The sequence below is a fragment of the Betta splendens genome, chromosome 3, assembly GCF_900634795.4.
Source record: "Betta splendens chromosome 3, fBetSpl5.4, whole genome shotgun sequence".
Classification (NCBI taxonomy): Eukaryota; Metazoa; Chordata; class Actinopteri; order Anabantiformes; family Osphronemidae; genus Betta; species Betta splendens.
This window is the reverse complement of record NC_040883.2, coordinates 15,867,034-16,153,448: the sequence shown is the minus strand read 5'-3', so window position 1 is coordinate 16,153,448 and position 286,415 is coordinate 15,867,034. Positions and strand designations below refer to the sequence as shown.

The 286,415-nt window shown below is 43.9% G+C and overlaps 7 protein-coding genes and 2 long non-coding RNA genes across 43 annotated transcripts; 5 read left to right on the top strand and 4 right to left on the bottom strand.

The window, feature by feature from the left end:
- Positions 1-2,764: 2,764 nt before the first annotated feature.
- Positions 2,765-25,765, top strand: dagla (diacylglycerol lipase, alpha). Of its 5 annotated transcripts, none has more exons than XM_055507397.1 (21): positions 2,765-3,040; positions 11,860-11,961; positions 12,043-12,254; positions 12,346-12,447; positions 12,530-12,668; positions 12,779-12,866; positions 13,268-13,414; positions 13,508-13,585; positions 13,710-13,834; positions 13,994-14,144; positions 14,992-15,075; positions 15,418-15,495; positions 15,676-15,756; positions 16,189-16,331; positions 17,036-17,104; positions 17,194-17,266; positions 17,488-17,696; positions 18,214-18,340; positions 21,146-21,312; positions 21,522-21,539; positions 22,271-25,765. In XM_055507397.1, the coding sequence occupies exons 2-21, from the start codon at positions 11,867-11,869 to the stop codon at positions 23,364-23,366; spliced, it is 3,282 nt and encodes a 1,093-aa protein (XP_055363372.1). In that variant the 5' UTR covers positions 2,765-3,040; positions 11,860-11,866; the 3' UTR covers positions 23,367-25,765. The 5 variants fall into 5 exon arrangements, with proteins under 5 accessions (XP_055363372.1, XP_028999860.1, XP_055363371.1 ...); XM_029144027.3 differs by having other exon boundaries at positions 2,765-3,615; positions 13,268-13,402; XM_055507396.1 differs by having other exon boundaries at positions 2,765-3,615.
- Positions 25,766-26,052: 287 nt separating this feature from the next.
- On the top strand, positions 26,053-41,224 carry ext2 (exostosin glycosyltransferase 2). Its single transcript, XM_029144507.3, has 15 exons — positions 26,053-26,382; positions 27,191-27,533; positions 27,641-27,864; positions 28,172-28,261; positions 29,164-29,280; positions 29,462-29,657; positions 29,762-29,901; positions 29,989-30,082; positions 32,361-32,492; positions 35,269-35,458; positions 38,022-38,188; positions 38,746-38,889; positions 39,215-39,343; positions 39,806-39,888; positions 40,000-41,224. Exons 2-15 carry the CDS (start codon positions 27,219-27,221, stop codon positions 40,136-40,138), a joined length of 2,160 nt encoding a protein of 719 aa, XP_029000340.1. The 5' UTR covers positions 26,053-26,382; positions 27,191-27,218; the 3' UTR covers positions 40,139-41,224.
- Positions 41,225-41,820: 596 nt separating this feature from the next.
- alx4a (ALX homeobox 4a) lies at positions 41,821-56,040 on the bottom strand. The gene is made up of 4 exons (XM_029144509.3): positions 55,368-56,040; positions 47,787-48,094; positions 45,157-45,285; positions 41,821-45,079 (listed from the first exon to the last, which is right to left on the bottom strand). Exons 1-4 carry the CDS (start codon positions 55,720-55,722, stop codon positions 44,759-44,761), a joined length of 1,113 nt encoding a protein of 370 aa, XP_029000342.1. The 5' UTR covers positions 55,723-56,040; the 3' UTR covers positions 41,821-44,758.
- A 17,145-nt stretch (positions 56,041-73,185) lies between these two features.
- Positions 73,186-79,686, top strand: caprin1a (cell cycle associated protein 1a). 3 transcript variants are annotated; one of them, XM_029144609.3, is made up of 17 exons: positions 73,186-73,316; positions 74,330-74,464; positions 74,568-74,630; positions 74,914-75,000; positions 75,151-75,392; positions 75,547-75,629; positions 75,749-75,907; positions 75,995-76,047; positions 76,155-76,238; positions 76,890-77,051; positions 77,170-77,278; positions 77,431-77,492; positions 77,785-77,916; positions 78,089-78,248; positions 78,569-78,757; positions 78,910-79,022; positions 79,105-79,686. In XM_029144609.3, the coding sequence occupies exons 2-17, from the start codon at positions 74,330-74,332 to the stop codon at positions 79,189-79,191; spliced, it is 1,920 nt and encodes a 639-aa protein (XP_029000442.1). In that variant the 5' UTR covers positions 73,186-73,316; the 3' UTR covers positions 79,192-79,686. The 3 variants fall into 3 exon arrangements, with proteins under 3 accessions (XP_029000442.1, XP_029000443.1, XP_029000441.1); XM_029144608.3 differs by having other exon boundaries at positions 73,222-73,394; XM_029144610.3 differs by lacking the exon at positions 77,785-77,916 and having other exon boundaries at positions 73,221-73,394.
- Positions 79,687-79,777: 91 nt separating this feature from the next.
- Positions 79,778-84,639, bottom strand: nucb2a (nucleobindin 2a). The gene is made up of 13 exons (XM_029144611.2): positions 84,493-84,639; positions 84,050-84,190; positions 83,467-83,574; positions 83,241-83,373; positions 83,029-83,132; positions 82,712-82,897; positions 82,534-82,624; positions 82,387-82,445; positions 82,222-82,314; positions 81,846-81,935; positions 81,569-81,739; positions 81,344-81,404; positions 79,778-81,256 (listed from the first exon to the last, which is right to left on the bottom strand). The coding sequence occupies exons 2-13, from the start codon at positions 84,188-84,190 to the stop codon at positions 81,009-81,011; spliced, it is 1,485 nt and encodes a 494-aa protein (XP_029000444.1). The 5' UTR covers positions 84,493-84,639; the 3' UTR covers positions 79,778-81,008.
- A 4,081-nt stretch (positions 84,640-88,720) lies between these two features.
- On the top strand, positions 88,721-136,545 carry plekha7b (pleckstrin homology domain containing, family A member 7b). Of its 15 annotated transcripts, none has more exons than XM_029144248.3 (29): positions 88,721-89,047; positions 89,127-89,203; positions 89,278-89,335; positions 109,469-109,552; positions 111,921-112,032; positions 112,646-112,750; positions 113,084-113,156; positions 113,621-113,721; positions 116,448-116,566; positions 117,647-118,072; positions 118,203-118,743; positions 120,273-120,356; positions 120,734-120,868; positions 121,742-121,795; positions 123,850-123,921; positions 125,030-125,110; positions 125,236-125,385; positions 125,986-126,087; positions 126,213-126,324; positions 128,671-128,864; positions 128,942-129,133; positions 129,204-129,321; positions 129,397-129,488; positions 130,224-130,451; positions 131,897-132,121; positions 132,309-132,442; positions 132,570-132,718; positions 134,572-134,728; positions 135,961-136,545. In XM_029144248.3, the coding sequence occupies exons 1-28, from the start codon at positions 88,965-88,967 to the stop codon at positions 134,715-134,717; spliced, it is 4,047 nt and encodes a 1,348-aa protein (XP_029000081.1). In that variant the 5' UTR covers positions 88,721-88,964; the 3' UTR covers positions 134,718-134,728; positions 135,961-136,545. The 15 variants fall into 15 exon arrangements, with proteins under 15 accessions (XP_029000081.1, XP_029000075.1, XP_055363375.1 ...); XM_029144242.3 differs by having other exon boundaries at positions 88,722-89,047; positions 116,388-116,566; XM_055507400.1 differs by lacking the exon at positions 121,742-121,795 and having other exon boundaries at positions 88,722-89,047; positions 116,388-116,566.
- LOC129603886 (uncharacterized) lies at positions 114,261-114,818 on the bottom strand. Its single transcript, XR_008694205.1, has 3 exons — positions 114,673-114,818; positions 114,501-114,550; positions 114,261-114,393 (listed from the first exon to the last, which is right to left on the bottom strand). It is a non-coding gene; the product is annotated as an uncharacterized LOC129603886 (long non-coding RNA).
- A 4,219-nt stretch (positions 136,546-140,764) lies between the features above and the next one.
- Positions 140,765-259,137, top strand: sox6 (SRY-box transcription factor 6). 15 transcript variants are annotated; one of them, XM_029143384.3, is made up of 17 exons: positions 140,765-140,924; positions 161,246-161,316; positions 168,254-168,304; positions 183,602-183,842; positions 185,905-186,115; positions 200,598-200,687; positions 209,686-209,858; positions 211,392-211,460; positions 224,076-224,199; positions 227,697-227,776; positions 235,130-235,279; positions 237,142-237,322; positions 237,560-237,747; positions 246,919-247,024; positions 252,950-253,183; positions 253,327-253,543; positions 254,228-259,137. In XM_029143384.3, exons 3-17 carry the CDS (start codon positions 168,270-168,272, stop codon positions 254,532-254,534), a joined length of 2,406 nt encoding a protein of 801 aa, XP_028999217.1. In that variant the 5' UTR covers positions 140,765-140,924; positions 161,246-161,316; positions 168,254-168,269; the 3' UTR covers positions 254,535-259,137. The 15 variants fall into 15 exon arrangements, with proteins under 15 accessions (XP_028999217.1, XP_040925875.1, XP_028999218.1 ...); XM_029143385.3 differs by lacking the exon at positions 140,765-140,924 and adding an exon at positions 141,129-141,275; XM_029143390.3 differs by lacking the exon at positions 140,765-140,924 and adding an exon at positions 142,695-143,073 and having other exon boundaries at positions 183,605-183,842.
- Positions 169,332-220,318, bottom strand: LOC114851744 (uncharacterized). The gene is made up of 3 exons (XR_005897409.2): positions 220,209-220,318; positions 192,549-192,651; positions 169,332-172,403 (listed from the first exon to the last, which is right to left on the bottom strand). It is a non-coding gene; the product is annotated as an uncharacterized LOC114851744 (long non-coding RNA).
- Positions 259,138-286,415: the final 27,278 nt, after the last annotated feature.

Below are 286,415 nucleotides of genomic sequence, written 5' to 3'. Positions count from 1 at the left end.
TCAATTTTCAGTCAAACTAAAATAAAAAAAAATATCTGATGGGCAGCATTAGCATTAGTTTCAAGTAATTCTAGCAAAGTGAACCAAGCTCATTTCCAGTGCAAGATCGTACAAGGTTATGTTGATATTCTAGCTAAAATGGGTTAAGCAAAATAAGTTAAAAAAGTTAAATAAGCCATCTTTAGCCTTTAGACTTTTACGCTCAGCACTGAGTTTTTCTTTTATACATTATTACAATTCAGATGCAGTATTGACGCAGGTTCATGCATATACTATGTGAATTTATGTTCCATATACAGTCTGGATCTAAACTTGAATAGTTTAATTCACTAGTGATTGAAAGCAGAAAAGAAAAGAAGCACTTGGGCTGGATAGTGGCTCCTCAGCCCCCACTGTTACCATAGATAGTCTGTGAACCAGTTGCAATGATGCTCTAGCTCATCAACTATAGACAACTTCAAATTATAATTTGGATTTAATTTCTCCTTGCCAGTAGCAAAATTCCCAGCAAGATGGCTCCTGCAGCAATAACAGCACCACCGATGAGGAAGGGCTTCAGGTGTTCCAGAGAGTCTGTGCCAGATGTGGCTATCTCATCCGCTGCTGCTGCTCCTTCAGCTTCTGCTGCACCATCCTGGGGAGGAGGATGCTCAGGCTCGGGGGCTGCAGGGGCTGGGTCAGCCTTGCGTGGGGGCGCTGGCTCCCTTTTCTCTGATTTAGATGTTGCCTTGGGTGCTGAAGCCCCAGATTTGGCTTTGGCTTCCATGGACACGGACAGAGGTGCGGCCTGGTCAGGAAGACTCTTTGTATAGTCAGCTCAGTGCTGCTTCACTGGGAAAAAGACAGCAAACAGACCCAGCCGGATTATAAATCTAAATTAGAACCAGACATCATGTGATATGACATGTAGCTGGTAGACTGTCTTATTTCAAAGCTCTTACATCCAAGTTTTAACTGTACAGCAGTCATGGGGCAGTGAGGCCTTAAATGTGACCTTGGTAGAAGACGACATTGATGTGGAGACTTCAATGCTCAGAGGGATTGGAAATTGTTTACTGTGGTCGCAGCTGCTGTGATATAATCCTGCACTGAAGGCACAATGTTACAGCAGCTTCCTGTGTAGCTCTTTATAGGACAAATTTCTCGCTTTACAGTGGAGGAAATAAGAATTGCAGGGCAGCTGCAGAGCTGTTTTATGGTTAAGGACTTTGTCTTTTTAACACCGCAGGAGTTGAATCCACATTTTATGATCTAAAGATTTACTCTCCTTCTCTGTTTGGTTCTCTGTTCTCTCACTGTAAACTGCGTGAGTCATAAGTGCTATAAATGGAGGACAAGATGGAGGAGAGAAATAAGGATCACAGTGACTACTCTGAGAATGCAAATGAGGAAGAGGAATATAGAGGAATAAATACTGCTAAAACCAGTCAACACATCATACCAGCCTGCACTTTACTGAATGTAGGCTGGGCATGCCTGTGCAATAATACGCTATATTAAATCTGCACTGCACTGATGTGATAAGAAGAATTATGGAATACATACCAGTCCAATAGCTCTGAAGAGAATAAAGCAATAATAGATGGAGGAGGAAGCGCAGTAGTCGCTGAGGTCAAAATGTCCTCAAAATAAGAAAATGAGAGGAAGCAGAGAGATGGAGGACACTGAAAGCAGGAGGAAGGAGAATGGGAGGGAGAGGAGGAGAGGATGGAACATACCATCTGGTCCTCAAAACAGGGGCAGCCTGGCCTGATTACATCTGGACTTTTAAAGCATACGAAAAACTTTTAATTGCATTAGAAAGGTTTCTTTCAGGCAGGCATAGCCTGGAGTTAAGTATCTCTACACTCACATGATACATTGCACTGTTACTAATACAAGTACAGAAACATCATAGACAGACAGACAGACAGACAGACAGACAGACAGACAGACAGACAGACAGACAGACAGACAGACAGACAGACAGACAGACAGACAGACAGACAGACAGACAGACAGACAGACAGATAGATAGATAGATAGATAGATAGATAGATAGTCATGTTACAGCTCACGAGTTGTTGGCGTTTTCACCAACAAGCCTGCAGGAGTTTGTGTAAAATGATAGCATGTATTAATGTAATGTTTTTGAGGACATATATCAGATATCAGGTCGGTTTTCACCAGGGGATTTGCTTATGTTGTTTCTCACATACAATAATTTTGTGACGTATACTGCCTGTTGAACAATCATTAGAAACCTGTACAACAGCAAAAGACACATGTCACACTAAGCGTGTGTCATTACGTCTAAACAGACCCACGCCCAATTTACGTCAACACAAAGATAGTAGTAGTGAGACAAGATGGTCATCGGCCGACACGCTGCCAGAGAGAGTGAGCGATTGTGAAGTCAAATATTGATCTACCTACGCTTTAAAGTCAGTTCAGTATCGTATATTGTAATTAAATGAGCCACACTGAAAAGGGAAAATAAAATGGAACTAGCAACTTAACGTCAGTACATTGAGGCTAACTAAAATGTATTTGACATAATACAGTGTAGATTAAATCACGTGAACTACGAAAAAGTTGTGATCGTTTTAATTAATTTAAATAGGTTTTGCAAATGATTTTCTTCAGAGTTCTAGTTGATTATTTGGATTTTCCTTTGTTTAGTCGCTGTGGTAACGCTCGGTGCTTCGGGTAAATATTTTAAAGCGCATGCGCCGCTTATGTATTTTTTTTATAAACAGCGTTTTAAACCAACAGCTCGCTGCAACTATGACATAAGTGATGGGAGGAAGTGTGAAATTCCGCGGGGTCTTTAAGGCGGCTTCAGAAAGATGAGCGGCCGCCTCTCGGACAACAAGGCTCTCTTTGAGCCAGTTGCTGATTCATTGATATTCACAAACCACCGGCGGCGCCCTTTCAACGCAGGATCTCCCGGTCTCCTATGAGGATCTGCGGTGAACGGGGCGCGAGTACGCGTAGCGCTGCTGGATGAACGGAATCTGCGCACCCAAAGAACCAAACGCGGACAGAGAATAGCCAGTTCGTACGTATGTTTTTCCCTTTGAGGGACGCGTCCGAGGGGATGGGCCGGATCTTCGGGTAACGCTGTCCCCGCTTAGCTGACATCCGTGCTGGGATTCGGGAGTTGTCCGGCTGATGGCACGAGCAAGCTACGCGAGACCCGACAGGCTCTTGTTCCGACCAACCCGAGGGACTGTCATCTTTTCTCGGTAAAAACCGTACCCCCGAGCTCCGACCGAAGGGACCCTCACTCCGCGCGCTGCCACGGAGGACGACGCGCTGCAGCCGCCAGCGTCCAGCGGTTCGGAAGCGCCGTGGCGTTAATCAGCGCCTCGCTCTTTGATGGCATGTGTCAGGTCCGCCTGGCGCCGGCGGACAACCGGAGAGGCTTTGATGTGCCCGGGTCCATTCATTCGTCGGCTGTAATGCCGCGTACACGCTTAATATAGTACTATCGACGTTTGTGAATTCGTTCGCCGCAAACCCCCCAGCTGGTGTCGGGAAGAGCGAGGCTGAGGCGGCTCGGCAGTCGGAAGGATATGGGAGAGCGAGCGGAACCGATGCAGTGGGTCTTGGCAAGGCATCGTCAATATACAGGTGAGCCGCCGCTACGGGATGACGACAGCGACTAACCTGGAGGTGAAATACCTCCAGCTGAACGCGCGCGCGCGGGGCGGCGAGTCGAGTCCGCCCCGGTTCGGACGGTGGAGCCCGCGTTTCCCGGTCCGAGAGCCACATCTTAGGCCACATCTCCGCTCTGTAGGCCCGCAGGATGCCCGCTTTAGCAGCTGTCCTGATTAATGAGATTAGACACTCCGCTGCCGCTGCCGCTCATCGACTTGTTGGAATCGCACATTAGGATGCTGTTGCACACGTCGACGCCGTCGGCTGCAGCTCGACGTGGCTGCGCTGCCGTTTTGCCTATTGATTCTTGTTTTGTCTAAATTACAGAGGCCACACGCGTTGCACACGGAGCCTAATGGGATTAAACGAACTCCTCTGAAACACTTAAAGTAAAATGACGGCTCCTATTTGCAGCGCTGGAGCTGACTCTCCTAACAGCTTATTAATTTGTCTACTTGTTGTATTCTCTGCGTTTGTTTGTCCAGTGATGACACGGCTCCTTTAATGAACAGGGGACCTGGCACCGCCACACTAAGAGGAATGTCACACATATTTATTATTCACTCTAAAAGTATTTCACTGATAACTCTCCTCCTCCTCCACGCGTGGCTTTTTAACGTTGGTTCATGCCGTTCAAAGTGCAAGTGCCTTCAGTGTGTAGCGTTTGGCCAGTGTCAGTCAGAGAGAGTCACACAGCCCCAATGAGAACAAGGTGCTGTAAGGTTTTCGGGTTAATGAGAAAATGATATTCCAGCGTGAGTGAAGGAAGGTTTAAAGTCCTTAAAGAAGAATGCAATGTTTCAAATGCTCTTCTCTACGGATTAAGGTTGTAGCCTGTAAATATTGTGTGTAGTTGCATGAAGCTGCACCAATGTGCTGAACGGTCCTGTTTGCTAAGCTGCGGCTTCCAGAACGACTTCCTGTTACCTGTGCATCAGGGTGTCAGGCTATAAAAAAAAAAAGGTGATTTACATTTCCAGGCATGCATACGCTTATACTGTTCTACTGTATGAACTGTACTGTATGCTTGTGCAAGAAGACGTCGATTTATGTGAGGTTCTCCTGTATCTTGTAGAGATGTAGATAACGCGGCGTGCACATCAATTTTAGACTTGGTCTTTTTAGCAGTGCATCATGGGACAGATGATCCAATTAAGCCCTGAGTAAAAGGGCATCACTACATAGAGGAGACGCTGGTGATGATACTGCAAGTGTTCTGCAAGCTTGTTTAATTAGATATTAAATTAGATAATTTATAGGTTCAATGGAAATGAATGTAGCAGTTATGTCCAGTGTCAGTGATATTACGATCTGTATGTTTGGTGGCAGCAGGACGCAGACAGGCAGAGTCCATATGTCAACACCCCGACAATGAAATAACCATTCACGTACACACACAAACACACGCGTGCAGCAGTCCGTGGTGCGCATACTATCACATCGCCCGAAAGAAGAGAAAATGGAGTGGGAAGAGGTGAAAGGGATTGAGTGGGTGGCAGTGGGAGAAAAAGATGGAGAAAGAGGCAGAGGGAGAGTAGGAGTGAGTGGCACATGGCTTTCAGTCTAAAAAAAGACGAGCAACACGAAACCAAAACCAGAATCTGGATTCGCTAGATAAGGAAGAGGACGGGGGGACGGGCACGGCTGCAGGAGAGAATGTAGGTTTCCTCTGCACCGAAAATGGTGCAGATGCACTCGCTCTGTTTCATGCTCATAAATGTCCTCTAAAATATGAACGCTGAATGAGTGTGTGGGTAGAAGGCGAATAAGGAGAGAGTCAGAGGAAGGGAAGGGAGAACATACGAAAGGCAGAGAGAGAGAGACACGGTGCGGGTGAGATGGAAATAGGACAGGATGAGCTTCTGTAGGATGGACAGAATCCCTCTGTGGTGTGACGGGATCGGGAGAGACAGAATCATTAGAGGCAGCGGGAGCAGCGCCAGGATGTGACAAATGCCGGAGAGAATCTTGGTCTGAGCTGAGTGTAACAGTGACCCAGGCAGAAAAAGAGAGAGACTGGAGCAGATGGATGTGTGACGGGGAGCAGAGTCGTGGGGCCGCGGTGCAGTCGTGGGGCCGCGCCGACCCGGCGGAACCTCGGCGCTTCCTGTCTGTGAGGGTTGAGTCCATCCAAGCGCTCGTCCCTCCCCTACTGTTGATTCCTGCTGATGCCGGCACCATAACAAACTGCTGCATACCTGCAAGGCGGCCGTATGCTCCACACACACACACACACACACACACACACACACACACACACACACACAGCAGTGGCTGAATCATAACCAGATCCGGACCGTGAAGAGCTCTCCCCTGAGTCTCAGCATTGTTCATTGTTCAGTTTTAGCTAATTATGTACATCTCATTGTTCAACACGAGGCATCGGAGTTGCTGCAGGAAATACAAGTGTAGTGAATGTCAGGGATGTATTTGGATGTTTAAGTGAAGGCCTCAAACCTTACTTCACATGGCTTCTCCGCCCGAGATGCTTCAGAGGTGCTTATTCCATCTGTAATTACCTTTTGAGCAAAGGAGAGCACTTGTTTGGGAAACGTGCTGCGACGCTCGGAGGACGACTGGAGATCAGACGGGGCCGAGCGTCGGCGTCACTGAGCCGTGCAGCAGGAAGCAGCTGAGCTGCAGAGGATGCCGCCGAGGCCTCGCAGCATCCGACGGGAGCCGCTTTCCTTGTTTGTTTCTCCACGCGTTGCAGCTACAGCAGCACCTGGCCACGCTGTCGATGAGACGGGCGCGTGTCGAGATGAATTTCCCTTGCAAACACGTACAGAATGCCGACGCGCACCTCGCCATCCGCGGCGTGAACGTGCTGCAGGCTCGGGTTTATGTATAAAAAGCGCTCAGCATGAGCATCAGGGTGAAGCGTGAACAGGAAGTTACCACCAGCTGCTTTAATAAGCCAGATGTGTCAAACCCCGGTTCTTGCCACATATTTAGCGCCAGCGGGAGTTGGTGTGCTACTTGAGCGTTTCTCGCTGTTTGTTTTAAAACAGGTTTGTAGGACTGGGAGTTTGTCTTTCCGCCTGCGAGACAAAGTGGATTGTCTCCGTAAGCGCGCTTACAGTTGTGATAATGGAGTTGTTAGACAGTGAGAACGTGACAGAAAGCCAAGCCGTAACCAACAGGCTGCGTGCCACCGCTCGGCTTGCTGCTGCTGCTGCTGCTGCTGCTGCTGCTGCTGCTGCTGCTGCTGCTGCTGCTGCTGCTGCTGCTGCTGCTGCTGCTGCTGATGATGATGATGATGATGATGATAATGATGCCGCTGCAGCAGACGACCAGGACACCAAACACCTGTTCATTGCCTCAACGCTCTGGCCAATCAGGTGAGCGGCGAGAACAGGTGAGTCGCGGACACGACTGCGAGGATTGGCTGATTTGGAACAATAACAGAAATAGACTTAGCTGCACACCCTGTCTGAGTAACAATAAGATTATTGTGATTTCCAGTGGCGACGCATCATCATCGTCGCCATCATCATCATCATCAGGCCGCTCCGAGGCAGTTGTCAGTGAAAGATGGCAGATGTTGTGCTGCATCGCCCATTCGTTTCAATAGGTCCGCGTCAAAGAACAAGCCATAATAATGGGGGGGACGGGGAGCCCTGTCATTGTTGTTACATCATTGTTGTCGCATCACGTGGGTCTGGGCCTGGGCCTGACACACAGTAGCACGCTGTGTGGAGCACAAAAGCATTGCTCACATGCAGAAATATATCAGGCTTTTCAACAAAAAAAGCCCACATGTCCTCCGGGCTCTGACAGAGTCGCCGGTTCAGGATGAGAGTCCGGTTCCCATGAGTCACGCTGTGTGCACAAAGCGCGATCGTAGTAGAGTCAGTGACAGCAGTGTTGCCCTGGGGGTGGGTTGTAAGACGTCTAGGCTTTTCCTGGATCTTAGGTTACTAACATTCAGTGGTGGAAAAATAAATTGCAGGTTTAGAGATTATTAAAGAACTAAATTGTTTGAAATTGAAATATTCACTAACTGCATTTGCTTTTGTTCCGACTGTAGCTCCTCACATTTAAGATTATGAGTGTTTTTACTTGAATTATATGAGCTCGTGTTCTTTGAGGAAGTGTGAGTAACACAAAAATAGGGGCTTTTGACAGTAAATCTGCAGCAGGTTACGACTTCCAAGCTGAGTGTGTCAGAATCTAGTTTATGCTTTAATCTGTGTTTATTCCAGTTCATTAACTGGAAACCTGCTTGTTTGAACCAGGTAATTACATAAGTTGGCCTGGTTGTCAAAGAAACGTGGTGTTTCACAATGGAACTGTTAACGCCCACTTCATCAGTTATAGTTCTTCTCTCAAATATTTTCGTCTCTTATCAAAAATTGGCGCTGCTCTGGAAACTGGACAGATTCTTTTCAGGGACATTGAACTTTTCCTGACCTGGACTACGGGATTAAATCTGCTCAGCTCCTACAATAGATTCACATTTTTATCAGAAAGCTTGGAATTTTTTTGGTCAAACATTATGAGTGTCATAGAACAAAAGAACATATTGCAGCGGTTCATCGTGGTGGAAAACTGCAGAGGCTGAACAGCACCATTAATAGGCCAACGTCCCCTGACTGATGGATGGGAAAGCCTTTAAGGAGCCAACTACTATTAGTGAGGATGTGGGGCTGACACATATACTGATGGCTGGAGTCTTCTGCCGTGAAACGAGTCGGGCTAAGGGGATCTCAGAACACTAATTAACTCTGGATGGGCTGTCCATGAAGCAGATTGTGGTATTTCTACTCTGTTTTGACCGACGTGGCAAAACGCTCGTCATCAGCTAAGAAGTGAGATTAAAATCTAAGTGCAAAAGATCTCAAAGTGACAGTTGGAGACCTCAAACAGATGAATAATGGATCACGTAGGCTGCTTGTGGTTACCAGGCTGGTAATGACTAAATGGCTTAAAAGCAAATCACAAGGTGCAATATAGCATCACCATATGTTGTGTATTTATTATGCTATAATATATTTAATTCCCACTGTACAGTGTGTAGGAAACCCAGCAAATCCCATTTAATCAAACAAAAGGCAGCTGGTGTCAACGGATACAACAGGTTGTAAACCTACAGCTCAGAGTTTGAAACCTGCAGAAGGCTGCAGAGACAGAGGCTGAGGGAGAAGCACGACTCAGGGCAACGGTGGCATCGCTGTAAGTCAAGAGAGGAAAGGGAGTGTAAGGCCTCACTGCAAATCTACAGCAGCCCGACTGGCTCACACCGACTGGGCTAGTCACTGACAATACATCAGGAACTACGCTAAACATGCCCGAGTTCAGCCTCAGCCTTCGTTTTTTGTCAGCGTAATACGCCTCCTGACAGTGTTGTTCCTCAAATTATGAGAGGAGCGGCTCACAATCAGTCGGTGTGCTTGTAAACACAGTGAGTCACAGATCACCGTGGCTCTCCTTTTAGGATACATCGTTTTATAGCAGCATTACAATCCAACCATTCATCTGTAAACAAACTGTTTGTGCTGTTTAGGATGGGCCGAGGTGGAGCCAGGACTCTGTGCCGACCGGCTGGGTTTGCTTTAGCTCTCTGAATGTATGGACACGCTGCACAATCGCATCCGCTTTCATCCAAATCATTTACAAACACAGAATTGTCCTCCTGCTCTCTCATCCCGTTACACATTTAATCATATCCTAAAGTGTTCTCCCTCGCTGTGCAGTCTCTGCTGGGAGTTCTGGCCACGTCGGGCCTGCAGGCGACCCAGTGTGCGTCTTTGGCGTTTACCACATCTGCTTGATTTCACTGGCCTGATTGTTTTGACCTAAATGCGATTTGAGGGAGGTTTTGGATGTGCTCTTAATTTCCCCCTCTCCCTCCTTCTTCTGTCCTCTTTAATGTTACTCCAACCTACATAGAGTTTTTACAAGTAAGTGAGAGGTGACTTCAGTCACATGGAGCGATTTGCACGCCCTTGTTTCAATCACGCACTTTTATTACCTCAGGCCTGGAGTCATGTACTAGCACAAACCTGGAGAGTCAAGGTCAGTAACTCCCCTTTCAACCATTTACAGGAGTCCCAGGTTTGGTGTTGGGGTGTCACACTGGTTGGATTTTCAGATGGATGGAACCAGCTGTAAAATCGTCAGGCAGCTGCCGGAATGCACTGCTCATGGTCTTATTCGTCTGCTTTGCTGAGGTCTAGGCTCAGACTGGAGGTTGTGCCGCTGCGTGACCCAGCTTCTGCTGGCCTTCAACCTACAAACAGCTGCCCTGATGTTTTCCTGTCCCATCCCATATTAAACCTCCAAACGCTGCTGTCTCAGCCCCGTGTAGTGCGCTCTCCTGCTGCTGACTACTATTTGACTAATAGACTGCTGGGAGGCGAGCAGTTGGAACGTTCCATTGTAGAAAAACAGGCGGCCAAACCTATTTGTTGCTCAAGCAGCCAAAGCAGCGTTTCACAGCCAGGTGAACAGTAATTGACAGAGCAATACTAGTTTCCTCTCAGGTAATTGCTGGCATGTCCTAACGCCCTGTTAAGTTTTTCTGTAGAGACCATACTTGCTGGTGTTTGATGCAGTAGAGAGGAGACTGCAGCCACCAGCGGTGAACTGTTGAAGGCATTATCTGTACATGGAACTCAGCTGATTTACTTTCCTGCTTCCTAGGCTGGTTGAATTGTTCTTTCCCCCTCGTTAATGTTGGAAGCTGCTGCCGATGTGGATGTTCTGGCGGAGGACGAACAATAAATCTGGTGTTATTTTATTGCACAGTCACAGCAAGGTGGTAAAAACTGAATCATGAGGCTGATTTTCACAGTTTTCACGAGGGGCGTTTCAGTCATCTGCTGTAATTTTACCGTGGAGCATATATTTGCTGCATAAGAACAAACCCTGCTGCACCCGCACATGAAACTGAAAAAGCAAACTGTAAATTGGAGGTGTCCTAGTCTGCGTAATCCAAAGGCAAGGCCGATCAAAATCCAAGCTGCTGCTTCGTCCTCAGCAATATGGGGAACAATTCATCTGGATTCAGACTGCTTGGACTCAACAGACAGAAGCTTGGGAAATAAAGGAGGGAACTGGTTCACATCAGAAATATCAAAATGACATAATGAGTGTCATAGAAATGATTATTAGACTTAACCCAAACCCAAGGGCCAGTGAACGCTGAGGGCACTGGCTTCTGTTCTGGTAACGAGGCCTCCAGAGTTTGCCTGTTTGTTCGCTCGTGGTAACGGAGATGAGAAGGGTTCGACAGAAAAAGAAAAGGCTTCTCCAGCAGATCCTCGCGGAGGAAATGCCTGTGTGTTCTGTAATTCTGCACACATCCCCACCGAGGGCTGCTGTACTGTATGTAGGTGGTAGCACAAACGCCTCAATGAGTGTTTGTTTGTCTTTTTCTCCATTCCTTCCTTCCACCGAGGCAATTACTGACAGATTGTAGAAATAAAGTAGGAACAGGAGATGCTCCACGCAGGTGCAGGTCAGGGTTGGTTTACGGCTGCTGCAGTGGTTGATCCATATTCCACCAGAGGAGAGTGACACTACAGTTACATTCACCAGTCTGATTAATATCAACAAGCGAGAGAAGGAGCGAGGACGTGAAAGCCACTTAACAGAAGTATGAGCGGAGCTGGAAAGATATCAAACAGAAGAAGCCAAATGAAGTGTTTTACTGAACCCCTGTTGTGCCAGCACTCGTCTGTCGCGGTCCAGTTGACAAGTTGCCCCTGGAGCCGACTTTGAAGCCCGATTTTACATCGTGTCCGCTTCAAGTGAACACGCAGGCCGTGCACCTGCAGCCTGCGTTTCAGGGCCCACTGAGCCCGTCACGACAGTGGCACAACGAGCACCCGCTCCGCTGCAGAGTGGGACTTTAACGGCTGTGACGACGCTGGTATTTAAGGGGTGAGTCGAGGAGGGTGCTGCCAGTTTCACAATAGCCGAAGAATGTGAAAAAATGTTCTGAAACAATACTAAAAAGCAGAGGAGTTCTGGACGCCGACCAACGAGAAATCTGAAGACGGGGATGTGTTGCTTTATTCTGCCTCTTCCTGTGCCGTCCTTCGCGTATGCAGCGGGAGCAGGCTCAAAGGCTGCGTCAGCCTCTCTGGGATCTGACTCCATGTCAGTTTAACCCAGAGGCCCTCAGCACCGCTGCATTCATTTCACGGGTGCATGTCCTCGCCCAGCTGGTCACATGACACGTTTTTATCCCTGCTTTTACCTGTCCCGCAGGGCAGTGATGCCTGGCATGGTGATGTTTCGGCGGCGCTGGTCAGTTGGCAGTGATGACCTGGTGCTGCCCGCGCTCTTCCTCTTTTTATTGCACTGCATCTGGTAAGGCGCCGTCGTCCTGATCCATCGCGCGCACTCCTTTCCCTCCTGTTTAACCCCCTCACGTCTGCCCGTCACACTCAGGTTGGTCGTCCTGTCCGTGGTTCTGTTCGGCCTCCCCTACGGCTCGGACCAGTCGTGCTCCGTAACGCTGGTGGACCATGGCCGGGGCTACCTGGGCATCCTGGTCAGCTGTCTCATCTGTGAGAGCGCCATCATGTGGCTGAGCATGCGAGGCAGCATTCTGTACACGCAGCCCCGGGAGGCCGTGCAGTACGTCCTCTACATACGACTCGGTAGGCGTGTTGGGCTTTCGTTGGGGTTGAAGGGCGAACGGGCAGATAGTGACGCTTGTGTTCTCCTCCCTCCTCCCACCCGACTTCGCAGCTATTCTGCTGGTGGAGCTAGTGTACGCTGTGGTGGGAATCGCCTGGCTCGTTCAGTACTACCAGCCGTGCTCTGATGTCACTGCCAAGAACCTGGCTTTGGGTGAGTGAAAGCAGGTGGACCCAGCGGCGTTGGTGGAGGAGTCGGTTACGTTTAGCTTTGAGTGATGTTTTATGCTCCGCAGGAATCGTTGCGTGCAACTGGCTTGTGATCTTAAGCGTTTGCATCACCCTCATGTGCACCTTCGACCCAACGGGCCGGACGTTCGTCAAACTCAAAGCCACTCGCCGGCGCCAGCGCAACCTCACCACATACACGCTCAGGTAACACCATGCGCCGTCTCCTACTCTGCTGCGGCAAACACCACACCTCTGCTCTATTCATGCACCCGAATGGGGCTCTCACAATCTCCTTTGACTTCTCCTCGACGCAGACACAGGCTAGAGGAGGGCCAAGCGAGCAGCTGGAGCAGGAGATTGAAGTTCTTCATGTGCTGCACGAGAGCCCAGGATACACAGTCTGTGAGTCACGCCGCGCACCTGCTCAGTGCCGTTAGAGTCCAGCCGGAGGGCGTCCAACGGAACAACCGTATGTCCAGGGGTCCTGTCAGAAAAAATGAGTCGCCGTCGGGATCAAGTCTGACTCATAGACGCTGCTCGTTCAGCAGCCCACCCGCATTATTAAGAATCTCATTTAAAGCATAATGAGAATATATTTCAGTTTAGAAAGAAACCCTTTCAATAATTGTCCACAAAAGTAAAACCACCCATAAATGTTGACAGCTGATGGTGGAGCATGGCTTTAGTGTCAGAAGATGAAAGATGAAATTCTGGTGAATTTAATAAAGCCAAGTTTCCCCCCCTTCATATTGAATTTTAACCTCCAAGCCCCGTGTTCCTGACCTCTGCTGCCCTGTGTCCAGGATGCCTACTCAGAAGTGGCCAGCCTCTTTGCAGAGTTCTTCAGAGACCTGGACATCGTGCCTAGTGATATCATTGCTGGTCTGGTGCTCCTCCGCCAGACGCAGAGGTCTAAGAGATCCGCTATCCTGGACCAGGTATCCGCTTCAGTAAGATATGGTAATGTCTGTATTTTTGTGTTTGCGTACGCACGGGCTGTAATGCAAAATAAACGCGTCTATTCTGTTTTTTTTCCCGTTAAGGCCAACAATGACATTTTAGCCTTCTTATCTGGAATGCCTGTCACACGCAATACTCGATACCTGGACCTTAAGAATTCGGTGAGTGGAAAAAAAACGATGAGGCATGAAAGGGTTCATACGAGGGAAGATTTCAGATATGTAGATGCGAAGCTTCTGGAGTTGTGTTGACGTGCGTCTGTCTCTTTGCCTTTTCTCTTCCCAGACTGAGATGAACATGTACAAGGAAGTGTGCTATTACATGCTCTTCGCCCTGGCTGCGTATGGTTGGCCCATGTACCTGATGAGGAAGCCGGCCTGTGGGCTGTGCCGCCTCGCCAGCTCCTGCCCGTAAGCACTCCAGCACTGGTGCCTCTGCAGCCTCTTCAGTGCGAGCCTGCACCTTATGGCTGTCTGTTTAGCATCTTACTATGCATTGGCGTCATTCCTGTAATCCTGTTTTAAATCAACCTCCATCTATTTGCCTTCTTCTTTCCTTTCTCGCCCCAGATGCACATCGGTGTCTGGCTCTCGGCTCTCTCAGTCCGTGACCGTGGAGGAGGACAACTGCTGCGGCTGTAACGTCCTGGCCATACGGAGACACTTCCTGGACAGGGACCTCAAGCAGGTTCACATTGTCTACACTTCCTGCCACGATGCGGTGAGCAACCAGCCCAACAAGCGGTCGCGAGCTTTGTGTTTTCCGAATTAAAACAAAGGACGGGTCATGCAGAAGTTCATCCTGTGTGAAATGCTCGTGTGGTCGCACATATCAAACATAGGCGGCTGAACACGAGGCTGGCGTGCGGCGCGGTGCCCCAACTGCAGACGAGGAGCCGGTGATTTAGTGGGTCTGCTCACTGGTTTTGGGCACGATTCGCGTGTGTTTTGGTAACACTTCACTCACCAGTTTCGATACAGGAAGCCGAGTGAGAGCTGCGTCCACATCCTCGGCAGTAAGTCAAGCGTGCTCTCAGTAGGTGTTGGACGTGATCGAGGCTGCGCTTTGTCACAGATTTGTTTGCGGCCGCCGTGGACCGCATCCTGAGGCGCAGCCGAGCAGGGGAGAGCGTCCACATGGACGGCTCGCGTGGTTTTGGTCCCAACGTATCAATGTGCCGTCGGCTGGAGGGAGAGCGCCCTCCAGTCTAAGCTGGTTAAAAGCTACAAATAAACCATACGATGTTTTCAGAATTATATAGACTATTAGAGGAAACACTAAAGCTGCTATGTAGAATTTCCACTGCACTCATGCCAGCGCTTGTGTCGATGATGTGTAAAGCAGTGCTTAAGCGAGGATGGCCAATGCTGAGTTTCCACCTATAAATCCCTCTCATGCGATGACATACGCGCTGACTATCGTGCCAAGTCGAGGAAGGTCCGATGGCTCTGGTAGCGCTCAGCTCATTGGCTGCGAATGAGACTGAGGCGTTTATGATTACTTTCTTTTTCATTTCCTGGTTTTCAGTTCCCTTTTTTTCGTTATCTCGCTGCATCGTCTCTTTCAGGTTTACGAGACTCCTTTCTTTGTGGCCGTGGATCACGCCAAAAAGAAAGTGGTAATCAGCATCAGAGGAACCCTGTCGCCAAAGGTGAGATTCAGCCTTTCTCCTTCTTTAGTATTAGCCGCCCCTCCTCCATTCAGCACGTCACAGCACCAACACCTCCGGAGCAGGTGAAGTTCTCACACTCCTACACACTTCACGCATAGAGCAGAAACATGACTGTTCACTTTCCAAAGAGAGTGTTCTATTCATTTTTTTTACATAAGCTTTAAGGAGAAGTCCTTTCTCCTCTAAGCAAGGAAACGGTTGAAAATCACTGGCTTTGGATTCTGCAATATAACAAATGCAGGACCTTTGCAGGTGGTGCACCTGTAATCGGCCTACTTTACTTCCCTTTGTAGAATAATTTAAACTGGTCTTGTGTCTCAGGATGCGTTGACTGATCTGACGGGGGATTCTGAACGTTTGCCTGTAGAGGAGCAGCATGGGACCTGGCTGGGCCACAAGGTCAAACTGGTCTCCTACAGTACTTGTACTTCACTCTGTAACTCCATTGTCTTTTTATTATTTTGTACATTTATCTGTTCTTATTTAGGAAGTTACATTGTAACAGACTCTTTTAGTTGAAGGTGTCTATATTTTTGTCTGACTTCCACTGAATCTCCTTCTCTTCCCTTCCACTCTTAGGGCATGGTTTACTCAGCTGAATACATTAAGAAGAAACTGGAGCAGGAAATGATCTTATCGCAGGCCTTTGGAAGAGACTTGGTACGTGACTCACTCATATGTAAAAAGATCGGTGCACTCAGTAAACATTTACTGTAACTTGTAGTCTCCTCGCTCTCAACCTTGTTGTGTGACTTCCAGTTCCACTCTATCTGTGCAACATCTTCAGCGTGGAAACCAGGGTTCGCCCTGTGTCTGACTCTCTGTGTCTGACTCTCTGTGTCTGACTCTCTGTGTCTGACTCTCTGCGTCTGACTCTCTGCGTCTGACTCTCTGCGTCTGACTCTCTGCGTCTGACTCTCTGCGTCTGACTCTCTGCGTCTGACTCTCTGCGTCTGACTCTCTGCGTCTGACTCTCTGCGTCTGACTCTCCGTGTCTGACTCTCTGTGTCTGACTCTCTGTGTCTGACTCTCTGTGTCTGACTCTCTGTGTCTGACTCTCCGCGTCTGACTCTCTGCGTCTGACTCTCACAGAGCAAAGGTACGATGCATTACGGACTGGTGATAGTTGGGCATTCCCTCGGTGCCGGCACCGCTGCTATCCTCTCCTTTTTGCTCAGACCTCAGTACCCAACGCTCCACTGCTACTCTTACTCTCCACCCGGTGGCCTTCTTAGGTGAGTTGGTCTGAGCATGTTGTATATGAGTCAGTCGTGTTAAACAACCAGTGCAAGTTTTTAACAGCCTGTTTGCTCTCAGCTATAAGTTTATACATTCCACACGTGTTTAACACTAGTCTGACCCTGTTTACTTTGGATTTGGGCGTGTCTCTTGTGGTTGGACAGGTCATGAGTAATGTTTCAAACAGTACCGTTACACAATGTGAACCACTTATGACATGGAAAGATAGAGGTTTGAAATGATTACTGTATTATTTGGGCTTAAAGGCATTGCTCAAGGAGACTTTCACATACTGTGTCCCAACCAGCTGAGTTCCAGAGGCTGAATAGGAGACCTTTTGATCACAAGCTCTTTTCTTTAACCTTCTTTTAGCTTATTTATTTTGTCCGTTGCATCAACAAAAGCTGCTGCTCAGTGTTTTTTTTTTAAAAGGTTTTTTACATTTACATATATTTATCATAATAACTACTCAACCCTGTGAGGTCATACTTATTTCCTTATTTGGCCATCTTAAAATGCAAATTAAATGTAATAAGTGGAGTTGATACTGTTAGGAGCTGCTCATGTCGCATGTAGGCAAATAAGAGGGAATGTTTTGCCTATTTTATGACCCTTTTCAGTATTAACACATATGTGGCAGCCACCATGTGCATACATTTGGTTTACATATTTTAAAAATCCCTTTGTTTTGTGTGCACAGTGAGGATGCCATGGAGTACTCCAAGGAGTTCGTCACATCTGTGGTTCTGGGAAAAGACCTGGTACCAAGGTATCTTCTACCACCCTATACGCAGCATACTATGAGTAACTCCACACTGCTGCAGTATTAACGTATTAAACGTATTTGGTCTCTCATAGACTCGGCCTTTCGCAGTTGGAGGGTTTCCGACGCCACCTCCTGGAGGTCTTACAGAAAAGTAACAAGCCAAAGGTGATTTAAAACCTGTGAACGCTGCCATTCAGACAGACCATCTGTACAATGAAACCATCACGAAGCAACTGTGCCGAGCACAAGGTGTACGGCCTTGCATTTTTTTCTGGGGATTTTGTTGCAACCAATATACATCTCTCCACTGTTCAGATTAATTCACACCATATCTGTACAGTATTTTCGCCTATAAAACGCTGCATGACAATTCCTGTTTTATACAGTGGAGGATCATTGCGGGAGGCACCAAATGCATCCCAAAATCAGAGCTTCCACTTGAGGATGATGATCCTCAGTCCCAGCTGGCGGCCCCCCCAAGCTGCTGCCTGTGGCTCCACCCCAGTGACCTCAGCATTGCCCTTTCAGCCTCCACCCCCCTCTATCCTCCTGGTAGGATCATCCACGTGGTGCACAACCATCCTCCAGAGACATGGTAAGGGCACAGTGGGAAGATGACACAAGTAAAGTCTCCGCACGTGTTTTTGCTGTCGATTCCTGGACTAAGATCAGTCATCGCTTGAGTGGCGGTGGCACTTAACGCTTGGCTGTATATGAGACGTATATTTTTACCACAGCGCCGGCTCATAACTGGTGGAGTGCTTGTGTAAGTGATGCGTGGACACTGGGTGCATCGACGCAAACCTTATATTTGTTTCACACCTGTGACATAAAAGAACTGGCAGCTCCGCAGAGAAAGGTGTACAGCACTTGCACCGGTGTGGGTTTAATGTGTGTCTCGCACCTCTAACAAAATGAGGTCCCTTCCACCTGTTTATTGTGTGTGAACGAGTAAAGGACAAATAGGAATCTCAAATATGATGAACTAGTGATTCTGTTAAGGCTTTATGAAATGTGCGTGTACGTTTATGCCCCTCCACATATACTGTAGTGTTATAGAACCCAATAGTCATGTGTGTTTAACAGGCTTTCTCTCCTCTGCTTGGCTGCAGCTGTGGCCAGGAGGAGCCAACCTACTCGGCTCTGTGGGGGGACAACAAGGCCTTCAATGAGGTCATCATATCACCTGCCATGCTTAATGAGCACATGCCCCACATGGTGATGGAGGGTCTGAACAAGGTCGGTTTCAAGTGTGCGCATGCGGGGGGTGTTGGTGGGGGGGCATTTTAAATTGGTGGTGAAATGGCTTTTAAATCCCAGTTTACAACAGTGGGTGCCCGAACTCATTAACGATGCAGATGATTTTACAAGTCCTTGACCAACTGCTCAAAAAGGGGATATTTCTCAAATCATGCTAAACAGTTAATAATTTCAAAATTATTGTGAATTTTCTTAAGGTTTGAATTGTCAAATCAAATGATTAAGTAAAACCAAAAGTTATTCAGTGCACTTAATCATACAGTTAAAATCATGGATGCCGAGTTATAATATCAGACTATGTGGTTTGTCAGATTGTGCATGTGACGCATCCCTAACCTCCTGTTTTCTCCACGTTGCTCCCATCTCAAAGCATGAAAACTGGCTTTATGCCCTTTTCTCCCCTGTACACTTCCTGAGCTTTGCAGGGTAATGACCTGAATGTTTGCATGTGGCCGTTCCGTCTGGGGATCTCGCTCGGCTGCAGAGGCTGTCAGTTTGGAGGTGTTTTTCTGTTTTTGGACTGTGCCTGTTGTGTAGTATGATGCCTCTGGTGTTTCTGCAGGTTCTGGACCCATTTTGTCCACTGTCTGAGCAGGGAAACGTGGAAGCAGAGGAAGTGGAAGTCAGTCAACCAACCTGCAGTACCAATATGTTCATAGCATCGCAAACAGAAATGACCTCTGCTTCCGTTTCCTCTGGTTCCATCCACAATGAGTGATCTTGCAGTGTTTCCGTCACGGAGCCTGACGGTGTCTCTGCCTCTCTCTCTCTGGCTTTTCCTGTTGCTGTAGATGCAGCGTCTCTCCCTCCTCTGTCACAATGCACTTCTGCCTCGCAGCCGCGCGTGATCTCCGTCCCGACGCTCTCCGCCGGTCCTCCTGACCCTCAATCGAAAGCGCTCTCAGTTGTAGATGACTCATGCATTCCGCCCCCACCACAACTGGACCCACTTGACTCCCACCCTTGTGTGGATGCGACTAGTACTCCTCAATCGGAAATCATATCCAACCAGTCTTATTGTTCACCAATCAAGATAATAGCATCGCATGGTTTACCAGAGCCAAGCAGTGTGTGATTCACTGGTATAGGAATTACTGGGAGTAAATGGCCAGATGAAGTCCAGCAGGAGAGACATTGTTGCAAGTCTTATGTAATTTAACTTAGTCAGGAATAGCCTTTTGCAGCGGGGCATGACGAGTCCCAACCCACCTGCACTCCTGTCTCTTATAATGAGCGCTATCAAGCAGCTTTCCTAAAGCAGCCCGTCGGCCGTTGGAGTCGTTCCTCTCACAGCTATTATACATTTGGTCAAGTGCTGCGGCTTGAACTCGCTCACCCCGTTCCTCAGCTAACAAGTTTTCTTTGTATTCCGGAGGTTTCCATGGCAACCTAATTTCTTCCACATTAACTGCTCTTTCTTCCTTCTTGGCCGGGTTTTTCACTAGCTGCAGCTCGTCTCTTTAGATGCCTATTTCCCCCCCTGTCTTTTGAAAGCACGTATTCAGCTTTTCCTCAATCATAAGGAATTGTCAATTACTCATCATCAGCAGATGGAATAACAAGGAGCAAATGTGTAACCGTTGAGTACTCTGTTCAGCGCGACTGCTCTGCCATAGAATTACTGCTCAAATACTGATGATTACTTATTATTAACCGAGAGCTACGGAGGCTTCACTGGTATGACTGAAAACTGGGATGTTTCTTAGTTGATTTTTTTATAATGTCAAAACTGGCTTTCCTAATCTAGCCGTGGAGATTGCAATATATTATTGCCTAATGCAGAACATCTGGCATACTGCAGAGTTCTCTTTTGGAGTTGGCAGCTTCAGGCTTAGTTTGTCTATATATTTTTTTTATTATTATTATTAACTTTGCCTGTTTCTGCAGCTGATACGTTGTTTACATTAAGTTACCAATGCAGTATTTGCTGTTGTTTAAGAAAACACATTTATCAGTATTATACTTGTCCATGTATCACTATCATGTTCTCATATTCATCTGCATAGACCTCTTTATTGAATTCCATTATAAACTAATGTGCCTGTGTCCTTAATAACTTCAGTCTTCATTCGGTTGCATTTAGTTCCTTTTTCTGTTTTCTCTTACTGTAATTTTCATATCACACGGTGCTTCCATCAACCATTAAAGTCAACCATGTACAGTCATTGTGTGTTAATGTGATTTGCCATTATTCTTGTTTCATTTTAACCATTAACACAACACACCAGCATTCAGTAATATTGTTGAACATATTCACACACTTGTTGCTAATTTGCTGTTATAATCATGTATAATCATGGTCTACCTCAACTATCAGGGTTCTGTGGTGGGTGTTCCATTGTTCCTTCTACCGCTGTAACATTAATCCAAGATGCACACATTTCCTGTTTAATATAGAAAATGTGGTTAGTTGGAGAACTCCTGGAAGTGAATTTAATCTTAGGTGTGACAAAATAAGATCGTCCGTTTATTGCTTGTGCAACTAATAAATGACATCTGTCAGCATGTGTGTATCTGACACTGCTAAAATAGATCATACACCATTCTAATGTTTCATTTAACCCACTGCTGATATAACATATTTTAATGTAATTAATAGATTTTAACAAGCAAACAAATTTAAACATTTTAAACCTGTTTTTTTTTTAGTTCTGATATGAACTGGTTTTAGTGCAGCAAGATTGTCAATGCACATCCACCTGTTCCACTCTCTCTCTCTCTCTCTCTCTCTCTCTCATGGTCTTTAACTGTAATACCGTGCGTGTACTATTGTACTTATTACAGGTGCTGGAGAACTACAACAAAGGCAAAACAGCTTTGCTCTCAGCAGCCAAGATCATGGTGAGTCCCACCGAAGTGGACTTGAATCCAGAGACCCTGTTCATGGACGCGACGACCACGTCTCAGCAGCCGACCCCTGCGACCCACCACCGCAGGAACAGTAGTGTTCGGTCAGTACGCCCGGCACCATTGTGTATGTTTTGGGCTTTATTATTAAAAGAATGAAATAAATGAAGATCAGCTTTCCCTTAATACACAAGGGAGCACGAATCTAAATGAATAATGTAGACGGTTCTAACAAATAATACTGCTACTAACTGCTACTTTGTTTTCTCAATACCATCATATGTGTCTGTTCCGTATGGTTTTAAAAAACAAGACAAAAAACATTGTTACGGTAAGCAAAGCATGGTAATACTAACTCTACATACTATTCTCCCTCCTTTCATGCACGCATGCACGCTGTCTGACCACAGATCAGTCCCAACGTATGGTAGTATTCAGTTTCCACCTCGCCCTCTCTGGTTTAGCCCCTGTCCAAAGTCAGTGTGAACTCCTGGTAGTGGTGCTTTATGGACAGTCTGATGTTCTGTCTCTAGGATCAGTAGCTAATGTAGGAGCGCGCACAGTCGGTCCACATATCTTTAGACAATGGGACAGTTTGAGCAGCTCTGGCTCTGCAGTCCACCACGACGCTGTGTGTACTTTATTGGCTTTGAATTGCAAAAACATGGGATTAACTGTGTAGGAAATCTAGCCATTTTAATTAATAAACTGATCATTTAAGTGGAAGATTAGTTTTCTTTTTTAAACTCACTATGGTAGAGCCAAAATGATGAACATTCTGTTATTGTCCAAATATATTTATGGACCCGACTGTATGTGCTAGATTACACTTCTAGCCTCCTTGTCTTTCGTTTTTGTCTAGTCTTTCTTACATGTATTTAATGTTTTGCTAGTGTCCACCCAGTTTGCACAGTAGATATAGTTCAAACTTTCCAGTTTCTCTCCTTGAACCCTTTGTGAGTTATTTAACCCGGTCATTTATGTCTGTCTTGTGTCTCGCATCCCCTCTCCCACTCCTTTCCTCGTCATTACTCTCCAACCCATTGTTTTCCTCTCCTCTAGTTCATGTGCCCAGTCTGAAATATCTCTGGATGGTTTCTCTGAGTGCCCTCCTCCCCCAGTGCCTGTGGTGCTCCGTGGAGCACGGGAGCGCCTGGCCGTGGAGCTGAGGGACCGCAAGGCGCCGCTGGCCGTCATGGAGAGTCTCTCGGACGCCGAATCGCTCTACAGCCTGGACTCGCGGCGCTCCTCGGCGGCGCTCAGGGGGTCGCCGATGCTGGGTAGCCTCCCGTTCCCTTTGGACGCGCCGATTCCAGAGGAGAACCCGTCTCTTAGCTCTCGCACAGAATTATTAGCTGCTGACTGCCTCTGCCAGGCGACGCCGGAGCACTTGGGTGAAGTCGGGCCCTTCTTCACCCCAGAGTCCAGGTCCACCCCGGATTATCCCATGCGTCTGTCTCCAGCCACGCCTCGATACAGCGGACTCCATTCCCCATCTCTGCTAAACCAGAGCGTCTTGGCTCAGCCTTTTAAGACGGAACCCAATACCAACTCGAAAATGCTTCCTGATGCGGATCAGCAACAGATACCTGGCGTCTACAGCCCAGGTGGCACTCCTAATGCACCTCTCAGCCCTCAGATTGGTTCTAGAGCAGTGGACGCTGAAATGGAAGACTGGGACGCTGCCGAGAAGCAGCTAAGTGCAGGGACCCGGCCCGCAGTTTGTACTCCTCCATCCCAGCTTTCCAATGGAAACCCCAGTCAGGCAGTGCTGGAGTTCGCCCAATACTTAGACTCTTTATTCAGACTAGATGGCAGCAGCTCGCCTCCTCTGGAACTGTCTGACGGCGAGTCAGAGTCAGGCCGCGGCTCATTTGGACAAGGCGAGTGTCTCGGAGATGGACAGCAGCTGGACGACAAACAGTTCCTGGCCAGGGCGACACTGGAGCCAAACCTGGTCCCGAAGCCCCCGCGCACGTTTGCTGGATCCGCCGACCCTTCATCAGGCATCTCTCTGTCACCATCCTTCCCTCTCTCGTCATCTGAGGAACTCAACGATCTTTCCCCTGGCGAAGGCGCCCCACCATCCATACATTCCCTACGGACATCCACCCCTTGCCACTGTCCTGAGGAGAACACGCTGTCCTCGATGGTGTAGACCGCAGGCTGCAGCGTCCTTTGTCCTACATGGAGAGGAGCAATCTGAATTTTTAAAACATATCACAGTACTTGCATGCAGTGGAATGCAGTCACTCATCCGATGGCAGAAACTGACTGACGAACTCACAAACTCTTTATTCTTAAGGTGTCCCCTTCGAACGCTCATTTTCACACTATTGCAATTACTAAGAAAAAAAAAAGATACCTCTCTCTGCATGCCAGGGGGCTGTGCTGCTTATGGGTTCATAGAAACGGTAGCTTCACAATACCATTCCGCCACACTGTCGTCGCACAACACGCAGAGATGAATAAACACCACTGTAGGTCAGGTTCTCTGACTAGAGTAAATATCAACGGGAGAATAGTTATCTGAGCAGGGATTCACCAACCTTACACTACAGAAGATGTTAGCACAGACACACATTGTGGGTCCATGTACAGCTTCCTGCACCCTCAGCGGCTCTGGAGACGTCGTCCGGCAGCGTTCATTTTATTTTTCTAAATCAGGAATGTGAAGATGGACATATTCATCAGTCACTGCGATGGAGAAAACGCTATGAAATGTTCCTCAGGTCTATAAAGAATTGACTTTGAGAAAGAGAGTGTGTTACATTGGTGAGAATTCATGTGTTTTAAAAAACTTGTGATTGTGACAAAGTTATTACGGACACATATGGATGTTTTAAGTCTTTTGGTTACTCTTTATAGTGCATGAAGACTTGTTTTCTTTTATTTTGAAGAGAGATTGTCACTAAGCAATTTAGACTGACATTTGGATGCTCTTCGCACATTATATTGCTCAATTAACCCCCTCCTTGCCAAAAACATTAATACATTGTATTGCCAAATGTATTTATGAGATGTACTTTTGTATATGTATATGAATAATGATTTATTTAAACACAAATCCATCAGTTCCTTCCCTGGCCATCCCCGTTGGTTCCCATATAGACTGTTACACAGCAGCGCCACAGAGAAGATGTCATCCTGACCTTAAAACACTGCCATGGCTTTCATTTTGACAACACAATCTCTGTACCTTGGGTTTTGAAACAATAATGAACTTTGTAATCGATGTCCTAGTCTCATAACTAGTGTAACACTCTCTTAGCAATGTGCCTAGGTCAGGGACTGCATGCTTTATGCATTCACAGTAGCATGGCTGGTATATAAGAAGTCTTGTCCTAGTCACCGTAAAAAAAACAAGCTCTAAACATGTTCTGATTATATTTAAATATAATCAAATGTGTTTGTAAACCTTTGTGAGGCTTACTAAATGCCCAGGTCAGCACCCAGTACCCAACTGGTTTGAAAACATCTCCCAGGATATCGATTTTCTTCTCAAGGTGCTCTAAGTCATCTTGGACGTCAAGGTGTTTGCTTCCCTTTAATCCGGTTCATCTCAAACTTTGTTCAGGTTGGGCTGAATTAATCAATGGGCTTGAACAATACGTACTGTGTGCCAACTCTAAATACTATACATGGCATACAATCTTCCATATCACTCTGGTTGTAGGAGGTGGTCCACGATTTGCATTATTTATTATTGTTGTTCTCTCTTTTATTGCTATGTTTGATGGACTTTTTATCTTTATTGCTCTTGCAATAGATTGGTTTGATGTCAGTGATTTTTATCTCAGTTTTGGGACAATGTGGGGAAGGTTTATATATTTCAGCTTTTTTCTGTCCAGGTGGAGAAAATTTTGACATTCTGCCATGTCATAGTGACAATATGTTTCCTTCTTTTTTTTTTTTACTAATGTGTAGTGAGACGTGCTGCAGAATGACAGCCTGCTTACGCCAACCTTTGGTGCAGCGCCACCATCAAGCCGAGAGTCACCATAGCAATTTGAACAGTCTCTCTATTTGGAATAGGATTTGCTGTGGTTGCTCTCAGCAGACAGTTCCAGCCAGTTTACAGTCTGACGCTGCTCAGATCATGCTGCCAGTCCCAGTAGTCTCTGATGAGACACACTAAATTTGGCCCAGCAAATACCTACATTCAGTAGCTTTGCCTGCAGCTTGTCGCACATTAAACATTGCCGAGAGAAAGCGCCACAACACTTCCCACCGTGATGTGTACAGCACCACCTTCTACGTGTAATTATTTATGCCGATGTCTAAAATAAATAAGATTCATTTCAACAGAGTCATGTCAAAAACCATTATGTAATAGTAAGGGGAATGACTATTAAAAACATAGCACTATGGCCATATAGAAAAAATATCTTAGTTATTTATTCAAATCACTGGCAGATAAAAAAATAAGTCAAAATTGGTCTATGTCTTGTCCATGTTTACCTGGTTTGCTTCCCTTCCTTTCCTGCCCACAATTAGAATGTATTTAATCCCTCCTGCCCTGCCTGTATTGGAATAAACTACAAACTATGAAAGTAACGCTGAATATCTGTAATATTTCTTTTAGCACACACCGCTCATTTATTGCGAGGGCTTTGATATGGATATGTGTAGGATGCTTCCAGTGGAGAAGAGGTTTTATGCGCTGTGCTTGAGATTTGATGTAAAGCGTGTTTCCTCAGTTTTAAGGCCGCTGAGTGCAGATGGATCTTCAGTGAAAGCTATATTTGAGCCATAGTGTAGGTGCAGTGTATTGTGAGTGCACAGATGGTCTGATAGAGATCACGCATGACTGTTGAGCTTTAAGGAGGAGCCGCGGGTCAAATGATGCAGCATGGATGGGAAGTGTCCGTTTGATACCATCACCTTGGAGCATGGCGTATTTATGCAGTCTCAGTAACTGAGCTGAGGGGAAAAAACAAGCCTCTCTCTATTTCGCTTTCTCTCTTTGTCCACCAGAGGGCAACAAAGTCTATACACCTTGAGTGACAGAAGGAAAGAAGAACGTCTTCCGTACTTTCACACTGACTTCCGGCAATGCTAATGTTAGCTTAGTGCTAGGCTAGGTTACGGTTACTCGTAAGTCTGACCGGTTTTCTAATGACGGTCAATGAATTAAGGTTGAACGGTCGAGCCGTGTTCTATTAAACGTCTCGGTGAGTAAAGCCCAGGAACATGTTTTGATACTGTCCTAATTTCCGACCATTTGATAGTGTTTATTGACGGTTGGCTCACGTTGGTGAACTAAGAGCTAGCTAGTTACCTTATCTAGCACGAATGTTTACACAGCTGGCTTAGCTGACGACTATCATTACCAGCTAGCTTCTTACTTCTTCCTAACTTAACACGTCATAGTCCGTATAATAGTTATTCCACCAGAGCGTATTTCATAGATAGTAATGACTCAATAGTTTGTAAGTTTTTTGTCTTAGCAACACTGATTTGATAGCAGTTAGCTCGGCGCTAACTCAACCTTATGTCTGAAACATATTTGTTGGGAGGTTATAGAAATTGAGACTTACAGCTTATGAACTAGGTGACATTAAGTAATGCCGGTTAAGTAGTTGTTGTTGATGGGTTACATTTTTTATTTGTTGACAATCTACACGTTGGGACATACGTATTTTTAAACTGTGGCGTCGCGTTATTTACCTCTTCGACGGGGCAGGTCGGCCGATGATGTGCTGAAACAGTGGCGTTTTATTCTTAAGATTATAGCTAAAATGAACAGTTAAGAGAAATAACATAAAAGTATATAAAATTAAAGTGCCTAATGCAATGATGCAGTAATTTATCCACAGTTTTATCGTGTTCACTAAAGAAAATCATTCAATTTGAGAAGTTCGATCTAGATAGTTTAGTTCTAGATATAGTGTTTTTGTTTATCTAAATGCGTTCTGTAAAATTACTGCTCATTGTATAAATGATACGTTAAACAGATTGATCCTACTTTTTTTTTTGCAGTGGCCGTCTGGACAGAGGAGTGTCAAGAATGTACGCCTCCGGGAAATACAGTTCTCGGGGCCCAGCTCTTATTCCTCGAATGAAAACCAAGCACCGTATATACTACATTACCCTATTCTCTGTGGTGCTTCTTGGCTTAATAGCAACAGGAATGTTTCAGTTCTGGCCCCACTCTATTGAGTCCACAGCAGATTGGACCCTTGATAAACGCAGTGTCCATGATGCCCCTCTCATCCACCTGCCCGTCTCCAGTCCCATTCCTGAGAGAGGTGACCTCAGCTGTCGTATGCACACCTGTTTTGATGTATACAGATGTGGTTACAATCCTAAGAACAGAATCAAGGTAACTGTCCTTCACATCATTGATCAGTCACAAACTAAATGTATTCCTTTTAATAATTTTTCGTCTCATTGAAGTCATTGCTCAGTGCTGATATGGTTATTTTGTAGGTCTATATCTACCCTCTGCAGAGGTTTGTAGATGAATTGGGAGTTCCGATCAGCAGCATTGGACTGTCTCGAGAATACAATGACCTGCTCAGTGCCATCTCCGACAGTGACTTTTACACAGATGACGTCACCAGGGCTTGTCTTTTTATCCCGTCTATCGATGTGCTGAATCAGAACTCCCTGCGTATCAGAGAGACCGCACAGGCTTTGGCAATGTTACCAAGGTACAGGTTTACATTTGACAGGGTCAATTAAAAAAAAGCTTAACTCGTTTAAATCAAGTTGCAGATCAAGTAACTGAAACAATTTGATAAAATTTGCGTTACAATGTCATCAACCTATGCCTATAGAAGGTAGACGCATCCTAAGATTTTATCTTCTGGCCAAAAGTCAAGTTTGTTAAGTTATGGCTGATATTGTATTTGATTTTATGTAATGTTGCATTTCTTACGTAAAACAACAAAATCTATTAATAATAATTAACCACATCATCCTTACTACAGCAACAATTCTTTTTATATTTTTTGATAGATGGGACAAAGGGATGAATCACCTACTCTTCAACATGTTACCTGGAGGCCCACCAGACTACAATACTGCCTTAGACGTGCCCCGAGACAGGTGACTATACAGGTGTTCAAACACCAGAAGAGTGACGTTCTCTCCTAACAGACCTTCATCTATGAATATAATGGAAAGGTCCCTACAAGTGGTGCCTGGATTATATTAATACAGCATTTTTCCCTCATAGCTGAATGCACTCCTTAAGTGATAAGAATGATCATTTGATGAAGATAAAAGACACATTTACAGGCAATAAGATGATAAAATGTTTTCAGGAGGCTTTGAGGAGACATTTAAAATCTGGTTGTATTTACCAGCAAGGAGCCCATATGTCTCAAGATGTCCGGTAGGCTAGAGTGATGGCTGAGAATTGAGGAGATTGGGTTTATGAACATGCGGCCTTGAGGCAATGAACACTATCTTTAGCTGTAAGGAATTTCCTGGACTGAGGCAGCTGGAGTCCATTTGGCATAAAGCCTCATCAGAACCAGGTGCATGACTGGCAGTGTCTTTTATTTAAATTCACCTTGCCTGAGAAAATAATAGTTTCCAAAATACACTTTAAATTGTAGTGCACTACAGTATATGTGATGAATATAAAAGTCGTCCTTTAATCAATCTGTTTCTTTTAAGTGATGCTTTTGGACTGAAAAAAGAGCCTTTTACAATATGACACACATGAAAAAAAGAAGTAAAGAGCCCAAAATCATAACCGTTTTATTATATAAATTCCCAAAGCAGTTTAACATAAGTCTATTATGACTGGTCTCTGGCACTGACACTTCTTTGCCACTACAAACTTTAACTGTAATTCTGCTATATTCAAGACATTCATACACAGGAGCCTAATGCTAGTCTCTGAACTCTTAAATAACACAAGTATTTCTAGGATCTATAAATATGAGAGTGTGTTGAATCCTGGGTGTGTTGAAGCATTGATCCAGATCCAATTGTTTCAGAGCGCTTCTGGCTGGAGGTGGTTTTTCTACATGGACCTACAGACAAGGCTATGATGTCAGCATCCCAGTCTACAGCCCTCTTTCTGCAGATGTTGAGCTGCCTGAGCGTCAGCCCGGGTGAGCAGATTTAAACTGTATTTATATTTGAGACATCCTATATAAGCATTGACAACATCTTCATCGACGGATTAGGAAGCAATACAGGACGTTTTAAATAGGCTTAACACTTTATATGTGTTAAAGTTATCTACATTCATCACAAAAATGGCCTTATAACCTGTTTTCCCTCTTCTCCCAGGCCCAGACGCTACTTTATTCTTTCTTCCCAGACTGCTATTCACCGAGAGTACCGTGCTGAACTTGAGCGCTTAAAGGAAGAAAATGGAGAAGCACTTCTTCTCCTGGACAAGTGTAGCAACCTGTCCCAGGGGGCTGCCTCTGCACGAAAACGGTGCTACAAGGGCCAGGTGTTTGATTACCCACAAATACTACAGGTGGGAAACATAGACTCCCGAGATGCAGTATTCATTTTTGAAATATTTCATATATCCAAAATGACAGGTCCTAACACTATCATGCTGACGACGTCTCTCCTCAGGATTCCTCATTCTGTGTGGTTTTGCGTGGGGCTCGATTGGGTCAGGCTGCCCTCAGTGATGTCCTGCAGGCAGGCTGTGTCCCTGTCATCCTTGCTGATTCCTACATTCTGCCATTCTCTGAAGTCCTTGACTGGAAAAGGTTTGTTTAAGTAATCGAACAGTCAAATTAAAAGGTTTTATCTTATTTTTAGTTTAAAAATATATTCTCTTTTATATTTCTGTACAGAGCATCTGTAGTTATCCCAGAGGAGAAGCTCTCTGAGATGTACACCATTCTGAAGAGTATTCCTCACAGACAGGTTGAAGAGATGCAGAGACAGGTAACCCAACCTCTCTCCTTAAAACATAGACATAGGGTAGCTTTTAAAAACATTTTTGACCACCATGTGAGTTTAAATACTTGATTGTTACAGTATATCTAAAATTAGTGTCTGTTGTCCAAACCAACATGAAAGCCAAAACCAATCTAAAACAAGAAAAACATGTAAAAGCATCTAGAAGAAAGGTGAACAGTTCAGCTGCTCCTCATTTTCTTGTAAGAACTGTGCTGCATTTACTTATTACGCTGGACCAAAAACACATTTTAGACCACACACGGAGACCCGCTTGGGTTTGATTTGCGCTTGACGAGCCCAAAGATCTTGGCTTGCCCGTAAGAGGAAAGGTGTCTCCGATTCTTGTCATTATTTATACTTGAAATGCCATTTGCAATAGCAGCTAACCAGTTGTTAATGTATGTTCTAGTTAATATGCATTCATTTCACTAGTTTTGCCAGCAGAGGGCTCAGCAGCCTTTGCTACTTATGTGGATCACTGTGCTTTTCATCGTATCCTTCTGCTATATTTCTTTTAAAATTGTATAGTTGAAGTGTTAAATCCTAAAGAGAAATAAATAAATACATTTTAAAATTCTTTTAATAGATTGACTAACAAATGATACTAGAGTGTTCTTTCTAATTGCGTTTTCTGATAACAAATCATTAAGATCATTAAGCTTTAAAGCTGTACCTGCCACCTGCCTGGTGCTTCATACCTACAGTATATGGTGTTAACCCAGTTACAAACACTGACACCTAGTGGAACTAATGGTAATATTTGACATAATAATTTTTTTTTTTTATTATTCTTTACTTGCAGAAATGCTAAGATATTAGAATGTCTTGAATGTGGAATCTACACTCAAGACAAGAAAATGAATAGCGCCACAAACTATGGTCTGTGACCCCACAGAAAGACCACAGGAAAACTTACCACCACCAACGTTATGTAATCCAGCATGAAACCTGATGCCTAAGCGGCGTTTTTCAGTTGTTGAATTACAAATGCCAAATACTGCAGGTTTTAGTTTAATGTAAATGTTCTAATGAGGTGCATGCATTTGTGTGCCTGTAAATGTTAAGTAGAACAAAGTAATGCAGACTAATGAAATCTAATCTTTAAAATAATCTACCAAGTACTGGGTAGTAAGTTGTTTAATTTTCAGTCCAGTTGTTTGCTTTGAGAGCATCAGAGCTGCTCTTGTACATTTGTAGTCCTGTACATGTTTTTCATAAAAAGAACACGATGGGAACAACGTGCAGCCTTTAGTCTATATGCTGCTATAGAATGATGGAATAGGGGTCTCTTCTCCTCTTGGCAATGCTGTCTCTTCTTTCCTGCTCATAAAAATTCCTTCAGGCGCTGGGAGAGGTTGGAGGGTGGTGGAACAGGCCCTCGAGCCAGCACAGTTTGCTTTTTGCCTTCTCCCAGTCGGAAAAGGAACTTTCATCACTAGCTGATTTATGGGCCGCTGGGATTCCCCCCTTGAGATTAGAAAGTCTTTTTGGATTCTGCTCACCCCCACTGTAAAAATAAATGCTGTTTTTGTGTTGTTCATCTCCAGCACTTCGCACCATACCCACGCGTCCCGTTTAAGTAATGGTCACTTGTTCATGCACACACATTAGCCACTGCTGCACTCCAAAAGGAGGTCAACAAAGAAATATACCTCATGGTTTGACACACAAACCCTCCAGAATTAACATCTACCCTGGAATCATCTATCATTGCGGATCTGGTGGAGTAATGCAGCCCGCTGCCTCCTAGCAGGAGACAGTTTAGTTTAAAGCTTTATTAACTCCTAATAGGGTTTTCTTGCCTCTCAGTTGCCCCATGAAGTTTTTTTTAATATTGTTGAATATGTTCCTCTATGAGACTTGGGTGAGATTTAGGTATAAATATAAAGTTTTGAACTATTAAATAAATCATGTCACTGAATAAGCAAATATTGCAAAGCTAGGATTAAAATTTTTGGGGTTCGGGCAGCAAAAAATGTTGTTTGAATTGGGAATGGAGGCAGTGAGGCAAAATTAAAATGTGGGTTAAGAGTTCACTTATCACTGAAGTCTGCTTTTCACATTAGAGATCTGTTAAAGAAAAACAGGCACAGTAAGAAAATCATGAGTTCCCATTAAAGGTTGATAAAGGGCAGGAGCCTAGAGGAGGCTGCTTTTTCTGATGCTGCTGGAAAATTAGAATTTTACAGTTTGGAATCAACGCTGGTGTTAATGCTGTCGTGTAACAGTCTCACTTCTCAATGTGTGTTCTCTCTGTCTACAGGCCCGCTGGTTCTGGGAGGCCTACTTCAGCTCCATGAAGGCTATTGGCCTGACAACACTCCAGATCATCAATGACCGCATCTACCCGTATGCTGCACACACTTATGAGCAATGGAACAATCCACCTGTGGTGGTATGTAACGTGTATTTGTTACTTTTAGTCATTGAGAAATTATATTATTATTGTGTCCGCGTCTGTTATTTTGCTCTTTTAAGAGATTGCGTTATGTCATTAAGTTAACTCTATTGTGACTGTGTTGCTTCTCCACAGTTATAGTGTGTTTTTGCAGCTTCCTCAATGACACACATCCACAGTGAATCTCTGACTATAAAGATGCTTACAGTTCTGCACAAAGTGTCCTCCACCTTTTTATAGATTCAAGCCCTTGTGGCAGATTGAAGTTGAATGTCTTACTGAAGTACCACACATGCAGCACTCTGGTAAACACCCAGCGAGCTCTGAGGCAGCCAGCGAGTGTCAGCAGTTCTGAACTAGGAGGATGCCTTGTGGTGAAAAATAAGTTCTTGCATGTCTGAGTCATTCTGTTTGTAGAGAGTGTGCTGCATGTGACGACTGGTGTATGTGTTTAGCATCTCTGAGGTTGTGGGAGTCTGTGGCTGCAGACAGCTTGGCTGTGGAACTGTCTCTCAGGAGCTGTTAATCAGCCTGGTCTGATGTGGAGTCTCCTCCATTCTCCACACGCCTGTGTGTAGCCAAATGTCTACAAATATCACAGCATAGGTAGATCCATAGAAATGGTAAGATTGGAGAGGCATTGGCGTGAACAAAAGTCATGTCTGATGTCTGGCATCTCACATCTCCACAAATCTTCACAGACATTAGAGATTGATCGGTTTTCTGTGGTTCAACTGCTCACTTTAGGCCTCCTCAGCAGTTACACTTGACAGTTGACCACTTAAGTTAAAATGTTTTGTCACTGCATGTAGCCCACAGTCCAATCGATTATTATCACTCCGCTCTCAAGGTTTGTCCAGACTCAGTGGAAGCTAATTGTATAAGGCTACAGATCTTTGGCCATTCATGCCTGAGACATGAGATGAAGTGTTTTCTCAATTGATTCACTGAATGGATGGTGAGAAGAACTTGCACAGAGCACTAAATAAATCAAGCAGACATTTTCCCCCTCTCCTCCTGTAGTCTTTCGACTGGTAATTGAAAGCACATTTCCCAGGGTTGCTGGTGCCTTTTGGAGGGGGTTGCAGAATAAGGGACAAGCTGCATTTTGTTTAAGGTTTTAGGTAGTAGTGATACTTCTGATGTTCCTACATAAAAAGAATTGGGCTCTGAGTATTCATCACAATAATCCTAAACTGATTAGTTTTAGAGAAGTTTGTATTTGATAACTGTTGTCTTTAAAGGGTCCAGTATAGTCTGTAGATTAAAAACTGCTATTAGGCTGAAGTTCTGATTTGTTGCACTAACAATATACTGTAAAATGTTGATGTAATCCCCCAGTGCCGTTTAAAGTCTGCTGATCCTATGCTGCAGTGTGGTTGTGAACACCCCAACCATGCATACCTCTAAAACTGAGTCAGCACTTTAACCTCAGTCTTTTTCTCTTACAATCTTGTTGGTCATAATTCATACAAAGTATAACTTTTGTTTTTTACTTTGCATCCCTGCACATTAGAATTTGGGATGTTTCTAGTGATAAAGACATTATTGAAGTTCTTCATTTTACCTCCACTTTGAATGTATTCACATCCAACATAAATGAAGAACGACAAAAGCAGTTCAGATACATAACAGTTTATTTAAGGTGTTAATATGAAGTCTAAAAACACACTGCTGTTTGACAAATGGCTTAAGGGGTGTCAGCTTCTTTTATTCTGTTTAATGCATCTGTGCCACTCATACGTGTTACTTTAATTATTTCCCCACTCTACTTGTAGGACAATGTGAGAATGAGCACAAGGAAGTTTCCACTTTGCAGTAAAGTGATTTTTTATTGGCGGAGGAGTGACGTGTAAAAGCAATGACTTTGTCTTTGACAGACTTGTGTTGATGCTGTGGAAGGAGCCACATAATCACTCTGTGGCCCAATAGGGCCAGGCAGAAATGGGGTTTATATGAACATCAAGAAGCCCACAGATTTATTACATACACGCTTTACCCCTCTCAGGCTGATGTGTTTTTTTTTTCCTTTCTGCAACCAAATATTGTTTATCAAGAACAAACCCCGCTCCTCCCAAATCTGCTAGTTTTATGTAAGCAAATAATTGTATATGGAATATGTTAGATAATCTTTTACTTGACCTTTTTTGTTGTTAATCTAATCCAAAGACCTTTAAAGTTAAGCACTTAGCACACACATACCATCAGAAAACTCTCCTGTTGCTTCCTTTATTTAACAGTGTCATTTGATCTGAGCTGGAGTGAGTGCGGGTCTTGGGGTTTACAAGCCATTTTACAGGGGAGCAATGAAAGAAAAGCCAAGTTCCGCAATGACGCCCACTTTTCACTGCCTGGCGAACGTGTCAGCCCTAAAAGAACGTCACCTGTCAAAATAACAGAGCCAGTAGCCAGTCTGTCTGGTTGGCACACTCCTTCCTGTTCTCATCAGATCTCTGCACTGCTACGTCTTTGGGCTTTGCCTGACGTTCGGACTGGAAGCATTAGCTCTGTGCTGTCTCCGTTAGCCCCTGAGAGACATTACTGGATGTTTTTTTTTTGCTCCATAATAAAAACCATCATGTGGAAATAACTGCAGGTGACCTCATTGTCCACTGAAGGAATATTATAGTGCATTAAATCATGGAAAACATGATTGATGGAGTGACACAGAAAACATTAAGCAAATTTTACAGTAGCTTTTAATGAAAATATTAAAAAAATATCCTTGTGCCTTAAACTGTCTGTGTTTGTCTTTGTTTCCCACCTGGTGTAGAAGTGGTCCAGTGTGAACAGCCCTCTCTTTCTGCCACTAATACCGCCGAGGGCTCCTGGGTTCACTGCAGTGGTTCTGACCTATGATCGTGTTGAAAGTCTTTTTCGGGTCATCACAGAAATCTCCAAGGTGCCCAGCTTAGCAAAGCTGCTTGTGGTGTGGAACAACCAGAACAAGAGTCCTCCTGAGGGTGAGTATATTTACCTTGGTAAAACCTAATGATGATTTAAGCTTTTTTGTTTGTTAGCTTATTTGGCATGTATATGTATAGAAAATGTTATATGGTGAAGCCCCAGTACACTTAATTAAGAAATATAAAAACTTCACAAAATTAAACAGCGTAATTTATTACATTGTTTGTTTTTGCATAGTATAAATTTTCCAGCTTTATTCCATATTGTAAACAGAGAAGCTGTTCAATGTCTCTGGTCTACATACTTAATAACATTTGTTAAAGTGTGCCTCGCTTTCCTTTTTCCTGTTCTTTGTCCGTCCCATGCTGGTTGCATAGGAGCAGCCAAACCTCATCCCTCCAGACTACATTACATATTGATGGCTAGAGCCACAATCTAGGTTTCAGTTTGATAACGGGTGAAGAAAGTGCTGGTCAATTTCTAACCTCAAAAAGAAAAAGAGCATTAAATGAAATAAGATATAAGATATTTATCACAACTCAGCAGCTCTAACATTGGTACATGTAATGTATATGTTTTTGCACCAATGAAAGAGTTGTCGGACCTGTCTTCTCTGAATTATCTTTATTATTACCTGTCTCTGACTTTTGCTCATGTCTTTAATTACTGCTAGCTTGTGTAGGACCTCGGCAATGGCACGCAGTAAGCCCTTATTAGTTGTTATTCATTGCATGTTAAGTCCTGCAGTAATAATTGGCCATAATATGGCAATTAAGTATATATCATTTATTTTGACCTTACACCACTGATGGCTTAACTCACACAAAGAGTGTTCTTAATATTCTTGGGAAGGTATTAAAGTGGCCCTGCTGCTGCGAGAGTCTGCCAACATAGTGAAGTAGTAACATGACTTTGAAGTACCTTCTCGTGGCTGTGAGTTGGCGCCTGGCTGGAGCTTTGTTGACCCATTAGAATTAACAAGGGGCCATTGACAGGTCAGGTTCATGGGGCTCAGGCCAGTACGAAGGCAGCTTTCTTACTGCGTTTTAAGATGCATCCAATTAACACGGTGTTCTTTTAAACAACCTGTAGTTATAATGTGAACATTATACACTGCCTGGTCAAAAAAGAGTTACCACCTGGATTGATCTGGGGTTGCTGCAGTTGGTTTGTGCTCAAAGAATGAGGTCAGCTGACTACCTGGATATGCTGAATGACCAAGTTATTCCATCGGTGGATTTTTCCTTTCCTGATGGCACGGGAATATTCCAAGATGACAATGCCAGGATTCATCGGGCTCAAATTGTGAAAGAGGGTTCAGGAGACATCATTTGCACACGTGCTTTTGGATGTGCCGGAGAGGCTTGGCTTTGTTCAACGGTCAGACTCTATGGAAGATCTTTGTGAAAAATAAATGCAACCATGGATTTTATCGTTATTATTTTATCGAAACAGTGCCACAGCGAATGTGTGCAAAGCTAAGGCGGCACACTAAGAAAGTTTTTTTTTTTTCTTTTTGGTGGTGGTGACTTTTTTTTAGCCAGGCAGTGTATTTTGTTACAAACCCGGGAAATTAAATCAAAATAAACATCTTCTTTCATTTTACATTATTAACAGCTAAAACTGCCATGCTGCTACGGTAAATGCAAAAAACATTGATAAAGGCTTCGCTTATTCCTTAGGACATGTGATTTTGCTTTGCTGGGTCTAAAATGTAGTGAAAGATGTCACAGAGGAAAGGAGTGACTCCTTTCTGACTCATGCCAAGGTGGGACTAAAGCTTTAAAATTCAGATAATAGGTCATAATTCCCCCACTTCTACGGTCTCTTTCCAACACTGAAAATAAAAAAGGGGCTGACAGCAACATGGATAGAATGAAAGGAAAAATAATGGGCATTTAACGTAGCAGTTTTCCTGACAATAACTTTTGACAGAAGACTTCAGACGTGGTTAGGGGGACCTGGAGCTGCTCTTAAAGCCTGCCAGACCCTAGTTACCCCATTAGTGAACGGACACATTCTGTGTGATCTCTTTGTGCCATAGTCCGTGCCATGGACACTGCCCAAGATCTTTGAAATCCTTCCTTGAAAAAAAAGAAACACTTTGTTGAGCTGCCCCATGAAGTCGTAGTAGCGTGGTTAGAATTGGACGTGCTTGAGGTTAGTGCAGCCATACGAGTCTGGGGGTGAAGTTAAACTTTCAGGGTGCTGTTTTCCATCACTAGGACACTCTAAATATCACTGTCAGTGGTAAATGACATCATAGACGCTGGTGGGGAACAATAATTGTATTAAACTCCTAAAAATATCTCAAAGGTTTATTGTAGTGTCACATACGACATAAACATGTTTATAAATAAAACAAAGGACTGTTTATTTTATTGTATCTATGAAATGATCAGTTGGTTTAAAATATGAAGTTGTTCATTTGAAATGTCAAATACATTTCACATTATTTACTTTGTTTCTACTTGAAAGGTAATCAGCTGGTTATGGGAAGTTTTCTTCTTCCAAAGCTATGTTGGTTAATCTCTTATCAAGAAATGATTCCAGTAAACAGTTTTAGTATCCGTGTGTATAAAACTATAAACACAGTTGCTTTTGTTTTTTTCCTGGCAGAGACCCTTTGGCCAAAGATCGGCGTTCCTCTCAAAGTTGTACGAACCAAAGAGAACAAGCTGAGCAACCGCTTCTTCCCATACGACGAGATCGAAACAGAGGCTGTGCTAGCGATCGATGACGACATTATTATGCTGACATCTGATGAACTGCAGTTTGGCTATGAGGTGAGAAAAAAGGCTCTTATTCAAACAAAAACCCTTATCCGTGACCATACTTTCCCACTTTTCTCTGATGGGAGATACGGCAGGGAACCATTTCAAGTTGATCCCGGAGTTTAAAGTCATTCCAAGAGAGCTTACAGTGTCATTCTCCACTTTTGGCGGGTGTGTGTTTCATGTGTCAAAAATTATGACAGGTCTAGAACTGATCATTTCCATACCCACATACCTGTGTGGTCAAACTTGCCAACACACTCGCCTGAATCCATTTAAGTCATTTAATAAAATGGTGTTCAGTTTAGGGATAATTATGTGGAATTACAGGCAGGATAGAAAAGCTGTCTGACTACATGATGGTGCTTTTCAATGGCTAAGGGTTAGACTAGCTTCTGGGGTCAGGCCTGACACTTACAGCCAATCACAAAGCTACTTCTATTTGAAACTTGACTCTCAGTTGCCGTCTCAAAGAAACAAAAATAATTGTGTTTCAGTATAACCCAAGTGTTCTCATTAGCTCAGTTAAGGTTGAAGTTGCCTGACAATCCGTCTTTGGTCTGATCCAGGTGTGGAGGGAGTTCCCAGACAGGTTGGTGGGCTACCCAGGCCGGCTGCACCTCTGGGACCACGAGATGGGGAAGTGGAAGTATGAGTCTGAGTGGACCAACGAGGTCTCCATGGTTTTAACAGGAGCTGCTTTCTACCACAAGGTGACCTACAGTAGGAAAGCAAATACTTCACAAGCTTAGGTGTTTCTATTGCAGCTAATTGTAGATGTTAGCTTTTGGTTTAGTCTCAAAAAACACTTCATTATATCTGTAATTTAAATAAAGTGGGACTTGTTTAATAGCTCTAGCAAGGTTATCTCACTTCTACCTAGAAGCTTACACATTCAAAGCGAATTCTGGCACTCATTTCTTCTACATATTCTTCTGTCATGTCGTCAAACATTGTCTGCATTGCTGTACATACTAAATCAGCTGTATGTCCACGTGACACGTAGCTATTGTTATTCTGAATTTGCTTTCCTTCCAGTACTTCAACTACTTGTACACATACAAGATGCCGGGAGACATCAAGAACTGGGTGGATGCTCACATGAACTGTGAAGATATTGCCATGAACTTTCTTGTGGCTAATATCACAGGCAAAGCCCCTATAAAGGTACGTCTGCGCTTGCGTCAGAGCTTTAGGCTTTCAGGGACAGGCGGAATCCTGACAGGGCGGCATCTCTGGGTCCGATCAGATCTCACCCTTCCGTCTTCATTGCCTCTCCCCCTCAGGCCCAGGTGCAGGGGCCTGAGCTCGAGCTCAGCCTTAACCTCCCTTATCTGTGTGTCACTCACTGGCACTCCCCCTCTCAGTATGTTTTGCTAAGCTCACCAGGGCTCACACACACCCTGCCATCAAGCCACGGGCTGCACACTTCCTTGCGCTTTCACCCACCCCACTAGCATATCTCAAAGGCCTGTCTTCAGAGGGCCCTCCACCCCACTGTCTGCTTTTCTCTGCATCTGTCACTTCCTTCTCTCCTACATGCACAGACTTCTGTCTGGACTGCTGAGGTTAAACACGGAGTTAAGTGAGCTGACATAACTAGTATGATTTGGTTCTGCTTCTGTTTAGGTGACGCCCAGGAAAAAGTTCAAGTGCCCAGAGTGTACTGCCATCGACGGGCTTTCCTTAGATCAGACGCACATGGTGGAGAGGTATGCAGTTTTATTCTGAAATCTTTTTGAAAGTAAAGAGTTCATTCTCTTGTACCCATCTGCTACAAAAATATTTTCTTCTTGATAACAATGTTTTATTTTCATCTGTAGATCTGAGTGCATCAACAAGTTTGCATCAGTTTTTGGTACCATGCCCCTAAAGGTAGTGGAACACCGGGCAGACCCAGTGCTCTATAAAGATGACTTCCCAGAGAAGCTCAAAAGCTTCCCCAACATCGGCAGCCTCTGACCAGCCAGTAACAGATGGTTGGACCTCATCACGGCCTCAGACCTTCAGGATTTGCCACCATCACCGTTGTCTTTTGTACTAGCACGTCAACATTCAGACTAAAGTGAAACAGGTTTTAGTCATTGCTCAGTTCAGAAGTGTCTCTCATTTGAATTTTTAAATTGAATATAAAAGGCAGCGTTGTAGAGGAAATTTGATTAATATATTGAATGTCAAGACACTGAAATGTGAGACACTCAAACTAATCCACAGAGTAATGTTACATGAATATCTGTTGGAGGCTGACACTAAGTCTGATGTTTAACAGGCCGACTGTTACTGCTGTGGAGCTGGAAGCTTTGGACCACATATACAGTGTATATATTTGTTTTTTGCAGCAGTGCTGTGCAATAGTCATAATTTATAATGTTCCAACAAGGATTTAATACTTTTTCATTTAAAGGCTGACACGGACCAGATTATTATAGCTGTACTATATAAAAGAGAAATGACTACAGGTTTATTGTATATGATATATAAATTAAAAAAATTACATTACATATCTAAGTAGGTTTTATCTCATGTCTCAAAACACAGCATGGCTTTAAGAAGAGTTTCACACGTGCTCTTTTTCATACACTTGTTGGACCATTAGAACAAATCATAAATTTAACATTTAGCAGAAACTGCTAATTAAAAACAGAGCTTTTATTGAATTGTAATTTTATACAGATATAGAAATATATATACACAAGGGATCCACCAAGACATTTGGAGTTGTTTCCAAGCATTTCAAAATGTGCAGGCTAAACACTAAACAATTTCCTGATCCATTTGTTTCAAAAGAAATGTATATGAATTTTTCATGCAGTTTTTTTTAATGTTTGTATGTTCTACCTGTTTGTGTGTTAATGGTCTGCTCCTTTCATCACTAGTTGTCTCTGCTGCAGTATTTTGGCTGTTAAAGACATTGCCTTGTATTATTTTTTTGTCTTTTTTTCATTATTACAAAAGGTTTTTTAGACTTGTTTCATGTATGTATGTGTAAATATGATTTTAAAATAGATGATAAAGTAAAGACCCCACATGTATGTCTCACCCTTTAAATGTTCTCAGTTTTTTGTGTGACTGAGGCGAGACGACGTTTTCCTTCTCCGTTCCTGCAGTGCCTCCGGTCAAGCATTCGGAGCCGACGCTCCGTGACACAGCTGATCCACTGTTCCCTCCAGCCTGTCACCTGTTGTTAATATACGCTGCCTAATCCACCCTGTTCAGTGTCAGCAGTTCAAAAGGGCGCAGTTCATATTTTTGTCAGCTTCAATTAGTGTGATACTCTCGCCAGTTCTGCGATCTCGTTTCAGCGCTTGTGCGCCTTCAAAGAGCTTGAATTGCATGAGGAATTTAGAATGTGACTACAGAGATGACACAATATTTTGGTGGCGTGACACAATGCAGCGATAACACAGTTTTTCTTTTCTCTTTTTTTAAGTTTATGTTTTTTTCTGGCCAACAAACTTTAGCTAAGACTGAAACTGGAAGTGAATTAATTTCTTAATGCTAATAAGCAGTTTATTCCTCTGCTGTGTAGTGACATTGGAGCAGCCATCTCAGAAAATCCTCTTGGTTTTACAGCATATTTGCCTTTTGTTGTTAAGTTATGCTACATTTTATAACAAATCAAGAAGCAAGTACTCATTGGGAAGTGCAATAACTTACTGTACTTTAATCACACAGAAAACACAAGCATGAGTAAGTTTATACACTAATTTCCAAAGACTTAACGCTTAAAGCCACAAAAACATGAAAAATACCTTTTGAAGCTCGCAAGAATGAGATCAAGAAAAATACAATTGTACCGTAAGCCACCTGTTGGCAAAACGTGATAGACAGTACTCGTGAAATGACACAACAACACTCGGCCACGTCTCGGAGGCATCACTTCATTCCATTTTGCATGCTCAAAAATGCTCATGCGCACACAGCAACATTTGGGACATCTACTCATACTGATTGCTTGATTTCAGTAGTATTAGAAAATGACTGAGTGGACTTTGATGGCATCGCTGAGTTTATTTCATGTAAAGCGAATCCTGTATTATGGTTCTTTTTGAAAGGATGGAAGTTGTTGGTGGAGCTGCTGGAAAAGGCCTAAACTCATACAATTAAGTACAAATAGTGAGTTCATAGTGTATGAAACTAAGCTGCTCTGCCAATATGTCTGTCAGTTCTGTTACATCGCACAGAAGATGGACAGTCCTGTCTGTCCTGACACACAATACTGGAGTCCACGGCCTCCACATGGCTTAGTGTTGATTAAAAAGCCTTCCTGGGTTGGACCCTGCGGTGGGGGGGGCTGTAGACTGGGCCCAGTGGACACGGTGAAAGTGAGCAAAGGGTGGGGCCTAGTGCAATATGGGTGATTAGGAGGGGTGAATCTTTGAAAGCAGAGCCATGACAGCTGAGGGGGAAGCATGAGCGAGGCATGTTTGTTTTGCATTTACCCCGTGAGCACAGCTGTGTGCACTGTCCTTTTCCCAGAACACCGGAACACAGCAGACGCCCTCGCGGCTCGCCCTCCATCCAACCCCTCAGCCGGAGCACAGGGGGGCCCGCGTCCACATATGCAAAGGGACCCTCTGGGTTTTTAAAGATACGCGCTCTGCAGTCAGGTTCATGCATATGTCTTGGATTTGGATTGGAGTGTAAGACTGGATGTAATTTGGACAACTTCAGGGCGATCTGCTCTGCTGACAGGTTATAACCTGCACCCCACTTCCCTTCCAGAAGGACAGTGAATGTGGTTCGGTTTAGAGAATTAGCAATGCTTGCTCTGCCTGAAGGTGTATTACTGAGATATCAGGTTTACTTTTCATAAGCATGAAACCCTCTGTTATGCTAAAGCTCTAAATCAGGCCCTGCAAACAACGGAGAACATGCGTGTCCTCATTCCTAAACCTCATCTGCTATTTCTGACCACGGAGGAGGAAGTTACTGACAAAAACAAGGTTTACTATTTAATCGCGTTGCAGGGTAGGAATGTGGCTTGGGGGGCTCTCAGGTCAACGGGGTTCTAGTTTGACAACTTGTGGAGCTGCACAGTCTTGACAATTTTCGGACTCTTTCTACTCCAATCATAGAGAATATTGTGTTTGTGCTTTATAATGGCTGCGGAGCCACCGGTCACTTGCTATTTTTAAGTCTGAGCATCATGTCTGGCAAAAAACACAGGACGCTGCTTGGTTGCTCCAGTCGAGGCCCAGAGCTGAAGCACACATAACTACCGAGTGAATAATCTGTGATTGCTGATACGATGCTAATGCTGCAAATTCACTAACAAACCTTCCAGTAATTTGTTCAGCAGCCAGGTGTTTCCTGGCTCAGCTGTTTTCTTGGTGGAAAATGGGGCTTCAAGGTGTCTAAAACTTTCAGTTCTGAGGTGTTCAGATGAGATGCATTAAAAGCTGAATATGATACATAGGTATCATATTTTTTTTCTATTTACATAGATAAATAGGATCTCATGTATTGGTTGTCAGCGCTGCAGACGGCAGTGAGCTGCTTCGGCTTCCTGTGTTTGTGCATGTGCAGTGGAGCTGCTTCAGGGCCGCTGACCGACCCGCATTGAACTCCTCTGCACGGGTCCAGAACAGACCGTTGGGTTCTGACCGTCGAAACGTGTCAACACACGCAGCGCGATCCACCTCCCTCCCCCGCTTCAAAGGCCGCGGCTGCTGTTTTCCTTGCTATTCCTGGCAGTCTGACTGACTAGTGGGCACTTCTCTCTCCCTGCAGCCCCTGAAGCTGCGGGCGCCGTCGAGGGGCACGGTCGCGTCCGCTCCCAGCGTGTCCCCTGCAGACAGAGCCCACTCTGTGCTGCCTGCTGCTCCCGGCTCTCCAGCCCTGAGAGCAGCCGGCCCGCTGTGTCCTCTCACTCCCACAAACACTGCCTCATCCATCCCTTCCTCTCTCCGGTGCTGCAGGTGGATGTCTCACCCCAACCGCACTAAAACAAACCACATTCCGCCTGTTTGACTTGTAAATGTTTGAGGGTAGACGTTCTATAGTCGCTGAAATCTAACCAGCCAGAGGTGGTTGCTTTAATGTTTGTGTTGGATATGAGAAGCCTCAGAAGCCCTGGCTAAAGCATAAGCCACTGCTTAGGATAAAATGTGTAGAACATTTAACACAAATGTCATTTTTATGCTTCAAGGGTGCTTGTTGAACTACTTTTTAAACCAAAACAGCCCCAAAAAAGAGAAACGGCTGTAGAGAAAAACACAACAACCCAAATATAAATAACACGTCTGAATAAAATAGCACCTGAACAGAGATCTACACTGACACTAAAAGCACTGTACAAACAGAATTTCCTGTATTTTATCAAATAAGTGCATGGATGTAAATTTTCCTAACACAGCTCCTGTAGTGGACATCATCACTGTGACCGGTCTTTACTCTCACAGGCTGTGGTTGATGTCTCTAGAAACAGGGCAGCGCCTCGTGGCTTCGCTCATGTTCTTCTCCATGCCTCCATATTTATAAGATAGTCACCGCTGCCTTCAGGGTCTTCGTTTTCATTGCCCCCTCTCGCCGTCATTGTCCAGCACCCGCGCGATGGCGCTTCCAGCGAACATCGGCCCATCATGTGGCCCACGATATGGCGGCACTGTGCTCCTTGGCCTTCATCCGCAGAGCGGCGATGCTGGAGGACTTGCGGTCAGGGTCCATGTTCAGGTCGTAGGTGTTGATGCCTGCGCCCATGCCGGGGGACCCTCCGAACAGGCTGCCCATGTGAGCCTGGCCCACGTGGCCTCCGGGACTCGGCACCCCCAGAAAATCGGACACCCCGCTTGCGGAATGGGGGTGCGGGGTCATGCAGGAGGTCACGGTGTCGCAGGGCACCACGCAGCCGGGCACGGGAGACGCCGCGCTGCTGCCGCCGATCCAGGACGGGTTCTGGATCTGAAAGACGGGCGCCGCATGGTTGACGACAGCGTGTGCGACTGAACGGAGCGGACCTGTGTCGGGCGCTCACTCACCTGCGCGTAGTTCTCAGGGCGCGTCAGAAGAGGCAGCTCGTACGCCGTGGAGAAGTGCGTCCGCACCTGCTGCATCTGCCCGAAGCGCTCCCTCTTCCTCCATTTCGCCCTCCGGTTCTGGAACCACACCTGAAGGGAGGGAAGGTGCAGGAAACTGTGACACATCAGCCGAGATCTGTTTTAATGCGTTTTCCATCAGAGCTTAATGAAACGCCCCAGTTATAAATCAAAGCGTTATTTTAAAACTGGGGAATAGATCAGACGCGCTGCTGCCAAAACACTGGGAGCACTGATGTCAGAAGTGATGAGGTCCAGTGCATCATGGTTTCTCCAGCCTCTCTTTACGGCACAGACGCGAGGCCGAGGCGGTTTCAGGTTTTACGAAGCCCGCGCTCCTCTGGAGGCTCGCGATGAAGAGCAGACACATGCTGTTTGTCGGCGCGTTGAGCTCTCTCTCACCTCCGCGTCACATACAGTGTTTACTGTCACATCCATTGCACCGATTATAACACAACCACGTGCGACCAGTCTCCGATGCAATTTCATTGTGTGTCATGTTCCGTATTTGCTCTTCGCTCGTCCACTTCGCTTTAAAGGCATTATGGGAAATTGGAAAGTGAGAGAGGATTAAACTGAGGTTTGTTTTCATTTTCCTTTTTAATTTCCTGAGGCCTAAAGCTCCGGCTCTGAGACGCTGTCTCCTCCTAAATCATGGAAGCACACAGATCAGAGGACCTAATCCTTCCTTCCTGATGTTTCGTACTTCCTCCTCTGTGCTGCCTTGCTCAGGATCTACTACCCCGCGCGGGACCGGCTCCGTGCTAAGAGATGACGATGAGGTGTTCCTGCTTCTCAGCACGCGGCGTCAGCGACAGCTCTCATCTGCTCGCTCGCAGCTTTGTGTCGAGTCTGTTGCCTATTACACAGAGAGAACATATTTTTGTCTTACACGCACTCCGTCGTGACAGTAATTGGTAAAGACCCTGACAGCTTAAGTAGCTGGTGGACTTTCAATGAGGCTTTATTTATGTTACAGCTCCGGAGAGAAAAAGCAGAGAAACGCCAAACTGGCCCCAGCAGGAGAGCTGAAGGGGCTGAAGGGAAGACTTTGAAGTGGGAGAGCGGGGCCGAGGATTGATAACCCGCCTCCGCTGTCACTCATGTCAGCTTCCATACGCAGGAACAGAGGAATCTGAGGCCCAGAGCTCTAGCAGTCCGGTGACACCTCTGAGCAGCCTAGTTGCTCATTAATAATTCCTATAAAGCATATTTGTCTTTAAATTGTACTGATGTATTGGACTGACTCCTTTTTTGCCGCGTCCAGTGTGTTCTAATCTACCTCCACTCGTCAGAAGGACACCTGTGTTTGCTGCATTTCACATCCGACTCCGGCCTTTGGACTAACTGAGGGGCTGGTCTGAGATGTTTTTGCAACCCCTGACCCTCGACCCCTGACCTCCCCATGTATCCGCAGTGCATATGACTCAGATCTGAACTTTCTCCCTTTGAAACCCAAAGACTGAAAAAGCAAACAACCCCAGAGCCTTATGGTTTTGCGCTGAAAGTTGTTTTCCGAGTGAGGAACGATCCAGCGGTGAGATATTTTCTCCTCCTCAGAAACATACTTCATTAAGTATTTTTGCTTGCACCGAAGTCAAACTACTAGGTAACGTTTTCTTTTTTTCAGTCCAGATGCAGAATTCATGAGCTGTGAGGCCTCTCGCAGAACCCCGCTCTCTGACTGACAAGGCATCTCGTGTCTTTTATCTTTTCAACTCGGCTGTTTTAGAGGGCGGCTGCGAGGGCCCGAGGCTGTAAAGCTGCGTCCATCTGAAGCAGGCAGGTCTGCGATAGAGCGAGCAGCAGAGCAGGGACGCAAACCTTCAGAGACTCGGGTTGAGTTATAACCTTCTGGCTCCGCAGACTTCCTGTGTTTCACTGCTGAGCTCTTTCTGCTCGCTGTTCCAGCTCACGGTGTAAAAGGCTCGAGCTCTCGTCCCACTGATCGCGGACGCACGGCCATTATTATAGGTCCCAGCCTCCAAACTGCTCATACCTCAGATATGGATTGAAAAATAAATGACAAGCCCGCTCACAGCCCACGGGAAGGGGTTCACACCTACCCCGGAGACCGCAGCAGGGACACATTCTTGTCTGGACAGGATGTTAATGAAAGAAAAACACAGGCAATCCGGGAGCTTTGGCGGCCGGTGTGCGCGGACGCACGAGTGTTGTTTGCAGCGGTTTGTGTGTAAATCTCAGCAGAAGGCTTCGAGTGCGCAGGGATCAGCTGGACCGAACCGAGCTCGCAGCAAAACGCGGGTCTGTTCATGCTGATGAAAGCCCGTTCTCCTAGAGCTGCACATATGAGGCCCAGGCCGCTGCAACCTCAGCCCCCGGGGCCCCCTGGCCTCTGTCAGCCCCCCCCCCGCTCTCCCTCTGACTCCCACATTACCAGATAAATCTCTCGTGTTGTTCTGTGAGTGACGTTATCTCTGCAGAGCCGCAGATGTTGAAGGATCCGCGCGGGCGCGTTGTTTAAAGGCTGTCTGTTCCGCTGCACTGAGAAGCTCTCTGCCCTGCGTCTTCCTGCATAATCAGCCTCGATGCGTGCGCCGCCGCGGCCTCACCTGCACGCGTGCCTCCGTCAGGTCCGTCCTCAGCGCCAGCTGCTCCCGAGCGTACACATCTGGATAGTGGGTCTTCTGGAAGACCTTCTCCAGCTCCTCCAGCTGGTAACTGGTGAAGGTTGTGCGGTTGCGCCTCTTCTTGCCCTTGTTGCTCTCGCCGCCCTCGGCCTTGTCCAGATCGGCGCCCGGCGACCTGTCGGCGGCCGCCTTCGCGCCCTGCTCCTTCACGCTCAGGTAGCCGGGGTCCATTCCGGGGGGGTCCGTGTCCGGGGCCAAATCGGAGTCCGTCACACCTGAACTGTCCTTACCTGCAGAGACGGGAGAGAAGAGCAGGTCACGTTTTAGAGCTTTATCACAGTTAGAGAAGATGACCCGAGTGAACTAGTGACCCCTGTAACTGATGATGAAGTGGAAATATAAAAGTCATTAATGTACATGATGTTAAGCAAAAAGGAAGCGTGAAACTTGGCTTTTAAAGACGTGACCTGTCATGTTTGGTGGACAGCGTACAAAAGAGTAATAAGATAAATGTGCACTTAATATATTATGATCTACTGCAGTTAGCAGATTTAAGTCATGTGTGCGGACTCTTACTCTGATAAGTGAGCTGTTAATATTAGCGCTCCGTCCTGTTGCTGCCTCACTCACAAATATTCAAAGTGACTTTTTGCAAAAACATTTTCTTGAAACACTTTTGAGCAGCACAGCTTTAATTATTAACCAATAAACACCAGAAATAGCCCCACAGAACCATTCAGCTTTCTTTGATTATGTGAATTATAAATCCAGCAAGTCTGCAGACGTGAATAATAAAACGTGTCATTAGTACTGAGCCCAGAATAACATGGCAGTAAATGTTTTTGATCTGATAACCCTGTTGGATGGGGCATTTTTTTATATTTGTCACTAAGCATGAGCGTCGCTCATGTTACCAGTACCCTCAGAAAGCAAAGATGCCTCTGCTGCACTGATGCTCTTGGCAGGAAACTCATAACCGATGATTTATTTGTAGATCGCTATAATAATTCATGGGGTTTGATAGGGTGGAACAAAAGAATTTCTCGCTCTTTGTGAGGAAATTCTGTGACAGTTGTGAAATTTGTTGGCGCTCAGTGCTGAGTATGTGTTTGTGTGCGAGTCTGCCTGGGGCCCGCTGCTTCTTCGGCCGCTAGCAGGCTCCATGGATGGTCCTGTGATGTGAGGGTAGGCTGCACACACAGCCCCCGCCAGCTCCCCTCCAATGCAAAGTCACCTGCAAAGCCCCTCTTCGCTCTTTCCCTCTCCGTCACACGCAGTGGCCCGCGTCACGGCCTCGGCTGGTGTCAAACCTCAGGCAGCGCTCTGATCGTAAATCTCCACGGCCGCGTCCCTGCCAGTGCTTTTGTCTGAGCTGGCGGCTGTTTTCGCCGCGCTGCTGCGAGTCACTGGGCAGTGATACGTATTGGAAACAGTGAGGTTTGAGTGAGCGAGTGAGTAAGCGAGTGAGTGAGTGAGCGGTGCTGCTCCTTCCTGCTCCTCCGACCGTCTGAGGGGAAGCTATTTTCAGGAGCAAGGACGTTCGTGCTCATCGGACCATTCGTCAGGTTACAACCAGGACGTGTACACACACACACACACACACACACACACACACACACACACACACACATACACACACACACACACACACACACACACACACACACACACACACACACACACATTATATTAATGCACCAGGCTGGATTCAGTTCAATCCCCTGGATCTGGTTCCTGACTCGGACCGATGATCTATGTCTTGGTGGCCGACCACTTGCCGGGGGTCTAGCACCCCCGAACACGTCCTCTCTGTCCATGACTAACGCATCCTGTAAGGCATGAAGGGAGAAAATGTGTTTTATCCCAGCGTAAACGCTCCCTATAGTCATTTCATCATATTTCCCTGGCCGGCGCCCGCAGTCCCCACAAGGCAAGAGCTGTCGACCCGCTTGAAACTGCGAGGCCTCTGGTTGATCAAAGGCCTGTGTTTATATCCCGTGTCGCTGATGTTTTTTTGGCAGGGGTGGGATATTGTGACAATCTCCTGCTTGTTATCCGTGCGCTCTGGTGAAGCGGGGAGGCTCTCCAACACTGCCCAAGGTGAACGGCGGTGAGCCCTCCTGCAGCGGATGCCATATGTATAACAGAGTGTAGGAAAGTCTTACTGCAAACAGCGCCGGCGAGGATACGAGCGCCGCTCAGAGAGCAGGGAAGCGGCGAGAAACACATGCTGCACAGCTCAGGACTAAGAATCTGTCATTTTCTGCCAAGATGACAACAGCTCCCACCTGCCCTCTCCCGACAATAACCTCCACACTGACAGAGCAAAGGGCTTATGAACACGCGGAGCGCATGGCACTATTCAGTTTTCCAATACACTGCGTCTCTGCTGGGCATTTATAAGGGAAAGTGAGACCCAACGTCCACCGAGCCTCGTTCTTAGAACTGCGAGAGCCGCCATCTCTCAGCGCCACACTTCTTGAGGGTCAGACACTTATTAGGGACAGCTATTAATTCACGGTAGAAAAGTATGGGGACATCAAAGTGTAATTTAACGGGCTGTAAAGCAACCGGGCACCGTCCCTGCGTCTTTATTGATGAATGGGATGAATGATGTCTCCTCACAGCGATACAGGAAACACTATAAATTACACACCACAAGGAAACTGAGAGGCATTAACAGCACGATGCTGCAGCATAAAAAGGCAGATCTGAACCATGGGGGGACCGACAGCGGAGGGAGAGGACCTTTATTATGTCCACTTTAAATGCGGAGAACAGAGGAAAGGTGGGAGAAAAGCATTCATCTTCACAAACTTTGTGAATTTGCTGGATAGTCCTAAAATGATTTTGGATGCAACATGGAACTGTGAACAGCAGAAGAACTAATGGTGCTGATGCTGATGTTTTGGTAAAATATGCCATGTCATCATTAACAGACATTAGAGCTCCTCTCAAATACTGCAACATGAACCTATAACTGCCTGTGTATCCAGGATTGCATAGCAATTCTCTAACATACCTTGAAGGAAATTTGTTTAATAATTGTTAATTTTATTCTAATTTTCTTAAGCTTTGGCTAAATATAAATATAACATATTGTGTTTATATGCAATGTACACTGATAATTATTCATGGTTGTGCCTTATGACTCACTCACTCTAAAACTAGTGGGAATATGTGTTAAAATGCCTGTAAACTCACTTAAATGCTTCTGCAAATTTAAGTATTAGTTAACTGAGACAGACCTGTTACAATTTCAACTGATGAGGAAGTGGCTTCATCAACATCGCATCCAACATCATAGAAATGATGCAGTAAAATAATGTAATAATGTGCATTGCTTGGCTGTGTGCTGCGTGTAGCGAGTATGTGATGTGTAGCCTCTGCAGCATGTTACATGAAAGTTAGTGTTTCTCTGATGATGGAGGGCTTTTGCTTTGAAAATCCAGGGCTGCTGACTGAGCCCAGCGATGACTTATCTCAGCAGAATGGCAGAAAAAGAGGACTGCTCCACAGAGGCCTCCACTGATAAATCACCTCTCACTCAGCCTGCGTCTTCCTCCCCCCCCCCCCCCCCCCCCCCCCCTCTGTGCGTCCCCCTGCCTCCCTTCAGCTCTTTTCCCTCAGAATACTGGAGCAAAACGAAATTTTCTTCATCCCGTGTTTTTGTTGTGTGATGGAAGGAGAACATTCCATCTCAGCGGGGAAGAACTTGCCAGCGCATATTTGTGTGCATGCATAAACAATAAAAAGACTTTTGCTGGCAAAGTGGCTCAGGGGCACGAACATGCTTACCTCCTGCTAACAGGGATTCAAAGGGTGCAAGTCTGAGTCTTAGATATTGAGCTTAAACAGCCTACGTCACCTAAAACCCCTCAAACTACAGCAGATCAGCTTCTGTCAGTCACCAGAGTTTTAAACCATAAGACCATTAAAGCCTTTTTGACTTGTATGAGCTATCGGATTTTTCTGGGCCACAAATATGTTGAGAAAATACAAAATGCATTTGACTTTGCAAAAAAAAGTTCTTTTCAAAGAAAACCTAAACAGATGCACCGAAGCAGTGCAGTCGGTCGGTCCTGAACCTGCGTTCACTTTGCGTGAAGCGGCGACACAGAGACCAAAGGGAGCCGCGCGCCGCCTGCGCTCTTGCCCCGCTGCTCCCGCTCGGCCGTGCAAACTGAGCCTAATGTAAATTGCTCTGCCAAACCTTAAGCTAAACGGTAAAACGACCCTGAGTCCCTGTCACCTCCACTCATGTCACCGACTCGCTGAAGTGTGGCTCGGCGGTGCGGGCCTGGTTCCCATTACGCCCCGCTCCAACCAATGAGCGCAGACGGCCATTACAGGAGGTGGAAGCGGTCGCGTTGGGTTAAAGATGGTGAAGCAACAAACAGGCTCGAGACACGGGCGCCTCGGTCACACGGCTACACATGCTTGTCTGCAGCGGCTCGGGTGGGACAGATCTCAGTCTCTGGGAACCTCAAAGTGGCACCGAGAGGACGCACAACAACAAAGTGACATCCTCCGTCCTTGTGGAGCGCTCTCGTGTTTATTGTCTGAAACTGGACTCCACACGTTGCAAAAAGATCTGTTTAGACACCAAACGGCTTCCACCGAGGGTTTCAGATGCATTCTCTCGCTCTCCTCTCTAAACAGTTGAGGGCAGCAAGGCCGAGCTAAAGGTCAGACTCAGAGAGAGGACGCGAGCACATCAAAAGAGGACCAGTGTTGTCTCTGGATGTTCACAGACATGAGAGGGACGGGACAAGTCTCCAGAGAAGACCGTGATGAAACTCACTCCATTGTGTCTTGGACCTTTTTTTTTTAACTAAGAAGCCTCTCACCAATTAGACCTCTAGTATTATTCACATAGCAAATATTAATCAGTAAATGAAAATGTAATATTGAGGTTCTGTACTGGAGTATTTCTATTTGTGCCACATTTCATAGATAAATATTTTAATTTGTTCCACGTATTTCACGTCTTGCTTTTTAGTGCAGATTACGTGAAGCGTGTCCTGCTGCACGATGCCTTTGATTTACACTTTGGTGAGTTTAACGTTTTTATTCGCGCTGTAATGCAGCCTGTTGAGGCTGTCGACAACCACACTGCGCGTGCTCCAAACGCTGCCTTGTTGGTTCCCTGTAACAGCATGATTGGCAATGTGCTGAGTAAAAACAGCATAACTGTGTTGGTAGTGACGCTAATGTATGTAAATGTTTATTAGGCAGTCGTGCTGTTTTCTATCAGCCAGGAACGCGTCAGTCATAGTTGGCGGCCTCAGACTGCTCTGAGACCAGTCATCACGTCACCTTTGACTGAAAGGCTCAAACCGTAAATTATGACAACAAAGCAAGTTTTTGACATCTCAAAACGACCCAGTGATTGTGTAAAATAGGGGTTTGATGAAAAAAAATAGAAATAAGCCAGGAAGTAAAATGCTCCAACATTTCCCAATAAAAACATCAGAAATCGTTTATCATTCTTCTCCTCAGCATATTTTACTGCTGCCTTCAATTTGTGTCCAGTCGGGAGATGCGAGTCAAGCAACTGTTAACAAGAACCTTGAGTCAGGCAGAATCACAAAGACATCACAGTCCGAGCTGTCTTTAGTTTACGCATGAATGTATATTTCATTTTACTTTGCATCGCAAAAAAATTGCGCATAGAAAAATCCTCTCAAACATCAAAGGAGTTTCTGTGAGTTGGAAATAATCAGAGGATCGTCTGTTATAACAATTGTCCTGGTGCCTGAGCTCATAGCGCCGCGATTGTTCGGCCTTCGTTTCCATGAATCGGCCTGTTTATGTCACGTACAATCGGATTAACTGCACTTCTGTAATAATAACAAACAAAAAAATAAATAAAAAGGACAATCTACAGAAGACGGGAATAATACCCAACGCTTTCGTGCGCGCGTGTCGGGGTTTCCTGCATTATTGGGCGCTAAATGAGCAGAAAAATATTTTTTTACGACTTAGTATTGAAAAGAAAAAAACATTACTTAAAGTACTTTTTTTATTAATAATATAATATATTTATTTTACACATGCAGTTTACTCACAAGACATTAGCTGCATATTTACAACATAATATAACCGTATAAATATTACCAGGTCTATGTCAAGGTTAGTGGCCAATAAAATCTTTACAGCCGTTATAAAAAGCCCGTTCGAGCGTCTGAAAAGACTGACCCCCGTTCTTGACTTTTTGAGCCATAAATGGCTTCTCAGCAGGCCGATTTCCATCAACTGTCAAAACATCCCTAAACTATTTCCACTAAACATTTCCGTGTCATTCTGTCGGAGGAGCAGCTCGTGAAAAAGGTGTTTTCACTTTATGAGGAGCTTAAAAGTTATGATTCCAGCCTTACGTCGAAGGAGGATTTTATTGGATTTATTATGTATGTATTTTATTTGATCTATTTATCTATTTATAAATGATCTTTTGTGTTGATATTTTTAATGATTGCCTCATGGCTAAATGTTTCTAAATTGATATTGGGACAAATTTAACCACGCCAGAGACGTTGCGCAGGTTATTTTACTTCTAAAGTCCATTTTGATTTTAGGCCGTTTGCAAACTTTACTGAAATTGTATCGATCTTTGTGCTTTGGAGAGAAACGCGGTTCTCCTCTCATTCTGAAAACGTTTGTGTTTTTGCCTCGTCGTTTCAAAATGTTTGGTTTTTAATCATATATCGGTTTTTAATCATTTTTAATAATATGGACAATCAGCCTTTGCAGTGTTTTTACTCTGTTTTATCTATTTAAGCGACCAAGCCCCTGTTTTCAGTGACAGATCTCGATAATCTAGGGTTCACTGCTCTCGCGTGTGAAAACGGATTTTAAACTGGAGGAAACAAGGATTAATGCTGCGTTAAAGCGGAAGAGGACTAACATGTTATTCACGCCCTCATCATTTGCCCATTACTGCAGCGTCCCCGTGAAACTAAATGTAATTGGAGTCAATGAGAGAATTGAAATAAAAATATTATCAGTTTGGAGATTCCTGTTTACGCCATACGAAAATGTGTTAATTCAATTGTCTGACTCAGTTCCAACATTAACGATTGTAATGCAGATTATCACATTAAATTAACTCTAATTTAATTTTGATGACCAAAGGGGTCGTTTGGGCTTCGGAAAGGTTAGGTCTCATTGCAGTTAGGCGCGTAACTCCGGCACCACGTCGTTATAAGCATCCAGTGGAGAGACAGCGGTTTTGACGGTTTTCAGGGTTTAAGGGACAAGAAAGAGAAGACAACGCAACTCTGTTTTTCAAACAGTCCAGGAAACACTAAGAAGTCAGTCTGCAAACAAAACTTAAGGGGCAACATCTGCATCTGCATCTTGTTTATTATTCATGATCGAAACCTCCAACCCACTTGTGTCACCTGCCTATAGGTACAGCAGGAGATGCGCTGCAGCGGTAGGTGATGCTGCGCACTGAAATTCCCGCACAGACGCGCAAACCTTCTCTCCCCGCATGAACAAAATGTCGTTGCATGTGTCAAAATACCTGTTGACAGACGTCCTCCCCGCTCCCCCACTCACCATAGCACGCGACGAGCGCTCCGTTGCGTCCGCTCTCCCGGTGCAGCTTTCCGTCCTCCGGCGGTGTTTTGCAAGAAGACGACGTCTGCGTGAAGAGGTGGTATTTGCTGAAAGTGCCTTGCCCAGCTGCGGCGGCATCCAATGACTGGCAGTCCTGCTGGAAGGGGCTCCGGGACTTTTCTCCGTAAGCCTGACCTTTGTTGGGCAGGAAGGCGGTGGGGCTGTATTTGGTGTCAGCGGTTGGGAATGTCCTAAAGTGGCCGCTCTGGTGATCCCTGCCTTGCGCTGCAGACGGGCTATAATATGAATCCATGGATGTCATGTCGATGAATGAAACGCAGGTCTCGCCGTTCATGCCTAAAAAGAGTCAAGGGGGCGAAAAAGACAAAACCAAACTCTCTCTCTCCCCCCTCTCTTCGCCTCTCTCTCTCTCTCTCTCTCTCTCTCGTTCTGTTGTGAAAGGAACGCGCAGACACCCCTTCCTCTCTCTCTGCCTCTACCTCACACAAACACACGGACGCTGAAACTGCAGCCCGCGCCGGACCGCAGCTGGATTCGGTTATAAAACGATTCAGATCTTTTCCAGGAACCACTGTCGTTGACCAAACACCCCGAACTCCGCCTCAGGTTTGAGGAGAGTTACACAAACCCGTCTTCCCTCAGAGGATGAGACCCAGATCTCCTGGTTTTAAGACCTCTCCCAAGCGATTATGTCGATGACATGAGCGAGTTAGGTCGCTTATTAGCTGAAAGATAGAGTGGGGGGGGGGGGGGGGGGGGGGGGGGGGGGTTGTTTGCAAAACAGGGGGGGGGGCTTAACACATGACATTAATGCAATTTAGATATGAATGTAGCCCGTGAGTGATGGCGCTGGGGCGGAGAGGGCACAATTTCACGCTTCATTTGCAACGGTTCGTCAATGGTAAATCGCCGTCATCAACCGACGGTGTCGTCGCAGCATCACAGAGGCTTCTCAGTAAAGCAGGTTCAATTTAGAGCTAGTTTATCACTTACAACAATTAGAGTGTCATCTGTATTCTGTTCTATTTATTTCAGTCAAAAACCTTAATCATTATGATTATGTTCAACTTATGGTGACTTTATAAGTATAAAGCGTTCATTATTTTCATTTACTAGTAACGTTACAACGACTTTAAATAACTGTTGCCTCTCTTTAATTATTTCATCCATCAGGTTATTTGTGTATTTGTATTTGTAATTGTGTATGTATTTTTATTTTACCTGTTAAAACGAACAAAAACTAAAACAAGTCACAATTTGCCTAAAATACATTAAATTGTTTCACCAGTTGTTTGAATGAAGTGTGACTTCAAACAGACAATCGTGTTGATTTGATATAAACTCTGAAAGTCAATTTTGTGCTTTTTTTACCAGCAGACACATTTTCCTTAGACATTTCAAGCAGCATTGACGTTAGCAACAGTATTTAATACTGAACAATACATGTTTTGACTTAAATAGTAAATACTGCAAAATAATTATAAATATAAAACATTTTAATACAGCATATTTTTATTCGATATTATATTCATGTTATGCTTTATTTTTGGTTCATGTAAAAAACGGAGACAATAAATAAAATATAATTTTTAAGGCCATATTAGTTTTACACAAATTACTTTCCAATATCACAGAGGCTCTAATTTTAAGACATTTAGAAGATTCACTCTTAATGACTCACTTAAACGTTTTAAATTAAATGTTTAATATCCTAGTTTTATCTCTGCCTTTTAATCTGTGAACCTAATGTTTGTTTCTCTTGTCGTCTTGTTGGTGACACTCTCTGAGTGACACAGTAAAAATGCTGCTCCGAAACACACGCCAACAAACGCTCACACACATCCAGCCAGTCGTTCCCACATGGTGGACACGTGCACACATGCACAGTACGCGCACATGTGTGTGAGAAATAATAAACCAGTGGAGAGTCGAAATCTGCTCCATTCACATGATTGGCTTTTAAAGCCAGTCCATCAGGCTAAAACGTCCATGCGCTGGCTCATGCTCAGCTGCAAACAGAACGTCTCAAGAGGGATGAGGATGAAATGTCTCCACAGCAGTTCATGTTCCATCTAATGTAGTCAAAATAAATATTTAACTGCTTTTAGCTCTGGTTGTGTCAGCAGCGTGATCTGTCACTGTGAACCGGACCTAGAGGCCTTTTAGCTGTGTTTTCAACCTGCTGGAGCAGCGCACATGTGTCTGAGCTGCTCTTAGGTAATGATGCAGTAATCAGCTGTGACAGTCTTCACCTATTCAGCGAGGGCACTGGGTTACAAACCAGTAAAATGTTGCGTTTGTCAGAATTGCCCTGAGCTGAAAGGTCATTAATTACTGTTTCCTACACAAAAGGTTGTGTGTGTTTTGCGTTTTTATCTGAATCTGCTTTTTATTTCCAGCACAGTTCCAGGAAGTCTGCAACTGCTGTAAATAAAGATGGGCTATAGCGTGTTTTATGCTTTTATTGGCATGTTTAGAGGGCGGTCCATGCTACAGTTTGATATCCCTTCATTCCGCGTTGCCAGTTTTGCTAACGGTAATTGCTTCATTGCTGAGTCCCTGCATTCTGGGACGGCGAACGAGACGGGCCCAGTTTCTGAAATGTTATTTATGTGTCAGTATTCTGGCACAACTGGTAAAAGCTTCCCTTAACAGTAGGCCCACCTGCAGTGAATAAGGGCGCATTAAAAACACACACATGTGGACACACACACTAACGCACGCTGCTGACTGACACTCAGGAACACAAGGTACTTATTTGTTTACTGGGGAAAAACAACTGCTCTAAATCTGCCAGGACAAAACCTCAATCCTCGAAACCTGATGAAAAGTCTTTTATGTTTCATTGCATCTTATCATGCGGGCAAACACACTGGTGTGAACCGCTACTTCCATCAACATCGCATTACAAAAGCGAGAGAAGTGTGTGAATAGCAAACTGAAGGGGAGTTTGATTAAGTCCAAACACAATCTTCCATTCAGGGAGAGAAAATGTCAGCAGACAGTCAACAACTTCTTAAGCGTTTGTCAATTCCGGATTCTTGTGAACTGAGCTCGTATTGACTCACAGCCGTGACTAATGTTTTAGGAAGCCCTGTGTAATTATGTTTTATTTTCTGAATTTTCCACTATGTCAGTGAAAAACATAAAGACATTGAATACATTGAGATGCTGAGTAAAACACTGTGCTGCCCATTGAGGAGCACAATGAGCCGGCCTGTTGTCACAGGCAGTGACCCTGGAGCGGCCCTTTGCTTTGTGCCTTGTTCCACTCCCAGATATTTGTGAATGCCCGTTTTTTTGTTGTGTGTGTGTGTTTTTGTTTTTTTGCTTTAAACAAGCCCACACGAGACACGAGCCCACATCCTTGATGCACTGGCAACATTAAACTTTACCCTCTCCAATCTGACTTTAGCCTGTGGCAAAGTGACTTGATTGAAGCCTTTGATGGGCATTAATACACCGTGCAGAGACGGCTTTGTTCGGGAATGGAAATGAACATAAAACGGAAAGAAAACAGGAAGGAGAGAGGCCCACAAGCCCATGCTATTTAATTTCACATACAGTAAAGGAGAAATTTAATCTTCGCAAGCTTAATTTGCCACAATAATGTACAGAGTCATGAGCGACACAAAAAAACACAACAGCTCAAACGGGACAGATGCTACTTTTAAAAGTAACTCTCCACCACTGAGGAATGTCAGGAGCCGCCACCTTGATCATGTGCAAATATAATAATAATAGAGAATGTTTTGCATATTTTAATCATTATTTTAAAGCCTACGTGGAATAAAAAAGACGCCCTGAGATCAAATAAACATCCACAACGCTTGTTGGACTTCAATAGTGCAGTAACACTGTTATGTTGATGCTGGTGTAAATGCTGCCTCACTGGAGCTGCCACAGATGGAAAACATCTGCATCAAGAGAGGAACTGATTTTTCAAACTATGCAAGTGTAATTAAAAAGAAAATATGACACATCACTGTATATTAAGTTTATTAATTAATTACTTTATTAGCAGAGTCCAGTGTACATCATGGTGAATGTCAGTCAAGTAAATACTTTCTAGTTCACTGTACATCCATAGCTCAATACTGTGTGTTATATATAAACAGGTATTTAAACAGGGTTTTACTGTTAGTGCATTGAATAGTCCGCGATGGACCATCTTCCAGCATATGGCACACCTGTTGGGTTACTTGGGGGAATCGAATGGACTTGAACTGTGTGGAGCTCCGCAGCAGTTTGTTTTTTTGGCACTCCTGAAATTGCTTTTGCGTGAGTGAAGGACTACACGGTGTCAGAAGATTTTCTGTTTGAATTAAATGAAGAAAAAAGTCAAATGGCTGCAATCATTTGGGAAGTAAAGAAGTGAAGATAGAGTCCTCATCTGGTCCCACTTTGTTCCGAGCAGTTGGACCAGCACTGTTCACCAGTGCCGTGTGCACGCAGTGTGCTGCTGAAACATCTGGCTGCACTTCCTGTGGCGCAGTGTTAAACATCTGGCACCCTGTGTCAGGTTCAAAGATAAAACAGGTACGTTCCACGTGTATTTTCAGTGTCCACTAAACATACATGTGTACACATTCATGTGGAGTCACAACTTCTCTATCAAAGCCTTTTTCATTGTTTGAGTCCTTTGTGTGATTGGTCCATCTCCTGCAGTCACTTCCTCCCCGTCCTTTGTGGTTTGGACATGTTGTTGTGCAGTGTTGTTGAATGCTCTTGTTTGTGGATGAAGCTCTGTATTATTCTCTGTATTATTTTCATCTGCCTTCTGCCTTTTTGAGTTCTGCTAGGACGCGGTGCCTATAGGCCACACAGTTTATTAGGATCTGAAAAAAACGTGTCCCATATGCGACTTCCTCAAGAATCTGGTGTCGATCTCGAGGTTCGTCCTGAAGTGATACGAGGAGGTCTGAAAATGATCATCCGTCATCATATTCAGAGCACACCCAGCCGGCGCACACACAAAGACAGAGGTGTGTGCTGTTGATCAGTGCTGTAGATGATGGAGGTTACATGGGGCAAAACTTCACAGCCTCCGCGCGTTGAAGCGTGAAAAACACCTGCTGTAAACTGTGGAGCTGCTTACGAGCTGCTAATTGTTCAGGCTCAACCATGAACTAAACACAAACCATAGCCACAAACCTGTCTGCTGTGCTCCTCCTAGAATAAAGAGGCGCTCGAACATGGTGATAGAGCTGACAACAAATGAGTTTACTCTGAATGTTCCCATGTGAATTAAGCCGATGTCTGTGTGACTGAAGTCATACATACGGTGCTGTCTCTGGAAACACGAGATACTAACGTGTTCATCTATGAAGAGACTGCAGAAATACCACGCTGGCACCTCGACCATCTCCAACCACTTCTGAGAGATAATGCTGTGCAAATAGGTTGCAGGCTGCAATCTAGAGGACGCTGGTTCTGAATAAATTACACAAATGTACAGCAATTTGTTGTCTCCCTCCCTACCACCCTGGCTTTGTTAATGTCCAGATGCTGAAGCCTCGTGCCAGCGTTTTGGTTGCGTGGGTTCTCCTCTCTTTACGCACGGTGCTGTTACATGTTACACGGCCTCCTGCTTTATTCATTCAAGATATAAACTTATTAAACTTTAGCTTAAAAAACAATGCTGGAAGCCTTGATGGCTGGTTTAAACCCGAAGGACAGTTTGCCTTTTACGTATGTATCATATTGAACCATTCAATTCAGATCAAGTACAAGAGGGTTAAATGAAGGTCTGCATCTTAACCATGGTGTTCACCTTCCCATAAAAACGGCTGCTGATTGAAAACATGCTCTCGGTAGCGACAGGTAGCATGAAGTCAGTGTGAACATGTTTGCTGCTCATCTCAGCTCCTTACATTAGGCCGAAGCTGCGTGAATACATATTTTAGAGGAAATGTCTTTCAGGCAACTTTATGATGTTTTCAAGTGTTTAAATGAATCATTTAATCGTTCAACCACTTAAGCCTCATGTGATCTGATGCAGAGGCTGCTACTGTATTTTTACTGTACAAACTCAACATTTGGAGGTTATGCAGGACAAACATTTTGTGCAATCCTCTAATTTCTTTCCTACATGTGGCTTCCATATGGAAACATTTGAACAGGACCTTAGACATGAATAAAAAGATGTGAATGATCTATTTTTAGTGAGATCAAGCAGAGTTTTACTCCTTTGGTGATTTTCTCCACTGGTTGGATCATTGGTGTTTTTATCCACTGCAACTTGAATAGGAGATACTTATTTATTTCATGTCAGGGATTGTTTATTGATGGATTCAACTGTCAAAAGCGGTGAAGACTGTGCTAAAACTATGACTAATGTCTTTTTGAAGCCCTTTCACTGGTTGAGGTGTAAGCAAAAAAAAGAGAAAGACAAACAGGTGGTGGTGAAAAGCGCCTCAAACAAAAAAGCCATGGAGCAAAGCCACGCTCTGCGAGTCGCCGTGATAAAAGTGGCCTGTGAGATCCCAGCTCGACCTTTGACCCTGACGGTATTTTGATTCGAGGAGCCGAGATCCCGCGCGTCTTCTGCGTTTCATCTCTGCGACGCGGTCGGGGCCGGACGGGGGGGCACCGCGGGGGGGCTGTGTTTATTTTGGTGGGCAGAGAGGAGTCTCGCAGCAAGGTGCTCGCTGTCATCGCCGTGACCTGCGACATCACCGAGAGCGACACAGCAGCGTGCGGGATGCACGGGGGGAGGTCAGAGAGCAGGGCTGCCGCTGAACCCCAGCACAGATGTCAGGACGGAGCATCTTCCCCTGATAAATGTCAAGAGGTACCAACTGTGAGATACTCTCTATCGCACAAGACTTAATATATGAACTATATATATGAATATATTAAATCCTGGGACGTCAGTCACAAGATATGTTTGGTGCTGTTTCCCCTGAGATCTCACGCTTAGTGATAACCAGCGCACACATGCTGTCTGAATGTATTTGAATGGAAAATGTGGTTTCGGCTCTCGCCCCACAGCTTTGGCTGCAGCGGCTGCGTGTTGACTGGCTGCACTACAGAAGCGCCGCAAAAGTGAAAAATGAAATGACGTCAACCCCGGTGTTCCTCGTTAGGGCACATTTTCCAGGGCGGCGCGGCGAGCAGTTGATCCGATGACCCGAGGCCCGAGTCCGTCTGCACCTCCAGAGACACGCGGCCGTGCTGCTGAGACACACCACGGCGAAACGACGTGCACGGCCAACGAGGAGGGGACTCTGACCTTTGTGGCGAAGGTCGGCACCAGGAGGAAACAGAGAGCTCACTCACTGCTCTAATAGCCTGGAATGTCCTGGAATGTCCTGGAATGTCCTGGAAGCCGTGGGGGGAAACAGGGCTTTAAAAGGAAGCTTAATTAGAGTCATGTTATTTAATTTAACATCCACACACGTGCAGATGAAACCAAAGAGGAATGAACGGTCGCTTTGCTTCCTTTGACATTGTCCTGCAGAATATAAAGATTAATATTGAACAACATAACCACTAACATACATCCCCTGGTCTTAATTCTGCAGGTGCACGGGCTTCCAGCTGATGGTTGCTTTGCTTGTGCAGCCTGTTCTGGACCTGCTCCATTGCCACCTATCAGATGATTGACTCATGTCCCTGCTAGACTCTGGTCCACTGCTCGAGGACGGAGGTGGAGGGTTACCTTACACCCCCCACCCCCCACCCCCACCCCCAGGTGTGTGAGTTATCCTTACTCATCCTATCGTCTGCATTTAAACGTTACTACTTACGCATCAGCTCAGCAGAGAAACATTTACATTGAAGCTTTACTCCGTAATTGGTAATTTGCTTCCAAATTCAAACCATGCATCTGTGGAATCTCTGTCATTAATGTTTTTTAGGTTCTTTCATTTTTCCTCTTCTATGTCATGCAATGCTTTTAAAATATATAATCGAATTGAACATTTGATACAGTGCATGAAACATTAGAGTGGTGACTCCTCCTTGCTTCTATAGCTTCTTTTTCAGCATCAGCATCAATAGCACTTATATTCTTAGCACGTCTATGAGAAGCACTAATAAAGTGCTGTCACAGCCCAGTTCCATGTGTCTATGGTCCACTGACCGCTTGAAGATAAGTGTATCAGGTTTTGGGGCACTGCCACTCTGGCAACAAAGCCCTGTTCATCTTGCTTTAGGGTGAGCAAGTGATTTCAATTACAGCTGCATCTGTTGTTTACTGAAGCCGGGGTCGAGCGAGTCAAATCCGACTGAGTCTGATCTCACAAGTCGAACCTTGGATCGCTGTCGTGAGTCTGTTCAAACAAACACTGAGCTCTGCTGTGTTTTATAAAGTGTTTGGACCAACGTCCGGCTCCTAACGGCAGCGTGCAGACCTGCTCTGAAGCACGAAGAGAGGGGACGGAACGGCGAGGCTCACGCTCCCCCAACAAAGCGCTCACATCAGATTGAAGGCAATTAGGAAAAAGCGAGACAAATCAATTTGTTTTAGCCGGGTATAATGTGACATCCGCTGCCTGAAAGAGAGAAGTGACCAGTCGGAGGAGTCAGAGGAAGGAGAGGATAATTTATGGAAGCTGTGGTGCCTGAGGACACAGCACAGAATAATGAAGTCACACACGCCTTGGTGGAATCTCGTAATGCAACCGTCTCGGACTGTCGTCCAGACCCACCCATAAAGTTGTGTCACCCTCACTTCAAATCAACACGTCAAGGTGAATGCGTCTGTTTAGTTCCAACGGTGGCATGAGGAGGAATAAATAGAAGAGCATGCGGTGGCGCTGCATTCATGTGCCAGCTGTTTAAAGGGAAAAGCAGTGCTGCTGGATAAATTTGGAGGCGCTTTGTTTTCAGCTTTTTCCCTAAATAGTTATCTGGAAACGTGGCCTTTAAGGGTTTTCTGGGCACAGAACAGTGCTGAGGGTCATTATAAAGGTCCTCAAGGGCGTTATTCTTACCATACCGACCTTGCAGCACAACCTAAAATATAAAATAATTCCAAAGATTCGACTCCCACAAGGGTCAACTATGGCCTTTGTGTGCAGAGTTTACGTCCTCGTGGTCGCGGGCCGTTCTGCTCTTTGTGCACGGGAACCATCACTTGTGTTGGATGAGGATTTGTTATGCCGGGTGCTGATATTATGAACTCACTGTCGCGCTGTCATTGTTATGGTTCACTGGGACGTTTCAACTGAACAGGGCCATTGTTAATTTTATCATTAACATCTGTCCCCGCTATGAGATGTTAAAAAGCCTGCTGTAAACAGGCCTTCGATCAGCACCATAAACATCTTTTATTTGTCTGTTGTATTTATTTATTAAGAACCTTAAACCTATGAAACAAACTGAAACTGGGCTGAGTTAAAGCTTGTAGAACCGGACAAATTCAAAAAGGATAAGTGGATTATTGAACTGCACAGAGGTGAGTACACTGTGGCCGGAGCTGCCTCTGCCCAGAGCAGCAAAGGGCACAATGTTGTCCTAGTGGTGCCGTCAGGCTGGAGACGTACTGCCTGTCAGAGCTAGTGCCGGGGGCCGTGAGAGGTCCCCGAACAAATGTCCTTTTCATTTCATGCTTAGCCTCCACACACTCAGCTCCTCTGCTGCTGATTCAATTACCGCTAATCATCCAATTGAAATCACATGTATGAGCAGTAAGTAAATAACCGATTCAAAGAACAAAAATAGCTTTTGCCCCTTTTGGACGTCTGAGAAACAAGGAGCCGCTGCAGCTATTCATTAAACTGGCTGGTTTGCAGCTCGCGTCGTGTAATTCCCGACGCAGGGTCTCATTTTTTGTTTCACGTAAACGTTTTGCTTTCAAGCAGCAAAAAATAAATGTCTACGATACGGTTTTGCTGGAGGGAGGTTTTTTGTTTCAGAGGAGGATGTAAAAGAAGGAAATCAGGTTGGACATGTTGACTCAGGGCTGAATTTCCCAGGGAGCAGCGAGTGGACAGCTATTGAACCCGAGCTGCTCTTCCTGTTCATTGGAGGAGCCGCGAACAGAGCTGAGGTCAATTTTAGCGCTACTGGAGAAGAGAAGAGCTGCAGTCACACCTGTTACTGAGAGGTTACCCAAAGGTGCTGCGACATCTGTCCACACTCTGTCTCGTTATGTTAAAGTCATGATGCAAAAAGGGAAAATAAATGCTGCCATGCAGGAGAAAATTAGAGGACGACACCAGTTAAACTTTCCAAACACCAGTCCAATTTTCTCATTATCCGAGGAACAAACGTGGAAAAAATGGTGCCTGAGCTTTGTTTCTCGATTATTTGCATAATGCACTTTGATGGGTGGATACTCATCTCAATCCCCGGCTCTTTTTGTATCTGCAGATTACAAAAGGCCTGCTGCCAGCGCCATGCAGGCTACCAAGAAGAGACTATCAAAGGGAAGGAGCGGGCTTTCAAGTCAGGACCCTTCGATTGTGTTACAGATTGATTCCAGGTGAGGGAGCTTTGGGAGGTTCAGCCGGAGGAAAATTGCCGGTCCGTGCAGTGCTTGAGCGAGGCAAGGAGGCTTCACGGTTGGCGTGGTGCTCCGGAATTCCAAAACTACTCACGTTTGGTGGGATTTCGGAGAGATGAACGCTGGGCCTCAAATATCTTGTTGTGGTTGATTGCAGTTACATTAAAAGCTAAGCCCAGGCAAAAGCGCAGCATACAGAGGGTCTGGTTGTTTAAAAAAGCCTGCTGAAAGCTGGATAGCACCACAGACACCCCCCCCCACCACCACCACCACTGTAATTGCCAGCATAATGTTCAAAAAATGCCTTTGATTCACTCATAAGATAAGGCTTGGATTTTGCAGTTCCACTCTAGTGTTAACGTGAGCCGGGCTCAAGCTTTTTCTTTTCACACATGGTGTTATGGCTGGAAACTATCTCAAGGACTCCTTGCATAGATACAGTATATCAAAACCATGTCAGCCATTACTGTTTCCTTTCATTTATATATGGAGTTTCAAGGTGTCTTTTGATTATGAAAGATGTACATTGTATAGAAAATGTATGCCAGGCTGGACTTTACCTACCGGATTGAGACTTTTATCAACAATTCCATTATCACATTTTGTTGGACCACTTCAGGGGCTCCAGTCACCTTCATGCTGCTTTCAGCGGCCCGGTCTTCTATTGACGCGCTGGTGTCCGCGTCACTCGGCCTCACAGCCAGACCAGCCTCTACATTGAAACACATCTCAAAGAAGCCCCCAGGGAAACGCTGATCAGATGCTGAAGTGCTGCACACGTGTGAAGAGTGATTCTGAATGTCTGCTGTGAACTCGCGGCCAGAGCTGATCTGAACCAGGCTATGTGTGGGACGGACAATTAGGCCAAGACGGAGCGGAGCCGCACGCAGATGCAGGCGCAGATGCAGATGCAGGCGCAGATGCAGGCGCAGATGCAGGCGCAGGCGGGGACACACAGAGCGCCATCGTTATGCATCGCTCACCTGTCCGACCAAATGAAGCTGCACATGTAAGGAAATGTCTGCTTCTAACATCTGCAAAGATTACTTTAAAAATAGGATTGTTATTAGTGCCACTTGTATTTATATAATTCATTCATGCAAAAACCTTCATGCATTTGCAGCATTATGTGAATCCTTGTGCTCCACGTTGTGCCCTCTGCAACAGAAATGATTGCTTGACTGAGCCTTCCACCTGTAGTATGACTCAGCTGAGAGGCCAAATGGAGAAAATCTAATTTCACAGTGAGAGAGAGGCTCGTATCCACCTTCACTGTGAACAGAGCAAATCAACGGGCTTCATGCAGAATATCACTCCACCTTCAACCAAGGCCGCGCCGGGGAAGCGCACTGTTATTCCGCTGTTGTTTCGGAGGATTGTGAAGAGATTGGTCTGGTAATGAAAAGAAAATAGAAGAGATGTTCCCATGACGGGTGTGGTAAACTACACGGAGAGAGCCCGCTCCGCCGGCCTGGACTTCACACCTCCGGTCCTGCAGCCCCCCCCCCCCCATTCTCATGGTCCGTCTATAACCTCATTGACTCACCCTTTCCAAAGAATCTGATCAGGCCTAGAGGCCCATGTGCTCATGTCCTGTTGAGGATTTGTTGATTTCTCTAATCACTGCTCCAGCCCTGCTTGTCTTTGTTTGTTTTGTGGAACAACCAGCAAACACAAGCGCTTAGGATGGTCCCGTGGAACAAAGGGAAAAGAACCGCTGCAGGATACTGGCTCTTGATTGCATCTGTAAGGTCACTGTAATTACTTTGTCCTGTGCTTTTGTCCTGACGTAGACTGCAGAGGAATTATGTCAAGTGTAATTACAGATGAGATTGTTTTGCATAGCCTTAACATCAAATGCATAAAACAATAATTCTTGCTTATTTTGTGCCGGTAACATGGAGCTGGACACTGTTTCTTGTCATTTTACATAGAGTGCCCGTACGCGGACACACAGCCGTACCTCGTTGGCTCTGCGGGTACATTTCTGTGTGTTTTTGTCTGTGAAAGATCTGGGAGGAGATGCTGATGAGAATGAAAACCATGAGGAGGAGGAAGTGCTGCATTTGCGCTGTTCATGGTCTTCTCCCTTTACTGACAAGGGGAAACAAGCCCTGCTGGCTATCTGCATGGCTTGGCCTTATTTCACTGACAGGAGAGACTCTGAAGCACTCTCTGTTCCTCTTGTGGCGGATACACCGTGTTCAAAACCAGAACCACAGCTCTGTTCCTATCCCGAGGAGCCCAGACATGTCCCCCCAGATCTCCAAAGAAAAAATGTTTATGGATATTACCTCAACGGGTAGAGTGGAGGTCTTGTGTATTTTGCAACCAAAATAGCTACTTTTAGATTGAAGCAAGAAACACAGCGGGCGACAGGTCATTTTCAGACAAGGTGAAGTGAGATCAAGCGGTAAAACAAGAATAAAGGAAAGTGGACAATAAGACAGTGGAGATCAGACGTCTCAGTCTGAGCGCTGCAGAACCTTCTAGCACGTCGTACGTTTTGCTGATGCTCCTGTGAGAATCGAGTGCAGCTTCGTTGCTCCCGTGCCTGTTTCCCGCTCTCATCTCTCGCCAGACGCGGATTTTTGTTTTCGCTTATTTGCTTGACGAAAGCAAGCTCGGAAATTCTTGCCTACCATAATTATCAGAAGTCAGTTTCTGACTCCAGCGCCAAATCAAACCAAATTCAAAACGCTTACTGCTTACACATGTTGGGACATAATTGCGAGCGTCTTTGCGTCAGACGGAGTCCTGGAGCCGCCTTTGAAGATGCTACTCTGTTATCACTTTAGCAACTATATGTTGTGGATATTTTTTCCCAGATCTAATAAACCAGCTTCATTTAATGGTTAACGACGGGAAAGTTGCCAAGCTCAATTTTCTATGTTGCTTTTTTTTCCTCTACCTGATGTAGCGCGAGGTTGCCTCACAATGAATGCACGGTCACACCAGCACCAATACCACTTGATCTGCAGCTTTAACTACATAATGAGCTGCTGTAACTCAGATGTCAATCACACGCTGTCTCCCTGTTTCGGTTTCTGGCTCCACTGGCTCCGCCAGACAAAGAACGTACAGATGAGTCTGAATAGGTGTGATCCGAAAAGACTCAAGTCTGCGCCGTGTAAACATTAAAATGATGTATTTTAAAACCTTCTGGTTGTGACAGCACACAGTCTCCTCCTCACAGGCACATATGACAAAAAATGATGAGCTGCAGGAGCCTCTATGACTAAATCCAGTCCTGGTCACTGCGGTTTACCCGTTGTTCATCTGTCACTCTTTGCACGACAGCGCCGACGATGGCGGCTCTGAATAAATCCACATACGCAGCAATGACGGCTTCCAGTACGTACAGTGCATGACGTTGTCACGACGCCTGCTTTGCTTAAAAGCTCTTCAGGTCCAATCTGGAGTCTGACCCCAGATCATCCGCAGAGCACCTGCCACATCAGTCCCTCATCACCGCCACAACACCCACTCACTCACCAGCTTCAGTCAGAACGGTGCGCTGTAGAAGGACACAGCTTCATGTTATTTCTGTCATCTGAAATAGCAATCAAAGCTGATCTAATTAAGCCGCCCTGTATAATTGAGGTCTTCGGGGAAACGCTGACAGGGTCCAGATACTCTCCCTTTCTGAGCAAACACGGGCAGTTCTGGGACACGGGGGAGTCGTGACGGAGGCTCTTGTTAAGGATGTAAACCAGACGTCAACCACGCTGTACGTCCTGAAGTGGCATGAATGCTTATAGGAAACAATTATGCGTGTATCAGAGCTCTGTGTGCGCCCTCATTTAAAACACCCACATTTGTCATTGTCCAGGTCTGGACTTGTTTGTTTAAACTCTTGGCTTATGATGAATGTGTATTGCATTTCTTATTTAGACACTGTCTGTCCGTGCCAGTCATGCAGGCTCTTCTTCCACCAGCCTCCCAGTCTGCCTGCCTTTATATTTTATCCTAAAGTCTATGTGTTTTTAGATTCAGTTTAATGCGGCCTCAATCTGAACTTTTACTGGCTTTAAAGTTGTAGATCTGCAATATTTCTGTATGTAATTGTTTGACTAAGCGTTTGATGGGCCGAATTTCTACTATTGCAGCACAAACTCAATTTTGGAGCTCAGACGTCTTTTGTGGCCACTCACAGTTGGTGGTTGATATCATCTTTGCGGTCAGGCTACATCCAAGTATGTTTCTAGTTTGACTTGCTTGGATGAAACATTATTATCTCCACATCTCTTTTGTTATTTTTTTGTTTTGTTTTGTTTTGTTTTTTTCTGAGGGGATAGATTTCACCCGAGGTAACGGTGGAAGACCAAACCTCTTCCAAAAGTTTGAAATACACAAGCTGAAAGTAGAGGTTATCTGGCACCAGGTTTAGGTTTAGAGTTTCATCTAAAGTGATCTGAATTGTAAACAGGGCACATTCCACCCGTTCTGCAGCAAAATGGAGTGAGCTTGAACGAAAGCCACAGAATGTTTTAAAGAATGTATTTGAGCAGAACTCATCTCCTATAATTGACCTGGAGGATCTACTAAATACACAGCAGCATCTGCCCATTTTAATCTTTTAATTAGCATTTTCATTTATTGATTTTTAATCAAAATGTGTAGACACTACACATACCTTGAATCCAGTGTGCTACAAATGAGCCTACTGTTGATGGGCAATTTTAAGAATGATCACCTTATTTCATGTTTCATCTTAAAACTGCATCAGCATCTAAAATCCTTTTTTAATATTTAAATTATTAAAAGTCAGAAAAAAAACCATATCCATCCAATCCTGTGTTCTTTAGTTGGGTTCTGAACTGAGAAGCTGCTTCGTGACTGACAGATGTTTCTACAAGTTTACGTTCAGAGGTGGTCGAACTTTATGAAACTGCAGTGTTTCATCCGATCCCAACTTCCCGTGATGCTGATGTACAGAAGTGCCAGGTCTGCTCTGGTTTCATGCTGTCAGATAAAATCAGCTTGTGTGTTGGATTCCTCTCACTGAGCAGACCGAGTTAATTCTGACCCAGCACCAAGGTTTGAGCTTCGAGAACCAAGTCACGCAATGCAGAACACAAAGTCAAAGGTCGTGCTTTACCTTTCTGCACTCTCCAATCCTTATTCTTTATTATTTGCCAACAGGCAAATCAATAACAGGTATGAGTAAACTTCTATTATGAAACCTGTATCCGCAATAAGGGCTAATTCAAAATAAATACATGTCTGCAAGCTTTTATAAATATTAGGGTTATTTATTTTGTCATCATGATTTGATGTTTTTCCCCAATGACAGCTGGGATTGGCTCTCGGGTATTTCAAGTGCCAGCAGTTAGGATAATAGATGAATACATGAATAGAAACGAAGTTACCAGGACATGAGATTTGGTCTAAAACGTGTTCTGAGGAATAACAATGAGAAAGTCTGTGTCAGTACAATATTTGCAGATGGAGCCAGTGACTATCTGCGTGACTCAGGGCCTATAAGTATGTGGGCGGATGTGCACCTCAATTAAAAACATTTACATGTACGCACAAAAAAGAGAAAAAATAGCAACCAAGTCCACTATAGCATTATAGAGATTGAGGTTTGTAGCCACTGTGTCAGCACCTTCACAAATGACTGTGTGTGGTTGTCAATGCATAGCCATTAAACAGCAAGCCTCAGAGGCACAGGACATTATTGGTTATCTGAATATACCCACATCCTCAATGCCATCACCACCATCGGTTGATGAATGTACTGCAGTGAGAAAACTTTGTGTTTGGCTTTTAAATGCAAACGAGTGGCTACTAATTATCATAGTATGTGAGCAAATCCACCCTTAAACTGCACTGGCATGAGTGAACTTTTGCTATGTGGTGAATACATTTCTCCAGCTGTAATAATGATAATGATGGCAGTTAAGTGGAGATGCTTGTAATCTGTCTGTTACACATGTGGATCATGAATTATTAATGTTGACCAACTAATTGAAAAGAGCTTGTGAGTGGAAAAAGTCCCTCACCCACCAAAAATGTTTGGAAACACTCAACTTTTATCTCTCTGCTTTTGGTACTTTGTAACAAAACTATTAGAAACCATTCGAATAATGATACCGTTAAGATACAGAAAACTGTGAGACAGTGTCATGAATAAATACACGCAAAGATGCATAATGTGAAAGGGAGAGTAGAAATAGAGACAGAGGAAGCCAAAGGGGTTGTAGATGAATTCCTGAGTTTGTCTGGGCTGCACTACAAGTGGTCTGGGGCCAAAGTGTTGGTAAGGCTTTTGTGGTTTTTCAGCCAATAAATCCTCTGCACATATTTAATCCAGTCAGATGTTCTGCAGAAGAGAAGCACTGAAGGATGTACGGCCATTACTCAGCAACCCACATCAGAGACAGGAGCGCGGATCCATACACCCACATACATTAACAGACAGAGATGTAAAGGTAAACGTGTATCAAAGTTCATTAAAACAATGCAATACAACTGATGCCCTGGTATCATGCGGTTCCATGTGTCATACATCAAAACCTTGTCTTTCTAATCTCTGAATGAGTTTGCTTCAGAATCCAAACCTGAATGTACATTTAAGAAATTGATAAAACAGAACTGAGAAAACACAAGATAAAATACTATTAAAATAATTTTTTATTGACATATGCAATAAGTACCTACAATTACTCTACTGAACAAGAAGGCTTTAAAGCAGTGATTGACAAAAACATACCAACTCTATTATGAGGTTATGAGAGTTTTTATATTCTTTGATCTATAATCTAAAAACAACATAGTATTTTCAAGTATTAAAAATGTTTTGGTGCGTTGTATTAAAGAGATGCAGTGGGGTCTTTCTGTCAGTTTAGTAAACCACCTAAAACATGACTAAACTCCTTGCTTTTATCTCAGTTGCAGGTCGAAATACTAAAATCTGTGACATCACACACACAACACCACATAGCTGAATAACACTCTGAACACATACAGTAAGAGGAGGAACTACAGGATATGACTTAAAGATGACACTTTTCCAGTTTTCTAAACATGTGCGCCACCGTCTGTTCACCCATTTTTATTACAGACAGAATTCTATAAATTAATGTTGTTCCTGAAAACCTCCGTCATCTTTATCAATAATGTCATTCTTGTAAGTTGATGCTGAAAAACACACCCATCCCTCCGAAAATTAATTAATTTAAAACAAAATAATAATTATTAAAATAATTGTTTGATAAATTGTTAACTTTGGGAGCAGAGGCATGGAAACAATAAACTAGAGATGAATACACAAGTATTTTGATTACAGATTTTTTTTTTATTGCTCACAGCAGAAATTTGACTTTATTTATTTATTATTATTGACAGGCAGTCTACGGGGCAGCAGCGGGGTCCTTGTAGCCGCTACGATTAGCTTCGAAGCAGCTAGTCAGCCATTGGCCGGTGTGAGACTGAGCATCCTTCTAGAAAAATACCACTGGAAGTAGAAGGTACAAGTAACACTTAGCTAAACATTATTAACGTTGAATCCGACAAAGGAAATCTCTTTGAAGACAAAGAGTATAAAGGTACGGGATACATGCTATCGACATAAGGTGTCCTTTTGTGTTTTTTATCGTTTTTAGTTACGTTTAGCCGATTCGACTTGTCGCAGCGTCCCGGGATTGTCTTTGTTTTTTTCTCAGTTGAAAACGTCGTAGTTAAAGTCGTCGTACTTTTAAATGAACGCGAATGAATCCTCTACTGGTCGTTTTAAAAGCATCCAGTTAACTTGCATGACGCTAACAAAAATGTTAGCTTCTCAGCTAACAATGGAACGGAGAGATTAGGTCCTCTATTCGCCGCTTATTTAGTAGATTTGCTGTAGCTAGCTGGCGTTGACGTTGAACAGGCACGTCCTGCTAACTAACAGTTTCCAACCATAGCTGCCGTGACTTGACTTGACTAAGCTAAATTTGTATTAGCATTTGTTAGTAACGGTAGCCCGTTTTAAACTTTCAATGCGAAGCCGACATTTTCATGTGTTAACCTTTTAAGCTATATGTGACGCTCGCTAATGTTAGAGTTAGCTGCAGTTTTATAGTTATACCATCATAGCTAATAAAATCACAGTAATAGAATCATAATCACTTTTACTTTCCTTACAGAAATCAAAGTTTATTTACTCGGTCACATCGCCATCACTTTTTCTGGCCTAGTATGATCTTAACCCTAATCTCAGCATCATGGTTTCAAACCCTAGATCTAATAGGCAAGTTAAGCCTAAAAAAGTGAAAGCTTCAGCATTGCAGTTAAAAACATGCAGTCTTTGCATAATGTCAGGTGGCAGTTATCATAACCTTAAGCGTTAGTTTAAATTGGTAAGCACCATCTCCTTTTGAAATCAGGCAGTAAATTGTACTGTCTGCCTCTGGTCAAGATTAGATTCTCCCCAGATATTTTCATAAGTGCATGAAGTTATCCAAATCAACCTTTGATACGCAAAATACATTTGTCCACATAGATGCCTTCAGCAATGATTGGCAACAATGCTGTCCAGTGTACCACCCCAGATCTGGGCAACGGAAGTCTCTCGGAGGCCATGAAGCAGTTTCTTGGTGTGATTGACAAGAAGGTCCGCAACATGGAAAAGAAAAAGGTGCTGTGTTTTTTTTGTTAGTTTTGTTTTTCATTAAGTCTCCAAATAAAAACTACTATTTCTGTACAGTTTGTTTATTTAATGTGTTTCAACATTCATACAGTCCAAACTGGATGACTACCAGGCGAAGAAGGATAAAGGAGAAAATCTGAATCACGATCAGCTGGTAAGATGGAACAAATAACAATGTTTAGACAAATTAGTTTTATCTTTGTTTGTAGTGTCTTTTACAATAAAAGTAAGTTATAATTATTATATATGTTTGTTGACATATATGACTACACATACTATTCAATCGTTATCATGTAAATATACGAGTAGTCATAAAGAAGATTGAATGAAGCATTTACAGTTGATGTTATATGCTTTTTATAAAAAATGTTGTGCATTAACTATGTAATACATCCGTTTTTAATAATACAAGTCTTTTTTTAATTATGAACCTAAAGGAGGCTTTGACTAAGTATCAGGAGATCCTCAACAATCTTGATTTTGCTCGAGAATTGCAGAAGAGCTTCCTGGCACTGGGCCAAGAGGTGAGTCCCAATTATAATATTTGCTTTTACAGGTTCCATATCTTTATTTATTATTAATATTTATCAGTCTGATAAAAATATAAAATAGTTGGAGGTAGCTTTGGAAACTTCATCAACCCATTGCAACTGTGATTTTGTGTAAATGTTTAGGTTCAGAAGGTAGTAAAGAAGTCTGCAAGACGGGAACAGCTGCAGAGGGAGGAGTTGGAACAACGCAGACTAAGGACAGTTTTGGAGCTTCAGTTTTTACTGGACCAGCTGGGAGATGACCGTATCAGGCAGGACCTTAAAAAGCTTGATGCCACTGGATTTCCTTTGCTGACTGACTCAGACATCACATCCCTTGATGAGTTTTACAAACTGGTGGGACCGGAAAGGAATTATGATGTTAGGTGTGTGTGAATAAGTTATGTAGGTTGGTTGAAGTATAGTTGTCAATGCTTGTTTCAACAGGCAAACTTATTAATTTATATATTCCTAGCAGAAGGCCAATTGTATACAACCTAACTTTATATTTACACTTTTGTTGTTGTTTAATGACTGTAGGTTGACTGAACAATATGAAGAAGCTTCACTGCATTTGTGGGAACTGCTCGAGGGCAGAAACAAGGCTGTGGCAGGGACCACATGTAAGTATTTCAGTGGCACTTGATTAGATCGTGTGAACATAGTTAATGACTAATAAGTGTAAGCAATTGAGTAATGCATTTGGTTTCTTATTTTTTCGCCACCACCATCTTTGTACCAGACAAGGCTCTGAAGGAGACTTTGGACAAAATACTGCTGAGTGGTTACTTTGACAGAGCACAAACTCATCAAAATGGGACATGTGAGGAGGAAGAGGAACCAGAGGAGCAGACCGTGGTGGATGATTCTAAGGCTGGAGAACAGCAGCCATCAGAACCTGGTAACAAAAAACACCTTAACAAATATGTATATAATATATTTGTTTTGACACAGAATTACAACGTCAGTACTATTTGTTTTTCACCAGAAGGACCAGCTACTGGTAAATATGCAGAGCCAATACAGGTGGAAAGCACAGAGGTGAGATTAAAAATCATGTATAAATTAGGCAAAATGCAGCAGTTTTCATTTTTTGTTAAAATGTATTATTATTTTTTTTAAATACGTTTTATTTTTTTATGTTCTAGTTTGTAAACAGACAGTTTATTCCAGAACCCACATACAGCAGTACAGACAACAACCAAATGGAGGAGTGGACAGTGGAGGCTCAGGTATGCTCTACTTTTGGTTAAATTCTACTCATTTCAATTACCTTTTATTTAGACATGCATGGTGTAGTGAATAGAGGGAGGAGGTTCTGCCAGGATCTACAGTAGAGTTTGATGGCTAAAAGCTCTCCCTCCTATTCAGTATTTTGAAATTCTGCTAGCCATGAGTAGGCTTACACTCACTGGTAAGGCCAAACTTGAATTACGAGTATAACAGAATCAGAATCTTTTTTATTCGCCAGGTTTGCACAAGACAAACAAGGAATTGCATCCAGTCTGACTCTGTCTTTTCATACCCTCATACTGAACAGTAATTATTTACATATCAATTTGAGTTAAAAACATAAATTATTTGCATAAAGGAAATAAAGAATAGAATAAAATAATTTTAAAAAATTGCAGCACATGTGTTTTTACTGAGTCCTTTCTCTATGTGATGGAGTTCAGCTCGGACACAGCCTGAAGGAAGAAGCTAGCTCTGTGTCTGTTTGTGTGTTGGGTCAGCAGTGATACTTGCTGCTCTGAGTCTGGCCCGGTGCTCAATGGACAGAAGCTCAGTCTCAATGATCTTTTCTGCCCACCGGACCGCTCAATGCAGTCTGTGTCATCTTGCATTTTAGTGGACTCTAATGCTATTTTCAAATACTTGGATAGATGGTCAGCGTCCTCCAGCACCAGCCTCCTGCTCAACTGGCTCCAGAGCCAAGCGTTGCTATAAACCATGTCAGTCCCTCTCCTACTGCTGATCCAGTGGTCAGAAAGCAGGCGGTTCAAGACCTCATGGCACAGATGCAGGGGACATACAACTTCATGCAGGTGAGAAGGTCTAGCATCAGTGTTCTTGTGATGCAGGTGGATGCTGATATGAAATGTCATTGTAGATAAATAAATTTAGGTTTTTACAGGACAATACATTTGCCCTTGTGTGTTCTAGGACTCTATGTTGGAATTTGATGGCCAGGCTCTGGATCCAGCCATAGTTTCTGCTCAGCCAATGAAACCTGTGCAAAGTGTTGACCTGCAGCAGATGGGCTGCGCTTCAAGTGAGCGCTCGTTAAATTATGTTTATTCAGAACAGATTCTCTGACATGTTAATTAGAGTCTCGTTATTGTTAGTTTGTTGATTGCTGACAAATATTCTGACATTAAAGATCTTTCCTAAACTGCTTCCATACTTTTTATTTCTTCTAAACAGCACACTCAGAGTCCAGACTTCCTCAACCGAGCGCAGTGTCTGGACCACAGGAATCCTCACAAGTAGGTTAAGTGAACGACAGCAGAAAGTATTTGGTGGAACGAAGCAGTGGTTGAGTCAATAGCACAGGCTATTTCTAGTAGGGTTTTGGCTTTTTAAATGTCTCAACATGGATTAAAATTATCCTGAGACACCATCATCATCCACTTCGTATTATGTGGTGCTTTTGCATTCGATTGAATGTGATGCATGTATGAAGGCAGAAGAAAGCCTGAACAATTAGCGATCCCTTCCCACCCACTGATCGCACGGTCATCTTTGTTTCCTTGTCTTCTAAACCCACTCCCTCCTTAGGCCTCCATGTCTTTGTCGTCTGAGCATTCCCCTGCTCCATGTTCCCTGTCCTCTGCCTTCCCACCTGTCTCCAAACCCACTCACACTGGAGGCATCAACGTCAACGCCGCACCCTTCCAGTCAGTGCAAGCGGTATGCTCTCTGTTTGGGTTCTGACTGTAACTGGGTATTAGTTATTATTAGTAAGGCGCAGACAACCATTTGAAGGCTACAGTACCGCTTTCTCTAAGACGATTTTGTTAGAACTGTGATTGCAATATCGTTTATGTTGATAGGAAGACAAAGAAATATTGTCTCTTTTTAGGTATTCAATATGAATGCACCTGTACCCCCAGCCACGGATGGCCAGACAGACCCTTTGAAGCAGCACAGCCAGTTCCCTGGTGGCTACGGACAGGGCTATCCTAGCCAGTCAGAGAGTACGGTCGAACAGCCAGACATCCCACAGGAGATGTTACAGTCTGGTGAGGCTTGAGCTTTCGCTGGATGCAACTCCAAGAAAAGTTGTTATTGTTCACATTGTTTGACTGTAATGATGTAATGGCTGCTCATGATGACCTGTTTAAATCACACTACACAATTGTGTATTGTAACATACAGTGCTACTGTACTACTATTACATACAAAGTTTTTCTTGATATATTAAAGTACAAGGTGTATTTCATACTTCTGTAATGAGAGTTCACAAACTTGTCAGGAGTCAAAACACTTTTTTAGCTTGCCAAAATCCTATCCACATGCCAGTGCATCATACACTTAGTTATGTTTTCTTGGTTGTGTCCAGTTGTTAGTGGGTTCCAGACCCAAGAGCAAGTAATGCCCTCAGCAGGTGGTCACGAAGATTCCTCTTCAGGTTCAGGGTTTGGACAGTCAGGCCAATCCTACTACAACAGCAGGTCTGTGCCCAGGAGTGGACCCAGGAACGCCCGTGGCATGATTAACGGTTATCGAGGCTCTTCCAATGGATTTAGAGGTACAAGCATGTTTTAACAGAGATACAGGATATAAAAAAGGAGTGTAGTTTATCTGTTTTGGAAATACTGAGTAGATTTGAGATTTAGTTGTTTTTTTTCCCTGAAATTCAATAACGATGATTGCACCTAATTAATTGTCATCTGTCATTAGGTGGATATGAAGGTTATCGCCCACCTTTTTCAAATCCTGCCAACAGTGGTTATGGTCAAACTCAATTTAACACATCCCGGGACTATTCCAGTAGCACCTACCAGCAGTTAAAGGTAACTATCACACACATGACCAAAATAGTCTATATATAATGTTAGATTGAATTCAGTTTAAAGTTTCTTATTGTTCTTTAAGGAGGGTTTTCAGCAGGGCTACAAACGAGGAGCTGGCCAAGGTCCCCGAGGTTTGTCCCGAGGGAATGCTCAAGCAATGCGATCCTAAAAGTATATAAGGACCATTAAGTTTCGCCACGTTGAACATTCAGGATTTTTGAATGTGTTCGCCCCAGCTCACTTTTATAACGTTTTCTTTATCATCTGTGACTTTATTTTCTTAACTCCTCTCCTACTACCAGTCATTCTGCTTTGGTCAGTCCAGATCCTTGTATTGTTTTAACACAAAATGCTGAATTTCACCATGTAGGATTATCAGCAAGCCTGTGATGTAAAACAGATATTCCTGTAAACTTGAAAGATTTCATTAATTTATTTTTTTGTACAAAATAAATGTAAACGATACCCTGCCACTGTTGATCTGATTCAATCAGGATGACTTCTTTCTGCCCTGTGCTGTCACTTTTCTATTTGATCTTCTCATTCATAAAGGCATTTAATGTTTTTAGTTTCTTTTTTTACCCCATCACCTCTTGCGCTATGACTTATTTGTACACTGTTGAGACTGTTTCAATAAAGTGTTATTACTTTCTGTTTAACAATATGACAAATTTCTTACAGTCTTAATTAACATTGTTTAATGAATGAGATCAGTTTGGTTCTCTAGTCAGGTGAATAAATCTGTGGCATAAACGTAGAGGAGGTCACATCTTTTTATTATGTTGAACTGAGGTGTACAGTTTGATAAAATGACTTTATCCAGCAGCAAGCGATCAGAAACACCACCTGTACAATTTGTGCAAATTATGGTGCAGTGTTGTTTCAAAGGAACACTTGTCACAGAAAAAAGATGACACTGCAGGAAAAAAAAAAGTATTCCATATCAAATTTTGTATGAAGCAAAACCACAGTAAGGCAGAGTTGTGGACACGTCCATGGTCACCATATCCTAGCTGTGACAAACAACATCATTACAAGAAAAAAAAGCAACCAACATAGCACAGCAATCACACTAAAGTGGTCATTTGTAAAACAAAAATTAAGACCAGGAAAATTTAATTACTAAAATATGCTGTTGCCTGGCGTTTACCTAATCCAACAATTGCTTCAAATAATTTTGTTGTAGACACCCAAACAGATCTACACCTTAGCTTATTTGAAATGGGTAAACATCAAAACCATTTTATGAAATAAAAGACACAATGATCTTTTAAACAAACTTGAAACACATTTCTTTATGAAGAGACCAAAATTTTAAATCTGCGTAACATATGTATAAATTCAACATACAGTCACGCTGAAAACATTGTTTTTATGGTTGTGTGGATACAGAACATGCTAATTTTGCAGGCAAATCTATTATACAAGTAGCTAGCACCTTTATGTCGTTTGAAGTGAAAATTAACAGAAATCTGTTAAATTAAACTGCAGTGGGGAGTGTATACTGAAATGTAGGTAAACAGCATATGGGCTTCTCGCAAAAAGAATATTAAGCAAAAGTATCAACTGGGCTTCCTGGTAAAGATCTTACTTTTTGGTGATGTAAAATAATTTTCTTTTTTTAAGTGTCTGGGTAAAATGATAAAGTTCAAATTACTTTTACACTTATTCTCCCTCAACAGCTGCACTATGTATTCATTGAGTTTATTAATCAAACAAGTCACAAAAGCACGCATTGCCAATTTCTTCTAATGTAGTTAAACACAACAAAGTGTGCACATCCGTAGACGTACTTCCTTAGTTGGTCAGTTTCCTGGTGTACAACTGTTGTGCAATCCAAAGATTGCAGTTATTTCAACAGGGCTTCCGTTTGTGACGCTTTCCTTCATCCTTGTGCCCTCTAGTTGCGTACTGGGCCTCTTCCCCGGCACGCGGTGGAGACGCTGCATGAGTCTGGTTGCGGACGGTCAAGTTTTAACAGCATTGTTATGGCAGGTGATGCTGGCCCTGTGCGTCATGGTGGCCTGGTGGTAGATCCTGATTTGTCTGGGGCAACGCCTGCTGGGCCTGGTCTTTATTTTGCTGTTCATGCGGCTCCTGAAGTGTATTGTGATGAGCTTGGGGTGGCAGCTGACCCTCTGATCCTTGTTGTTGGGCCTCTTGTTCAGGATGCAACTGGTTACCAACTGGATGCAACTGATTGTCAGCAGGTTGTATCTCTGAGACCTCATTGCCTTTGAACGTAACACAGAAAGCATTTTCAGAAGTCACCGTGTTTAACTATAACAGCTAATAATGGTAATCAGTACAGTAACACTCACCTTGAATCTCTGGAGGTGGCTCTACATTCTGTGATTTCAGCCGTTCCATATGCTTAACTGCCTGTAACAAAGTTTTCTTACATGTTCATACAGTACACACAGTTACTTTAAATTCACCAAACAGAACACAACTAAGGTTCATGTAAAACCTTGACTTCTGCTATGAAGTCTTACAGTAGTTTATCAGCTCGTCACACCAGTGGAGCTAGTGTTGCATCCCCTTACCTGCTGCAGCTCTATCTTCTGAATATTAAGCTGGTCTTGTTGTCTCTCCAGCTCTTCTCTCTGTTTCTGGAGGTCCCCGGCTTTCTGACGGAGGTCTCGTTCCTGTTGAGCGAGATGCTCCTCGAATTCTCTCATCTCGTCATCAGTGTAAGCCTGGTTCTGCTCCAGGGTCTGAGGAACACCGTTTAGTTTAATGTTTACGCCTACTGCTTTCAACTGAATGCTTTATTTCTCCTATTAGTGTCAGAATGATACAATTGTACACATTATGCCTCACCTCCCAGCTATCTGGCTCCAAGAATTCTTTCTTCTTTGTAGCAACCAGGAACTCGTCCATCGAGACCAGTCTGTCTTTGTTAGTATCCACCTGTGAGGAACATAGGACACAAATAAAGGATGCAAGTAAACTAAGTTTTTGTTACGTATGTAAACACTTGGACACATATGGTAACGGTCACAATGATACTATGGTCCATATGAAAAGAAATGATTATGCAGATAAACAGTAACAGTCATATGCATTTTTGTACAAACACAACAGAATAGTGTTAAAAACACAGCAGCGACAGAAATGAGCAGCACGGTGTCTCATTTCAAACTGACCTCCACAGAGCGCCCTGCGTTAAACCTGTGGCTGTTATATGTAACAGTACCTCATTCATAACATGCTCTCTCATCCGTAGCCTCTCTTCTTCCATCTCCACCATATCATCCTCCTCGTTGGTGGGGTCATAAATTTTTTCCAGCTGAAATCACAGACAGTCAGTGCAAAGACCATTCGCTGAAGCGTTACTAAATGTGACATGCAATGGCTTTACCTCTTTGGTGAACAATGCCTCCAGCTCCTGTTCATCGAAGAAGCCATCTCCGTTGGTGTCTGTATTATATATAATAATATATAATAATATATAAATTGGTTCAATCGGTTCAATTTTTAAAACATGTACTAGGAAGTAAATTCTTACCATGCAGGTTGAAAAATGTCTTGGGGTCAAAGTCTTCAGGGTCTAAGCCATCAGCTTCCTCCCACACCTCCTTCAGTTGATTCTGACTCCCCTGAAACATGGAAGCAAAGTCCCATTGGAATCAGTGGAAAAAGAACAAAATTTTCTTTTTAACGGTGTGTATGTAGATTAGACTTACTGGATGGTTGACTTTAGGATGGTCTGCGTGCTTCTTCCTCAGCTCCTCATAGTGCTCCTCCTCTTTTTTTCTTTCATTGTCATCCAGTGTTTTCAAGTGTTCACGTCTGTCGTGCTCTTTCATCATTTCATACCTCTTGAACTCCTCGTGTCTCTCTTTGTCGTAGTTCTCCAGGTCCTTTGTGGCCTTGGTGGTGGAAAAAACATTTTGACAGCTACTGATGATAAAAAGTAGGTCAAAGGACCTTTGCTGCAGAATACTGTAGGTTTCCCTACTGAATGTACTGCTCCACATCTACTAGTGTCAATGAGATTTACCGATCTGATGAGTCGATCCAGGTCTTCCACCTCAAATGTATGTGGATTCATGTGGTTCAAGTACTCAAACTGTTTTAGTAGAGCCTGGTGATCGCCTGCAATGTCTGTCCATGTAATAATGGGTGAAATCAATAAAAACATGCAGATACATATAATGCAGTGTGCGCATATTAGGTTTTAGTCTTTTTACTGTATTGTACAGCATACTGTACCATTTCCTCCTTCAAGGTCTTGCTTCGCCTTGATCAAGGCCCGGAGCCGGTTCACTTCCTGTCTCTTCAGCTCATCTAACTTTGTTCTGACGTGATGGCTGACAAAGTCGAGCTCCTTGGCCAGTTTACCTTGCTGGGATTATACATGGATGACAGACATGGAGAGTTGAGTGAGTGAATGTTGGGTTACAGCAGCACATGTAGGACACAATAAAGCTAGGATTACCTTGATGTCCTCCATATCTGTGTTGTGTAGCTTTTCTCTGAAATGCTGATCTTTTTCTAGAAAATCAATGACTTCCCTCAAGTAGCGGTCATAATGGAGTCCAGTGTCCTATAGGGAACAAATGTCACCGATATGTTCCAGACCACATATTGCAATCTATATAAACCTCCAACTGTCAACACTATTTGTTTTTGTAATTATACTTTAACTGCTTTGAGCAATGTGATAAAGACTGTGGATTACAAGGCATGTGTTAAGGTTTTGTTGAGGTAAAACAGACATAAAAAGTCAGAGATTCATCAGTCGCTAACTAAAATATAGAACCTGAAGCTGCTGAAGTGATGACTGCTGTTACCAAACTGCTGTTACCTGACCACATTGACTCTGACTTATTTACTACCAATTATAAAGCACTTAGTAACAGTGACTTGGCTACATCATATCGGTTAGGTTGAGGTAATCAGCACAAGATGTCAACCGACAAAAGTGTGAATCACTATATAAAGGCTTTAACACACAAACAACGAATTGATGGTTTTTGGTGAATCTTTCACTGCTGTACACAGTGTTGTTTACATCTTACCGCACTGACTGGGGGCTCCTCGGTGTGCGTCTCCGGTTGTTTGACTTTTGTCTTGTCTATGCTGATGGGCACTGCCTCTAGGCACAGCAGGTGGACCAGCAGCAGCACCCAGCTGGTGAGAAGGGCCCGGCTCCAACACATCTGGACACGAGTACGTTTACATTACAGCTTTCTATACATTACGGATTGTGAGAGTTTATGTTGATAAACAGTCAACGAGTCTGTGGAAGTTGTTGTTTCTCTACCCGCTTTTCTAAACAAGTATGCATTTTGGCTAGCTAATAACAGGCAAAGGAAGCTGTGGGTGTTAGCAAACTAACCGCTTTGGCTAATGACTATTAAGCACTAAACACCTAATCACTCGTGTTACGTCATGCTGTCACTGTCCAATACACTTCACGTGTCCTCCTGCGCGAAGAGATCGGTATCAATAATATACCCACTTTATTATGAATCCTGGACCCCTTGTGCTCTGCTGTCCTGTCGTTGCTTCCTTTCAGCTGTAGTTCTATCGGAAGCTAGCTCGCTAGCCACCAGGCTAGGTTACGTACGTGTTTGCTTTAACCCTATTGGTTCCTGCGGCTGTCTGTCGGACAAACTAGCATGCTACGTTGCATTGAATAGTACGTGGCGAGCTAACGGCGCAGACGGGGGCGGGCTTTCCCGGACTTGATGGCTACGTTTACAAATAACTCAAGATCAGCATATGAAGTGGAGGAAATGAGTCATAATAACAACGAATGCTTTACTCAATATATAAACGATTTTCTATACATGTTGCTACAAATGTTTACAATCTAGCTACTTCTGTTTATTATATATTAATTATATAGTATTTCAGTTCCACTGAATCACATCAGCCTTTTTATTCTTTTATCTGTTAAAACATTATCTTAAGTTATGACATTTATATTTCTGACACTCATTTACTTAATGTAGATTAAATTTTATTTAACAATTATAATTTAAATAGCTGAACAAGTGGTAGAAGGCACATACATTTTACTAATCATTTCGTCTAGGACTGAAATGATGGTTCTGAAGGAGGTTTTGTATTTAACAGCCTTTTTTTTCTACAGAAAAACAGAAGCAAAACGATGAAACGCTTAGTAACTCATGACAGAAAGCAGCAGGCTGTGATTAATGGCTCCAAGTCCACCTCTCATCCCCGATGCGTTCACTGGGCTCACAGGGAGACCTTACCTCAGACCTTGCAGCTGTTTTTCCAGATGTTGACAATTCTGTCAATGCTGTATTCATCTTACAGGCTGAAGGAAACAGAATTATTACCTGAAGATTTTTTTTTGTTTAAGCACAAATGTAAGTTGGTAAATAAACAATTAAATATAGTCCAATGTGTAGTTTGTAATGTACATAATTCCTATTGTTTTATACTTCACCCTTGCTAAAACACTGGTAGTAAATAACATTTTAATTGCACTAAAATTGCAGCTTTCACTGAAATTGAATGCAGTTCAGACAGATGTTACACACAACAAAGACAGAAAAGATTATATGCAGAGTCCTGCTTTTACCCCGCAACTCCAGCAGAGGTCGCTTTTGTAAAGTCTTGGCTAAGCTTATTATCGCCATCTGTTTAGACTTACTGTAGTTCAACTGGTCAAACATGCTTAAAGGCACAGAACCTAACTAGCACATGATAAAAAAAAAACAAGTGAGCCCATGATCCTTTTTGAAGTCTACAGATATTTCATGGAAATTACACTGAAGAGTCCTAAATCAAATGGCCACTACAGTGGATAACCCCTTAAACAGCTGCTTGGGCCAGCTTGAATACATCTCTTGCCTGAAAGCTGGCTTTCTATCTGACATACTAAAATAAAAAAAATACCTTTTATGGGGTTTGGCAGGTACTCCAAAGCAATGAATCTAGTTTTTATCTGGATCGGTTAGCCTACAACTAAATATAACATCTCTGCCCTAGATGTCAGTGTTATAGTTCAATGAACTGGAAGGCAATTAATCATTGTCTTCAATCATAAGTAATGCAGATAGAAAGCCTCAGCAATAGGAAAGGAATCAGAGCTTCTTCACAGTCAACCGCAGTGTATGTTGATCAAGTCTGCTGTGTAGAAAACTGGGAACTACTGTAAATAGTATTTAACGTTAATACAAGGGGATTGTTCAGCATTTCAGAAATGAGCATATTGATTTCTTCAGTGGACATTTGCCAGACAGATTAAAATTCAAGCTATTCTGAGCAGAAGACCTAAAAAATCCCATAAGGGAATCTTTATTACAGTTACTTCTCAGCACCTTTAGCGTGCTGTGATTCAGCGGGAGGAGCGTTTCTGAGGAGAAGACGATAACATTGAGTCACCTTGCTGCATTGTGAGTCTCTGGCAGCCAAGAGGCAGAAATCAGCAGCAGAAGCAGCAGAGTTACACTGCAGAGCTGCACTGGACGCTGCGTAATTGTCGGGTGGAAGTTACAGTGTAAACGGTACGCTACTGTAAGGAAGCACGTGTGTACTTCAAATAACAGCAAGGTCAAACAAGAGCAGCTGAGTAGGGGATGCCAGATGTTTACGCTGCAGCATGCATATTTTCCAGCTGCTGTCTTTGCATCGGAACACCTATATAATTCAATGAACACGATCGCAACCACATATAAGTAGTATATATATCAGTAGTATCACTGATTCATTTCCGCCATTCACTTTGACCTTAAAGTGCAGAACTCCAAAAAGCAAACAGTTTCCTGTTTTCTCACACTGACAGATGTCATTATGTATTTTTAATTCAGACACCGGCTCTATTAATTATTTGCAGTTGTGATGTTTCTGAACTTATTTATTCAGCCTCTCGATATAATTTACTATTTACATTCACACTGTCCTAGGTGAACAGAGACAATTCATGTAATAAGGATGTCAACGCAGCAGCTGCACTAATGTTTTTCTAGCAAAGCTTTCATCTCTTTTGGAGAATCAGAGCTCATGTATTTATGCTGCTGTCAGTCTGCAGCTCCTTGCTTATGTGCAGTCTATAGCAGCCTCGGTTTACAGTGAATGAGGGCCATTAGAAACACCAGAAAGCCTGGGCTAAGTTCTTGCTCTGCTCTATTTGCTGTTGTCTCTAAAGAAAACTTTACTTTTAGCTTCACTGGCTGTAACATATAATATTATGCAGAAAGGATCCTATTAATGAAAATGCATTTATTTAATAGAGCCCGACCTGATGAATTTTAACCTTGCAGCTTGACTCCAATCAGCTCAGCAGAATAACTCCTGTGCCAACACTGCGTTGACTTTGAACATTGCCTGTACTGGTTTAGCTGGAGTGAAATTTATGGCAGCATTGGTAAATTGGGTAGGTTTGATGCTGTGTGAGCATTATTGTAATTTGTCATGGTCAGGAAGGCTCTTTGTCCTCAAAGGCTGACTACAGCAAAGGTGATGGGTGAGGCTGACAAAGTTTACCGAAAGCTTCCTGCACAATTTATGTGCGGGCACACAAATGCAAACGAGCGCTATTCAGTGCATGCACACAGCAGCAGTTTTTATCCAGAGACCTCTGAATCTCAAGCTATTTCTAAACAAAAGTTTCTTCCTAATATTTGGCTCTCAGATATGGTTGTGCTTAGATTTTGTGCAATATATACTAAACAATGTGTTGCAATACAATAAATGCAATAAATGCAGTTTTCTTACACAAATCTAATATTAAAAAAATACTTTTTGGTAATTATTGCCATGGCAAACCCTCAGAATCAATACAACTTCAGAAACTGTGCTGAGTTTGCTTTGTGGATTGAAATATTGGATTCAAATGGCAGGAGGAAAAAAAAAGCTTGAAAAAGCATTTATGGATAAACACAAATAGACCTCAGTCACACCTTTATATAAACTGTAACACCTGCATCCAGATCTATGGGAAAGATTTCAGTACTTGGGTAATTGTGGTGCATTTGTTCCTGCTTCACTTTGATATGTAAGAAAATAACGACCGGAAGAGAAAGCCGCTCTCACATGAGTGAGGATGTCAATGCGGGACGTGATCAGACTGTGTCAGCGAACAGCCCATCGACGTGTACTGTTGGGCTGCAGTGCATAAAGCCCTCATTACAAAGATGAATGCACGTTTGAAGGTTCAGTGGCGCAAATCCTGTGGACACTGGATGAATTATCCTTCTCCGTGCTCGCAGCAAGTGGGCCAGTGGATGTGTGGGATGTATGAATGGGGGGGAGGGGGGGGGGGGTTCTGGATTGGTATGGATCCACATGGAAGGGAACTGCACATCACCACAACATTAGGGAGTGATCTCGTCCAAGGTAATGATGCACCTGTCGATAGTGGTCACTGACCGGTGTGAATCATATGCTTTGACCTTTGCAGCCTCCACACTGAACCCCGAGTGATCGACATTGCTCTCCACCATCATCAGCACAACAACGCGTGGAGGAATGAGTGTAGAATAAGACTGTCTAACATTCCAAACCAAAAGGAAAAGAACAAAAATGTTAATCGGAAATGTCTCATCTATTCCTTATAGGTTCTGTGGCAAAACCTCTGAATGGTGATAATAATCTTGTCTCATAATTTATTTTGATTTTCGAGTGTGGATTTATTGAAATCGTTCTGCAATTGAGTTGTGTTAAACTTTTTTTTAATTATTGTGTGCTGACGGTGCACGGTCCGTGTCGCTCCTGCGCCCTGTGAGTCGCACCCCGCTGCTCTGCGCCTCCTTCTAATCATCAACCAGTGGGAACAGGTCGGCTCCCATTCGTCCGCTCGCATTACATTAAAAATGGAGCCGGACGCCCAGTTTGGGATTCTTCCCCTTTAAAAGCGTGCAGCCCTAGCGGCGGTATTCGCCGGGATCCCTGGATAAAGTCTGCGGAGAGGGAGAGAGGGGAGGGGGACGAGCACAGCCGCAGACTGTGAGGGAGATCATGGCGGCACCTCTCGGACGGGACGCCCTACCTGACCACTGGTCCTACGGAGTTTGCAGAGACGGCCGCGTTTTCTTCATCAAGTGAGCGAACCGCGCGACGACGACCGCGGGCGGCCGCGTGGCTCCGCCGGCGATCGGTAACAGGTGTCTTTTCTTGCAGTGATAAAAGTCGCAGCACCACTTGGCTTCATCCGCGCACTGGCGAACCGGTAAACTCCGGGCACATGATACGTTCAGGTACGCGGCGGGCGAGCGGCTTTTGGCGGCGGCGCTGCGGCGTGTTTGACGTGTTTGACGTGTTCTTGTTGCAGACTTGCCCAGAGGATGGGAGGAGGGCTTCACGGACGAGGGGGCCAGCTACTTCATCAAGTGAGTGGCTCGCGCATTGTCGCCCTGTTGCACCGCGTAAAATCTGATCCCATTAACCGCTCGTCCGCTCTGCGAGTGCGGTGCGTGAACGGCGTCGCTTCACCTGCCGCTGCTCTTCGTTTGGCCTCGGACGCTCTAACGGAGCCTCGTCCTGCAAGCGCAGTGTGACCTGAAGCAGTTTGTACACGGGAACACTCTGACGTATGGATTAACAACGCACATGGGTCCCGCGTGAGAGTGGAAGCCAATGATCACTGTCTGCATTGTGAATGGGAAGTGGCAGGACGGGGAGGAGGATGAGGGGGAGGGGGGGGCATTAAAATTCTCCTCACATGCTCCATGCAGGACCTCTACTCCCTCTAATAGATAGGTGTACAGTCTGTGTGTGTGTGTGTGTGTGTGTGTGTGTGTGTGTGTGTGTGTGTGTGTGTGTGTGTGTGTGTGTGTGTGTGAGGGGAGAGACTGTAAAGGTTGCAGGGGAGGGGTGTGACCATGTGTTGACAGAGATGAATGGCATAATTGCATTATTGAGAGGACAGGTTTTCCAAAGTCAGAACCCTTTTTTTTCCCCAGATTCTCACGTGTGGAATTGTAGGATTAGGAAACGTGAAAGTGACAGGCACGTGTTGTTTCTCTGCGGGTGCGACGTAAAGAAGTTTGTGTGCAGCGTGTCTGTGGAGGTGCAGGATGTCAGGTAGTGACTGTGAAAGGAACCAGGACACAAAGATTTAAATGAGATAATTCCGGAAGACAGGAAACGTACTGTAAAACTAAGAAGTGACATAAATTCTGTATTGGAGCTGGACCATTAAGCCTCACAGTGACTCCCCCACACGTGCTTGGTTAAAGTTTTGTCGTCCAAAAAGTATAAGTCATTTAGGAGCTACCGCTTTTGAAATCCAAACACGCGGCTTTAAAAAACAACACACACATTCACAAATTTGCAATTGCTGTCGCATTGTGTGTAGAATAAAGACGCCTTTGTGTTTCCCTTGTCCGCTCACTTTTCTCAGTAAGAAGCGAGAACAATGCATCGGTGCAGTTGTGTGATATATGGTGGCTTAAATGTCAAGGCTGTTAAATCAGTGGAGCACTTGTTGGCCATTTGGCTCCGTGGAAGGATCCAGTTCAGCTCCTGCTTCCTGACTTTTTTTGGGGCTAATTTCTTGGAATCGAGCCGTGGACAGAAACAGCCCAAGTCTGTTCTTCCCTTACGTTCAGATTGTCTTTGTGTTGTTTTAGTGTGTGAAAAACTTTGATTTAAACTTTGATTTACGTTGTATTTGAATCAGTAGAAATTGGTGATACAGGAACATTTTAACTTCAGTGAACATGAACATATAATTGAGCACGATGTGACAGTAATGTACTGTAGAGACGTATGTCAAACTACACACGGGTCGACTGGTGAACCTTCAGCACAAGAATGTCTTCTGACATCGACACCGCCGGCTTTCCAGGACAAGGCGTCTCCTTGGCAACAGCAGGTTTCTGTGAAGAATGAATGCATGAATTCCTTCTAGCGTGATAACGTTTCAGGTTGCATTTCTGGACGCATCTTTGCAAGTGACAGGGGTTTTCATGTGTGTCTATATTTAGCACATGACATGATCTTTGTCATAAAATGCCACCAAAGGGCCTAAAGGTCATGCAATTCAGCAGTGGTATCCACCCCAGGTCCCCACACACACACAGGCTCCTCCATCCATGGTAAAAGGAGCTAACGCCCACCCATGGTCTAATTATTAAACTACCAACTACTACTTTGGGAGTCACAGAGAGCAGGACCTGAGTTACAGTGTGTGCAGAGTTTGCACATACTTCTTTTCCAAACTTTTTCAGTTTGTTAATGGCTTATCTTATATTTCAGTTTGGTCAGTAAAATATCTGTATCCCGTCTTACAGGGAAAGATTAAAGCACAGTATGTTCAGTATTTCATTACAGCCCTGTTGATGTGACCTGTTATTTGCTGGCGTCGTCACTCTAACCTTTTTTGCCGCTGACTTATGGGATGTGCTGCAGACGCACACGAGGCCTGGTGTCCGTCCCACGTTTCAACAGGTTATTATTATACAGTAGCGAGTGTCTCTCGGGCCGCGCTTACCTGGCTTTTAGCTCCAGCACTCAGCTAATTGAACTGCAAAAGGCGATACACACGGCAGGTCGCTCATTACTGCTCTGTACATAAAAACGAGTTGGTTTGGCAGATTAGAGCGTAAAGCAGCCTAATGCGTGCGGCGGCTTTGGTGCAAGAAATGCTTATGATGTTATTAATATTAGCTGGCGAAGCTCGAACGCTGAAGACAGCGAGGACAGCTGAAATTCATTGGGAGTGTCCCTCAAAATCACACAAGAAATTGGACGGAACATCTGTTTCAGGCAGATTTTATAGAACGATGGACTCTTTTCCCAGTCCTGCTTTAACCGTCTGGGGAGAAACACAAACGCACGGTGCTGCTGTGACAACGGTCAGTTCACTTGTGTGTCGACGGTGGAATTTAGCCCAGATGAAGGACAAAGGAGGGATTGTTCAGACGCCGCCGCTGTGTTAAAACTGATCTTTATTTACAACTCGCCCTGAGGGCCCTGATGACTGGGACCACGTTTTATTTATGATAACACATAGTTTAGATATAATTCAGGCGTCCTATCATGTGGAAACACTAAGTTGTGGAAATGATCAAAACTAACGGGCAAGGTCAGCTGTCATCCGTGGCATCAGATTGAAATAGTTTGTGTCTGGCTGTCATAATTCTGGCAAATCTCCAAGGTAGTGACCCATTTTGAAACTCATCTTCTGAAATCACCCCAGTGCCAATCCCTGAAGATAACGTGCTGCAGATGACACGGGTCACGCAGTTCCGTGTTGATGAGTGCAGATATTACAAAAGATTAATAACGTGATAATGATGATGATGTGGGATTTAATTGTGAATGTGCTGTGTAACGTTACATCTATTTCACTTAAATAAGCATCAGCTCGTGTTATGAAAGCATTTGTGTTAAGCGGGAGGTCAGTCGAGTTTACTCTACATAGTAAATGGAATCCTATAGCTCCCAGAGGGAAAACTGACCCCAGTGAGGTACAATGAGGACACAGTTCACATTGTGGCGTGAACGTGTGACGCAGGGTCTGTCCAGAAAGACCTGTTTCATATCCACGCGTATGAATTTCATTTACTCATCACACGCATTAAGCTCGTCAATATTTCATCGTTACCTCACATTTTTAGGAGTGTTCGTCTCCCCGTTCTCCGGCTGCTCGCTGTGCTTTAGGTCCTGCTTACGTTTTCACCTGACAGACAAGTTTTGATCAGCGATTAATTAGCCACAGGATGTTTTGGGAGTTCTGGGGATGAGAGGAAGCTCTGTATCCCGAAAAGCCCTGTTCTAATGAAGCTTTGTGTTTGTGCAAGCACAGCAAATCCATACGTTGCTGCCAAGTTAAAAACAAAGAAACATACACTAAACCACACAAATTACCTTTGCACTTTCTAATATTACATTTAGATACGAACAATATTGATTTGTGGGATTTTGTTGAGTCCTTTTTGAACCGTCCCTTTTTTAGGGCTTCTTTGTGCAGGATCACGCTGTCAGGGCGGCGTGAGGGGATTCAGGAAGTAACGCATCAGTTTGAACATGTCTCTTGCAATGTCAAGAACAATGGAGTCCGTCTTTTAAGAGCCACTTACTTCTTAAAACCATCATCTGCCTGAGGGAGGAGACGGAAGAAGCGAACCTTTAGCTTACGCAACAGCGATGCAAGCAGCGAGTGCCGCTTCATCTTTACTCTTAGTGAAAGTGAGGACTGACTCTAAGGTGTGTGTCTAGACTCGGCATTCACTTCTTTAATTTAGAATAGTTCCTGTAAATACAATTAAGTGTCTTCTTAACTCTCATTCAGCTGCAGAGACGTTCAGCTGAAAGCAGTGATGGATCAGCTTAGTTCTGCTCTGTTTCTGTAAACAGTATACGTGACTATTAGTGTGACAGGAGAATAAACCGCCGTGGCTCAGTTGTGCCAGGCAGGAAACATTTTCTACTGGTTGGTTGCACTGGGTGGTGCAGGTATTACAAAGATTGGCATCATCAATGCACACTATTTTAGCTCTTGTCTCATGGGGAAATAAAGTGCTGAATTGACAGATTAAATGGTTGGAGTTTCCTGATTTAACACGATGCTATGGTCTTCATAGGACCAACAAGGAGACCTCACACACACACACACACACACACACACACACACACACACACACACACACACACACACACACACACACACACACACACACACACACACACACACACACACACACAGCTGGCCGCATTAAAAACACCTAATTTCCCTATGAGAGACACGCCATGACTCACAACCTTGCCATGAAGTATGAATCATTAATCCTGTGCACATGATAACACCATCTTCAGCAGCAGATGCAGGGATGGAGAAACTGATGTCAGGATTCATGGCCAACTAATGGCAAATGGGCCGTTGGTGAGGCAGCAGGTCCTCTGACTTCGGTGGGCTGATTTATGTCATTATCACCTTGTATCTTGTTTATAATGTGTGCCGCTGTTATGTTTGCACATTTATCTTGCGTGGTGTTCTTACCCTGGAGGCCGTCTCATAAACAGAGCCATCTTGTCAATATCATGTCTGCAGTGACTTTATGTGAGGCTTGTGACAGTTAGACAAGACATAGTGTACAGTACTGTCAGTGCCTGCAGAGTTAGAGGTTAAAGCAGTGGACTGGATGAAGATATAGAAGACAAAGACCAGATTCAAAGTCTGGTACAGGGGACGTTTGTGCTGCTGAACGGAAAGGAAGCTTTCCATCAGGCCTGTTGTTGACTGGCAATATTTAACCCGAGAGCCTGCATCGAATGAATACATTACCAGCAGCAGGCCCGAGGTGTGCTCTGTGTGATGATACACTTTACCTAGAATGAGTCACTCGCTGCCGAGGCAGCCCGAGCGGGTTGACCAGTCGGAGCTGGGGAGGGAGTCAGAGCAGACACGGGGCAGGGGAGATGCCCGAGCCGGGATGGGGACCTGCTGTTGCAGTTGCCTGGGGACGGACGCGGCAGATCATGAGGCAGAGCTGGCTCCTGAGGTGCAGCGCGCCGCTGTGGAGGAGGAGGAGAGGCAGGCTGAGGCGAGGTAACACTGGTTTAATGCTAATGAATAGGAGGTGTGTGTTTGTGTAAGTTGTGTAAGTGCTGGGTCAGTTTTACTGGTGAATAGGTACTGGAACTGTACTGACCAGATATGGAATATTTCATTTATCGCTTTTTAACAGTGGCTTAACGAAGGAAGCTGCACCTGCGCAATCTCGGCTGCCGCTCCGTGTTTGCATACCCTCCCTCGCACTGAATTCAGATGACAGTTCCTTCTGCCGCATTCTGTCAGAGCCTGAGTGAGACTGGAGCCACTGCGGAGGGAAGCGGGTCCCGCTCTGCCCTCGTCTCCCCAGGCGAGTGACAAAAGGGGTGATTGGTTAGCAGCTTCACACAGAGATGGATGATTCCTTAAAGCCAGAACGCCTGGAGAATATTTCACCTCACCTCTTTTGTTTGATAGTAAAAAATGCATTGAAATATAAAGTTGTTGTGTAGGTAAATTTATATCTGTTAAAAGTGATTTAATGAAAGATATTACATGGGAAGTTGGACTTAGTTGGACTAATAAAGCAGGACAGGCTCCCTCTTCAGTTCTGTCTGTCTGTATCGAAGGGCGTCTGGGCTGACGCAGGTCACTCTGTCTGCAGATAAAGCATTCAGTGATTCAAACTCACATAGAGTTCAATCAGTCTGATTTTGCATGTCTACGTTTATACAGTTATTTTTTTCAATACTGGTCTCTGTAGAATAGCATACAAATATACAAATACTGGGATTGTAAGTTATTAGTAGAGACAGAACTTATAGCTGCTGCCTTAACGACTGTGTCTTACAGGGCAAATTCATGGGTGTCGATTCTGTTAATATTTAACCGTAATGATAGGTTTATGAGGTCATGTCAGTCAGGTGCTATGATCTTGGGCTAAGTGGCAAAAACACTTTGTTTACAAGCACCTGACGTGTGAGTTTGAGCTGCTTGTGAGGAATGAAGGAAACACAAGATGACCTTGAACAGGACCCTTCTCTGGGCTGATGTTGGAGCTGAGAACCATCTGATACCAGTCGCCGAGTGCTAATTCTCTGATCTTTGTCTGCCTGATGTTGTCAGAGCTGTGACTGTAGTCATCGCACCGTATGTTTTACAGCCTTTAATGACAGAGGGCAAGGTCGGAACAATCCTTTTCATTCTCGTGAGTAAACCTCTCGATTCCCATTACTGGAATCTTGAGTGTGATAAATACAGCAGAATTGAAATGGCCTGTCTGGCTGCTGCTGCCCACTGCAGCATTTATCGAACACACTGACCACCCACAGCGCTGTCTGTCTGTCTGTCTGTCTGTCTGTCTGTCTGTCTGTCTGTCTGTCTGTCTGTCTGTCTGTCTGTCTGTCTGTCTCACTGAGGTGTGGCGGAGCGTGCGCATGCTATTCTGTGTGGAACCACTAGATATCGCTGCTGAGTCTTTGTCTATGTAACACTTTAATGCAATTTCATACTCACTTCTTTTCATGTAATTTAGTTGAAAATGATAAACCTTCCTGGCTCATATGCTTTTCTTCTTTGTGATGCCCTGGTTCTCTTACATAACATGGTTAAAAGAAATTGTTTAATATATTTTACCTTCCCAGTGTAGTTGTGTGTTCACTCACTTGATGTCTGAGTCCTGGTTTGACAGGTTTTGGTTGAGCAGTTTTATAGCTTCACACGACAGCTAGTGGAGGAAGCGACGGTGCTGCTGCTCTCATCTGTTTGTCTGTCGGTGGATTATTGACCTGGCGCTGCAGCAGCCTCAGCCGGCCACTCAGCCACAGCCTCCGTCCACCAGCCGTCTCTCGCCGAGTGGGATGCGATCTGATAAAGAGGGCTTGGGGTGAGAGAGACAGGGCTCTGGTTGCATTCAGAGATCAAGGTCAGCACTTTATGTCGACTGGACAACACACTGAGGTGAATTCTGTTCAATCCGGTCCTTAGATAGAAGCACTGGCTGGGTTCCTTACTGATTCGTGCCCCTCTTTTTCATCTGGATCCTCCATAGAATGGAACAAGCTATAGATTGTTATCATATCCTTTTCCCTCAAGAAGCTAAGTAGCGTTAGAGCAGTGTTGGAGAGTAACCGGGAGTAGAGAGAGAGGGCTGAAACTGCAGTTATACTTCTATCTGACACCACTCTTTGTCCTCTTTAGCACACCCACCTAGCTCTGTGCACACAGCTGGTGTATGTTAGGAGAACAGAACAGGACTCTGCTTGATTTTTCATCCCCAGACTTTGGAGATTTCAATCGCATCTGATCCTTTAGTGGTGAGTAGCAGCGCTAGAGAGGAGGCTTCTCTACCGACAGTAGACATTGTTGCGCTGGGGAAGAATCTAGAATGACCTGGTTTCCAAATGTGGGAGATGTGATTTATTGTCACCTTTTAAATTCACAGTTGTTGTGTTTACATGTTGTCTTGTGTACTTTTCTCATTGCACTCTGGGGATACAGGATATTATGGTCTGCGCTGGGTCAGGTCTTTATTTGAGTAGCATAATTCTTGGAGAAAATCTGCTGCTAGAAACAAAAGGAGCCTGTATTCACTTTCTCCCTCTCAGTGTTATATGCAAATATATAGTAGTACTTACTGTAAAGTAATATAGTGTATCGTGTAGAGACAGCACAAGATAAAAAATTAAAGTAAATTTTTATCTGAAATATGCTGAAATATAATATAAAGGCTCCTGTTAAATATGAGACTGTACAAATGCTTATTTTTCTGGTGTCTTTAACACAGTATTACACAGTTTTTTAAAGGAGTTACTGATATATTCCCAAGGTCCACCTTACAGCTGTTCCAGTCTTCAGTTGTGTGTGAGGCAGTTGCAGTGTGAGAGCAGCATTGGGATTCGGTGACAGCGTGGCGTAGTGGCAGTGGGCGTGCCTCCAGCGCTGGCGGTATGCTAATAGGATGGAAAGGAGCCTGTAGATGGATGAGAGAGCGCAGCAGCGGATCAGCCTCGTGAGATAAGAGCAACAGCGGCCGCGCGGCCGCGCAGGATGTGCAGGTACAGTCAGACCAGCGCGTGACGGGACCCCCGAGCCCTCGGATGCTGCAGGGAGCGTTTCCGCATGTCCTCCCACTCTCCATCAATCGTAGCCATCCGTCTATTCAGCTGTTGGGTCCCGGCCCAGTCCTCTGTCTGACTCCTCACTTCGTCTGCAGCTCACACTCTCTCTCTCCCCTTTATCTCATCTGACCTGCATGGTAAAATGACATGAGCTGCACAGTGTGTGGACTCATGTTGACGCTTACATGTTGAAAGCCCTTCGTCCCGTAACTTCATCTCCATCTCTTTTTCCCGGACTCGCTGCCGTGCTTCCTCTCCCCGCTTCTCCCCTGACTTTGCTGTTCTTGCTTGCAGTGCATGCTGTATATTGCCTGCATGACTGCAGAGGGAATAGAGCGGGGAGCTCGTCCGGTCCGCGTCCGGGAAAGGCACTGATGGCACAGCTCCGTTCTGTAGCATTAGAGCAGAAGGGAGGAGAGGAGGAACGGTTCCAGGAGGGAACGTGAGAGAGGAGAGTAGGATAAAGGTATAATGTTTAACGCCTTTTAATGTTTGTTTTTGACGCTTGGCTTCGGGGCCTCTCCCATGATGCGGTATGTGAGGTAAGCCGGCCTTTACGGAACCCGTCAGCGTTACACTGTCAGCGACGAGGGACAGTTCAGTGACTCAATGTATTTTTAGCACAACCTCAGGAGAGGCGGGAACAAGGATGTTTTGAATGAATCAACGGCACAGTGCTCAGCAGAGGACGTCAGCAGCAGCAGCAGCAGCAGCAGCAGCACTAACAGCTGAGCGGAGTGTACAAACCCCCCCCCCCACACACACACACACTGAGCTAACATGTTGGGCCGACCAGGACAGGCAGGCGCACGCGTCCCTCACAAGAGGCAGCCCGTGTGCCCGGCGACTCGCAGGTGTGTATCCCAGCACCTACAGCAGCGTCTGTGGGATTCATTGCTATGTGGCTACTCGGGACGTGTGAGCTGAAGCTCTCCTGCATCCGATTGCATGCTGTGAAGCTGTTTGTACCAAGCGTGTGTGCAGTCAGGGGGTGATTTGCATGTGGAAAAGTTGCTGTGGTCTGCGTTAATGGGGTAAAAGGCATGGAGCTGTTTGGTCTTTACAAAGCTTTGGCTTCTCTGTTGAATGGTTGGAGCATATAACAGTGTATACTAATGGTGTTGAGATGAGGGAGGAAGGACTGCAGTGTCTCATGATCACAGGTCATTGACCAGCGTGTTGATGTCAGCAGAACCCATCAAGCAGGTTATGATGTACATGGTTTGATGCATCCTCCCCATCGCTCAGTGAGCTGGAGACACTGGACAGTCACTGAAGAAATGCACTGGTTTAAATAGACCCACTCAGTCCGTCTGTTATGGGGCCGTCAGCCTTGATGGTGACATTGACGTGGACACATTTGAACGGTGACATCATAAATGTAAGCATTCAGCTTATTATCATTCCATCTGGGTCTCTGCTGGTCACAGCATCAAGGTGATGGTCCCCTCATCACCCCCCCCTGCTGTGCTCTCATCCACACAGGCAATGAGTTGCATACACCAGGAAGTAAAACTTAACCTGTGGGCAGCAGATAACAGAGGGCGACAGCCTGAGCCAGCATCGAATCGATATCATGTCCGTTGTTCTAACATCACTGAGCCTCTTGTGGATCTGTTCACTCTTGCGTGGTACTCGTTTTTTTTTGTTCACAGCTGATGTGATACTAGTCCTCCCAGTCAGTTCCAGTAATGATGCGTAACAGCCCAGTCGCACCCAGTGACGCTCACTCCCTCCCCGTTTCGTCCCTCGGGCCACGGCGCTTCATTGCTATGCTCAGCTGATACAGAGGTCATGCTGTTGCTAAGTGTGGCTTTTAATGGGCTGTCTGCCCTGGTGCACGGGGCGCGATGCTCCTGATCCGAGGGGCGACCTGTCAGGGAAAGCAGGGGACCTCTTCTTTAAACCCACACATTCCCAGAAAGATCTGACAATCTTAAAAATAGACATAATGATGATACTTAACAGTCAGTTGCAGTATTTAAGGGAGGAGCATGTTCTCTCTGCGTGAAGGCCGCGACCTTTCACATTCCCTTGACTGTGATTCAGTTCAGTCTTTACGAGTGGGAGGGGACTGTTATGCTAAACTCTGGGTCCGGCGGGTGGGTTAGTTATAGAGCTGTGCACCAGATGTGGCCTACCTTCCTCCACCGATGCTTGATTTAATAGACCTACTAAGTCTCCACAAGCTCTAAAAATAACCTCTAAATTAATTTACCCTCTGCCAGACAAGTGGAACCTCACCTAATTCATTGTGTCCATCTGTTCAATTTCCTTGACAAAATCATAATAATTGTTTTTGCTTGTTTTATCAGGAGGCAGGAGGGACATAAGGGAAGAGATTCAATTAGATCCTTTTTAATTGAATATTTTAACAGTGGCCATTATGTTTATATAACTAATATTTCATATGTGATATCAACACTGATAAAAGCCAGCTGTGTGATATGAATAAAGTTTAGTCTCAGTCTTAGTTAATGATTTCTTAGCCACTGATGCCTCCTGTGTGTTGCTCGATGCCGCTGAACATCGCAGCCGTGGAGTAGCTGAGCTGTGTTAACCCTGTGTATCACTGTAATATCACTCCCCGGTGGGAGCGTGTGGAGTGGCTGCGTTTTTCTTTTTTCTCTTCCCTGGGACGTGCGTCTGCTCAGATTCTGTAATGAGAACTGCAGGCAGGACAGAGGACCCTCTGAGGCTGGAGCCAGTCTGGGCACAGTTAGCAGCGAGCAATTATCACGTGCACACACACATGCATGCACACACACACACACACACACTCACACACGCACGCACTCACGCACGCACGCACACACACACACACACACACGCTGTACATGGGTATTTGCTAACCATAGCCATCAGTTAAACAGTTGTTCTGTGTTGTCGTCCACTGATAACACACTGGAGCAAACACTGCTCTGCTGCAGTAAAAGCTGCACGCTACGAGCCTGGACGCCCTCTGGGCCAAGTGTCTCTGCAGCAGAATTTACCAGACTAATCAAATTTCCCCCCGTACAGTAGCTTCTGTGTTTGCTGCTTAAATGTGATGACTTTATCATTACGCCGCGCGTTATCCAGCAGGGTAATGTAATGTAAGCAAAGATCTGAACAATATTTTTTGCTCTCAGCGTTGTTTACGGTGCATTTCCAGAGGTGGGATAATTTGATCTATTCCTCCGCTGTCGTCCTGCGGACAAACGTCCCCACCCACCAGTATTAAAACAAACGCTTCCTTTCTGTGAGTGTCAGCCGGTGTGTGTGCGTGGCAGGCGTACATGCGGGTTGGGTGAAGGAGGAGGGTATTTAGAGGTGGCTGACATAATAATGCCGCTAACGTGACATGACTGTAAAGGATTTAGACATGTTTCACAGCACGGGGCTTAGCCCAATCCGATTGTTTGCGGATCCAGCGGCTGTTGATCTGCCCGTGTGCTTTTGTACAATGGCATTGATAGGCGACCTGACTCTGATGATCCAAGGATTACACTGGTTCTGCCAATGGGATCCTTGAGGATAAAATTACATTGAACCACACTTTTGTCTTTTCACATTTATTTCTTCTACATATGAACTACATGCATAAACATTTTGCCATCACTTGACAAATCTGTGATATATTTGTCATTTGCATTGGTCAAATTGGTTAAATTTTAACTAATGATAAGTCTCCAAGGAAATCTTTTTCTGCCTTTTTTAGTCCAATATTTTTTTCTTTTTTGTGATTGATTTACTTTTGATGTTGCAGGATTATGGAGCTTAGAGCTCAGACAGATAATCTAAGCAGAAACATATGCAATTTGTGTTCTGCTCTGGGGAACGCGCATGTGTCGATGGCACATTTAGTTACTTTGGCAGAACCGGGCAGAGCTGCGCTGCGGGTCAGTCACTCTGGGCAGTGAGGAACCTCAGGGAGGAGGCGGCAGAGAACAATGCTCGGCGTGAGTCCGGCCAAAGGCGGCTGCTGCTGCGCGGCGCTCGGACTGACAACCTACAGGTGAGGCGTCTGTGTGTTCACACCCTGCTCCGTGTGTGTTCGTGTTAAGACGCACGTCAGTGCTGATGCAACGTCTGGAAGAATGCGCTGGCTCACAGACGTCACCCGTTCAGTTGCACAGTGCTTAGCTTAATACAGATGAACTGCTTTTGCTGTTAAAAGCTTTATGACGAGGATGATTTTGAGTGAGAGTCACCCATTGTTTCAGGCTGAAGCTGTCACCTCCAAATGGCATCTGCTGCACGAGCGCGGCAGGCTTCGAGTTCATCTCCAGTGGCGTAAGCGGGCGCTCAGCATGTGTGTACACATGCAGCTTGTGGGAAGCTGGCTGAGAGGCTGTGCAGTGATGCACCGTGCCCATTAAGATGCAGAATGGGTTTTATCACAGGGAGGATGCTGTGACAGTTTGACAGACTTCTATTCATGAATAACAATTTCCTACAGTTCACCTCAGACAATTGTTCACAGCTTCTCTGTCTCCTTAAGAAACACTTAACTTGACTTTTATTATTACGTTTACTTTTATACTTCCTATGATGTAAGTTGTCATTGTGCAACCAAATCTACCAATGACCTTGATTTTAGATGTTTTGAGTTAATAGACCGTTTTGACCACGTAGGTTTGGTGTGTTTTTCCCAGTATCTGGCTTTTCTCACGGCGCTGGGCTCTAAATATCTTCTCAGACTTAGATTTGTTGCTTGTTTTGTGCTTGTGCTTTTTGCTGCAGAGTTAAATGCAGTGCTGGTGCATGTTTTGGATCAGTTGCTCAGGAAAATATTCAATATTGGATGGAAATAAGGGGCGTGTACAGGAGGTCGTTGACCTGGGAGGATTAATATCATTCTCAGCTCAGATAGTCTTCAGTCTAGAATAAGAGAGGACTAACAGTATGTGATGATACAAGCTTGTGGAAAAGGACAGCGAGGTTAACGTGAAGCAGTGTGGAATGAATCTTCTCCCACTTTTTTTCTTGGGTATTGGATTTGGATAGGAAGTTTTGCTCATTTCTATTCTGCTGACGGTGCAATGATCATTTTGCCATTAAAGCTCTCTGCACATGGGTGCAGCTTCCTAGAGGGATTCAAGGGTGAGTCGGTCAAATTCAAATAAATGACTTTACTCTCTATCTTGGGGATATAATAAAAGTTTAATCAGTCACCACCAATTTGCGCAACACAAGACAAATGGTGTCCATGAAACTTAGTGGTGTTGTTGCCAATGGAGATCATCTAACTGTGCTTGTTGTTTGTAGCTGTTGTGCTTTGTGACTGCAGAAAGGTGTGTGTTTTTTTTACCTTACAGATGGCAACAAACGAGCAGCACTACAACACCGCCACCAGTCTATCACAGCTGTTTCCTTCCCACAGCTGTGTCCAGACCCTCCGTGTATCTCCTGCCTGAGATTTAGGCTTTAACATTCCCTTGCACTTCACATCCCCTCCTCTCCTACATTGCACAGCGAAGCGATTAGCTGTGTTTGGCTTTGCAGTGTGGGTTGGACTTTGCGTTTAGCTTTAGAAACTCAGTGCGAAACACCCAAGCAGATGCTCTAGTTCAGGGCTATAGAGCCGCAGGCAAATGTTAAATTAAATATCGGATTGGATATAGTACTGTACTGAACACTTGCTTAAATAATTCTTCATAGACGAAAAAGGGCCATTTTGTTTGGTGGTTGTGAAAATGTCTTTCAGATGATAAGGGTTTCAGCATCACTGGCCTTATCCCAAGTGGAGAACAAAGGTCAGAGGTCATTGTGATACTTCCCATTAGTCTTTAGGCACGTTGCTTATGCTTTCCTGCAGCTCTTCATGTAAGATTGGCTCCGACGGGTATTGATAAGGCTTAAGTTCGTATTGTAGAGGTGTGTCTGTGCCTTTGAAGAGCAGAATGCCTTTGAGTCTCCTCTAGTGAAGTGCAGATCACAGTGGGAGTGAGGCTGGCAGGAGAGAAGAGAGGGACTGGCTATTGTCATTGTTGTAGGCTCAGGGTGGATTTGCCTTGTTTTCTGTCAGGACATCGCTGATTACACATTTTAGGGGGTATGTTTGTTAGATATTTTAGAAGAAAGGGCCACAGCTGACGCCCTCAGCATCCACTCATACGCTTCTCATTTCTCCTTTGCACAGTCAGGCATGTGATGCTTTGTCATGATAAAACGTAATTGCCTTGCTTAATCATTTATCCTGCAGCTCTTTCCTGCCCTGAGATACAGTACATGTAGAAGAATATACGACGAGTGTTGCAAGGTTCATTTTAGGTGCATGACTTTTTTTATTTTTCACACGTGTGAAAAACACTCTTTGTAATCTCTGGAAAAGTTTGTTTTTTAAATAAAGCATGGTCTGTTAAAAATGTAAATCTGGCTTTCATGCGGTCATTCTCTCCCTTCACATCGAGTTGAATACTGCGTTGCAACAGTGAAAGTATTATTGATTGTACAAGTGAGTGTGTTTAGCGCCAGGCAGAAGCTGCTGCAGATGGCGCGTTCTCCAAACCCAACCCACAGGTTGATTTATGCACTTTAGGAGATAAAGGGGAGTTTCACCAATGCTGGGTTGTGAAGGGAGGACTTCGTTTACTTTAATATAGATTACCTGAGCACCAGTATCAAACACCATCCTCCACGTAACACACTTAGACATTCACACATTTAATATTCTGACAGTTCTTGAACACAAACGAAGCCGGGGGGTTGAGTTGCCGGTTGCTCTGGGTCATTATTCAGTCAGGACGGTGCAGGATAAATCCACCGGCCCTTAACTACTGACACAACGCTGCAGGGACGCTCCACTGATTTATTCTCCATCGTAATGCTCCAGAAAATGTCTTAATCCTTTTTCTTTGTTGCAGCATATCACTGTCTTTATTGATCCAGCAGATAAGTGCTTCTGGAAGCCATATTATAGTTGGTTGGATGCAACAACCGTTGATTTTATCACTTACCTCAAATCACCCTTCATAAACATATATCAGTTCAGCTAATCTGTATGCATTTATTATTCACCAATGCCATTTTCTCATCTGCAGCCATTTGCTTGCACACTTTAAGATTGTGAGAGCAAATCTTCTGTACAATTTATGGATATAGGGTTTGTTTGTTTGCTTGCTTGTTTGCTTGTTTGTTTGCAAGGCCTCTTTGAATATCACTCTGTGCTCTCGGAGCTGGAACATATCTACTGCAGACATTGCATTGTATTGTAATGAGATGTAACTGATACCTGTCTTTGGCAAAAGATTTATTCAGTTCCCACAGAAAGAGGAACGAGATCTTACATATTCACTCAGAGCAGGGTTTTCCTCTATGGAACTAGACTGTAGAGCATTTCCCTGAAGATGAATTCTGCATAATTGAACCAACACAGACTCTTGCAATGCAATTAGCAGTTGCTTTTCTTATGTTTGGGTAGAGCGTGGCCTAAAGGACCATTGTGACTGGACTGAAATGTGCTGTGTCAGTGTGCGCTTGTTGAATGTTAATAAGATGAAAGCTCTTTCACTTCCTGCCAAAACCCGACGGTGTCTGACAGTGGTTCAGAAACTGGCGAGTCTTTGCACCTGCTGCTGTTCGGCGCCGGGCCTGTTTGAGTCTGTTTGTGCCGAGTGTTGCTCGAGTGGTTCGGTGGATGACTGCGAGCTCCATAAAAGCAGATTTCGGACCAGAGGCTTTTCCTTCATACTGTGTCAGACTGCTTTGCATGCATGCATAGACACAGGGGTGTGTTTAGTGTTTTATACTGTCAACTCAGCTTGAAGCTGTAAACAAGGATGATGATGATGATGATGATGATGATGATGATGATGATGATGATGATGATGATGATGATGATGATGATGATGATGGGCAGTCAGTGAGTTCAATGACAGGGGAAGACAGGTGTGATGTGTTCGGTTGGCTTCCCTCATTTCCATATTGAATCACTGTACAATCTCGGAGAGGCTGTCTCCATAATTTCCCCATAAATGTCAGGGAAATGAAGCTGAGTGTGACTGCTGCAGTGCTCTGCAGTGAAACTGATAAAGGTCAGTCAACAGGTGAAAATCCCCCCACAGACTGCTTATCTGCCTAATGGCTCCCTGCGTGTGGATGCTGTGCACAAACCACTCTTATTAGGGCTTAATTAATTTTGCCTGCTAGGCCCGAGTGTGTTAGGAGCTCCATGATATCTCTGTCGCACAGTGTAATGTCCTGTCACACTGTCTGCGTTGTACACACACATACACACACAAGGGGCTGCCATTGCAGAGTTCAGCATTGGTTCATGGCACCTCATCCGACCTGCAGCCTTTCTCTAACTGAGCTTATTCAGATCGTGTTTGTTCTAATCAGTCATATTATTGATATATCCTTTACAGCTAATTGAATGAGTCTGGAAATGGAGGATGGAGCAGGATCCCAGCTGCATGAAATGATTGCTGCAGTTTGTTCTACAGTGATCACTAGATTTGGCAGGGCATTGATCTGTTTGTCCCTTCACTCAGAGCCAAAGTTAATTGTGAGACCAAACACAGGCTAGTATATAACTGGAGAGATGAGTTCCTGTTTAGCTGGACTCAGTTCTGATTGCATATTGATCATCTGCATTCTGTGATCTCTAACAAAGTTGCTGTATCCCAGTGTTAATAGTTTCCACTGGTCAATGAATTATTTTTCAAGAAGGAGTAAAAGAAGGAGAAATAGAACAGAAACACAAGCACTCTCATCTTCTCCTCTTGAGACGTCTGATTTCACATTAATACTTCAATCAAAATTGCATGACGAGAAACTATTCCTGGCCACTTTAGGTGCTTGTCTTTGGGTTATTTAACTCTGTATGAAAGTATTGAAATTCAAAAGATAGCCACGGAATGCAGAATACATAAAGAGATTAGGCAGTGCATTAATGTCAGACCTTTATCTTTCATATTTCCCACACGCCTGGATTATGTCGGTACCACCTGCTCCTCTGGGTTGCATTCCTCTGGATTAGTGAGGGTCACAGGTCAACATTACTGTTAAACTGGGAGGTTGCTTCAGTTTTGGCAGGTTTGCTCACTTTTGCTAAGGACTCACTGTCCACCTCATTGATTACTGATGTTAGCGTCAAAGCTAGAGCATATAATTAGCATTATAGAATGAAGCTTATATTGTTATATTGTTGCCTCACTTACTGAGAAGAAAGACAAACGGGACCATCCTGTCTTCTCATTATTAATTTAGTTGCAATGCTGAGGGTCGGATGACACCAACATTGATGTTTCAAATGCTCCTCAACAGACATCTCTGATATATAAGAGGTCCTTTATTAGTGAGAAACAAAAAGGGGAAGGTAGGAAATAGAAAGGGAGGAGGATCTGAGCTGCTGAGGTATTCCCCCGATGGGAGGGAGTAAGATCTCCCCCATCCATCCGTGGGACGGAACTCTCAGCACGCTTGAACAGGATAATGTGGAGGTAAAGAGCTCCCCCTCCTCCTCTCACCCCGCCACCTCCACTTTACTCTGCTATTTGCAGATGCCAGCTGCTACGAGAGACCCTCTCTGCATCTTCCACCTGACACAATAATGCAGACAGGATTTCCGTGACCTGCAGCACAGCAGTGAGTCTAACTGAATCCCAATGATTCACTCGCTCACAGCAGGTGAGGTCGTCTCCACTGTGCATGCTTCTACCGAGCATAGTAAGTAACGAGCAGAGAGTAGGCACATCGGGGAGAGCAGCGTGTTTGGAGGGTATTTCTTGAAGATGGAAACTGTGAAGATCCTGTGTGTGTTGGTATAAACCAAAGAGGAAGAGGTGTTGTTTTTTTTGGGTGTTCCCAGTTCCGAGTCTCTCTAGCTCTTGCTTGGCTTTAAATGGGTTTGGACTGAAACATGGCCTTTAGGTTTTGCAGGAAAAGCATATTCTTGTAAGATCTGCTGCTAGTTCTGCACATTTCTCTTAGGAAACTGGATTAAACCTTTTTTTAGATGGGTTTTTGCTCTTTTGAGGCTGTAAGGCATAATGTGGTGCTCCTTGGTCACATACGGTAGTTTTTGACTGACACCCGCTTCTGTTCTCAGCTACAGTAGGACAGAAGTCAGTCTGTTTACAGTGTGATGCACATATGATTACTGCTGCATTGAGAAATGACCTCTTGCGTCTCCTGAGCAGAGATGATGGAGGCAGGAGCTCTTGAGCTGCCTGCGGTGTGAGGCAGTGCCTAACCTGTGACTCTATTGCACTGTGCTGATTCAAAACACACGTACTTGAATTTTATTCAGAATAAACATTAATTTAAAGACTAACTTAATATATGCCCAAACTGCATTTTACTCGATGTGCAAAACGCTGTAAATATACACTTCAGCAGAAAGCAACTTTATTTGGAGGATTTGATACCTTGAATGGACGTATATGATAAAAATCAATATTGGAAGTTACTACACAGAATCCTCTTATGACCCCTGGCGCCCTGCTCTGAGCTGCAGCAACAACAAAGCTGCCTCTCCTCTCACAATCTACAGAGCTGTGTGCTACAGTAGCTCATCTGCAGCAGGACTTCTCCGCGCCCTTCGGGACGCCGTTGTCAAAAGTGTTGATGAAAGCGGGTTTTCAGCAAACAAATAGATCCAGTGTGCTGCAGTGTTTGTGCACAGGCTGGGGATGCTGCAAATTCCGTGGCAAATAGTTCAGAAGTAATGCGGCTAAAACAAAAGCCTCAAAGAATGCAGCGTGTTAATGAACAGGGGGCTGCTGCAGTGCCGTCCGCGGCCAGCGCTGCTCTGCGGGTCGAGCCTGCGTCGGCGGGTCGGAGCGTGCGCTCGTGGAGGCACACGTGAGCAGCGGCTGCTCGTATGCAGCGTTTACGGTAGATGCGATGTGGTTTTTCCATGCATCACTCGTGGTCACCGCTCTCTGCACCTCTCTGAAACGTCACCTCATAAATCTTTCCTCGCCGCTCCGGCGTTCTCCCCCCTTTTGCTGCATCCACTTTGTGTTTGTTGTTCTATCATCCCGCGCGTTGATAGTGATGAACCTTTGCACTGAACACCATGGCTGCCTTTGGTGGCGGTAATGTAATTGTGTTTACCTCAACTCTTTGCTTATCTGTGTTGTGTCTATGTTTATTTAGCCTTTCCACAGCAGCATTTAATCTAATGCATAATATTTTCGAACCCCTGCACAGTATAAACAACAGACCTGAAAGCACAATATTCCATTCTCTGTTCTTATTGGTGACGCATTACACCTCAATAAAGATCCAGATCTAAAAAGGAGAAGAGTGAAGACTGGGAAAAGTGAAGGGTAAAACAAATAAATGACAGTTAAAAACTGGATGAGATCAATCAATGCGTTTTGAAATATTATGTAAAAAATACTTTTTAAATTACCCATAAGCAAAGTCATATGTACTGTATGCTTTTGTAAATGTATTTGACCACATGTGGAGTTAGGAACTTGACAGACTATGAATGAAAGGATTAAAACTGCAGAATAAACTGTACCCAAGCACCTATAATCAGAAAGAGAAACAGTAATATTTCAATCCTCTCAACATCCGGCGCCATTGGACACTTGTTGGTTCCTTATTCGGCCCTGTGACAGTTACATGCATTTATGCTCTAGTTAAAGCAATGAATGGTCCCATCTAATTGAAATCAATAAAGCCTAGTGAGCTGGACGAGGGGGAGTGCTGAGCCCCACAGTTTGTGTAAAAGAATATGAGCTGTGGCTCCTGACCCGGCTGCAGTGCTACCATAGATTTTTTTTACTGCTGACTGAGGCATCATTGAAAGCTTAGAAACTTCATGTGGCTTTGATGTAACGTCTAGCAGAAGCCAAAACACGAGCTCGGAAGCAGCGGCGCACGGGGACGTGATGGGGCGGGAGTGTGATTAATGACCCGATACTCACTCTGTTGTCTCCTCTCCATCTCCCTCTGTCCTGCAGCCACAACCTGAGGGCTACATCATTTCGGCATCCTGTGACAGGACAGATTTCCCCTGAAAACACAGAATACACACTACAAGACAGGTGAGCGGCTGTTTGTCTTCCTCAGAGTGATGTTCTGATGTTCAGATTGACATTATAGGTGACTTCAAGGTCAAGCAGCAGGAGCCCTGAAGTAGACTGGGAGGTATAGGTTCTGGAGTTATGTCTTACAGTATCAGTCACACACATGATGCTAATGTTGGCTTTATTGCAGGAAGAAGTTCACTCTGCTCCATTTCAGCAGTTTCTCCCAGTTTCTCGGACATTTCACAATCATGCCTGGAGAATTTGAATTGTTCCATGTGTGACTCTCGTCCCGTCGAGCTTGGAGACAGCAGGTGTCTGATCGCATTGAATCACTTTGATCACTCATAGCAAAGGCCTGAGCGTCCAGCGTGTGACCTCCAGAAGCTGCTCTGCTAACGCTACGCTAAACTCATTGTGATCACGCTGCATCCTCCCCTGCCATTCGTCTCCATTATCCCCAGTTCGGTTGCGTTGAGCCTCGGCTTTGTTCGCCATCAAGGAGCATTGCAGTTGTGGCCGCACCACTTCAAGAATAACACAGCGGCTTTGATGGTTTGAAATTTCAGTCCTAATCTCCTGAAGCTTGTTATAGTAAGAATAGAACCAGGTTTTAGAGCGTGACATCTAATGAGCAACACAAGGTCGGGAAAACCAGTCAAGCATGTATTTAAAAAGAGCTTTGCTGCTTATTATAATAGAAGGCTTCTACATATACAGTATCACACATACTACAGTAGGTGAAGGCTGTTTTTTTTTAGTCTAAGACTTAACCTTGAATAAAATTCCACTGCGCTTTAAAGCTATTTTGATTTTTCATATGCACAGTACTTGAACTGACTTCATTTCCTGCGTTTGTGCCTCACATTCTCGACTTTGCTGGAAATCCTGTGTTCATTTCATTCTGTGTATAACGCGATGTGAATAGGGAGCAGTTTTCCTTCACGAGCCGCTGACGCTCCGCGGTGAGAACCTCAGGGTTTTTCCTGGAGATCCATATTGGATTAAGGACAGAAAAGAAAGAAGAGCTCCGGGGGACCCTGCCGGCCTGGAAGCTTCGACTTTGTTATAGATCATCATACATTACTAATTCATCAAGCCTCTTCCCACCACCGGAACGGATTTATCGCATCAAGAGAAATAAGGAGAAATTTAATTTCACGTCCTTCTCCCTTCTACACTACTTGATGTGAAATATCCCCCTCCACCGCGCGCTGCCGCAAATTTCCCGCGGAACTGTTCCAGTGACAGCGGCGGTAAACAGCGAAAGCTCCCATAAAACGGCCGAGGCCCTTACGAGGGGAATAATCTCGCAGGAAACGCTGGCGGCGCTCCAGGCTTTGAGCGCGGATACTGTAAGTTTGGTTCCGCGGTGATGTCTCTTTTATCTCGCGCCTCTGGCTCACAGCTGTGCCGTATCGGGCGGCCTTTTCTCCCGCTCCGGTGTAGTGTGACAGAACAAGGGTCGCGTTGGAGAGCCAGGTCACGCCCTGTTTCACGCTGTAAAGTCCCCGCTGCCACCAGAAACAATGTGCTTGTTGTAACCGCACGTCAGCCGCCGATTATCTGCGGAGGAGCCTCTAAAGTGTTGCAGAGGCTCCACCGACTTTCAATAAACATAGGAAGTGGCTATTGGCGTGTGATGCACTGACCCTGGGGCCCCAGAACCAGCCGCCAGCTTGTGTAAACAGATGGTGGTGTCGTCTGGAAAGGGCAGGTCCACACTGAATCACTTACCAGTGTCAGGGACAGTAACAGGAGGCTTAGAGGATGTGCTATGACTGGTATTAGTGTTGTTGTTATTCCTCAGAAATGGTCAGACCTTGGGAGATGAAAACGATTCTTTCACCCATTATCTTGGATGTGTGTCATTTACACTGCAGTAACCTGGATAAGTCACAGGAAACTAATACAATGTGACATCCAGAGAGGAAAGTAGCTGCCTCCCTACTTGAGATGCTGGCCCACATGGCTCCAAGCTCCATTATGAAGTCAGTTCTTCTGATTTCACTTTTTACATTTACATTCAAGTTTCATGTACTTGACTTCAGGATGAAACAGTTCTCATACACTAAGTTACTTAAGTTAGCTACTGTAAAGTAATAAGGAGGTTGTTACAGTGGTATTGTTATTATTTGGTTCACATTTCCCTGTAGTTGTGTAAGTTCTCTTTGCATTAGTAGTAGTAAAGGATGGTGATACAGTAGAATGCTAAGCTCTCTCCATTGGCCGCGAGAGGCCGCGGGGCCGTGTCAGGAAACTGTCATATCCTCTACAGCACCGCTGAAAGCTCAGCAGGGCCGCGCTCCGTTTCCCGACAGGCCCCGAGTTTGAGAAGCTCAAATCCACTGCAGTTCACTGTGCGTCGCTGCCATGCCTTCTGCAGGTTAGAGTCCCGTATGTCCAAGTCACTGGCCGGTCAGCGATCCCCCAGCATGGTCGCAGAGTCCACCAAGGCTGTGACCTCAGCAGCGGTGGACGTCGCCTCGGGGTCAAAGGTGAGTTTCACTTCTGTGAGGGTCCAGCTTCTCGAGTTTGTCTGCTTTAGTCATACTCTATTAGTAGTATTAGAGTATCAGACAGACTGGATCAGGCAGATTCATCTTGCAGCATGTTATCACTCTGTTTCACATCCTGTGGGACTGAACAGGGGTGTGGTGGACAGAATGTATTTTTGTGAGAGGCTGTTGTTTCCACTGTGATCATGGACATTTTTCCACTGAATACGGAACATGCCACACCTAAAATTACATTAATCAGTGGAGATATGTGTTCTCTGAGGAAGCTGCTGATATTTAATGTTTAAACCAATGCATTGTTGGAATGATAGGTGTGTTCATTAGATCATTTTGATGAGCAACAACAACACAGATTTTGTTGGTTCAGTTTTATTTTAGCCAACTGGATTGATCTTATTCATTAGGATGCCTGGTCTGAAACGATCATTTAAAAATGCACCCTATAAATGAGACTATGACAGGAGTTCATATTCCCCCTTTTCATAATGGCTGTTACACAGAGATCCAGGAGACTTTTCTTTCAAAGAACGAAGCTGTAAAATAATACACACCGCTGTTATGTTTGTACTGTATGTTTCTTTGCATTGTGCAGGGATCCAGGGTCACAGGGAAAATACACAGTTTTGGCAAGAGGGACCACTCCATTAAAAGAAACCTCAACATCCCAGTGGTGGTGAGAGGATGGCTCTACAAACAGGTGAACTGCAGCCCCTCCTCGCGTTGAACAAAGTGCTGGCGAACTAACTTACAGTAAAATACACTGTGGACTTTGGAAAACTATACTTCACGTACTTATACGTCAGCTATAGTCTTTGTGAGCTACATAAAAACACAGTTCAGCTCATCTATATGACACCATTTTAGGTCATTATGACCAGTTCTAAAACTTGTTTGATACTGTAACAGCCACAGACCAAACAGTTTTCTACCCCAAACTAGCCTTTTTGATAAAGACATGAAATAACTGTGTAAAAGAAAAGTTTTCGTGAAGAGCATTTCCAAATACTCTGTGTCGCCCCTTCACCTGCAGGACAGCTCTGGAATGCGACTGTGGAAACGGAAGTGGTTTGTTTTGTCAGACTATTGCTTGTTTTACTACAAAGGTGAGTCACTGCAAAGTATAGCTGGATTTTACAGAAAACATTGTTTTGAAATAGTTTTGAATTATTATAAAATCAATCAAAACCTTTTTTGTGGAAGTTTGATTAAGACCATGAGCTCGTTAGTGTGAGTGTTAATTACAGGATGTTATCGTTTGCTTGTGCTGCAATAGCATCTACTGTACTGTACCTCGTCTTCTCCATTAATCATTCTGAATAATATATAGGCCACATGCCACCTTGTGTCACATGCTGCCACATGGCTCCATCCAGGCAAGAGTCACCCATGAATTATGCCTCTCTAATTTTCCAGCTGTTCATAAATCTGCTGCTGGCTGTAAACATCGTAAAAGATTTTAGCAGGATTAAGGGTTGTTGTTTTGGAAGCGTCTCGTAACGTGCGTCTATGTGTGTGTGTGTGTGTGTGTGTGTGTGTGTGTGTGTACACGTGTGCCTTTGCTTCACAGACAGCCGTGAGGAAACTGTGCTCGGTAGCATCCCTCTTCCCAGTTACGTTATTGCACCAGTTGAGCCCGACGACCACATAAACCGCAAATATGCTTTCAAGGTAAACCCTATTGCACAAACTCCCTGGTTGTTTTACTAGTTTCAAATAATATGTGTTCTATTATTCAGTATTACTGTATGGCTGCACTAGCATTTAAGATGTTTGTCCGATATTGTTAAAGTTAGTTTACATGTTTCTTAAACTGAGGCAGAAAAGAACATTGTGCGCTGGAACTGCGATCATATATTTATGATAGCACTTCCATTGAAGGCAGAGCAGACGCAAGCGTGCTCTGATATTATACTATGTTATATTCAGGTGTTGTAGTCCCACCAGTGTTGAAGGAGCTCCAGCGGTGCAGACCTCAGTGTAAGAGCTTTGTTCCTTCACTGAATTATAAAGGTCCCGTAACGCAGCTTATTATACAGTACCTGAAGCAGCCACTGTTTGCTAATTGTGTCATTTGTTTTACTTGAAAGTGTGTGACTGAACTTTTCCTCGCATGCGGCAAAGTGCTTTTCTTGTGCCCCCTCTGTGAATTCTGCCAGAGCAGAGCAAAGGGATTTATGTGTGGTGGTTCCAGCAGGACTCTTATCCAGAGCTTACTGCAAAGAACAATAGTGCCTGAATGTCTGATGCGCCACGGTGGCTCCGCGGTTTTCTGCCGCAGTCGTCCCCGCTCCGCGCTCTTCGGGCTTTCTGTTCTGGGAGTCTCTTTGTAAATGCCTGTTCCTAGACACGCGTTTGTGTTAAATGGATATTTCTGCTTGTATGGTAATACACCAGCGCAGCGTTTTGAAGATCATATTGCACACAATGGCGTTTGCATAATTGCTCACCTGGGAAAATTAATTATACATTCAGCCTGTTCGCCGCCTCCTCCCGCCACCTGCAGCGGAGAATGTGTAAGATTAACTGGAAGGAGCCGCAGCACTTGTCTTTAAGAGATCTTTATTCCCCTCTCAGCGCTCCTGGAGCCATCATGCATTGAAAAACAGGAGATTTCATTACCTGCGTCTGAGGCGCGTTTCAGTCTCTGCTAAGTGAGGCCGTCAGAGCTCAGCATACGTCTGCTGCTGCTGCTCACCGGACTGTTGGAGCTGCTGACATTTATGGGGAATTACAGACTAGAGCCTGTGCTGCCCTCTGATGACGTAAGAAATTACGGTCTAGACGTGGAGGCATAATGGTTATCAGCTGATGACAATTATACTGTTTTTGCTGTTGGAGAAACAAAATCACAATAACAAAGTGCATGATGCTACGCTATCGTGCTATGAGTAAATCCCGATAATATGATTATTATTCATACTTTTTAGTAAGAAGTTGCAGCAGGGTAGTTTAGGAAAGTCGGTTAAGTACTTGAAGTAAATATTGAAAATGTAACATTTTATTTTGAATTTTTAATGTCATTTTAAATATTAAAAATAATATGAAACATTTTAAATACACTCTGAAGTGCACTTACGAATATTTTTACCTTCCTTGAAGTACTGAGCTGTCATGTGATGATAAAGTATTAAAGCTCCCACTGTTCCTCATTCTCGCTTCTGTGATGACTGCCACAAGACCACAGCCAGACTCATTTCTGTTCTTGCCGAGTCAGCACTGACCTGCGGTAACTTCCTGTTGTTTTCTGTTCTCCTACTTTTGCTCATCTCACTGTGTTTCTCTCATTCCCCGTTGGTCAATTGCCCCCCCATCGTGACCCGGTGTGTGTGCGCGCGCGCGGGCGGAGTGAGTACTGCTCTCTGCGGGCGGCCATCCTGAATCACGCAGGCTTCCTGTCTTGCATGACTAGGTATTTGGTTTCACTTTGGCCTCATCCGTGGATCGCCATCCTCAGCCCGTTTGCTTTTGTGTCCCGCCACCACACGCTGCATGCACATTTCTACATGTGCATCAAAGTCTCATCGTGTGTGCACATCATGTCATCAACGGCAGCCGTTTTTGGACAATGCCAGAGACCGACGCCTTCGGTGTGTCCTGAACTTAGCACAAATACACACAAATACAGTGTGTGTGCAGCGGCTCTGGTATTTGTCTGGTCAGGCTGTTTTCATCATCATCATCATCATTCTTTCCACACTCTTCCCTAATTTCATTGCATTGGAGTAAATGGTAGTTTCCATCATTAATTTGACCTTTTTGCATTTGTGTTGTATTGTTTTACAGAACATACACAGTTACACATTATCTATGTTGAAGCTGCTGGATGTTTTGCTGTATTTACTCGTATAGTATGAATGTGTTGTGATCAGGCCAATGTAATGCAAAACAATACTGAAGGTTCCTGATGTTGTGTGCATCAAGGAGTTGATGTGCACATTGTACATCTGAGGACAGATTGAACTAAAGTGAGGCCAGCATTTATCAAGTGTGATAAAGAGTCACACAAGAGTGTGTGTGGTTGATGCTGCAGCTGCTGCCAGACTTCTGTGCTGTTGCGAAACCCACTGTAACCTGCGTTTTCCCTGTTCTTGCTAGTAGCAACAGCACAGTTTACATTATTCCTGCTGCAGTACTTTGCTCCCTCCCAGATATTTTCAGTGATGCTGTTTACTTTAATCTCGCTGCGATGACAGCTGTCACTCCCAGTGGAGAAACGAGCAGCGTTTTCCACTCATCGGCCTCACTGGAGGTTGTTTCTTCTTCATCTTTTCAGGAAGAAGTTCTGAAATCGGTTCTCCTCTCTCTCTCTCTCTCTTAATCTCTCTGCTTGATAGGCGAGCCACACAGGAATGCGCTCCTACATTTACAATAAGAACTCTGTGATTGGCTCACAGGCGGAACACTGCGGGATGCGGACATATTACTTCAGTGCGGACACACAGGAGGACATGAATGGCTGGATCCGGGCCATGAACCAGGCTGCGCTGATGCAGCAGAGTCACACTATAAAGAGGTTGGTCTCGCTCTATAGAGTAAAGTCATTTCTCCCCATGGTTGGACGTCTGCTGGCACAAAGCATCTCGTTGGGTCTTGAACTGATAGCTTACAGGAGAACTCAGCCTTTCAGCCCGAAAGTTTTAAACCATCAGCTACACTGTTGATCTGGTGTCTGCTCTAATAAAAATAAATTTACTCCATTTTTCTACTTTCATTGAGCTTATTTTAAAAGCAGTTCTCCACAGCAGCTGCAGTCTGTTCCATTTGTTCTGGGGCAGTAACGTGTGTGTGTGTGTGTGTGTGTGTGTGTGTGTGTGTGTGTGTGTGTGTGTGTGTGTGTGTGTGTGTGTGTGTGTGTGTGTGCGTGCGTGCGTGCGTGCGTGTGTGTGTGTGTGTGTGTGTGTGTGTGTGTGTGTGTGTGTGTGTGTGTGTGTGTGTGTGTGTGTGTGTGTTTACAGCTTGATGCATTTGAGTCTGAAATAGATTAAGGTGGCCGCAGCTGAGACAATACACTAGAGGCCTGCCACTGCAGAATGTGTCTACACCAGTAATCACAGTGCATTCTCTTAGAGAATATTTGCATTTAAAGGCAGAAACAGTCTGCAACTGATAGCATGTGACAGCTGTGTCTGTGGTAAATGCGTTCCCCACTGCATTTAATGCATTCTGCAGCTGGATGGTCTGCATAGGTTTAATAGCTTGTACAACAAGTCCACCTAGTGGCCAAGGTGAGTCCATACACCAAGCCCCAAGTTCCATATGACAGTCACATCCAGGACCCCTGAAATGAACTGACACTAACAATGTTGAAGCAATAATGAGTGATCTCTTGACTGTCATCAATGTTCTTCCACTCACCTCTTCCTTTTCTACTGTGGCTTTTTATAATTCTATAAAAGAGTTTGATCACATTCTTTGTTAATTAATCTTAATTGTCATAAAGATGATTTGTCTGGTGTGTTTATCATCTGTCATCACATAACTGTTCTTCACTATAATTGACAGGCTGAACAAGCTCTGCATACTGTACTCACAGGAACCACAGGAACAATTAACCAGATACATCAACTCTTTCTATCCTCTCACGTTTTCACAGAGAGGTGGAGAAAACAGAGAAGGTGGCACAGCAGGCTGTCCCACAAACCAACCACGTCCACGTCAGCCAGAGCTCATATCAGCCGGAGAGCCTCCGCCGGCCAGACAGACAGGAACCTCAGGATAACTGTGTCCGACTGGCCCCAGGAGACGAGGCCAGGTTCGGGTTCGAGGTCCACGGGAGACCCGGCCGCTCGGCCACGGAGGACAAGGCAGACAGACTCTCTCCAGACCCTGACGGCGCCGCCCATAAGAACGGACAGCAGCCTGTAATTCAAGTGTCTCTGCTGCCAGAACCAAACGGGAATCTGGCTTATCCGCGGGGTTTGGCCTCGCAGGCTGACAGTGAAAAACACGTGCAGAGAAAGAACACGCTGGCTCAGGTGGAGCAGTGGGTCAAAGTTCAAAAAAGAGACCCAACAAAAGGGTGAGCTTGATGTCACACAGCAGAAGCACGAATGCTGGCAACTAAATGGGCGAACGGCGCCCTCTAGTGGTAATATTGAGAATAGTCCATTTGAATTGCTTACTGTTACCAACATGTGTTTTTCTGTCAGTGCTCCCTCTGCTGAGTACAACCTCCCACGGCGGACGCCCCCCTTAAAGCCCAAAGCCAGCACAGCGGACGCCGCCTATCAGTCGTTGCCAAAGTCTCCCCGCCTCCCGTCAGGCAGCAGCTCCCCACCGGCCCCCTGCAACCTGCCCAGCGACTACAAGTACGCCCACGACCGGCTCAGCCACTTCCGCATGTCCAGCGACGAGCGCGTGGCCACCAAGGAGGGCATGGTGTGGCAGCTGTACGAGTGGCAGCAGCGGCAGCAGTTCCGCCACGGCAGCCCCACCGCCCCCATGTACGCCGGGCCCGGCTTCGCCGACGCGTCCTCCTTCCGGGTCACCGTGGAGATGCCGCGCTCCATCTCGGTGCCGCCCTCCCCGTGCGAGGTCCCACCGCCGGTGCCCGCCGCCTTCAAGCCCCCTTCCCCCCGCCGGCCACACACCCCCTCGGACAGACGCACGGTCCGGCCCCCGGACGAGGCGGCACCTGGGGACAGCACCCGGTCCAGCTCCCCTGGTCACATCTGTGCCCATCTGTCCCAGGTAGGCACCGTCCCGCTCTGGTGCAGCAGCTCCTCACATCAGTGAACCAACAAGACATTTGTCAAGCTGTATTATTTCAGTGCTGCCCGTTGCCCAACACATGTTGTGATAGTTCCCCACAGGGTAGTATAGTGCAGCTGATGCTTGGACAGATGGAAGCCCCGCCCTCGATGAAGTTGGGGTGAATTCATCTGCGCTTTAACGCTGTAATAACGCACACAGTCATTGTAGGGAGTCTGTCATTGCCGTGGGACCCGAGTAAAAAATCGCTCATTCACATGAAGCCAGACAAAACAACAAAGGCCTCATTCTCACGGGAGCCGCTGGCTCGTGGGTGCGAGGTGTCTGTTGATGTTCGCTTAAGTGATGTTGTGAGCTCACGCCGGCGCCGTGGGAAGGCGAACCCTGCTCCCATTCACACAGTCCACGCCCAGGCGGCGTCCTCAGGTGGCGGCGGCGGAGCGCGTGTGAGCGGGAGGCGGCCGCTGCGCCGCGGCCGTGGCCGCGCGCAGACAGCGCCGCCGTCCCGGCCTCCACACCCTGCGCCGTCTCCCCGCCACACCCTCCACATGAGAAACGCTGGCTCTGCGGAGCCTGGCCGCGCTCGCCCGCGCACACACAGGCCCCACAGCCGAGCCGCCGGCCTCGCGCAAGTAAACAGAATCCTCCGCCGTTCCACCCGGTGTCAGGACGCTAATTAGGGCCGTAAATAAAGTGACACCCAATTATAGCGAATCCCGTCGAGGAGCGTAGGTTTTTAACAAAAGGAGCCACAGTGACTTTGGAGAAATGTTTATGGGAAACTCCACTTAGTTGGCGATGAACTTTTGCGGTTTTGTTGCACCCAGCATCTTTAAGGCTGATTGTGCTCTCTGGCTTAAGTAATAGCAATCGGCGAACCTCCCTGGAATATCATTAAGGAGTATATTTTATTAGCAGCTGATCCAATTTGCCCAGGGCTCCTCAGCACCCTATAAACATCTCTACTGTATCTCAAACATCAGCAGCGGTCTCTTTCTTCTGATCTCGCATTTAAATAAAAAACCTATTATACAGCAAAAAAATGGTGGCATGGGAATCTCAAAGGGAATGGCTTACAGTGCTTCTCTTGCTAGTAGCAAACAAATGTTATTTTAAGAAAGCAGGTTTAGTATAATTTATGTGTAGTTAATTAAATCTCTTGTTGTTTGTGTCCTTTTAAGGTTCGGGAGTGGGCCCGCGTTTTCGCTAATTCTGTGTGTTAAGCAAAAACGTCAAATCTCTCCGAGCCCCGCGGCGTCTGGAACTCGGGGCACACCTTGTTTCGAATAAGAGGACGAGCGATGAAAGGGAGAAAGGGATAGATGAAAAAATAAATCTGCTGGGTAGTCGAATTTGTTTGCACACTTGCAGGCAATGTTTTAACTTTGATTCCGTGTGATAGAGAGTCTGTCTGTGTCTTCAGCCCTTTTAAAGGTTGCTCATTGGATTAGGAATTCTGTTTGATTGGACTCTGTAATAACAAGTTAACGAATTTTGTTTTTCCACAGACTTCCCAACTAGAGAGAAGGTCCATGCCTGCCATGGGCTACATCACACACACCGTCAGTGCACCCAGCCTACACGGCAAAACGGTATCATCTCCTTTATCACATGCACATGTAACTTAGCTCATTATGAGAGTTTGCTTTAGCTTGTTAGAAGCCTAGCATCTCCTCAGGCTGCAGGAGAACCCCATGACTGGGCCCACATGTAGAAGCTAGAACCTAAAACTTTGGTTCAGTTTCAGTGCAGTGGATGTGTTTTATTGTTCTCAGCTCTCATGATCTTTAATAACACAATGAGTTCTAGCTGTTACCTCTCCAGTGCCGTCTGAAGGCTGAACCTACAGGCCTCTGTAGCAGCCGGCTCTCTCAGCCACTGTACTGCCCGCATGCTTCTCAAATATCTTCTCTCATCCCTCTGCCCTGTCACTGGCCCCTCGGCCCCCAAACCCCGGGCCTGGCTGCAGCCAGAGGAGCTGACTCTGCTCCTCATTCAGCTCCGGAGACACCAGGCCAACTTGGCAGGTGTGCGTAGCCCCAGCGACGCGTTCGCTCAACTGCAGAATCACCAGCACAACGGCCTCCTGGGCCCCAACATGCAGGTCAGGGGCCCTCGCGCTTCCCTAAATGTCCCGTCCAGCTCACTGCAACCCCTCCCAGTGCATTGTGGCCTCCTCTCCCCAGCCAGTCCCACACATCCCGCTCCTGCCATTCCATGATAACGTGCAGCCTGTTGGTACTGCTTGGTTTTTCTTGTTCATTCAACCATTTTCCATGAGCCCTACTGCTCCTCACACTGTTCAGATTTGCCTTTTTGATATGCATTAGCTCGTCACAGGTATCATCGTGTTACTGAATAGACGCTGGCAGACGCTTGTCTCATCCAAAGCATGTTGCCTTTGTGTGACAGATAAACATATAACCCTGCACAGCCGCACACACCGTGTGACCAGCGCTGCCCCATTTGTGTCCACATCCCTGTGTTCTGTAAGTCCTTTGTTGTGACCGTTCTGAAGCAGCCATTAGTCTCTATTTGGGGCCTGTTGATGAAAACAGCGTGTGGCTGTAGGACCAGCAGACCACAGTGGAGCTGCGCTGGTGTTCAGTAACGACAGCCGCGCCCAGAGTCTGACATCCAGCCATTCTCTTGTCATTCCCCGTGTTTATGAAGATGTACAGCCGCTCGGTTCAACCACATGTCATGCACACGTCCTGCGCTGCACAGTTGTGTAAGAGGTCAAACACGAGGCATTAAACCAGTTCAAGTATCACGCAGATACTTAATTACAGTTCAGCCTCTTTCTCGCTGCAAATGTAAAAAAACAGAGGTAGAAGGAAACTGTAATTGAGTTCGAGTTAATTAAAGTTAGTTGATAAAGCCCGCACAACAAGTAGAGGCCTTAGGAATCATCTGGTCACCCATTATACTTTGCAGCTTCATTTCAAATATTTATCTCTCCACTGCTCATTTAAAGGCTGATGATACTTACATACAACTGAAGAAGGACCTGGAGTATCTAGATCTGAAGGTGGGCCCCAGCAAACTAAATGCCACTTTATTCTTTTCATCCTCTACTTCACCTCCCTTCTGTGGCCTGCTGCTGCTTGCTCCAGCATCTGCCTCCCTCTTTCCCATCTCCCTGTCTGTCCTCTGTTCTGTGTTTGTACTCTCTGCTTATGATGCAATTAACATATCTTAACTTTTCTTATTTATATTTTCCACGTGAGGGTGAAAATAAATTTTTAACCCAGTGAATCCAACAAATGGTCCAGCGTGAGCATACAGAGGGTTTGCATACAGTGTGGTAGTATTAAGTTGTTAGTTCATCCTAATGGGAATTGAATTTTATATAAGCATATTTATGAGTCATGTGAACTCTAGTTCCTGTGAATGTAAAGACACAAAGGCGTAGTTTTACTTTCTTTATTCATTCTGCCTCTTAGCCTGCTGTTGGCATGTGTTTTACTGTATCTACACTAAATGTGTGTGTTTAACACCATAACGCTTTATTTAGAAATCTGGATTTATTTTGCAAAGGAGAGTTTCACACCTTTGATTCCTGTTCATAAGCAGATCCAATATTGGCCTGATGATCATTTCAGTGCGCGAAAAGCTTAAAAACTCCCCTCGTTGTGGGGCTGGTGTGCATACAAAGTCAAACAGACCATTCAGCTGCTTTGTATGAATGCGCTGCATCCCTAGAAGCACGGGCAGACTGTGCACATGAATGTCTTAAACCAGCGAAGGACGCTGTAAAGACAGGGAGCCTCTTTGCATGTGTAGAACATTTCTGAATGCACTAGTGGGCGTCTCCTTGATATCTGCAGCTTGCTGTTGTTCTGCTTGTGAGACATAAAGCAAACATTGTGATGTGACAGTGGCCATGTCCTTTTTGGGGCCTCTAGTTTCATCATGGTAACGATAGATGAATGATAATCTGTTAGTAATAGTAAAACTTGACTGTGTAGTACCATGCTGCTTTTCCCCACTACGGTGGGTAAACATCCATATGTCTTTGCCTCCACGGCTGAGCTAAGACGCTGTACCTAGTGATCACTTCATTTCCCAGGCTTGACAAAGCCCTCTGCAGAACCACAGGAACATCGCACAGCTGTTCTCACAGGCTGTGTAGTACCCCGAGTACTGCAGTACTGTAATTTGACATGTAAAATAGGTGGAAAACGAACTCTTGCACCAGCATTGGTGCACTGGGCTGGGTGTGGTGATCCTGATGTGGGCGTCCTGTGACTACTCCACCCACACGTCCCAGCTTCATGCATTTCTAACTTTGGTGAAGGACTCGCCGACAAACCTCTGCAAGTACTTGTACTCAAGTACTTGAATCCCCACTTTCATTATTTTGCAACTTTATTTGCTAAATAGTTTCAATATGCAGGTAATTGGTTAAATTGTTTAGCAATAATTCATCCAACACTATGATTTGGATTGATGTATATATTTATGCCACCCTTACAATACATTTGAATAATTGACTCTCTATCCTTATTGGGCCTACATTCAAATGTATCCAGTATTTTGGAGAACACACTAACCTGTTAGTTGATTTAATTTGGTCTTTTTAAGATTCTTACCTTTGGCTTTGCACGCACTGTCAGTACTATTTGTTTCAACATGAACTGCATTACCACACATGATACTAGAGGCAGGAAACTAGAGTGATAACTTACAGGTTTATTCATGTAAACAGTGACTCTGTGCATCTCAAATTAAAACTGTGAATTGCTAGTGAGTTGAACCTTTATCTGACAGAAGAAGCAATTTTCAGAGTTTAATATTGTAAATAGAGCCTTCAGGTTTTCTGGAAATTACCTTTTACTGTGGCTACGGAAGTGATGAAATGAAAGAGCAGCTTCAGTGTTTTCATTGTTACATTAAACAAACATCTGCACACTTTTTTTTTTTTCGTTCAGTTACTGCAGCTGCTTTGTCTCTGTCTTGGTTGTATGTAATTTATTTGATGGTTTATACTGTATTAATCTTTCAGTTTGACTGGGCTACTGTAGCAGTTGACGTGTTGCTAATATGTTGATTTGTTTTATTTGTGGATACTGGGAATTGTAGGTTACTGGGCGTGAGAGTTTGAAAAAGGAACGGGCGTCCAGGCCTGTGAAAATAGCAGAAAGCGACGCTGATGTAAGTGAATCATTATGTTCTCAAGATCTAAAGACCGCCTGATAAGCACTCTGTTTATCCATCCCTTTCTTTCCTGTACGATCTCCATTTCCACTACAGAGAAGCAGCTGAGTTTAGTCTGACTTTGCTGTGTGTTTTACTGCGGTTTGTGTGTCTGTGTGTGTGTTCTTAAGTTGTGGTAAACAGAGGCTGCAGAGGGAAGGGAACGTATGTACATTGCAACACTGTGGGGACATGCATCCTCACTGCACAGTGCGGGCCTGAGAGTATCGACCATAGCTTTTATTTTCCACCCTGCAATTTAAAGGGAAAAATACATGTAATGGGAGTTTTAGATGTTGAGCTGTTAAATTTTTCAGTTTGATTTGCCTGATCCTGCTTTTCTCATTCTTTGTTTTCTGCTGAATGGAGGTAAATAAGATGGATGTCCTGGCTTTTCATCATTAGCATTGTTCCACTTTAACAATTTATAAGAAATTGCCAGTAAATTTGTCGGAACAATGAATATTTTATGCAATTAAAAACAACAATATACGGCAGCAAAATAAAAACAGCTTAATTATTAATTGAACAGAATGATAAATAGATCTGAGGAAAAAATACACTGTGTGAGAAAGACTGTGAACTAGGCAGTCTTATGTTGTTTTCATAAACACATAACCCATTTCTGGGAAAACAAATCTGTCACTCTCAATAAACATGGTTTTTGCCAAAAGTGAATTTGAAAATATGGATTTTTGATTATGATTACTCATAATGGGCATTACCAGCTCTCACCCCCAAACTAGACAGAGTGAAGCCTTTTGATATTTCTCACTGCGCGGATGAGAGGAATTCCTCTGGGCCTTTCACATAGATGGGCCTTATTGACATAGTTACAGACAGCGCAGACTGCAGCGGTTGATCTGCTCCGCCGGTGCTCTTAAAGGCAGTTGAGCGGTGCCATTGACCTCTGTTGATGTGGACAAACACTGTTGTCAAACAGTTGCATCGTTATCGCTCTTGCTGTTGCATTTTGTCTTCTCTTCTCCATATTTTTGTTAAATAAAGTAATGAGGGGGAGAGCTGGATTTAATTGTGCTTATTATTCCAAATGTTGTTCTTTTAGGTCAAATTAAGTCGACTGTGTGAACAAGACAAGATTCTCCAGGAGCTAGAGGCCACGATACGCACTTTAAAGGAGGATAAGGTTTGTAAACCTGCTGTAGCTACACTGGTGTGTGTTGTTTGTATTTACATATTTACTGTGTGTACTAATGTGTTTATTGTGTTTAGCTTTGTCCGTGTTCAGACACTCATTATGTCCCTTTCCAGGACAAGCTGGAGTCGGTCCTGGATGTTTCCCACCAGCAGATGGAGCAGTACAGAGATCAGCCGGCCCACGTGGAGAAGATCGCCTATCAGCAGAAACTACTGCAGGAGGATGTGGTGCACATCAGGGCTGAAATATCCCAAGTGTCCACAGTAAGACATGAACCTCACACGCAAGTCCGTTAGTCAGTACACTAGCTACAATCTACCACATAATGTTTTTATTGGTTGAAAACAAGATGTTTGCGGCTATTTTTAGTTGTTCTCTTTTTAGTCAATGGTTTCTGCAACGGGCACATGTTTCATGTTGACTGTGACTATCAAGATGAGTGATAGGGGACAATCCTGGGGCAACGAAGAAACTCGCTTTTCTGCCACTTTGGTCATGAAGTGCATTGGTATTCAAGCGCTAAAGTAAAAAAGAAGTTTCAGGAGAACATTTACAAATAAACTGCAGGATTGCGCAACAGTAAACAGGAGCTGTGTGTTTTAGCTTCCTCATCAGATGCCATGATGCTTGTATTCATTGGTCTATTGTCCAACAGAAGAAATCTAAGTAATCCATATTTGTAGTCTGAACTTAAATTCATATTCAACACATAACTAAAGTCCCTCAACACACCTGCTCTCTACTATTATACTACATTCCACCACATTCATTCTCATAGGATCATAGGAGCGTTGCCTTTGCGAGGTGAGTGCACTGTAAGAAATCTGTTTCCTGTCTCCCTATAACGTGAAGTTGCTTTACAGGAGATGGAGAACGCATGGAATGAGTACAGCCGGCTGGAGAGAGACGTGGACTGGCTCAGGTCAGCCCTGCAGGGACAGATGAGCCGCAGCGATCTCACTCAGGTCGGTGGCGCCGTGATCTCTCTTAACTCCCTTTTGTGGAGGGTGCGTGTGTGGTTCTGTTTGGAGGAGCGTCAGTTTGATGGTCAACAGTATTTCGACGGAATCGACTCCTTTTCTGTAAACAGCACGAGAAAGTCCAGATCAGAAAGGAGCTGTGGAGGATAGAGGATGTCATCGCTGGCCTCAGTACCAGTAAAGCCAACTACAAAGTCACTATTTCCTCTGTTACCAACCCAGGTGAGACAAGTGCTACACACTGGTTGTGCAACGTGCTTTACACAGATTGAAACAGCTGCCTGAACGATGCGTGATTTCAGCATGCTTAAAGTAGGGTCTCACTATATATATATATATATATATATATATATATATATATATATATATATATATATATATATATATATATATATATATATATATATATATATATATATATATATATATATATATATATACACAGTCAGGACCATAAATATTTGAATATTTGGACAGAGACACAATTCTTCTAATTTTGTTTCTGTACATTACCACAGTGAATTTCAAATGAAACAACTCAGATGCCATTGAAGTGGAGACTCTCAGCTTTAATTCCATGGGTTGAACAAAAAGATTGCATAAAAATGTGAAAAACTAAAGCATTTATTAAACACAATCCCTTCATTTCATGGGCTCGTAAGTAATTGGACAATTGACTTCCATGCTATTGCATGGGCAGGTGTGGACAATTCCCTTGTTATGTCATTATGAGTGAAGCAGATAAAAGGCCTGGAGTTGATTAGAGGACTCGTGTTTACATTTTGAAGATTTTGCTGTCAACAGACAACATGCGGTCAAAGGAGCTCTCCATGCAGGTGAAACGAGCCATCATTAAGCTGAGAAAACAGAAAAAAAACATGGGAGAAATTGCTACAGTGTTAGGAGTGGCAAAATCAACAGTGTGGTACATCCTGAGAAAGAAAGAAAGCACTGGTGAACTTAGCAAGGCAAAAAGACCTGGACGTCCACGGAAGACAACAGTGGTGGATGATCGCAGAATCATTTCCATGGTGAAGAGGAACCCATTCACAACAGCCAACCAAGTGAACAACACTCTCCAGGAGGTAGGCGTATCAATATCCAAGTCTACCATAAAGAGAAGACTGCATGAAAGTAGATACAGAGGGTACACTGCAAGGTGCAAGCCACTCATAAGCCGCAAGAATAGGAAGGCCAGATTGGACTTTGCTAGAAAGCATCTAAAAAAGCCAGCACAGTTCTGAAAAAACATTCTTTGGACAGATGAAACCAAAATCAACCTCTACCAGAATGATGGCAAGAGAAAAGTATGGAGAAGGCGTGGAGAAGCTCATGATCCAAAGCACACTACATCATCAGTAAAACACTGTGGAGGCAGTGTGATGGCCTGGGCGTGCATGGCTGCTAGTGGCACTGGGACACTAGTGTTTATTGATGACGTGACACAGGACAGAAGCAGCCGAATGAATTCTGAGGTGTTCAGAGACATACTGTCTGCGCAGATCCAGGTGAATGCAGTCAAACTGATTGGGCGGCATTTCATAATACAGATGGACAACGACCCAAAACATACAGCCAAAGCAACTCAGGAGTTTATTGAAGCAAAGAAGTGGAATATGCTTGAATGGCCAAGTCAGTCACCTGATCTTAACCCAATTGAGCATGCATTTCACTTGTTGAAGACTAAACTGCAGACAGAAAGGCCCACAAACAAACAGCAACTGAAAGCCGCTGCAGTAAAGGCCTGGCAGAGCATTCAGAAGGAGAAAACCCAGCATCTCGTGATGTCCATGAGTTCAAGACTTCAGGCTGTCATTGCCAACAAAGAGTTTTCAACCAAATATTAGTAATGACCATTTTATTTTCAGTTATTTCATTTGTCCAATTACTTACGAGCCCATGAAATGAAGGGATTGTGTTTAATAAATGCTTTAGTTTTTCACAGTTTTATGCAATCTTTTTGTTCAACCCATGGAATTAAAGCTGAAAGTCTGCACTTCAATGGCATCTGAGTTGTTTCATTTAAAATTCACTGTGGTAATGTACAGAAAGAAAATTAGAAGAAAGTTGTCTCTGTCCAAATATTTATGGTCCTGACTGTATATATATATATATATATATATATATATATATATATATATATATATATATATATATATATATATATATATATATATATATATATATATATATATATATATATTGTTTGTCATAAAAACTGTAATACTATAGTATATTGTCATAAAAGTGTCATAGTATACTATGTGGTTAATAAATAAATTGGTAGCTCATAGTATAGTTTTGGGTGAAGAAGTGTCATAGTATAGTATATAGTCAAAAAGTGTTTGTCATACTATAGTATGTCATTAAAAAAGTGCCATAGTATTGGTTTGATGCGTTTGGAGTAAATAACAGTCAAACCCAGGACTCTGACAGGAATGTATATCTGTGTGACCATTAGGAAACGTGCGATACTATGGTAGTGTAGGCTGATAAAGAGTCATAGTATTGTAGAGTACGGTGTCAAAAACAAGCACTGTCTTCAAACCTTACAATCCAACTCCCCAGAGAGGAAATTTGTGCCTTCAGTGACGGTGCCTTCTGTATGTGGGAGCCCTTCTGCTGTGGAGATGAGATTGTCCCAACAGCAGCAGCAGCACAGCCTCCACCTCAACCCCAGCGCCCTCACACCTACTCTGTGCTCCAGCCCCAGTCAGCAGCCTTTACATCACTCTGTGACCATTACCAGTGGACTTAAATGGGTGAGTGAGACCAAGAACGCACTGCATGTGAAAGAAGAGAAGCTAGCTACGAAGATTAACAGCGGCTCTGTGTGCAGGGGGAGGAAGACGTGCCTCCCAGACCTCCTCTACCTCAGCTCTACAGTCCTGATGAGCAGCCCCCTGCTGTGCCCCCTTTACCGCGGGAGACAACAGTGATCAGACACACCTCCGTCCGTGGCCTCAAGCGACAGTCAGATGAACGTAAACGAGACAGAGAGATTGGCCACTACACTAACGGAGACAGTAAGGTGTGTAGATGTCAGTGTTTGTGCTGTGTAAAGCCACTGCCTTTATTCTATAACCCTTTGACTATTTCAGGTGGAACTTAGGCCTTTCCTGAGTGACCCAGAGCTCATGGGAACTGGAGACAACTCCAGCCACATAACAGTTGTAGCATCTGGACATGTGGGAGGTTATCAGACATTGCCTAGCAGAGGTACAGTTCCCGGATGACATATTTATATTTATACTTAGATACCTTTGACTAAGTTTGCTTTTGTCCTTTTCTCAGGAGTGGCTTCTTCCTCACTTAGACTAAACCAGTCTTCAAGCATCTCGTCATATGTGACCCTCCGGAGAGCAGCATCCGCCGCCGGCACAAAGGTGAGTTTTCTCAATAAATACAAATACTCAAAAAGTCAAACGTGACTTATAGTCAGTAGAAGCATCCAACTACTCTAACGGTCACAGTCCACCACAAAGACGGTGGAACGGGTTCTAAGAGTTCTTAGCGACCAAAAGAGCACCACAGAGTGCAAATAGACACTAGCACATGTAACAGAACAGACATGGATGAACTTAAGACACCTCTGAACCAAGAAAAAAGGAACAAAAACCTAAAATTCACAACATAATTTACACACGTTGTTGGACATGATGAAAGCACGGCTTGGTCCTGAGAACATACTGGTCATGATCAAGGTTAAATTTGGTTTCCCTTCACACGACCTAATCTAAACATGGCATGAAGAACAGATGAATCAGAAGGTAAAGAGTGAATGAGGTAAAAAGAAAAGGCACAGGTGAGTTAGACTAACTGATTCCACTGGTGAAAAAGGGGAAAACCAGGAAGTGGGTGTGACTAAATACAAGGGGGTGTGGCCAGACAATGGGGGCGTGGTTAGGGATACAAAGGCTACTGAAATAAGAGAGAATGTATCTAAGTATTATTATGTTGTTTATTATCTTTTCCTCTGGTCTCGTCTAGATGCTTTAGTCATAGCCTTGCAAATAAATTATGTATTGACTTCCTTTAATGCGTGATTGACATGTTTGTACAGCACGATCATGAGGGTGCTTTAATTTTCCTGACTGCTGTCTGTCTCCACTGTCTCTCAGGACAAACCAAAAAGTGCCTTGGAGCGCCTGTACTCCGGGGACGCGGCGCTGCCGCCGCAGCAGCAGCCGCGGGGGAAGATGAGCGCCGACGAGCAGCTGGAGAGGATGAAGAGGCACCAGAAGGCCCTCGTCCGCCAGCGCAAACGCACCCTGAGCCACGGCGAGCGCCAGCCGTCCTCGTCCTCGCGCTCCTCCTCGGCGCGACCGCTTTCAGCAGACCTGGGATCAGTATGTCACTAGAGCAGTCTCACACGTCACATTCTCGAGCATGACGACAGCAAAAGCAGAGAGCGGTGATGTACAACAGTAGCACGTGTCTTCCGAAGACCAGTCCATTCTCTTTACAAAGTTAATAGCAAAACAATGAGGTAGCGCCGAATAGCAACTGACTGCGTGATGCTTTTTTACACATTTCACATTGCTCTAGTAAAACATACACATGATAATACAATAAAGAATAATTCTGCTGTCCCATCAAGCTATGACATGCTAACGAATCCATAATATTTCATAATGTCGTCTCTGTGGCGGCTGCTCAGAGAAACGTTATCGGCCTCTGCTTTATGAAAGCCTGCACAAAGTGTGTACAGCTCTGATACATGTGGTCATACTAAACATTCTTACCACTGATGAATGTATCATGTCTATCAAACACATAACACACTAATGACCTCGGAATGAGCCGTCGCCGACACCTCTGCTTCACGTTCTCGCATCTTTTTCGTTGTAGACGCTAACGTTACTTTATCCACCCGTTGTTTGTTCCGCATCTGGGTTCAGTTCACTCTCACAGCATTTATTTTACCATCTCACCAAACTGTTTCCCACCCTATAATATAACCGCTCCTGTCTTTCCTTTCACATTAATGCCTGTGGTTGTTGAGTTAAGTGCTGCTGGTGCCTTTAAGCCATCCTCTTGTATGCGTGGGAGTGTGTGTGAGAGACAAAGTGCCTGCTTATTTTCTACTGACCAGAACACTGACACACACGTAGCCACGCCCACTGAAGCTTCCTCCTCTCAACCTCATTCTACATTTTCCTCTTGGAGCTCTTCTATGTAAATGAACCAACTAAACTAGCTTGATGGTTTGTGAATTAGGGTCCCACTATTTACCACTCCTTAATCCTTTTGTAGATGGGTTTTGCCCTCTACTTATATTGGACCATGGTTTATACAAGTTCCATGTTTGCTTAGTGTTTTATTGCACTAACTAACTGTTAGTTATAAGAAATCTCCCTTTTTACATGTGAATGTGTGCAAATAAATAAACATTATTTTCTAATGAACACATATCGCCATGTTTTTTATTTATTTCATCCACCGTGTGTGTGTATGCTGTTACACTCCGGTTGTGGTGATATTGTCTTGTGTGAGTGAAGTGATGCTTCCTGTTTATTTTTGTGGCTCTGTGCTGTCTCCCTTATCTCTGTTGTAGACGATTTACAGCATGCTGTGATTTGAGAGCTTTCAGTTTTACATAAGCATGCATACTCATCAATGCATGCTCCCTGTGGTTCTCTTGTACAAGCACATACACACACAGTGGTAATTACATGAACTTTAGTCTGAAGACAGTTTAAACAAGTAAGTGTCACATTTATTTGACCATCAAGCACCTCATCGGGAGAATTCTGCGATTTGATTCATAGCCCATTCTTTTCCCATTGTCCAGTGGAAGAGAGAGCAGGAGTTTGACCTGCAGCTGCTTGAGAGGGCTGTTCAGGGAGAAGAGACGCAGGCGGTTCGGAGCGTCCAGGGGGAGGAAAGGCCTCCGGAGCACAATGAGAGACCCCGCTCCCACTCGGACGAATGGCTCACCTTCCGCTCTATGGCTTCAACTCCGACCCAAGAAGCTGACCTGGAGCCGCTGGAGTATGACCTGGACCTGAACAAGGAGGTGAGTTACTTTGTCAGACCAAGAAATAAAGTAAACAATAATGATTTTTTAAAAATAGCTAAAAATAAACACTAAACGCTATTAGGATGAAAAGCCAATCAATGAAAGGGTCCTTGTTGTCAATCACTAAATGATTTTTTTTTTGTGTTTGACTTTATACAGTACACACACTTTATCTGTTTTGTAGTTGTCCAAGCCTGAGAAAGTGTTGATTCCAGAGCGTTATGTGGATTCAGAGCCCGAGGAGCCGCTGAGTCCTCAAGAGGTGGAGGAACGTCATCGCAAGGTGGAGCGAATTAAGAGCATCTTGGCAAAGTCCAGGTAGAGAAAGGAAGCTGAACACACTGATCCGGGCCAATGAGGAGACTTAGTTACCCACATTTAGACCAAAACTTGACTTCATTAATTATTATTAACCCTCTGTTTCCTTTCTGTGCCCGTGCTACAGTGTACAAAACCTAGCACCAGCAGTGGCTGTGGACAAGCCAGATGTGGGGCTGGTGGCCCTGGACTCAGCTTTACAGGAGCAGGAGAGGATCATCACCATGTCTTACGCTCTGGCTTCCGAGGCCTCGCTCAAGAGCAAACTAGTCACAGGTTAGTTATTGGTTTAACATGAAATGGTCATGACTGAAGCTGTTGGTTGCTGAGGGCCAAGGTTAGAGCCATGTTTACTTAAGGAAAATCTAAAAGCATATATACTGTATAGACCTTACTCAAATTCATTCAGTCATTTCTAAAGCCAAGATTATCCTCCTTTATAAATAAAAATTTATTTTCCACAGAACAGAAATAATTACTGTGCCAAAAAAAGTCCTCCAACTGGCGCTTTCAGTCAAATCTCTCCCAGCATCAAACTGACAATTTTTTGGTTGAAACAGAGATAAAGAGAGGGAAGCAGCCTTTCAAGAAGCGCTGGATTGATGGAGTGGAGATGAGAAGGGCATAAGGTGCAGCGTTGCTCAAGCAATGAGGCTGTTCATTTCCTAATAACTTAACATTATTCCTTATTAGGAGCTCAGATAGTCTCTAATTGCAATCCATGTAGAATCTTTCAGACAGGGGAGGAATCGCTTGATGAGGCCATTTTGTGTGTTGATCAATGACCCAGTCGAGCTCCACTCTCCTCCTGCATAGCACTGCTGCTGCTTTGAACGTATCTCTGAACTTGCATAAAAGACACTGAGCTCACTTTTCATCTCTTTCATACTCTACAGCAGGCAGGCAAGTTCATTTTCACTGAAGCTGCACCAGATTGTCAGTCTGCCTGCCTCCCTTACACACACACGCACACACACACGTATCTGTCACACACACTAACACTCAAGCTGTCAGCGTGTGTGGAAGCTTAATATGCACAGTGAGGCAAAGTCAACAATTATAACATTATTTCCAGCATAGAGAAATGTCAGAGAATATAACTGGTGGCATCTTGTCAGCGGAGACTGAATCAGTGACTTTCTCTCCCTTTGGTGTTAAAGGTAGGTGCACATTCAAACCCCAGATTTAAAAGAACGGTCTCTTTTCACAGTATTATGCATGAGACACTTCAATAATCCTGTCATGAAAGATGGAATATTCAGCATCGCAATTACACCAGTATATATTAAGAAGGTGTTCCTGATTGTTAAATTTGTTAGTTTTAAAAGTGTAATAATTGGGTATTTTGTCATTTACTGCTGGAAATATTTATATATTTATATCTACAAAATATTCATGATCTACAAAATAAGCTTCCTGGTGTAGTGTCTCTTCAGCCATTCACGGCTTTCTTTTCTTTTTAGCTGATAAAATGTTCTGATGATGAAACCGTGAAGCACACGCCACACAAACACCACTGAATGGAGGCGACAGCAAACCCAACTGCACGTTTGACTGAATATTGACTTATTGCCTTTCACCACCAGAATAAAAGTTGCTTTTTTTGGCAAACACATATGTTGAGGTTGTTGGTGGAGCCATGTGTAGTCTATCTACACCCATGGAACATCCAGTACAGTACTTTCTTAAATGTATTTTTCAATGAAGTGCAGTACTGTTGGTCATGCCTGGTTTTTAACTTGAATGTATTCTGGATTTCCTACTAAAACAAGACATCTGAAGATGCAACCTTAGGCAAACTATTATATGATCAGAGAAAATTAGCAGCAGATTATTCAGTAATGAGGATTGTTTCTGTAGCCTTAAACCCCATAGATCCTACGGTGTGTTTCAAAATGTTACACTCAGGCTATTTAATTAACTTTCATGCAATCAGCATTTTCATGTTGTTACAATTACGTTTTTTAACACCGTGAGTTCATATGATTTACAGGCAGATGTTCCAGTAGGACCTAGTGTGAGACACTGTAACAGAGCTTCATGTTTGCACTGAGCACTGACGTGTTTGTGTGTCTCTAACAACCACTGTCCCTCTCCCTCCCTCTTCTCCTTGTGTCCTCTCATTATAGTCCCCCCACAGGCTAGCGTCCCCGCCCCTCCTCCCCCTCCTCCCCCGCCCCCGCCTCCACCCCCGCCTCCACCTCCTCCTCTTCCTCCCGCATCTCTGGCGCCTCCCTCTCCTCTAAGCAACGGAATTCACTACACGTTTGTCTAACCTGAAATAAAGTAAGGCCTGACTGCATGCTTCGCACTGCTAATGTTTCTGAGACCTCGCTAATTCTCTGTAACGAGGGGCGCCTGTGCGCTTTGCACCTCGCCGCATGCTTACCGCTCTGTTGTGATTGTAGGAAACACATCTTGTGTAGCTTAGGGAAGCCCTGCCTCTGCTCCCATTATAATCAAAACAAACATCTGCAGGCAGTCTGCTCATCCCACTGTGATAATTGTGTGTAAATTGTTTTTTTTTTTCTTTTTTTTTTGTATCACTGCCAAAATATTTATGGCTGGTTGGGGAAAGAAAGGGTTGAAACGAACATGACTGTTTGTAGCATTGTGTATAATTAACAAAAGAGACGGCGTTTGATTTAGCACCTTGACAGTTCAGTAGTCGGCACAGCTGCATTGTACAGCACCAATTAGCTCCCCATCTGTAGCCTGGCACAGATAAGTCAGAAGTAAATATCACTGTTACTGTAAATGCAGAAAGGGAGCGTGTGTCATTTTAATGCCTTATTTAAATAACTTACACCCGTCAGCAAGTCCCGACAGATGTTTGATTACTATATTTACTTTCTGCTTGTTTGTGATTTATTAATATGACTATTACTGTGATAAAGTAAACTATAATGATAATAGGGAGAATGAGAATAAGAATAATGAGAATAGGAATAAGAATAAATTAAAATATACAAATACTTTAATTTAATATACAATGATACAGTATTATTATAAAACTTAAATGAAATGAGCCATTTCACATAAATATTCTTAATTTATGGGACAATTTTTTAGTACTTGAACTTGTATAATTTTAAACACAGGACTGTGTAACAGAGTACTTTAAAATGTGTCCCCCACTAATAAGCACATACCAAACAAACAGATACTGTACAGTGAGAAGTGTGTGCTTAGCTGAGGCTGACCTTTGACCTGTCAGCATTCACATCGTATCACAAGGACTAAAAGCATGAGGCTCTGTGATGATCCTGACCAGTCTTCCTCGTGAATGAGTGTGACTGCATGTGTTTCTGCATACTGTTGTTTTGTGTGTAATGTGTATTTTTTTTCCTGTACCTCATGTTCATTTGACAGTCTCCCCTTAACGTGCATCTTAAAAGCAAAACCTACCCAAGGGATTTGCTTTCTTGATTATCCAAATGTTAAAGCGTATGATTCTTTTTTGCTGTCTCTGTTATCTATTCGCATGACTTTCATGTTTCTGTCTTGTCACTTATTAGCTCAAGCAATATCTGGACACTGAGGTGCTTTTCCGGGATGACGACAAACATCTGGATTCTGCCAGAGGAGGCGAACTGGAAGAACCGTACTCAACGTCTGCCTTTCTGAGGCTCACACCGCACCGGCTGCTGCAGAAGGCGGTCGTCCAGAGGAAAACAGGGGACTCTGCTCTGAGACTGAGCAGATGAACTGAATGCGTCTAACAAATGTTAAGCTCATATTAAAGATATTTTCTACATGTTGCACTTTTAATTGTACACTGTATTATGTTTCTGAGGTATGAATGAATAGCCTTTACTTGCAGTGTGATCTCAACTGGGAACGTGTTGGTTTTGTTTTTTCAGGTACAAACAAAAGGCACTAAAGGGGTATGACTAGTATTTTTATCGAAAATATTCTTACACCAAACCACTTGAAATCTTCTATGTACCTGTAGCACTGCCAGTCTCCTTTTAGCTTGCCAAAATGAGTTTTATTTTTGCTTACATCCAGATGACAGTAACCCTTAACATATTTTCTGTGCGACTGGGGAAGTTGCACATTGGAAATTTGTAAAAATATCCATAATAAAGGAATTAACACAATATCAGGTTCTTCACAGGTGCAATTATTTGAAATAAAATGTACTGTTTCACATTGATTTGAATGCGATGGCCATGCTGCCTGATGACTGTGTTTGAATTATCGGTCTGTGACATTTTGTCCCCTTACTGAATGATAAAAAGTGACACAGCTTATTCTGCATCATAATTAGGTGACATTTCATTTTTACAATAAAACATCACAATCAAATGTCTTAACAGAACAACATCCTCAACACCAAGTCAAAACAAACTGTGACCGAGCTCAGCTGAGCTCAATTAAAGTGGTAAAATGGTTTTAATAAATTAAAAATTTAATTTTACAACTGCCTGCTTTAGTGGATTCAGTGATTTGGGGTTTATTATTCTTTCCCCTATTAATAAGAAAAGGACTCTTTCACCAAACACAGCATTTGCTCTCTACTACATTTCACTGATGCATTTATTGACAGCATCTTAATTCTAATCATGTACAAAGAAAAAGTACAAAATGTGCACTCATCACAGCTCAAAGATTCTCTTTGAACCTCCACATTGATTGCCTTGACCTATTATACTTCCTCCTATTATTTGGAATGGAAACCAAACTATGGCACGCTCAAAGGAGGTGAACTTTCAATACAAAAAATGAGAGGCTTCTTGAAATGTTTCTTAAGTTCAAAGCTCTTTCCATCTCAAAAGGCATTTTTAATTCCATGTATTTTCTACCAAGAAGGTGGATACTAATAACTGGATTCTGAAGTACAGAACCCGTATCTTTAAATCATGAACTATGCCTGGATTGCAATTGTAAAATAAACCTCTGAGAAATACATTTATTAAAATTCTGATTTAAAATGAAAAGCATGTATTATGGCATATGTTTAAAATAGATGTGATTATTTACACCGTGATGAATCACCGTGGGACAGGATGCCATGCAAACACTTTTAAAGGGTACGGCGCCGTCGCCTTCCTCTGCTCTCCTGATCGTGAGCTGTTGTGTTGCAGCTCCCTCCCGAGTGACATCTTTATCTTTAATTGGAGAGTAATTACTTTCACTCGCCTGCATCGTAGCGTGGCTGGAAAAACACCTGAGAGAGACGATGCACCTCCCTCAGCAGCCGCATCCTCTCCGCCTCCCTGCTCTCCTCCAGGACCGGGGGCCCCACAGCTCCCGCTGGCCCTGGTGGCTAGAAGACCCATCGCATCCTCTCTTCTGCTTATTCTGCAATAAAATGGGATGTTTTTCCCTCCTCCTGCAAAAAAAATTCACCCAAGACCCTCCACTGAGGATTGTGGCATTTCCATGTATTGACGTTTGGCTGGTGGTTCATATACATTTGTTATTCTATGCTCTGGACTTCAAAGAGAATGAAAGACAGCCTATTATGCTAATTGGGTCCTGTTCTGTTAAACGCAATCAAGGCCTCCCGCATTAATCCTTTACTAAACACTCACTGGCTTCAGAAATGCTTTTTCAGTTGCAGGGAGACGCAGACGGCTTCGTTTCCTAACAGGGAGGTTTCTAAGAAGACTGTCATCGTACAAATAAATAAAAGGCAGCAAGTAGGTAACAGTAAGTAAAATACCCGATTTAAACGCCAAATAAGCTTCATGCCGGTGTTTAGAGTCTGCTGGGCCTGCATTGATCTGCCAGCCATTGATCGGCTTTAACTTGTGTTGCTTTTTGTTGCCAGGTCTAAAGTTGAAAGAGGCGCCTTCTGAGAGCGGGCCGAGGAGCCCGGCCGCGTTCTCACGTCTGTATTGTTCACCGCACACTGCATGTGTAACGTATTCGCAGTTTTCCCATGACAGGAGCGGAGAAAGGAGAAATTCCCGCACTGATTCCCAGTGATATTCCTCTCATATCGCTGGGATCCAGATTGTACTCCAATTGTGCAAACACAAAACCAAGGAAACCGATGCAATCGGTGCTTTGATTTCAAAAAAGTATCTTATGCTGTTTTATCATTTTCAAGTTCCACACATGGTTCATTTTTTAATATATAAGAAATGGAATGATGATTTGCTGAATAATTGAAGAGTTAGGAATCACCAAGTGCTCCTCCCAACATGCACACGCTATAAAAAGAATAGTGAAAGCGGAGTTACAGATTCCTGCACTACAATGAGCCGACTATTTACAGATTAAAACAATACTTATTTCACTTAAAAGCTTTTACATGTAGGTTTCATCTGGAGGAATGCAAAACTATTAAATGTTGAGCAATACGTTTACCGACTTAACACATTAAACAAATAGAACACAATTCCTCCAACATAAATGATTAAGTGTGTGTTGAAAATGTGCTGTGTTACATTATACAATGAATTAATCCCATGTTCCTTAAATGGAGGCTTTTTACAATACCTACAGTGAATTGGGCTTTTTGTACATAAAAGCAATTGCTTTGTAAATGAACAAATGCCCCTGGGCCTCCTCTTTAATCTAGCGCGCGCGTGCGCACACACACACACACACACACACACACACACACACACACACACACACACACACACACACACACACACACACACACACACACACACACACACAAACACTGATTTAAAGTACAATGTGAAGCTGGTATTTATATTTAAGTATTTAAGACACAGTAAGTTATTTGTAGTCCTGGAGGCCCAGGCTGTGCGATGGTGTCACTATATAATTAGAATTGGCATGTAACGCTCCTTATTGCAACATGATTAATCAGTGGTTGTCTGTTAACTTGAAAGGAAATATTAGACCCTGACTAAACTTTGATGAAAACCAGAGTTACAAGAAGGAGATTTGGGTCAACTAATGAGAACAGAGCGTCCCACTTTGCAAGTCCAATGGGGAGCGAGACGATTTGCATGTATGCAAATAGTTTGGGAGTTAATTGCATAACTTGGCTTTCGGTAATGACTAAGACGCGCTGGTTTGGGGGGATGTTTGTCCTTTACAACTGGACCATGTCAGCGGTTGAGCCCCCTCGCTGAACAGTCGCCTCGGCGGCGGGTGGGGGGGTTTGCAGAACTTCATGCATTTCTTGCCACTGAAGCTGCGAGTTTTATAGGTTGCAGGACAGAAAAGCAGGACAATGGCAAACGCACTGTCACCGCCCCCCCACAGGGCGCTGCTCCTTGTGTTTTCTGGAAGCGAATGTTGAGCCCTCAGCTCTTGGCCTCACCCAGTTAAAATACAACGTATTCCATCCATGCCTGTAAACACTCTCATACAGTACCTGAATGTGTGCGGACACATTTTACAAATAAATGTTTAATTCTATGTTTTAACAGCGTAAGGTAAGACGCTGCTAGAGAGGAGTAATCATCTTACACCTACAGCAGAGGTACTGCTTAATATCACGCTCCGATGCTGAAAGCAGACCTTGCATAATCTTCTTCTTTTATAATTTAGATAATTGTGACTCCTCATCCGGGATATGAATCACCGTAGTCCTGGGCTGGAGTCAGCTGCACACCTTTGAAACCTGTTCTGGCTGCACTGTAATCAAAGCAGCCCGTCTCATCCTCACTCACTGGCTGAATGGCGTTCTCTAATTAACCATGCAGAACAGGAGAAGAACACATGTTAATTTAATGTAACAAAAATGTTGATTTTCATGCACTCTCCTTTTCAAATATTTATGGGCTAGACTTGAATTTCTGGATGCATCAAAGACTCGCAGGGTATGCAAATGTGTCTGCCTTACCCCCCAACAAGTTGGACTGTCTTTTACTCTTCACGCACCAACATCTGAGCTATAAAGAGGAAGCCATCTCAGTCACCTCTGTAAAAATAGCAGCCTATATTTGTGTTTTGAGAACTCTCTGGCACTCGGCAGCACCTGCTCGGCTGCACCCAGAATATTCATCTTTCGCAGGTTAAGGCCTGGTTACTACTGTGTGTTAAAAAAAATCTCTGGGTCAGGCCGTTTGGCATCATTTTCTTTTTCTAATGCAGATCGAGCTCGCGTGTTTGGAGGAAACCGCTGTTCACGCTGCGTACGGAGCACATTTCAGCTGCATGAGGACGCAGGGGTCTTGGGGACACGTCTCCTGACTTTGTCTGTTTCTCAGCCATCTGATTTCTGTAGGATCATCGATCTGTGCTGACGTTTCCCTCAGTGTCCAAAAGGTGGCGTATGAGACACGCCAAACACACGTTTCAACCCCGGCGGTGGAAGGAAAGTCCGCTTCTTCAGAGACTCCACTCACAGCAGATACTACATCTGAATCATACCCGTCCGTGGATCGGTGTAGGATTACTTATACGTTCCCAACACAACTGAGTTTCATAGTGTGTAGCTTCCTATCAATAAAGTAGACCGCTGATATATATTCATATAGTTTTACAGCCTTGAACCTCAGGAGGCGCACAGGTTGAAACTGTAGAAAAACTTTCAGACGCACAGGTAAGTCTTTCCATATCTATCTAGAAGTAGGGGCAAGTTGCGCCTAAACGGAAATGAAGTGTTTGAGGGGACGCGTTGTTGAGCACAGTGTCGCTCCTCGGCGGAGAAGTGGTGCGTTTAATGACGGAAAAGAAAGGGAAAGTGAAGGAGACGCGCAGAAGTCTGGGCTGATGCGACGGCGTGGATGAGTTGTGGAGACAACTCTCTCTCTCTTTCTCTCTCTCTCCCGTTCACTCTCTCTCTCTCTCTCTCTCTCTCTCTCTGTCTCTTTCTCAGCTTCTCCTCCCTCTTTTAGCTTTATGTGACTCCACAGTTAACAATCAGATTTTCCTTCTGCTGCCTCCTCTGTTTGTAAGTAACTGTTCTCTTTCCTATTATGTGATACTGTTGTGACACTGAGCGCACGCTGGGTTGCAGCCTGGTCGTGGATGGGCGCTGTACTCACCTTTTGGCTCGTTTCTCAAACTGCTGCTCTTGATTTATAGATCGCAACTTTGCCGTCGGTTGTTTCGCTTCCTTTCTGAACAACGATCTATTGTAATGTATTTTGTGTGATTGACATTCGTGGGCCTCCTTAAAGCTCCGCTGATAATTTAAAACATACGCTCTCTCATTTCAGACAAGTATCTCATTGTGAAAGCTACTGTTTTAGCGAGTGATGTTAACCTGTGGGTCAGACGCTGGACCTCGGAATTAATTTCAGACGTTAAAGACCTCTTTCCGTACTTTAAATCCCAATATAGAATAGAACGGAATTATTGGCACGAGTCTGACACAATCGTAAATTAAGAGACATATATGTTACAATGCTAAATATTAATTATTATTCAAAACATCTAACATCAGAAATTTTACAGAAATTAAATATTGTCTACGAGAGTTTCGGCGTGTTGCTGGGAATTAGTAGTTTCTGTCCTGCCTTATCACATAACATACTGTTTGAAACAATTACTGATGATTTTTAATTTTTGGATTCCTGTGTAAACTTATTTTATTATGACTTTCATTATGACTCTTAAAAGTGACCACGTCACGAACATCAGTCATTTATGTTTGCCACGTTTTTTAAATGAATAATTCAATTATCTTAAGACAAAACTAATAATAAATTGTAACCTTGAAGATAAGAACGTTAAACGGAAATTAAATATTAAAATAACCATTTTGAATCTTACAAAACTCAGCTGCATAATACGACTTTTAGCCCATTGCACTTAAATAAATCTTAGAATAAGCTGTAAATCAAACCTTTAATTTATTTTGTGATGGACCAAAACAGCACCGAATAAACAAGAGGTCAGTGATTCTGATGTATTTTAGGAGCGGATTTAATTTATGCATCCAAATCCTGTTGTATGACACAAGTCTAAACTAGTCCCTGAACTCTTCGGCTCCACGCAGTGTTTCTCTCACCTGCTTTCATTATTTCACAGCGGCTGAACGCACTTTCTTCCAGACAAACGGTGATTGGGAAACTGAGTTGGAGCTGGAGAGGTCTGAGAATGACTGGTCTAACATAATTATGAATTGTCACTAAAGAAAAGGTGCGTCGTCCCCAGAGGAATAAAGTCATCCTGAACTTTGCAGTTAGCTTGTAAGTGATGTTCATTTAAGTAAGCTAATTAAATTGACTAAACTGCGGACAATCATCCTCCTGTCTCCACTTTTATTTCGCTACAAATCTCTCTCTCGCCCTCGCTCTCTCTCTCTCTCTCTCTCTCTCTCGCTCTCTCGCTCCCTCTCTCTCTTTCTCGCATCTCTTGTCTGGGAGGAGGAGGGGGAGTCCTGCCTCTTTGCCTTCCTCAGATCAATGCCCTGGCCAGTCACTTTCTGATGTTGCACGACGGGAAATGCTTTGAATACTTGCGACATGGCTGCGCGCATTGATTGTCAAGATTGACAGCAGCTCTACCCATAGTCTTCGCTTGTCTGAGTGTGAGGGAGCGGGAGATACAGAACAGATAGGCGGACAACAAAAGGTACTTGTAGTTTTTGGACAGCTCAACTTCACAGCGAGTGCGCGAGAGCCCCTCATATGGCCCCGAGTGAGTAGACTTAAGTTCATTTTCTACAAAAGTACAGCAGTCCAGTTGTCTTTACGCACGGGAAAGGACGCGCGCTTATCTTCTCCACGACTCGGATCATCAAGGTAAACAACACGTTTGCAGTACTTTTCAACGTCATCTGTGTTGTCCCGAGGTCTTCACCCTGTCTTTTATTGCTCATTCCTTGAAGTCGAACGCGCTGTCAGCGAAGCGCTGCGGCCAAAAGCCGCCAGAAAGTACTTTGTGCACTGCGTTTACACGTGTTCGCGTATTTTGAACGCGGGAACGCGACTGTCAAACTTTGATTGTCGCGATTATTTTTTTGCTGCGTCTCTTTTCGCCGCTGCGAGCGAAGCGCGGTGCACGCGACCGGAGCGCGAGGCGCGCGGATCCCGCCCGGGTTCGGCAGCCGAGCGCTGCGCCCGACTCACAAGTTCATCACAACTTCGGTCCGAAACAGGCTGACGCGTCGTTTGCAGGTCTGAAAATCGCATCTCATCGTCTCTGTTTATTTCGGCCGCGTGAAGCCGCGCGAGCGGACGCGGGCTCGCGGTGCAGCAGCGTTCAGCTGAACCCGGACCGCTGTCACCCGCGACGCGTTCACGAACCACCGCGGAAACTGGTGACTCGTGCCGAACTCTTAAATATTTTAAGGCTTCCGATGCTTTAGTGACTGTGTTTACATGTCCCGTAACTTTCTTCTGCCGGTGGCAGTTTCACTTCTGTCCACAAAGCGGTATCATTCATTGACAGTGACGTGCGCCCTGCTAGGTTTCCTGTCCGTGCGCGCGAGGTGGATAAAGTTTATGAAGCGGTCGCTCACGTCTCTTTATATCTTTATACATTTCAGGACGCTTTGGCCGCAAACTGCTTCGGACTTTCACACGCTTTGCTCTCGTGTTTTATGTCACACACCGGGAGCTTCTGGCCCCAGTGTAGCCTGGGAATTTGCTCTTCCTTAACTTTCTCGCGAGGTCAGGGGAATTGACCTCTGAAGAATGCATAAGCCATAAATTAAATTCAACAATCGCAGGGCTTGTCCATTTAGAGAAGATGTACTTGAACAGACAGTTTTCCATTTAAGCCGAAAGCTCAGTTCGGCACGCTGGACTGCACAGGCACAAGTTCTTCTGTGAGAAGTCCAAGTGTGCCTGATACGGATTATTTTAAAGTCTTTTTATCTGCTTGATGCTACGAGACAATTGCTAAAATTAATCGTCGGACATTTAAATGAAATAACAGCAGCTTTATAGATTTTAAAACAAAATAACCTCTGCTCGATTAATGAATGTGGCAAATAACTTAGTGTTTGTCTGTATAATTGAAAATATTTATTTTGCATTTTCCTAAATAATTTGGCATGTGTTGCTTTATTATCAAACAGAGGACGGAGTCAGCGCAGCGTGCGTAAAGCGGAGATGGCCCCTACTTTTAGGACGTTGTCCAAAATTAGACACACTCCCAGTGAACAACACGAAGCCTCTTGACTGCAGCGGGAGTTATGATAACATTTTATTAAGAACACACAGTTGTATTTATATTTTTTTTCCAAGTGAACTGCACAGCTCTGTGTATTTATTTCACACATTAAACGCCGGCGCGTCCAAACTGTGGCCGATGAATGAAAAGACCTGATCTGTGGCGCGCTCGTACCTGGAAACTCGTCGAACAATAAAAGATTCTTACGTAATTACGCAGCGTGTCAAAACAAAGACAGTGGCCCGTTCTCCCCGGCGTCGCAGTAAAGTTTGCCCAGTTTCGAACAGTTGCTCGTGTCGCTGCGGACGTGGGTTTCCTCATAAGGTAAGGCTGTTCAGGAGAGCAAACGCACTTCTAAATGGCACATTTATAATTAGACTGCCCATTCAGCACATTGTCCCGATGGCTATACAGGGACACTCGGCCGTGCGTCTATGGGAGTTTGTGTCTGACGGCTTGTGCAGCTCAGCGTGTCGCTCGTCGAATGCGCGGGTGAAAAGCGGCTTTGGAGCCTTTTGATGCCAGGGAGCCGCACTTGGCTCTCATTTAACGTCCCTGCCCTGATTTCGCACAGGGAAACTATCAGTAAATCGCATTCTTCCTCCGCGCACTCCTCTGCAATTGTTTCGCACAACTTCACCGAGCGCTCGCCACAATAAGTGGAGAAAAAAAAAGTTAGGTGTTCATTTTAATTAATATTATCAGCAGCAATTACAGCCGATTTGAACAGTTAAGACCAAAGCGTGAAATTGTTGGCGATAATTAAGCAGAGTGCGCGGGGATGATGTCGTATGGCTCAGATTTCTGTATTTTTAAAGGTGGATCTTGCGGTGAGCGTTTCCCACCTGGACGCAGCTTAACATTTAGACTCGCTGACGCTGACGTGCCAGTAAGTTCAAAGATTTCCGAACTTCCGCTTTGGCGTGAAGGGGAGAAGCCACCTGGCGCACGGGTCTGAGCCCCTCCTGCGCTGTGTCCAAGCCCATTATCTCCCGTGTCTAACACCGTTTAACTGCAGCCAGTCATTTGTTTTCCATTATTATACAGTGCAAACAGAAGCATCTTTCTTTTACCATTTGTTCACTCTTGAGTTAAAAAAGGAAAACGTCGTGAGCCCAAATCTGTTTGGACTAAGTGCCACGAGCTGAATGTGCCTGTAGTTTTTACCTCTAACTGTCCTGATCGTCCACAGGTAGTGTTTGTTGAATGTGGGGTCTTGTGCCAGCAATTAGTGGGATCAAAGAAAAAGCAGGAGAGAAAAAGGAGGAGAGGAGAGAAGGGAGGAGGGTGTGGAGAGTGAAAGGGTGAGGGCGCAGACAGAATGTGCTTTATGCCATATTGTGTTAAATAAGCCCACTGAATATCGATTTATTCTGCTAATTTTAGCTGCTGTTGGAAATTTTCTTCTTCTGAGTTTGACTTAAACATTTGTGAGGTCCCAAAAAAAAAAATCCATTGCTGATCCGCTGGTCATTATTAAGTGTTCTATTATTTCCGGCTTTATAAAAACATCTGTTGTTTATCGTTAAGCCGCACAGGGATGCAAATGAAAATGCTGGTTTGTGTGGGTTTCATTTTACGGCCTCGCTCCTCTGCTGAACAGTTTTACCTGAAGTGTATTCCCCTGCCACACATGAATTCTTTAATGCTATTACCACCAATTCCAACTCATGATAAGAAGATTTTGCAGTTGTTGGAGGAGAGAAACATTCTCGTATTCATTCACTTTTTGCAGTGGGGATGTAAAGAAGTCTGATGCGTCGTCATCTGCAGATAAAGCACGTTGCACATAATATCTGAATCAGTGAATGTGGATTATTTCAGTCATTGGAGTCGAGAGCTCTGATCATTTCAAATTGTTAGGCGCTGGGCGTGTGTGAGTCTAAACGCTGGCGTGTGCGTGACGCTTTCCCTCCCTGAAACAGTGCACGGACGCCTTCAGTCTTGACACCAGTGAACGTCAGTGTTGATTTCGATTTGAAACGTCAAAACCAGTGAGAAGCCACTCCGCTCCTCCCGCTAGGCTGCCGCTGCGGCCCTTTCCCCCTCCTGTTATCTTTCCATATATACTTCATTTTGCAGACAGGCAGCTGTTTTTGTTCAGGGTGACAGGACGCTGCTAGGACGGGCGCAGGGGGGAGAAGTCGGGGGCAGCTCAGGGAGGCACAGGTACTAGTCTCACTCTCTCTCACGGCGGTGGCGGCTGAGACTCGATGATAAACAAGATGAGAAGAGGTAAACAACAGCAGGCCTGGTAAAGGCAGAGGAGGGGGACGGCAGAAGGGTGGAGGACGGCAGGAGATAATAAATGTGGCAGCACATGTTGTGACATCTGTCTTTCTAAGTGTTATCTAATTTGCTGTAGAATGTTTCAACAATGATCTGAATTGATGGGAATATGCCATAGCAGTGGGGTTTTTTCCCTTCAACAAGAAGCCAGTAACACATCACTGCCACGAGCAGTCATGCTCTTGATTCTCTTTCACAGGACACTGAGGTTTGGGGTTGCACAGAATTATTAATAACAGCACCCTCCTCCTTCCACCATTTGGTAGAGTAGAGCAGCGCTGCCACAGCCATTCGTGGCGCACAGAAAACAGAGTACAGATGCTTTCTCTTTGGATGAAATGGAGTCGTCACGCGGCACCCGGGGAAACTGTGGCTTCTCCCCGTCGGCACCGCTGCCACCTCTCGCGGAGGAGAAATACTGGTGAAATCGCTGGTCAGCGGAGTCATTAGGCGCAGGCAGCGGCCGTGACCTCCACTAAGTCACCGTTCTAACGTGAAAAGCCGTGAGATGAAGGGAAGCAGACACATTAATGCGTGGCCGTGTAAAACACCAGCCTCACACAGCCGTGTTTACGTTTCAGCTTCATCCAGCGTTCGCTGGTAATTTCCTAATGTCATTTCTTTTGCTTGAACATCATAATGTCAAAGATTAAACTCGAGTCGATCTTTTTTTTTACTCTAAAACAAACAGCACCCACGTACGCGCATGTGCGGCGGCACTTACTGAGCATCGGCGAGGGCAGGGGCAAATGTTTCTGTTCCATTAGATCTGTGTCCCTCAGGCTGCTGTAAGTGAACAGTATCGCTGACATTAAAGGATTACAGATGAAAAAAAAAACTAAATATGTGTATCTTCACAGGAAGTGTATAATTGTGCAAGTAACCTAAGTGGACTATTTTGATCTGTATCATTCACTCTCCCACTGAATATGTTTTTCTCAAAATAATTGGACATTTTCTTTTAGTCCATAGCATAGTTGTGCATAATTAACTTTGACTTCAAATTGCAACGACTGGGCTATGGTAAGTAGCCCCTGTTGATTTTTTTAAAATCACACATTAATATGTAGAATTAATTGAAAGCGTCTTGGTGGCCGTGTGTTTCTGACACAGGTCCGGGACTGTAATCAGGTGGAGGAATTAATCAGGCTCATTGTTTTTATGAATCAGATAAGGATTTGTACAGTGGCCGTGTGAAGATGCTCGTCTTTATTTACATATCAAAGAGACACACAGTGCAGCCGGGCAGTAATTAAAATGTGGTGGATTTTAGAGTCCCTGCGCGCACACGCACACAGACACAAACACACACACACGCACGCACACACACACGCATACACACACACACACACACACACACACACACACACACACACACACACACACACACACACACACTCACTTTCTCAGGCGTAGGGACTCGTGCACACGCCTCACACACAGTCTGGACGAAGGCTGAGAACTGTCAGCTTGTGTGGAAAGAGTGCAGGTGTCAAAGGGAAACTTAAAACAAACACGTATGTTGCTCCACGGTTCTTTTGCAGACGTTTGGGTACAGAATCCAAAGCTATAAAGACACATTATGTTTTCTTTCCCTTTTTTTCGCGGCAACCATTTTGTTACAGCTACAGTTTGGAGAGTCTTACATTATATATTTACTTTGACCCAGTTTGACTCCAACCTTTTAGTCACAGAGAAACGATGCTTATTTGGCTATCTGTCACCTTTCCATAAATATGTCCAGCTTATGCGTGTCCATATGACCTTGCTTCAGAAGGCTGTGGGGTAAAAAAGAATAAGCATCTGTGATCTTTTGCCCCGAGTGAAATCAGTCCTGCTAGAATTGAAGAAGCTCTGAAGACTCAAGATTGTGTCTTGTGAGGGAACAAGGGAAAAGAGATTAGTGTAATGTGGGCTGCTGCGCTGCTCTCACACAAAAGCATCACAACAAGCCTTTTCCTTGTGATCCCCCCCCCACCCATTGTGTGTGGATCCAGCCTTCCCATGGGCAGGCTACTGCCTTGGAGGAAGTGTTAACGCACGCTACAAGAACGATGTGATGCTGAAAATTTGATTTACATAGGCAGACTTTAAACACTCCCCCTCTAATAAAAAACACTTCCCAGCTCCATAAATGACCCTAATTTCAGAAGAAAAAAAATCCTCATGATTTACTTCAACATTTCGAGATGCAGAGTGGCGCGAAAGCGCGGTAATCATTGTATGTGTGAATGGAAATAGAACTAATCCAGTTTGGACAGTTTATATAGGCCATAGTTTTCACTACGTGGTCTATAAAAGCAGAACATTATCCAGCCGGAGGTTGACAGCTGGCTCGGTATCTGCCAGCTTGATCTGACAGGAGATGCAAAATACGCCGCATGGTTATGACTAAGTCGGCCAATCTGGCTTCTGTACACTAGCGACCAGCCTTTAGGCGGCTGGAGTCTACCTTGTTACACCACAGCTGGTTTCAGATCAGACAGCGCCTTGGGTTTCTTAGCGTGCGACGCTGCCCTGCAGCCCGTTCGTGTGCACGCTCGGGTTCCAATCAGCTCACTTATTCCTTATGATGACGCGCTGTCGTGGTTAACATCCACCCAAGTGACCCAGTCATGATAAGCAATTTCACCACATTGTGTCACTTTCAGCCGTGACCCAGAAGGCTAGAGGCTAATCCGCTTTGCCAGTGACTGGCACGTTTGTGTCAAATATGAATACAAAACCAAAGGCCTGACTTCATCAGGAAAACTCATCATGTAATTACATAAATACAAAAATGACCCGAGGCCACAGATCTCGCATATTTTCACTCACTTCAAATACGGATTAAAACCTTAGCTCAGATTTGACTTGTTAGTTTTATTACATTTCTGGAGACAAGGCGCACAATCAAAACATAGCGGCTCTTTAGCTGCTGCAGAATTTTAATGTCCACAAATATTATGTGTCAGCCCCTTGGATGGAAACAAATGCTGATCGACCGCTTGCATCACAGAGCAACTACTGTGACATCAAAAACAGGCAAAGAAAATGATGGAAAATAAAGAATAGGTTGGGCCAAAAACAGTTCTTCCTGTGGAAAAATGCAATTGTACATTGCCAAGAATAAATCAACGTGACAAAGAAGGAGGGTGGGGGAAGAGATGGAAAAGGGTCTTGTGGCTAAAGTTCTGATGAAGTTAACCAAAGCATCTTCTTGCTCAGGTCTTTGTTTCTTTTCTGAATAATTTCTTTTTACGCCGACTTGGAAGTGTTACAGCACTTTGCCGTTAATGTGCAATATGAGAAAATGGCTTCAGCAGACCTGACCACAAGCGTTCTCGCCTCTGTCTGTCTTTGTTAGCCCCTCTCTCTCTTCCTCTGTCTGAGTCGAGGGAGGGGCTGTTAGGGCCTTGATGGTGAAAAGATGGGCTAGGAGAATATTTTCTGAGATGTTTTAGGCCTAAATATTCCACACAAATAACAGTGTTCCTTTAGGGAAGGAAAATCTTATTATTACTATTTCCAAGGTGGTCAAGAAAAGTTCTTGTAGCGAACGGGAGGACAGCATGAAAGTAGAGGCCCACTCTCTGCTCCTCCACATGTCCAGTGTTATTAGCACCAGTGCGTGGTGATTGCAGGAACAGCTTTATCTATCACTCTGTCTTTTAGCATAATCGTCACAACAGAGACACTAATGTTGGGGAAAAAAAATCTAATTTTAACTCAAACCGAGAAGAAAGCAAAAAAACATCTGACTTGAATTTACAATCATCTGCTTGTTCTTTGAGGTTCGATGAATTAACACGCACATACGCACGCTTTAGAAATAACCGTCGAAGGCAATGGAAACATCGTGCCCAGTCTGTAATTGCGCCTCAGAAATCTCTGCTTATAAATGTGCAGCTGAGCCAATCAGTGTGCAGCGCTAGTGAGGAAAGCCCGGCGAGCTCCGAGCTCGAAGAATAAAGCCAAAGAAAGAACCGAGTGCCATAATCACTTTCGTGAATGGGACTAAAAAAGAGAAATCTGCTTAAATGATAGAGAAAGTCTGTGGTTTGGCCCGTGCGGTAAATTTCCCATGAGCCTCTTTGACAGTCTGAGGGGATAGCCACTGTGGCACACGCCAACCCGCCTACGTACAATACACACACGAACGCACAAACACGAACGCACACACAGCGCTGTCAGAACGGGTGCAGAAACCTCTGGGTGAGGGACGGTCAGAGGGAGGATGATTGACAGGAGGTGGGGAAGGACTAGACTGAGGAGGACCAGGGGAGGATGGGAGGAGTAGTCCTGTCTAACAGCCTTTTTCCACAGTATGTCTGTGAAGCCTGAGGACAGTCAAACCACTCTATGGAAGAATTAAAGATAATTTGGCAGCAGGAATATTATATAACCACCGTTACTGATTCTGCAGACCGCAAACAAATACACACAAATGACTTCAACACCCTCCCTCACATGTTCTATTCACATGCAGCCCATTTCCCAGCGCTCCCTGTCGCAGCGCGTTGTCAGGGAGGGGGTCGGGGCGGACGGCCGGGCACATGACTTCCACGCCGGGGTTTAAGTTTGGAGAACTGTTCAGCCGGCTCCCGACCTTAACGAAGTGTTTCAGTTTCCCATCCTAACCCAAAATGTACTTACCACGACCACACTGTTTCTCTAAGTGGAGCTCGCTACACTGAGTTGCCTAAACATCGCCATAGAAAGTGTAATTACGCTTTAACAGCCATATAAAAAAACACAGTAAACATTTTGGAGCAATGGTTAAAACGTTTTACGAATTAACTCCCAATAGGATAATTACAATGCTAAAAGCAACGATCCGATAGTTGTCCTCTAAATCTCCGCTGGAACGTACGCTGGAACGCGCGCTCGTACGCAGGCACGTGCGCGGCTACAGTTGTGTTTTTGTGTCAGCAAAGAGAAAGGGTTTATGTCCTTGGTCAGGGGTGGGGTTGAGGGTGAAATGGGAAGGTACAATGTTCCTCCTCATCTTCAGCAAAGCTAAATTTATTGGTCACCATCTGCAGGGTGGAGGAGCTTTGGGGTTGTGGCCAGGCCAAAGAAAGGCTTCTAATTAAACAGTCATCATTATCAACTTGTGGTCGGCGATCATCATCCCCAACACTGCTCCGCGGAGATGAACGTGGAGTCATTGAGGCTTTCCTTGAAGGAAGCTGGCCTGAATTAGAATAGAAGAAGCGGAGGAGAAAAGTGCTGGCGAGAATGTTTTCTTTTTTCCTCTCTTGGCAGAACAGGCAGCATGAGGCCCGGTGCCATATCCACTCAGGTTTAAACAATTACCCGACATCAGAGAAACCAGCAGAGCCTCGGTGCTGGCACCGCCGTCCCGCTTTTGACTGCTGTACTTCAGGCCACGGTTCCAGACGTGGCCAAGTGTCACATGTAAGCGGAGCTTTCGATAATTTCAATTAGTGTAAGAGGGTGTGCCTGCAGGATCTGTATCACTGCTGCCGGAGGAGCTTTCCTTTGAGGTTGACAGCCCCTTAATGTAGTATTTCATGGTTTGATGTGTGAGTGACACAGAGGTGCTCCAAGAGGATGGCAAAATGGTTTATTAGGACCTAATTAGAGCCCTGTGATTAAAGGGGAAGTGACTGTGATTAGGAGACCTGCAGATGATGTGGAAACATGGATGAATATTCAGTGGAGACTCGTCTGTGCGTGTTCTGTGTGTGTGTGTTGGTAAAAAACAAAACAGTGCTGCGATATCGCCTTTACTGCGAAATTGGCCTCGCGAGTTAAACTACGAGGCGGAAAAGAGACGAGCGAAGCTGCTGGTACGAGTCCACAGCTGGTGTTTGTGAGCCGTCGCTTTAAGCGGGACTTTCTCCTCGACCCCAAACATCATTAAAAAAAATGAGGATGACCTCCGGTTTGTGAGTCCAGCACGGACGCGCGATGCTTTGGCCTCCATGAGGAATGTTCTGGGTCCGCTTCAGGAGGCGTAGGACACTCAGAAGATGCTCTGTTTAATCAAAGGAATAAATGCTCTTATTATTACCAGCCTCCATCAATGGGGAGATTACCAGTGGATTTTCTTTCTTTTCACCTCACAAACTTCGAACTTTTCAGATATGCGATAGCCGCTGCCATTAGAAATCATTTATGGGAGTGTTCTGAGCGCAGGAGATTGTCAGCAGAACCTTGCGATTTTACAATTTCACAACTGACTTCCTCCCTAAAATGACACTGGCTTACCTGCCTATTACTCCCTTTGATTTCTACAGTACATGCTTCTGCGCTCTGAGAGGTATTCATAATAAGCTTAAACTCCACTGGCTTCATTGCTAAAGGGTGCTTATCTCTCGGCTATTCAAGAGAAAGAAGGGTAATATTTTTTCCAATTTCAACATTTTACTGTTAGGCCAAACTCCTGCCCAAAACCACATTTAGGGGGCTGTTGTGGAGAGCAGGCACGCACACACATGGATATATGGACGCCACACACACACGCACACACACACACACACACACACACACACACACACACACACACACACACACACACACACACACACACACACACACACACACATACACACACACACACGCTGTCCGTGACTGTTCTTTAAAAACATTATTTTTCCCATTTAGAAATTGAAATGGTACAGCTGCAGATTTTTCTTAGCTGAATGAAAGTCACATATTTCAGCACATTTATTTATATGTTTTATTCAGTATACATTTTAATCCACATTTATAAGGGTTTTCGGGAACTAGTCTGCCATTTTTATTTAAAGTCTGCTTGACCCATTCACTTGATTGTCTGTTCCATCCAGAGAGAAATCCCCAAAAGTGTTTTTCTTTTATTACATTGATCATACAGTTCGTACCTTTCAGCACAGCTTTCAGGTACGAACCCGCGATTTATTCTATTTATATTTTCATTTTCTCCCAAAGGACTGTTCAAAGCAAACACAGCTTCATAATATATACCCAGATGTAATGTAAGATATACTTGAACATTAGTTTGTGGTGAATGGAAGTGGCCATGAAGGGCCCTCAATCTCTTTTTCTTGGACCGATGTCAGTTTTACTTTTAGAATAATCGAAAACACGTGCTGGACACGGAGAAAGATTTTGATCTTACCTGACAACTACTGTGTGTTGGGACCTAACGACACCTCATCTACACTACGCGGCTCCCACACTTCTGCTCATTCTCCCCTTCATTATTTTAATTTCTTGAGGTTTTGCAAAGGCACCTTACACTAATTGCCTAATGGTGGCAAACGGGAGCTAAGAAGACTCCAGAAAAAAAGCGTAACGACTAGCAGAATTTGAAGTCATATAATCTGTAGGTGCAAAGTGTTTGTTCGAACGATGCTTTTCTCTCGCAGTAGTTTGTACTGAGTCTAACTCCGCCAGCCTCCGTCTGCTGAGCTTCTCAGTTCTACCGTTGCCTTTGCCATGCTGTAATGGGCTCCCAGGGCATGATGGGAATATAATAACTGCTTGATGATGTTTTTCTTACCCCCCTCATGCTCCACTAAATGTAAAGTGTGCCCAGAAGCATGGCATATATGGTACAAGTTGTGATGTCAGTTGTTATTGCTGGACATGCGAACCAGTAAATTTTAGATTATTTTCCACAATCTGCTGTGCAGAGCGCATTATGTCACAAAGGCCACATTGTTAGTTGAGTGTAGAGCAGTGTTGTCTCTCTCTCTCTCTCTTTTCCTTGTTCTGTACATTTCATGACCACCTTCTGAGCTTCCAGTCGAGACTCTAGTCCTACTTTAATGCCCATTTCCTTTCCTTGTGCTGGAATCAATGGACAATGGGCCTATAGGAGCTCACTTAATGGAAAATCATGCATTAAAAAGAATTTTCCCACTAATGGCAAAGAGACGTATCCAGAGTGAAGTTGTTTCCCTCCGTGTCATTCGATTATGTGCAAATGTGCTGTGGATTTTTTGGCAATATCGTACGTGGATTTCTTTTCCTTTGCGGTCTGCATATTGGCATCCGTGGCATAAAAAGATGCTTGAATCTTGACTTTAAATCACGCCATTATTGTTTTGAATTTCATTCCTTGCTACGTGGGACTCCGACCCTGCTTCTGTGCAATGCAGGATGGAACAGCAGAGTGTGTGATAAAGAGAGCTTCCTGTTTTTCCGCTAATTAAATTTGCCACTAACATATGCTGGCAGGAACCTCTTACCTTGTTTGACTTATTTATTGCCTGACTGTGGAGGTAATTTGACCTTTCATTTCAAAAGGTTCTTTTTTAATCCAGAAAAGGAGTGTTAAACTCAATTATACTAGTGATCAGTGACTCAAACACTACATTTGTTTCCTCTGAGGGGACAAGCCAACTGTAGCCCGGCTCTTAGCTCCCTGTTTCTTACCCCTTAGCCCTTCCACTCGTACAGGGCAAGGAGGCATGGGCAATGGGGGGTGGAGGCTAAATTAGGAGCAGAGACAAATGGGGACAGAGAGGTGGGAGGGAGACATGAGTGAGATGGGAAAGAAAGAATGGGGAAGGAGAGAGAGGGAGCGAGAGGAAAGTGCCCTACAGTTCCTGCCATGTCACTGGAGATTTGTGTCCTCCTTTTAAATCATTTCCCTCTTTAGAAGATTAAGAAGGCAGAAATATTCTCAAACTGATCATTTTCCCTCCCTCTAAATGGACTAATTTGCATTTGCAAACGCTGCTATTAATTGTGGGTTTCAAAAAAGACAAATGACCTCTGCAACTGTAAATAAAAAGAAAAACAGAGGTTATAATGTTAATTGTTAAAATGGCTGTACAGGGCCCAGTGGAGCAGGAGCTGAGCATATGCCCCCATCACCACGAGATTTACACCACGACCACATAAGCTGCAGAATAGGCTTATTTTTGTTATTTACAGTATATGACCCTTAAATCTTAATCAAGCTTTCAGTCATTTTTCCCCCTCAGGTAAATTAAGTTGTCATGCGAGCCCCCCCCCTATTTATTTTGTTTAGTATTCCAGCAAAAAGAAAAGATTGAGCACATTTCAGACATCAGGTTGTAGCAGGTGAAACATGGAGTTAAATGTACAATATTATATTAATAGAGGAGAGAAAGCCATTTCCCTGCGTGCAATGCCTCTTTTTTCAGTCCATTTAGTTACTGTAACATCCCAGAAAGGTTTCCCACATGTCCCGCGTCTCAGTCCTTCGCTTGCAGCGATGCTGAGCTGGCCACTAAAATAATTATTTGCAAATGGAAAAATGTGCAGCGGCAACACGAGTCAGTGGTGGAGGAAGAGGAGGCCACTATCAAACTGCACATCTCCGCTTCTCCAGCAACAAGGAGAACACAGAATAATTTGTGGACACCAATGCCTTGTTGTAACCTGATCATTTATGGATCAGTCGCTTTCTTTCTGGTTTAATTCACCATGTGATTGATTTTCAGTGCAGTGCTGTTGGAAAATATCCACACTAAACCATGCCTGAAATGGGGAATCATTTGAATACAGATGCTTACAGCTCCGGCCTTGTCGCTGGAAACCACTTGGAGCCAGGAGACAATTGCAGGTTGATTATGTTGCTTCTGACAGAAGTTGCAAGTCCTTTTGTACAAGGCAGCGATATTTGCATCTAAATGCTTATTGTAGACATCTACACAGCATAAAGACTGATTGTAAATGCCAGCTGTTGGGCTCTACTCAGAAATGGAAAAAAAAGAATTTCAATAAGAAAAATTGAGATGGAAATGAGGAAATTATTTTCAAACAGTGGAGCTCAAATTAATAAAAGAAATGGGGGCATTCGTTGGGCTGGTTGCATTTGTTATTTTAATTTATGAATCTGTTTACAGCTAGTCTTGTATGTTGTGTTCTAGCTGGAAATACAGTCTTTATATTGCTACTCTTTGATTTTCTGAGTTAATATCTTCCACCTGTAGTATAATATGACTGTTTCATATTTGACATCTGCCTTCCTTGATCGTATTGTGTTTACAGGTATTTGAGATTTGTGAGACCTGTCATTCCAACCTTTGTTGTGAATGTGTGTGTGTGTGTGTGTGTGTGTGTGTGTGTGTGTGTGTGTGTGTGTGTGTGTGTGTGTGTGTGTGTGTGTGTGTGTCCGGTGCCCAGAGCAGAGTGATGCCCCTGCTGATTTTGCTCCTCAAGCTCTTTGTCCTGCAGCACTCAGTGTGTCTCCCTCCTCGGGAGACTGGCAGGCTTCTCTAGTGTGGCTCCACAAAGGCCCAGCCTCCTTTGAGGTGTTAAAAACTTCCATTTATGCATCTCCCTGGACAAAAAAACCCACCAAGCCCATTTGAGTCCAGTAGCAACACAGGCAGACATTGTGGCCACGCTTCTCTAGCACTCATTTCACAGATTCTAAAACCAGTATGTGGTGAACAGGATTTGTGGGGCTAAAGTGCCCCGCGAGGGCCAGGCGATAAGAGGGGAGAAACGCCACCACGCAGTAAACTAGAAGATGGGTCCAGGAAAATAAACACATTACCTGGGAGAGAGCGAGAGACTTGTTTTCATACCCCTGCCCCCAACGTACACAAATACACCAGCCCCACACCAAAGACGAAAGAGGCACAAAAAAGAAATAAAGGGGGAAAATAAAATATGTGCGTGTTGCTTTTGGAAGTTAAGAAAAGCGGCCTCAGTGTGCAAAAAGACAAGCCTATTCTGTGTTCTCTGTCTTCACAGTCTGTGGAGTGAAGCATATGTGAGAGGGAATCAAAGAGAATTGATGGGTTGCACACCCGCCTGTTAGGAGCACTGGGGACTGAATGCCGTCCACCGTGGAGGAAAACATTCTATTTGCTGCTTGTTTCTCTGCCTTTACTCTTCCTCATCGCAGCTGCTCAGTAAATAGACTTTTATTCTTGTTATTTGACGCAGAGGAAATGACGGATAATGCATTCGCCGAGCGGCGCGTGGAGCCCTGGTTCGGCCGCGCCGACGCGCCCGCGGGAGCCTCGTCTGACACCATTGTGCTTCAGCTCTGCCAAAACGCCGGTCACCGCTAAACTCCCACCAAAGGCCCTTTTATTGGGCCGAGTCCTTCCTGACACTTGAGCGTGAGATACTTTATGTCTCGTCTGCTGTAGTTCAGAGTCAGGACAGAATCAGTCAGAGAGGAGAACGGCTTGAGAGACAGACAACAGCGATGGTGAAAGGGAGGAGGGTGCATTTGAGGGAAACCCGTCTGTCTAACAACACTTTTATCCATCGCTGTATGAAATAAACATGTCTATAGGCTAACGATGACGTCACATATACTGGTCTGACACTTTGTCTACCTGGACCCTGCCTGTTTCCTAACCAGGAATGTTGGCTCATCCCGGCTACGGATATTAGTCCCTGCGCGGAAGCTGTCGTTTCATATTTCACAGATGATGCTGCTGCAGAGAGGATTGACTTTACAGAACTGGACATTTAACAGACAATCACACATGTTACTATATCAAACAGCGCTGTGCCAGAATGTTGTGTGCTTCGCCCCCTTGCCGTCCCCACCCGCCCCCCCGCCCCCCTCCTACCTCTGCTTCCCATTTCCCTATTTCCCCTGAGACCACTGTTATAGCCCCACCTCATTGCATCCCAAACTCCCCCATGTAGTCCTCTGCCTGACTGACTGTGTGGCTGCTGCTTCTGCAGAGATAACCACAGCGCATCCAGGTAGGGAGAAGCCTGCTGATGGCATAGATTACCTCTATTGTCAAAATAACTAACTCGGCAGAATTCCTACTTTAGCTTGTTAGGACGCAGGAGGAAGTGAGGATTTGGGACAGAGGATTGGGAGGTTATTTTTTTAACATGATGCAGATCTGGATGAATTCCAAACACAAGTTGAAGTGCTAGTTTTAGCCCGCCTATGGCACATCCACACACTACATGCACCATGTGTGCATATGTATGTGTATGTACTGTATGCACCTGTATACCTGCTTTTCCAAAATGTCCTACTTACACTTGTATAGACGCAATTTAACCCAAACCATACATATGTGTGCATGCTTTCTGGAATTTAACTGATTGAAAAGTGAATATTTCTGAGCTGTGGGGACATCGTCCTCCATGTACCGTACAAGAAGCTTTACCTCAAATCGCAATCCCAGCAGACGCCCAGTATGTCTGATCTGTAATATTAAGAGAGGGAAGAGAGAAGTTTCTGTGCGGGAGGTTTCGGGCCCAGCGAACGGCTCAACGTCATATTTAACCCCTTGTGTTGTTCCACGTTAATGCAGGATTTTGCATTTTTGTGTAAGTTTGTGTTTGAGCTATCCCCGATTTCTATGTGTGTTTCCTGAAATGTACAGTAGGGTCTTTAGTTAGTGTGCATGTTTACATGTTCATGTATGTCTTTTTGTATGTCAGATGTCTTTGTGTGTGTGTGTGTGTGTGTGTGTGTGTGTGTGTGTGTGTGTGTGTGTGTGTGTGTGTGTGTGTGTGTGTGCTATGACTACTCAAAGCTAAAGTGAAGGCCACTCTTTGACAGAAATGCCACAGGTGGATCACTGTTCCTGCTCCTTTGATGCCAGTTACATCAGTCTGTTTGGACTTTTTCCTGTGAAAGCTAGACCTCCAGCAATTCTCTGTAGCAAAGGGCAAATAACTGAAATAAAAGCGTGTGCGCCAAATTAACTTGGCATTTTATTCTCTCGTTAACAATTTCTGTCCCTACACAAAAAGAAATAAATGTTTTAACAGCATTGACGATTGTTTATGAAACTGTGGTGAAACTAATAATTTGATTTGGCCGTTGGTCTGGATTTGTGTTTAATAAGTCCTCAGTCCTCTAATTAGCAATGGGGAGCGCCTGTTTTACGTTTCCTGTCTGATCGCAGCAGGAAAAGAGCTGCTACATGCAGCTACAATAGGCTGGTTGACACTGACTCTTATTACACCACAGGGATTTCTACACTTGCTTCATTATAATATCATGAGGGGTCGCTCATTATTCGCAATCATATATTCTTTTTGTTTTTTTCCCCCATCAGACAAATAATTAACTTAAATAGGCAACGAATAAGGGAACATACAATTCCCTATTTATCACTTACTTCATTGTTCTCAATTAACATCAGATTACGATTTCAAAGGATTGTTATTATCGACTCTGTAATTATAAGAGAGCTCGTTTATTTAGACGCAACAGGAATTAAGGCTATAGTCTGATGTTTGACAAAGGCGAATTTACTGAATTACCAGCCAGATAGTGTGTGGTTTATCCAGCGGGCAGGATTGTTGTGTTGACTGAATAGCTGCTAGTATAACTGTGTGTGTGTGTGTGTGTGTGTGTGTGTGTGTGTGTGTGTGTGTGTGTGTGTGTGTGTGTGTGTGTGTGTGTGTGTGTGTGTGTGTGTGTGTGTGTGTGCGTGAGCACAGGAGTGGGTGGTTGCAGCCAGTGCATAGTTCAGAACAGCGGCACTGTGTGTGTTTAGCGCTATTTGAGAGGCAGACATAGACTTTAAACTCTGAGGTGCTATTCATGTAACAGCTCTCCATTCAGCTGGGGGTCACCTGGGTCCCCGTTCCCCCATTGTCACCTCCACCCTCAAGGATACATTCAGACCCGTCTGCAACTCCTGCCTTTATCTGGCTCATTCTGTTTGCCCTCCAGCCTCCCACGCTGCAGGCTCCGTGCTGTGGTCTGACAACAATGCGGTGGTAGTCGGAACATTTATCTGGTCTCGTTGTTGGTGGCTTATTGGCCCCGGCGATAGGAGACTGAAGTGCTGTAGTGCAAATTAGTGACAGATCAGTTAAGCGTGACCTTAAAAAACCCTTGGCCTTGTTTAATTGGCAGTGCTGAGGCGGGCTAATTGTATAAATGGGCTGGTAATGAGACCTTGGCTTATTGTGAAAAACAACATAATGCGAGAAAATGAACATCAGTGAGCTTTCAGCGCTCGTCCCTCAAGATAAATGATGATGATGTTAGACGATCAGCGAATTGTTTCACCTCCATTGTCACAAACGCGACACTCACGCTGGAATTCAGTTGGCCCCTGCGCCCGATTCCCTCATTTGTGTGTTCTCTAACAACAGGCATGCTGAGACCAGAAGAGCACAGCGCCTAAATAAATCATTAGCAGGCAGCGCTTTAAGCAAAGAAAGCAAAATTAAATAAAACAACTGCTGCATGTGGAAGCAGCTTATTAGCTGTATCTGCCAACTGGAAGACAGATTAATGAGGTAGCGCAGAATTAGATTTTAAACAACGTCTAGGATGGATTCCCATTGGTGACAGCTGCGAGGACTGGAGGTCAGACACTAACAAAGCTGTTTTAGCTCAGCTGTGGAGACTCTGACCCTCAGCCAACAGTCACCACGGCCTCGCTTGTCTTCCTCTTGTTCTGACTCTGTTTGTCCTGATGTAGGTAAATACAGATATCTGGGAAGCCGTGTTGATTTTAACCATGTTTTTAATGAAAGCCTTTGACACATTACTGTAGATATTACCGGCAATGATGTTACTACGCTACATACAAGGACACACTTAAAAAGACGTTTTCTGTCTTATTTCTGCTTATTTTTCAGGTTATTTACATGAATTCAACATCAACCGACGAGTGATTTCTGAAAACTGGGGATTGAGTCTTTCAGTTTTTGTAAGTATCAATTTGCCTTTTCAGCTATTTCTGTCTCGCCACGTGTCTCATGCGCTCCTGCTGTCTTTCACCCACACTGAACACCTGCATCAAATGAGGTGCACAATCGGATGGGCGCGCGATGTATGCACAATTAGATACGTAGATATATAGGCGCAAAGTTACTGTCAGGCTCTAGACTACGGCTTTAAAGAAGCTTTATAGGGAAAATATCAGGGCAGCTTTGAGCAAAAACGCTTCTATGGGAAAATATAAAAATGCAAATGTCACCTAAAATTAAATGTCTAAGCTGCTATAGTATCTATAAATCTGCAATGTTAGAAAGAAGATGTGACAAAGCAAACTCTGGTACAATATCATTTTAAAAGGTGCTTTACTGTAGGTAAAAATTCTCAGAGCAAAACAGTTGCTACGAAATGTGGTATTTAGCTTAAAAAAATAGAATGGAGAATGCTGCACATCTGCATTCATATAATATTACTTTAACAATCTTTGCTCAGCTGCTGCTCGTGCAGGCTCCCTAATAAAAATGTATCTTGGATATTAAGCAAATAAAAGTGAGAAACTTAGTTGATGTTATTCTTCTCCTCCAAATGTCAGTTGGAGGTGTCATGGGAGTCATATTAATGTGGCTGAGAGGCACTTCAATAACCGCTGCGAAATGTCTCCCTCAATTCAAAGTTCATGGACATTTACCATTGTTTAATCATGCCTTCTCGCGTCACGCGCCTGTCTGCCGCTGAGCTGCCTCCGCTGCCGGCGAACGGACCCATCGTCAGTCACAACACACGGAGCGCCTGGTAGTCAGAATTAGTCAGAGCACCACTGAATGAAATCAGGTCTCAGGTGAAGCACTCTGATTGGCCAGTGCCACCTTTTGTTCAAAGATGTCTAAGGTAATTAGACGATGAGAACGGGTCCATGAAGGCTAAAAGCTAACTGGTCCCTGAACACGCGCATCCGCATCATTCTGCTCCGTCACTTGGTTCAAAAGAGAAGTTGAGGTTTTGACAGAACATCTCCACAAGTTACACCATAAAACAGGAAGTGACAAAGTCTTGGCTGCATCAACAACGTTGATATGCCCCCATTTGCAACAAGACAACATATTAAGATGTCCGTATTCAAATGACCGGGCCAAAAAATTTGGAAAATTAGTAAGTTTTAAGTATTAGGAGCTCTACCTGTGCTTGTCCCCCAACTGCAGGTTCTGGTAGAATCATCCTTTCAGATAGTTTAGAAACTACTAAACTTAAAAAGACTCAAAGCTCAAGTGTGATGTTTTCTGTTGGTATTATAAAAGTTATAAAGTTATTTTGAAATAAAAACTGCATAAAAATCTAGTGTGCCAGTTTCATTGCCACATCGCTCTACTGAGACGTCCTCATAGAGGAGCTACATCCATTGACCTACAGCTTTAATTAATCTAAAAAACATGACAGGAAGTAATTTAGTTTGTCTGCAGCACTTATACAACAAGTTTAATTACAACGGTGCAATCTAATTCGGAAACACCTGAGGATACATTAGACCATCTGAATGGGCTCTCTACACACTTTGTTAGTATGTGCTATTTATTTAATAAGCAGCAGACACTCTGCCTCACAGCTCTCAGCCCACTATCACTGCACCAGTAGAGGGAAGGATGCGGGAGCCATTTTGTCAGAAATTAAATAAACAGCCCTTCACCATAAAATGAAATTAAATAGCCCCTGAATGGTTATTCCTCATCTATTATTTATCAAATGGGCCTCTTCAGCCCACTGACCCTGCAGTGATTATGGTCAATATGTTGTTGAACACAAACCGCTCGACAAAGACCGCCTAACAAAGATTTAAATTTCATCAGCCTCAATTACTTCAGAGGATCCCCGGGCGAATTAGGGAAACTAATTGTTGCACATGTCATTACCTGGAAAGAATGTGGAAAACCCGCCTGAACTTTACTCATCCGCCGAAACTCTGCCTTTGATTAATAGCCTGCCCTTGGTATTACTCACGGGTAACCTCATTTTAAAGTTCCTTAACTAAAATAATTAAACTGTTGTTTGTTCAGGCTTGGAAACAGTTGCTGAATCAAATGAAAAGGATCGTCGCCCTTATTTCATTATTATTATTATTATGTTGTGTGTTTACTGGCTGCTGTCCTGCTTCCTTGTACTGTAGGACAGGGTTTACACAGCAGAACACAGGACCAGAGGACGCGCATTAATCTTCCTGCTACCCCATCTGTGGAAAGTAATGCATAACTAAAAGTCCGGTAAAATGAATTCACGATTTCAACCATGAACTTTTCTCCCAAAACACCATGAATCGTCTCCGCCGGATAATGCACCGCGACCCTGGAGTGTGAAATCCCTGTTGCGTTGAGAGTAGCCAGTTAATTGATTTGCAAATTATTTAAAGTTTGTGGTGCCCAGGGGAGTGCTGAGATCTAATGACGGCCCGTTTGAAAGAGAGTTCTCCTCAGGCAAATCAGAATTATGCCTAATAGTGAGCTAACAAGTGTGATGTGAGGCCTGTAGAGCAGGCGTTTAGGACTTGGTGATCCCACATTCAACCACGATCGTAGCGCGACTGAGAGGCAGACGGGCAGTTGAGCGTCACCCTCTGCCTGTGGCCTGTGCGACATGTTTAAACCAAATTAGTGGACAAAATGAAGTGCGTTTTGTTGTGGTTAGGAAGATCGGTCACTGCGCGCTCGGGAGGTTCCTCCAGCAGCACCACAACTGCATGTTCTACTGGTTTTTATTTGAAGTCGCTGGATCTGTGCGTTAATATGAAGAAGCCTCTAATCTCGGCTCATTAGCAGCCGCTGTCATTCAGACACACGGTGTCGGCCTGATTTAAATAAAATGAAATGAAGATAGTTGTTTCTGGTCCCTTGGCTTCACTCATTGCCGTAAACATATGCTCTGTGCCCCGCTCCTTTCCATCTTATTTATGACTTTAATTTGTTGTGTGGGGTGCACAAGAAATCAAATTTAATCCAATCCTCCCAGGGACCCTGTCATATAATAACATGGTAATTTCTGTGTATCCTTTTGAAAAATGAGGAAATTAATTCTTCCTGACATGTTCTAATTATTCCAGTGTGAACGGCGGATGGGCTCCCCGCCTTCCTCCCCATCCCCCCAGCCCCCTAAGTGTCAGTTGCCGACGGGTGGCGAGGTGCTAATGCTGACCAGCAGCGCGTTTAATTTGAAACATGAGCAGACACCTTTCAACACACCTTCCTAATGTTGGAGTGGCTCACACAAATTAATTCACTACTCATCTGGCAGCTCTGACTGAGGTGTGTGTGTGTGTGTGTGTGTGTGTGTGTGTGTGTGTGTGTGTGTGTGTGTGTGTGTGTGTGTGTGTGTGTGTGTGTGTGTGTGTGTGTGTGTGTGTGTGTGTGTTTGTTTTAGAGGATGGGATCAATGGGACAGCCGTGTCATTATTAGAGGTAACATAAGGTTTGTCTGTGTCCGTGTGACACAGTGTATTTGCACATTTGCATATTTGTGTGTGTGTGTGTGTGTGTGTGTAGACACATTAACTGACCAGGTATCGCTACACTTCCTGTCTCTGGGTGTTGAGCTGGTAAATCTGCCTGGTGGGACATTGGGAGTGCTTGGACAGCTTTTTCTTCTTAGTTCTCTCTTCTCCCGAACCTTTTCACACATGCCCCTGCTCCACTGAGAGCAGTGGAAGGCTTATTTAATTAAACTGTCATCAGGCAGTCTTTAGCTTATCACTTCAATTTACATAGGGACACGGCCACTGGAGATACAGCTGAACAATAATGTCAAGGGTTAAGATCATCCTTTTAGTTCCACTTGCACATTTTTGGTTAATAATATTAACAATATCCAAAATATCAGCATAAAAAGCACAAAAGTCTAACTGTTAAAATATTAATTGTTTATTGTGATTCCTGCCAGGACTCCTCGCTGAACACATGCAGGCTTCACAGAGAAGAAATGTGTTTCCACTCTAATTATGTACAGTATCTAAGCAGTTAAGACAGGACGAGAGAAAATAAACAAACAAAATTTAGTGAACTTTGGAGTCGGGTTAAAACCACTGAACTGAAATTGATTTGGTATGTGTGTGTGTGTGTGTGTGTGTGGGTGTGTGTGTGTGTGTGTGTGTGTGTGTGTGTGTGTGTGTGTGTGTGTTGTCTCTGGGTCGTAGAACAGAGGGCTCATAACTGTGGCGTCATGGTTGAGGAAAAAAGAACATGGCTTAGTGAGCGGTGGGTGGGTCCCCCCCATGACTCAGTGAAGGGAGAGGCGTCAACATGGCCGCCCGGCCCACAGGGATTAAAGCGCCCCCCCCACACACACACACACACCCCGCAGGGTTAATCACTGACATTTTGGATCCATGCAGAGGGAGCAAATGCATTCTCCATCACTGTGGAAGAACTGAGACATAAGCCACCGGTTCTGCGGGCAGATCTGCCTCATAAGCTTCTTTCCACTCAGTCCACCAGGGTGTTTGGAGTCCTGCTTGGCTTTTTTAACAAAGCTGAGGTTCCTGGATCAGTGCAGCCTCTCGCTCTCTGCACCCTCATCTTTGGATGCTGCTACGTCCCCACATCTGGGTTTGTTTAAGGAGAACACCGAGTCAACTGGCTTGTAGTCACTGTTGGGGTCCGCGAAGCTAGCGTCTGCGTCTGGGTGTGCGCAGCGCGCTACGTGAGCCCGTTAATGACTGAAGGCTGCGAGTGCCGCCTCGTGCCAAGACCCACATGGCTGCTGGCGGTGCATTAAATCAGCAGTCAATTTGACTGGAAGTTTGAAATCTGGGCTAGGTTAAGGGGATGTGCTGAAGCCGCGTTAATAGCTAGCTTGTTGTCCATATGGTACTGCTTTAATAGAGCACATTTGTTGCAGATGGTGGGAGACTTGGTTAGGCAGAGGCAGCTCTTGGCAGGGCCCCGTTCCTCGAAAGGGCTGCCGTGCTGCTCCGGCCGGCCCCAGCCAACTCAGTGATGTCTATCCTCCCTGCTTCTCCTCCACCGAAACGCCTGCCCTTGAATTATGGCCTAACCTTCATTTGAAGGCATTCTTGTTTCCTTGTATTCGGCGAGGAGCGAATACAATGTGGCGCAGTCACTTTTTCCTCAGTTCGGTCCTTTGCGCTCCAAAACCGCACTTTTGCTTCCATAGGCTAAGTTCAGTTGTTTCTGACCACAATGGGAGCGCAGACAGCCGGCACAGCTGGGGAAACACAAGCGCACAGAAAGCGAAAGGACTAGAACCCAGGATAAAGATAGAAACAGAGCCCGGCCTAATCTATCGCATTTTCTCTCATGCTGCTTAACCGTTTTAAGAGCGGGTCCGAAAAAAAAAAATCTAACAGGTGCCAGTAAAATAAATAAATATACATGCCATCACTGGATAAAATTGAAAAAAATGTATTTTTGCATTGCATAATAAACATCTGCAGTGCTTCCACCCACTGTGAGTGGAGGGTGGACTGTCTCCGCTTGTGTGCGCCCGCCGTGGACTGTGTGCTTTTTGCACTCAGATAAGTGAGGAAACACGCTTGATCTGCTCTGCACTGTTTGACGGTTGTTTTCTCACGTTGTCACCGGCTTAGCGTGCTGCGCCGGGGTGATGGTATTATGTGCACTCGGCCCAGCTGAGGGGAGCGACAGCAGAGCGGCGGCGACCCGGGCTGCGCCACTCCCGCCTCCCCAGACACCTTATTGTGAGAAAAGTCTCAGCTGAACCCTCCGGGCCTTGTGGATCCACTGCCTCGCTAAGTGCCGGCCAGACTGAAAGGCACAGTGTCCTTGGGCCCAACTCATTCTTTCCATTCTCTCACAGGCTTTGTCTCACGAGCCAAGAGAGCAAGGGGAGAAAATGCCAAATTACACCCATGTCACTAAAACTTAAGGTGTTAAAGGGCTGAGATGTCGTTGGCTGCTGTGGCCTGTGTTATTCACGAGGATTTGCATGGGCAGGGTTTTAACACAGTATGTTCAGTAGGCAGTATTTTGTGATTTGTACTGAAACAACCTGAATCTTTGCGTCCGTCTGCTCCTGAAGTTAAAAGTTATGAAAGCGAATAACAGGACATCTGGGCGATGACATGCTGAAATGAAATAGCCCGTGGTACGACTGAAAATATTGTTGCAAGACCTCCTCGCCGTATTCCGGCGGCTGCACGTCTTTACGAGGCGCGGTGCGGCATCTGAGAGTCGTTTCAATTTCACCCGCTGACAAAAGTTCCACTTGCAAATTGTGTTCTCTGTAAATGCTGCACGTGCGGGCCCCCAATCCGTTCCCGCCCAATCCTAACACAATAAAAGCCTTCAGAACGCAGAGCAGTAACGGGGGCTAATGGAAACCCGCTGGACGGGATCTTCGGCGGCCGTCGCCAGTGTTGTGTGGGCGGGGCCTCTGCGCGACCCCTGCGAGCGGTGACATCATCGCCACCGCATCCCTGCGCCTCACTCGCCGTTGCCAACCGCAGCGCGCGTCCTCTGCGGCCGGGCTCCCAGAAGCCACAGGGGCCTCGCCACACATGCGCTGCATCTGGACCACCGCCGCCTCCGCGGTCGCGCTGCCGGGCGCACACGTACGTCTATATACGCACGCGGCCGTGGAAAAAGGCCGTATGGCGATCGGCAGGCGGAGTCTATTTGATGCAAACATATCATCAGGCTCTCGCTGCAAAACCCATGTTGTATGCAAATCCACTCCCTCCACGGAAAGAGGTATAATTAATGATGTCAGTTCATAAAAAGAGGATGGGTTCGTAGCCATATTTCTGCTTTAATTAAAGACATGACTTATTATAAGAAGATGTATGCTCTGTGTGCTTTTCTTTCTTTCTTTCTTTCCTCTCTCTCTTTCTTTCTCTCCCTCATTCTTCTTCTTCATCTTGATTATCACTCGTTTCATAGTGAAAATGGTTCTCTGTGATTTTTTCCTGCCAGAACCCCACACGCTGACATGGAGGGCTTTCTTCGTAGCAGCTTTTTACTGAGGTTAGTTTCATTTCCGTTGTTGTCATTCAGGAACACGGGCCGGGCAGGGGTGGTAACAGGCTAACGGGGCGGTGGGGGTAAACTTTGTGAGACATTGTTAGCTTTAGACTTTGTCCTGTGTGTGCGTTGTGTATATATTTGAACAATGTCGTACATGGATTCCCGCATATTTACCCAAGCTGTGTGTGATGATTGTGTTCATGTACTGAGTGGCGTGTTCACCCTGAGAGTCACCAGTCAAACTGAAAGCTCACACACGCACACACACACACACACACACACACACACACACACACACACACACACACACACACACACACTGTACAGTCGTTTGGTCTTCTTCAGGTTTAAGAACCTGCAGGTCGGGATTTTTGTGTCTACACGCTTTCCACGATCACTCTCCCAAATGTGCCTTCGCTTAAAAACCCAGTTGTGGGATGTTGGGGCAAGTGTGATGCACTGTTGTTTCCTGTTGTGTTCTGTGTTTGTATTCAACCTACAGCTCCATAAAGATTTACATTTTTGTCTTTACCCTTCCTGTGATTCTAATTAAAAATTTGTGCTGTCATTACACACAGAGGAAGTAAATAAGAGAGCGTATTTACCATTGGCTCCTTTCCTAGTCAACCACCTTCTCTAGGCTCCAGTGTTGCTCCCTAATTAGGGTTGGCTCATTAGAAGCCACAGCAGCAGCATCTGCCTTTCAAAGCTGCTGTCAGCCAAACTTTACTAAAGCTAATGAATCCTCTTTGATTTCTTTTTCAAAAGGTCACTTATTTGATTAAATTAACAGCATTTTTTTTTCTCCCGCTCTCTCTCTCGGAACTGTTGGGGGTATTTTAAAGAAAGGACAATTTGATACCATTACTCTCGCTAGTCAAAATGTCCTTCAGGGATTCAATAGGAATATTTCTCATGCGTTTAAATTTATTTTATTTATCTTTTGAATTCTAACATTTGAAATGTCTGGAGTACTGCATTTAAAAACTTGATAAATAAAGAAGTCGAGTTCTTAGTGATGACAAAATTAAGAATAGGACAAAAGTTAATTGTGCAGAATTATATTTCAGAAGCTACATTCTTTACCCACAGGCATTTCTGAATTATTTTATTTGAATAATTTTAACCAAATGATTTATAAATTACACATATAACACAGATATGCACACACACAGTAAAAGCGTTAAAAACTAAAGAAGCATTTTACTGCATTTCACAGGGAATATTACTAAATTAAATCTTACAACTCTCAAACAAAAAAACAACAGCAACAAAAAAAACAGGCTGACAAGACACATGACCTTTGACCTTGGCTGTTTCTCAACAATTTTCTTTTGTTCTCATACTTGTGAGAAAACACAGATTATTCTAAGTAAACACATTACTGCAGTGGTAATCCACATCCTTCTGTCAGCGTCCATTTTAATTAAAGGACAAGCGCCAGTAGAAAGATATCACAAACTGACTGGAGATTGGAGGCCTCAACAATCAGGCTGAGATTAAAGGCAGGCTTTGCTTCAGGCTTGGCCCTTTTGCTGGGATAAGACTTGTGTCCTGCAGTGGGCTGAGGGGGGGGGGGGGGGGGGGTAAAGGGGTAGAAGAGGATAGAAACATGGGTCGGATGGATGCAGCAGTCTGACCTTCCTCCAGCCAAGAATCCCAGTTTCTGTTCTCCCACTTCTGAAGTGGGTCAACGGGGGCTTTCTGAACATGCTCACACTTTTCTGCCTTATGTGCAGATGTTATCGAGTTCTGATACTGTACTTGGTGTCTCAGTCATGCAACGGATGGGCCTGCTATGATTGAAATGACTCATAAGTTTGGTTGTGAGTCACACGCAGTGGGTTTTAATAGCCGCAAAGCTGCTTCCTAATGGCACCTGATACGTCAAACTCTCTTCATGCGATGGGGAGAACTTTGAACTCTTTGAAAGCCTTTGTACTGTCTCCTAAAAATAATAGGAGTCTGTTTAAAATTCCTAACATTTACACAAAGCAAAATATTTCTCAACTACTGCAGAAGATCTGTGAACCACAGTGTCTCTAACAACTATTCATGCCCATGGTATTGTGAGCCTCACGGTTCTTTTCCCCTCAGCTGAAAAGAAGATGCGTTTTCATATTGGATCAATTTTTTATGTTTATGAAAGACGTTTACAGGTTTTTGTTTGTGTAGTCAAAGAGACTGAGAAAATGAGAGTGAGAGTGGGAGAGAAAGGGGAAGTTAGAGAGACAGAGCATGGAGATGTGAACACAGAGAGAGAGAGAGATATCTTCAGCCTGTCTACTCCCAGCGGGCAGGACCTCCCCCTACATTTCTGCCATTATTTGATGTAATGAAAGGAGAAAGTGTGTAACATTGAGATTGTTAATTAATTTAGTCTAACAAGATGAAGATAAATGAAACCCACTGAAGGTTGACTAGGCTAAGGGGCCCACTTAGCATTCCTCCTGCCCTCGAGCTCTGTCTCTCTTACTCCTGTTACAATAGAGCACAGTTAATAGGTGCAGCACTGTGTTTGCACAACCCTGCTGAGCTCTCACCCAGCGAGTTGCCATGTGGAACTTTTTGACAAAATATTTTATTTCTTAACTTCTATTTATCACCATCTTTTCTCTGGGATGCTTTAATTTCCAAATGGCTGCGCTGCACTTATAATGCAGTTAGTTTTACAGCGCAGATATGTAATTATCTAATTGAGGTACCTTGCCATGTTTGATAACGCTCGCTTGACGTACATGTACAGTGAAATAAATTGACTTTACATGTATGTGGAGAAGCACTGATCAAACATGACTACATCATTCTTTCAGGAGCACAGCTTTATTATAGCTGTTCAAATATATTTATGCGACTATATATTTTTATAAAAACAGAGGGAGGTTACATAAATGGCGATTCTCTCCAGCGACTATGTGGCCCCTTCACATCAGCCTGTGTGACTCCCAGCCTTTCACCATATGAATGGTCCTACTCTAATGCGGCTTGGGGGCTATTTGAGCGGCAAGTTGGACAAAAAGCAGAAAGGACTTTTTTTTTTTTTTTTTTACAAAGCCAGACAGTTGTCTTCATCCGCAGCCGCTACAAGCAAATCAGTAGTCTATCGAGGTTCTTCCTCAGTGGACACTTTGTACAGGATCTTCATGGCAGCACAGACCAATCATTATGCCACCCATTCTTTGCTTCTTTTAGTTCTCAAGTCATCAACAATGGGTTGTTGATTGTATGGAAAACACCAGAACAATTATGTCCTCTGTTATGGTGGCAGGGCAGTGTTTTAAAGTGCAATCCCCGATAATGGCCTCATTATTGTTATTCTTGGAGCGGGCCTCAGGAAAAAGACGTAGCTGCCTGTAGTACGTCATTATTTCGTAAATTTCGATTAGCTCATCATGCTGTCTCCTGGCAAACAGAATCATAGCTAATTAAAAGTGAATGAGTGCTCCTTCCCCAGACTTAAAAGGTAGCACTTGATAGGCTGGTAATATGAAAAAAGTGGCAAAAAAAGGAGGATTAGAGCCGTTGCCCTGGTAACTTCAACTTCCATCCATGAGGGAACAATGAACTTGTGTTCCTCCGCCACGTCGGCCTTAAAAAAAACACAACCAGAAAGTAAGGAAGTGAGTGTTCTGAAAGGACAAGACCCTTTTTAACAACAAAGTGGGACCCAAGCCTAATAGGCTCTTTGGTGTGAGCTGTTAGACGTGTTCACGGGGGGATAGAGGAGCAGAAAGGTCAATGTGTAATCCTAGGACAGTGGAGGCTGTCTGGAGGTTTTACAATAGCAGTTTGTTTGCTGAACTTGTTTCTCCTCCAACAAACATTCAAACATGAGCATTCTGGCCATTTTGGAAATTGTAAAAGAAAACAAAAATATTACTAGTAAAAGAAGTCTCCCGATGTGATGATGTGAGGGGATGAGATGCCCCACAGCCAACAAAATGTATACACTCCCTCAGCTGATTAAGTAAACACAAACAAGATGCCAAAGATTTGGACCAATTAGACGGAGCCGTCAGAAGCTGTTTGAATTCTCCCTTGCATCTCTTTTACTGATACCACTGGATCTGCACAGCTTTCTGTCCGTCTGTCTCCCACTCTGTTGGAAACAACATAAAGACTCTTTAAAAAAAACACCTTAATATTTAACTAATGCACTCTTGACTTGCACAACAGCATTTCTCGGCTTCTTTTGGAGTTTTCATTTCCATTAAACACAAGGCATACAATGTTGTAACCTCAGCAATTTAGTTAAATCATTAAAACTCTAGAGGTGAGAACTGGTGAAGGAAATACTGGTTGTTATGAGTAATACATTTCCATAATGTTCTTTTTATTTCGTCTTGCAATAAATCAAGTTTCTTAGGCATTAGTCGAAATAAAAGCGTTGGATGGGCTTGTAGTTATAGGTGCTCTGAAGAGGAACACTCCTGCTCTAAAACCCTGTTGAGTTATAATGATCCATGACTATGAAGGAACAGTATGTGTTTCTCTGGAGTTTTATGTCCCTTATTACAGCTGCAATATGTCTGCTCACATTAAGCTAATTTATAGCCGAGGTCAGCGTAACAGCAGTACAGGTTAATGAATTTGGCATTACTAATTAAACGTTATTGAGGGATGAATATGAATCCTGTGGCAGGGCGGGACAGCAGAGGAAGGGTGAGGAGAGGAGAATGGGACGGACGACTTTCCTGCACTGACTCTGTTCCCCAGTCCTTCCTCAGTCCTGTTCCATCCAGACACAGTGGTGCGTCGCTAATCGCTTACATGATTAGTGACTTGTTAGTAATTCATTTTCTGATGTCAATAATAAAAATACTGCAGAATCATCAAGTTTTTGACACTTGCAACTTAAAAACAGAAATTTTATGACCTTGTAAAAGTAGAATTAATGGCAGAGCTGAATAATCTAGAGCCCACTTACTGTAGTTTAGTCAAGCAAAAAGCGGTGAAGGTAACAAATATTGTCATATTAAAAATATAGTGCTACTGTAGGAGTCTCAGCGAAAACTGTCTCAGCTACTTTCACCTTCTAAACTGTTTCAGGGCTTGTTTTGATGTGCACGCATGCCAGCCTTATGTGATTTATTCGTGTATTGTTGAGGACTATGTACTACATGCACAGTTTAAATGCTTTTCTCCTGCCACTCGTTCTCTCCATCTTTTATTTTCACTAGCGTCTCTACACTCCATGTCTGACATACTCTCCCTGAGAGCTAAGCCTTTCAATTTAGATTTCAATTATCATGTTAGTTTTGTGATTAGACTTTAGTCCTTCAGGAATCAGACCTCTCTGCTCCTCTCTATTCCACTCTATTCCACTTCCCCTGCAATCACATTGCATCTGATGAATTGCGCATATAATTACGGAAGTTATTGAAAATGCAGATCGCTGCTGACTCTTGGTGTGTGGCTCATAATGCATCAGCTCTAACTGTATCAAACAAGGGTCTCTGATAAAGACCCACTCCGATAATGAGAGAGGGCCAATGTATGCTATTAGTCAGAGATAACAGACACTACAAAGGCTGAGACTCAATTAAAACAGATCCACAGCATAATCTGTGTCACACTGTGTGTGTGTGTGTTTTTGAACAACACTCAGGCCAGCGAGGGAGCTCTGCTCTACCATTACAACCAGCACAGCAGAGACCAGTTTAAGTGGCCAGCCAGCCAGCGTACAAGGTGTTTATGAATCAACCAACATGAGGTATTTCCCCCATGTTACAGTATGTTGCTACCATCGCCTTCCACTCCGTCCCATGATGCAATTCCTTAGGGCTTTCCAAAGAGAGGAGTGAAGCACTTTACAGGCACACCCACAGGAGGAGGATGTGGGAAATTTTCAAACTTTTGCTTTTCAGAGAGCTTTCCTAAAACCTGGCTTGTAAGCAAAGGTCTCTCATGTTATAATTTTTTTTGCATTTTTCTGTCAAAATACCAGGGATTTGTTATTGGCTTTTAAAACAAACACATTTTTCCCCACATAAAACAAGTCTTAAAAGGCTCATAAGCTCACGTTTCACACACAATTGAGAATAGAGGGAAATGGGGAAAAACAGGTCCCGTATTTTTAGCGTCTTGTAGTGATGCAGCTTCCATTTATAGCAGCTGTGCCAGGCTAATGCTGGAGAGCTGCCCTGCTGAACCACAGAGGATGCTTTATGGCCCAAACAAACTCACAACAATAAATAACGAACAATCTTCCTCCTGAGTGGCTGCTACTAACAAACCTGTGAACTTCTGCCGTTTTATTTTCTCTGACACTGGCCTTTATTTTTGTAACAAAAAGACTCATCCGGGCTGCGCCTCCTGGTAAGTGCAGAGTCTGGAGTGAGGCTCATTTTACTCACTGTAACTGTCATAGTTTATTCATAAACATCACATTACAGCAATTTGTGTTTACGGCCACGCACTAAAGATAGTGCAGCAAATTAGAACAAACCAATCATTGATCCGGCATGTTGTGAAAAGTAATGGCTCCTTTGTTGGCCCACATCCTGTGGTCACAGTGGCAGGTATTAGAAGCATGGCTGCTGCTGGATCGTTTTCACTGTCATGGCTGTCTGCTGTAATTAAGACCGGGAGCGGGCTTTTAGCACAAGCCACTGTGGCACTTTACCCACTCCCATGTATATTATGAGGTTAATAGGATTGAACATGTTTATACCAACTGGTAGCTTAACAGGAGGTCAGAAAAGTGACTTAAACTTTGTTAAGGGGCTTATGCTGCAGATAGCGTAACGCTGGCGGACTAATGGGCCCTAACAGAAAATACACAACTTATAGGTGGTTCTTGTGTTCGCTGTTAAATGCCTTAGTGGTCTGTAAAAAAATTAAAATGAAAGGGCACAGGACCACCGGGATTTAACTGCCCTTTGCTGTGCCGAGTGTGTTGCAAGTGTAACGACCTTTGTCAAGTTCCAGCTATTGTTTGCAGATTGGTTACACACTTTACAGGCTGTGAAAGACACATCTGCTGCCTGCTGCAGCTCAGCAGAGAATAGTAGACAGTGTGTGTGTGTGTGTGTGTGTGTGTGTGTGTGTGTGTGTGTGTGTGTGTGTGTGTGTGTGTGTGTGTGTGTGTGTGTGTGTGTGTGTGTGTGTTAATGGGGTCCTCAGCTACCCTGTTGTGCAGCCCAGCTTCAGTCCCTATCCTCTTATCAAATATTTGTCTGGCCTTCAGTCCTCGCTTGCCTTCCATTCTGTTTGCTTTGTTTATTGAAATCTTTCTCAGGCAGATTGATAAACTTTCTAGAACATTGGCTACACAATGCCAGTGTTTGCGTTCATCTGGTGTCTTTCTGTTTCACATAATGTATTTATATTTAAAAATGTACACAAGTTATATTACAGAGATTTGATGCTTTCTTTTTATGGAAAGTGACCCCAGGAATTGTGGTTTAACAATTTAGAGCCTTAAAATCACAATATAAAATCAAAATCTCCATATCTATATAATGTGTTTTTGATTAATTTTCTGATTGAAATCTGAAAGGTGGCCATAAATGTTTTGGAACAAAGCGCCTCTTTGTGTGAATGGGGCCCCAATTGAAATGGAGGAGTAGTTTGAGATTACCAGATTATTCCCTACAAGCACACTGAGTGAGGGAGCGAGGCACAGCGAGCCACAGCCCTGCACCGTGCTGTGCTGGGGCTCAGTATAATGAGTGCGGTGGCAGGGAACCACAACAGAGCCAGGGCAGAGGCTGCCTGGGAACCAGAGGCCCGTGGCCCCAAGCCAAACACACACACAAGTCCTGCTGCACACTTGTGGCTTTTTAAGAAAGCAATTTAGTTAATGATTTCATTTTGAAGCACGGCCACGATGCATGTGTCTTCTCGACAAATCGGGAGACGAATAAACTGACTGAGGCGAAGGTATCGGTAAACACAGGCTTCCCACGGCGGCCGCTGAGGAAAATAACATGCATGTAGTGCAATGTGCCGATGGTTGGACACAGTGCAAAAGGCCTGTGGTACAGTACAGTAGGTGTAGTACTTGTGGCTCCCCTGAACAAATGCAGAGAAGTAGAGAACAGTCTATGAGTGGTCGGACACATGGTTAACAGCAAACTGCTGAGGCATTTTGTGTTTCAGTCAGCGTCTAATCCACTACAGCGCGCGCTTCCTCCGGAGTGGAAATACAGCACATTTTTCTGTTCAACCATGTCTGTCAGCCTTCTGCTTTTATTAGGCTACTGTATGTTCCGCGTTCATTTACACAGGTTTTCTCTGTGCCGGCCCATGAATGAAACCAACTTAGCATTTCTGAAACACCGGCCTGTATGGCGTCTGTGAATCACATTTTCGGGCAATTTCTTAGATCAGTGGTTGGGCTCTCTGCTTCTGCTCGTCAGATCTCATTTTATCTGCAGGCCCTCTCTTTTTTTGTATCAGCTGTCAATCAGTTTGGTAACTTTTAACCACCTCCAAACAGAGCTGGGTGCCAGCCATTCATTTAGTCCTTCACTTTTGCTCGCCTGCTTCCCGTCCAGACTGTCAGAATGACACACACTGTTGACCATGCTTTCTATTCAGCACTGGCAAATTAATTGGTTTCAGTGGTTTAAATCAGCAATCAATGTCAGTTTCTCAACATAATAAGCCTTAATCATAAATCTTTGAGGTGTGGCTTGCCTGACCCCTATTCATCATAGCTCTGCTAGATGGCCTCATCTGGGTGGAGCAAATGAACTACCCCTGTTTTGATTTTCCAATTGACGTGTCACATGAAACATGGTTACTCTCTCCCCTCCCCATTTCTATCCCAGACCTCCTTCGTCTCACAACCACACAACCACGTGAAAAAAACCATGCACACGCACACACATACACAGGTCCAAAGACAAAGAGGCACCAAGTCCAGTTGTGGGGGGAGACACGTTTCTGTGCCTTCCCTGAATGAATACCATTAATTTATTTCAAAAGACAAAAAGAATAGGAGAGTAAAAAAAGGGTGGTGGGTCTAACTGTAGCTAATGAGCTGTTGTCCTCCCAGACCCTAGAATCAGAATAGAGTAGCTTAATTACAACAGTGTTGATGCTAATTCCCCCCAGCCCCCCCAGCTACAGAAGTCCATTTGTGAGAAGAGAATGGAAAGGAACAAAACTGCTATTCTTTCCTGGAGGCATTGTAAAATTGCCAATTTGGTGACCGGGACGTGTGAAGCAAACGACATTAGGAAAAACAGAAAAGGTACAAGGATAGTGACGGAGAAAGTCGACATTCCAGATGTCCAGACCAAACCGACACTCGTACCAAACCCCAGTTCTGCTGGGCACCGATGCTGCCAATGATGACTTCATGACTGAGGCCCACAGTTCTCCTGCCATGCAGTGCAGAAACCCTTCCCCCATCCACCCCCACTTCCATAAACCATTCACAGTCACCAGTGCCCATGCCCGTCCGGCTCTCTGGAAATTTGCCTTAATAGTTGGCCATTGTTCAGGAGTGTTCGGCCTAAAGTCCAAAATTGTGGCGCTTTTTGATTTTCCTGTCTCCCCCCAGAGCAGTCTGCTCCTCTAGAGATTTCTATACATCCTTTGGACTTATTGTGCATCTCTTTGGTAACTTGGGATGTGCTCCTCCACTTCGGTTCTCACCCCCCAGCTAGCTCCTCTACTCACTTTTCTGGCAGCTGTGAGAGATGTTACACTCGATTTGTTGAAGTGCAGCCATTTGCTGCGAACTCTCCAGTGAACAGAAGAAGTTATCTTTATAAATGACAGAATGGACCTGGCCTCAATGGAGCTTTGTTTACTGTTTTACCAAAAGGAGGGGGTCCCCACTCTATATTTCATCTGTCACTGTTGCTTTTCTTTCCTTCGACAATGCTCGATTGTTTCCGGGAAAATTTCAGGTTCCATGAACAGGAGAATTCTGTATTATTATGTTCCTGCCAAATTCCGATCTCTGTTTTCTTTCTCCGGCTCACAAAGGGCTCATAACTTACTGTCAGCTACGAGGCAAGCCACAAAGCTCCACTGTTGCTCAGCAAATAGGGTTGTGTTGGTTGATGGCTTGACTCGCTGTGAGGTTTGCTTAAGTGCAGCAGCAGCAACAACGGAGGGCTCTTTGGGAACTCCACCATCCCAACAGGCCCAGCCAAAAGAGACAGCAGCAGAATAAAAGAGGACATCTCCTGTCATATTATTGTTTTTGCCTTGTGCAGAACAGTTCAGCTGGTGAGGGGGACTGACAAAGTTGTTTTCCTGCTGCTGTTTGTGTCTTCGAGTGTGCTCCTTCTTCCTGTCTGAGACAGAATGTTCAGCATATTCCTCTTGTGGGTAATTTCTGCAAAAGAATGATGCAAGTCCAGAAAAAAAAAGGACAGTGGATGGCCACCCTTCATTTGTGAACGCATACGCATGAGCGAACCTGTATGTGTGTCCTGGGGAACTGAGAGGCTGTTATACCATCCAGCTCTGAGCTTGTGTCCTGGGATCAGGAAAAAGGGCCAATGGCACAGGGGACCAAGGAGGAGGAGGGGGAGGAGGGGGAGGGGGGAGGGGGCAACGAGGGATTCGGTGTGTGAGTGCTCATCGACCCTTCCTGAGTAGACAGACAGGGACACTTAAGCACTCTCACACCTGCATCTCCCTTTGCTTGTGTGGGGGGCAAGGACACCAACCACGCTGTCATGGCAGCTGCACAAGTGTTTAAAGTGAGATACAAGGCAGTTCCTCCAGCAGCAGATTATTGCAAATAATTTACCCTGCAAAGTAATTATCAATGCTCTGCTCAATATGTAAAGTGTGCACTTCAGGTGGCTTGCTTAATTTGCTCTGCGTGGCTATCATCTGAGTGTAGATTTTAGCTGTGGTAACTGGGGCACTTTCTAATAGAGAAGCCATCAGGAGAGAGTGTGAAGTGAGGATGAAGTGCCGCCGTAATTGAGTTGACTTTTTTCAGGGGAAGGTCAACAATAATGGAGGAACAATTTAAACAAATTCATTTAGACAACTCTCCAGTCACCGTACAGTAGGTTAGTCAGTTAGGAAATCCGCATTTTGCCAACCATTTGCCATTTCTAATATCATTATCTGTAATTACTTTGCCGACAAAGGCTTAAGAGATTTAAATCAATTTGTGTAGTGCTCAAAGTGACTTAACGAAAAGAAAGAAAAGAGCTCTCTTTTCTGATTTACCTGTTTTTAAAGCTGAAAGAATAATACGACAGACAGAATGTGTGTGTGTTTCTGTGTGTGTGTGTGTGTGAGTGAGCGAGAGAGAGAGAGAGAAAAAGAGACTAACTGTGCTTGGTGTACAGCCCACATTACGAGTTGATTATGTATCCAGGAACCTGGCTGCTGCACAGCATGGCACAATCACAATGGAGGGTGATAATTTAATTGTGCTAAACGGTGGATTCCGTGTCAATGCTCCTCCAGCTGGGAGCTGTCAGGTAGTAATATCTCATTATGGCAGGTGAAGAACCCAGAGGAACCCTACCATGACACCTGTTACAACAGGAGGAACCCCTGAAGGGAAGCCACAGATGACTCTCACACACAGCCAGCCATGCCAACGCACGTGTAGAGCCCCTCCACTGATTCTTTACATACTTCTGCATACTTCATATTCTAATTTAATAATACTTTTTTTTCATTTGGACATTAAATGAAGTAAACAAACATTTCAAATATATTTTATATATAGCAATGCAGCTTTTCCTATAAACAAATGAAACCAATGTTATGAGCTGTTGTTTTTATTGCTTTAAACAAACAAATATATTTTATTCATTTATTGTGACTTTTTGTTCTATTCTTTCCATAATTATAATTGATTAATTAGCTGTGCTGGACTTGAGAAGTTTAAGCCCTTTTATTTCTCAATCTTATTTATCTTCCGGTTTTTAATAATTCACTTGTTTTATTTTCTTCTCCTGCCTAATAATGCGTGAAGGAGGATGATACAGAACGCCTGCAGGGATTTCAGCTCAAAACTCAAAAGGTGCAAGACATCGACAGCGGGACGGACGAGTGGGCGTGTGGGCGGGCCGTGGTAGCGGGTACATGGTGTGGAGTTACTTATCGCCATTGTCTATAAAAGGTAAACAGTGTGACAGAGCAGATCCAGAGGGTGAAAGTCAGTCAGACCCTTTTATGATGAAAGAGGAAACGGGATAGCTGAGGACACATGGCCCCACGGACCGACCCCAGGGACCCCCCGGTTGAGCGGTGCACAACACTTCTAATACTTGCCAATTATGCAGAGGTTGTTGTGCACGATGATGAAACATTATCGCCGGGAACAATTCATGACTCAAAGCATTCCAGGCCATATGAGCCCCTAATCCTTCAAATGTGTGCAATATTGTCAGCTATATATAGGCCCGTTCTGCTGCCCAACTGATCCTCCCTCGTGTCTGCCTCCAGTCTTCAAAGTCACTGGGGCTTTGTTTTTTGGAGAAACAGCCCGAAAGGCAGCGTTCGATGCATTTATCGATTGCGTTGGTTTGTTCGCTGTCCATTGTTATTGTGTAATCAGGCGTAAAGGAGGGCAGCTTGTCAGGGATTTATCAGCCACAGTACCTCTCCAGTTCACCACGCTCTCGCTGTTTAGTATTAAAAGCAGATTTTCCTTAGCTGATTTTCCAGAGAAGCTGGTTAAATTATTAATGTGGTTAAAGTTATTTCAACGGCACCAGAATACACTGCAGTTGTACAAACGGGGCTATTCTGTTGATTTTATTCCACGAGCACGGAGGCCAGGGGTGTAAACAGTGTGCTTCTATCAGAACCTATGAAGCACTCGCATTCCGCTAAATCTCATTTTATTCCTCATCACACGTCTTTGTTGTGTCTGTGCTGATCCATTGCACACGAGCCCCTTTAGATCTCAGCGCTGTGTGATCCCCTCTCTGCATATGAGGAATAAAACGCCGCACGGTTGCCCTCACTTATTTTCAGAGAATTACTGCCACACTTTCCCTTTTCCCTTCCAATAATATGAGGTAGTATTGTATGGGGCTTGTCAGGGGTGGGGGTGGGGCAGAAAGGGTTCTCCGCACTCTTTAGCTGCCTGAGCGCAGCCCACCCCTCCAGCACCGCTAATAAATTATTAACTCCTGCTGACAAATACTGTTATGGAGCCTGCTGCAGATCTGTTGCATTCTTTAACAAGATTGCTGTAGACACATGTTACAGGAGAATGGAGCCTCCATTGCTCCCTGTTTCCTTTTCACCCTCTCTCCCTCTATCCTCTTCTCTCGCTCACGCCTCAGCAGTTTGACTGATGACTGGAGACCAAAGTAAAAGTGCCTGAGAGACTGAATATTTTAGTGGTAAAATAATACCACTTGATTTACTGTGTAATACAAAAGCAGTGCTTTGTTTCACTCTCACACTCCATTGAGGACGAGGCGCTTGTTGCGCTTAAGGCCCGAGCTTTTTGGATGCATGAATAAAAAATACGTCAGAATGTCTGCGCTCCTCCCACACACACACACACACACACACACACACACACACACACACACACACACACACACACACTGAACTTTGCTCTGACTTTTGATTTACAATTAACACTGCCCAATTTTGAGATCACTTTCTATTTGATATAATTACAGGAAACAATTTAATGGCTGATTAAAATTGAGGGCCTCTAAAAGACAAGGAGCGAGAGACGGGTAGGCGGGTGTAGGTCTCACACCTCTTGCCTGCCATCTACCTGACTCTCTGTGTTGTTTGTACAGCTGCTGAGACTCCATGAGATTAACTTAAGATACCATTGTTTAGGTCTCACTTCACAGTGTAGGCTGATCTGTACGCGTGTGTGCGGTGGAGCATGTTTGCATTCACACTATGTTTTTGAACAATACTTCCAAACAGAATTTGGTTTTATCTACTTCAGGAATAATTCCACTAATATATTTCAAGTCTTCTGGGGTTTGTCTGCTCAGCCATTATCCTATGTATTTTTTTTAATATATATTCTAACAGTCACAGTAACATTTGCACAGTTTATTACAGATGAAAATGAAGTAAAAACAATACAATTCTATTTGTAAAAGTTGTCTACATGGGCAGAACTCGGAGAGGAAACCTTTTTTGAAAAATCAAGCCAACTTAAAATGTGCAAGGACACAATCGCACCACAGCCTCCCTCAACCTTGGGAGCCACAACCCCCCTCTCCAAGGCAAGCTGGGGGTGGAACTAAAGCACCGTCGCACTGACCCCTACGGCTAGATCAGGAGAACAGGGCGCACGTCATTCAGTCATGAAACCCACTACAAGAAGCACCTTGGAGCTTCTTTGCCACACAGATGCAAATCTTCACACCCTCAATTTGTCTTTCTGCTTCCTCTCGCAAACGCACACACAGGCAGCTTGAACCGTAGCTGACAAAAATAAGCAGACTAGCAGCTGAGGAAGAAGCAGATCAGATGTTAAAGCTCCTTTTCTCCACTTTACAGCGGTGGAAAGGCCACATTATCCCCTTTTTAATTTAATACCAAATGCATAATTAGATTTACTGGTGCAGGGTTTAATTTCACTCATTGTGGCACACAGCGTGAGTGGGGCCTCATTAATTGTGAGAGAAAGCAGAATTGGTTGTACGAATTCTGCACAAAAAAGAGAGTTGGGTTGTAAAAAAAAAGGGAACGAAATCAGAATTAAGATGAGCTTCCTTTGCACCTGATATGTCAAGTACACTCTTCACTGTAATATTCATGAAAGCTTGTGACATATTTGAGAATTTAGTCCTCTACTGCTGTTTACGTAAGATTTGGTAGAAACATACAGTAGTCAAATAAAATGTTAATGCTTTCCTAAATTGATAAGTGAAAATGAAAGACGACTAACTAGTTGTTTGATCGATGATCGAAATCAACGCAGATTTCTGATTTAATGAGCAGCCTTGTTTAATGTGCTTGTTTGGTGTTTTCCTGTTTCATCGGGACACTAGTCCCAGTGCCTGGCTGACCTACTGCCTGAGTAACTGTCTGGGGGGGGTTGGGCCAGGACCCAAGAAGGCACAGTTCCAGCTTAGATCAAGCCATCCATCTGCATTAAACAAAAGATTAGGGACCCCGCGGCCAACTCTGAACTGTCGACCAGAGCAAGTATAGACAGTTGAGTGGACCATTCAGTCCATTCAGCAAAAGCTTTTCAGGTGCACACTTAGAACCCCAGTTACAGCCGTGCACAATCCCATCCCATCAACACAAATGCCAGTTGTTAATGAAATACTCAAGGAAACCGCACTGATTTTCAAGTATCACCAATGATCCTCATAAGACCCTTATTTTATTCGTGCCTCTTGTTTCCCTGCTCCACAGCAGAGTCATGTCTTCCAAGCAAGCCACGTCTCCTTTCGCCTCTGTGGTCGACGGGGATGATGCCATGAGTCAGGAGCACTTGTCTTGGGAGAAAGAGGAGAGCGCCGAGGCCCACGGAACGCCACAGCTGCCCCTGCACAGCCTGCTCCACGGAAAAGCCCATCCCGACGAAATGCAGCCGCTCAGCAGCGTGCCGCCAGAGAGCGACTGGGACAGCCTGGTGTCTGCCCAGCAGCACATGGTGAGCATGCGAAAGAGCATTCCCACCTCTGCCATGCAGTCATATCAAGAAGAAAAGGTAGAACTGCACATAAAGCAATACTAAAATAGGATAAAAGGCCAGTCTGAATAGTTGTAAGAGACAAGCTCTTTCTTTTTATGAAACCTAATAAAGCTGGAGAAGGTTAATATTCAGTAGCACTATACTGAGGTTCCTCAGAGGCAGCTCTCCCCAACAATAAGTACTTCCCAACTGATGAGGTAACACAGCCGTACCATGTGCGCTTCCTTTATCTGTTGTGTATAAGCCACATCTGCAGCCACATCGCAGCCACTGTGTCTTCTAAGTGCAGAGCTGCTTTGATGTAAGCAGAAGAGGAGTACAGGCACTTGTGGGCTATAGACACGGGAGGCAGGTGGTTGTCTGTGACAGACGGGCCTGTGGTAAAGAGACCCCGAGGGCCTCTGAAGTATCGCTGCAGTCGGGCCAATGTGACGCTCAATGCCTACAGTAAGCGTCGCAGCGCGGCAGCCGAGCAAACACACGCAGGGGGAGCCTCTGAGGCGGAGGGCTTGACGTGAGGCTGGGCCATGACTGCTGCCAGTGTAGGTAACTGACTCTGGCTCTTATGATGGGGAGTGTAGAATAAAGCCGCCAGTATTTACGTGGGGCCTCTCTGAAAAATGCTAAAGCTTTAAGTCAGAGAGCAGGAAAAGGCAGGTAAAAAAGGAAAACTAAAAGAAAGAAAAAGAAAATACATATATTTCGGGCAGAAATTATAATATTTAGACGCGATTGGGAGAAGAAAGGAGCCCGGCATAAGGGACAGGAATGAGAGCGGCGCCTGTGCTGATTACCTGACTCTGTTGTGCCATGCGTCCGTGTGGGCTGTGCCCTGAAGCCACGCCAGCTGATTAACCCAGGGCCTCTGCCACGCCGCACAGCGCTCCAGCACGGGGCCCGGCAGGCGCCGAGCGGCCCGCGGGCCGTGCCACCCTGGCGAGTGGTACCGGACCACCCTCCACTTCGCCGTAACTCTGCCTCGGGCTCCACATGCCGCGCGGGGATGAGAGATTGGGCCTGTCAACATTCCTGCCCAGTTTACAGCATTCCTGACTTTTTATTTAGGAGCGTCCGTGGCTCCAGACATGGTTCTATGATTTAACCCCGCTGCACTACGATCTGTTAACACACTGCTGTTGATTAAAGCTTACTTTTCCACGGTAGGTGTGCAGTTATTCTTTCACATAAATATGTGTCGTGTTTATTCTCCTCACTCCGAGGGCCAGGGTTTAAATCACAACTAACTGCTCCTCTGTTAAAGGCTGCAAACTCCTGGCTGCTTAGCTACCTTCTGCTTTCTCAGACTCTACAAACCATAATTAACACCACCTTCTGTCAGCCGCGGCCTGTGTGCCGACTGCGCGCTCCCACGTGCGCGGGCTTTCTCTCCTTTTCTGTCCCTCTTCAAGCCGCCTCCCATTCTTCTCCCCATTTCCTTCGTGTCTCTGTTTGTGCACAGGGAGCACTTAGCCAGTCAGCCACAGACAGGACCCCTAGTTAAATACTAAACCATACACAGGTGGGATTGAAAAACAACAACAGCTTGAGACAGGACGCAGATTTACGATGGCCCAAGGCACTCAGCTGAGAATGGGTCTCCACTAGAAAATGAACAAATTACACAGCAGTCACCCGAACACAAACGCACACTCAAAGGCAATTTGAGAAATTACAGTTGGGAGGTTTTTCTGTGTAGTCTCTGCAGATGAAAAGTAAAGCCCGAGCACATTATGGATATGCCCTATGAAAGTGTACCTCATCATTTCATCTCAATTTTTCACTTGTCATATCTCATTTACCAGCGCAGCTCTAGCTCTGTTGAAGATAGAGAAGCTACTGTGTGAAAGCCAGAAAGGGGCTATTTGGTATGGTCAAAACACTCAAAACACGGAGCTGCAAAAACCCAGTAATCACTGCATTTGAATGAAAATCTGTCACAAACAGAGCTCAACGGGTCTCTGAGAGAATATCATTAAATCCAAATCCCTGCCACCCCTCCCAACTTTTGTTTGTCTTGCAGGAATCTGACAGCAATAAAGTATGTTCCCTGTACTCCTTCCGGAACAATTCCACTTCCCCACACAAGCCGGAGGAGGGGGCCCGGGAGCGGAGTGACCTGCTGAGCGGATCAGCGTTTGGCACTCCGGAACGTCGCAAAGGAAGCCTGGCAGACGTAGTGGACACGCTGAAGCAGAAGAAGCTGGAGGAGATGACAAAGACAGAGCAAGACGGTATTTGCGAGAATACCTCTCTCTTCCTCGTTTCTCCCTCTTTCTATTTCCCAACCGTCCACATCTCCTCCTATACTGCTGCGTCTCCTGCGGGCACTCGCGGCTCGGGAACACTGACGCCGCCAGTTAGTTTCCAGTTTGTCCTGAACTGCTTCCAACGTGACAAAGGCTGTGTGGCAGGGCACCTCTGCATTAGTGTGGTCCTGTCCCACGCCAAGGCAAACTCCTCAACTAGAAAGCCGTAGCGTTGACCTGAAGCCAGGAACATTACCTCTCCCCTTTTTATTTTCACGCTGCACAGCTATTTATCAAAGCTCCTCATAAACAACATCAGCTTCTCGCATTTATCTCACTCAGCATATTGTTTTTATTCTTCTACAAGTACAGGCAGAGAAAACATGTGATAAGACGGCCGGGTCTCCGTCATACGTGCACCCCAGTTCACCCGGCTCAGTTCTGCCTCCCACAGCCTCCAGTCTATCAAGAGTATGGCGGAAAAACAAATATTTGAAAGAGCTGCTGAAACACATCCCCCCTTCTTAATTAGGGCTGTAGTAATATAACTACATCCAATCAAATGTGAAACCCCCTTGGGAATGCATGTGTCTCATTTAGTGTCTGGGGAGCTCTTAGCTTAAGCACTTCATCAGACGAATAAATTAGACCTCTGTTAGCCTAAAAATAATTTGCCACTTCTTTTTTTGAGTGTTCGTTTGGTGGTCTTTGTATCGGAGCATCATAGGCCTCTCGCCACGTAATCATTTTCGCCAATAAAAGTCAAAATTTTTACACTAACTTCTATATTACACTGACTTAGGTTTAGGTTAAAGTTGCAACTGAGCACTGTAATTAATAATTTTAAGACAATACAAACTTTTCTCTGGACTCAGGACACACAAGACTAAGCTAAAGCAGATATGCTACTTTTGTGCCAGTTCGAGGTGTCTTGATGTTGTGGCAGTTTTTTTTTTTTTTTTTTGTGCAAGCTTGTCGGTAGTCTCTGTGGTGACGGTGGGTGTATGCTAATGAGCCCCAGCTGGTGAAGGCTGGTTGTTGCAGTAATTTAAATGGTCAAGTGCAGCTTGTAATCCAGGGCCGTATGTTAGCACGGCGAGGAGAGGGTGCTTTAGAGGCCCATACAGCTGTTTTAATCTCCTGTTAATAATAGAAACTCAGGCTGTCTCATGCACCATGCATCATCGCCACCAAAATAAAGTCCCTTGTTGGAGGAAATTAGTTTCTGAGCAGGGAACACAGCAGAAGACAAGAGGCTCACTAAGTTCAGTATGCTGTCCCCATGCTGCAGGAACTGAGAGATACTCGGTTTCTGAGTGCACTTGAGGAAGCTTCAGTGATGATGATCAGTGATTACTGTAAAATGGAGGAAGAGGGACTCTTAGAAACTGCCAGGGAAGACCTCTGAGAAACCATAATCTTGGGTCTTTGTTTACATAGCGGGAGACAGTTGGAAGTTGAAAAGGACAGGATTAACCACTTAAACGGCACACACGAAGGCAGGAGAAGCCATTTGTTCCCCTAATGATGTTGCTAATGTATCACAAGGAACAGATGAGCTAAATATATCACGTATCTAAGTATGACAACTGTTGTGTCTAAGTCTCTGCATCGGTGCCTGCCTGCTCGGGATCAGCGAGGCCCTGCGAGACTCCTCACCATCTGCTGCCATTCTTTTCTGGGCTTCCTCGTCTGGTCAAGATAGTTCATTGTCCTTGTGCAGCTAATACCGTACATTATAAACCAAATACTTGAAAAAAATAGATTCGATTTAACTATATTGTCAACGAAATGCAGAATCCTTGATATCATGGAATATTATTTTATGTGAAGACACCAGCTTATCAGTAAGGCACTAACAAGTAGCATTCTGAATATTCTGTTAACCTACAAACCTTACAATAACACCAGTGATGCTCAGCATTGGAGGCATCACTTCTCCATCCCTCCATCTCCCTATATTTGTACCCTTTCACCCTTTCTATCCTTCCACCCTTCCTCTCCATTTCTGGTCCTTAAAGTGCTTTAAGTGCTTGTGACTGTGCTAATGAATGAAAATGTCCTCCCAGCAGCGAGCACCGCATTTAGCTGAATAGTCACCTTTGCTGTAAAAGCTCTATTAGGCCCAGTTGCCAGCAGGGCTAACGATTGTGCCCCATGTTTATTTACTAGGTATTGTAAATGCATTATTTATGGATAAGTCTCCAGACAGCACTTGTCAAGAGTTAAAAATGTCAGTTTACAGTATTAGTGGAAAAAGAAAAATAGCCAACATTATAAAAAGCCAAGGTGACCTTGATTTGATTCACATGCAATTAGAAGAGTTTTATATAATGCATTGCACTATGAATCAATACCAAGCAAGTCAACACAGAAATACTTGGTGTGTAGAGTCTTTATGATTGTCCTCAAGACAAGGACGGGTAATTAGGTTTCAGCTTCCTGCTTTTGCTTTTAGGAATTTTCCTGGGCATCAGCATCTACTTATTGAGCTGTTGCCAGTACAACCAGCTCTGGACTGAATGCAGTTATGCACCTTTTGTCTAATTCACCGAGAGGAATTCTGAAATAGCGGCAATCTCATTCTTTTGGTCCGGTGAGGGAAGTGAGTTTAAATTCAAGGTTTGTGGAGCTGAAACGTACCAACCCTCCATAACCTGAACAGTACAGTATGTTGTAATATTCCTGACGACACTAGCTATGTTATTGAAAGATATTTGGCAGAGCTGTTAAAACTGCCAAAAGAAGACATTACAATCTGTTGCTATAATCTAGAAGTATCAATATTTTTCAGCTGCGTTCAGTGGTAGACACAAAGGTCTGAGCCTGGAGCTTTTTTTAGACGGGCGAATCCAGTAGGTGCTCAAGCAGAATATTCAACACCTGGAGCCCTTTGACTCAGCCACGGCTAATTAGCTTAGCGAGGGGAGGGGGGCGCAGCACCATTCAGCCAAACTGAAACCTCTTAATCTCAGGTGGAAGAATATTTAATGGCAAGCGTGAACGGGTTCCCGGGTTCCCGTGTTCCAACGGTACTGTACTGCGGAGAACCTGAGCGTGGCTCGTGACAGAAAGCGGCACAACGCGGTGTTGGCCGCTGTGACTAATTGTGTTTGGGCTCAGGGTTGTGTGTGTAATTGTATGTGCTTGGGTATCACCACTCAGACCTTTCTGCGTCTGCCTCTGCCTTTATCACCTCTGCTCTATTTGTAAGTGTAATCCCCCTGGTGAGGTTGTGTATTATCACTGTATAATGACTGTGCAGTAGGTAGCCTCAGGTCATTATCCTCTATTACAACAGGCCATGTAATGAGATTCAAGGATGGATGAAAGCCGTGGAACAGAATAGGATCAGCTCTAAGCCTTTGGTCTGATTAGCACTGATGAACTCTTGACTCTGTTGTAACACTGTCCCCGTCAGTGTCACAGCTCCTGCTGACTCCACACGAGAGCTCACTGGAAATTGGTTGCAGGTGCCTAATAGCGCCGATAGATTTATTTTTAAATTTTTTTACATTTTAATTGGAGCGTTTAAATATTTTTTTTAAATCTATATTATGTAAGTCTATTTTATTTGCATATATTTAAAATATATTTAATAAAACAATCCCCCATCCCTCCCCCTAAACAGACTGATGTATTTCTCCCCTCCTCTCTTACTTCTCTCCCTTCTCCCCTCTCCTCTCCTCTCATCCCAGCTGCCGTGTCATCTGGTTCTGCTTTATCCCACCTAATTAATAGGAATCTTTGTTATAATGATCTGAGCATGAGACTCTGACTCCATGCATATGCAATGAGGGCTGGAGATCCAGTCGCCTCGGTTGCACATTTTCAAATGGTCTTTGCACATAGCTCTGCACGGCCTCCGAGTGCAGCTTCCTACCGGACGGAGCGAAGCCGGGACCCTCCTGGCAGGACGTGCACTCTGGCCAAACATCAGTCAAGAAGCAACGCTTCTCTCGTGTGCTGCCGTGCCATCTCCTTTAATAATCTCTTGTTTATTCTGTCGGCAGGATTTCAGCGAGCTACTTATATTGATGCAAGTGATCTATTTGATCTAATGGCTGATATAGGTGTGTGTGTGTGTGTGTGTGTGTGTGTGTGTGTGTGTGTGTGTGTGTGTGTGTGTGTGTGTGTGTGTGTGTGTGAGCTTGCATGTGCTATGTGAGACAGTGGGGGCCTTCCTGTGTGTGTGTGTGTGTGTGTGTGTGTGTGTGTGTGTGTGTGTGTGTGTGTGTGTGTGTGTGTGTGTGTGTGTGTGTGTGTGTGTGTGCCTTTTGGCCGGTGGCGTGGTGCTAGCCCAACGGAGCAGTGCTCTGGTCTGTCACTTTTGTTTGAATAGGTAATGTAGATCTGTTCAGGCTGAAGAGACATGAGCTGGAATCGCTTGTTAGGATACATGATCAAAAGCGGCTCTCTGCTCTCTGCCAATCAACCCTCTTGTCACCCTGTGAAGCAGACGTTAAATAGATTTTTCGGCTGTATGCCGCGGGCAGCCTGCCAGCCTGACATGAACTTAAACAAAAAAAAAAAAGACACCCTGCCCATCGCTGCTCCCTAATGTCACTCTCTCATCCTTTTCCTGCTTCTCCAGTTTGGCCTCTTTTTCCTCCCCTTAATTCGATTCTATTCTGTTCGATCCGTTTCGCCCTTACCTGAAGCAGATCAACATTTTCCCGCCTCATAATTTTGCTTTCCCACCCTGTCTTACCCTCCAGTGACAAGGTTGTTGTTCTGCCAGGCAGAGATCAGAGCCCAGGGCTAAATGGAGTGGCTGTGTGAGGGCAACGCGGACCACAGGCTGCCTGGTCCGCTGCTGAATTATGTATTTACTATCTGTTCCAAAACAGGGCCCACACATAGCATCGGCATGTCCCAATAGGACGATGGAAGCCGACACAGGTTTCACATTACACAAGCTAAGGTATAGATTTTGTTGCCGCTTTCGAAACGGGAACCCTTTCTGCTGTCTTGGTCATTCAGATGACAAAACAAGCAGCTGCTTCTTCAATGTGCCATTCTTCGCATTCAAGATCACCTTCCCCACTTCTCATATTCCGATTAGTCAACAGTAGCAACTGCTGTGGAGCATTCCAGGGGCCATCTTCCCGGGTTTCAGCTGTTGAGCGTGTCCCCCTGCACCCATACAGCACAAAACTCCCATTGTGATCCTGGCTTACTGGCTGCACAGGAACCTCTTAATAGGAGGAAACGGGTGTCTTAAAGACAAATCACAGCCAAGGTTCCACAGAGGCGTGCTTGTCTTTGCATACTCTCACAGCCACACTGACTGTAGGTACGTCTCATCAAAAGCATTTATAATGACATCACTGATGCAGCAATTTAAACATTATAGCACTTTGTGCTGTTTAAAACAACAGGTTTGCCCTGGGTGCGGATTCTTATGGGTGATTAAATTAGCAGCCGTTTGTAATAGCTTGACTGTTAAATGTGACACCACAGTATTTTGAGGGGCACGGATATCGCAAAACACTGAAGAAGAAATTCATGATGCTATATATATCATTGGGTTGTTGTTCCAGGAAACATGAAATAACAGCCTGGTTTGCAGTTAAAAGGAACATTAAGAGGGAAAAGTAATGGGTCAGAAATGGGAAGAATGGGGGTTATCTTACAGCGAGATGGGCAGGCAGAGCAGCATGTGTCCCGCCGTGTGTGCGTCTGCAGTAGGGTTACACTGGGACACTTGTGTGTTGGTCCAGTATCACTGTCAGAGCGGTGTCATCCAGCTCCCAAGCACTCTCCAAACATATCTTGACAAAAGAGCTGGTGTCATCTGACCGAGGATCAAAATAGTGTGAGTGTAACTCACACCCTGGGCACAGGCAGCCTCTGCGGCCCGCTAATGATTTCAGAGGACGCCGCAGGCTTGTTCCGTAAGTCAGAGGTACGTCAGCCATCCAGCCCGGAGATCCGCCCCGACACGAGCAAACACGGCAGCCAGCGCCAAGGCGCTGTGTTAACATTTGTGCATTGTTCTCCTCAAACAGCGAGCGAGAGCGCCCCGCGCTAATCTTTGATGTGCTGCCTCTTTAACAAAGAGACAATTTAATCAGTAGCAGTGGAACAGATGTTTCCTCCCACTCAGCGCCTTTTCCAATAACATAACGTGAGTCGGGAGACATGCGGGGATGTCAGAAGAAACTAAGAAACTAATAGAAGCGTGCTTTGTCACAGGAGAAAGCCTGAGCAGCAGTGATGAGCATCACCAGTGATTGTGGAGTCTAACTGGATGAGTGGGTAACGCTTCACAACCACGGAGCCGGTAGCACATCATAATGTACAGTCAATAGCGTGAAAAGATTGGGAAAATCTTTGTCTTCCTCGTCATAATTAGCACATTATACAAAAAGTAAATGGCCAAGCCCATTGGACTTCTAGCTACTTCCTAGCTCACCTTTGCCGTCTTTCCTTCCTCTTTGTCGCGCTGTGAGCTTTCCTGTTGTCAACTGGACCGATGATACGCTCACTCACGACAAGTTCACCCTCTGTGTGTCCGACTGCAGGGAAAAATACAGGACTTTGAGAATCTTGAACATGACACATTTTTAAACATTAGACATTTATTTAAGTGTCTGTAATAAATATGTGCAGTGACGTTCTTCTTCTGTATGAGCCATGAGGCCAAATCGTTACACAGCATGATTACAGCGTCATTAGACGGGCTGAGGGGACAATTTGAATAGCTGACAGATCACTGCTGGAACTTACTGGATCCCTTTCACTTAATGTAAATGTTACATCCTTCACAGTTTACAAACCCGCTCTGTCCAGGAAGTAGTAAACGTGAAGGAGGGGGCAGATCAGAGCAGAATGAAAGTTGCTGAATCAATAGCTCCACTGGTCCTGGAGCTGTTTTAGCTTCAAAACTGCCATTTGTTGGAACCTTTCTTATAATATTCACACCAGTGCTCACACTTACAGTACAGCATATTAACAGATGTACAGCGTATCACCCAGCTTATTCTTGTAATTTGCGGGTTTTTTTTAAACATATGATTAAATCTGTGGCTCACTTCACTACCGTCCAACGTTTATGATGAAATAAAGTTTCAACGTCTATAGCAGACACTTGGCTTCACTGCAAATTGTAATGCATTCATGTGGATCCTATTAGTCTCTTTTTGTCCTTGTAGAGTCAGACACCCATTAATTTAGTAAATCACACTGAACAGCCACGATCACAGTGCTCCACGTTTTCTTCACACATCTATTAATTTAACATAGATGAATAAATGTGAATGTTTTCGAGCACTGATTAACAGGCAAGTTTATGTCTGACAGTTAAATTGTAGGGTACCTAAAAAGATCCCTCAGATGCAAGGTACCCAGTAATTTAATTTTTGTGAGAAATTATTATAATTTATTACAGTGTGTGGATCCTAATGATTACAGAAATTATAAATTAAAATCAAGTCCATGTACTGTACGTATTACTCATGGAAATACTCGAGTGGCGATCCCCTCATCAGCACCGGCTGAGATTCCTGGAGTCTGCTGTTTCTTAAACCAAACACTATATACAGTACAGTGTACTTGTACAAAAGGTGTGTGTTCCTGTTCCACACTTTGTTTAGGTTAAAAAGAGTAATTAATTAACCAATGTCGCACATAGATGTGAGGAAATGCTTTGTTAGGCCAACAGATAGCTGGTAGAGAGAAAACACAATTTCAGTTTATTGTTTGTTTCTTCAAAAAAAAAAAAAATCTTTCGCTTCTCTTTGACCTTGTCCGTTTCTTTTCTTTTACACGCACCATTTAGACCTTCCTAATTTAATCACACCAGCAATTCTTTGTTTTTCTGATGAATTTTAGAGTGCATTATATTGATAGCCGCGCTCCATTTAAAGCAGGGGAGAGGGAGACGAGAGGGAATGAAAAGTTCATTTTGCTCTCCAAGCATTTAATGGTCCTAGTTCTTAAAAGTGACCTTGTGGGGTAGCGAGTGGAGCAGCACAGCAGCTCCTTCCAGCTGCACACATGGCATCCATCGGGGGCACAATCACGCACAGTCTCAACACCTCAGGCTCGGACATATGTTGAGTTTTATTTCATTCTTCTGACATTAATCCTATTCACCAGCTGTTCTGCCAGCTGCCACTCTCCGGCTTAAGGGGCGATTGCAGTTTTGGGGGCTCTGAGTACTGGTTTATCTTGGCTCCTCATCTCCTCCTCACGAAGTTTTGATTGGATTTTTTTTTGTCCTCCTCTTACTTCCAGGTTCCTTGAGTTACATACTTCCCTGTTTCTTTTCAACATCTGTTTCTTTCAACTTCTTTGCTTTTGTGCCCCCCCCCTTTAATTAGTGTAGATAAGAGATGATTGAGGCTGCAATTTGACTTTTAAGTCTTGGCTTCTTCTTCCCCAAGTGCTTCCTTAAGATACAAATAAAAAAATACAAATATTGATTAAATGCACTGAAATTGCTCGCATGCAGCACACTAGCCTCTTGTGTCCTCCTCCCCTTCTCCGGCTCGTTCCTTTCGAGGAAGCATCTGTAAGGAATCACAGCACAGGAACCTCCTCACCCCACAGTCATCTAACGGCATTTCTGTGGGATTAGCCTGGACATGGCCTCAGCCTGTACAGTTATGATTATTGACATATTGGGGCTGACATATTTCACATTTATGTGCATTGTCTGGAAGCATACTCAAGTGTTCTCAATGTCATTTCTGCTGAAGTACGGCCGGGCAGTCTGCAAGCAAGGGCCGCAATGAATTGATCATTGCTCACTGCTCACTTTAATAATTCAAGCCTGATTGCCACAGAGTGCCGCAGTAAAATGGATTGGGAGAGGTCACATGGTGCTCAGCTCAGGAGGTGAAGCCTCTTGGGAATGGTTAATTCATATATGCTTGATAGACACGTGTCCTATTTAGAGAGGTCAGGGTGCTGCGTGTGTATACGGCTTCTCAGAATGGTCAGGTCAACACTGTGGGATTACGACGTTGGTCAGTGCTGATAAAGGTGAGGAACAGGGGGGAAGTTGCTGGTCACTTAGGTCAGCATGTTTAGCTGCCTGAGGAAAACGATAAAAGTTACCTCAACACTGCATCGGTGAGATATTTTTTCACTTTTGGTGTGTGTTGTGGCGCTTTAGGTCTATTTGGCATTTAGCTCTGTAGCCTTCTGCTGCTAATGAGATCAACACAGAGAATAGAAATGTGTGTAGCCTAGAAGCAATCATTGAAGAAAGATAATAAAGTACTTTAATTTAGCAGCAATCTATTAACGCACGATAGGAAGCTCCTATTCATCAGAACTTATCATGTAAACATCCTCCAATGCATAAATTAGGCTGTAACTTGATGCAAAGCTGGAAAAGCAGGCAGAGCTGATAATGTAGTGAAGGTGGTACAGTAAGAAAACTGGAAGGGAACGGAAGGTGAAGTGTGTTCCCTCTGTGAACCACGTCGCATCTTATTGCCCACAGCATATTTATAGCAAGTGTTTACATGACCAACCAGGTTAGTCTAAAGGTGCCTGACAGAGATGTTCACCAAGTGGAATAATGATTAGGTGTCAGTTAAAGAAAGCCCACTGTGAGGTGCAGGTGTTCATCAATACACTGCCATGTCTCAAGGAGCTGGACCTTTTTATTTATGCATGCCAGCACTAGTAATTACATATTAAAAAGCTGGAATTATTTAACTGCACCAAAAAGTCTTGTGGAAATGGTGGCGGTTATTAAAACTGTTGACAACGAGGAAAGGTAATTGCCTGAAAATGAGCGATAACGCACTGTTGTGCTCAGAATGTTGTTTTTCCCTTCAGCTCCCTCTTCAGCGTTTGCATTGTGCAGCATCACCCGGGTGTGTAACCTATTGCGTTCCGATTGCTCCCTTGCAATTAGTGCCCTTTTTGTCCTCACTTCAATAACGCCATGATTATGGAGACTTCAGGAGTATTTGCAGCATCCAACAGCTGTTGTCTCAGGGACTACCGGCTGAATGACAAAAACATGTTTTCTCTCGGCATTTCACTTCCCTGCCTGCCTCTTGTAATTATTATGTTTTATTTGGTGTGATGATGGGGTCTTGTTTTTAGTGTGTCTGTGATTAAGATATTCAAAGGACTCCTTGGAGTGTGTCACAGTCATTTTCTTTTTTATCAATCTCGACTTTTGATTTGTTTCCCGTGCAGAGCAGAGTGGATGGGAAATTAGACGTCAGCCTATCATTGTCTCAGACAGACGTTTATGCCTGAATTTAAAAAAAAAAAAAAAAAAATCTAAATGCAGAAGTGAAATTTGAGGGCTTTCTTTGCTTTTTAGATCATTTTAATCATTGCAAGATAACAGTGTCATTTTCAAAATAAGTAAGAGCAGATTGCTTACTTCATTATACCTTTTAGCTTGTGAGATGCTCAGACTACACTTATCGTCACCAGGCTATAATCATTAACATATGTTAATATTATTTACCACCATATATGATGAAAATGATTCTAGGGGAAGGGAAAAGGTTCTCCTTCATTTTCCAGTATTTTTTACGGGCACATTTAGAAGGCGATGCACACGGGTGCCTTTGTTTCAGATCATTTACAGAGCTCTCTTCAGCTAATTGCTTATGTAATGTTTGCACATTTTCTACACTTATGGCTTGTTTGGTTGGAGAAAGCAAAGTGTTTTCATGAGCGCACTGACCTTCAGTCAACGCTGTAAAGAAGCTTATTTACAGATTACTGGTCTTTGTCAATTTCTTTCTTAAATTTAGTTTTAATACTTTGAATTTTTATCTCTTGAACAAGTATTTGATACTTTGCAACACACACGCACTCTTTTCAATGATGCATTCTTCAGTTTTGTTGATCTCCCTGAGCTCCCGTCCAGTGTTATGGTTCTGGTCCACAATAACTGTGTGGCAGCATGTACACCATTCAAGCTGAAGCATGTTTAAAGCCTGTCTCTCTTCCCCACACTCCAGAGCAACAGATGTTTCCCTGTTTGTCTCACTGGACAGGTCTCTCATTCTGGGGAAATTATTCATATGGTCAGTGTCAGTTGATCATTGATTTGGTAATGACATGTTTTCCGTAGGACAGCGGCTATACAAGGCCAATGCTAAAGGGGAAGCGTCTCAGGCTGTTAGCCATGACTTATGGCTAATTTAACTCTCCTCTATTCTCTGCCAACGGCTTTTCAACACAACAAACACTCAAACACAAGTATCATCTTTCTCCCAGGAGAATAGCGCACACAGAAAAGCTCCGAATGTGGTGGCAGACAGTTGAAACATTTTCATTGCTGACAACACAGAGTAATAAAACACCCACTGCTGCATGTTGTAACAAACCAGTTTTGTGCTTCCAGGCTACCTCAGCCTTTAGAAGTACAATGGTGTTCTCTTTCTGTGTGTCAGAGTGTGTGTGAACAAATTTAGTAGTTTTTTTCAGCAATATTCATGTTGAAAAGTGAAAGAAAGAAAAAAAGAAAAAAAATATGTGTATAGCAAGTTTGAGGAATATTTAAAAATATCTGTGTCACAATCTTTGTGCACAGGAAAGCTGTACAGCAGAGATGACAGTGCTGATAACAGATACACACAATATTAAATTAGTGATGACTATTTCTTTTTCTGCCACTTGGACACACACAAACAAAAATCCCAGCAGAGGATTCAGGGAATTTTTCCAGCTATACAACACCGGCCCCAGAGGGGAGACAATGAGACCCAGACTGGCTTAGCAGTCCAGAAACCATTCTGCTCTCAATGGAAACGCGTCTTGGACACACACTCCAGTAGTTTTGTCTTCTGTGTTGCTATCTGTGGTAGCTGCAGAGTGGAGAGGGTCTGTGCCAGGCAAGAGTCCATAGGGACTATTGGAATCACAGGGGCTGGAGGAAGTTGGTCTGGGTCCAGTGGGGCGATCTGAGCTCCGAGCTTGGTGACAAGCCAAGCTGTCTACTGCAGGGACGCTGGGAAAATGTAAATAAGAGCCTGATAAGGGCTATTGTTTTCATTCCATTCTCATCCCAGCTGAATGGCCTGCTCCCTAGCCACAGAGCATTTTATCTTGAGAGGAGAAGGAAAAGAAATGGAAAGGGAGGGGGAGGAGAAGATTTAAGAGCCCCCATAGGAAAATAAAAATAAACTCACTGGACTGTTCTCTTGTTTAAACTAATTCCCCAGTATTTGATGTCCTACTTCAAGAGGACAAGAGTGTAACTCTTCTTAACGCTAAAGCGTTTAGAAGTTCTGTTCTATCTAGAAGAATTATGTTTGCCTTTCACAAATTCTCCAGCACTTTATATCCAGTAAAATCCCTGAAGTGTAGAAATAATATTATAGTGAATACAGTATCATTTTTGATATTTTCTGTCATAACCTGACCGTAATTATTACGTTGATATTAACCAGTGTTTCCATTGGCAGCTACGTTTTCTCCGGAGGGCACAGGCATTTTACAAACTGTACTAGCATTCCTCCTATTAATCTAAATTCCTTTAAAAAATAGGCTGTGGAAGGAAGGGTGCTTTGAAAAAAGCCAGACATCTGACTCATATGCTGCTTTCCCCGAGTACGCCTGCTCACAAGTTGCTCCGCTTTTACCAAATCCATTTTTGGTTGCCTGCTTTGGCCAGGCTGTTCGAACAGTGAAAGGTGTTTGAGAGTTATTTTATAGACTAATCCAGGTCATTATTCACCTCTCCCAGGTGAAAGTCAGGGAGGACAGCGGTGCATTCCAGCTGCAGTCTCTCCTGTCGGAGGACTTGGCAGGTCGTGTCTGGCCCAGCGGAGGGGATGCAGAAGTGAGGGAGCGGCAGGCCTCCTGGGAGGCAAGTGGAGGGGAGGGGGAGGACTGGAGTAGAATGGAAGCTGGCACCACATTATCTCCAACAGTTGGTGCATTCCTTAATGATCAAGTGCCGGAGCAGCATCTGTGATGAAAGTGCATGTTTGTGTGTGTGTGTGTGTGTGTGTGTGCGCGAGAGAGAGAGAGCGAGCGAGAAAGCATGTGTGTGCATATTAACATATGTTCGCTGTGTTTGTTTAGCTCCCCTTTACAGCACTTTAAAAAGGAGCCTTTTCTGTGCTTCAGGGGCGTCAGTGTTGCTCTGTCTGTCTGAGGATGATGATTTAAAGGGAGTGTGTTCAGGGAGAAGACACCGCCTCACACAGGGCTGACATGCAGGAAAAGAAGAGCTAAGCTATGCTACTCTCTGTGCCCTTAACCCTTGTTTTAAGATCTGTGATCTTTTTACCATGGGGGGGAGTGACACACACACACACACAAACAAACCTTTTCTCTCCCTCTCTTAGGGTCAAGGGGACAAACTGTGAGTTGGGAATTGGAAAGTCAATAAAGCAGAAGTAATGTTATAATGACCCTGGGCTGTAGATGTCCTGTCGACCCCCATCACACTGAAGGAAGTGGACAATCAAACAAAATGGTCACTCTGCTTGATCTCTTTGAAAGCCACGCTTAAACAAGCCAGCAGAACTACTGACCCCCTGTTACTCCCAGTTCCTCTGAAGTCGGTGTTTGGTTTGTGGAAGTGGAGGGCAAGAGATGTAACAGGGGGATAAAAGGAGACAAAACTTGTGTACATTCTAGACTGTATTAGTTTTCTGCGTGTTTGATATCAAGGATGTTAATGGTGAAACTGGAGGAGTCCAAAATATGACATCTTTGACATTCCGGTTTCACATTGTCAATGGTCATGTAACATTTTTGACAGCTACATCGAACCTATACAGTTTGTTATAGTAACAGTTTGAGCTTTGGTTTTAATTCGCTTTAATTCTAGAAAAACAAAAATGTGCAAATCATATATTTTAAGTCAGCTGGTTTCCCTTCATCACTGTAATGTACAGAACCGCTGCTTATTAAATCAAACTCGACGCCACCGGACGCTTTCCAGCACAACATGGTTCAAACTGGAGGCGAGTAGTAGAAAGTGGCTGAGGGTGGAGGCTTTCTCATGCCGCTGGTGTTTGATGGGAGCGGGTTGACCTCTGAGCGGTGCAGGGATGGCGAAGGCCTAGGTCGGCCGGCCCAGTGTGTTCTTTATCAGCTACCCCAGCGACAGCGCGGCAGATTGCAGCCATTCCTCCTCTGATTCATTGTCTGCTGGACAAATGTTAATTGTTTTCATCATTGGCAGCTACGCGTATGCTCGGATGTACCCAGTCTCACTCCTTGCCTCCCACTTAATGCGTCTCCCTGCCCTTATGCTGTCCCCACAACGGTGGCTTCCCTCGCTGCTCCGCCCTTCGCTCATCCCTCAGCTGTCAGACGTTGTCTCTTTTAATGTCCACGGTGCAATGCCATAAAATAAAATACCTCTCTTTCATCTCATATCATCTTTCTTTCATTATCATTCCAGTGAATGAATTTCAAAAAACGACTACATGTTAAAAAATGAATAAAAAACTAAAAATCATAGAGGCTTTGGAAATACCAGGAATAACTCCCATTTTTTTTGTTCTTGTATTCTCAGAATCCTCATGTATGGAGAAACTTCTTTCAAAAGACTGGAAAGAGAAGATGGAGCGGCTTAACACCAGCGACCTTCTGGCAGAAGTGAAAGGTAAGACCTGCATCTGCACCTGTAGATTTAGCAGACAAACGCTATTTTAGGTCGTGTCAACGTTTCCCTCATTCGTGGCAGACATGCATATTCTATATGCTGTAGAATTTCAGAAGGAGCCTTGTGCTTCAACAAAGGCCTTTGGCTGCCCTCCTGATTAATTTCTCTCCCCCCTTATCTTTTGCTGGAATGCCTGACGGTGTCCAAAGTGCTGTCTTCTAAACTCCAGCCCATTTAGGCCGTTTCTGAGGCTCTCCGTGCTTGTCAGCGGTTTATTGTTGTCCCTTCAGACGGCCCGGGGCGGAGCGGCTCTGCTCCGGTCCCACGCAGCGCCGTCATGCTGCACCGGTAATTGCTGAACCCCCAAAGCGTGCGGCGTGCAACCAGAGAGGAGCGGCAGGAGAGGGCATGGTTTGCGGAGAAGCGGCCGCCCGTCCCCTCCGCTCCGCTCGCTGAGCCCGCGTTTGAGTGAAGCGTTTGGCCGCTGACAGTCAACGCCCTGCACAGCGTGCCGGGCGCTGCACGGCAGCGAGCGGCTCGCTACTCCCCCAGAGTCTCTGTTTATGGCAGGCTGAAAAGTGGGCTGGGGATGGGCAGGGCTGCTGCTCAGTCCTTAGCACTGACTGTTACTGAGCGCTCGCGTGTTTACACAGCACAGCGAAGCACAATACCAGCTGGCTGATAACACCAGGCTGCCGCTGGCTCCTGCGCTCAGCCTCCGTGCAAAGCGTCTGGGCAGTGTGAGCACTTATGAAGACGCGCTGCCACACTGCTACAGGTGATTTCAACCATTTGCCTAATTGTTTCTCCTTACGAAACACAAATAACATAAATAAAGCTGTGAGGCTTTAATTACTGAATTATGTCCTCCCCAATTACAGAGGGAAGGAAAGGAGGCCAGTGAATGTTCTAATAAGTATATTCATTGGCAATAAACTTGAACAAACTGGATGATAAATCACTGGCTGGTAAACTGGATTCATTGTACCTGCCCTGGTGTACTGTATGCCACTGTAGATCAAAGTGCACTGGGTAAAAATGTTTAAAATGATTTAGCCTTTTGAAAGCCAGTCTGTTAAATGACAGGCAGGACATTTCTACTGTTTGATGAATGGGCACAGAAGGTTACTTGGTGGTCTGTAAACAGGTATCCAGTCTGATAATAAACACTATGGCCTCTGTCCGTCAGTGAGTTATGGAGGCAGTCTATATGCCACAGTTGCCAATATAAATGCTTCTCCTATCAGAGTGGCAGCCTTAGATATTTAATTAGCATGCCATTTCATATGACGGTAGACATTTCAAAGGCCCGCTTTGTGCGCCCCCTTACAAATGTCTCTCTCTCCATGTTTGATGTCTGCCTGATGTAAATATGGGCAATTAAAAAGAAGCCCAGGGTTGAAGACACACAAGGTCCGCCTAATTAAAACACAAACAAAGGTACCAAGCGGAAAACACCTCATGATTAAGATCTAAAGTGTTATGATGGAGCGGAGCTTCTCTTAATTGTTAGGTTAAAAATCGGCACAAAAGCTGAACATGCCTGTAGGTTTTAGATGGAGCAAAGAAATGGAGAATAAAGGCCGACATGGGGACAAAGACTAGAGCACCTACTGGCAGAATGGCCTTGTATATTTTACACTGATGACTCACTGTTTCCTCCGCCAATTATACCGAGCGCCTCGTTCTCGCTACTGTTTCACATTGTTCTGTCAAATTCTTAAAAGAAACGGGATCGTGCGACTGCATCGGAGGGTGGTTGAATCTGTCCGGTGACAAAATAATTCTTAGAAGAGGAGAATAAAGGAAAGATGACCAGAGGCCGCACCAGTGAAACGAAAAGGATTCTTTTGCAGCGTTTGTGTTGGAACATGCCCTGAACGCTTCAACCCGAGGTGAACATGCATGAGGAGTAAACAAACAAAGCCGAACAATAGTATCAACAACATCAGAGAATTGCTTTTCAAGGTCTGTTAACCCAACCAAGCAACCAAAGCACACCATCTATAATTACAGCTTACTGTCATGTGGGTGTTGAGCTGTTTCCGGGGTAAAGACATGTTTCAAGATTTAGAGTCAGTAGAAACGCACTCGGTACAGTTGCGTTATTACGGGTTAATGATTTCTATGCTCCATCTGCCTTTTCTCCTACGTTGTTGGGGCTTAGCATCAGCAGGAGAAGGCAAAAAGAGGAGAGTTTGTGAAGGAGCATTAGCAGCGGATTTCTTTTCAGCAGTCAATTCCAGAGCTAACTGTTTGTTTTCATACCTGAGCTTAGCTGTCAATCTTCAGGAACGATGAGGAGGGAGATGAAATCTCCTGAACAAAACCACAGAGCAAGAAAGGGAGGTTGGCTGGAAGGACTCCAAACCACAGAAAGTCGCAGATAACAGGCGGCAAGGTGGAAGAAGTGCAAGAGGGAGAGAGAATAAAGTCTGGCTCACTGTTTGTAATTAGATATCTGATAAATGTATGTCTTAAAAAATGCAAGAGTTAAGAAGAAGCTAATAATAAGGTATACATATTAATGCTCAGTGTATAACAAGCAGCACATACAAGTCAGATAAGGCTGCTCTGTCGCATATTTGCTCTGTGCAGGGTCTCAGAGCCTCACATTCAACAGAGCTGTTTAAGTTTCCCTGCTGAATGTTGGGGGGGGGGGGTCAACTAAAGAAAAATATGTAGTTACTAAATAGGAACACAAGCTGTATTCATTCTCCTGGAATTTGCAAAAATAAATAAAATAATATAAAAAAAGCTTAACATTGTAAAGCAGCATTGAAATCACAGCTCGAGTTGTGAAGCGGAGAAATCGCAGGCTTGTGACAGAGCTGTCGCACTGTCACAATCGATTTGAGAATGGTGTCCATGCCACGGTGGCCGGCTGCACACAGGCTCTGCTGTAGTGGGCAGATAAGTGGAAGCTCTTTAGGAGGAGAACAGAGGGCAGGGCAGGGTGGCAGCTGAGACTGATTTGGTGCTGGCCCTACCTGTGCTGGCGTTTACCCCTGCACACAGAAAGGACTCCACTGTGTGGACACAGAGTGTGTATTGTTTAGCTGTAAGGCCGCCTTCAAAACACGATTATTCGCGTTGAATTGTAACTTTATTCCTAATGGCTTTCATAAAGTTTGGTCTCGATGCCACCAGATACAGGCCTGTGTCTGCGCCAGCTTTCTCCCAGCGACACTGACTTACAGTAAATAAGACGGAACTTACTTGTGTAATTTTACAACAAACTGTAAATGAATATTACTGTATGTAGTATGTTTACCCAAACATACAAAAACAGCACAAAGCCGTATGTGTCCAGATGCCGGCGTGAAAAAGGCCTCAGTTAGCATTTTCTCCACAACACTTCAGTCAACTGTTTGCCCTGTGCACTCAGGTGAAATATGAGACACAGTAAATCATTATTCCTCAGGCCACATTTGCCATATGAATGTATGAGAGTGTTGGACTGTGTGTTTTTCTCCTCTAATGAATTGAGGAATTTAGCTTGTGGCAACATAGGTAAAAAAGAAAGTGCTGTGCTCATGTGTGTGTGTGTGTGTGTGTGTGTGTGTGTGTGTGTGTGTGTGTGTGTGTGTGTGTGTGTGTGTGTGTGTGTGTGTGTGTGTGTGTGTGTGTGTGTGTGTGTGTTGAAGAGAGTGCGAGATAGGGATAAACGCTCTGCTTGTGTTCTGAATTATACTGCAGCAGTCTGTCATGCTTTTAAACATCCCATAATCCGTCTTATGTATACAAGCATTAATCGTGTCTTTATTTGAGGAGAATATAAAACATTTATGGAGCTGACAAAAACACATGTACTGTATGTCGTCAGCTTTCCCTCAGAAAGGCTAATTGTATCTTCACAGCCATGAAAGACGGTGGAAGAGCTGATTTACAAGCACACTGAGCATTTAAACTGACACAGGTACGTTATTCAGGTTGGAAAGGTACAAAACTGAGCAACGGCTGAATTTTGCAGACCACCTCAAAGATGCACATCTTAATGAGAGAAGGCAAAGCAAGGCGATAAACAGAAAGCTGACCAGCTGAGGGTTAGGGACTTTATGGAGGTAGCAGACTTTTAAATAAATTCACCACTTCACATCAGTGCAGTGCAGTCACTCAGTGGCGGCGCTGCCACACAACTTCCCCCTCCTGCTACGAACAGAATCAGACCTGTGGTCGGAGGACAGCTCTACCTCCTGAGCCACAGCACTCTGAGAGACACTCCGGAGATCTTGAGAACTTAGCAGGTGTTCTGATATTCCACTTAGTGAATACTGTGTGTACTGGTCTCAGCTGACGTTGCTTCCTGTTCATCAATCACTTATGATCTTGTATAAAACCAGACAAAACACCTGCATTGTTAATACACTTATTCAGCAAAGTCTGAAAGACTTTCGAAACATCTCTTGTGCACAGTCCAAGGAAAAACGTATGTTCTGCTTTAATTATTAGCGGTATACATAAAACCAATGAATAAATGCTCTGTGAAAAGAATGAGATAACATCTAACTTCTAATTCACTTCCAAGGTTTTCGTAGACAGTGAGCTGGTGCCTTGATCACTGTCTCACCGGCTTTACGTGCTTTGTATGAAGGAGACCTTGAAAACTGTGTATGTTTTTTTTTTTTATAATTTCAGGGCACATGAGTCAGGATCATCATCATAAAAGGTATAAGAGATGAATAGAAGGATTAGAGGCTTCCTCCGTGGTGGCAGGATCCCTGGTCTATTGCCCTCTATTAAAGAATCAAAGAATCGTGAGATTCAATAACTAAAAGAACAGAAAAAGTTACTGTACTGACATATGTATTTTTTTGTCTTCACACTGAAGTTGTGTGTCACTGACATTACCTGTGGACTATAGTGTTCAGGTCAAGCCTCCGTCCTGGCTTTGATAAAGCACCTTGACACGTGTCACGGACAAACATGATGACCTTAAATTATTATCATGCACAATTTTACTTGCTGAGCGATTCAAAGTATTTTGTAGTTGACGTACAGCGCATACTGTAAAGATACGCGGCACAAATCTCAGCCACAGGTTCAGGTTTTAAAAACCTGCAGGAACATATTTAACATGATGCTGATTCTCCGTAAAGAAACCCAGCGATAGAAGGGAGCTCGCTGAGTGGGAGCCATGGATGCCAGTGGACAACATGTGCCTGTGAGTCATTGCTCACGCTTGTTAATGGACCTTTATTGGCAAGATTAAAATGGCTGAGGCAGCCAGCCAGGTAAAGCAGCTGTTACTCATATTGTCTTGGTTGTAGGACACGGAGTCGCATTAGCACCATATTACTTGGAAGCACATATGGTCCTGCAGGACAAGACTGTACTGTATAGTATGACATAGTTAAATGCAAATTGACTGAATAAATCGGAGCATTACGTCCAAATTTATCAACTACCAGAAACCTCTTGACTTAACTGACCTGTTACAATAAGACCACAGACATCTAAGCTCATGGGCAACTCCTTAAAACTTAAAATATCTCTTTACCGCATAACAGCGAGTAACACACAACTGATAAAGATGTCTTTTCTTAGGCTGTGGAAAGTATTTTGCCATTACTTATAGCACAGAACACAAAAGTGCAAAAGTGAATTTAATACAAAGACGGGCTTTTGCTAAAGCAGTTCTGTAGTTGTGGAAGAAAAAAATGGGCCGAGGGCAAAAACGAAATAATGTAATAGAGGTTCCTTAGCTGCTTCTCAATTGGCTCTGTTCTCCTCAAAGAATAGACAAAGGGTCAGATGACCAGCGTTTACACACGTGTGCTTTTACTGAGGGGCTCGTACCTTTAATCGATTGAAGCGGCGCACAACACACATCTGTGCACACTCGCGTCTGCAGTCACACACACGCGAGGAAAGAGTCGCAGCATGCAAAGCATTCAAGCTATGTGGGGTCTGTGTGTGGACAAAGCTCGGTACGATGGTAGCTTTTAGACAAGTCCTAATTTACTTAGGATGGGCTTGAAGCATATGGAAGCATCCACAATAGCTGACTGATAGAGAGACAAAGAAATTCCAGTCTTCAGGCGTTTAAAAAAAAAAAAAACTCAATTCAGATCTGGTCATAATGGCTCAGCTGTCCTAACCAAAGGAAGGGAAGAGAATAGGTCGCCTTGTGATTTTCTCCCTTTTCACCCTCACCCTCCCTCCCTTTTTCTTCTTCTTTTTTTTTTGCCTGAATCTTTTATCTGTGTTATTCACTCGGGACTCTTCAAAGTAACAAGCCTCCTTCTTTTTCCCCGGTACTGGACTTGGAACCCAAATTAGAGACTGCTTGATTAGAGCAGAGAGGAGGGAGCCAAGAGAGAGGGAGATGTGGGTATTGGACAGAACAAATCGCACCCCTACAAAGTGCCTTTTATCCAAGGACCCCAAGGCTCAAATACCCCCGTCCCTTCCCAAGCAACCATGGCTCTGCTTGTTTTCCTCTTATCATTTATTTAGTCACCCGTTGATGTTTTCTGCCCTACTTGGTGACATTTAGAACAGGCAGGAAAGGTGGATTGTGAATAGGCTGAAACTGAATAACGCGTCTTTACGCTCTCCTCCTATGTGTCAATCTAAGTTATTACAGCGGTTTGAGGGGGTAGCGGCAAAACAAGAAAAGTGCCAGCACGGCCTGACCACTCCCTCCTGGGATCCCCTTCCCTGCGTCAGGCTGGTATTGTCCTAACGAGTCCTCACTCATCTCACAGGAGGATGTCACAACACGTTAGGTCTGGTCAGGCTGCTGGGGTTTGCGCAGCGCCACAGCATCTTTGCACTGTCTGTCTAGCGTCGGAAGCGCAATGTGAGGAGACATGTTAACGGGCAGACCCCAGCCCCACTGCTGTTAAAAGCCATGCAATATGCAGGAAACGGCCCCTTTTGTCAGCAGGCTGGTCGGACACAGACCACAACGCTCCTCTTCTGCACCACCCAATAAAAGTTTTATCTGCATTTTAAAGCTGATCCATAATTTAAGGGCGGAAGAAAGACATTCTTACACTAACCAGTCAACAAAAACACATGTGCCTGATTTTCCACTAAGCTCTTAGTTCTGATCTGACTTTTACCAAAAATCTGAATAATGGTTGGATTTAACTAATGTTTCGGTGCAAACACAAAATGATGGATTATTCCAATTAAAATGACCAAATAGGCCCGTTGGGCGTCCCACCATCAGCGCGGCATTAAAACAATAAGCTCTTTGTTCGTAGACCTCTGGTGTCTGGGCAGGATGGTGCTCCCCACACTCAGACAGGCCCATCAGATCTCTGTGTAGACCCTTAGCTCTAGTCCCACTGCACATTCACGCACAAACACCTTTCAGCGTTTCCTTCTTTACGCTGTACTGTGCTGACACTCCTCAACAACTGAGGCACCATCAATTAGCACATCATTGAGACCAGATGGATTCCCCATTCAAGGTCATTTATGCCCCCATTCTCACCTGATGATTTCTTCCTTTCTCCTTCTCTTACTGCACCACTACAGTATTGATATCTGGGATTTATAATGACAACTCATGCATCATGCCTGTGACCTGTACGAGGCAGATGGCCATTGACGGACACAGACAATAAAATTGGTGCTGTTTCACTTTTAGAGACGCACCATTCACAACAAGTGTATTTTGGCAAAAAAAAAAAACAATTCAGGCTTTGGAAACTGCTCACAGGCCCAATGAATGGCTGCTTTTAGGTGCTTTTTTTATTAGGAGGATAAATGGAGAATCGCAGCTCTCTTCCATTGCGGCAGGCAGCGAGGGCATAGTGAGGCAAACCGAGGTTCAGACAAGCCTGCCAGTAAATTGCCCCGAATGGGTTCTGGAGGTTGACAGGCCCTATTAAGACAAACGGCTTTCCTCATCGGAGAGATAAAATAAATCAGGTGTTTAGTCAAATTAAAATAGTTTGAGTGGAGAGGGCCCCTGGGAGCTCTCTGAGAAACTCAAGACAGATGTGGCTAGAGACGAGAGGAAGACACCCAGGAAAGAATTCAGCTCCTGTTGGGCTCAGCCAGATGTAACTGTAGCCTTATCTTGATCTTTTATCTTTTATCCATCTCCCTCTCTTCCCTGGCTGCCTCTATCGCTTCCTCACTATCTCTCGCTCGCTCTCTTTTTTGTACGTTCCCCCAGATCTGCCTGTCATACAGTGCAGTGAGAAGAGAGTGAGTTACTGTCTAGCCTCTCACTGGCAATTATGTTGGCTGTGTAAGTCAATGGTAGGATCACTTAGCATTGATTAGGCGAAGGGAGAGAGCAGAGCAGTGGAGCAGCTCTGTGACACAGTGCAGACATGAGAGTAAGGAGCTGTCACTGCTGTTATTATTGAAATACACATGCAACATAATAATAATTTAGAGAGGGTTCAATTTAAGGACTTTATTCACACAAACTTTGCAAAGCGGCAGCGTCTGCAGCGAGTCCCTGCTCACAGTCACATATACTGTATTTCTGGAAGGTTCATACAATAGGAACTTGTGTAGTTCGGCGGCCGGCGCAACACTTATGTTCACCCCTGGTAGCCTGCCATAAGCTGCCACCTCAGTATGACAGCTCCCTGCCGCTCTTTGTCTATGTGCTGGGAACAATTCCTTCTCTTTCTTCCTCTAAAAGCTGTGAACACCAGCTACGGTGAAACAGACAACTCCAGACTGTGTGTGACCTTAACGCTTTCTAGTGAATTCACTGCAGTTGGCTGCTGCCTGTGTGGCTTTCTTTGTACTATATATTGTGTACAATACAATAGCACAATATGATGATGGGTGTGTGCAGCATGGTCGCTTTCCTATACTTTGCAGTATACAATGAGCGAGGCCTAGTGCAGGCTTTCTTACAAATGTCTACACCCCGGTTATTTAGCGCGGCCACTATGAAACCTTTTGTGTACTGTTTTCTTTTCAGGCATGCAAAAAACTTGTGACTCAGGCTCTCCACTTTCTGTTTATCCTTTCCACTCCTGACATTAATCTCTGTGCGTCTCTCTCCCCTCACTAGGTACTCCTGAGAGCCTGGCAGAAAAGGAACACCAGCTCTCTACGATGATCACGCAGCTGATCAGCCTGCGAGAGCAGCTCCTGGCTGCTCACGATGAACAGAAGAAGCTCGCGGCTTCACAAATGGAGAAACAGAGGCAGCAAATGGAGTTAGCTCGTCAGCAGCAGGAGCAGGTAACCACCCTCTGTCTTCCTTTTTCCTTCCTTGCTTCCTTATCATTTTAAGCACTGCTTCCTCTTCCTTCGTTAATCTTGTTTATGTCATTTTTGCCTTTGTCCCTATAATAAATTCTATTACACATCTGTAACAAATTGTCACTTAACTTCCTATTTCATATTAAATTTCATGCCTGAAATATGCCAATAAAATCTCGCTTGCTAGAAATTTTGAGTATTAGATTTAAGAGATGTTACATTCTATATTACATCCAATATTTCAGTCATGCTCTCTTGCCTACATTTATGCTGTGTGGCTGCAAAAACGTTATTATGACTTGTACTAACAAATGCAGGGGAACGTGTGAATTAAACGTTATATTAAACACGGAAGTACTCTATATCTTATAAATCGACTCCTATTAGAACAAGCCTGGCATTAGATTTGCAGCACAAATCAGGCCAATGAGCCATATTGTACAAATCAGCAAATTAGCAGAGGCCATGAAGTGTGTTAATGTCTGAGAAGAAATAAGGACACAAACTATCCACACAGGCGACACTTTTATTATCACCAGCCACCCTAATGGCTATGAGTCAATTATCAGCAAGGAGTTCACTCAGAGTTTTCTCTACACACTCTGAGACCTGGGATAAATGAACACACAGACCATATACCTTGAAGTGATGCATTTGGTCATAGTACACTAATAATACATTAACCGTATTGATTTCTCCTTCAATCAATGATGTTCATTTGCAAACTACACTCTCTCACTCTGTGGGCTTTGTAGACACTACAGCCTAAACGAACACTGATATAGAAGATTTCATTATTTGATCTTATAATAAAATGGAGAAATATTCCTGAAATGGAAGAGTGGGAGGAGGAGGGCGAGCGAGACAGAGCTAGAGAGAGAGAGAGAGAGAGAGAAAGAGAGAGGGAAAGAGAGAGAGCCTGCTGAGACATAGAATGTCATCAAGCCATCAAGATACAACACAGTAATTAACTGTTGACACTCGTGAGGAAGCCAGCACAAATTAATCTTGACACATTTGCAGACGACCGATATCTTACAGTGAACACTTTGTAATTATATTTAAAAATGAAAATTAAATGACACTTAAAACTAGGTTGTCATGCTCAATGAAGTGGGCATGTAGGAAGAGGAAGATTGCGATGTGGCTGCTCGTCACTCAGGGGCAGCGGGGACCTCTGTCACCAGCACACAACCGCGTTCATCTGTCCTCTGAATCATTTACTCTCCTCTCCCGCTAATTTCTATTCAGCACAGATTATTCCACGCTCATTGTGAAAACTAAAAAATACACCGTTTTTTGGATATTGCTGCATTTATTTGTGTAATATTGTGCTCTATTGCTACGTGCTGTTTTCTTTCAATCGCTTTGCACTGCACCTGCCAACTCTCTGAGGATAATTGCTCTAATACATGACTGGCTCCAATAGCGTTTAATTTGAATGCATGTCTATAGATGGTCTTTAACCAGGAAATATTTATTTAACCAGACTCCCTTGCTTTCCCCGAATAGATTGCGAGACAACAGCAGCAGCTCCTGCAGCAGCAGCACAAAATCAACCTCCTCCAGCAGCAGATCCAGGTCAGTGAGTGTGTTTCTGTTGGCCCTCTGACACTCAGCAGCGCACACCTCTCCGTCGCTCCGCAGTGATTACTACAACGTTTCTGCCACTCCAGTGTAATTAGTGCACCAGTGCTGTCACCATGAGCCAAACGTCTGGCTGTAATGGCACGGATCAATAAAATTAGACTTTAAAGTAAATACTGCTGCTAACTTCTGTTAGGCTTCTCATCCTTCCCGCTTTCTTCAATAATTCACGTCTTTTTATCTTCAATTTTTATGTCACGCTAACATTCGTCACTCTCATCAAATGTTAATTGCCTGTTGGTAATGGTGAGGACTTTAAAATATGGAGGGGAATAATTAGCACATCTTAATGAACAAAAAAAGAGGAAAAGTAACAACAGCTAATGAGTCATGTTGATGGAGAAGAGCTTAGAGGTGGGGGACATGAAAGGGGCTGGTAAATGCCTCAGAAACGAGACGGTCCCAGCAGAGCAACATGACACTGTACTCGCAGCATCATTGTGGTGTGTGTGTGTGTGTGTGTGTGTGTGTGTGTGTGTGTGTGTGTGTGTGTGTGTGTGTGTGTGTGTCACTGATTCTTTTATTCCTTGTTCATTTTTGTGTGTGTCTCTAGCTGTAACCTTTAGCCCAGTCTTATCAGTGTGTGTGATATAGTTAGAGACCACCCAGGTAGTGCGGTTCTGGACATGGTCAGGCAGTACGGGGTGGGGTGGTGGTGGGGGGGGGGGCGGTCAAGGTTTTGGGCCTGGCTGCCTAACGCGTGAAGCTAACGTTATCCTGCTGGCCGTGTTCGGTGTCAGGCACGTCCTTCTCCATTCAAACATCCTCCTCCACTTGTTCTTTTAGCGGCCAACTCCCCACGCTCGCACGCATTCCTCGCAGGAGACTGTTTGTCGTTTTGTTTCCACAACGTTACGCATCTTTGCTGCAGCTAATGGCACCGACACTGTAGGTGGAGTAAACTTTGGGTTTTAAACAGCAGTTTACTACTAGGACGCGTGATTGCCTCTTTCAAGGGCTCTTTGCAGGAGAAAGATCACACTGTCAACACGTTCTTGAGAAGCAACTACTCTGGACAGTCTGTCGGAGAAATTACTTTATATGATACTTCAGTAAAGAGAAGCACCCAGCAAGACTTGCCATCTAGAAAACACTCTAAAATGAAGTACCTTCTACAGACTGAGGGGCTAGTATCACTAATATCATGGAGGGCCCTTTACTTATGATCATTGACACATCTCACTTTTAGAGGCCCTTGCTTTTATCACAAAGTTAAAGGGAAATGATACCTGAAAATTCCTCTTGATGCATAGTTTGGAGAGCGGGTGGGAGAAGTGTGGGCTGAGTATGTGAATGTACTTCTAAATATCCATTTCAAACACTTGAGCGGAAATACAAGTAGAATGTTTCTAACTCACCAACATCTCCCTTGACCACATGTGGCAACGACCTTCCTTGGTAAAAAAAAAGGGTCACGTCCAATATTACTGTAGGTACAGAACAGTACCCAAGAACACTGTCACTGACATCACTGTCCATCGGATGCTTCCAAGCTAAACTTAGTTCCTCTATAATAAATATTCTGGTGACGGCAGCTGATTCGGAGTGAGAGCAGCAAGAGAGGAGATAAGAGTCAGAGGGAAAAGTCAGTGAAGCATTTTTTGCCGCTCTGTTTTCATTATTGCTGCCTCTTAAAAATGCTCTGGCCATTTTAATATATAACAGCTTTGACTTAATTAGTTCTGTAAACAAGCTTCCAGTCCGTGTGTCACAGGCTTTTTGCCCAGTGCTTAGCACTGTTGGGAGATCGGGTTACTCTGTCTTTAGCATGGAGAGCATTAAACTTTATTGGAGACCCTACTGGTCATCAAAGTCCTTCTGTTTTGGCTTCGGGGAGACAACGAAGAGAAAGCCTCACGCTAAGGCCTCATGTTGATGATGTAAATCAGTGGACACTGTTAACTGTCCCAACAATAAAACCACAGAGACTGCAACTGGATACTGTTGTTGGCAGGCTGTATGTGGCTTTCAGAGGGGTTTCCACATGTGGATTGTGGAGAATCTGTCAGACGTGTGTGAGGTTTAGAGAAAGGTGGCTTTCAGTTTAAATTACGTTTTCCCTTTGAAAAGCCATCGCTCTGGTTATCCTTCTCTCACCATTCCTACAAGAGTGCGATAAATTTAGTCTTTGTCCTTCGGGATTACAATGTCACTTGTTTTAAGATAGCAGAGGTTTTGATTGGAGTATTAGGGGCTTATCAACTGTTGAAGCTCAATGCTCTTTGTGTTTTTCCCCACAGTTTGTTTGTATTCCTTAAAATCAATCCTCTTGGCAGCGATTCAGTGGTAAAACAAGATTAACTCCCGTTGATTTAGTTGAAAATTTGACACGTGACAATTAGACATAAATATTAGCAGAGATCTGGTTTGTCCTATAGGTTCTTATCTCTTTGAGTCTGCCTGTAGGCTCCAGGAGATTACATCTGCCACAGAATCATAAAAACGAACAGGACCAGCAGATAAACAGCTGAACTTCATCATGTCAAACTGTTGACTGTTCTTTCACACTCGTTTTCCGGCCCGTTGTAAATGACCATTCAGCAGCAGCAATAGAAGAAACAGCAAAATAGTTGGATGGATATGAAATAAAATGAAAATGCACTAATAAAAGCTATAAAATTAAAGCAACAGTTCTGTCCGCAGTCACGAAACAAGCACCATCATCGCACCTCACATGGTAATGACCCCAGTTCACGCATTCCTCAAGGAAAGAAAAAAAAAATCCCATTCTGACTCTTGCACACAGGCACGCACATACTCTCGCACAAAGGCGATGGCGTACAGTACATAGACACACGGTGACCCAACGCATTGATACACACATCAAGAGAATAAATGTTGGCTGAAAGGTCAGGGTGAACTTTATCTTCACAAACAGGCTGGAGAAAGCAGAGCTACCCAGATGAAACAGAGGGACACTTTTAATCCAAAACATTTAATTAAAATATTTTATCCATTAAAACATCACAATATTATGACTTTGTCATTTGTCATTGGCTGTGGCATTGATGTGCCAGCCCTGAGTACACCGTGAAATCCAAGATCCGAGAGATAATAAATTTCTATGGAGGCCATTGTCGACAAGAGTTTTTTTTCACACTTGTTTTTGAGACCTTAAACGATGTGTTCATCAACCAGGTCCGCTTCCATTTATCTCACTCTGACCTACCATTCTCCTTATATACATGGTCTGGCTTCACACACCAACCTCACTCTATGCACACACGCATTATCTGTGCCTCTACATCCTACCTTTAACCTTGTGTTAAACACACATACGCACATAGAGAATATGTCTCTTCCATTAAAAAACAGATTCAAAGAGAAAAGGCCAGCACATTGTTGTCTACTGCACACTTCAAAGTCTTAAAGCCTTTCACATGTCTTTAATGATGTAAAGGAACAGTGGAGGACACATGCGTTGAATGGTTGGATGCTAAAAGGTCCGAAGATTAAAGACGAATTTAAATCGCACCAGAATCTATTTGCCTGCAGTTTGAAGCAGATCGGATGTTACAGTACCACTAAGAAATCTTTGTCCTCTTCAGTGCATGTGACACACTACATGTATCTCTGAGTTCTGACTATTCAGAAAGGTCATTAATTAAACATGTACCTAGAGCTTCTGTATTACACAGGAGGGGATACTTTTGCGTTTGTTACTTGTATAGATTTCTAGAAAGAAACTGAAGAATTGACAGAGGAAGCTCTGTACCAGTGTCTTCTGTATTCTGTAGCTGTAGACTCCCAAGTAAAACAGTTGGGCTTTTGTCAGTGCACTAAATGAAGCGTTTGCTTTAGTGCGCTCCATGTTAAATATTATGATAGTAAATAGCCTTTTAATTGCTTCATTGACGATACAACAATCTACAGCAGAGGGGCAGAGATCTCCTGAAATTGGTACGAGCTACTGTATGATTTTAGTTTTCTTTTCTCCTAATGTGGTCGCGATGGGTCAAGCTACTGTAGATGTCAGGCCCCACATGAAGGCTGACCTTCAGCTAGAACACATGGGGTTATTCCAGAGACTTTCACTCAAATCCAGCTCCCGCTTTAGCTGCGGATCAGCTGTTAGTGCAGGTTCACGCTCCTGTTGCAATATAAATTATCACAAATCGTGAAGTCTTTCTGAGTGAGAAGCAGCTTTCGCATAATAATTGGCCTGTATTAACAGTTTTCTGTTTTCACAGCCTGATACTTGTACTGTACTGTTCTGCTTTGCAGTGGGGACATTTACAATTTCTACATTAAAGCCGTTTTTTTCCCATTACAGCTGAAGCATTAAACATTTTTCTAGTTATCTAACTGAATCTCCCAGCAGGAACATAAACGGACTCTGTCAAATTAGGGTGGTTCATATGATAAATTGTCTTTTTAGTGGTGCTGCTTTCTTTATTATTAGACGAAAAACAGGCAAATCGTCCCTGTGCAGTAAATTAATGCACGGATCCTGTTTTGTTTGCTCCAAAACTACAACATAATGATAAATATTTTAAATCAATCAGATGAGTTTAAATAAACACAGGGCTGTATGGTAATTGCACAAAGATAATAGCGCTAATTTGTGTATTTTCAGATGCTTTGTTGTTTCCCTGGCACAAATGATTTTCTCAGTGTGAGACTCTTATTAATGCACTGGCAAAAAAAATAAAAAGAACAAAAATAGACATTGTTAGAGAGAATGTGTAAGTCCCCCAATTAGCACAGCGAGAGTGGAACTGTTAGCATGATAATAAGAGAATAATAGAGCAGGGAAATGATAATGCATGTGCGGCTTTGCGCACTTTCATGCCTGCGCTGCCAGTTCTTTCCCTTGTGTTGAAGAGTTGTGTGTTAGCCTTCTTGTAGGATTATGTTGGGGCATTAACAGCCTAGTCTGCTGGCCTTGGCGCTCGCCCAGGGAGGCTGAGTCCAACATGTTCATCCTCCATTTAGGGGAGAGTGTTAGCTGATGAAGATGTGCACATGCAAGACTGAAGATAAAAGAAAGCAGTGACCCGGCTCATTAGCCCCTGTGATTTAATATATTGACACTTGGATACAAATAATTCCATTTAGTGGACTCTATCAGGGGGGAGGGAGGGATCAATTCAATTAGTTATGAAATGTGACTTCTTGTCAGGAAGCAGAAGAAATGCTGACGTTAAACAAAGTCATGTGCAATTTAAACAATAATGGCACCGCAGCCCCGTTAAAACTTTATGACGCACAGAAATGTGTGAGACACGACCGCAGCAATGGCAGTGATGGTTTACAAATGAAGCTAAGTGGTTAGTATGTAATGCCATTTGTCTGTATAAATTAATTGCTGCCTTAGGGCCATAGAGACGAGATGTTGTTTGAACGGTCTAGGTCTGTGGGTTTTGCTTGATAAAGGCACGATGCTAACACTTTCTCCTGGATCACACGCACCATTTATTTACTCAACGCAAGTGTGAAGCCGGTGAAACACCTTGGGAGGTTAAGTGAACTGTATAATTATAACTAAAACCATTCGGCAAAAACAAGACTCAGAAATAACAAAAACCAAAACGTGTTCCTCTACTGTTTTTTTTTTCAAAGAGGTGCAGCAGAGGTACAGTATTGCCGTAAACTACACTAAAAACTGTCTCTATGTTTAATTGGCATTTCTTTTACGACACGTCAGCAGTTTAAACAGGAATAATTTAGGGGCTCCATATTAGAGGCGACACACCGACGACTGCGACGTGTTAAATCACACCTGAGGATGTACAAAAATTAGTTACCTGAGGGGTTTGTGAAGCAGCTTCATTTAAGTGTCAGACAAGAAAAATCAAACCAAGGGGCACATGAAAACGTGAAATTAGCTTTAAATTGAGCTGTGGTGCTAAATAATGCTGATAATAGAACATCCATTCTTTACACATGCACGTGATGAATGGGGGACCTGTTCTGTCTGATTATCCCAGTAAAGCACCTGTCTGGAGCTGGACGCAGATATCAGTGCAGAGAGAACACATCCCTCAGTGTGATCCCGATTCAGTTCCCGCTCTCTGTGTTTTCTCTGCTAATGTTGTGGAAACAGTTTTGTCTTCACGTTAGCTTTCCGTTGCCGTCATCCTCAGCGGCGGGCGCACTCGCAGGAAGAATGAGCCGCATTAACAGGCTCTACTGTGTACAGGCAGCCGGCAGGGAGAAAAGGGTGCGTGTTTTCTTTGGGCTAGGGTGGCAAAGCAAAGCATTCAGCCCATGTCCGACGCATAAAAGGAGCTTTTTGTTTTTAGGGCGGAGGAGATTCGAAGCATTCCTGAACACCACACAAAGAACGGTCAATTTTGTCCTGTGCACAGAGACAGGACTGTTGAGCTCACTAGCTCCTTATCCAAACAGCAGTTCTCCGTTCAAACATTTCCTTGATGATTATTAAACCAGCACAAATAAAAAGGTTTTCTATGATTTCTATAGATTAGGTGACATGTCTAGTAAAGTTAGTCCTCCTGACTCTCTGCTTGCACTGTTGTTCTCGGCTCCACCAGCAGCTGTGAGTTAATAGCTGTGACATGTGAACAGGTCAGAGGGGGAAACCCAGATGCAATGTGAACAATACTTTCACACAAGCTAAGGCTGCCAGACAAAAAAACTGGATCATGTGTTTTCTGTCAAATTTTAGATAAATTACTATTAAATAACATGCTGTATCACTTTTTGTGATGTAGAGAAAACATCTGCGCTCGCTTACACATACTGAAGATGTACACCCCCCACTGTGAAGCCATGTTCGCATCATGTGGATGTAGCAGAATATCCGACTAGTCCGTGTCCAATGTTCTTCAGAACCTCACTTGCCTCTATCCAGTGAGGGGCGCAGGCATTTCACTTATTCCTATTTCCATATATATATGTAGAAAGCACAGGATAACGATGCAGCTTCAAATCCACTTGTAGGTTTGTTTATGTCTGGTCTCCCCCTTCCTGTCATTACACATGCTGTTTGAGGGAGTCCCTATGGATTTGTCCAGTTTACTGTGAACTGGGATTTTCTGGCCAGAAATTGAAAAAAAAAATTAAATAAAAATCTTATAACCCCAAATGCCCCCCAGAAATGTGCTAATATCTGGAAATATAATCATATTCATTAAAAATAATCAATATTTTAAAGAAATAGAACAGGAGAGTGTTGCTGTGTGCGTTGGCATTTACAGTAGGAATGCATTTTCCAAAAAAAAATGTATTAAACAGTTATAGCTTTAAAACCTAAACACAAACTAATTATTAATCTTTAAACAAGGACGTTGGCCTTGAGACATGTCCCCAATATTTACATTTATTTCCTGTAAAAATCAGAGTGTCAGACATCTTGAGCATACAAATAAAAAGATACAAAAATCCAAATATGGGACCTGTGTAAGTTTAGTATCACTGCATGAAAGCATCTTCTTAAACATCTGACATATTTATTTGTGATTTTAACCCTTGAAACCTGGACACAGAATGTGATTCCTAAAAATCCTAATTTTTTGAAAAATAAAAATTTATTAAACTTTTCAAAACGCAATCCTAAAATGTATTATTGTGTTCATTACATGTTTGCCACGTATGAATCTAATGAATTTAAATGGTTTAGAAGAGAGCAGCCTTCAGTCTTCACAGGAAGTCAGACAGCAGGGATGAGGCGGAGGGCGGCTGCAGCGGGAGGATTTGGGCTGGTGTGTGTCAGAGGGTTGGACTAACCTGCTTTCAAGCTCCCATCTTAATATAGACATATTAGAATGGCTGTTTTCCAAGATGGCTTGTTTTACTGTGTAAGGAATTAGTGGAACAAGAAGTCATCTATTGGATATTCCCTCTGGAGAGCCTGACCCCACTCAAGTGTCTGGATTTGCTGCAGTTTAACACACGCACGTGACTGTGAGAGTCCAACTTAAACCTGAGCAAACAGCGCCTGCTCTCAGTCGCTGTTGTGGCACGACAGACGAAAACATTGTGGGACTTATTATCAGGCAGTATTTGCACGCTAGACTTTTTCTCTGACTTTTGAGGCAACGTCTGCTCTAAAAAGATTTCACATGCAGGAAGGAAGTCAGGAGAAAAGGTCAGAGACCGGGACCAGGACAAGGGCCCTTTGTTGCTGACCTGAACCTCTCCAGTGTATTTGCCCGCCCCATTCCTGTGCATTCACTGGCAGAGCAGACAAGCAGGAATAATGCGCCTCAGTCTGGTGGGTGGTAATATGAAGACCGTAATTCTAAGGCAGAAGTCTGAAGCATCAAAGTCTGCTTCAAATCTATTGATCTATTTGTCTGATTACCATCAGCTACAGACAAATCCAAACAGCATCACAGCTCTGTCAGATCAATGTGTGCGTCTGCTGTGTGATGGAACTATTAGGTTTTACAGTGGCCAATCAGCTGATAAGTGACCTGTGGTATAGGAGTAATATGTGCCTAAAGAACCGGTGATTGTTTCAGTGGGGGAAAATCCAGCAGCAACGCTGAGGATTCAGTAGTTCAGAAGTGCTTCCACTGAGTGATTTTCCTCATGGTTAGGCTCCAGTTCAGTGTACACCCAGTGGGCTGTGTACACAGTGGCTGGTGTTAAACATATCCTGCTGTCTAGTGTCAGTTTTACTGTGCGTGCTGCTGTTGGGTTGAAGCCAGACTTTCCTGCTTCCTTGAGATCACTTTCCCTTTAAATGGATCACAAAAGGTGATTTCTACTCACAGGCGTTTGGTGTGCAGCTCAGTGGGGAACGAAGTGTGAACTATCAGTCCTTACAGCAGCAGCTGGAGTCGATCCTCCCTGGGTAACATTACGAAACCCCCTCCTATAGAAAATGTGAAAAAGAAGGTTAGCGAGAGCTTCGGATCTGACAACTACTAAAGTGTGGAAATGATTGTATTAAAATAAGACACCAGTGTAACAGAACTCTCCCTCTAAATCATTACTGGTAATTGTGATATTTTCCTAATTGGAAAGGTGCCCATTCAAATTTGCATGCCTATACAGACTTGAGGGGATCTTCACCACAGTCTCCTCTAAAATGTCTGGTTAGCTGCAGTCATATTGTTGTCATTATTCCATAAAACAGTTAGAGTGGTTTTACTTTTTACAAGTCTCCTCAAGGCAAATGAATGCAGATTATATCTAAGATAAGCATCTGTGCACGAGGTGTGTTAAAAGGTGTCAAGTAGCAATTAACCAGGATATTAGACCCAGGATCTCACGGGTCCTTTCAAACTAATAACCATGAGACACAGCGAGAATAAAGTAGATGTCTGTCTTTTTTGCCCATTTCACCTTTCAATAACTAGAACACTGACTGACTGTAGCACTAAAAACCAAACTGTGCCAGATTCCTTCGAACAGAGCATTGTGGTCTGTGCTCAGCAAACCTGAGTGTGGATCTGCGCGTGAAATTGCAGGGGGTTCAGAGACGCAGCCCAGCAGGGGGTCTCCAGGCCCCCTAGGCGCTTTGTGGAGGCTGCAGCAGACAGTGAGGAACATGGGTGTTGACAGGGGCCCAAGTGAGCGCTGTAATGCGCTGTACATCTCCATTTGCACTCAGTGTCTCTGAGCTGCTAGCTGGTGCGTCTGAGGCGGATGTTTACAGGCTGATAAGAACACAACCACTCCCTTTTCTTTTCTGTGCAAAAATATTTGTAAGAGTTATGACCTGAAATACTACAGGATCTGTCTATATTTTATCACAGAGAGAAATGAAGGGAGACCGTGTATGGTCTCAGTCATCTGACTCGACCCCAGCTGCTGAGGTCACAACTGGGAACTGTCAGTAGAGATTTCTGGTTTAGGGTTTAGCTTAAACTAAAGAGCAGCTAATATTATTTCCTGTGATTCAAATTTAAAAGAATGTTTAAAGAACGATAAAGCCAAACAAAACCAAAACTGACACAAATTTACATACTGTAACGCCATCTATGAGGGATTCTCCTCACACACTGGGCCTGCACGTTGGCTCTATTTATCAAACACCAGCGTCTACTTGGGAAGGAAACAGATTGTGTGCTGGCCTGCTACAGACTTCATCAGGTCATCTGAATTGATGATACATGTTGCAAGGCAGTTGAGTTTCCCCAGAAACCTCTGTTGGAGCGTAGGCTGGCAGAGACGGGGGCCTCGGCCAAGTCTGTCTGACTGATCACTACAGATGCTCCTCTTCAAGTATTCCGAGTCAGATCCTTAGTGCTGGGTCTTGAGGGACAAACAATAGCACCTGTTCCTCGTAAGATAGCCCATTCATGTATTTTTAATGAAGCCTCGGGGCAGATGGTGTGAAATGACATTATCCAGTACTTAGCAGTGCTAAGACAAAGGAAGAGCGGTGCCAGCACAACAATGCTGCTGTTTTTACGAGAAGGGAGGACGCAGGCCGAGTGCCCCTCTCACATCTGCTGCACTTCATTCTCCGAACTCAAGATCATCTTGGCAGTAGAAGCATCCTGGGCACTCTGCCCACACATACATGAAGTTGAGGGTAACCTAAAGAGGGGGAGGCTGGGTTTCAAGTAAAATAAGGAGAATGGAAGTTGCCTCAGTCACAGCTTTTATTTTTAAATCCACCTCTTTATTTTTTTCCTAATTCTACTTTAAAGTAAAAAAAAATGCTGCCCAGCCAGCTGGTGACTGACAACACAGATAACCTCCACTGTTTGTTGCCACCTTGAAGCTCCTCGACATCTGATTTGCCTTTCTCTGACATTAGTTGCCGCGAATTAAACTTTAATGTGTGGAGCTCATTACTGCAAATCACAGCCATTCAAACTCAATGCATTTATCTCCCCTTCAGTGCACATACACACTCTGTCTCGCCTCGACGAGCCTTGTATATTCTGCTCCATATTTTAAAATAATAATAGTAATAAAAGGCAATATCCCAGATGAAATTATATCATTTAAATTTACTGCTGGGGAGAATACGTTCAAGTATCTCAGATTTTTGCTGAGATATATAGACTGTAGATACTACTGTACAGTATGTGGTGCAATTTAGAAATTTGAATTAATGAAGTCCTTTATCATTTTCAAGATTAAAACACTTGCAACCGTGTGAATGAAACTATTTAAATGCTCTTTTCCAGTGTTCATCAAATTATGACTCCATGTGTTAACTTGCTGTTCTCCGGTTTGCGGATTGATTTGTTACTTTCAATGAGAATAGTTTTCATTGTGTTTGAGTGTCCTTAGCATTAGATCAATACTCTTTTCGAGGCTACACCAGTGTGTGGAGATGGCATTAGGTCATGTGAATCATTTGTTTGGAAAAAGAGAACAGTGAACTTCATCATTTCACTCCGTCAAAGTATCTTTTAATTTACTGCAAATTTATGTTTTGTGGACGAAAATGAACTGCCGTGCAACACATTTGTAACACACTAGGAGGCATGTGGACTTGAGGGAGCCTTTTTCTGCTCTGTGACTTCCACACATTCAGCAACAGTCTCCATCTGGTTTTACAGTCCAGATACACAGACAGAGAGAAGCTATGTTCTCCAGTGATCCCCCACCTCAGCCCCCGCCCGACACTGGCCCTACCTCATGTTGTGACATTAATTATTGTGTTTTTCCATATGTTCCATACATGCAAGGCCAAAATCCATCTTTCATCCGTTCAGCTTGGAAACTTGGAAGGCAAATCCCTATAAAGCAATGTTTTATTTAAGGTCATTTGTCGCAGTCCCCCTGGCCATTTATTTTTTTTTCAGCAACAGCACATTTTATAGAATTACATACTTTTCTATTCTTCTGCAATGCACTTTCTGCACTTGCACCTCTGTAAAGGCTCAGTAGACATAAAATGGTTCTATTTAGTTTTCAGTCTAGCTCTGCACCTCTGGACAGATCAATAAAGTAGTTTTAAGTAGGTTTCGTGTGCTAGCTGTGACAGAAAACTGGACGCGACCACTCTGGTAAAGGGTCTACAGGGGGAGCAGCAAAGCCCGAAAAAGTGGAGATCATAGCAGACCTCAGCCAGAAAATGGGGAGAAAGTCATTGCTCAGAGCAGGTTGATTTCATGCCCCAATGCAGCGGCAGTAATTGCACCCAGACCCGTTTTATTGCGAGTTGATTTTAAGGAGGGATGAATTGAGAAACATTCTGTAAAGTGTTTATTTTGGGGGATGACCTTTATTAACCCATTTTCCAGACAGGTTCCCCTGAGGTCGCCTGGCTCGGTGCCGGATTAACCCTCGCGGGCCCAAAGCAGTATGTCTGTGAGCCGTCATAGAGTTTCAGGAAGCTGGGATTGACAGTAAGATTGGCCCTTGTAGCTTGTGTGCAAACAGCTCCGAATGCTGCTAATGAGACAAAGGCTATTCAGCCACACTTATGCACAGGCAGGGAGGGAGTTGGATAATCATTCCATCAGGCCAGAAAGCAACCGGCTGGACAATGAAGGATAATACGAGAGTGAGTCAGCTCGGCCAGGTACCGTGAGCACACGAGGGCCGTTGTTGCTGTCAACGCGAGTTAGGAGGTGCTGTGATCTGGCCTCCTCTTGATTGGGCTCTGTGTTTCTGTGTACTGTGCTCGGGCTTAGGCCTCTCTCTGATCTCTGCTCCTTATCTGTTCAGCAGGTCCAGGGTCACATGCCTCCGCTCATGATCCCCATTTTTCCACACGACCAGCGCACTCTGGCAGCTGCGGCCGCAGCCCAGCAAGGCTTCCTCTTCCCTCCAGGAATGTCGTATAAGCCAGGTATGCTTATAAGTTATGTGTCCGTTTTGTCCCGTACTTAGGATCACGATTTAGAGTCGTAAAGTTGATACAGTGGTTGCATAGAAAACATGCTTCTTTCCACTGGAGGCCACTGACATGCTCTGCTCTGTCTGAACTTGGACTCGAGACCAGAGCCCAGGAATGTTCTAACCATGTGGAACAATAGATATGGGTAGAGAGGCAGAGGAATGTAAACATGTCTTCAACATGAAAGTGTCTTTCAGGAGTGTGCAGGCTGTAATCGTTTTCCAAGCACCCACTCTTAGAGACTCAATAACACAGGAGATGAGCAACTTTTAAAAAGTCACCTTATTGTTAGCAATTTCCTTATTACGCTTTCACACAATTATGCATTTCGACTGTGAAATTACAGTAAGTGATTAGAGGGCAATTATAAGGTGGATAGCTTTGGAAGATGTGCAGGAACAGGTTTCCCTGCACATATATCTGTTTCTCCTGCTTGTATCAGCATGCCGCTTTATCGTTCTTTGTCTTTCAAACTGTGCAGAGGACAAGCTCCACAGCCTTTAAAATAAAAGAAGGATTGCAACACGCTGCTCAAGCACTAACCGCACACTCTCTCATATTCTTGGAAAAATTAGAGATGTGCCAGCACAAACTACTGTACTCGCATTAAATATATATATTTAAAAAAAGATGCACAGGCTAAATTGCTCCCAGCTTTTCACCTCACACGCTCTACTTGGTTCCAGGGCCAAGCAATTTTTAGACATCTATAAATTATTAAATCAAATTAAACAAAATTTTACATTTAAAAAAACAAACAATTTTCCCTTATGTACAGAGACACCCAGTATAACCAATAAGACTATATACTATAGGACTATATACTATAAAATACAGTGTTATGTTGAATAAGTGTCCAAGCTAGAAAAAAAATGTGCTTGTCCGTTGTAAAACAGCGAGAACAAGGCAGAGGACTGAAAACAGAAAACAGTTGGAAGTCAGCAGGTTCACGGCAGAGCATTAAAAGGTGTGGTAGTGCAGTTAATGAATTAACTATAAAACCACAAGATGAAAAAGAAAGTCAGCTATTTTGGAACTATGGAGCCATGACAGCTTAAACAAAACGCCTGAGGGGGAGTCTTTTACCAGTGTGCTTTCTGCAATAGGTTTGACACGGAAAATGTTTTAGTTCAAATAACAGGAGCTATTATGGAATCATGGTCAGGGGTCGCCATGTGCATGGTTGCTGCATAATGCATGAGTTCATAAAGAAAAAGCAAAGGGGGGCTGAAAATGATGCCAGTAGTCAGGAGAGTTATTTTCAAGACCTCTATTATTTCTCCCTGTCTGACAAAATATACACAATATTCCCAGAGAGTACAATGCTATCACTGCCACCTGCAGCGTACACAGGACGCTGCTGTGTCCGTTGTCCATTAAGTGAGTGGCCAAGCATTCATTTCTAAGACTAAGGCACACTAATCTGATGTTATCATTATGAGACAGCTCCCAGGGACCACTGCTTATGATCCCCAGCCCCGCGGTGCTCACACGGTAACACAGCCATTCTGGCACCGTAGTGGTAAGTCATCACCCCATTCACTGGCTGTGCTCAATGGCCTGGTGTAGCACGGTAGACGAGCACAGCCATAGAAACACCAAGTCATCTTCGAAACAAATAGGTACAAGTTGGACTTCCCAGTCTATTCGCACTGTTTACACAGACATGGTGGCATTCAGGCTGATGTGTTTCTAATGGAGAATCCTGAATGAGCCCTTGGCCTGTGCCAGTCCTCCTCACAATATCCTGCTAAAAGTTGACTTCCATCAGTGCTTCATTTTAAAATCAAATCCATCCGATTAAACAGATGCATTTATTTTAGAAATTGCACTAAAGCAAACCAGCTTTTTATTCTAAAAGTAGTGATGGGAACTCAGAGCAAAGATCATAGTTGAGGGTTATAGCTGTTCGTCATTAAACTGGTTTAAGAACTGTCTCAGCTATCTAGCTGTCAACTCCTATGTATTTATGCTATCACATGAGCATGAAAATATAGCCTGTTGTGACCACGGTATCTCCTGCACTAGTCACACAACAGCCTTTAGCATTCAGGGTCTAGGCTCTGGGCATGAGACCAGCTGAGGCCAGATAAAAAAAAAATAAAAAAAAGTAGTTCTCTTTTACCCGTGACGCAAACCTGGCACACCACCCAATCCACGGGAGTCTAGTACAGCGAGTTACAGCCCTAAGGCCCAGACCTTGGAGCCCGAGACCCCAACTGCAGAGGTGGCATGCTCACTTGGCACCTGACCTCCAGCAGGTTTCACATGACATCTAAAGACATCCAGCCGTTTATTATTTCCCCCATCCTACGTCACAGACGGCACTGACAGACAGAGAGAAAGTGATACCAAAAAGAGAAGGTGTAGAAATAACCACAGCGCACCCCCACACATCCAACCCAGCACTATTTGAAACCACTTCTGTGTGTGAGTTTATTTGCTACTAAATGGGGATTGAATTTCCATGGCCTGTATCACATTGTGCTGTGCTGTACAAGATTGCAGCGTGAGGCGAGCAGGCCAGGGCAAAGTGAAAGAGAAGGTATATACATTTACCTTGTCTGTGGCTTAATGGCTCCATATGTTGGTGAGGAGAAGTGACAGGCAGAAGTGGGGTTTGAGCGAAGGCCAACTACCCCTCCCCATTCCCACTGTGCACCCCACCTCCCCGCTATGAACGCCGCGCTGTCCCGCCTCACTGGGGCAGCTCTGTCTGCCTTAACACACTAGGTTGTGTGTGTAAAAGCTTGTGCACCCCTACGGATATTACTCGCACTGCACCCTGCCTGACAGAGCTGCTGATGGCAGGCCAAGAGCAGTGAGCAGTAAAACGAACACTGTTGCTATTTGGAGACCAATGCGTCCTTGCCTGATCACAGCGATATGCCAGATAAGAATGTGTGCGTGTTTTTTTTACTCTTGTTATTGAGCCTGCACACTTGTTCTAACCAGTTGGGATACAAGTGTTTTCACTGCCAAAGCGATTACTCAGAAACAAACAATATAGTGTTGAACAATGGCCAGACAAGTTTCCAGCTGTATGAACATCTTGAGAGAACATGCTAATCCTATTACATAATTGTTAAATTGAATACCAAGGAAGATATTTTATTGTGAGCACAAAACACACACACACGCAAACCTTCAAAAACCCTACTTATTAAACTATGTAGTAGTTAGTGTCGTTTTACTGTTTTCCAGGAGTGCAGGTGGAGAAAGGAGGGAATGGTGTGGAGCGTTCCTTAGTAATCCCGCTCCAGTCAAACCAGCTTAGCCTTTTGTTAATGCAGATGTTTGGGCTTGAAGCCGAGGGCTCTTTGCAATGTGCCACATTGCTGTGGCAAAGCAGTGGAGGGCCCAGGATCCATGTTGGCACTTGCCTGGTTGCTGTGGGCCGGCTCATTGTCTGAACCTGTACGCATTGTTGTCTCTCTCCCCCCCGACAGGTGATAACTACCCGGTGCAGTTCATTCCATCCACAATGGCAGCTGCAGCAGCGTCAGGACTCAGCCCCCTCCAGCTTCAGGTATGTACAGAACTATGACAAAGAATGCTAGGGACGCCTGCCAAGCCCAGGGCAGGCTGAGCAGCTGTACGCTCAGAACTGTGCACTAAATAATCCTGGAGGCCCCCAACTCACACACGCTTATCACCTTACATATGTAATTTATCCTCTTTTATAGAGGATTTATGCCCACTCCTCTGCCAGACATAGGAGTTAGGAAGATAATAGTCATTAGAGGGAATGAGAATCACTTTGGTGCCTTAATCGCCTGCCACCTGACAATTGACTGCGTAAGCAAAGGATGACATTCTCTTGACATTATTGCCTTTTTCTAGAAGAACCACTGTAGTAGTTCATTTCACGGCTGTGAGAAAAAAACTGTGGTTGAAAAATCAGTGTCATTTTAATATTATTGCAGTAAACGCAACCTTGTGGCATGTAACTCAGTGAGGCTGTGTAGGGGGTTTGAACTATAGAAAACGCTGGGAAAGGCTCCAAGCCCTACAGGCTCCTCCAGGATTTTTCTCACAGCATTTTAAACAGCTCAACTCAGTTCAGAGCTTAACCCGAGGCCATAATGCTTAATAAAGATAATTATCTGCATTCTCGCCTTCAAGTTGTTACCATTATATACTACTGTTACCGCAGCCCTCTGAGCCCACGCTTGATCTTTTTTGTCCACGTTGTCAAACCAATGACACTTGTGTCATAATTACCTTTCTGCTATTTTACAATGGCAGGCTCAGCACAATTCTTCAGTCACTTTGTTGCTCATGGCTCATGTCTTGAACTGTTTATTTTGCAGTGAATTTTTTTTTCCCGACAAATCAATTCTGCTCCCAGGAAACAATAATTAGAATGACGGCTAAGTGGCCACCACTGCTTTGTCAACAACAGCCTAAATATATTGGAAGTTCCAACATGAGATACTCAACAGCAGAGGATAAAACAGGAGTGAGTGGAGAACTCTGCGCACGCTGACTTATGTGGCATTTGTCCTTCGGAGGCTACCACTGTCAGTGCTAACGAGCCTTGGCAAGTTCTAACAATGCATGCAGCTGGCTCTGAAGGGCTGTGCGTCATTATGCAGACATAAGAAGAGCGATCAGAAGCACGTAAGGTGTTAAATGAGTCTGCTCATGTTTGGAGATGTGTGTCTGCGAGAGTAAAGTATGGAGGCTGTTTAGGTGAAGATGTTTCTTATGGTGCGTATCGTAGCGAAGTTCACTGGAAGAGTGGTGGGTCAAACGGCGTGTCTATTTATAGCGGTGAATGAGGTCAGATGAGACAGTCATATATCTAAAGGCTGGGGTGAGGAGGGGAGACAGGTCTAGAGTCATTAATTCTGATTATGTATCTAACCCTGGGAATGGGCAAAAACAGTGCCTCCAAGACCATGACTTGGCTGACCTTTACAGAACACAGTCAACAAAAAGAGGTGCGTTTTCCATTAATTGAAGTCTGTCAGCCTGTCACATATTCCGCCTGCTGGCTGCTATTTACCCTGCACAGAGACTCCCCTTAAAACAGCAAGGCAAGTCAAACATGCCCTTTTCTGCATAGCTGGGATCAACAAACCATGTGACTGCCACCACTTCCTCTACAAAGCACTGGAAGCCAGCTATGATTAAAAACATCATTTCAACCCAGAAACTGAATTAAGTTGGAGTTGTCGCCTCATTTTTAGAGCAAAGACACAGTAGTGCCAGCCCCCGCTTACGTCTTCTAAATCAAGCCTGTTGTACTGTGTGTGTGTGTGTGTGTGTGTGTGTGTGTGTGTGTGTGTGTGTGTGTGTGTGTGTGTGTGTGTGTGTGTGTGTGTGTGTGTGTTAGAAAGGCAAAATAAAAACTCATTAGTTAATTTGACATGAAACCAAAAAAGCTAGAGTAAAGTACTCGCGTGGCCTCAAAATCAATATTACCTTCACTTTAAAGTAAGATAAGTTGAAATGATTTTGTCTACCCAATATTTTTCCTTATTAGCCATCACTTAAGATATCAGGTCAATATATTTTTATAAATACTTTTTACACATCGTCAAACACAATACCCCACTAACCCTTTAAACTGGCCTGAACTTCTCTAGTTTCCAAGCCCTTCTTCTTCATCACAAACACACATGTACACACGTACTGTATGTATGCATAAGGCTGATGCCCCCCAATTAAAATATCGGTTCCTGTCAGCTGCATGACAAGGTGTAATTTTCCCCAATTTACTTAGTTTAGATTGTGCAATATGTGAACCCTAAAAAATTATCTTATTGGAGGAATTAATTCCCACAATGCTGTCGAGGTAATGTGATCAGCCATCCAGTCAGAGGGGCCAGCCGCTCTGTCACTCTTAATGTTGGCCGCGCAGCCTCTTCACAATCTCCTCTGTCATAACAGTCTGGGATCCTCCCCTCAGCCCATGCCCTTTCTCTCCAAGAGAAGGAATCGCTACAAGGTAACAAAAGCTTAGGTCTGATGGATGTAAATGAATCCTCCAGGATGCGTTTGAGTGTTGGAGACTGTAATTTGCTTGTCAATACAGGGTGGTAGCATCAGTCTGGTGGCTGGCAGTGTGCAAGTGGCTGTCACCAGGCATTGCTGTACCACGGGGCAATTTCACTCAATGTTTTCCTGACAGATTGGCTCTCGTCCCCAAGTCACAGGAGAGGAGGCGGGTAAACTATCCCAGCGCGACATGCCCCTCTTCATTAGCACCCACACAGCGCTGGGATGAGCCCAGCAGCAGCAGGAAACAATGGCTCCATCCATGCCTGTCCTTCCCTGATTACAACTGACACCTCTCACCTAACAGAGGAAATTGTGCTTAGATTGTGCCCCAATCTGTTCGGACACCTACTATATTCAATTGAGTGAGTAGACAAGGGGATGAGAATTTCTCTAATTCCACAAAAGAATTTTCTATTCGGGACAGGACTTAATTTGCTGGTTGTACATTACAGCTTCAGCATCAATTGCCAAGTGAAAAGAGACTATAAAGTCAATATATATTCTTCTGCAAAAGAGACACAGTAAACATGAGTCCTGTTTTTATTATAGGAAGCAGACGCTGTGGTTTAAGCCATTTTAAAGAATGTCTTATTGGATAAGCTGAACATCTGGGTTCTCTGAAGTGGACTGGATAAATCCTCTAAAAGAAATCCTCTCCTCTTACCCAGTCAAAGCAACATTTTCTCACTGCCTCCATTTTAATGTCTTGCTTTTCCAATTTCTCCATGTCTTACTTTGTCTGTTTCTTCCTGAATTACTCCCATCCCATCTTTTTCTCACTCTGTCAGTGTGTTTCCCAGACCGATACCACCCTTATACTTTACAGTACTGATAGTCAAGCTACTTGAGGTAAAACCACAATCTGCACCAGCGCAGCATTTGCTACAGTGTGATGCCTCTCTAGGCCCACGATAAACCGGGCCTCAGCATCAGCTTTCAGTCCTGCTGTAGAGATGAAAAGAAGCCCACATGCTCAGTGACAACCCAAAACAGATCTCACACAGGCGCATCTAAGCAGGCACTCAGACGGCTGGAGTGATAAGAGCGTTACAGTCAGGGGGACAAGTGTAACACAAGAAAGTGGGAAAGTAACAGACAATATTATCTTTTGTTGGGATGCAGTACAGATGTGAGGAAACAGCTTTCATCATTAACAAGTGAAGCACTTTGACTTTGAAAGAGCGAGCGAGAGAGGAGGAGGGGAAGGAAAAAGAACAGACATACTGTAGAGAGCAGCTGTTTCTGTGTTTATGAGCAGAAGTGCTCGGTCTTTGAAGGTAACCCAGAGCAGTGCAGCAATGCTAGCTGTGTGTGGAAGACTGGCTAATAGGGCGGCTAGGTGAGCAGCTGGAAAGAGGCAGTGGTGAACAGAGGGACAGATGGACAGATAGAGTGGATAATGCAGTGAGCAGCGCTGAATAGGAGGGCTGGCTCTGGGGCCCGTGGGCCTGCAGGAAGTCTCACTCACACACAGACGCGCACACACACACACACTTACAGTGTTTGTGTATGTGCCTGTAAGAGAAACTATTAGAGGGAAATATATAGTGTACTGTATGTATAAAATGGAGTGAGACAACAAGAGGAAGGAGGGGTTAGAGCAGAGCAGGTTGGGTGCCAGCAGATGAGACAGATGTTGGGCCATACTGGAAAGCATCGGCACAGTGCACCAGAACGCCTTCCTCCACTCCCGACATCTGGGCTTAGCCTGGGTCAGCCTGCCTGGTCGCCCTGGGCAATGAGCCTGTACAAGCCTTGTGGCAAACAGGGCTGGCGCTGTGCTGCCTTTTAAATGGTGTGGTGCACTGATGCACAGTTAATGTCCTCATATCCAACCCAGTGCTCAGCACCCAGGCCAGGGAAGGTGAATGAGACACTGACAGAGATGCACCCATACACGAGAGTGTGGCGATCATCACGTAATGTTTGCCAAGTAAAGCAAAGATCATAAGTTCATGTCATATATCATATTTGTACTTTGCACCATAACCGACTGCAGTCTGCCTCCTAATTTTCCCAGCAAATGCTACCAATGTGACACAGCAGATGTACTGTATGTTTGTTTCTCCACAGAAACTTTTAACTTTTAATCTACATACAATCGTTCACAGAATCAGCATTGTTGTTTCACTTAGACCATCTTAACTGAGCGTCATACTTCGGACATGTCTAACATCATCGGCAGAGTGTGTAATCTCCATTTACTGTAATGTCACCGGCACAAAAAGTGAACCTCCCTGTTTAACCTCTGCTGCCTCCAGAGGGCTTGTTTTTAATTACCAGAGGCTAACAGCCTGACCTTGGGCGTGCTGCTCTCACTTTGAATCCATCCTTAATCTGCTCACATCTACTGTAGCTGCTCCGCTCTACTGGGAAACAGGGAATGTTGGGGTCAGAACAAAGACCTTAGATTGTGTGTTAGCGTGTCTCCCCACTTCATTTAAAATCATTCTTGTTTATATAAAAAATGTCTTCTAGGTTAGAGAAAACATAAAACACAAGCACATGCCGCCAGATTCCCTTTAACAAGACCAAACTACTATATGAGTGTAAAACAGGGAAGAGAGGCGGACGTCACTCAGACATGCAACTATGGCTTCAATGCCCCAAAGATGAAGCATTGACTTTCAGCTTGACCCTCATTACCATGAGCCTTTTGCCGCCCCCACCTGGCAAGCAGATATGACGAAGGGGTGATTAGATGTGAGAGAGTCAACTGGGGGAAGCAGGCAGATGTCTCCTGCTCAGGGAGACCCGCCTTGGCAGGCTGCATCAACACTTACCCTTACAACCACAATTCCTGTCCCTGTGACACAGAGTAAATTTAATGTCTGGTGGTTTTATCCATCCATTATGCAGAACAAAAGAAAAGTCACCAGATGATGCGCAGTTCACAGTGGGTGATAACTTTGTCTGTCTTTCGACCTGATCCTTGGCTTCTGGCGGCAGACTGGTCTTTGTTCACAGGGTAACCACTGCTTCTCACCCCATGGCACTGACCTGTTAATCAGTGACTGCCACTAATTTGAAGCAAAGTCTACTCATGCTCTTTTTCCAGGACAATAAAGTTCTTCTCTCTCGAGGTCAGTGGCATGCCAGTAGACAGGCCTGTTAGCAAACATCTGCCCACCAGACCCCGTTTCTGCTCCTCTACTTAAACTTGCTTTTAGCCTGGAGTGACAGGCAGTGAATGAAATACCCCCCTTCTCCTAACACACACACACACACACACATAGAGTACCTTTAGCACTGACATTAACTAAGTCGAGCTCAGATGAGAAGAAAACAGAGTTGGGTTCGCCTGTGTCCATTCCTGTCGGAGACAAAAGGCTGTTTGTGAGGGAGGTGGGGGCAGTGCTATCATTGTGGGAACATAATCAGTCTGTCATTTCCGCTGCCCATGTGCTGTTGTTATCCCCAGGTCCCCTGGAAGAATGGAGCTTTTGTATTGCCGCTTATGTGGCAGCGATAAAGTTTCTTACAGGAGCACATATGTGTTTATATCTGGAGATATGTGCATGGACATAAAGAGCAGTGTTTGGCTTTAGCCTGCATCTATGCTACAGATGAAGGTGAGGCCGACAAGGTTGAGGTGCTTTTCCTATACACGCACACAAATGCCAACAGTATGGGGCCACTAAACCAGGAAATAAGGCAGGGTTTGCTGATTGGTCAGGGGAAGAGAAATTAGATTCTCCCTGACAGCAGAACACAACCGACCATAAGGTTTAGCTGGTGTGAGGATAGCAGGCCAGTGGGGGGGTTGAGGGCTGCTATCTGTCTGATGAAGTGAGCCTACATGGAGTAACACTCTCTCAGATAGTAGCTCTGTTTGACAGATCCCTGCCATTTGCAGCAGGAGACAAAAGCCAATTTCATCACTTAACTGGTGTTCAATCAATACAGCCCTGAGGCTAAAAGAAGTCCTGGCCATGTGGGAGTGCTGGGCTCAGTAGGCACAGAAATACTAGTATAAACCAGTCTTGTGCTATTTGTTACTAATGATAACTGATAAATGGGCATAATGTCAATACAGGTTTCTACCAAGCATAAAGAATAAATGACTAAGTCTGATCAAACAGACACCGGGATGTCTGTGGTTCACCAAACTGTGGTAAATACAGTACTTCCAATGCCTCATATCAAAGTCTAATTACAGTGTCTACCACGTCACATACTTCATTGAGCCCAGTGGTGGACATGGGAATTGTGCACTCAGTTCAGCCCTGTTAGAGCCATAACGCTTACTGAGTACTTCAGCAGTCATGTGAACCACCCTCTTGTGTGGTAATGTCACCAACAATTGGTCAACGTACTGATTAAACGCCAAGGAAAATAACGATGATTACATCAGTGCTCTTTGTGTAGGGTTCTAAGCCTTAATAATGCGTGTGTTGAACATCCTGTGATGCCGATCCAACAGAGCTTGGGTTTCTAACATTACGGAGTGGGACCGTCTCCCATGGTGGTGTGGAGACAAATGACAGGCCAGAAACTTTAATATGCAGCCGTGTAGATCTAGAAAAATGAGAAATCTTTGCTCGCACACTTGCATCCAGTCGGCAAACTTTTCTCTGTGATGAGTGGAAAATAGGGGCTCCAAGTATTTTGAATGAAAGCCATCTCTGTGTGGTTTTTAAGACTGCTGTCTCTCTCTGGGTTCGGTCTTTGAAATACAGTTAAGACCTTTGATGGAGGTTCTTTGCCAGCTTCGTGGAAAGAGAGGAAAGACGTAAAAGGGAGACAGAGGGGGAGATGAAGGCAGACGCAGAAGCAGAGGGTTCTAGGGAGAGGAAAAGAGAGAATATAAAACTTTGAATGTTTGCTGGATTTGGATGTTAACGCCTTTGCGGGTTTCTTCACCTCCCTACAGCAACTGTATGCTGCCCAGCTTGCCAGCATGCAGGTCTCTCCTGGAGCCAAGATGCCCCCACTCCCCCAGCCCCTTAATGCCAGTGGGCCCATTTCTCCCTCCTCGCTGAAGAATGACAAGAGTTCCTCCAGCCCCATCGCTCAAGTCAAGGTATAGCCCTCAACTCCTGTAACCTGCCCACCCACCAGCACAGGCCTTGAGTGGTGCTTGACCTAGCCAAGCCTAGTCTGTGTCGTTTGAATAAAAGCCTCTACTCTACCTACTAGTACAAGGTTCTAGCAGGCCATCAATCTGTGGTTTTACAAGGCTCACCCTCTTAACTAGAACTCCGTGGACATGGTTGCTATAGTAATGGCTGCTCCACGTCAGTCACTTGAGAAACAACAAGCTGTTTTGACTTCTTTTTGGTAACGTAAATGAAATGAAACTGTTTTGCACAAATGCTGACAGAAGTGAAGCACAAATGTGGATGAATGACTTTTTATGCATTACAAACAATCACACTGCATAAGTTTATTTTGTGCTGCTGTGTGGCCGACTTCCACTAGACCTCCACACGGCGGAAAGGCCATATACATCATCTTCACTCAGTACGACCATAATCACAAACATATGCCCATTTGGAGTGGTTTAGCTTAATAATATCACAATGGAGAAAGGCAATAAATCTTTGTCGTGAAACGCTGGTACTCCACACACATGCGCACACTCGTACTGACTCAAAAGCATCACCATATGAGATCCATTTATCAGGTTAGATGAGATGAACAATTATTCCAATATTAATAAAACACCAAACCTAGTCTAAATATTAAAAAGGCTGCCAAATATTCCAAAATTAAGGCCTTTAAATGAAATTAATCATATGAAAGTAGAAAGTAAACATGCACTGGCATCCTGCCATCTGTATCCACAGTCCAATGGAATCCGATTGCCTTCAGTTTTGTTCATCTGCTTTCGGCTTCACTGCATGACAAACTGTTATTGGCACAGCAATAACAAGGCCTTGGGGCAGTCTATGCTTGAGCCATATGTTTGGACAAGGAGACACTTGGGCTTTGAAAAATACTGTTAACGACAGCCTAGGCCCTAATCTAATGTAAAAGATGGCCTTGTATACAGAGAGATTTACACTGTTCAAAGCGATGATCTCAGTGCTAATGTTCACGTTGATTATATTCCCAATCGTTCAGCATTTATTGCAGTATATCATTTATTAACTGTAGATAATGTACAGAGAAGAAAAGGTGACATCAAATCAAATTACAGATTGCTTTATTTATATTTATCTTTATATGCTGTATTATGTTGAAAGATATAGATAAAATGTTTCATCCTAGACCGCTGAAGGATGGAGAATAACGCTCTTCATCTAACATCGGTACCTGCTTTTAAGACTGCAACCAGCCCAGAAGACATAGAACCACCCATTCATCCTACATCTCAGAACTACACTATGGTGTTTTTTTGTTTGAATGACATAATATTTTTTAGGAATAGGCAAATCAAAGCACATGATAAACCCAAGTATGCACAAATGAGGAATGAAATTAGAAAACAAGTTAATGAAGTAGATAATGTAAGACGACATCTGATGAATGGAACAGCTGTCTTTGATCACTGGCACCGCCGTTATCTGGTCATTATTTATTCTTCGAACCAGAGTGCAGACACAGAGAGCAGGGAGGAGGAGAGGGAGAACAGATGAAGATGTACAGAGAGACAGAATCTGCTTTAATTAGTGTGAACAAAGGCGCTGAGCAACTGTGAGGAAGATCGCAGTGGCACGGCTCCTAAGGAAGGATGGATGAGGAGAGGAGAGAAGAGGGGGGAAAAAAGCGAAGAGACGGAAGAATCAGGGAGGAGGTGTGGGTCAGGAAAGGGATCCTATAATTAACTAGGAACAGAGCAGAACTGTGCTGTCTGGGAATCCAGTGCTTCTCCACAACAGGAGGGGGGAGGCCACCTATTCATATCTGTCTTCTCTCATACTCCTATCTCTGCTGCCATAGGAGGAAGGAACACAGCCGCTCAACCTGTCTGCTCGACCAAAAACGACAGAACTGGTCAAACCCCCCACATCCCCGACGCAAAGCCTGTTCCCCGGCAGTAAGAGCAGCCCTAACAGCCTGGCTGGCAAGGGTGGTATCCCCAGCCCACTTGGAGGAGGCCTAGCCCGGGGCTCATCTCTGGGTAAGACCTCACAGTGAATTCACTTCAAAAACAAGACCTCGCACATCCACACAGATTCGCTCTGTTCAAACACACCCTCCAAGTATGAACTTACCACTACATCGCAAGGTTTTGGCATTTAATATCCTAAATAAATACCACTCCGAGGACGCTGAGTGAAGTTTTTTGGGAGCATGTTCTCTCAGATTAATTCTGATGTCGAAACTCTACTTTGCGCGCATGTGTGTGTCTATATAGATATCCTGTCCAGCCTAAACTCTACTGCGCTGTTCGGGGATCAGGACACAGTGATGAAGGCCATTCAAGAGGCTCGGAAAATGAGGGAGCAGATCCAGAGGGAACAGCTGCAACATCACCAGCAGGGCATGGAGGCAAAGCTGTCTGCCCTCAGCGCTGTGGGCCTTAACAACTGCAGAGTGGACAAGGTTAGGACCAATGCTTCCTCCTTTAAACAAAAAACAAGCTGCTGACCACATAGTCTTGCAGGTCTCCCCACAAGTAACGAAGGACGAAACTATTGAAGAAAGTGGAACATGGTGATTTTCATATAGCAGTAATTCTTAAGGCTAATATTTTTCTTTAATCCATGTCCAGAGTGGCCGTATTGATAAGAGCTGGCGTCGCCCCATGTGTTTACTCAAATTAGTACGAATATGTTAGTGGGTGTGTGTTTAGAGGGCTCGGCGTTGTTGATGTTGGTGTGAGGGCCGTGACAGGCCATGGCAGTGCCCGGTGTGGGTTAAGACGACTCTGAAGTTCCTGCCCAATTAAAGCAGACTTACAGCCCCTCTCTGTCCCCTGGTGCAGGATGGGGTTGCTTTGTACCAGGAGCACACACTCCCAGGGATTCCCTTTAAAAATATCTTCAATCAATGAGTCAATCAAGGAGAGAAAAAAGCTGTCCTCCTCTTCAGCACGATGCCATGTTGCCAGTTGGCTGTGAGGAGCAGGCAGGAACTGGGAGCGATGCTCATTAATATTTCAGCACCTGACACTTTAAACCAACAGCCTCAACTAGGTCAATGTATATGTAAAACAGTCAATGAATATCTATTTTGATTTCCCTCTAATTTGGTATTTGGAAGAGATCACTGTCTATGCAGGTGGCAATCAACTATGCCCTTGGTGAAGAAATAAGTCGGTGTGAGGCACAGAAGGAAGTGGAGCCTCCCTTGCACTTATCCTAGTGCCCAGAGTAAAACTGATCTCAACAATAATGAACCCGTATGAATGACTTCTTTGTGTCATTTTGGTGTCCACTAGAGTATAATTCTCCCCTGGCACACTTTCTTCATGAACTTCATCTTGACCAAAATCTACCTTTACACTTTCTTTGTGGAGTTACAGTACGAAACAGCATGTGAAGCTTTCAAGTTAGGTCTTCGACTCAGTCCCTGCCTCCCAACTAGGGTGAGCTTGTGGTCAACAAAGACACCAAATCTGTTACAACATGAAAGCAGTAACTGAACACTGTCTTTAAGAGCCATTTTCAACAGGCAGCGCACACCTACAACCTGCATTGTCCTCAGCAGGTAGAGCTTAACGCAAGCTCTTTTGGTCCCTGATTAGTCTTTTGTGGGATGGAGTTTTGTTTCCTCGGATGTTAAACCAATCATCTCAGAAGAATGCTTTGTTATGTTTGTTTTGGTTCTAAAAGGAAGAAAGAAATAACTGAAAATGCAGCTGTTGAGTAGATACACCCACTAACGTGAAGTAGCTGAATCCGTACAAAAGCGCCTTGCATTTGATTTTTATTGTCTTGTGTCCCGTTAAAGGCCGCTTTCAGTGAACTCACGTTTAACTCTGGCTCATGCAAATCACTGTGAGATACTGTCACCTCCACGATTCAGTGACACTGGTCCTATTAGGATGGTGTGAAATTAGAAGCATGCTTTATCAAGTCAGCTAAAAGAATTGCCCCCATCATCTTCATCCTTTGGCTGCAATAAAGAACAGTAGGTTATAATTCAGCCCTGAAATGAGAGGGAAGGTGAGAGAGTCTTTTGCTGATACAAGCCAACGGACTAGGAAGGTTTGAATGCCCGAGATAAAAGCTTTCACTTTGGTCAGTTTCAGAATATTAATATTTCAAGAAAGCGCCTCACCTGACATAAATATGGTGCAGTCTTTAATAGCTACCCTCCCAGTCTCTTGTTTGGAAGTTTATCATAGTGAGAGCGCACACCAAAAAGATTCTGGAAAGGCAGCATAAATGGGATTAAGGAGAGGTTAAGATCATCCAGTGTGGCTGTTAAAGGGGGATATTAAATATTGATTTATCCCACTGTAATGACCGGGCAGAGGAGTGAGTCTAAGTGCTGCTTACAGATGGATCAATTCATCTTTTCATACAAAGTGTGTCTGAACACTACAATGCATTCCTCCCTAACCTTTATCATGATGGCTTCCCCCCCCCACACACACGTTCCACCCCACCCAGGACATTGTACTAAAGGAACATGGTGTAGATCATGCATTTAACCCTAGGACATCTAAAAATATTCAACCTTTACAGGGCTGAATTTCCTTGCTTGTCTTTTATTTGCCTGTTTTTACTAGATTTCATCAGTACAATAAAACCTTTTACAATCCTTCTGCAATTTACCTTTGTAAAATATTTATCTGAAGGTATTATTGTCTGCAGAGGGCAATTACTTTGTTCCATTATTTACCATCTCCTCCTCACCAGGTGGAAGCTTTTACCTAGAATGCACCAGTGTGCCTACAGTCAAATACTGTACATCTGAATCCACTTTAGCCATTTGAATTGTTTCCTTCTATTATGCACTGTAGCTATAACTGGACAGGCTGTATTTCATGGCCACGGGTGAATAAATCCCATGAATCCATGTCTACATGTTTTCATGTAGATAGTACATTTACTGTAGATATTCAACCATGTTGCCATATTGTCATACAGTACAGTAGCATACAGTATTAGTCTGCAATATGATAAATGAAAGGTTAATTATATCAAATAATTCCACCCTTTATTCCCCCACTGTATTCAGACCATGTTTAATGGAATTAATCAGTCCATTTTTAAAGCTGCATTCAACGTGTATTCATCTGTCTTGTTGCTAAAAACTAGTCAGGTGTTGCCAAATGGCTGCAGTGCCAGCTCACATAATAGGTCCTACTAGACCTTGCTGCAACATCAATGGCATAATTGTCTGTAAACGAAAGACTTTAAGTATAAATTATTTTACATGGAAATCCCAGATAAATACAAGAGTGCATTATTTGTGTCAGCAGCTACCACAAAACAAACCGCCTAATAGCTTCCTGTTTCAAACCCCATCTGTAGTTAAATACACAGCAGCAGGTCCCCGACTCAAATTCACTCCAGTCAGAAGCGGCACAACAGAGATCAAAGCCAGCCACAGGTCACACACATGAAACATATTACGGATGTACAGTAGTTGTATCAGATTTTGGCCAGTAAGGATAAGCTGTGGCCCAAATCTGCAAGTTACTGGCCTAAGGCAATGAAACCTGTGTGCAGTGCTGCTTTATTCCGTCAGACGAAGCTTTTGGAGGTCGTGCGAGATAAAATATATTCCTCTGCTGACCCTAACTGGAATCAAAAGGTGAAAGGCCAGTGTATTAACCTATTGAACTGCCCTTTTCTGCCCCACAACACCACCTCTCCTCAGTATTGATGACTTCAATTGTCCATTTCCCGTATCCCAAAGCTCAGCCTGTAAATATTCAAATGGAGCTTACAGTGGTGCTCCACAAAATCCGGACTCCTAACCTATTGGTTATAGTGGTTTTACTGTTCCCTCCTGTGTATGTGTGTGTGTGTGTGCGTGTGATGCCAGGCCTCTATTCAGGCAAAGCCCTCACAAAGACTTTGAATATAATCTTGTCTGGTCTGCAGCCCTGGAAGCAATTTTCTACTCCTTTTCGACTGCTGTCTTGGAAATTGCAAAGCAAGGCATTTTGGCTGCAATGTAAATCCTTGGCATACAAGGGTTTGCCCATCCAAATTAGATTATGCTCAGCATCCAGACACTGGCTGTAGCCAGCAAGTGCTATTGTGAAGATTGCTTACATTAAGGCTTTGTCCAATTGTTCGTGTTTGCCAAATGTATAAAAATAATGTACGACTGTGGATAACGTGTGTGTGTGTGTATGTGTGTGTGTGTGGGCTCTTGTCCCAGGTCAGGTCTTTTGCTCTGTCTCGCTTCCCCCCTAGAAAGACATCAAGACTGCATCTTGGTGCGGCCATTCGGTGGAGGTAGCTCCATTATTTCTTAGAGTTGTAATTTTACATGGTGAATCTCTGGCCTGCAGCAGTTTCTCAGAAATGCTTCTGGCCACAGTGGCTAAGACCTGTGATGCTGCACTCACCACAAGGCACATACAACAAAGGAAGAGGGAAAGAATAGGCCACAAAGAACCATTTATAGTCCACAGTATTGTTGCGGTAGGAACATAATGGCTCCACTGTCCAACAAGTCCTGAGGTTTTGTCCGTATGTGAAAGGGGTTTTGGTAATGCTGCAGTTTCTAGTGTCCTGCTGTTTGCAACCTGGAGGGTTTGATAAGGCAGGAGGTTTTAGACCAACTTCACATTCCCTGGAGGGCCCAGAGAACAGTTCTGGATCACTGAGGACTGGAAACCCGTAAAAGTACATGATGTCAACACAAATGACCTCAGCAGTGCCGAGGAGAAGTTAACAACTGAAGCCCAAGTCAGAAAAGCGTGTCAGTGCTGAGAGGGTGATCATTACAGCACATCTGAGTCTAATTGTGACAAGACACTCATTCATGCTATTCCATTGTTACACAACATCCCAAAGTGACAAGAAATCCCCGTTTCCACTAAAGCCCTGACTTGATATTCCCTCTAAAAATATCTCCGCCTGAGTGATGATATCATTTTAATAGAAACAAACGATAAACATCAAACTGGCACAAGGCCCAGAGTGGGGGAGGTTCCCTTTCTTCCCAAGTTGAACCTCCTTACTTTAATTAAACGCCTTTCTCCTTTCCGTTTTAAACAAATGAGGTGATGCCCTGGCAACAGAAGTGGGGCCGGACTAGCTGGCCACCTCTGCTCTGTGAGACGCCGAGGACGTCTGCTACAGAACAGATGCCAGGCTTTTGTGGCTGCTACTGTTGATTTTGCTGCTGCCTGCATTAGCCTTAGCGCCGGAGAGCTCCGGGTAAAAAGAGAGCAACAGCCTGCATGAAAAGAACTGTGGGTTTACCGCATGGCTGGATGTACTTAACATTTAAACGGTTCAAAACTAGCAGAACTACTGGAAGCTGCACAGTTATAAATAGCAGCGCAACTGGTTTCAATGAAAAATACAAAACAGATGAGGTGCTGAGCTGCGAGGAGCTGCAGCCATGTCAAAGTGCAGTCTTTGTCTCCATCAGCATCAAGGCAGATTGTTGAGGGATTTAGTCTAAGACCCAGAAAGAAGACCCAGACTACTACAGACCCCATTGATGACTGATACGTGATACACAATCCCTGCATTGTGGTCAGAGAGCCACTGCCTTCAACTTGCCACATACCAGGTGTGTCACATAACCAGAGCCAGTTCAGCACATTATCAAGCATAAGTGGCTGTTTAGGGTCCCGCAGCTGTTAAAGGTTCCAATCATAAAGATTTTAACCATATGTGGTCATATGCTAAACGTTTTAGTTCTTTCCAATGTGAAGGAAACATGGATGGGATCTTACCAATAGTTTAAAGATCTCAGAAACTACAGCAGTTGCTGCTGTTGGATTTCACTAAAAGGCTAAACGTGTCATCTACCGTATCATGTGCATGATAGCCAGGAACAAAATCTGGCACGACTGCCAGCTGCCAGATTTGTCTTTGACAGTTATTGTTTTGGCATGCCAGCCTGTCACCTCCTCTAACTCTGGGCCCACATCGAATGTTTTACCTGCAATCATCAAAGCAAAACAATTCAGAAGAAAAAGGGCAATTGTTCCTGCCACTGGTAATTATGTGTTTAATGATTAATTCGAATGTAACAATCCTTTGTATGTAAATAAAACAGGCTCAACAGAGGAAAAGCACACGCACATCTGAGCTTTGTGAATGTTTATCGTTTAATTGGTTCAGTTAAGACCCTTTGACCAACAGCACAGTCCAGTCTTTATACACCACAAACAGACCAAACTACATCTCTTGTGGTATTAATTACTTATGAGAAATAAAAATTTGAACAACTTTCAGATTAAGACATGTTCGACCTCATGGGCAAGTCTGACCCGAGCATCAGAGCAGAGCTCAACACCTGGGCACTGATCTGCACCACAGTCTACCTTGCTACAGAGCATATTTCTCTTTCATCTGCATTTGAACAATCTCGGGCCATATGGCTTTGCTTATAGCCTGCAGCTATTTACAAAGGAGATGGTGAAGGAGTGTCAGGATTGGCAGCGTGTTGCCTAAATATAGGGCAGGAGTAGGCACAATGCACAGGGCTGTCCGCCACCCGCCTTTGCTCAGAATACACCCTGTGGGCAGAGCAGCAGGCCTCCGGCACATGTTCTGTGGCCGGCCAGATTAAAGCTCTCTTTACAGCACTGACAAGGGCTCGCCCAAGAAGTTCCACAGACTCTGCTATCTGCTCTCTTTCTACTCCTCTCGCTTCCTCAGTGACTCACCGCGCCACTGGAGTAGCGCCCGACTTCACTAGGCATTCAAGTGCAACCGGACAAAACGCATCTGTTACCGAACTTTAAAGACAAAGGGCCGAGCGGACAGGGAGATGACATTATTGTGGGTGGCAGCTTTCCACTACAGCTCCGAGTGCGCTGCTGTAATTTTAGTTGTGGGGTGGAGAGCTGCATGCTGAAGTCATTTGAGGGAGGCACCGGCTGCTCGCCAGCGGTCGCGGTCAGTGTGGGAGGGAATAATGTGCACTGTTACATCTTTTGTTTCCTGTCTCTTTATCTCTTGATTTGTTCTTTCGTTCCCCTTTATTTATGCCTTTCAGCTTCTCGGCAGGAATCATATTCGGTATATTTTGGCTTTCATAGATCTCTTGTTAATATATTTTTGAACCAGCCATTCACTGTGCTATGTCACTCACCCTCTGTTTTTCTGGCAGGAAGTGCAGCTTCCCTCGGTACTGCATGTCCTTTGCTACTTCTCTGTGTTAAAGTGATCAGTAAAAATTTAATGACACTATAAAATAATAAAAGTGCCATCAATTTACAGCACTTGATGCGTGGGCAGTAAAGAAGCATTAGTTCACTGAATATTTCCCAGCCCTAAAACAAAACCCTGATGCTGCGCAGATAATTTACGGCTGTAATTTCAACTATAATTTTAATTTGCAGAAATAAATTACTAAACTTATAACCAATAAGTATATTAAGCTCAGTATATAAAGTTTTATGGAAATTTGTGGTACCATATCGCACAGATATTAATTAGTATAGCCAACACAGCACTTAGAGTTCTATGCCCTATATTATAGTGTGTGCTGTATTGCACAAAACAATCCCTCCACTATCCTATCATCACTTCTATGAAGTGATGCTGCAGTCTCACACAGCTTTGTTCCCAGCTTTAGAACATACTCACTAATCGTTGGACTTTGTGCAATGGAGAAAGAAGTTCAGCACTGAGCTTGTTATTAATGAGATTCATTGATGGATGAGCTCTGTTCTCCCTCCTTCTTAGCCCAACATGATGCTTAATGATCATGAGTTTATAAAAGGTCTTGATTGATCAGGAGGGACCGACGGAGTGTAGATGAGAGATGAGATGACTACTTTATTACAGACATACAGCAGCCATGAACGCTGTGTCTTCCTGGTGGACTGTCCAAGTAGCATCTGAAGCGGCACCATTGGCCATGCAGCTCATCACACATCAGTCACTTTGTCATCGGGCTGCTAGCTTCTTTCATTAAGAGCAATAATGGAGCTGGGTGATGAATTCGCTTTAGTGTGAGCATGCATGCACACATGTGCATGTGTTTCTGGACACAGAGTGTGACACAGAGAGAGGCACCATACTCCATCTTCTCTTTACAAAGCCTCCTCTTGCCCAGCAGGGACCACCACATGTCATAATTAGAAAACACTTAAGTAAGCAAAGGGCCGTCAGATAGACAGGCTCTAATCACAGGCCATAAGCAGGTAGTGGTTAATTGTATATCAGAATCACTCAGCTGGCCATAAATAATTACTGCTCCTTCAAGTATGATGGCAAATTGCAGAGCTATTTCTATCTGTCTTGTAGTCCTTTCTTGTGAGGAATAGTTCTTGAATAAATAAAAGCATGAGGAAAATCAAAATACTGTGAAAGGTCTTAAATGGACTTTCATCTGTATTCTTCATCTTATCATCTTAAACCCTGAAAAAATCGTTATTCAAAAAAACACTTCCCATCATTTTATTTATTATTTCTACAAATGCACTGTAATTGTTGACAAGATGATTTTGCCGCAAATTAAGCAACAAGCAAAATTAGAGGCAGCTGTAAAAATAAACACTTTCACTTGCAATTGTTAGGTCTGCTTAATTTTAGCACCTTCTTTTGATAATGGGGAAACAACCTTCCCATGGGGGGAAAGTGACTGTGAAAAATGATTTACAAAAAAGGGGCTAAAGAATGAATGTGTTTGTGTGTGGCAGGACAGCACCTGCTTATGTGTCGAGACTGCATGTGAGAGGCATGTTTAGAGAAGAGGAAAAGCAGAGGTCAGTGCAGATACCATCTCCGGCAGAGGTTGAATGCTCACCCTGGAAGTAAAACAAATGCTTTTTTTTATCTGAATGGCGGCAACATTGCTGCTTTTACTGTCATCCCGGCAAAACCAAGCAGGGGAGAGATTAATTGTATCATGCAGAGTCAAAGTGTCCATCTCCTAGTTGCGTCTTTAGAGAGGAAGACAGCCTTCTGCTAATGCCCTGTGTATTCACTGAGGAAGTAGGTCATTCAACAATGGAGCCAGCAGTAGTCGGCACTCTCCCCTTGCATAATACATTAAGTGTAATGTGCAGCAACTATTGAGAGGCCCCCCGAAAGCTGTTATTTTATTCTGTAAATGCACACGGACATGGCATTTAATATTGTCATGGGCGCTGAATGACAGGGTTTCATTGTGCGTCAAGTACAACATGATGCCAAGTTTAATCTGAACACAAAGCGACATGACAAACGGGAAAACACGGTGTGTTCTCCAAAGCCTGAACTCTGAATAAATGATGTTCGCTGAGCTCTGGGCACTGCAGACAGGAAGAGAGGATGTAAGGAGAAGATTACAGAGGAAAATCTGAGCGCAGCAAAGAGGGCCATGGCCCCATTGTGTGCTTGGGATCACAAAGTATCCTTCTGTAAATCTATTTACAGCACCCCTGGCCCTCACTGTCTCTCTGCCTTCTGTCATCCATTATAGCAGCTGCTGAATAGAGAGATGAGAGAGGAAAAAGCTACATCTAGCTCATGTCAAAAGAGCAGCTTTTCAAAAGGACCTCCATTTATCAAAGACACTTTTTCCTTTTCAAAATTTCCGATCCCTGATGGGGTTATTTTTACAATTCTATCACCGTGAAAACACATATGTATGTGCTTGTACGTGCGCCTGACTGTTTTTATTTCCCTGTAGGAGAGGGCGCACTTTGAGAGCATTGGCCACCACCTTGGGAAGCTGGGTGAGGAAGGGAAGATGGGCCACAGAGTTATTGACCTCACCAGACAAGAGGATCTTGATGGTAAGGCCAAATACGAGTTTCTCTAATCACACATACAGTAAGTGTTATTGACCGCTGCTACACGTGCAAATATTCCCTCATATTCAATACTTTTCACTGAAACTTAGTGAGTTCTCTGCTAAAATGTTAAGTGGATTTACCATTGACTCTAAGCCTGTTCTATAGATTGAAAAGAACTTTTGAAGCCTGATAAAGGTGCAGCTTCACATCTCAGATCATTTGTGTGTGTGTGCGCGTGTGAGAGATGTGATGGTTTGGGTGGGAGCCGTTTGAAATGAGCCATGGCCCCAGCATTTTCACAGGTAGGTGAGTTGAGAACAAGGGTGCCTGAGGACAAAGTTGGCTTTTTTACAAGCTCGGCTCCCGTTGCCGTTGCGCTTGTAAATTCGAGTTGCACCAGTGTGACGAATCGTCATCTCCCTTTGTGGCACTGGCTCCTACACTGGAGCAAGGAGTAGCTCAGCGCGCCAATGTTTGCCCAACATAAATATTTGTGGCAGTTTCCATGGCACTTCAGAGCCAGAGCAAAGAGCAAAACGGTTTTCAACTCATCTTTGATGCCTCAAAAACACTCAAAGCAGAGGGATAGCTATTTCTCAGGACAATGTAACCCATCTACAACTTTAAAAAAAGCATCTCAGACACATTTCTCACTATTTTTGGAAAGAAATGCCCCTCTGTAATTGGTTCACACAGATTTTTATACGAAAATAAAAACTTCCCATAAATGTTTGTTTACCAGCTCTAAAGGAAATGTCTTTTAATCATGTTTCACATCACACCCAATCCTGGGGATGAGAATTAGAGGTATATTTAGTGGATTCATTGACATGTTTCCCATGTGAGCCGCAGCAGCAGATCCCATCCCACCCGTCTGACTCGTCGGACAGATGTGCTCAAGTGCTCGTTCTCCCAGTGGGAACCTTCCCTCTGTGGCTACTGTGAAGTTGGGACCAAAACAGAGAACACACCAGAACGGTTGTGTCCTTTTAAGTCCTGCTCACGGTCGAGGAAAAGGCTTGTGCCAGACGCCTCGCATCAGCGTTCCCAGTGGGCTATGGATTAGGAGCACACAGAGGTTAAAGGAGAGGAGAGGTCCTCTTCCCAGGGGGAAGCGACTGAGCCACCACTCAGATACAACACAGCTCAAACATGTCTGCGTGTCTCATGCGTTACCACCAGAAAAATATATTCGGTGGAATGAAGTGAAACTGGGTTTTATGCTGTAAACCACAACGTCACTTATGAAAACATGTTTACTTTGAAATGCTCCATGTGAAATTTCTCTTCCTTGGACTAACGGAGGCTTGGCTTTGACAGGTTTGTGATGACTGTTTGACTGTCTAGTCCCACCAAGTCAGGGACTAGACAGACTAAGTGATTTTAACCTGCAAATACCCAATAAACATCATTGAATTTTATACCTTAAAACATAACTGTAATTACTTCTGGTACAATAAAGAGGAAACTGTTTTTGAATCTTTTTAGCATTTTAAAGCATATTTCCTCTTTAGTTCAAATAGTTCAGTGTTTCCTAAAAAGGAAAATTACTGGGTGGACCCCCTACCCTGACATAGGGTGTGAAAGCCCCCGGTGTTTAGCAGAACAGAGCAGCCGCATTGAGCAGGCCCAGTGTACAGCAGTCTTCTTTCATCACAGCAGTTCACAGAAAGCTTTAGGTTGTTTAAGCTAATATTTGCAGAGCATGCAGCAACCAAAGGCCTAAAGACGGAGACTAGGAAAAGAAGTGGCACAGAAATGGAAACAGATAGGACTTCCTTCATTTTAATAAGCCATGAGCCAGACGCAGCCCTACCACAAAGTAGAGATTTTTAGTTCTGATGAAAAGATCACTAAATAGCACAATGTCCTCTGCCAAGCCAGGTGTTTTGTTCATCCACATATGGCACTATGGGGTTTCTATACAGTTGATGTGTTTGTCTTGGCCACCTCATTCAATGTGGGTCCACAGAGAACAAAGACGTTGTTGAGAGATGTGTGGAGGCAGGAAAATGTTCTGTCTGCCCACCGTTATGAGGGGACGAAACTTCAGCTAAGCAGCGTCTAATGCGTCGGCATGGATGCGTCGCTACAGATCACTGTTGGTTTTCTTTACGTCCAGAGCACAGAGCTGTTTGATTGAACAGAGGTTTTTCTTGTTGTTCTTCCTGCGCTGCGAGGCCGTGGGAATCAACCCCTGGCTTTTATCGCTCAGGACTTTCCCTTAGAGAGGACTTAAACGAGGAGGTCGAGACTTTGCGATTTATCAAATCACAACAACAATAGCCCAACAGGTCAACACAATCAATAAGCAACTTCTCTTTTGAAGTTGGTAAAATTAGACGTCACGTTTGCGCCCACACGTCTGGTTTTGTCGTGAAAGATTAGACTCCACTTTAGAGCTAAACGCACAAGAGAGGGGATAGAGCAGACAACAACAGCCTGCATGTTGGAACAGGTTGGCTGCTTGTTCCCAAGTTCCTACACGCATGCACTTGGACTTAGAAAACTCAAATTATCCTTAATGAAAAAGAAAGGAGTGACATGTTATTAAGGGATTTAGATCACTTGTAATTTGTAATGGTTTAACTAGAATGCTGGGAGTTCAGGCTTGAGCAGGGACACCGAGCGCCGTGTACTGTCTATCCCTGTTCCTTAATCTAGCCTGATCCTGCTCCGAGGGAGAGGCTCCATTGTCAGCAGTAAATACCTACAGTCAGAGGTGTTAGATTTGATCCCAACAGGGAGGGTTTGGCAGGTTTGCGTGATTGTTGCCTGCTCACTGAGGTTCATCCTCTTGAGCGGATTCCTTGGTGACATTATGTGTCTGCTCACAGAACAAAGATGAGTAGAGGAGGGGAGCAGGGGTGAGGAGAGGGGACGGAGGGGCACTGCTAGCCTCTGGCTGGGTGCATCGAGTCTGAACCTGCAGATCACAGGTGCGATAGATGTTTGGGCCTCACTGCATTCCCTCGGTTTCTCTCGCTTTTTTCCTCAGTTCTTCATTTTTACTGTCCTCTTTTTTTTTTCATTCCCCTCAACACGCACACCCGCAGACATGCACGTACACATGCGCAGGCATTCTTTCTCACTGTAATTCATGCTGCTCATCTGCAGTGTTTCCAGGAGAGACAAATTAAAAGGGGATTCATATCACTCTGTCACACTTGAGCTGCGGGCCTCATGAATCACAATAAATTCTATTAAGCAGCACTCCCTCTGGTTCGCCCGCTCCCCAGTCACCACCCAGGGGGGCTGCTCCTGTCACTGCTAAACATCTGTGTTTATTTACACAATCACACACCTAACTAAGTGATTCCTAAATGTCCTGCTTCTCGTAGAAAAAAAAAACTGGTTATTGCTCATTTGTAAAATGTTGGAGCATTGTCAAGGTTTTTAAAGCAAAGGAAAACAAACAGCCAACGATGCTGCAAGAAGAATGAATGTTGCTGGTTCTAGGAGTTTGGTCAGGATGCCTCTTATAAACCCTTATACCCACTACCTGCATGTGTGTGTGTGTGTGTTATTCATTCATGTTTATATGACTGCTCTCAGCTGGAAGCACACTTTACACACCGGGGACCAAAGCATCAGCCGTATTTGTGTGATGCAATGCTAGTGTTCATTTCGCCTGCTTTCTGTATCATCAGACTGCACAGACAGACACTTTGCCATGTGCCAATGCCTCATCTGGCTTCCCTCCACTGATCCAAATCACGTAGCTGGTTTCCTGGCTAACTACGGATGTGGCACTAGCTGATGGCAGGCGGCTGTTTTGTCCCCCTCCCCGTAAGAAGCTCACCTCTGCCCGTATGCATGCACACCAGTATATAAATTGCTGAATCAGTGTCAGTGATAGAGTAATGGCACGAGAAGCGTCGTAAATTACAGCAAGCGATCCCGGGGCGCAGACACTGGCTGTCGTGTCTGAGTGAGCGCTGCGCTCCTGAGCTAATGAATACCTTCATCTGGCCCCGGCAGTCAGCAGATTGCCCCGCGTTGATGGATACTGTCAGCCCTCCGCCACACCACATTTCATTGCACAATAAACATGGTTGTCAAAACCAAACAAAGTGAAATCAATTCATCCTGTATAGTGAGTGCATGCTAAATGAAATTAACGTACTGTGGGGTTCGGGGGCAGCAAATGTAGTGTATTATTTGTGAATTCCTTACGGCTTTAGGGCATGTAGCACTCTGGCTGACAAAAGCAAACATCATAAGATTAGAAGGTTTTCAAACACCTTTTAAATTGTTTTGTGCATGTTGTAAATCTAAGTATGCCCAGTATATTTATATGCATTGTTTTAGTTGATGTATTATTGAAAGCTGTTTCTACTTTTCTGTGTGTATATTTGTAAATGAAAGATAGAGCAAGTACAGTACAGTACAATTACAACCACATCAAATCTAGTAAAGGACATAAAGATCTGTGGTATTGGTAGTAGCTTCCAGGTTTTACCAGTACTTACAGTACTGTGAGTGAAGCTGAGAAATTGAACTTTTACCAACCTGTGACAATAGCTACTCTTTAGCCAGCTAAAGAGTGTGCGTGCGTGCGTGCGTGCGTGCGTGCGTGCGTGCGTGCGTGCGTCACTTTCTACCGACCTCCCAGATAAAGGCAAGCCTCTGTACTGTAGCTCAAACTGTAAATGTGAGCTGGTAAAAATCGATTTGTCATCTTTGTACTCTACACGGTTTCCTAGCGGGAAGCTGGACCTCAAGTATTGTGAAATCTTTCATTGTACCCCAGTATCTAGAATTGGTGGTGTCTGCTTAATGGCTATTCAGTACTTGTCTCCTGTGATAGTTCTGAAAGGAAGAAATGCTCTTCTGGGGTGAATACACTGCAACACTTCAAGTGAGTTCAGTGGTTTCTGTAGATATAAGAAAGGAAGGCATCTGCACAGACCTCTTTTACTCATTAAGAGTTTGATTTTGTTTATCAGCTGAAATAATAATAGAAATCAAACCCCAGGTAACATGTGCCAAGGCTTCTAGTGGAAGGGTCTAATGAGAAGGCTTCACATGTGGATGATGAAATATGCATGAGTCATCCCAAGCTTTCTTTTCCAGATTTGAGATCATTAAAGATGTATCGTAGCATATGGAAGGCTTTTTTTTGTCTTATTTTTCAAGCCTTGTTTATCAACATGTTTTTGTTTGTTTAAATATTCATACCGCTTTTATTTAATTCTTTCACATCTTACATATAAAAGGAAGCAAATGCGCATGCAAACAGAAATCATTATCAGTCTGATGTACAGTTTAATACTGAGAGAAACTCTCTTATGCTGATTGTGAATGCCCTGATTGAGAAACAGCACTTGGAGAATCAGCACACGCTCCCATTGCAAATGTGTGTCTGGTTTGTTTGTTTGTGTGTGCGCTTGAAGGCGAGTGAAATGGGGAAAGCGGTAGAACGCAGCTCAGGCTTTTTTTGTACATGTGTGTGTTGAATGAATCTTTATTAGGTTGTGCCAGAGTCTGAGCTTCTTTGGACAAGTTTATTTATTAATGTATCTATTTAATTAATTTTACACACAGCGTCACGTCCTTTATTTGTAGTAGAAACGCTGCCTACTGATTCAGGCTTCATCCAGATGCTTAGTGCTGAACCTATAATGGGGGGGGTAGAAGCGCAGTTGAGAGTTTACTAAGTACTCAAGTGCTTTTTCAGAGCACAGTTAAAGAGTGAAGCTCCCCAGTCACTTTTATAGCACATAAAACATAAGCTTGTCAAGTGAGGTTCCCTGTTCAATAGAAAGGCAAGTTCTCTCTACAAGAGTCCGGAGCCTTACTCTGCTCAGAATCTGGTGATGACAGTAGTGATGACAGTAGATGGAGGAGAGTTTGAACACGGCTCGTCATTTAATCAATGTCCTGCCTCGCTCTCTCCTCTTGTTCCTACTCTGGCAATTCCAGGGTCCAGGGAAGTCAATGGCTCTGCAGATAAACCCCAACCATATTATTGTTGGCCAACAGGAGGCGCTGGATCCGCTGAAGCCAGAGTTTTCAGAGAGTCCAGAGGAAGGAACAATAATGAGCCCCACATTAAAAGACCAATGAATGCATTCATGGTGTGGGCCAAAGATGAGCGGCGCAAGATTCTACAGGCTTTCCCCGACATGCACAACTCCAACATAAGCAAGATTTTGGGTAAGTCCTTCCACAGCAAACCTAATCAATGAAAACACTTAGCCAGTACCGCTTGCTCTTCACCATGGTTTCCATTGCTACGCTTAGTTACTGTAGGTACTATGTGTGCTATTACTGACAGAAGAATCTCCTGTGTTGTGCAGGTTCTCGATGGAAGTCTATGTCTAACCAGGACAAGCAACCCTACTACGAGGAGCAGGCTCGTCTGAGTAAGCTCCACCTAGAGAAGTACCCAAACTACAAGTACAAGCCACGGCCTAAGAGGACCTGCATTATCGATGGAAAAAAGCTCCGCATTGGGGAATACAAGCAGATGATGCGTTCACGGCGACAAGAGATGAGGCAATTCTTCACTGTGGGGTAGGTGCACAGTCCCACACTGACACACTGACAGTGAGTTTTGTACTTGTAATACAAGTATTACAAGTGCCGAGTGAACCACTAGTGTATTGGTTTAAAGTTAAATTCCCAACATGGCTATTATCAGTCATTTTCAATGCCTGTGATTTAATCATTTTAGACAATAGCAGTCTGCAAATGGAGCATGAAGTGCAGACATTATTATAGGATATAAACTGTAAGTATAGACATACAGAGGCCTGGAGGGCTGGAGTTTGAATCTTAACGCTTTAATTTACTGTGTGGTTAGCAGGAGAACCCCCTTTCCAGGTGTTCCCACGTCACTCATAAGCGCCACTGCCTGGAGTATCAATCATCCAGCGCAACAGCAGACAAGAACAGTACTGACAACGTATTGGCTTTATGTCACCAATAAACTGGGCAGTGATTCTGAAAGGCTCGAAACAGAAGCTGTCAAGAGAACTGGTCTTTTCCCCAATCATTTTCACAGAGATGGAGGCTTAAAGCTGAATTCTTTGCTATGGGAAACCTCTAATTCAAACAACTTAGTTTAAACTACCCTAAGCAGTGCTTGCTTTTCCAAGTTTTTTGTTTTTTTTGTGTTCTCTGTTGATTGTGAAGATGAAATTTTAATCTAATTAACATGCAATTAATAAGAAATGTGTCCCTTTCTACCACATCCAGACAGCCACCACAGATCCCCATCACCACCAGCGCCAGTATGGTCTATCCTGGGGCCATCTCCATGGCCACCACCACACCCTCACCTCAGATGACATCAGAGTGCTCGAGTGCCTCAGCGAGTCCTGAGCCATCCATTCCTGTCATCCAGAGCACCTATAACATGAAGCTAGAGCCCAACGCCATGGCGAACAACAGTGAACCAGTCAATGGCGAGGATGAGATGGACATGTACGAAGATTTCGAGGATGAGCCTAAATCAGACTATAGTAGTGAAAATGACACACAAGAGCCAGTCAGCGCCAACTGAGAGCTGCAACACTCGTAGAGGACGATGCGCAGTGGGCTAGTGTGATGTGAAGGGGAGAGATCAAAAGAAAACAAAAACTGCACCACAAACGTTTAAAAAAGTAAAAACAAAAAACGATTTATCATCTAGGAGTCAGCATGCAGATGTGGCTTTATCAGAGTCAAAAGCTATTTGGTCTTAAGTGTTTCTTCAAGTGTGTGAAGCAGTTTGGTTGTGGTAATTTAGAGGGTTTTTTTTAATCATTGTTTATTTTTTTCATCATGATCATGGACATTTACAGAGAGGTTGTTGCCTAGAACAAAAAACAGAACTTGAAATGGAACATTTGATACAAACCTATAATTCTTATAATAATTTACCTTGTTTTCCTCTACAATTAGAAGATTTTGATATTTTACATAACTGTTCAAGATGGGAATAATATTCTCACTCAGGTATAGTGTGCCAGCCAACAGCTTGTGAATGTTTGAAATCAAGAGAAAAATATTATCAGTACAAAAGATCTCAAAATTCACACGGAGCGATTACACCTTGTTACAGAGGGAAAATGTTTATTATTATTATTATTATTATTATTTGGAGTGTTATTACGCAAAATTTAGTGCAGAAGTGCCAAACATTTTAAGTTGTTTCTAAGATCTGTAAAATCTTTTGGGAGAGGCTTCATGAGTCTTAGACAATCTCTTGATCTCTTAATGCATCTTCATTATCCAGTCTTTTTTTAATTTACCCTAACAGAATAAACAAATGAAACTCAGGAACTTTGAGGCAGCAGACTCTGCAGGAGGTTATAGTATGTGACATATCTGGATGGTAGCTTGTGACGCTAGCTGTTCTCCAGGGAGCTTAATGCAGTGATCATCAATGAAACTGGCCGGCCGTGGCATCGTTCACTCATTTCCAGCTCTGCAACCCAGTCGGACTCACCAAGGTCTTAATCAGAGTGATTGTAATCAGGCCAGAATGCTAAAGGGCCAAAGGCCTCCAATCTGTGGGATTGGAACTGCAGCGAAAGGCAGCTTTTGGGGCATTACAATCTTAAATTGATGTTGTACAATGTGTAGCTACTACAGTACATTCTGTTAAACGCTTTAGCCACATTTGGACGGCAAGTTTAAAGTCTTAGGTCTTAGAACTTCATTTTTTTCCAATCTTAATTCTTTTTATACATTGTAAATCTTAAACAGACACTAAGAAGTCTTAAAGCAGAGCACGGCCACTGGGTTGATGCCATGAGTTGATTACTGTAGGAGTCTTAAAGTAGTGACAGCTCATGGGGAAACAGAACAGGCCATGTTTGTTTCTTAACAGGACAACAATAAAGGAGGGGGCAAAAACTATCATGTCAGCTAAACAGTGCACAATATGTGACCTTCTAGAGATGGCAGCTAGACAGAGTCCCTCTAGTGGCCTTGACGCTGCCACTCAGCAGAAGGTCTAAGAGGCTCCCTCCCTGCTATGACCTGCTCTGACCCCTGCCCATGGTAACCTCAGCACCCAGGGGGCACCATCTGGCTCAGAGAAGGAGGCAACACCAGGGACGGATGGGAAACAATAAAAATGGGGTGTGCATCCCTCATTGTGCTCTCCATCAAAGTGCTGGAAGTAAGGCCTCAACAGGGCTCCCACCCTGGCCCAATCACCAGGCACTGGCGAGCAGATGGAACAAGTACATCAAGCTGTGGGGGATTATTAAAATGACTGAAGACTGGGTATCATCTCAAATGCAACATTATTAATGCATGAGTCCAGCTATTCCCCTCCCTTGCCCTTGAACCTGATCATTTCAGAAAGACTACATTGATTTTTGAATGATCTGAATGGCTGGTCACTGTATTTAACTGGTCAAGATCCCCACTGCTGGTCACTGCATTGTTCCCCTGGCACTAATTGGTACCGATGGCTCTTTATATCTCTTTAGCATCTTCTGTATTCTGTCAATATCCATATAGTGCTGGCTTGCAATGTTTCTACTTTTTGGAAGGATTAAAATTAAGTTTTGTAGTATTTTAACCACCTCATCAATAATTACTATTTTTTCCTTCATCATATTTTCTACATTGTTCTGATTTTGTAGAACAAAACATTTCAAGGATGCTCTCCTATGAACAAGCCCTAAAGAATTTCTCTCAGAGTCAACCTGTTTGGTATTTTAAAGCTGTTTGCTCCTGTTTGCTGGCAGTTAGATTAATTTGTATGTGACTGTAAATATTTTCATGACCACGCCACACTGGTTGAGTTGGCTGGTAGTTAAAAAGGACTCTTCACAGGACTGAAACTTGACTGTGCTTATTTAGCAACTTGACTGTGCTTATATAGCAAAAAAGAAAAAAAATACAAGAACTCATGAGGAGATGTTTCATAAGTGTTATAAGCACTGGATATAAATTGTATTTTTATCAATTCTGATTAATGTGAAGCTGCCTGAGGATAAACACCATGAATGAAAAAAAATTCCCCAGTTGGACTCAAGTGGGTTTGCTCTCACAGTTGCCAGGTTTGAGTCTTTTTTGTGTGTTTTTTTTTTTTGTTTATTTATGCAAAGACACATGTGATGAATGAACACGTTCTTTAAGCTTCAGGGGCTGCCAAAGGGAGAGACTCAGCACAAGAAAGTGAGCAGAAAACTCAACAGCAGGCTCAGTTAGCCGTGTAACATCAGACTTCAGTGCATTGTATATTGTATTTGAAAGTGTAGAGTATTCACGTATTATATTTATTATTAGCCACTGCAGGCTCTAAATTTCTCAGTAAAAACAACATGGACAATCAGATGAACAAAATAAACAATAACATTGGACCTAAACTGGTTTTCAACAAATTCACCATCTCATTTAGATTTTAAATGTAAATAAAACATAGTAAATATATTTTTGTTCATTAGTGAAGTATAAGTTATGTTTAATGTGTTTTTTTTCTTTCTTTGTTTTAAATTCATGTTTCATGTCGTTTAACCTGACAAGTCACTGTACCTCATGTAGATGCTGTTTTGTTTCTGCTTATTGGAAGAGAACACCTGACAAATAGAGAAGCGCCTCACTCGTGTTTCAATCATTTTCTCTGGACTGTTCAAAGAACCAATCAAACATTTCAAGTATGGTACTAATTTAAACAACAAGCACTTGCTGTAAAGAAATTACTCAATTTGCTTTCCATTACGATACAATCTACGTGTTATGCTGTACATCCTTTCGTGTTTTATGTTTATTGCAACAGGAGAAACTAGAAAATTTACGTCATCATCATAAAAGACACTTATGAGTCACAATAATCAAACACAAGTGATGTTAATAGATTTCTTTTTAAGTGGGAGCGTGCAAATATTGTTTTAATGTGGAAAACTGCACATTGTGCATTTCAGATAATTGTCTCCTTGCCATCTTTTTATATGTTGCTGATTTTTTAATGAACATGTTCACAACTATCCAGCCATCTGCAAATGTAGCCCTCACAATTGTTTTCTTAATCCACCTGTTAGATATGCAAATGGTTTGAATGAACTGAAGACAAATGCTTGTATGCTGTTTCATCATTAATTACTGTAATTTGATTTTTTTCCTGTCTCAACTTTGTGATGTATATGGTGGGAATGTTCTCTGTGTTAATTTAATCAGCACAATTCACTGACATGCTGGACTGAAATGCTAGCTGCTGTTCAGAAGTGTAAACTTTGTTGTTCAGGGCAACATTTAGTTGTCTTTGGTACTTTGCTTTTTAGACTTGTCTCTCAAGCAACACTGTGTGTGGCTCTTCTATCACTGGAGCCGTTGTTTTGAATCGCTGGCAGCCTGATACAGTTTTCTGCGTAGAACTCTTTTTTTTTTTGTTTTAAATCCCTGGCAGGTACCTAGGCCTATGGCAAGTATTGTTCGGGTGTTATTAGAGAAAATGAAATACATAGTGTCTGTTGCTGCTTTAAAAAGGTTTATGTCTGAATATGTAAATAGTTTATCATAATATCTTGTACAGTCCAATGTAAAGTTTTTAATTCAACTTAAAATATGTTGCCATCACATTTGTGTTCACATTCTTCTTTATACAGTACAAAAGATCAATTATTTGCTAGGGGTATTATTGTTAAAAAAAAGGAAAAAAAAGAAAATTTTACTAATTTTGATTATGTTTGTTTTGTTTTGTTTTGCTTGGCTTCAAAGTGTACACCAGCAAGTCTTTGGTTTCCATGTGCAGTATTGACGTGAGGTAAACTTAAGGTGAATAACTTTACCGTGGTGTGTGTGGAGAGCATTCTCTTCAGCTTTGGTAGTATTAATACACTATATCAAGTAAAAACAAACCAATGAGAGAGACATTTGTGTGTGTCTGTGCACCACAGAAATGTGTATACTGTATATGATTAAATTTTCCCCACAGGATCAGTTCTGGCATATTATAATGGAACATCATTTTCTGTATGTCTCAGTCCATTGTAACAATGCAGCAATGGGTTGAATAACTGCCTGTTTAAGCTCATTTACCTCAAGAATTTCTTCCCTTTCTGTAAAAGAGACAGAAATTGTGTTACAGAAAGCTTCTCACATCACTCCATCTTTTGTACTGCTGTTGACACTTACAAATTAAAGAGACCTTTTGTTTTAAAACCTGAGCAATCGATTGTCATTGTGTACACATTCAGTCCACATTATTACTTTACATTTGCAGGCATTTGCCAGATAATAAATAGAGGCTTTGGAAACTGAGTGTAGATGTATTTAAAGTCTACAGTATGTTGAGATAATTAACTACTAGAAAAACCTAAAGTGTTTTAAAAACTCAACTTGGTAATAATGAAACTACATTTTCCAATTTGTACAACAAATTAGTGTTTTACATAAACATACAGCGGAACATAAACTATAAATAATAAAGTTAATCTTCTGTGGCAAGTTGATGCAGCTCAAATGCCTGGTTTTGAGCATGGACATTTGGTTTGAGACACAATGACAGCGACTGTCTGAGTCGTCTGACTGTACACGATGGTGAGGGTCTGCAAAGGTTCATTTCAAATCTCTTCGTCACCATACACACCCTTTCTCCTGCCATATGCTCACTGTACTGTGCTGCAGCCAGAGAGCTGCCTGTGCATTGGGAATGTGCTCCCCTCATTACACGTTAACATGCTAGATGTAAATTTGCCTTAGCATTTTGTCTTTAAATATCAACATTTAAGAGGACTTGAGGAGCGTTCTGACCAAAAGACTCGTGCTGAGTTCAAATACATGTTCAAAGGCTGTTTTGCTTCAGATGAAGTAAGGAAGGCCAGCTTCAATAATAGGTCCATGAGTTTGATGGATTGACAGAGAATAAAATGCTTTGATGTATAATACTGTGAATATACGTAACACTGTTATCATTGATATAAGCAACAGATACTTTACCTCATGAGGTGGGGCCTCCATTAACCACACTTGTTTGTCCAGCACATCCCACAAATGCTTGGCCAAGTTAACATCTTTATTTCAGGCACCTTTACAGTATCTGCTGAAAGGGACCACAACTGTCAGGAAAGACAATTTCTATAAAAATGTGGACATTGTCTGTAACAATACTTACATAGAGCAGATGATATGGCAAAGGTGACATCAGCATGGATGGTTGGACTCAAGGTTCCACAGTATTACCCAAAGCTGCTGCCACTGCCTTGTCTTTTTCCCATAGTGCATCTTGGTTCCATGTGTTCGTCCACGCAAGTGAAGCTCACGCACCAGCCCATCTACAAAATGTGAAAGAAAAACAGAAATGATCAAGCCTGTATTCAGACACATTTCACCAAGGCCAGAATTACCTTCTTCAGCAATCTGAGCTACAGCAGCTTGTCTGTTGGACCTCCTAAAAACACACCTCTGGTAAAGGCTCAAGTGTGTGAATGTGTGCCAGAGGTCATCTTGTGAGTTGTAAGCCCAGACTATGTCCATCATTATTCTCTGGATCTCTGCCATCTACGGCTCATTATCATTATAATTATTATGAGTTCTACATCCTGCTTCATTTTTTTTTTAAATAATGTTCTTCTTGATGCAAGGGGTAAAACATTCATATCAGTTTTAAACCTATGTTATTACAAGTCAGCGTTCTACTGATTTAGAGTTCTTCTGCTTCTGTGGAAAAAATAGGTAATAAAAACTGTATTTTTAACATTTGGGGCAACGGTTTCATTTGTTCTCCTCGTCAATCACTTTGTGTTTTACCATTGTACTGTATGCTTCATTCCCAAGAGCATCTAAAAGCTAGAGTGCAGTTTAACTGCAATGTCTGTAATAGATGTCTGTGTAAACATTCGCCAGCTGTAGATGGAAGGCTAGACATATACCTCCGCACAATAAATCTTATTGTAATTTTCCAAGCCTGTATGACAACTAATGGCACAGAGAAAAGCTCTGTGCTTTATGTATTTGTCTTTGCATTATTGTGCAAGTGAGGTTGCAACAATATGCCATAGCACTGCTGAGCCGGTGTTATTTTAATTGCAAGCAAGAAACATTTTTAAAATCCCTTTTGAGCTGCTTTTGCTTTGCATTGTAGCCATACATTTTTGTGTAGTTGGGGGAAATAATCGGGGACCTGGTGAGCTATGGAGACTCATACTGCTTTAGTAAGTGGCCTGTTTGGATGAACTGTCACTTCTGTACAAAGATGTGTGTGTTTCAACAGCAGAAAATAATTATTACAGGGGAACTGTCATGTAGCGGCGGGACTGCTATTTTGCAACTCTGATGACTAAACACTAGAGGAATGGGAGCAGCGAGGGGCGCCTGGAACAATATTTTACTCATTTGGATCTGCTCAATTCTACAGCCGCTGCACCCAGTGAATCTGTCAGACACCACCATTTCCCCAAGAACAGCTGCTATTTATCTGATTTTCTCATTAGGGTTGACTCATGTGTTTATTGTACTGACTTTGGCAGGGGAACAACACTACCTAGGTACAGGTCTTTGAAACAGCTGAGACTTGGTCTCCCTGAACACCTGTCAATGTTCTAATTATCAGACCAGGTAAATTATAAAATTGTATCTGCATTCCCATGCCCGTAGTTACACCTTGCATTCTCATTTGGTGTTTCACACATGCATGTGACTTTCTGCTTATTTCCAACCGCTTCTATTGCAGGTGAAAGAAAAGATGTGAGGACTGATTCTCAGTAGTCATTACACACTTATACTGTGGTAGGAACAGTATGCAAGAACCACTCAGACCCTTAGCAATGTTTTAATCCTTGGAGGTGAAGGACTTAGGAGATCTTGCTAATTTCACAGATGGTTTAAAATAGATTAGTGTGGAGTAGCTGCTCCCAGAGAAGGGCTGACCCACCAGGCTCCCTCTGCAGCTGCCAAAACCCTGCACCTGATGCTCAGAAGTGCCTTCCAAAAGTCCTGCAAGGTTAAACTCAAACTTAAGCATCCCGAAAAGCCATTCACATTATGGGTTATAATGCATCTTCCATAAACTGTAATTTTTGTTGTGTGTCTCTTTTCTAAATCTCCATTTCCTGGCACTCTTGCTTATTCATTAAAAATAAGGCATTTTGTTTGGTTTAAGTTATTAGAAAATACAATGTGTGTCTCAGTTTCTGTTCCCGAACACAATACCACAACAAACAAAAGATATGTGTGATGTGTCCTTTGGCAACAGACTATTTTCTTGTTCCTCTGTGTTCTTTGTCATTACTTCGTCTAATGCATCCAAGAACCATTTTTGTAATAGAATAAAGGAGTGAATAAGACTCTGCATGGTATTTTGCAAAGGCCAAGCTTGCTGCTAAAGCTGGGCTCTGTCCGAGCTCGCCTGACACAACTCTGGCCTGGCTGAAAAGGCCCAGCTTGGAGTTAATGTGGAAAGACAATAACACAGGATGAGAAACTCGCCATGGTTTTGTTGGACTTGTCATTCTTTGGTGCATAGCTGTGAGGAAAACCTAGGAACCAACTGAATGTTATTTGTGTTTTTTTACCCATATTTGGGACACCCTTCACAAAACCCTTGTGAGAAGACTAAAACAATGGAGAGGCAGTTTCAGAAGAAGGACAGGCCTCGACTCAGCCAAACCATTTTGGACTTGCTTCATTGGAATAATTAGTCTCAAAAGGACTTACATCATAGCACAGCTGTGGGTTAATTTTTACTAAAAGTAAATAATGATGAATTCTAATAATTATTATTTGAAGGACAAAAGACATTTAGAGTAGTTTAAAGCCAAAGAAAGGACACAAATGTGTATTAATAGCCTGAAACAACAGCTAAACAAGTCTAACACCAGTAGTGGATATATATTCAAAAATGTATTCAAGAAAAAACACAGATGTAATGGATTATTTTGTCTAGAGCCCATTGCGGTTGCTGAACTGAGATGATGCTGAAAACGTATTAGTCTGTGTAAATCAATCACATTTTCTGAGCACAGTTGTTAGGAACACTGGGCTGCTAAATGAACTTTTGAACATCCACATGGGACAATATTTCAGAAAATGTTATTTTGCATAACGTTTCACATCACTGCATCTCCTCAGTGCATTTGTCTCCCAGCGCATTTGACTGCATTTCTGTGGGGAAGAATAAATGCGTAATGTTTTTTTAAAAGCATCCCTGCTCCCTCAGCTTTTTGAAGAATTTAACAAAATAAAGGTTTCTTTCTCAAAATGTGTTATTCTATCAAAGCTATCACTCAGCTCGCTCATGCATATGTGAATTACACACCTTTATGAATATGTAAATGTTGCGAGAATGCCTCATTAATTAGTAATTCATGCATTTTTCACAAGCCCAATACTTTGCCAGTGTAGTCTGATGAATTATCAGCCAGAAGTTAAAAAAAGGGATTCATCATCACATTTTCAGAGGTTTTCAGCTACCGTACATCTGTAATTTGTGTAATTCAATGAATATGATTTTGCAGCCTTTTATGGCAGCATCGTTGCAGCTGTCTCACAATATAATCTATGGATTTAAACTTGGAATCAGCAAGAGCACTTCTAATGTTAACAGGCATATTCCGCTATGTGGATGTTTACTTACATTATTATATTTCAGTTGAAAAATTCAAATGCAAGCATCTCATTTTTTTCAATGCCTTGCCTTTTTCCCATAGCTCCTCCTATGAGAAAAAAGCTCCTTTTTAATTGTGAGATAAATGTAAAGATGAGATGTCAAAGAAAATCTCAAGCAATACATGCTGTGGCAAAAGGAACTCATCCGGCACAATTGCTAGAAATTTCAGGTTTTTGCTTAACTATCTTTTTCTAAAGCAAATGTTATCATGGAGGAGAAGATGTGTGCATTTTGTTTAATTGTAGTATTTGCTTGAATCATGGTAAATATATTACCTGTGTACAGCAGTACTGCCTTGGGATATCCCTGAAACAACAGTTTGGTAAAGTATTAATAATTTCTAGAGAATTCAACACAAAACAACATTTGGAGATAATATCGGTTCATCCCGCACTGTTAGACCATGGATTTAACATACTGTAGGAACATAAAGCAGAAGCACTCGGGGAATAGAGTCGGATACCTAACGGATGAAGCCACTTTGCTCATGTATTACGACTGGTAGAGACAAATGTATGTAAATAAGTGGGCCACCCTTTGTTGCATAAGTGTAGGAAAGGGTGCCGGGGGACTTTGAAGCAATAAATATACTGTATGATGGCAGGAGGGGGTTAAAAGAAACAAACAAATGTGTCATCATAATAATGTATACCACTCAACAATTCAAAGCTGCAGCAGTCCATCATTCATCCTAATTTAAATAAAACAGTATGAGTTTTGAATAATGAGTGGTGGGTTGTGGGCTAATTTAGAGTCACTGCTCTAACTTGAGGTGTTTTAAGCAGTGACAGCGAATCAACTTGGCTTGTCCAGTTCATGATCCATATGTCCAGCTAACAGCTCATTCACTCTTCATCTATTTGTAACAAATGCTTTATGCTTCTACTCTTGTTGAAAGCATAAGCATAAACTATTCTGTCATTAATTCCCTCATGATAAATGAGAAAAAACAATCACCAATGACTTTTATAAACAACAGAATCTCACAAAGGTAAAAAGGGCACATTTACATCGACACAATAATAATAAAGAAAGTGATCATGTTTGGCATTAGCACACACTAAATATCTTTATGTAACTTTAGTGCGTGAACCAAAAACTAATGAAAGATGATTAACACTGACACAGCACTGCTGCTGCTACGCCCTAAGGATCATCAGACAGAACACTACTAGCGTGTAATTTTCTTTCTTAAATCTTGAAAAGACAGAGGGAGGCAAATAACAGCACACCGCTAACCATTCTGGGCATTTCAGATACGTTACATTAGACCTGTCATTTGCTGAATTCTAGATGTGCCTACTTTTGTAAGCATCAGGATTTGCTCCTTCCAGTTGGGGACATCTCCTGCCGCTGTAGACGCTGTGGTGGTAATGAAAAACTAACACAAGATTAAAATACCGTATCTAAGGAATTCAACATTGTCTCCCCTGCAAATTTAACATATTACAAATTATATTACACCAACCTTGTCAAGCATTTGGGTCATGATAATTACTATGCAATCATATAGATGCAACCGATATTAAAAATTCATTTACTCGTTCCTTGAGGAATAATGGTAATGGAAAAATTCTTGGAAGTTGTTTTCTATTTTTAATGATTTTTTTTAACAAAGCTAAAAAAAGTGAAGAGATTCATATTCTGTTTGGGCAAGACTAGATAAAAACATGCAGCGACTTTTCTCTGAGCGGAGGTTGGTTAGGACTATCATTTTAACCTAAGGAGTTAAGTGTTATTCCGTATATTTAAGCAAAGCAGTTCTATATTTCTTATCGTCTCCTCATTCATACCGAAGAGACTGACATAGTAATAAACTGATATTAATTAGACACACTTTGAAAATCTCCATTCTGCTCCTCTCCATGCCCTTCTGGAGCTGGTGGCTTATTAAATCATTTGCTGCTCTTGGGTGATCCTCTTTTGAATCTTGACCTGACCCTGCGGGCACAATTTATTTTTATTTCAAAAAAATTTTACCATCAAATTTTGCATTAGTTCAAGAGAATTATAAATCATTATTACACAGGCAAGCACTTCAAACATTTTGTTTAAGAGTTTTCTGCTTGTTGAGGCATCAAAGGAGATGTTCACACTAATGCTTGTTATATTGGCACATGTCCATTCATTAGCACACTGAAGTATGTACGATCAGGTTTTGTATAGTCTCTCTATATGGATTTCTTGCAGTGTCTAACATGGATTGTGTGTCTAATAGCGATAGTAAGTAACAATATAGCATCTTACAAAAGGTGAGGGTAACCATTCTGATACAAAATAAGAGCAGAAGAGTCTACTGTAGCGGTAAACCATTTGGAATGGCCATAAACGTTATATTAATTTTAATAAATTTGAACACAGTAATTTAGTTTGTTTTAAAGGTGAAAATGGAGTTGTGGTCAATAATTTAGAAAAAGGAAAAAAGATGACATGGTTTGCTTTTGACGAATTATACATTGTTGTTAAACAATACAATGTTGTGATCAAGTCCAGTGTTTTGCATAGTGGACACAGCTGCTCTTAAAGGATCATATCATTACTGTCTCAACTATCTTCTGAATAAGATGTATTTACAAAAAGACTGGTTAATGCTACACATTGATCAAAGACACAGGAACAGGGAGTACTACTACTAGAATTGTATAACATCTAGGATATGACAATATGCAAAAATATACAGTATTTAGTAAAACAGCTTTATTATTAAATTTGAGTCAGCTACGAAAATAATAAGGCTAATTATAGCACAATAAGGCCAAGTCAGAAGCCCCACTGGGTCTCCAAACAGCTGATTAGAGTTTCCAGATGTCCCAGAACTGAATTCATGATGCTTATTATTCTCATCTAATTACATGGCATATTCAACATGCATCAGCCTACTGAAATTGTACGACTCTAGAGGAGTTGTGAATAATGCTATTGTTGGGGCTTTAGCAATGCCTGTGGCACGACCAGGGTAACAAAAAAAAGTCTTGGGATCCATTATGGTACGTAGCATGATTAGTATGGCTTTTAATTGAGCTCCACCCAGAGGTGGCAGAACCGTTTGATTTACCCTATGTACAAGCATCCACTGCAAATGCCTTATTATAATTCACTGCCACAGTATTAAAGAGAAAAATTTAAATATATACAAAAACACAGGAATGTCCAGTCAATGTTCAAGTAAATGAGTACAATGCACCTGAATGATCGATGTACAATATCGTTTTCCTCTGTAATTTCTTTAACATAATGGAATATTTAACACATATTTACAATATAAAAAACATTGCAGTTACTTAAAAGTGACAACACCACTCGCAAAATCCACTTTGTAGATATTCTGATCCTTATTCATCACACACACACACACACACACACACACACACACACACACACACACACACACACACAAGCAGGTGTGTTAGAAGTGCACTTGTTCCTTGTTTATATTTTTGCTACTTTAGCCAATCCCTGGTAGTAAAGTGTCGTAATTCCACACTTTACTATATCGATTCTCACACACCACTCACAGAACCACTCCTGTCCTGCCCAGACAAATGTAGAATACCAAATCAGTATATCCGACTTACACAATTGGACAAAGTGAAGCTGCAGTATAGTGTCTATCACAGACAGCAAAGTTCTGCAGCGACACAGAGCGCTAAGCCATCTGCTACAGTGTTGCAAGGTTCTGTGTGGGCTTAGGTCCTCTACAATGTCAGATACTCTAGCTAGAATCAGGACGTCCATTTACCATTACCGGTATTGTTTTGGCAATTAACGTGCCGTTAGCATCTAGCTATCCATTAGCACGTCATTAGCTTTAGCCAAACAACAACAACCTGGATGCTGTGACGTGTCATCCCTATGACATGGTACGTGCTCTCGCATAAATTTGTAGCAATCATCTTCACTTGCGCCAGACCCCTAAAACTGCTTTTTCCACCAAGGGGTTGAAAAAATACTTTGATATGGGCATTGTGTGCGATCTAGAGGGTGTCTTGGCATGATAAGTTATAGACACCTTATTGAGACATCAAGGTCCAACATTCTTTCGCATGAAAAGCAGTATAAAAAGTCTCCTTTAAGCTCTTGGTGTAACCCTTTAAGCCAACTAAGACAACAACACAACTGTTCTGGTTTATGATGATATCCTGCATTACTCACATGTTTTGAATATTGTTTCCACAATGCTGTCACATTAATGAGGCTAAGTCAATTAAAGAAACACCTCTGTATGAAAGCAATGTAGTTCAACAGAAAATATTTATCATTTTTTACACTTACATATAAACACTTGTGGACAAAGAATATAAACACTAAATAAAAAGTTAAGTAAGTAATCACAGAGGATTTAGGACAGACACAAAATATGAAGATGGAAGGATAAAGAAAGTGAAGAGCATCATTTGAAAATTTAACATGGAAAAGCTTGTTTCCCATTTATTTAAGTTTGTTGGCATTGGCAAAGGAATGGGAGGTAATTTTGGAAAGTCTTATCAGTTTTTTTGGTTTTGCAGTTAAATACGGTGTATTTCATGGAGGATTTTACTTTAAAACAGTGTTTTTTTTAACCTGGGTTCGATTGAACTCTAGGGGTCAGCGAGTCAGTCATAGGGGTTTGGCGGAAGTCAAAAAACAAGACAATTCGTGATGACACGCCCCACTTGGTAAAATCAAATCGTATTTGTCTGTACGACCTAGGGTATCAGACAACCAATAAACAATAGTTTTGACACTGCTGTTTGTCATGTTTTGATGTCTTTTTATTGAAGCGCACATCGCAAAAAACAGTTTTCACTCGTAGCTGGTTGGCCCATCCCCTCTGTCAATCACATCAGCAGCACTGCTGATTGGTTCGTGTTCGTGATTGGTGTTTGTTTGCATAGTTGCACTGTTCATCCAACATAAGCAAAAGTGAGTTCAAAACCAAAGTAAACTAGTAAAAGAAAGCAGAGACTGGTGAGTAAACCAAGCAGCTTCATCGGCCTATCTTTTCTGGTTCTGTCCAGCAGTTCAACAAGCAGCATGTATTACGCTGAATGCTGTATTGTGATGGACAGTTTTGCTTTAACAAGAGGAGTATATAAGGGTTCCCGGTTCAAATCCCTGTTAGGGCGAATAAGCATCCAGTTTGGGTCCTTGGGCAAGACCCTTCAAGCTACTGCCTACCTCACATGATGAGAGACAATGAACCACATGAGATACCGGCTCAGACGATGCCCGGTCTAACAAGGTCTACGTCAGGTGCTGGGGAACCAGAGCACCTTTGCGAGAAGTGCAAAGGTGGGGTTAAAGAAGGGGTTACATGCAAAGAATGTGCGGCAAATGGGAACAGAGAAACCCACATTCAAGGCTGACTGCGAAGCAACTAGTAGCTCAGTGTTCCAACATCCACAAACGGCAACTGCTATCACAACTTGAGACTCACGAGATACAACACAAATGCTACGGCAAGGGGGAGCCAGGACGCCAGGTCAGAGGGGAGGTTTCACCGTCTCCCCAACCGGAAATTGGGTACGAAGCCCCAATGAGCACAGATACGCTGAGCGAGGCAGCGACTGACCTGAAAGATAAGATCATGGCGAGATTGAACAGGCAACCCCGAACCCCACTACAACGGCTAAGTGAAGTTCCATCAGAAAGTCTCATGGAAGATGTGAATGCAGCATTGAGAGCGATCCCTGCCACAAGAATCACTGAAACCAATGAGCTGATATACGCTTCAGCATCAGTGATCCTAGAGGTGCTTGGCTATAAGAGCAACCATGGGAGCCATGAGAAACAATACCCACCATGGAAACGAAGGTTGGAGGCAAAAATCAAGGCAGCTCGGAGGGAAGTGTCCAAATGACATAGGCCCAGAGAGGTGCAATGAAAAGACAGATGCCCAAAAGGTACAGCCAGATGCCCATACGTGAAGCACTCGAAACTGCCAAGCAAAGGCTACAAGCCTTGGCCAGCCGCCTAAAGAGATACACAAGAGACAACGAAGCCAGACGAATCAACCGGCTGTTCGCAACACAACCTGCGAAAGTGTACTCTCAATGGCAGGGTAATAACAGCAGAGCGGACCCACCAAGGCTGGACACTGAACAGTACTGGAAAGGTATATGGGAGAGGGAGGCGTCACACAACAGCGATGCACAGTGGCTGGTGGATCTGAGGGAAGATCACAGCAACCTCCCTGAACAGAATCCAGTGACTATCACAGTGGCAGACATCCAACAAAGTGTCTCAGGTATGAAAAACTGGACAGTACCTGGCCCTGACACGATCCACGCCTACTGGCTAAAGAAGCTCACTGCAATCCATGAGCGCCTGGCAGCACAAATGAACCAGCTGCTAAGGGATGGGACTCACCCTGAATGGCTAACCGAAGAGCGAACGATCCTGATAATGAAGGATCCCTCAAAGGGCACAGTCCCATCCAACTACCGGCCAATAACCTGTCTCTCCACAACATGGAAGCTCATGTCAGGCATCATCGCGGCTAAGATAAATGGGCAAATGGGTCAATGAGCGAAGCACAGAAGGGCATTGGTAAGGATACCAGAGGAGCCAAACACCAAACAACAAATCCTGGTTGACAGAACAATTGCCCAAGACTGCACAGTGCGACACACCAACCTGTGCACAGTCAGGATCGACTACAAAAAACTATGACTATGACTAAACCTATGACTCAATGCCACACACATGGATCACTGAATGCTTGGAGCTGTACAACATCAACAGAACTCTAAGGGCCTTCATTGCAAACTCGATGAGGTTGTGGAGAACCACCCTTGAAGCCAATGGGAAGCCACTTGCCCAAGTATCCATCAAATGTGGCATATACCAAGGAGATGCACTGTCCCCACTGCTGTTCTGCATAGGTCTGAACCCCCTCAGCTAAATAATAAACAAGACTGGCTATGGATACCGACTCCGGAACGGGGCCACCATAAGTCACCTCCTCTACATGGATGACATCAAGCTGTACGCCAAGAGTGAGCGAGACATCAACTCGCTAATCCACACCACCAGGATCTACAGCTCAGACATCGGGATGTCATTCGGGCTCAAGAAATGTGGGAGGATGGTGACAAAAAGAGGCAAGGTAATCCACACAGAAGGGGTCTCACTCCCAGAAGGAACAATAGCAGACATTAAGGACAATTACAAGTACCTTGGAATACCACAGGCAAACGGCAACCTTGAACAGGCAACAAGGAATGCGGCAACAGCCAAATACCTCCAACGAGTAAGGCAAGAAGCTAGCTCAATGGCAAGCACAAATCCCGGGCAATAAACAGCTACGCCCTGCCAGTGATCAGATACCCTGCAGGAATAATAAGGTGGCCAAAGGAAGAGATACAGACCACAGATGTTAAGACACGAAAGCTCCTCACCATGCATGGAGGGTTCCACCCCAAATCCAGCACCCTGAGACTGTACGCTAGCCGCAAGGAAGGAGGCCGAGGACTAGTGAGCGTGAGAGCCACTATCCAGGATGAAACATCCAAGATCCATAAGTACATCAAGGATAAGGCCCCGACAGATGACGTGCTGAGTGAATGTCTCAGGCAGTGGAGAACAGAGGATGAGATGCTGGAAGAGGGACCATCATGGGAGGACAAGCCCTTACACGGGATGTACCACCGGAACATAACTGAAGTGGCTGATCTCAACAAATCCTACCAATGGCTTGAAAGGGCTGGGCTGAAGGACAGCACAGAGGCACTCATCCTGGCTGCACAGGAGGCCCTGAGCACCAGAGCCATAGAGGCCCAGATCTACCACACCAGACAAGACCCTTGGTGTAGACTGTGCAAAGAGGCCCCTGAGACAGTCCAGCACATAACTGCAGGGTGTAAGATGCTGGCAGGAAAAGCATACATGGAACGCCACAATCAAGTGGCTGGCATAGTATACAGGAACATCTGCGCGGAGTATGGACTGGAAACCCCAAGGTCAAAGTGGGAAACACCTCCCAAGGTGGTAGAGAATGAGCGAGCCAAGATTCTGTGGGACTTCCAGGTACAGACAGACAGAATGGTAATGGCGAGCCAACCAGACATTGTGGTGGTGGACAAAGAGCAGAGGAAAGCCGTAGTGGTGGATGTGGCAATACCAAGCGATGGCAACATCAGGAAAAAGGAACATGAGAAACTAGAGAAATACCAAGGGCTCAGAGAAGAACTGGAGAAGGCTTGGAAGGTGAAGGCCACAGTGGTGCCTGTGGTGATTGGAGCACTGGGGGCAGTGACCCCCAAACTGGAGGAGTGGCTACAACAGATCCCTGGAAAAACATCCGACATCTCAGTCCAGAAAAGTGCATTCCTAGGAACAGCAAGGATACTGCGCAGAACCCTCAAGCTCCCTGGCCTCTGGTAGAGGACCCGAGCTTGGAAAGTGGATGAGACCACCCGCGGAGGGTGAGAATAGAGTGTGTGCTCTTTGTGATTAATGGTTGATTTTTGGTTTTATTTAGTCCATCCTAAATGTGTGATGTCGCTGTGCTGGTGGACAGGTTGAGTTTGTGCCTTGGGGTGTGTGTGTGCGGGTTAAGCAAACAGTAGGCACAAAGCAAATAAATAGGGATGTACCTTAGGCTGACACATTCATAACTACAGTAAATAACTGCTGTACTGTGGTTTACCTGTGAAGTTACTATTAATGCTAATAATAGTGTTAAGGTATGCGTCCAAACTCATACAAACATACATATATCATAAACATACACATACAGTATGTATTACTATACATAATCTTGTAATATTTAACAGCCATGACACACTCCAACCCCACGACACGCATACACACTCACACAGCCGCACACCCACACCAACACACACTACCACAAACTCTCTCACAAACAAACAACCCATGCACTCTCAGATACATTCTCTGCTTGTTCTCATTCTTGTTCTTGTTCTCATTCATGGGAAAGTTAGGTCTCTGGCCTGCCACCCATGTGGACCCAGGCAGGGACCGCAGCACCTCCCGAGCACCGCGACCTAGGAGAAGCAGGGGGCAGCGGAAAAGACACCCCAGAACTCTAGGTATGAGGAACTTTGGGAGACCGGCGGTTCCCTGAGGGATCAAGCAGACAAAGCCATCAAAGTAAAGGCTCTGTCCACTGGCCCCCCTGAAGGCAGCCTCCAAAGTCCTGGATGAGTGTGTATCATTAATGCAATTAAAACTGCAGAGCATCCCACTTAGAAGGGACAGTTTGGTGGAACTACTTCTCAGTAGCCCCAGACCTTCCATCAGTAGGACACCCCTCAAAGACCTGAGTCAATGAGTGTGGAGAGATATAGTTGGGAAGCAAGGTACCGGGGTCCACAGAGCCAGGTTCCAGACTAGCTCTTCTACCCATCCCACGGCCCCGCAACCCCTAGCCAGGAACAGATAGACGAGACCCAGTGGGCGTCGGATCGCTGGGGGGCATGGGGCAGCAGTTGTCCTGGTCCCTTAGGCAGACAGGCACTCCCAACCACCAGGTTAAATATTGACTTTAGTTGTTGATATTAAGAAATTGGCATTAGTGATTCCCTATGGGGACAGTAATTCTTCAAAAGAGGTAAAATTGTCTCTTGTAAAAACATGATTTACAGAAGATGTGTTGTCCGTTTGATACAGTATACCAAGTCGGAAAGTGTATTGCCTTTATGTTTTGTATGATTGTTCCAAAGTGGTACGTTTTGGCAAAAAGTAAGCGAAGATCCAGTAGGTTTAGGAAAATCCCACCAGGCTGTCAGAGATGCTCTTATGCTAATACTCTGGTAGCAGCTACAGTATGGTGTTTGATTTTGGTGCTGATAAATGGTAGATCTGCAACTTTAATGTTCCCACAAAATGTTTGTTCAATGTCTAACCATGAGTCTGTTTGACTGGGTTTTATCCATTTGTGGACATGGTTTAGTCTGTTGGCAAGAAACTAGTGGTGGAAGTTACAGTAAGTAGTTCTAGGCATTCAATCTATTGAATGAGGCTGAATCCTTTTGCTGCGGTGTTCAAGTGGTGTCGGACATTACAGTATGTCAGCGCCTAATTGATATGACGGACCCACATGCACTGCTCAGACACACTTGGCTATGATAAATGAGGATTTATTCCCAGAGACAGAATTCAGATCAGGCAGGGTCATACACAGGTAGGCAATGCTAAGCAAAACAAAGGATCAGGCAGAATCCGTATCGTGGGCAGGCAAGGTTCGTTAACAAGGAAATCAAGATCACAGTACCGTTACGTCAGAGGCAGGGTCGTCGTCAAGCTAGCGTGCAAGGTCGTTACCAGACAGGATCAAGGACTAAGGCAAACAGAGCAGACAGGGACTAGACAGAGTCGGTATCGGTGTTCAGCAGCAGGGTCCAAGATAACAAGGCTAGACTAGAAGACAAGACGCTGGAAGGTGGTGGAAATCACGCAACAATCTGGCAAGGTGCTGGTGTGAGAGGTGGTGCTTATATACTGGGTGACTGATTACTGACGAGATGCAGGTGTGGATAATGAGGACCGGCAATGGCAGGGAACAGCTGTGACATGACATAAACAGGAAGTCCTTTCAAAGTAACAGCGGAAGTAGACCTAAGACGTGACATGAAACACAGCTGTGGTGTGAGTGGCAGGAAGTCCTTCAAAATAAAACCCGAGAATAGAACCAGAACATTACCGACAGGAAGGACTTCAAAATAAAACAAGGAGCAGGACCAGAAACTGTGACACAGTATTGATTTAAGATGTAAAAGTAAACAATATAGTAAATATTCAATATTATTGTAGCAGTGTAGCCTGATGGAAATTAGGTAATAACTTCATTATTGGAATAAATAAAGTAAAAAATTTAAACCATTTCAGTGTGGTAGTATCACAAAAGGTCATGTCTCTGAAAAACGATGCATGTAATTTTTGGGTTTATGTATTGTAAAGATTTTGAACACAGTGACGCTAATGCATTTCCATTTAGTGACCCAGTAAATCATAAAAAAAAAAAATCAAATTTGATTTTTCAATAAAGAAGGGTTCATTGAATGTGCATATGAAACTGGTGGGGTTCAGTACCTCCAACAAGGTTAAGAACCACTACTTTAATATATCCTAAGTTACTCCGCTCTGGAAGGAAGCTTTGAAAGAACTGCAATCAATTTACAGGATATTGTTAATTAAAAAGGTATAAATGCTTGGTGCTGGAACCTTGAACATCTTGTTTGTCAGAAAACTGGTACCTTGTCGACGTGTTCACTTCTGCACTTACTGCAAACAAACTTTGCCTCTGTTTCACATTAAGTCTCTGGTTTAAAAAGCTTTACACTGAATTGTAATGCAATTTTTTCCAGAGCCTGTGATCTCAATGTGACTCCAGTTAAGGATGTGACGGTATGTGGTTTAAAAACTGATGCTGGCGGTCTGGAACAGTTGTCTTGTCACTCACTCTTCCATCCCCGGCGCAAGTAATTAGAGAGTGAACATTAAAATTCACATTTTCACCTGAACATAAAATAGTCTGTTGTCTATGAGAAACTGTTGCGGTCATATTTTCAAACATCGTACATTTCAAAAAAATGTTTCACTAAAAAAGATCACAGACTTTTTGAAGAATAATTAAAACCACAGTTTTGGTACAGGGCTTCAGTGTGTGGTCCACAGTTTGAGCATTCCCACAGCCACAAATGCTTTGATTGTAACACAAAATAATTAAATGCAGTGTTTTGCTGTGTGATTTGTTGTAATGCAAGTCTCAGAACCTAGAATGTCTCCCAGAATTAGTGGGTTTTAAGGCATAGGGTCAGTACTAATAGCCGTGTTACTCATTACAAGATGTCGGTTGAGTTTTCAATTCATCATTAAAAAAAAAACTATTAATCCCAGAGGGAAATTGCTTTGCCCACTTATGACTGCTTTTACAGAAAGAGATACAAAGATAGAAGGGAAATTAAAAATGGTAAAAATATAGGACAGACAGGTAATACATATATAAATACATACATACAGTATGTATACACATATAGCCATGTTTATAACACATATACACACATTCACACCAAACTACTTTCTATGCACATACATAAACACATATGTACAGTATGTACAATACCACACAGATACAGGTCGACCCTCACAGAAGAGGGAGGAATTTTACAGACTAATGGCCACCAGTAGGAAGGATCTCCGGTGGCGTTCTGTGGAGCACCTAATACTGATCAGCCTCTGGCTGAAGGTGCTCCTCTGTCCAGCCAGCACACTGTGTAGGGGGTGGAGGTGTTGTGTAGGATAGAGAGGAGTTGGACCAGCATCCTCCTCTCAGCTACAGCATGTAGGGGGTCCAGCTCCACCCCCAGAACAGAACCAGCCCCTCCTGATCAGTTTGTCCAGTCGGTTACCATGTGCCACATTAATGCTGCTACAGACCACAGCGTAAAATACAACACTGGTCACCACAGAAGAGTTTTTTTTCCAGTTTATTGTCACGTTTAAGTACACTTTCTGGTATTTGTACTCAGTCATGGCCACCACCTCTGCAACTTTAATAGTGAGGAAGATGACATGACCCCCAGATTTCCTAAAGTCTATCACCAGCTCCTTAGTTTTGCTTATGTTCAGTTGGAGGTGGTTCAGTCCAAACCAGTCCACAAAACTGTTCAAAACTCCCTGGTACCCTGGTACCACCCTGGACAAATCATACAATTGCAGAGTCATCAGAGAAATTCTGCAGATGGCAGGATTGAGTTGTATCTGAAGTCGGAGGTATACAGGGTAAAGAGGAAGGGAGACAGGACTGTCCCATGTGGAGCACCTGTGCTGCAGACCACGGTGTCAGACACAGTTCTGCAGGCAGACGTACTGTGGGCGGTTGGTGAGGTAGTCCATGATCCATGAAATTGTGGGGGCTTGACCTGCATGTCCTTCAATTTCTCTTGCAACAACACAGGCCAGATGGTGTTAAATGTGCTGGACAAATCAAAGAAAATGATCCTCACTAGGGCACCAGGCTTGTCCAGAGTGTTGATGTCGGATGTAGGAGGAGGAATAACAAATGTCTCTTTTTCTACTATTCACCTGCTTCTCCGTGAGAACATGTCTCTTCTTTTTCTATTTTATTATTGAGTTAATTAAACAAAATTGGCTGATTTTGCACTTCTAAGAGGCTTTAGTTCTATTGATTTTAGAGATGCATTAAAACAGCTGGGTATTTCACCTTTCCTATGAGGCGAGGCTCATTTCGGTGGGCCTGCCCCAGTTCATGTATATACTGCTTTGAGGCAAAGTCAGTCAGAGTTTCATCTCAATCAAACATTTGATCTTTTTGAAGGTGGAACTTTAAAACTTTCTTCCGCATAAATGAATAAATCATGCTGAGTATTGATCTATAAAATGTGATTCGGGTATCCTCATTTACTGATTTTACATTATTCTGTTGTTTTTCAGGTATGAGAGGTCTGGGATGAAATACCGTACGTGTCACCACAGTGTGAAGAATGTCCTTTACAAGCTGTATAAGATTATCTGTGGGTCTGTTGAGAATTTTATTTAGGTTTCTGCTCTGTCCAGCTATTTTCTACTGACCTAGTTTGAATTAAACTATCCAGTGAGTTTTTCAAAACAAGTTGCATGTGCCTCTGTTTCCTGGTTTTAGACTGGTTTGATATTCTCTCCACTCACCGTTGTAAAGTTCACTTACACCCAATGTACGAGGGTGATAATCAAGAGCTCTGTACTCAATTTCATGGCTCGCAAACCAAGGCCAAGAAAACTTTGCTCAGTGTAGCAGGATATACCCTGGACAGGTCGACAATCCATGACAGGGCACACATAACACTGTTGGCTAATTAAACAATAACATACAAACAAATTTAACAAACCTTGAGCTCCATTTCCCAGCATGAGCAATGAAGGTGCTGCAAACAATCCAAATTTAGCCAGAAAACCACAGCTGATATCGTTTTTGGGGAATCAACGACATAATATAAGTTGTACAAATACTTAAAAGCTGGCTCTGTAGGGACATAGAGTAGACACTGCCTGTTCATTTCCTTATTCTACCAACTTCCTGTACCAGATACAGTAGCAACTTCTTTAATGTTAATTAATATGGCTTGTAACTAGTTAATCGCCACATTAACTGAAAAATATGCTATCTGGGCATCTTGAAGGACACAAGGGTGACAAGAGACTGAAAGGCTGGGTGAGCATAGGTGGATGGGTTTGGGGTTAGGGGATGGCGTGACAGGCTCTATAGACATGCCATTTCCCTTTGCATTAGAGTGTACAATATCAGGTGTGGGAAGCCAAAGTGAGGCCAAATTTCAGCCAATGTTGGTCAGGCTTGGAGCGATGGATCACTTACCTTAAGAAATCAAAGTCAATGGCAAAAGATCTGATCTGGAGTGGGGCCCAGCAGTGGAGAGAGAAAAGTGTGAAACCTGGAGAAAGAGAGACACTCATTGAGGAAATCCATTACCACTGGAGAAGCCAACAAGCATGAAAGGAGCTGTCTTGTTAAATTGGCTGCTTGATAAAGCAGGTCTTTGGCTGGGGAGCCACTCAGAGTCACCACTAGTGACACCAGACAGAGGAAAGAGAGAGGCCCTTATTGATGCGGTGAAATGTTGAGTCACTGCAGTCCACCCTCTGTTTCACAAAAAAAAGTCAGAGGAAAAGTAATTTCCAGAAATAAATGAATACAGCACCACATGACTTTTTTCCAGTCAATTAAGCATTTAGAAAGGTGGGGCTCATTAGTAACCTATGAATCATCAACAGCAGGTAATGTGACTATGACTGCTGATTATTAAACTATGAGTATAATAATTATTGAAACTAAAAAAGTAACAGTATTTCAATGGTGTCACCAAACAAAAAGAAAAAACAGACAGTAGACATTTAGAAGAGTCAACAGCAGTCATGACTGAAATTAAAGCTTAAAACTTTGCCATAAAACTATCCAAGATCATGGGTAACCATTGAATATTCTTGTAAACCAAATGAAAACTAAAAAGTGTCTAAACCAGGGAACAAGCTATCACACCCAGGAAGACACTGACAGTAGAGAAGCCAAGAGACTTTCTGAGCTAGTTGTCATTATCTACCTTAACTTTGCTTTGACCTTCACAGTGTCTCCTGTGTATGTTGATTTTGAGAAATTGGTTTTGGCAACGCCTCTTATGAACCAAGGTGAGTGGCATCAGGTACGTTCGGCCTGCAGTCCATGACCACTGACCATTTAATCGTCTTGGCTCACTTAAGCTGCTGGTGGATCCCCCAGTAGATTTGTTTTTAATGCGCTGAGATTTTTTTCTTCCTCCAAAGCCCCCTTTTTATCTTCTTCCTGCTGTGTGGCTGAAAACCCCAATGAAGCCGCAGCAAGGCTCAAATCCTCTACATCAGAACAAGCAAGAAAACACAGCTCAAACAAATCCTGAAACCATACTAATGTTACAGTATTAGTACTAGTGTACTATTGTGAGTATGCACAGCTCTGTGCAACCTCTGATACAGTAGTCTGTTAAGCGGAAAGGTACATCAGAAATATGGTATTCAGGCTATAAAGTAATGTGAAATATGAGCATACTTGGAACTAAGTGAACATGAAGATCAATTAAAATCAAAATGTTCACCTCACTCTAAAACACGTGAATGTTTCATTAGAACAAAAGCTTTTCCACTCCTCGCTTTTTTTATTAAACTTGAATAAGTTGGCAATCTAAGCCAACCTTCTGTTGTTCTTAAGCATTGTGGCACAACACAGCGTCTGCTCTGATCTATGCTAAGGAACACTGACTTCACCGCCCTGAAGTACGACTATTAAAACCAAACCATGCATATTGCTGAGCACTGCACCTGCGTTTGAAAGGGTAGCTGGGAGTTGGAGAGAACGGCAGGACAATAAGAGGTATTGTTGTCGGAGGTAGGTCAAAGCTGTCTGACTGCTGCTCTCTGCTACATTCCATGGTGTCACATAATACAGTCAGTTTCCTGGTGGAAGTGCCAACACAGAAAGATCGAGTCTGTACAAAGTGCAGGTCTGCGATTCTGTAGTGTTTTGCTTTGTATGTTCAACTTGTGTACAGCACTGTACATGTACAGTACTGTTACTACTGTACTACTCAGTACTCATCACCTCCTGTAAGGTTTCAGTGCAGAAGTCCTGCTTTTCATGTCATCTGCTAAAGCTGTGCTGTATGTTGTATATTGCTAGAAAAACAAAGAGGAAGGGGAGTATTTTCCTTAGCGTTAACGTACCAAAAATGTGCTTTGTGTGTCAGAATAGCTGAAACAAAGTATGATATATCTCCTGTGCAGGCAAATAGGTCTGCACTTACAATTTTTTATAGGGTGCTCTATAATATGTACTGTATGAACACAGTCATGTATGAAACTCAGCCAAAGAAATAATTCAGCTGCCTTCTGCTTGGAACTGTAAAATGAATTGTTCCCTCTGGATGCCACCAACAGAAAGGCCTTGGACAGAGGCTACTATTTGTTTGGAATTATGCTCGGGCCTACACAGACCTACATGCTTAACTAAGAAAGATGCTGATTGAGACACCTTCTGCAAAAGAAATTAACATTTAAGTTACAGTGTAATACAATACAGAATTCTGCAGAAACTGACTTTTTATCAGATTGCTAACAAAATATTAGCAACATAAAATGTTGTAAACTTTTTCAATGTTTTTTAACATTAAACCTGATGCTCCCATAATTCTCCAGTTTTTTTTCTCTGATTACAATGGAGATGTGCTGTGGCCTTGGCAACAGTGAAAAGCACTTAAAATAGATTAATACTATATTTTAATAGGTTTCTAAAATAGAGCAATTAATGAGGTAAAGCTCAGGTAAATGAAGTTCAGAAACAATATTGACATCTTCATTTGCTTACTGTATGTATGGCAACCAGGAGCAGTGTTTTCTCTTCTTAAATAGGTTGCACTGGGAGTCTGCAGTAATTATTAATTATTTAAATTAACACATTAACCACAGCTACAAGGATCAAAGTTTTACCCAAAATGTTTTCTGCAACCTCGAAATCCCAGTGCAACCCCAACCTTTACACACACACACACACACACACACACACACACACACACACACACACACACACACACACACACACACACACACACACACACACACACACACACAATCTGCAATGTAGTCAGTAGGTGGAAAACACCCTTAAACACGATGCCAGTAAAATGTGTAAATTAGACTTGGCCCTGTGCAGCTCTGGAGCTCAGTGCAGACTGAGGAGACATTAACGAGGAAGGGGAGACTCTGATTTAGAAGAGAAACAGCCCTTCGCCAGGAGGGAAATAAACTAAAATAATAGATCTCAAGGACATAATTAAGGGAATTGTGATTCAACAGTGAGGTAACTATCAAGCCGTTCAGACATCACAGCCAAGCTAAAAGTCACATTTAGACATGTGATGACATCATTCGCCGCCGTGTTTTCCTGCTTTGGCTCGATCCTAATGGTGCTGCAGAAATCAGCCGAGACAACTTGATGCAGATTTGTGCCCGTCTTTCTGACTTGAAGCATAACTGTATAAAAAATTTCTTCATACAAATTTAAAATCAGTTATTGTAGTCATTATTTTAATGCCTCCAACCTACTGTGTTATAAATTGAATTAGGCACGAGGAAATTAACACCATCATATCTCCAGTAAAGCAACTCGCTTTTGGTTAAACTACAGTAATATGCAAAACATTCACTGTGGACATTAAAGGTCTAATATGCTTCTGTTCATGTAACGCAAAAGAGCAAACCACTAACTTATATTGCCATGTACTGCTTGATTAAATGCAAATCATAACATTGTCCCTAAGCGTGCCTTGGGTAAATACGAGGAGCGACAAGCAACAAACATTTATTTTCTTGTGCGTCTGCTTCAGAATTTAATTAGCCTTTTTTTTTAACCTGTGAACCCAAAGCCTCACCCCTGCTGTAAGACGCAGAATTCATTAAGCTGTTTTCTGCCCTCAGATTTTCACACCACGGCTTTGAACATCTGCACCCTGTCATGTATCATCCCATTCATTTCTACTTAATTTGATCCTAATAAGTGCCTACACGAGGAGCCAGATGTTGCTGCTTCGACTGTGGCACTGAAAGTTTTGTTTGAGGGGAGTTGTGCTCCGTGCCTGGCGGGCAGGGAGGTGCATCCAGTGCAGGCATAGACTGTTTGAAATCACTCATTAATATGTAGAATAGTTTTGTGATTTCTTTTTTCCTAGATATTAGATTTTACTTGTCAGTGCACACAGAAATCCATCAACATTTGACAAGGTCCCTCAGGGTAAGCCTGAGAACTTGCTTTTCATTTTCATTAATTCCAAAAGACCTGTTTACAAGAAAATCGTCAAAAATATATTATGTTTGTATCAGTCAAATAACACCCAGTTTGAAAGGCACAACTTCAGTGTTTCCTTACGGAGGAAAAGTTTAAAATAAGCGAACATAATGTCATTTTTAAGAGGGATCAGTGGCATCCAGTGGGGAATCAATGTGTGTGGGATGATGTTCAGTGGGCAGGATGCTGTGAGTAGGTCTGATTATGTTCTGTGGATGGAGAACCCCTGTAAACTTGACTGCTAATCAGCACCATATGCCAGGTCTTGGCTCTCATTCTCATCTTGTCATTTCAAGTGGCTCCTAGACATGGCTCCTGACATGCCCTGGACTCAGCCACAGCAACTAGCAGGCTGGCATGTCATAATGAGTGAAGTGGTGGATGCCGGAGACTCTCATGTAGCCCCAGATGCACAAGAAGAAAAGCCTAAATCTGAGGCCATTCTGAGTGCTGCTGGCTGCACAACTATGAGACAATGTCTGCATTTACAGTATGTGTGACCACGCTTGGCTGTTAAACTGTATAATGTGCACAAGTCAACATGTGAAATGTGGATTTTTAACTGTTAAACACCACTTGATGAAGCATATTTGTGTGTCTGTTCAGGGGACCTGATAACACATAACATTAAGTACACTTGTTTTAACAAATTGTTCACATTTCTGAGCACACGCCTGCTTTTCAAACCTCAACAGTGCGCAGTAACCGGATCCAAAAGGTTGCTGTAAACAGAAAAGGGCCAATCTGACACTGATACAGAGCAGGGAAACGCTTCCATCAGCTGAGCATCGAATCAGTTCAATCTAAATAACTGCCCTGATTATAGTTCCTTGGGTCTGAAGGTTGCAGGGGTCACAAATGCTGTTTTGTCTGGGATGATTATAACAAGTGAAGAAAACCAGTCTGAAGGGTCTAGAGTTGTGTAGAGTCACTCAGCCGTCTGTCTGTGGAGGCATCTGCATCTATTTAGCCACAGGCCACGTCAGTTCTACGGGTGATAAGGGTTATTCCCTCCATACAGCAAAATGTCTACAGTACAATACCCCAGCACATTAGTGTGATCTAACAAGCGCTGTCTGATACCTCTGTTACAGCTCCCCTCGACTTGCAAAGCTGTTTGTACTGAGTCCCAGACCAGGGGCACCGCTGCTTCTCTCATGCACTGTTGTCATTCGAAGTGACTGCAGCTTAGTGCAGCTGACAGCTGACTGGTTTCTCATTGTTTTACATGCTCACAGACTATGCCTGTGAGAGAGAGAGAGAGAGAGAGAGAGTGTAGGCCCCTCAGGCAAACATCATGTCAGTCAGCTTTGTTCTACAGGATGCTGGGACTCCCTCAGCTGCTGCTTGGCTCCTCTGCTAACTGGGGAAGTCAAGGAGATTAAATGGAACATCCTGAATCTCATACTTCCTAATGCTTTGTGACATGCACACTCTGAGGAGACTGTAGGCGTGCCTGCACAAAGGAGCAGCGACAAAACAAGTAGAGCCCATTTGAGAGAGACTCTGTGCCACAAGACATGTGTACATCATATGCACTGATGTACTCTGACAGAAGTGGGAATTTTCACAATGTTACCTTTAATAAATTATGGAGAGTGTTTTGAGTGGCATTTTGAGATTTGGCTGTGCTACTGCAGTCAACATTTTTTTTGTTCAAATATATTGTAAATCCAATACAAAAAACAATTCAAAGTATTGCATTTAAAAGTACATAAAGCATGTTTTTTTACATGTAATCAAAAATTAATGAAGCACTTGATACCACTGTATGAATTATTGAAAACAAAACTGTAGTCCCAAGTCTGTCAGTCCCATCAACCCAGGATCTCTGGCATAAGGGAGCAGGTCCCAAACCAGGAGTGTCTAAAGCCAAGCCTGGTTGGAGGCTGCGGTTGTAGTTTTTAAGTTAGTCAGTTATTTTGATTCTGAAACATGTGCAGAGTTGAGTTGTTCTAGATGAAGCTGTGTGTGCCAAATTAAACAAAAACATCAAAAACCCCAAAATCCTAAAAACAAGAAAATCCAAATTGTGCACAACTACGTAAACAATGTTATGATGAAAAGCGTGGAGGAGGATTGGGATATTGTGTTGGACAGAAAAAGACAGAGAAAAGGAAAGATGACAGATGTGAAAAAAAATAAACCTCTGAAATGGTCATTATTATTTCATATAAATGCGTTTTCTTAGCTTGAAAAATGTAAGCTGCAATGGCAGCACCAATGCTGCACATGTCAAAAGAAAGCCCAGGGACCGCAGATGATTTAAGTGGGAGAGGAGAGCATATGCAAAAACCACATGTGTAACAGCCATCAGTAAACAGTGAATATGCGGTAAACTTGGCAGAACACTGACATTTTTTTAGAGCAGAGCCAGTGTGTTAAATAAAGAGAAGGCGCAGCTCGATCCTTTCTTACTGTATGTCAGGTTGCGGATGGGCCAAGGAGTGCACTGCTCAGAATATACAGTAACGAACCATAACAAGATGTCACAGCTACTTCAGAACGCTGGTTTGGTTCCATCATAGGTCAAGACTGATTAATGTTATTTGAAAGTGTATTAAAGGTTCAAGTAATTAATAATAGAGAAAGAATTTACTGACAAGTACAGTAACGCTACATAAAGAAGCACTCGGCCACTGGGTTTTATTATGGACAAACTCAGTCAACTGATTCTGCCACTGTGGTCAAGCTTCTCAAAGGAGCAAAAAATAAAGAGTAAGCAACTACGTCTTGTTGTTTTCACAGATATACAGACATATATTTTTTTATTCACAGCGTGTGACCTGCCCACTGCCAGCCTTATTCCTAGTCTAAGCAGAGCAAACCATTTATTACAAGCTATGAGTGTAACCAATAACAAAAAAAAGTTTTTAAAAGCCAAGCTTTCAAGTTTACATATTGATCAGATTCCATCTTGCTTATTCATGCTAAGTAGCTCATCTCCAACTGGCAGCTAATTCAAAGCACACACTTTAAATCATACATTATGCTATTGACAAAATCCTGTTTTTTCTAAACAAGGAATTTCAACAAGACCTAACATTTCAGCCCTGTGTTTTGAAATCCCACTGCTTAATTAGACATGCTTATTGGTGGACGGAGGATGCAACATCATTTGGTCAACAACCAATAAACAAATTTGCGTGTACGTGTATTGCTGTATTCTTCAGTCATTAGTTCACAGGCCATCTGTACATAGAAATAAACAAGAAACCTTCCTCTTGCCTGTGTAGGATTCTAACAGTGGCGGTGCCTTTGATCTGTGGTCCTTGATCTATTGGGCTCATGGTGTCACATCCCCCTGTGATGTGGTGGATTAATTAGGTGGAACGGGTATTTATCCCTTAAAATCATAATACTAATTTACCCAATGCAATGTGGTGTCTCTGTGGGTGGCAGCAGAGGGTCCAACTTCTATTAAAAACGCTTAGCCTTCACATCGTCTGATGAGCTCCAGCACTGAATGGATCGCAAATCAGCTGAGACATTCAGCATGCGGCTATGCCAATTATTAACAAGAATCAATCTGTTATCAATATCAACTACAATGAGCTCCTGCTTGTTTCAGAGCATGTGGATGCTGGGGATATGTCTCAGTAAAAAGTGAGAAGAAGGAAGTCTATGTAAGTGAGAGAGAAAAAAAGAGAGTAAAAGCTACTGTACCTGTCATTAGCAAACTTGTGAAATGTAAAATAATAATGAAATGAAACTGCTGCGACAAGGAATAAAAGAGTAAGACTAAGCAGGCAAGGGTGGGTGGGCAAAGGGGTAGGGGTGGCTGGGTGTGAACAGTCTGCAAACAAGACCTGCCAAACCTCACAATAAAATCTTTCCTTGGTTCTTTGTGTCCAGACCAAAGATAGTGTACATTGTCCATCTCTGTGTACAATTCTGCGGCGTAGGGCCCCTGGTTCCCCAGGCTGAATGCAGCTCCTTCTTGTGCTCTGGTCTGTGAATGCTATCTCAGAGCAGCAGTGCCCAGAATGATGCCTATTCCCACACCCAGCAAACGCCACCAGGGGATAAGGAAAACACAATTGATAGAAAGTGTATTCTTTTTCCATAGGTTCCCAGCAGCATGCCGCTAACTGTTTCCGGTAGCTTATCAAAGAACAAATGCCTTTGAAAACGTGGAAACAAAGCACCAGTCGGCTTTGTTGCCTGCTTTTTGACAGGACTAATCTTGCTTTTCCATCATCCACCAAAGTAACCTCCACCTAACATCCTTGCTGACAGGGCCATGCAGGGAGTCTGCTACGTGCCATCTGCTGTTGTCTGTTACAGCAGACACTGGACAGTCATGGGGCGATACACCTACTGTTACCTTCACATTAACACAATCCCAACTTCAGATTGAGTTGTTACTTTGTGAAAAGTCATTCAACATGTTTAATATGTTAATATACTGTAAGATACTGTATGTGCACCATGGAGAACGACAGAAAATGCATATTAATCCCCTTTAAAAAGCTTTATCTACTCAACTTTTAACAGTTATTATGAGATCC

Coding starts and splice junctions, on each gene's coding strand:
- dagla (XM_055507397.1), top strand. CDS start 11,867: ATGCCTGGCATGGTGATGTTTCGGCGGCGCTGGTCAGTTGGCAGTGAT. Junction 13,586..13,709: donor ACCTGGACCTTAAGAATTCG/GTGAGTGGAAAA, acceptor TTCTCTTCCCAG/ACTGAGATGAACATGTACAA. Junction 15,496..15,675: donor GGACCTGGCTGGGCCACAAG/GTCAAACTGGTC, acceptor TTCCACTCTTAG/GGCATGGTTTACTCAGCTGA.
- ext2 (XM_029144507.3), top strand. CDS start 27,219: ATGTACGCCTCCGGGAAATACAGTTCTCGGGGCCCAGCTCTTATTCCT. Junction 27,534..27,640: donor ATCCTAAGAACAGAATCAAG/GTAACTGTCCTT, acceptor GTTATTTTGTAG/GTCTATATCTACCCTCTGCA. Junction 29,902..29,988: donor GAAGTCCTTGACTGGAAAAG/GTTTGTTTAAGT, acceptor ATTTCTGTACAG/AGCATCTGTAGTTATCCCAG.
- alx4a (XM_029144509.3), bottom strand. CDS start 55,722: ATGAACGGCGAGACCTGCGTTTCATTCATCGACATGACATCCATGGAT. Junction 48,095..55,367: donor AGCGCTCGTCGCGTGCTATG/GTGAGTGGGGGA, acceptor CCGTCTCTGCAG/GTAAGGACAGTTCAGGTGTG. Junction 45,080..45,156: donor GCCCTGAGAACTACGCGCAG/GTGAGTGAGCGC, acceptor CCCGTCTTTCAG/ATCCAGAACCCGTCCTGGAT.
- caprin1a (XM_029144609.3), top strand. CDS start 74,330: ATGCCTTCAGCAATGATTGGCAACAATGCTGTCCAGTGTACCACCCCA. Junction 75,001..75,150: donor TCCTGGCACTGGGCCAAGAG/GTGAGTCCCAAT, acceptor GTAAATGTTTAG/GTTCAGAAGGTAGTAAAGAA. Junction 75,393..75,546: donor GAAAGGAATTATGATGTTAG/GTGTGTGTGAAT, acceptor TAATGACTGTAG/GTTGACTGAACAATATGAAG.
- nucb2a (XM_029144611.2), bottom strand. CDS start 84,190: ATGTGTTGGAGCCGGGCCCTTCTCACCAGCTGGGTGCTGCTGCTGGTC. Junction 83,374..83,466: donor CAGATATGGAGGACATCAAG/GTAATCCTAGCT, acceptor GTATAATCCCAG/CAAGGTAAACTGGCCAAGGA. Junction 81,740..81,845: donor TGGAGCCAGATAGCTGGGAG/GTGAGGCATAAT, acceptor GGTGTTCCTCAG/ACCCTGGAGCAGAACCAGGC.
- plekha7b (XM_029144242.3), top strand. CDS start 88,965: ATGGCGGCACCTCTCGGACGGGACGCCCTACCTGACCACTGGTCCTAC. Junction 113,722..116,387: donor ACCGCAAATATGCTTTCAAG/GTAAACCCTATT, acceptor TCTGCTTGATAG/GCGAGCCACACAGGAATGCG. Junction 126,325..128,670: donor TTCCTCTGTTACCAACCCAG/GTGAGACAAGTG, acceptor CCAACTCCCCAG/AGAGGAAATTTGTGCCTTCA.
- sox6 (XM_029143384.3), top strand. CDS start 168,270: ATGGAGGGCTTTCTTCGTAGCAGCTTTTTACTGAG. Junction 183,843..185,904: donor TGTCTGCCCAGCAGCACATG/GTGAGCATGCGA, acceptor TTTGTCTTGCAG/GAATCTGACAGCAATAAAGT. Junction 227,777..235,129: donor TCAGCCCCCTCCAGCTTCAG/GTATGTACAGAA, acceptor ACCTCCCTACAG/CAACTGTATGCTGCCCAGCT.